A 270,597-nucleotide genomic window follows, 5' to 3' on the forward strand; every position below is an offset into this window, starting at 1 on the left:
GTCTATCGGCTTAGCAGTTTTGTCCTCAAGTATGCTTTCCATCAACTCACCTGGCACAGAAGTTAAGCTTCATTCAGTAACATGACTGGGTGAACCAGACGGGAAGTGCTTTGATGACACGGAAGTGCCCTATAAATGCTTGCTATTCTAGGCTTAACCCTAACCCTAACCCTAACCGGGGTGAAAACATCCCTGTTTAAAAAGACAGAAAACAGGGCCGTGACTGTTTTGAGGGGGCCAGCATGGCTGCGAAACATGGGCCCATCACCCGCCTGCTGCCGCTGATGGCGCTGGTGGGAAATGGGGAGCCGGAGCTGTGGGGAGCTGGCTTTGGGGCTTGCGGGTGATGACGGGGGCCTGGGCCGTGAGCAGAAAGGCCTGCAAGGCAAGGGGCCCACGCAAGGGAACTGTGGGGAAGGGGGCCACGCCCAGGGCCACGCCATGCCCAGGCATCTCTGATGAAGGGGGGGGGGTGGCTGCTCTGCGGAACTGTGGGCAATGGGGGAGGGTTTCCATGGCAACGGGGCCTTGCAGCGGAAGCCGGCCTGCCCTGAGTGGGAGAACCCCGGGCGGCTCAGCTGTGAGTGGGGCTCTTCTCCTTCCACGGGGTCCCGGAGCTCCACACAACCCACCGGGCACAGAACAAGCTCACTGCCCGGGTGGGGGGCGGGGGGGGGCGGGCCACAGGCCCAAGGAGGGCCATCCAGCCCAGCCTGCTGCCTCCCACAGTGGCCACCAGCTGCCTCTAGGGAGCCCACAGGCAAGAGGGGAGAAGGCAGGCCCTCTCTCTGCCTGCGGCGGCTGCTGCTGCTGCTGCTGCGGCTGACCCCCTGCCTCTGAGGCTGCAGGTGGCCTCTAGCCATCCGGCTCTAGTAGCCATGGATACTCTCCTCCATGGATCTGCCCAAGCCCCTTTTAAGGCCATCCAAGCTGGTGGCCGCCACCACATCCCGTGGCAGAGCATTCCATGGGTTAATTATGCGCTGTGTGAAAAAGGACTTCCTTTTGAGGGTCCTGGTTTTATTGGCCTTCCGTTTCATGGGCTGGCCCCTGGTTCTAGTGTGGTGAGAGAGGGAGAAAAGCTTCTCCCTGTCCGTTCTCTCTAAAATGGTAAAGTGTGCCGTGGAGTCAGTGTTGACTCCTGGCGCCCACAGAGCCCTGCGGCTGTCTTTGGTAGAATACAGGAGGGGTTGGCCATTGCCTCCTCCCGCGCAGTGTGAGATGATGATGGCTTTCAGTACCTTCCTATATCGCTGCTGCCCAATATACTACCAGTGGGGATTTGATCCGGCAACCTTCTGCTTGTTAGTCAAGCATTTCCCCACTGCGCCACTGAAGGTGACGCATTCTCTCTACTCCTTGCATCATTGTATACAGCTCTATCCTGTCTCCCTGTAGTCGCCTCTTTTCCAAACTAAAAAGCTATAGCCTTGCCTTGTAAGGAAGGTGCTCCAGGCCCCCTGATCGTCTTGGCTGCCCTCTTCTGCACCTTCTCCAGTTCTCCAGTGTCCTTCTTAAGATACGGTGACCAGAACTGCACGCAGTACTCCAGATGTGGTCACACCATAGATTTGTAGAAGGGCATTATAATATTAGCATTTTTCTTTTCCTTATTTTTCTTTTCCCTTCCTAATTCTCCCTAGCATGGAATTGGCCTTTTCCACAGCTTTTCCACTGAGTCGACACTTTGAACAAGCCGTCCACCACGACCTCAAGATCTCTCTTCTGGTCTTACTCAAAACCACAATACTAGAAGCCCAGTTAGAATATATCTTAAGCCCGGTAAAATTTATATACCACCATGGGATTGTTTTAATGAAAGGCGGTATATAAATTTAATAACAAATAAAAATAAATAAATAAAATATATACCAAAAAGGAGGACAGGTATCAATAAGTCTAGGACGATGACAGCATGGCTAACAGGTAAAGTCAAGAAAGCCATAAAGGAGAAGAACATAGGAAGCTGCCATATACTGAGTCAGACCATTAGTCTATCTAGCTCAGTATTGTCTTCACAGATTGGCAGCAGGTTCTCCAAGGTTGCAGGCTGGAATCTCTCTCAGCCCTTTCTTGGATATGCTGCCAGGGAGGGAGCTTGGAACCTTCTGCTCTTCCCAGAGCAGCTCCATCCCCTGAGGGGAATATCTTCCAGTGCTGCTCACACTTCTAGTTTCCCATTCATATACAACCAGGGCAGACCCTGCTTAGCTAAGGGGACAAGTCATGCTTGCTGCCATAAGACCAGCTCTCCTCTCCTAAGAAGACTTCCTTCTGACATTGGAAGGCATGCCCAAATGAAGAGAACAGAAAGGAACACAAACTTTGGCAAAATAAATGCAAGGTGAGGATAAGGGAGGCGCAAAGAGAGAGTTTGAGGAACGTTTAGCTAAAAGCATCAAGGGGAATAACAAAAACTTCTTTAAATACATCAGAAGCAGGAAACCTAGGGAGGCAGTTGGACCATTAAGACAGTGAGGGAGTGAAAGGGATTATTAAGGAGGATATGGAGGTTGCAGAGAAGCTAAATAAGTTCTAAATGAGTTGGTAGCTTAACTTCTGTTGCAGGCAAATTGATGGAAAGCATTCTCAAGGATAAAATTGTAAAGCACATAGACAGGCCCTGCTGGGGGAGAACCAGCATGGCTTCTGCAAAGGTAAATCTTGCCTCACCATCCTTTTGGGGGTGGATAGGGCCAGATACGGTGCCAGATTGTAGGGACAAATTACATATCTTTGCTAGGAGATTAACAGCTTAACATTTGACTTCCTTCAGAACTCTTGGGTGGATGCCATTTGGCCCTGGGGATTTCTTAATTTTTCATTTTTCAAGACAATTTAGAACATTCTCTCATGTCACTTCAAACTGGCCTAGTTCTTCAGCCTCCAAGCCTGAGAAGCTCAGTTCCAGTGAGGGAATATGGTCAGCATTTTCCATCGTGAAGACAGATGCAAAGAACTCATTCAGCTTCTCTGCAATCTCCTTATCTTCCTTAACAATCTCTTATCAGGCCCTCATCATATAAAGGTCCAACTGCCTCCCTGGCAGGTGTTCTGCTTCTAATATATTTAAATAAGTTTTTTTTAATTCCCCTTGACATTTCTAGCTATATGCTCCTCAAGCTCTCTTTTTGCATCCCTGATTGTCTCCTTGCATTTCTTTTGCCAGGGTTTATCTTCCTTTCTATTCTCTTCATTTGGGCAGGACTTCCATTTCCTGAAGGAAATCGTCTTCCCTTTTATAGCTTCCTTGACTCTACTTGTCAGCCACACTGGTGTCCTCCTGAACTGGATGGTACCTTTCCTCCTTCTTCGTATACATTCCAACTGAGCTTCTGTTATTGTGGCTTTAAATAAGTTCCCTGCTTTCTGGAGTGAGTTGACCCTCCTGACTTTCCCTTTCAGCTTCCTTTTTACCAGTCCCCTCATTTTTGGGAAGTTTCCTCTCAATCTGCCCCTCCTTGTTCTTTCTGTAGTTTGTACCCAGGAATAACAGAGTCCCACTGGTTCTCACCGTTCCACCAGGTTTCCATTATGCCCACGATATCGATGTTTTCATTAGCAACCAAGCACTCCAGCTCACCCATCTTGGCTCAGAGGCCTCTGGCATTTGTGCATAAACACCCATGTACCTTTGGGGTCAGGGGACTATCTTATTTTATGTGTTGTTTGATTGTCTATGTAAACCGCTTGGAGAACTTTGGTTGAAGAGTGGTATATAAATATCCATAGTAGTAGTAGTAGTAGTAGTAGTAGTAGTAATATACACTGAATCTCTTACCCGACATTGGCGTGTGCTATCTCCCTTATTGTCATTTGACCTTTTTGACCAGCTGTCCATCAGCTCTACTCCTGGTTCTACTCTGTCTCTTTCTGGTTTATCTTAAATTTTTGCATCCTTGCACCTTAGGGGATTTTGCTTGCCGAACCAAATACCACACAGTTCCTGTCGGCAATTCTTTTTAAAAGCTGTTCTGCGAACCTTTTGATTTTACAGTAAGTGCCATCAGTCTGGTTCCATCTTGGTTTAAGTGGAGCCCATCCCTTTTGTACAGGCTTTGCTTGCCCCTAAATGTATCCCAGTGATTCACAAATCTAAACGCCTCCTCCTGGCACCACCCTCTCATCCACGCATTGAGACCCCTCAGCTCCACCTGTCTCACTGACCCTGTGCATGGAACAGGTAGCATTTCTGAGAATGCTACCTTGAGGGTCCTGGACCAATATGCTACCCAGCAGCCTAAACTGGGCTTCCAGGACCTCCCGACTACATTTCCTAACATTGTTGGTGCCGATGTGCACCACAACAGCTGTCTCCTCCCCAGCACTGCCTAGGAGCCTGTCTAGACACCACATAATGTCTGCAAACCTTCGCACCAAGCAGGCAAGTCACCATGCCGTCTACATGCGGGTCACAAACCCATCTCTCCATGCCCCTAACTATTGAATCGCCCACTATGAGGAGGCCCCCAACCACCAGAGGAATATCCTCTGTTTGAGAGCTGAGGTGTAGCAGAGTTTGGTTGTTTCTGCTATCCATCTTGGCAGTCTTTGGGAAGAGCTCTCTTGGCCTCAAGAAGGTTCCCCATAAGTTATGAATAAAAATGTTTATCTTTTGCAGGAAAAGGGTGTGATTGGTACAGAAGGCCAGAGTGCGTCATACATCCAAAGCGTGGAGTGATCGTTCCTCTGGAGTCGAGGAAAGAAGGGAGAGAGAGTTCCCGGGCACAATGGAAGGTGGAGATGACACTGGGTAAGAAATGAACGTTGGGCCTGAGCACGACCTTCTCTCTATGAAAAGTGAGGTGAGGTGGATCTAATCAGAGAGCTCTGCAGTTGCCAATACTGCGGGCTGATGTTATGGTCACCAGGAAAGAGTCTGGGATCTACAGTGGCCGTGGGCTCAGGAGCTGTGGCCATGAGAGCACTCAGGACTAGAGACCCCATGATGGTGTCGCTTGTGCTGTGGAGCGTCTGGATGGGTGTCCATTTCCTCTGAGGAACTGCTGCACCACGGGCCGAGTAAAGAGGGAAGAGGTGTCGTGTCTCGGCCTGTGCACTGTAAAGGCTGCTAGGTGTACTCGTGACGAGGTCAAGGTTAGTCCTTTCTCCTTTAACGGAAGAGCTTCTCTTATTGGAGGCCACAGAGCTTGAGAAAGTTGAAGGCCTTGAGATGTGGCAAAGGTGTTCTATTTGCATAGAATTGTATTCTAGAAGGTTTCCTGGAAGCTACAAGGACTTTGGCGCCATGTCCAGCAAATTTGCCAAGCCGGAAGAGAAAGTGTGGATAGAGAAGAGCGCCATCCTGTTAGGTTAACAAATCAGGTCTGGGAGTGAGGCGGACATGACTCCCCTTGGATAGTTGGAGGAGGAGGAGGAGGAGGGGAGGGGGAAGCAACGCCACCATGGGGTGTCTAGAACGCAATTTGCTCTGTCTGCCTGAATTTTCTGAAGGACACATGGGAGGAGCAGAATCAATGGAAACAGGTAGGTGAGTTTGCACTCCCCGCCCCCCCCCCCCACGTGTATCTGGAAGATATCTCCCCACCATGGTCCACCCTGGAACAAAAGAGGAGAGCTGGTCTGGTGGGAGCAAGCATGACTTGTCCCCTTAGCTAAGCAGGGTCTGCCCTGGTTGCTTATGAATGGGAGACTAGGAGTGTGAGCAGCACTGGCAGAGATTCCCCTCAGGGGAGGGAGCTGCTCTGGGAAGAGCAGAAGGTTCCAAGTTCCTTCTGTTGAGGACGGTCCACCTCAACATATCAGAACCAGAGGTACCAACTCAGAAGTATGTAGAATATAGGCCTGTGTCTGACTCCTGCCTGCAGCCTTGGAGAAGCCGTTGCCAGTCTGGGAAAACAATACTGAGCTTGATGGACCTATGGTCTGACTCAGTAGAGAGCAGCTTCCTATGTAGAAGAGGTGGCTCTTGCCATGTTCATAGATGGGATGTATGAAGATGGGAAGATCTTGTTGGCACTGCTCCAAGTCCAGAATTGCAGGGCTAAATGTAGGAAGGCTTGAGATCGAGTCCTGCCCTGTCTCTTAATGAATGCTGCTTTCATTGTGATATTGTCGGTGAGGATGGGGACATGGGATTAATGTATGATGGGAAGAAAACCCTTCAGGGCTTTAAAGACTACTAGAAGTTTGAGATCGGTCATGTGGTGCAGGGATGCTGCATGAGAACAATGACCTCTGAGGCAAAAGCCGCCTAGATGCTGTGCTCTGTGTCCATTGTTATGAAAAACTGAGAACAAACTGAGCTGAATCCAAGCAAGACGGAGGTACTCATTATGGGAAGTCGAGACTTAGGAAGTGGTTTAGATTTACCTGTTCTGGATGAGGTGGACTCTGGAACGCACGCTTCCTAGTGAAATTACAGTTTCCTCTTCTCTGAATTTTATTAAGGACCTAAAAACATACCTGTTTAGTCAGGCGTTTAGTTTATACAGTAGTTTTAAAGCTTTGATTTTAGAGTTTAACTTGTATTTTAAATTGTTTTAATTATGTTAATGTTTTAATGGTTTTATATTGTGAACCGCTCAGGGACCTTTTTGTATGGGGCGGTATATAAATGTACTAAATAATATAAATAAATAAATCAAATGACAAAGCATGGAATGGGTCATTGGAATGGCATAGTGGTGGAGAAATTATTGGGGTGTGTCCATCACATGCTGTGGTAGCTAGTGAGTGCAGGTGAGGACTGAAGACATCCAGGAACTAGCACTGGGAGGACTCGTATCCAGAGGCAAGCATGGGGTAGGACTGCCATGGGGGAGGCTGTAAGGTTTAGAAGGTGCTGAAGGGAGTTGTAGAGCCTCACTGCGTCCGTAGAAACGTTCCATATGCGGTCCCCTGGACAGAAAATGCCCCAATTTGTATCTCAGACAATTCCTAGAAAAGTTAGATTCCAGGCAGGGGTCAGATGGGATTTCAACTAGTTAATCTGGAGCCCGAGGTCCTCCAGGAGAGGGATCCTGCTGGCCTTTACTTGAGCTTTGGCTGGGGACACAATGAGCTAACTGACCCCCAAAGGAAAGATCTGCATGCCTTGTTGCTGGAGGCAGGCTATCACAACAGTCATGCATGTGGGGAGAGGCCAGAAGGTAAAGCCTTGAACTGGCAAACTGGGAGCCAGCTGGGAAGGGAAGGAATTTCCTGTGCTGTTCATGGATGGGGATATGGTAACAGCATATTTTAAGGCTAGGGATGCCAACCACAAGCCTTTGCATAGGAAGGAGAGAATGAGAACGATAGTGACCATCTGGAAACTTCTGTATCATTCAAAGGTGTTCAGATTGCAGAGGTCTAGAATTTGGCAAAACCCACCGCCCCTCTTGGGCACTGTGAAATATGGGGAATAGAATCTGGAACTGAGGTCACTCTGTAGGCACCAATGGCATCTTTGTCGAGGAGGGGAGCAACCTCCCAAAGGAGGTGGGTTACTCATGAACTCTAAAGCATAGCCTGATCTTATGGTGGTGAGCAATCAAGAGTCTGCCATGATGGTTTCATCCTAGGCTTCCAAATAGGCTTCCGCAATCTTGTCCCCACAGAGGCGAAGATGGAGTCGTGTTCTCAGTGTACGTACGAGGACAGCTTTGGCTTAGGTTGGTTGGCTTTGGTTGAGGAGGGATTCTTGTGTAGCATCATCATCATCATCATCATCATCATCATCATCATCATCATCATTAATTCTATACTGCCCTTCCAAAAATGGCTCAGGGTGGTTCACACAGATAGATAGATAAACAAACAAACAAACAAACAAACAAACAAATAAATAAATAAATAAATAAGAAAGATGGATGGCGAGTGAAAGGAATGGCCAGAAGCCTGTGACTGAGAGGAGGACTTTGACCTGGAAGAACGGGTCCGTTAGGCAGGTCAGTTAGAATGAGAGGAGGAGGCAGACCAGCTCGTCGATTTTGCAGGGTTTTAAAATGTGTGGACCTTTTCTATCATCCCATCTGTGTGGGCTCCAAAGAGCTCTTTTCCATCAAAGGTCAGGTCCTCAATCCTGAAACAAGCTTCTGGTGTGAGTCCAGGAGAGTGGAGCCGGGCATGGCAATGCAGGGCAATGGAACCAATCCTGGTAGCACCATCAGTGCAATGTCTGGCAGCATGAAACTGCTGCTTCCCCCTGCGGAATGCCTCTCTCTGGAAAGTGGCGGGCGGGGTGGCTTCTCTTTTGTCATGAGGTAGAAGTCCCAAGAGCGGGGAAATTTCCCCCACAAGGAAGTGGGTATAATGACTCATGCAGGCCTGGTAATTCGCAACCTTGAGCAGTAAAGCAGAGGAGAAGCGTCTACCAATGGGATCTCGTTTGCATCCCTCCTCAGGGTCCAGTTGAGAGATCTGGATTGTGCTTCTTCAGCCATGAAGGAATTTGGGGTGGCATTTGCAGTCATCAAGTTGTCCTCTGAACAAGCTCTCTGGACATCTTGCTGTTGGTGGGGCTGAGGAAGGTTTGTCCCACAGCTCCAAGTAACTTCTGGCAGAGCTGAAATCACTGAGAGGGCCACAGGGGAGTGAGGTGTTGGCTCAGTCAGGCCAAAGATGGAGTCTGTAGGCTTTTTCTGAGGCTGCTGTCTTTGCAGTCCCAAGAAGGTCACCATACTTGCCATGAGTTCCAAATAAATCTTCAGGTCTTCTGAAGGAAAACCTGGTTCAGGGTCTGCCTGCCACCCAGTCTGGTGGGAAGGAGCCTGATGAGTTTTCTGCTGATGGGAGCTCAGTTTCTGACCCTGGAACGGCATCATCTGGATGGTCTGGTGGTAAGCTTTCCCCCATGTCTTCAGACTGGGGAGGCAGGTGTGTGGTTTGTATGAGGTGAGCCAGAGCTGACTGAGACCCAGCTGGGGTTGGGTGGTTTGGGGCCCTGCACCAAAGCAACGCATGTCTCCATTGATGGTGGAGCCCTTGATTGGGATGGAGATTGTCTAACTCAGGGGTTCCCAACCTGTGGTACTCCAGATGCTGCTGAACTACATGTGCATGTGCAGAGGCCATGTGCATGCCGCTGGCACATGAGGGCAGCTGGTGGGGGGGGGAACGCTGCTGGCATGCACAATAAATTGTAGCTGGGCAGGATGGGAGTTGTAGTTCAGCAACATCTGGAGTACCACAGGTTAGGAACCCCTGGTCTAACTCAGTAGGATGAAGAGTTGCACTCTGGGGTTCTAGATTGCCTATAAGGAAAGCAGGGCCAGCAATAATGATTGATTGATTGATTGATATTATTTTTCACATTAATATCACCCCATATACAAATCTCTGAGTGGTTTACAGATTAGAAACATAAACAACAATTAAAACAATAGATCATTTCAAACAATTTGAACTAACAATCAATAATACTTCAAAACATTATGAACTAGAAGTATGATAAAATAGGTGTATCTTCAGACATAGCTTAAAAACAGCCAGAGATGGGGAGGTTCTGGTTTTGTTTGGGAGTGTGTTTCAGAGCCATGGGGCAACCCTAGAGAAACCGACCTGGTTTTGGGTCTCCGCCAAGCAAGCCAGTGGAAACCTCAACCAGACCTCCCCCAATGATCTTAATAGGCGGGAAAATCCATGAAGAAGAAGGCGCTCTCTTAAATCATAGGAGTGGGACCTCAAAATCAGTCTTCAGTCTTGTCATGGCAATCTTAACCTGAAGTGGGATCTGGAATGATGTCGTTGATGATGTTGAGTTTCAGTTCCGTACCAAGGGGCAGGATCAGTATTGGTAATTCAAGGTAGATGTCAGGAGATCTATTCAGCCGGCGAAACCAGGGATTGAGGAAGCAGCAGTGTTTTCCTCTTTGGAATAAGAGGGAGAGGCGTAGCCAGAACTGGTTCCAGTGATAGGAGCGGGTCGACGAGTCTTCTTCTCCTCTTTCTGTTGCAGTCCTTCTGACGGGAGCAGAAGCTTCTTCTTCTTTTTGGGTATCAAAGACGAAGATGAGGGAGCCGGAGAGGAGAGCTGCGATACACAATCTCTGTGTGACAAGAGTGAAGGTAAGGGTGCTGGCCCCCGTGGGGAATCCCCTGGGAGTGGGTCGGAGGGTCAGTCAGTACCAATGCAGTAGGGGAGGCCGTGTCCGTGGCTGTAGCTTGGGCTCTTTCCCAGAGAAGGGAATGGAGGCGGGAGGCCCTCTTCCTCCTGGGCTGCAGGCGAGGCAGCTGGTCTCAACTCTGAGTCTCCTCAAGGCACAACCGGCGGCAGCAGCGCTGATGATGCCCACCTGATGAAGGGAGCTTGGCCCCACACCTAGTGCTGCTGCAGCAGCAGCAGCACTTAAAAGAATGTGGGGAAATGAAACACACAGGCTGAATGGTGGGGGGGGGGGCTGTGTGGACTGGGGGGGCAAATTTGATAAGAAATAGTATGTTTGTCTGCCCCACAATCACAGCAACAGGGGTAGGAGTTTTTACAGTTTGTTTTTAATGGACAAAGAGCCCTCAGAGTTCTGGGGAATGATGGGTACTGGCGGCACAGGGCTTGGGGGGCAGCCAGAGCCAACCCCCAACCTCCGTGCCACCAGCCCGGCCACCAGCCTCTTCCACCAGCCCCAGATTTGCTGTGCTGTGTCCTGGAGGGGCTGCCAGCACGGGTTCCCCCCACAAGGCCTCCTGTGTACCATAAGTGGGAGACATTCCACTGGTTACGTTTTCACCCCACCATGCTGGGGAAACTGGGTTTCGTTCTTGCCCTTGTTCCGCCCTCTTTTGCCTCACGCGAGGAGGCCACAGCCTTCACCCCGGTCGTCCTCCAGTCCCTATACCTCCGTCAGTCTCCCCCATCTTGGCTCAGGGAGAGGCCCGAGGAGAGAAGAAACCTCCATGAAGAAGGAGGGGGCTGGAGGTGGGCCTGCCTCCCTGGGCGGAGACGCTTTCTTTGGGTCTCTCATAGACAGCAGGCAAGTTAGTGAGGAGCAGGAGACATGGCAACCCTGTTTAAAACACAACTGCAAGCAGGCAGGGCCCAGGAGGAGGAGGAAGAGGAGGAGGAGGAGGAGGAGGAGGAGGAGGGAGCAAAATGGAGGCAGTGGTGGCGGCCACGTGGGGAAGAATACGTGACTCTCTCGGGCTTGATGTAACTGAGGAAGGTGTCTGTGGTTTTCAGAGCTGCTTCACACGCATGCACAGTTGTGGGTTCTTGCTGCTGCTCTGTGTAGAGAAGTGGAGCCGAGAAGTGGCTGGCTGTTCCTTAGGCCCACCAGATGGCGCCCTGCACTGGACCTGCTCCATCTCCTCCTCCTCCTCCTCCTCTGTCCCCCTGCCAGACAAGTCTGCATTCCACCCCTGAAACTCCATGCGGCCCCAGTCGGTCCTGGGCAGAGAAGGACAAGCCAGGGAACCCCACCCCAGTGACCTTTGCCTGGAGGTCTTCTGGAAGAGCCTGCCAAGGAAGCCACAGAGATCCGCCTCCTCTGCCCAGGCAGGGAAGGAGCCCAGGAGCGGCTCAGGCCCTCCGCCTCTTGCATGGTGGCAGCACCCACCTCTGAGAAGAACCCAGGGCAGAGGCAGAGTCCCAGCTGCTGGTGGGCTCCTGGGCAGGGGACAACATTGGCCTCCTGGAGGACCCAGTGGCACCCTGGACCGGGCTCCTCCTCGGCTCCCCTCTCTTCCAAAGCCACCTCCCGCAACTTTGCTGGCCTCTCATTTCTTTGCAAGGCTTCAGTGGTGCCTTTCTAACAGGCCGAACTGCATCAGGTGCAGCTTCTCCATGAGTGGCATCGCCCGCTTCATTCCTGCCAGAGGAAGCCAGTGGTGGGCAGATGCAGCTCCTCTCCCCAAATCTGGACTCTTCTCTGCCGGCCCCCACCGCAAGGCGCAGGAGCCTTGGCTGAGCTCAGACCTGACGGGCCCAAGCCCCCTCCTCCACCCTGTGCACCCGGAGGGTTTGGAGCAGGCCTGCTCCTTCAAAAGCATGCAGCTTCAGCTAAGGTTACAGCCTCGTCCTTTAAGCGGCTGCTTGGAATGGACCCTTTGACCTTTCGCAGGGGCTAAATTTAGGCCAAGACTTTAGTGGCAGGGCTGGAGCGAGCAGGGACCGTCTGCAAGTATCCAGCCTCTTTGCAAAGGAGTGGTGCCTTCCACCTCCACCCCATCCCCCCCCCGCCCCTGCCCCAGCAGCAGCAGCAGCCCACATAGGCAGAGGTGAGGGCAGGGCATCCCAGCCTTGAGGCTCTTCCCAAAGGACTCCCTCTGCTCCAGGGGCGACTGGGAGTCGGGCAGGGCAGTGCTGTGCTTGGAGGGGACCAGCCCCGCCCTCCCTGCAGCCTCAGTTCCCCAGCCGGTGAAATCGGAACAGTGTGGGATGTGATGCTTCCCAGGCTGGGTAGCAAAAAGCGGGTGGCGCTGATATTAGAAGTCTCGGAGTGGTCCCAAGGTGCTTGGTCCCATGCAAGGGAGGGTCAACCCGAACCCGAACCCAGCACAATGTACGGACTACACGGCCCCTGGCTCAGTGGCTTTAAAAGGGATTGGGCAAATGTATGCAGGAGGGGGAGCGGGAGGGTCTAGCAAAGACTACTAGCCAGGATGGCTACATGGAGCCTCCATGCTCACAGGCAGTCTACCCCTCCGTTCCAAATACCAGGAGGTGGGCTTTGGCCCTGCCTAGATCCCTGCAGGCCCACACGGAGGAGGGGGCCGGGCGGTTCAGTGCCTGCCCATGAGATGCTGCTGGGTGCTGCGCTCCCATGTCCCGATCCCAGGCTGAACGTGGACACACACACACACACACTCCTCCGCAGGCCAAATCCGGCGGGGCGCCTTTGGCTTCTCTCTCTCTCCCCCCCTCCATCCCGACCTGCCCGGGCGGCTGGAATGAGAGGCGCGCAGCCTGCAGACTGGCCATTCCGCAGGTGCAGCCGTGCACATGGCTCTCCGGAATGCCGGGGCGGGATCATCGGGGTGGCCGGAGGGGAGCCACCGGTCGGAGCGCCTGCCGCCCGGGGTGAGCCTCCTGCCGGAGCGCCCTCCTCCTCCTCCTCCAGCCGCTGGGAAGAAACGCCCGGCGGCGCGGCCAACAGCGGGGCGCCCCCCCCGCCCCCTGAGAGCCCCCCCCCGAGCGGGCTGGCGGCGTCGGGGAGGGCGGCGGGCGGCGGGGCTTGCCACTTGCAGACGGCCCCTGGCTGCCGCCGAGCAGCCAGGGGGCGGGGCTGGCTGCCTGCCTGCGGGGACCCCGCTATAAAGACTCGGCCGGCCCGGGCGGGGGGGCACTGTCCGCAGCAGCTCCCCGCGACAGCCGCCGCCTCCGCGCCCCGCGCCAGCCCCAGCCAGCCCAGCAGTGAGTGAGCGCCAGGCAGGCAGGCAGGCGGGGGCGCCCGGGGCCCTGCCTGCCTGCCTGCCTGCCTGCCTGCAGTGCCAGCCGGCGGGCGAGGGTGTGCTGGGGGGGAGGAGGGCGGGCGGAGGGCGCTCGCGTGCCGCCCAGACTTGCCTCGCCGCCCCTGCCAGCTCGCGGCGCGGGGCCGGAACTTGGGCGGGGGGGCACTCCGGGCACGATCCGGGTGTTGCATCGCGCATTGGAGCTTCTCCCCGCGGTACCCAACTCCCCTTTGGGCCTCGGTTTGGGGGCAGACCAGGATGCCCCCCCCCGCCCGGTCAGGCGCAGACAGACAGTCTTTGGCCCCTCGCCTTCCCCCGGTGCGGCGAGGCCCGCCGCTGCTGCTGCGCCCGGCCCGCCCGGGGAGGCAGCCGGGACTAGGAAGCTGGCGGGCCTCGCAGCTGCTGCCCCCGCAGGACCCGGGCAGCACGCGGTGTTTCCTTCGCAGGCGGCGGGGGGCACCAGAAGAAACATGGAAGGGGCACAGAAGGGGCGCCGTGCGCTTATGGGGTGGGCGAGCTGGGACCCACACCCACACAATAGTTCTGAAACAAAGATGGGGGCTTGGGGGCAAGCCACTTGGGGGGGTGTTTGCCCGCCCATGCCCCCCCCCCCGCCACCCTCAGGTGCAGGATTTTCAAGACTCTTCCCATGTGTGCGATTAGCCACTTCAGCTACTCCAGCCCCCCAACTGTGGCGGGGGGAGGTGTGTGGGGAGGAGGTGCAGTGAAGCCTTTCTCAATGTGCAGCAGTGTTTTGCCTTGGGGAGGGCTGCAGGCCAGGCTGGCAGGGGGGCACAAGCAAGCAGGCTACCTGGGGGTCCTGGGTCCGGGCTGGCCGGCCAGGCAGCCTCCCTCCCTGGGTGGGCCAGCCACACGTTGTCGTCTCCCCTGATCAGCCTGGCATGTCCCTTGCTGGCCGTGGGGTGGGGAAAGTGCCTAGAGCAGAGGGTGGCTATTTTTATCCTCGCAGGCAGGCAGCGGCCCCTTCCCTGCCTCCTCCAGCCCAGCCACCTTCCCCTCGCCTGGAAGCCCAGGAGGGGAGCTGGTCTTGCCGTCCCAAGCATGAACTTGGCTAAGCAGGATCCACGACATGTGTGAGCATTGGAAGATCTCCCGCCGGGGAAGGGGCCGCTCTGGGAAAAGCATCCGAAGAAGGTCCCAGGTTCCCTCCCTGGCAGCATCTCCAGACAGGGCTGAGAGAGACTCCTGCCTGCAACTTGGAGAAGATGCTGCCAGTCTGGGTAGACAAGGCTGAGCCGGATGGACCAAGGCCCTGATTTCAGTAGCAGGCAACTTCCTGTGTGCTTTGAGCAGGCTCTGGCTGGTCCAGACCCAACAGAGAGCCCAGCCTGTGACTCCCCCCCCCCGCCTCCTCCTCCCTGCCCCCCCCGCAGGGCTCCCCTCCCACTCCCCTCGTATGCTGCACTGCAGCTAGCCCTGCCTCGCCTCTGCCCTCCATTTGCAACTGTAGGCTCCTCAGGGCTGAGGGCAGTCTTCTTGCCAGATCCTGGGGGGGGGGCTGAGCTCCCGCTGACCGCCGGCATCTCTGTCCCACCACAGGCATGTCTATCCAGAAGATCCACGCCCGCGAGATCCTGGACTCTCGGGGGAACCCGACGGTGGAGGTTGACTTGCACACCGCCAAGGGTGAGCCGCAGGAAGGGCCAGGCAGGTGGGCGGGGGGGGGGGGCTGGCGAGACGGGGCCTCCTGCTGAGCCTCTCCCCCCTCCTGCAGGCCGCTTCCGTGCTGCGGTGCCCAGCGGGGCCTCCACAGGCATCTACGAGGCCCTGGAGCTCCGGGATGGAGACAAGGCCAGGTACCTGGGCAAAGGTGAGGCGTGCCAGGTCTGGGGCCACAGGGGGCTGGGAGGGAGCCCAATCCACCAAGATGGGGCTGGTGCAGCATCTCCAAGGGCAGGGCTGGGACTACCCGGAGGAGCAGGAGGAGGAGGAGGAGGAGCAGCCACCCTGCCTTCTGAGCTCCTGGGCCCAGTCAGCAGAGGAAAGGCCTGGGGGCTCATCGCCTGGGAGGGAAGAGCAGAGGCTGAGCAGTCTGCCTGCTGCTGGGGAGTAAACGCAGGGAGGGGCTTCTGTCTGCAGCCCCCCACCGAGGGCTTTCTGGAGGGAGCACCAGGTGGGCCATTTTTCTGAAACCGGCTGCTGCACTCTGCTGATGCTCTGATGCTAACCTCCCCATCTGCCATGCAGGGGTGCTGAAAGCCGTGGAACACATCAACAAGACCATTGCCCCTGCCCTACTTGAGAAGGTGAGAGGGAGGGGCCAGGGATCGGGGCCAGAGGAGACCCCGCAGGCAGCAGCAGCCCTCCTTGGCCAGGGCTGTGGCTCTGCAAGGGAGAATCTGGGCTCAGGGATGCCTGTAAGCCATAAAACCCCAGATCTGGAAGGGACCCTCCGAGGCCGACAGGCCCACCCCCTCCTGCCCCCCACAGCCAGCTCAGCCCCCCATTCAGCAGAGTAGGCCCGCTGCAGGGCCACCTAGTCCCAGGGGATTCAAGCCAACCAGCCAAGCCACCCCTCGCAGGGGAAGAAGGCAACACATCTCTGGGAACACAGACCAAGCTGGCCTGGGTGGGATGGGGGGCTGACCCCCAGCATGCTTTGAGAGAATCGCTCCGAGGTAGGTTTATCTGGTAGAATGTCACTCCCCTGCACCAAGGTCTGGGGGCTTGTTGTGAGTGCTGGTCAGGGGAAAGCACTCTGTACATGCTCATCGGCCCTGCCATCTTTATGCTGGGTAAATGATTAATTTCAACCCAGCCACGGCCCTGGAAACGGCTGCACTCCTAATACTCCTCAGGAGGAGGAGATGAGCAGGCTGGAGCTGCCGAGAAGTGGGCAGGGCTGGACCCAAGGCATGGGGCCATCTCTGCCTCCTCTGGGGCTCAGCAAAGCATGCTGGGAGGCAAGACTCCCGACTCCCTCGGGCTGGGGAGGAGCAGTGCACCCTAGAGCCAGGTGCAGGGAGGGTGCTGGGCAGCTGAGCCCAGCACTCTTTGCCTTGAGGGTTTGGGAGAGGGAGGGACCTCCTGGGGCGCCTGGCCATGTGACCCAGAAGCCCTCCTGGGTTGGATTCTGTGCTGGGGTCCAGCGCTCTCAGTGGAGGCCTTCTGGGAAAACAAGCCACCTCCTTCCTCTTCCCTTTGTCTTGCACCCCTTAGAAATTCAGCGTGGTTGAGCAAGAGAAAATTGACAAGTTCATGATTGACTTGGATGGAACCGAGAACAAATGTAAGTGCCGCCTTTGCTGGGCCTGGGCGTCCCGTCGGCTGCCTCCAGGCTCCTCACGGCTGCTCTTTCTCCCCTTTGCAGCCAAGTTTGGGGCCAACGCCATCCTGGGGGTCTCCCTGGCCGTGTGCAAGGCTGGCGCGGCTGAGAAAGGGGTCCCCCTCTACCGCCACATCGCGGACCTGGCTGGGAACGCCAACCTCATCCTGCCTGTGCCAGTCAGTGATGCGAAGTGGGGCAGGGGAGGGGGCAGGGGGGGAGGCAGGGCCTGCCTCCCTAGAGCGGGGGCTAGGGGTGGCTGGGGCAGGGCGGGCAGAGCTCCCGCGTCAGACGCTCTCCCCCCCACCCCCCCGCAGGCTTTCAACGTGATCAACGGGGGCTCCCACGCAGGGAACAAGCTGGCCATGCAAGAGTTCATGATCCTGCCCGTGGGAGCAACCAACTTCAAGGAGGCCATGAGGATTGGGGCCGAAGTCTACCACAACCTGAAAGCCGTCATCAAGAGCAAATACGGGAAAGACGCCACCAACGTGGGGGACGAGGGAGGCTTTGCCCCCAACATCCTGGAGAACAACGAAGGTACTGAAGGGCACCTCTGGACCACGGAGGAGGAGGCCCCGCTGCTGGGCGGCTACTTTTAGCCCAGAGTGGGGGTGGGTTTTGCGTTTCACGCCAGCCTCTCCCTCCATCGGAGCCCACCTTGGCCTTTACAGGCTGGAGCCAGAATTAGCTGAGAGGCTGTAACTGGAGCCCGCCCAGGAAAAGGCCAAAGGAGCCTCTGGGCGGCTGGAAGGATCCTGTGCCCTCTGGAAAGAGCGAGGGAGCCAGCAGAGGCTCGCAGGGAAGGCGGGCGCTCCTAGATCTCTAGAACTGTGTGTGTGATGAGGGGGATGCGCGATCGTCCACGGAGGACGCAAGGCCATGCCCTCACTGGGGTCAGCCGGTCTTTAAAGTGCAGGGTGCAGGCTTCCAAGTCACACAACCCTCCACTGCAGACTTCCCTCGTTGGGCAGGACATCTAGTCCACCCCCCAGCTCAGTGCAGGAATACAGAATCCCTGACCGATGCCTGCCCAGCCTCCCTCTGAAAACCTCGGGGAAAGGGAACAGACGTTGGGGGCTGGCTGCCTCTGAAGAGCAGAAGAGAGGCTTCCAAGCCCAACGAGTCTCCTGCCCCCTGAAGGCCACATCCAGAGGAGCTGCAGGGCTTCTTTGGCCTGCTGCAGAAATGCTGCTGCTGCTGCTGCTTCTCGGGTAGGGCGGGGTGTGGGTGGCTCTTCCTAGCCGCAAGGCCGCCCTCGCCTCGTTCTTCACGCTCTTCTCCCCCACAGCTTTGGAGCTGCTGAAGTCTGCCATCGAGAAGGCCGGCTACCCCGACAAGGTGGTCATTGGCATGGATGTGGCTGCCTCCGAGTTCTTCCGGCAGGGGAAGTACGACCTGGACTTCAAGTCTCCCGACGACCCCAACCGCTACATCTCAGGAGATAAGCTGGGAGAGCTTTACCAGAGCTTCATCAAGAACTACCCTGGTGAGGGCCGGGGCCCAGCTGGTTCTCCGTGGGCAGCCCAGCGCAGCGGGCGATGAAGGCTCACCTCTCAGCGTGGCAGTGGCCCCCGCCCAGGACTGGGAACGCTGCCTGCAAGGAGGCAGCGGGGGGGATCTGGGGAGGGGGCTGGCTGGCTGGCTGTGGGGCCCACCCAACTCTCCCTCTCCCTCCCCTGCCCCAGTGGTGTCCATCGAGGACCCCTTTGACCAGGATGACTGGGAGACCTGGAAGAAGTTCCTGACGCAGGTGCAGATCCAGATTGTGGGGGACGACCTGACCGTCACCAACCCCAAGCGCATCCAGAAGGCCGTGGAGCAGAAGGCCTGCAACTGCCTGCTGCTGAAGGTCAACCAGATCGGCTCCGTCACGGAGTCCATCCAGGCGTGAGTCTCTTGCGGGGAGAGCCGCCAGGGCAAACAACTTAGTGCCAGCTGGGGTGAGGCTCCTTGGCCACCAGTGCATGCTGGTGGGCAAGTGGCCCGGCCCCCTAACATGGGGGTGAGACTGGATGGCCTTTGGGGACCCCCATTGAAGACTGCAACCTCCCTCCTGTTCTTTTTCAGCTGCAAACTGGCTCAGTCCAACGGCTGGGGTGTCATGGTGAGCCACCGCTCTGGAGAGACAGAGGACACCTTCATCGCTGACTTGGTGGTGGGGCTCTGCACGGGACAGGTGAGTGGCGGGCCAGTCCAGCTGCCCCACCCCCTGCCTCCTGCCCACCCCGCCTCTAACACCTGTTGGTGCCCTTTTGCAGATCAAAACCGGAGCTCCCTGCCGCTCAGAACGCCTGTCCAAATACAACCAGCTGATGAGGTGAGTGGAGAAGATGGCCCCCTCTCTTCTGAGGGGCAGCCGGCGGGTGGGGGAAGGAACTTCTCCTGCCCCGCAGCTCAGCACTGGCGCTCTGTTTAAGAGCCCCCCCCCTCTCTCCCTCTCCCTGCAGGATCGAGGAAGAACTGGGAGATAAAGCACAATTTGCCGGGCGCAAATTCCGGAACCCTCAGGCCAAGTAAAAGATGCCTCGGACTCCCAGCCCCACCTGGGGAGGCCCATCCCACCCGCCCCTTCCCAGATGCTGTGCTGCCTCCTAGCCAGGAGCCCCTTCCCACTCTTGGCTGGAGCCCGTTGGATTTCTCCCATCCAGATCTTGTATCCCTGCAGAGCCCCCCCCCCCACTCGGGGCACTGAATAAAGAGGCAGCTGTGCCAGAGTAACCCACGGAGCGTGGTCATTTGATGGGGGGGGGCGGATAAGCAAGGCCCCATCCTGTGCCCCAGCCACCCTGCAAGGCTGGCCAAGGACTCTGCCCCTTTCCAAACCGCTGCCTCTCTCCTGCACAGCTCCTCTTGCCTCTGAGGTGGCCAGGCAGGAAACGGTGGGGGGTGGGCTAGGCTTCTAGGGCCTGGGCACTCCCAGGAAAGGGCCAGGTCTGTTGTTTGTGACCAGGGGTGAGCAGGGGGTCGCCTGCAGCTCACAGCAGAGCCTCACTGGCAAGGCCCCTGGCTGAAGCTCGAGGCAGGCAGACCCCTCCCCCTGCAGGCTGGCCCCAGATGGGACCCCAAAGGCCCGTCTCCCTCCTTCGGAGGGGCTGCCAGAGTCCTTTCCTTTGGGTTGCGCTCTAGGGCTGGGAGAGAAAGGCATCCCCCCCCAGGGAAGTCCGCTGGGGGTGTCGTGTAGCCCCCTTTTCCTCATCTCAGCTGTGTTCGCACTGACGGCAACCTCTTCCTCCCACACGAGACGGACACCAGCAGCGTTTCAAAACCACTTTTAATGGCGCACACGTCCCCCCCAGCATTTACAGACAAGCGTCACAGAACCTCAACCCGCCCCCCCCGGAAAGGGGAGCACAGCAGACCCGGCTTCCCCCCACAAGGAAGCCAGCAGTTCTATTTACAACCTTAATAAAACGTGATAAAAATCTAGGAAGATGGTTGGAGAAGTTCAGCAGGGATCTACTCCCACCCCCACCCCATGGGGGCCCCATCCCCACATGCCAGCAAGATCCCACCGCTCTTCCTTGCAGGGGGCAAATCCCACCCCCTGGACTTGGGTCTTGAGGGGCGTTTCTGAGGGGCAGGAGTGACATCTGCTGGGGAAAGGGGGAGGTGCAGAATAGCACCCAAAGGTGCTGCACCCTCTGGTGGGAGACAGGGAGTCCGGCAGGCCCAAGGCCTATCCCGGGTGGGGGGAAGAGTGGGACTAATCAGGGGCAGGCCATGACCCCCGCCCCCCGCTAGCCTTCTCAGGAGGAAGCCATCCTGCAGGGCTTCCTCCATGGACTGGAAAGGGGTAAGTGAAGCTGAAGGAGGGGGCAGCCTTGGTGGGGAGGGAAGAGGGGACGGGCTCGCCAACTGGCCCTCCATCAGCGCACATGCAGAGGGCCCTCCTACCTTGCCAGGCTGGGAGAACGCGCCCCGCCCCCTGCTCAGTCCTCTCGTGAAAAGGATAGAAGATTAAAACAGCCCCCCCCTCCCCTGCCTCTTAAAATGCAATCCTAGGCTACAAGTTAAATACTGAAGTCCAACGGGGGAGGGGGGAGGGCGCCATGTGCCCGGGTCAACACGGGAGCCCCCCCCCCCCGGTTAGGATTCACACATAGCAGCAGCAGCAGCTCCCTGAAGTCCCCGCGCGTGCCCAGACAGTACGAGGCGGCCACCGCGGCCGGGCGCCCTCCTCCTCTACGAGTGGCTGGCGGGCAGGGGGGGGCCCTCGTCCTCGCTCTGGCGCAGCCGCTTCTTGGCCCGGATCTCGTTCATGGCCTCCTCAATGGAGCGAGTATCTCTCTTGTTGGCAACGGGAACTGGGAGGAGGAGGAGAGGGGTGAGTGGGCGGAGGGGCCCAAGGGCCAGCCCCTCTCTCTCCCCAGGCGAGGAAGCGCCCCCGGCCCCCGCCCCGGCCTTGCCCTGTTCCAGCCCGGACGGGCTGAGCTCTCTCTCGCTGGGCTGGCGGCTCTGAGCAGCTGCTCGGTCCCGGCCCATCGTTCCTTAGTCCACACAGGTACAGCCCCCTCCCTCCCTCCCTCCCTCCCTGCCTCCCCTGCTGCTGCTTGGGACAGCTGTCGGCCATAAGACAGTGAGACACCGACCCCACCACACAATGCAGCAAGAACACACCGTCAGGCACCCGCAAGATCCCACCGCGAAACAGGGGCAGCTAAAAGAGCAGCAGACTAAAGCTGATGAGAAGCAGGAAGGCGATCGCCACCCGTTTTCAAGAGCTGCTTTACAAAGGAGGACTTCAAGTCCAGAAGCGGGACTGAAAAAGGCTCTAGAGACTCGGCGTGGGCCAGAACTGTCTGGAGCTGGGGCACCACCACGCACGCCAACACTCTGCACCAAGGCTCCAAGGCACATTTTCAGGAGAGGACAGCAGGGACCCAACAACGGCCTCTTCGAGCAGGGTGGCCACCTCCCTGTGTCATAAGAAGAGCCTGGCTGCTGGATCTGGCCCAAGGAAGCCTCTCTAGTCCAGCACCGTTTCCCACAGTGGCCCACCAGATGCCTCCAAGAAGCCCCCAGGCAAGAAGTGAGTGCAGGCCCCTCTCATCTCCTGCTGCTGTGGCTCCCCTGCAACTGGGATGCAGAGGCATCTTGCCTCTTTAGGCGGGAGGTGGCCTATAGCCACCAGACTAGTAGCCAATGACAGTCCTCCATGATTTGTCTAAGCCCTTCTTAAAGCCACCCAGGCTCGTGGCTGCCACCAGATCTTGTGGCAGAGAATTCCATAGGTTAATTAAGCATTGCGTGAAAAAGTACTTTCTTTTGTTGGTCCAAAGTTTCTTGGCTCAGGTGCCCAATTGACAGGTCTCGGACTTCTACATTCTTGGGCACCACAATCTTCAGTCAATCCATAATAACAGGATTGGACCTTTGTTGGGAGCATTCAGCTTTGGAAAAACCTTAGCATCCAAGTCAGCACCCTAAGGTTTCACAGCTATGCTTAATGCAGAATGTTTTGAAAGCACATCTGCGATTTCTTGTATTTTGCTTTGAATTGCAATGAATCAATAAATATCCCGATGCTCTCCAAGAGTCTTGAGGGAGCACCTTCCTCCAGGAAGCCTAAGCGCCCTGCTGGATCAGACCAAGAGAGCCCCTCCACCCACCAGGCTCCTCCCCCAGTGGCCTCCAGATGCCCAGAGGAGAAGTCCAGCCTCAGGGCTGAAGGAAAGAGCCCTCCTCGGCCCACAGCACCTGCTCCTCAGAGCGAGGCTGTTCCACACGGCCAGCGGCCACCACGAAGCAGGACCCTCTGGGGTCTCTCCAGAGCTTCCTGCGCTTCAGTCCCATCCCAGGAAGCGGAGACGTTGCCCTTCCCCTCCACACCCCCCCCAGCTCCCCCCGCTCCCGGGAGCCTGCGCTCCTAACCTGGAGAGCTCAAGAGGCCTTTGCTTTCCTGCCAGAGAAGGAGCTCCCCCTCCTGCACCTTGCCCAGCCCTACAACCCCCTCTTCGCAAGGGGGTGGCGGGACCTACAGGTGGCACCTGCAAGCAGGAAGAAGCCCGCACGCCTCGAGACTGCGCAGGGGGGCTGGCCTTCCCTCCGCCCTCCCGACTCCCGCCGGACCCGCAGTCCCCTACCGCAGCCGTAGGCCTTGTTGGCCTCCATGGTGTGCGCGGCGTCCTTGGCAGCCACCTTGCCGATGAGGTGGCTGTACTTGTCTTTGTAGTCCGTGTTGGGGTTGACCACGGTGGGCCCCTTCAGCGCCTCCTCCTCCGCCTGCTTCTGAGCCAGCTCCTGTCAGGAACAGAAGGGGAAGCATGGGGGACTGGAGGAACTGGGCACAGCGCCCCCCCCCGCACTCCGCTTCAAAGAGCTGGGGGGCAGGGGGCTCAGAGACCATCCCGGTGGAACGCCAGAAGAGCAAGCTTCCCGCTCCTCTTGTTCACCCCCTTACTGGAGGCAGGAAAGACGGCAGAGTGGCTGAGAGTCGGGGAGGCTCTTGGGTCCTGGAGGGGGGGCTCGCCTTCTGAGGGCCAAGTGGTGCAGTGGTTAGAGTGCTCGCCTAGGAGAGCTGGGCTCAAACCCACCCTTGGAGCTTTCGTAAAGCACACTGGGTGACCTCTGGCCAGGGAGGCTTGCACGGGCTCCGCCTAGCCTGCCTCACAGGGCTGGTGCAAAGGTAAAAGGGAGGGGAGAACCACACACACTGCCCTGAGCTCGGAGTGCCACAGAGAGAGGCAGCTGAACCGGGGCGAGGAGGCTCAGGGGCCGCTCAGCCCCAGACTCTGCCCAGTCCGACTAGGAGAAGGCAGCCCCAAAGGAAGTGGGGCGGGGTGGATGGAGCCTGGGTCCCAGGCAGCGATCCCCCCCCCGCCCCAGTCTGGGCTCAGGTGAGCCAGCCCTCCCCACTGGGCCAGCGGAGCAGCTCCTATCAATGCAGAGCGCCCGGCTACGGTCCCGGCCACCCTGCTTGTGTGAGGAGCTGCTTGGAAGCCCCTGGCGGGCTCCTCAGACCCCTGAGCGTCCCTCTGGCCTCCTGAGAGGGCAGCCCAAGCCGGGGGGGGGGACGCACGCACCTTGAGCCGGCGCTTCTCCTCAGCCTGCTGCGGGTCCCACTCCTCTCCCCGGCGGTAGGCGTCCAGCTCCTCATCCAGCGGGGCGAATTCCTGGGAGAGGACATGGCCGTTAGGACGGGGAGGGGGAGCCTTGGAAGGGGGCTGCTTCCCAGCACAGAGACCCAGATTCTGACCAGCCCCAAGCTCTCGCTTGCCTTCTTAAAAATCATGACGTAGCGCGACTCCTCGTCTTCGCCAAAGGAGAAGGAGGTGAGGCCGGCCACTTCCACCACGTCGTGCCTGGAATGGGAAGTGGGAAGCGGGAGCTCAGAGCAGAGCCGGGCCGACACCGAGGCGGCAGAGGCGCCTCCCACGGCATCGCTCCGATTCACACAGTGAACTGTCGTGGATTAGTACCAGCCAAATGGGAGAGAGAGCTATTTCGCAGATGGCTATTGCTACAAACATGGCTGATATATTTAACACACACCTCTTTGGGCATCCTAAATTTGGGGTGTTGATTTTCAGTACCCTCTCCGCTGCTTTAAATTTAAGACAATGCAAGGGAAGAGCAATGAGCTAACATTCCTTATGTACCAGTATTTTTATGAAAATAATCTCCAAGGAATGCTTTGGATTTATTTGGACATGAAGTGTAATCTGATCTTCTTCTTCTTCTAATCAAGTATTTCACTCCAGAAGTCTTTGGTTACTGGAAACACATTCGAGACATTTGTGCAAAAAATCAGGACGGCTTTTTTTGCTTTTTAAGTTGTGTTTACTACATACAAGCAAATGGGCTCAAGCAGCTCAGGGACCAGAAAGAACTCCAGTTAAAGTTGTCCAGAGAATCCCCCTCACTACCCCGGAAGCCACCACCCAGCTGCCTCCAGGGTGGTGCCGGCTGCCACTGACCGGCAGGAAGATTATTTCTGCTGCGGTAGGATCAGGAAACCTGGAGGAGGGAGCTGAGAGAGAGCAGCCCCAGCCAGCTCACCCAAGCAGGTCTCCGTCCCACAGACCTGGTCAGCCCGCTCCTCCCCCACCCAATCACGGACGAGAGAGGTGTCCGCCATATACTGGCCTGGCGTGCAGCAGCAGAAGGGTGTTCCCAGAGCTCCCTGAGCCTGCAGGGTCCGGAGAAGAGCCAGGAAATGGAGCTGGCCTCAATTGTTTGGGCTGTGTCCCCCACCCCCACCAGTGGCTGCTGCTGCTGTCTCTCTTAGGCTTCTTTTCTAGATTGTGAGCTCCTTTGGGGACAGGGGACCATTTTAGTTATATCTATGTCAACCGCTTTAGGAACTTCTACCGTCGTACTGGTAGCGGCCTGCCCAACTTCCACCACCACCACCACCACCACCACCACCTCTCTCTCTCTCTCTCTCTGCCTGCTACCTGAGAAATCCCCACCCCAGACCCCCTCCAATCCTTTGCTCTCCCAGACACATCCTTCCCCGCAACTAGCTCAGATCCTCTGTGTCCTCAGCACCAAACCAAGACTCCACTGATCATACACAAAGCCCCACCCCCTGCCCCCACACACCCAGGAATGCTCATGCCAGTCCTGGGCCTAGTGAAGCACTACAACCGACAGCCCAAATAACACTCTCTGAGTTGGAGGGCGAGAGAATGTAGACAAGGCTTCCTGGAGGAGTCAGGCCCAGAGCAAGAACCCCTCTCCCCAGTCCTCACCCTGCCCTCTCCTCACACCCACAGCCAACCCAGAGGAGATGGCCCCACAGACCCCCGACCGGCCACTGGCAGCAATCCTGACCACACTACCCACCCAAACAGCCAACCCCGAGGAAAGCCACTCTGGACAGCTGGTCTCGGTCCTTCCAAACAGGCTCTTGCTGTGACACCCGGCTGCTGCTGCTGCTGCTAAGAAATGCCTCTGAATGCTCTGTACTAGTGAGCCCACATTGTCAAACTTGCAGGGAACCGCCCAATAATCTTCCAGCTGGTGGGGCCTTGAGGGTCGTCATCTGTTGTGAGACCTTTTCCCTTTCCAGGTGCCCGGTTAGGCAATCTCCAGATGCCGAGTGTTTGTCCTTGAGGATGGGCCTCCAAGATAGGCTGGGGATTCTGTTGGTGTACCGAGCACCCCGCTGCACTTCAGTCTCCCTACTTGACCTGGCAGGGGTGGCCTCAGGGGTGGCCTTGGGTTCCCCCAGACTTACTGTCCATGCTGAGGCCCCACTAATAGGGGCGACTCAGGACATCATGGACACCACGGGCCTCTCTCAATTGGGATCAGGCCCCACCCACATGTCTGGACAAACTTTGGATCTGGCTTTTGCTGGCCAGGGAATGAATAATCTGGAGGTGGGAACGTTTGAGAGAAGTCCCTTGTCGTGGACAGATCATTATCTGCTGGGCTTTAGTTGGACTGCTTCCTCTGCCGGGGTGCTGGACCAACTAGAGTGGTTTGCCCCCAAGAGGCTTATGGATCTGTTGAGTTTTCAGACAGCCCTCGAGGAGCTTCCTGTGTCCAGCGCTGGTGACTCTGCCGAGGCCCTGGTGAATCTCTGGAACACGGAGACAGCCCGGGCTATGGACATGGTCCCTCCTAAACGCCCTCTCTGGCTTGGTGGAGCCCATTCTGCTCCTTCGTTTTCTGAGGCGCGTAGGGCAATGAAACAACTCCAATGGCTGGAACGATGTTGGAGGGAGAAGCATGACGAATCCGACCAAACATGGGCTAGAGCCCATTTTCGGGACTACTCCATGGCGGTGGGGGTGGCGAGGAAACATTTCTTCTCCACCTCCACTGCAGTGTAGGCCAGCAGAGTGTCTCGTGTAGCAAAGTTATTGCTTCGCACATCCCCCTGTAGAATGGAGAAGGAACCATCTACTGCCTGCTGTGACCAGCTTGCACCCCACTTTGCATCCATGCCAATTTGGACACCAGAATTTTGATCGTTCCAGCAGATGTGCCTCAGGTACCATCTGGTCTGATCATGTTGGATTCTTTTAAGTCGGTGCAGCCTGTGGATATGGACAAGATCCTGGGCAGTGTGCGGGCAACACTGTAGACCCTTGCCCGTTGTGGCTGAAAACATCTGCCAGGGATGGTACAGGCAGGCAGTTAGAAGCTATCATCAATGCTCCATTGAGGGCAGGACATCTTCGTGCTTCAAGGAGGCAGTGGTGAGACCACAAATTTTTAAAAGCCCTCCCTTGACCCCTCCAACCTGAACAATTACAAACCTGTTTCTAACCTTCCCTTTGGGGGCAAGGTGATACAAGTGTGTGGAGGCATCTCAGCTGCAGAGGGTCTTGGATGATACGGATTATCAGGATCCCTTTCAATCTGGCTTCCATCCTGGATATGGGACTGAAACTGCCTTGGTCGCTCTAGGATGACCTACGCCAGGAGCTTGACAGGGGAAGTGCCTCCCTGCTGGACCTCTCAGCGCTGTTGATACCACTGATCATGGTACCCTTCTGGACCACCTTTCAAGTATGGGGACTGGAGGCGCTGCTTTCAAGTGGCTTCAGTCCTTTCTTGGAGGGAGGGTCCAGAGGGTGGTGGGGGGAGACTAGTGCTCAGCTCCATGGCCATCGGCCTGAGGGATCCCACAGGGCTCAGTTTTGTCCCCTATGCTGTTCAACATCTACATGAAACCGCTGGGAGAGGTCATCCGGGGACTTGTTGTCAGCAATATGCAGAGGACACTCCGCGCTCTCTCTCGTCACCTGATCCTAAGGAGGCAGTAGATATCCTGAATCAGGGCTTGGAGGCTATGAGGGGCTGGATGTAGGCTAGTAAACTGGTACTGAATCCAGACAAGACGGAGGTGCTCTTGGCCAGTAGGAGAGCCCATTGGGATGAGGGGGTTCGAGCAGTTCTGGATGGGATCGCACTCCCCTTGAAAGAGCAAGTACACAGCTTGGGAGTACTTCTGGATCCCGCTCTGCTTCTGGAAGCTCAGGTGGAGGTGGTGGCCAGGTTTGCACGGCTTCGGCTAGTGTGCCAGCTGCGTCCCTTTCTCGAGAAGGCAGATCTGGCCACGGTTTCCCATGCCTTAGTCACATCATGGCTGGATTACTGTAACACAGTGCGTGGGGCTGCCCTTGAAGACTATTCGGAAACTGCCACTAGTGCAAAATGCGGCAGCTAGGGTTTTATCCAGAGCTGCCCGCTGGGATCACATCACACCCATGCTGAAAGAGCTGCACTGGCTGCCAGTTTGTTTCCAGGTCCAATTCTAAGTGCTGGTTTTGACCTTTAAAGCCCTGAACGGTTTGGGCCTGGGATACGTGAGGGACCGCCTGCTCCCAAGGGTTGCTGCCCACTTGACAAGGTAGTCTGGAGGGGGCCCTGCTCTGAGTGCCGACAATGAGGGAGGCTTGGCTGTCATGCATATGGGACAGGGCCTTCTCTGCTGAAGCTCCCAGGCGCTGGAATGCTCTCCTGGTGGCCATCCACTCCTCAGTCTCCACCAGTTTTTAGAAAACAAGTAAAAACATGGCTCTTCAACCAGGCTTTTATACGAGTACAGTTTTTACCGCTGCTGCTTTGTGTTCTGCATTACTGTTTTATAAAACTTTTCAAATATATATATATATATACACACACACACACACACACACACACACACACACACACAAGCTGTTCATTTTGTATTTTGATTGTGCATTGTTTTAATTATATTGTAAACTGCTTTGGGATTACTTGAATGAAAAGTGGTTTAGAAATCAGACAATAAATACAAATAAATAAATAAATTTGCCCCCATGACTCACAGGATGCTGCGCTCAATCTTGCTCATGGGCTGGAATTTCTTCTTTGTTTGGCTACTGTCCTGAATGAAATCCGACACCTCCTTTTCCATCTAGAACAGAGGAATTGGGGAGATGGGAATTGGGGAGATGGGAGAAGAGCAAGTGGGGCAGGAACAAAGGGGTGACCACACATCTCCTCCAACCCGATTTGGGATGAAACACACCCGTTTCCTGAACTCGACTTTCTGGCGTTTCTCTTGCTCCTGCAACTTCTTCAGCCGTGCAGTTTGTTCTGTGGGGAGGGGGAGAAGAGTCAGGGAAGGGATACAGGTAATTTGTCTGTCTTGTTTTATGTGTTTTTATTGGATGTTTTTTACTGTTGTGTTATTGTGAGTCACGCAGAGAACAATTTGGCAAGACGCTGCAGCCACGGGCTGGCCTCTGCATCTGTCGCTTTTCGGGCTGCCAACATTCTGGGACACAAGTGGGGAGGGGGGTCATTTCTGCAGGCACTCTCCCACTTCAGGCCTTTGAGCTCCGGGCCCTGCAGCCGCAGACACCTCCACGGCCTTGAGCAGGTGGGCCCCAGCCTTGGAGCCCTTGCTGGCCACGTGGCTCAGAGGGCGGTGGCAGCGGCTACTGCTGGGGTACCAGAGCCCTCATGGGGGTGGGGCAGGGGCCAGGCAGCAGCACGCTTCCAGGAGAGGCAGCCCTTATGCGTGCAACACCAGGCAGCAGGAGGAGTAATGCCACCCTTGGCCTCACAGCCGCTCCTGGACTCTCCCTGCCGCTTCCCTGGAGCCAAAAGATGGGGGGGGGAGAGATGGTGTCCTGGACGGAACCCTTTCCCCCCAGAAACATGGGACACCCCAGCTTGTGGGCAACCCTAGTGGCCAGCTGGCTCCTGGGGCCCAGTTGCTGCTGCTGGGCTGCCACTTTGCCCACAGCAGGCGCAAGGCAAAGCCACTGCAAGGGAGCCTGCCCTGCTGGATGTGGGTAAAGCCCGGGAGGAGGCCTGGAGGAAGCCCAGCCCAGTGGCTTGGGGGCGGGGGTCAGAGGGGGCGCTGGCAACCCGGACACCTGGGTCCTCTAGGGCAGCAGCAGAGCAGGAGTGGGGGCAAGCCCTTCTGAGCCAGGGAGCCTGGACCCCTGGGGTGCAGGGCGAGCAGAGGAGAACTAGGACACCTGGGTCCCCTGGCAGGAGGGGAGGGTCACGTGGTGGGGGCGGAGCGAGGGAGCAGCAGGAGGCTAGATGGGCCGCGCAGCCAGACACCCGGATGGTGCTGCCCGGGGCCAGGAGCTGGACACCTCCGGGGCCCCTTGGCGGCAGGGGAGCCCGCCCGGACGCCTGGGTCCTTCTGCGGGGGAGCGGGGCTGGGGAGAGGAGCTAGGACGCCCCCTGCGTCATGCTGGGGGGGATCTGGGGGGTACCTAGGACGCCTTCTGCGGGGGGGGGCTAGGACGCCTGGGTCCTTCTGCGGGGGGGGCGGCTGGGGGGCAGCTAGGACACCGGAGTCTTTTCCCGGAGGCCAGGGCTCCCCCCTTCCTCCCTCTCCCCTCGGGGCCCCCGGGGGGGGCGCACGGACCCTTGGCGCGGCGGGCCTCGCGGTCGCCCAGGCCCGGGGGCGGCTCCATGGCGCTGAGGATCGAGCCCAGCAGGTCCAGCTCCGCCATCTTGCGCTCTGCCGCGAGCCCCGCCCCTCCTCCGCGCGCAGCGCCGTGACGTCAGGGCGGGGGCCCCCCCGGCAGCGATCTTAAAGGGGAGGCGGGGCCGGCGCGTCGGAGGGCGGGAATCAGGACCTGCCCTTGAAAGCGGCCCGCGGCCCAGGAGGCGGAGCCGGAGAAACGCGCTCTTAAAGGCGATGTCCCTGCCCGACCATTAAAGGCCCAGGGATGGAACGGCCGCCTCGAAGAAGGGAAGTCCCGCCTCCGCGCCGGAAGGAAGGCAGGAAAGTGGCAGCAGGCCGCCTGCTGCTCCGCCCCCGAGCTTTGCTGCAGATGTGATGTGAACCCAGGAGCAGCCGGCCCTGCTGGTGGATCAGGCCCGAGGAGGCCTCTCCAGTGCAGCCTCCTGTTCTCCAGGCCATGCATGATATGTCTTAAAGCCATCACCACATCCCGTGGCACTGAGTTCCGTCGATGAACTGGTGTGTGGAGTGAAAAGGCACTTCCTTGTGTGGGTCCTTAATCTCCTGGCCATCAGTTTCATGCGAGGACTCCTGGTTCCAGTGTGTGAGGGAAGAATAATTTCTCTCCCCGTCACCCACGCCATGCATAATACTATAGACCCCTCTCTCTCCCTTTCGACTGCAACTCGTAGGAGGAATCCCCCTATTGCCCTTTCGCTGAGGACGATTATTATTATTATTATTATTTACATTTTATATCCTGCTCTTCCTCCAAGGAGCCCAGAGCGGTGTACTACATACTTGAGTTTCTCCTCACAACAACCCTGTGAAGTAGGTTAGGGTGAGAGGGAAGTGACTGGCCCAGAGTCACCCAGCAAGTCTCCTGGCTGAAGGGGAATTTGAACTCGGGTCTCCCCGGTCCTAGTCCAGCACTCTAGCCACTACACCACGCTGGCTCGATGGAAGTTGTAGTCCAACAAGGGGAGGCAGGAGAGAGGGAGGGGTCTATAGTATTATGCATGGAGTGCGGGGAGAGCACGTTGCTTGTCTGGGGACCCCAGTTTTGGACCTTGCAGCAAGGCAAAAGCCCACCACCCTCCTGAGCCATGGGCTCCCCTGCTGAACTCTTACCAGGGGCGTAGCAAGGTTGGAGTGGGCCGAGACAAGATTTTAAAATGCCCCACCCACCCCCAAGCTCAGCTCAGCTTATGAAGTAAACAAATCTTAACTGAGGCTGAATAGTGGTAACAAAAAGCAGAGTAAAATTTCTATCTCTCTCTCCTATGTGCCACAATAGAACATCATCCTAAATTGTTTTCTTAAAGGTTTTGTAAATTGTGGACGATGCAAGTCATTTCATGGTACTAGAGAAAGACGTGCTGTTCTGGTCGCTCCAGGTCTTAACAGATAGTAACTGGCCCTGTCCAGCCCCAGCACAGTACCTCCAATTGCTGATGTCTATCTTATGTTTCTTTTAGATTGTGAGCCCTTTGGGGACAGGGATCCATCTTATTTATTTGTTTGTTATTTCTCTGTGTAAACCGCCCTGAGCCATTTTTGGAAGGGCGGTATAGAAACTGAATAAATAACGACAACAACAACAACACTCACATCAATTTTGGAGGGTGAATACAAATAAAGGAAGCATGGATAGGTGTGCAGCTGGGGGAGTCAGTCATGTGACTTGCCTCTGGGGCCCCCCCAGACAACTGTCTCCCCTTGCCCTATTTTAGTTAAGCCCGTTTCTTACCATTAAGACATTTCTCCTAATGGTCACCTGAAATCTGCCGTCTTGTCGCTAAAGCCCATCCGATCTAGCCCTGCAGCCCTCTGTGGCAGTAGAGAATAAACCTTGGCCCTCTTCTGTCTGCCAGCCCTTCTGGGGTTCAAAGTTTGGGAGAGTGCTACCATGCCGGCCCCCACCCCGCTTTTCTTTTCCAGGCCAAACCTATCCAGGGCCCCCACCACCTGGTCATTGCTCTGAACCAGTTCCAGTTGGTCTACATCAAGGGTGACAACTAGAGGGTCTCCAGGTGCTCTAGGACTACAACTTCCATCATCTTCAGCCACAACTTGGGAACCAGAGCCCAACAGCAGCTGGAGAGCCTCAGGTTGGTGTAGCACCCAGAACTGGGCACAGGACTCAGGGGAGGCTTCACTAGCACAGAATGAAAACGGAAGGTTTACTTCTTGTGACTTGGGAGATGGTTAATGCTCAGAGGGGCACCTGGGTCATTTTGGAGCCTGGACCTAAAGGCCTTGGGAGGGTGCACCACCCTGCTGCAAGCTAAGCATCTTTTTTTAACATGTAGGTTCTTGAGAGCACAAATCACACACCCCAGGACAAACTAGAGAGGATTTGAGGGCCCCCTTTGGCCCTGAAGTCCAGGGGTAAGAGTGCCTCTCTTAATGGTGCCTTACATCACATCTGCCTTTTTTGCTGCTGCATCGCAGAACGGACTCATGTTCCGCCTGTGACTGACTGCAATCCAGGGACCCTTTCCACGTGTGCTACTGCCAAGCCAGATATTCCTCATCCTGTGCCTTTTTTTTTTTTCCTTCAGTGAAGAACTTTGCGACCCTGTCTTTGGAATTACATTTTGTTAGTTTCAGCTGTTTTCTGTCCTTTCAAGCTTATTTCAAATGGTCTCCCTTGGCAATCCCTCCCACTTTTGGATCATCTGCACATTTGGCAAGAATTCCTTCCACCCCTTCATCTACCATAAATAAAAAGGTTGATAAGCATCAGGCCCCGGCCACAACCCTGCAGTGCCCCTCTCCACTTGAAAGCTCTGTGGAGGAGTCTCCAAGTAGTTTTCTAGCCCCCATTTGGCCAGTTTGCTTTCCAAAATATCACGGGAAACTTTGCCGAGTTCAAGATCAATTATGTCCACAGTATTCCCTCAACCCACTAAGCTAGTCAATTCCCCACCACCCAAAGAGAGGTAAGATTAATCTGGCAGGATGGATTGTGGTTGACAAATTGATGCTAGCTTCTACGAACCAAGCTGCTGACAAACGGACCATCTGCTCTCGTGTTTCCCCAACTAGGGTGGAACCCTGCTTAGCAAAGGGAACCATTCATGCTTGCTGCCACAAGGCCAGCTCTCCTCCCTGTTCTCCAGGATTTCCCAAAGGTGTGCGGTCCCAAGAGTACACCAGCAAGCTGGGAGGTTGGAATGCCTCTGGGCCTGGGCTCAAGCCATGGGTCAGGAAATACCTGCAGCCCGGATTAGCACTCCACGCGCTCCCTCGCCCTTCACGCCCCTTGAGTGAAGTTGCACACGCTTCCCCCTTTGGAGGGAGAAGATGGAGGCAACCTCGGCCGGCACTTCTGTCCTCTGTCTGCATTTCGCCCTCCTTCCTCAGCAGCAGGCTGGTCGTTTCCTTCCTCTCCCCGCACAGGGTACCTGGAAAAGACCTCCTGGCTGCTCTTCGCCACCATCCTCCTCCCCCTCAGCAGCCTCTGCCCATTCGGAGTCAATGGCTGCCGTTTGAGCTGCTCCTCTCCGTGTGGCTTGCGGTGCAGCCTTCCTTCCATTCCTCACACGTGTTTTCTCTTCTCCACTTAGCAGCCGGGTTGTGTGTGCAGCTACCGTGGCTTCTTCTGCGGCCTCCCCATCCTCTCTCACTGGAATGATTGAGGACGGCACCTTTTGTACCCTCCACCCACCCTGGCCTCCTTAGCAGTTCTGCAAAATTGTTTTGGAGCCAATGGGGAATTCTGCAGGTGAGGGAGCCCCACCTGATTGCAAGAGGGCGTGGGGTGAACCCCCTCCCAGCATCTATGCCTTCCCAGCTCACAGCTGGCCCTTGGTCTCCAGGCTGCCAGGCACAGGTAGGCTTTGGTGGGCAGACTTTATTGCAAACTCAACAGGAAACCAAGCCCTGCAGCCCTCTTGGATGGCTCCTTAGTGACCAGCTAGCCTTCTCTTGCAACAGGAGGCAAGCGACACCATCAAGGCCCCCCGCCCCCAGGTTTCCGGCGTGAGAAGATCCTATGCAGAAACTGCCCCAAACCCAGCAGTGGGCAGTCCTGGGGGCCACTTTCCTGCGCCCAAGCACTGCCTGTGCAGACGCCTTCCTGAGGCGAGGGAGCGGGGAGAAGGCCCCTAAGCACCCCGACTCTGGAGTCAGAACACCCGGCCCTCCCGGCTCCCTCTCCTAAGCCTGCAGAAGATCACAGTCCAAGTGAGGAGGGGGGGGGGGCGAGGGGCTGCACTTCATACAGGCCAGGCCAGGGGAGGCTGGAGGACCCTCCTCTCCCCAGCACCTCTTCAGGAAGACAAGTTTCAGCTGGGCCTCCAGTGCATCCCCGCGGGGAAGCACGCCTCAGGGCACACGCCTGCTCACTGCTCCCACCGCAATCCTAGAGGAAGGGCCCCCGAGGAGGGGCTCTCTGTGTCCGAGTGTGTGTCCTCCGAGCGCAGGCATCCAGCGGTTCTAGGCCACGCCGGTCTTCCAGGGTCTCGGCGTGGAGGCGACGTCTGTTCCCAGCAAAGCATGGACTGTTGCAGCCACATGGGGCAGGCCCTCCTCTTCCAACACGTGGCTAGGGGAGCAGAGCAGCTCCTGGGGAAGAGGGGGTGTGGGGGGGGGGGAGTAGAGATTAGAGCACCTGCACGGCCTCCTTCCCCGGGGAGGGCCTGGCCGGCCTGCCAAAGCCCTCCGCCTTCTCAGACAAAGACCATGGCCTCTTGGGCTTCCTTTTGCCCCTCTCTGCAGCAGCCCAGCAAGGAGATCCTGTGGAATTCAGTGGGACCAACCTACAAGATGGCTCCTTGGGCTGGGCAGCCTGCCGGGCGGGCCTGTGTCTCTCTCTTTCCTAGAGCAGCCAGGGTGGTGGGGAGGTTTCAAAAGAGGAGGAGGGAGGGAGCTGTATGCCTTTGAAGGAATGCTCCCACATGTTCTTTCATGAACACAGTAATGACAGAAGCTGATCTGACCCACTGAGCGGCTAAGAGAGGAAAGAGACAATGACCCACACACTAAGCAAAAGAGAAGCAACCAAGCTTGGGATGGGGGGGGGGACCATTTCTTAGCATTTTCACAATGTACAGCACACACTTTAGAAGAACATAACAAAAGCCAAAGAGGCACACACACCAAAAGGTAAATTTACAGCAAATGTTCTAAAGGAAAGAGGAGAGCCCTTTAAAAAGAATCATCCTGAGGAAGAAGAATGATAAATAGAGCACAAAAATATTTACAGTTTTGTACATGCTTAAAAAGACAAATCTTTACAATATCCCATAGTTTTCTTCTCTTCAAATATATATATATATGTATATAATATATATATATATAAAATATATAATTTAACGTGTTTAAGGCAGCAAATGGGGACAGACCACAAGGAGCTGGAACTTGGGCTGAGGGACCTGAAGTAGGCAAGTTCCTGATCCCTGTCTGGCCGGGGTGGGGGTGGGGGGTCCCTTTCCCAGCAGGTCCATTAAGGCATTTCCACTCAGCTGCTGCTGCTGCTGCTGAAGGCGTCTGTGTCCTGGGAGTATAGGGCAGATACCAGAGAACTTGGACCCCAAAAGCATAGCTAGGAAGATTTTCAGGTGGAATTAAACCCACACAAGGGACTTCAGTGGCAGGAGAGGGGGCAGGGCGGGGGGGGGAGAGTATTTATCTCAGTTGTCTGAACTGCACATTGACATTAAGATGGGAGTGCAAGTTAATTCAGCCAGGCACCGAGGGAGGGGCTGCCTAGAGGAAGAGGAAAGAGTTCAGAAGAGTCAACCCTGGGAATGGTTTCCAACTTGGCTTAAAGAGACACAGTTGGAGGGAAAACCACCACCACCGATATTTAGGAAGGCTGGAAGGGCTGCGCTTAGACCGGCAGCCATCTTGGCGCCAAACACTTGGAACCCTCCAGGGGTGGACAGACCAGGAACTCCATAAAGTGTCCAACTGCACGAGCCACCCCACCCCCTGCCTGATGCACAGCAGGGTCCCCAAGCGGCTGGAGAAAGTGGGCCATGACTTGGGGAAAAGCAAAGTGCTTTCCGTGGCATGGGAGGGGAGGCAGCTTCTTGGCAAGAAGAGGGGCAGATTTGGGACAGAAGCACATGGCAGCAGGTGGGGCTTGCAGCAAGCCACGTGAAGTCAAAATGGGGGCAGGCTGTAGTGTGCCTGACGCCAGCCAGCTGGTCTGGTGGGCGCATACCGCAGGCGGGCCAGGAGGCGTGCAACACCGCTTCAGTGCACACAACCAAGGGAGGGAGGAGCCCTCAGGGGCTCCCTCCCTTCCGGTCAAAGCATTTCTGGAGATCAGACACCTTTGCTAGCGACAAGGCACAGGTGCAAGCAAGTCGGGATTCTGGAGGAGGAGGAGGAGAGCCTGCTGGGGAGGGAGGTCTTCAAGAGGGGCGCCTGGTGTGCGTGCGGGTGGCAGCAGAGGCAGAGAGAGTGACAAGAGCACAGAGGGCAGGGGTGGGGGGCGCACCAGCCTGGCCTGCTTCCCCTCTGCTCCTCGCTGACCCCACCCTTTCCCCCACTTCCAGGAGAAACTTCGTCCCTGGGGAGGGATTTGTGCAAAAGCCCGGCTGAGCAGCCCAAGGAGGGCCCCGCTCCAGCAGAGTTGGGCACGTGTCCACCACCTCCACGGGGCAGGCCAGGCCCCAGCCCTCGGGGGGGGGGAGCTGCCCCACTTCCCCCCTCCTCCCTCAGTAGCCACAGAGCTTGCGATAAGCGAGGTACAGCAGCAGCATGACGGAGACATAGAAGAGGCCAAAGCCTGCCAGGTGCTCAGAGAGGGCGCTGGGAGCCAGAGGACCCCCTCTCCCTGCTGGCGGCCCCACCACTACAGGAGGCAGCAGGGCTTCGAGGAGGCGCAGCAAGCCACAGACGTTGCCTCGGAGGAGGATGTCGGAGGCAGAGCAGAGAGACACCTGTGGGGGCGGGAGAGAAGACAGGAGACACAACCGGTACAGCCACATCACGGAGAGCAGAGGGTGGGCCATGGGCACCAGAGGGACGCCTCCCAGGTCTGGGGGGGAGAGAGGCCTGCTGGGCCAGGGAAAGGCCGCCCCCCGACACACACACACACACACAGCGGGTACCAACCCTCCCCTGCCCCCCCCCGGGGCCGCCAAGAAGCCCCGCCTCACCTCTGGGACCCCCAGCTGGCGGCAGGCAGTCAAGAAGCTCTCCACATTCTTCCGGCTCTTCATGGCGTTCAGCTTTGGCTGTGAGAGAGCAGTGAAGAAGTCTGTGTGCGCCTGGGTGTGGGGCGGAGCGTGGCCAAGGCATGGGGAGCCCCGCAGGGGGGGTCCCTAGGGCCTGGCCTGAGCCAGCGGCCACTTGGGAGGGGGCCAGCCCAGGCAGGAGGCACTCAACTCCAGCGGCCCTGGAGGGCCCAGGGCTCCTCCCCGCTCGTCACCCGCACCCAGGGACCGCAGGGGCAGGCTCACCACCGCCGGTGAGGGCACGTGAATGAAGGGCACGGATCGTGGGCGCAGATGGTTCACCAGTTGGCAGAGGACCACCCCATTTGCCAGCGCCTCGGCCAGGTCCTCAGCAAGCGTGATGTTCAGCTGCAACTCAATGGCCTGGAGAGGAGAAGAGAAGAGGGGGGAGGAAAAGAAGGTGGTCACGGGGGCCAGGGAGCAGAGAAACGGCTAGCCATCTCTGGGCACAGAGTTCTTGGGAAGAGCCACTTTCTTTATTAAACCAAGCCGTGTGGCTAGTCCTCATGGCTACAAAGACAGGCTTGGAAGTGTGCCAAGTCTCCAGGGTTTGGGGGCTGGGAGGGGTGCCAAGGAAGGCTTCTGGCTGGGCTACAAAGGCAGGGGCTCTTTTGTGCTCAGCGTGGCTTCTGCCCTCAGCCTGTTGACTAACAGGAGCAGGAGGAGGACGAGGAGGAGGAGGAGAGGCGGCAGCGGCAGCAAATATGCCCCCGATGTGGGTCACAGAAGCCAGCCTGTATCGGCCCAGAGTGCTCTCTTCTCCTCCCCTCCAGCCCTGGCCTCTGAGCCCCCAAACATTCACGCGGCCCCAGCCAAGCCAGAGTTCCTTCGCCCTGCACAACACGCCAGAGGAGCCCAGGGCGTCCCTGGGAAGGGCTCTGCAGCCCCTCTCCCCCCACCCCCAGGCAGCCGAGACAGGGCGGAGAGAGACTCCTGCCTGCCACCTGGGAGAAGCCGCTGCCCGTCTGTGCAGACCAGACTGAGCGAGACGGAGCGATGGGGTCTGACTCAGCAGAGGGCAGCTTCCTGTGTCCCTGTGACTGCGGGGGCCTCCACACCTTGCGCAGCTGAACAGACAGCTCTCTCTCCTCCAGCGCGTGCCATCCAGTGGGCAGCCTCCAGGGGCTGCTGAGCTCCGCTGAGGAGGGGTCTGGAGAGGAGAAGGAGAAGGAGAGGAGAGGGGAGAAGGGGCGCCGCTGGAGAGCAGCAACGACACCCCTGGCGGGTGGAGAGGCGCAGGAGGTCGAATGTCCGGCCCTTCCAGCTGGGAACACGACCGACAGAAGGCAGACCGGAAGAGGCCCGGCAGGCTGCAACCTGGGTGGAGAGTCCTGCCACGTGGCACTGCAGGGCGCGACTCCCTCGCCCCCGAGAGAGACTAAGCCAGCCACCCGCTTGACTGCGCTTGCTATCAGGTGATGCGGGGGGGGGGGAGGCCGAGGGTCTGCCCTGCATCACGCAGAAGGTCCCAGGTTCAAGCCCCACCAGCCCACGCAGGCCCCTGGCGGCCCCTCTGGCAACAGGCCTGAGCAAAGCGAGAGAGCCTGGCCAGATGGCCCCAGGACTGGTCTCGGACTCCGGGGAAGGCAGTTCCACAGGCTCAGCCAGGCCGCCAGAGCCCAGTTGCGGGCGCAGCCCGGAACGCACTGAGGCCCAGAGCACAGACCCGGCCCGGTGAGCAACGGGCCTCCCTTTGGGTAGATGCAGGAAGAGATGGCCGTGGGCGGAGAGGGACCTCTGGGGCCAGAGTCTCTTTCTCTGGAGGGGCCAGAAGCCCCTCCTGCCAGCGTGGGGTGGAGTTCCCTCCAGAGAGCCCCCTCGGCTACTTACTGGCGCTCCGCTGGATGCTGCTCCGTGAGGAGGAGGAGGAGGAGCGGAAGAGGAAGCTGCTGGGTTTCTGCGCCGAGCTCGGCTCGCGGGGCGAAGGGCTGGCAGCCAGGGAGCTCTGGAGCTGAGCAGGATCTGCCAGGCAGGAAGGGGGCTCAGCCGGGCAGCCCCTGGAGAGGCAGCCTCAAGCCCCAGCGCCCTCCCCCTTTCCCCTCCGCAGACCGGAACGGAATGTGCACCTGCAATCCGTGTCCTCTGCTAGCCGGGATTCCCAGATGCTGTTGACTGCAGCTCCCATCATCCCCAGCCCAATGCAGCCGTGGATGATGGGAGCTGGTGTCAACAACATCTGGGAATCCCTGTTACAGGCAACACTGCCTAAAACCTTTGGGTTGCCTTGAGCGTGAACCGAACCGCTACACCCAAGGAGGGGAAACTGCTTCAAAGAGACATCTGGGGAGCGGGGGGGGGGGGGCAGTGGTGGTGGAGGCTCCTGTGCTCCAGCTGCATTGGGAGAAACGTGATTTCCCCGCCTGGCTTTGGAGCACGGAAGACTGGCTGTCCTCTTGCGGCAGGAGGGGGCGACAGTGGGCAGCGTTTGGCTTGCCCAGTTGAGCAGGTGACGGGCTTGAGCCGGTCCTGCACAAAGCGTCTCCAAAGCCAACTCAAACTCGCTTTTCCAGATCAGTAACTGGACTGAACCCCAATGCTGAATGCTCCAACTCCCTCCTCCCAGGAGACACTCCTCCCCCCTGCCCCCCACGGCGAGAGGTGAGGCCCCCAGCCGGACTGACCTGTGTGGCGGGCGGCTTGTCTGGGGGAACCTGCCAGTGGCTCAGATCCCTGCAAGAGAGGGGGGGAGGTGGGGCGACACCGTGACTCTGGGCCCGAAGGGCTCCCTTCCGCGCCAGGCCTGCCTCTCCCTGGCAGCTCCACAGGACCAGGGGCCACTTCAAAACAGGACCCCGGGGGTCCTCGAACGTGGGGTGATGGGAGTTGTAGTCCAAACACCACACGGGGATGATGGGCGCTGTCGTCCAGCAACCTCTGGGGACCCACGTTTGAGGACCCCTGCACGGCCCATGCCCCGCATGGAAGCCATCTGCATGACGGTTGTGAAACGGTGCTCTGGCCATACCTGGCTCCGGTACTTCAGCTGCGAGAAGCTGCTGCCGCTGCCACTGCTGCTCTCTGCCAGGCCACTGTTGAGAGGAAGAGAGGCCCCCCCCCGCCATATGCCCATCAGGCACATCGATGGAGACTGCCCAAGGACCCACCCAGCTTGTAACGGGGCACTGTGGGTACCCCCCCCCCGCACGCTCCCAACACCCTCTCCCTCCACAGGCACTCCCCCCCCCCGCCAGACAGCAGACCTTCCATGAGAGAGAGCCCCCACCCCACCCCCACCCCCGACAGGGGGCTCTGGAGAAAGGTGGGGGGGGAGAGAGCGGCAGAGCCCTGTGCAAACGGGGGGGGCAGGAGTGCTTCGGGCAAGGTGTTAAGCAAGCCTGTCTGGCTGGAGGGAGCAGTTCTTCCTGCATAGAGCTCAGCCTCGAAGGGGGACGGGAGAAGAGCCTGGCTGGATCAGGCCCCAGGAAGCCTGTCTCGTCCCGCAGCCCGTCTCCCACAGGGGCCCAACCAGATGCCTCCGGGAAGCCTGCAAGCAGGCCACGAAGGCAAGCCCCTCCTTGGCCACTGGGCGTCACAGGCGGACCCTGGGTGTGACCGATAGACTTGTCCTGGGTGAATTGGTCTAAAGCCCTTTTAAAGCCATCTGGTCTTGTGGCAGTGAATTCCACAGACGAATGGTGCACTGTGTAAAGAAGTTCTTCCTTCCACCTGCCCCAAATTTCCTGCCCATCAGTTTTGCTGGTTGTGGGAGCAGGAATAACAGGGGACATTTCCTTGCAATGATACACCCTAGGAGGGAGAGGGCAGCTGGGGTTGATCTCTGGAAGCACTTTGGCCTTAATAGCTCAGACATTGCCGTGGCCTCATTATCCTAATGGGGGGGGCGGTGCCCAAGGGAGGCACAATTGCAGTTACGTCTGTCTCTCATCCCACCCTGCCCTAGAGAGCTGCACTGCCTGCAGACTGGCCATTCATCAGGTTAACCACATGGCTCTACCTGATGAATGGCCAGCCTGCGAACAGCGCAGCTCTCAAGCAGGGCAGGGAAATGAGGAGCAGCCCATGTTGCTGCTGGGGGGAAGCAAGAGGCTGCCGAGCCTCATCCGATGCCCCACCCCTCGTCAGGAGGAGCAGCTGCAGGAAGATCGACAGCAGCGAGGCCATGGGCCACCATCCTGGCGACTGGCAAGGCAGAGGGGGAATAGCTGTCCACAACACACACACACACACACACAGGTTCAAAGTCCAGCGCAGCTGGGGCCAGAGACACTTGGAAGGTCAGGGCCAAAGTGTGACCCCCTCCGGCCGGGCCTGCTGCTAAGGGGGCAAGGAGGGACCCTTGAATGAAGCAGTGGCTGCTCGCTCCTGCTGGGCAGAGCAACTGGCTCCACTCAGCCCAGCCCAGCCCAGCCAGCAGCCCTTTCGGGAAAGGGGAACAAAAACCCCTCTGGGGCACCAACGGCTGGGACCAGCGAGTGTGGGATGTCCTCCGGGAGCCGCTTGGAGCAGGCCGCCGCCCCCCCGCCCTGGGTACCTGTCGCGCCTCTCCGCCGCCGCCTGGCTCCACAGGGGCCGCTGCTGCTGCTGCTGCTGCTGCTGCTGCTGGCGCTCCCTCTCCTGCCACAGCTGGAAGACCTCCGGGGGGCGGCGGGGGCGCTCCTCCCCGGACAGGCCAGCCCCACTGCTGGCCCTGGGAGGGACCGAGGGAGGAGAGGGGTCGGTGCACAGGATGGATGGGCCCTTCTGGACCCGGCCCAGCCGGCCGGCCCCCCCAGCCCTGGGGCTGCAGAGGCTCCAGAGGGAGGCGGCTGCAGAGCCAAGAGGCCCAGAAGCCCACCTGCCAGCCCGGCCAGCAGGACACCTCACCAGTGCTGCCCCCAACAGGGGTGGAGGGGGTGGAAGAGGGGCACGTGGGCGGAGGAGGAGGAGAAGCAAGGATCTCTGCTTTCAAACCAAGTTTCAGGGAGTGCCCAACTGGCATGGGGGAAAGGAGGCTGCATCTGGGGGGCAAAGCCCTTCCCAGGGGCCAGGGAGGGACGCCAGGGAGGGACGCCAGGGGGCGCTGCGCACCTGCCGGCGGCCAGACCGTGTTCGGCAGCACCTGCCTTCGGGAGGGGGCTCTTCCCAGCCCTGGGCTGCTCCTAGGAGGAGACCAAGCAAGAGAGAAGCCAGGAGTCAGCCCATTGGGGCCCCCCCACCCACAGCCGCGAGGAGGCCGCAGCAGGCAGCTTGTGGGAATCGCCCACCAGCTGGCTCGCTGGCTCCACAGCCGACTCAGGAGCCGCGCCTCGGGTGCTCTGTCCCACAGCAGCACAGGGGGAGCTTCGGGGGGGCCCCACCAACCCTCGGGGGGGGGCCCCACCAACCCTCGGGGGGGGGCCCCACCAACCCTCGGGGGGGGGCCCCACCAACCCTCGGGGGGGGGCCCCACCAACCCTCGGGGGGGAGCCCACCAACCCTCGGGGGGGAGCCCACCAACCCTCGGGGGGGAGCCCACCAACCCTCGGGGGGGAGCCCACCAACCCTCGGGGGGGAGCCCACCAACCCTCGGGGGGGAGCCCACCAACCCTCGGGGGGGAGCCCACCAACCCTCGGGGGGGAGCCCACCAACCCTCGGGGGGGCCTCATTTACCTCCACGGATGCCACCCCCCGCGAGCCGCCCTCCGGCCGGCCTGTCGCCACCTCCGCCTCCTCCTCCTCTCCGTTGAGGCTGCTGTCAATATAGTCGATCTGCTCCAGCTCGCCGGCGTCGACTGCAGGAAAGAGAACCACCGCCTGCTTTCACCCCCCGCGGCCAGGCCTGGGGCAGTCCCCGGGGCCCAGCCCTCTCCGCCCGGCTGCTCACCGGCTCCGTTGCACCTCTCCTTCAGCTGCTTGGGGTCCCGGGCCAGCTCGGCGATGCGGAAGGAGAGGTCCGAGAACTCATCTGTGGACTGGGAGGCAGAGGACAGGGGTGGGTGCCGGAGCCATCCGGACGCCACCCACCCGGGGGGGGGAGGGAGGGGCGTGGGCCCACCGGGAGCAGCCCTCCTCCGGGTTCCGACTGCCACGGGGACACAGGCCACGGGCCAGGCGGCCCCCTGCCGGGAGCGCAGGAGGGTCCCCCCGAGCAGAGCAGAGCTCCCGCACCTCGTTCCCCGACCAGCGTTTGCTGCCACTGTCGACACTGTTGAAGCCGGAGTCCAGACCGCCATATTGCCGCAGGGGGTAGAAGTCATCTGGGAGGCTGCCGGGGAAGACGGAGCATGTGGGGGGGGGGCAGGAAGGGCCCCTCCCCCAAGACCCACTTCTCAGAGGGCAGCCCCAAAGCAGCCTCCTCCCAGACACCGTCTCTCGCCAGCCCAAACCGGCCCTGCTCTTCACGAGGGGGTGGGCAGTCTTGCTCCCGGGCTCCCCTCTCCACCCGCCCCAGGCTCAGCTCCTCCAAGGCCAAGTGTCGACTCCTGGCCCCCACAGAGCCCCCCTGCGGTTGTCCTGGGCAGAATCCAGGAGGGGCTGGCCATGGCCTCCTCCCATGCCTTCCCGCAGCTGGAGGACCAGCGGGGATTCAGACGGGCAACCTTCTGCTTGCTAGCCCAGCATTTCCCCGCTGTGCCACTTACCACGTTCCAAAGCCGGTGGGGCGGTTCCCGCGGGTGAACTCCGCCAGATCTGACCGGGCTCTGCTGCAGGCCTCAATGTTGAGGTATTTGAAAATGTGGATCTTGCCCTTCAAGCAAACCTGCGGCAGAGGAGACCTGGTCACGGCCCAGGCGCCCCTCCCACAGAGCAAAGGCAACGTCTTGGTGGGTGCCCACCCCCTTCGGGATGCCCATCCAAAACGCCCAGCCCTCTCCTGGGCCCATCTGAAGCAGCGCCAGCCCATCTGCCTCCCAGCCAAGATCCGAGGGGGCCCAGCCAGGGAGCGGGCCAAGCCACCTCCTGGCCGGCCGCCAGCAGCCCTGAGCACAGGAAGCGGCCTTCAACGGAGCCAGGCCACCTCTCCATCTCGGCCAGCACCGACTGGCAGCAGCGGTGGCTCTCCCAGGCCCCGCCCGGAGATGCTGCCGGCTGGGCCCTCCCGCATGCCAGCTGCGGGGCCTGGGCTGCCATCTGGGGAAGCCTCTCCGCAGGGGGAAGTCTGGCAGGAGCAAGACCGTTCTCCTGCAAGCCGGGCTGGGGTGGGGAGGAGAGAGGCCAGGAGGGCCAGGAGTAGGGGGGTGTCCGGACGTGGGGCAGAGGAAGAGAAGGAACGAGCCGGGGGGGGGTCCTCCAGGGACAGCCCGGGGCCTGCCCTCGCTGCCCCCGCCCCGGCCTCACCTGCGCAGGGGGGAACTGCAGGGGGTTGTTCTCCAGCAGGATGCTCTGCAGGTGCCTCAGGTGCCGGTAGCAGACAGGGATGCGGGCGACACGGTTGCAGGAGATGTCCAGCCGCACCAGAGGCAGGTCGGCCAGCTCTGCGGAGGCAACGGGCCGCAGCTAGCCACTGGCCCAGGGCCCTGCAGGCTCCCTGGCGCTGCGCAGGCCCCTCCCACCGAGGGCCCCTCCCTCCTGGGGAGTGCTGCCGCCCCCAAGAGAGGAGAGCTGGTCTTGTGGGAGCCAGCATGACTTGCCCCCTTAGCTAAGCAGGGTCTGCCCTGGTTGCATCTGAAGGGGAGACTTGATGTGTGAGCAGCACTGGCAGAGATTCCCCTTCTTAGGGGATGGAGCCGCCACTCTGGGAAGAGCATCAGGAGGTTCCCAGTCCCCTCCCTGGCAGCATCTCCAAGACAGGGCTGAGAGAGAGACTCCTGCCTGCCACCTGGGAGAAGCCGCTGCCAGTCTGTGAAGACAAGACTGAGCTAGATGGACCAAGGGTCTGACTCAGTCTAGGGCAGTTTCCTCTGTTCCCAGGCAGGCAGGCAGCACTCACCTTCGGGCAAGCGGCTGAGCTGGTTCCGCCGGACGTTGAGGTCCCGAAGAGACTCCAGGCCAGCCACACTCGCCGGGAGGGCCTGCAGCTCGTTGCTGCTGACGTCCTGAGGAGAGACGGGTGAGAGCCCCGGGGGAGCCAAGCACCCCCCCCACCCCGCCTCACACACCCGCAGGGGGGCAGGGGAGGCCCTGCAGGTGCCCGCTGTGGGGCTGTGAGGCAGCCGGCTGGGCGGGGGGAGGGTCACGGGGGCCTCTCTGGGACCCCCAGCCGGCCCCGTGCCCCTGCGGGAGGCCCAGCTCGCCTGGGTGTCTGGCTCCTGGGGAGAAGGGAGGCTTCCAAGCAGGCGGCCGGCAGCCTTGGGATGCCCCCACCGCCCAGGGCAGGCCCCGCAGCCAGACCTGGAGGACTCCGAGGGGCGAGGAGCCCCGGCCTGCGGACCCCCGCCCCCCCGCCCCCCCCCCCCGCGGGCACCAACTCACCAGCTGGCGGAGGTGGCTGAGGGCGCCGAGGTCTTCGGGCAGGAAGGCCAACTTGTTGTTGCTGGCGATGAGGACCTTGAGGGGCAGGCGGCAGAGGCAGGGGGGCAGGGAGGCCAGCTGGTTCCGGCTGCGGAGGGAGGAGAGGCTGCACTCCGGGGGGGCCGAGAAGCAACCGGGGGGGGCTGCCGGGGCCCCACCCCAGGCTGGGAGGCTGCCGCCCCCCACCCCGCTTCCCCGGGCCTTACCTGACGTTCAGGTAGGTGAGGGCCTGGAGGTTGGCGATGGCGGGGGGGATGCTGCGCAGGCAGTTGTGGTAGAGGCTCAGGCCCTCCAAGGACACCAGCTGGCAGGCGTCTTCCGGCACCTCCGCAAAGCGGTTGCGGGACAGGTCTGCGAGGCAGCAGGAGGAGACGCCACCCGTGAGGCACCCTCAAGGCGCCCAAGGGGCTCTCCCCCCCCCCCGCAAGGCAACTGAGCAGCCACAGAAGCTGCCTGCCCCCCCCCCCGCCCCCGGAAAGAGGCCCGCACAGAAGGGAGAGCGGCTTAAGCAGGAGGAAAGGGAGCCGGCCCCCAGGCAGACCCAGGGAGGCCTCCTCTCCCCAGGCGGGCGGCAGGCTCTGGGCACAGCTGGCTGATCTGCCACTGCCTTCTGCACACTCTAAGGGCGCTCTTGAGAGGCGTCCCCCCCCCCCCACGGAAGGAGCACGGAGGGGCACTGCCCTGCAAAGAGCTGCCATCCAAGCTTCTCTGGGGCTGGTCCAGGACAGCCCCCAATGCTACGGCGGGCGGGGGGGGGCCATCCAGTGAAAGATCCTCCTGAGCGAGCCCTTGCAGGGCAGGAACAAGGAGGCCTCTCCCATGCCCTGCCCTGCCGGAGAACGGCTCAGCGGATTGGGCCCGTGTGGAGCCAAGCTTCCCATCGCCAGCCACGCCATCTGAGGCATGAGGGTCTGCTGGGGGGGGGGCTCCGCTGAGCCGCCGGGCGCCCCGTGGCTTCCCAGCCGCCCCGCCTCTGCTGCTACTGCCTGCCTCGGCAGCCCGCCAGGGCTAAACCACGTGGCCCTTGCAGACATGCAGGCCCCAGCCGGAGGTCCAGAGAGCTCAGGCCCTGGGCTGGAAGTTCAAAGTGGAGGAGTGCCTTGTGGGAGGGCAGAAGCTGGCCCGAGAGGGTCCCCGCAGCCTGGAGACAAGGGCGGCACACCGGAAGGCCTCTCCTGGCGGGTCCGGAGAGGCGGCCCCGGCCCCAAAGCAGCTCCTGGGACCGCTTCGAGTCTGGACGAGACCAGCCACGGGGAGCCAGAGCGGGCACAAGTGAGCGTGCACAGCCTCACTCCTCTACCCGGCCCACCCAGCCACCCCGCCCCTATTCCCCTTTGATCCTGCAGATGCTGGGACCCAATTCCAAAGCAGGCAGAAGCGGGAAAGCTCCTTGGGGGGCAAGCCCCACGCCATCCTCAGCCGGCAGTGGCTGCAGAGCCAAGGCGGCCCAGAGAAGGAAGACCGGCCCGGGGCAAAGGGGTGATCCTGCACCAGCTGCTTCACTGCGCTGGGAGGCGCTCAGCTCTCACCTCCCACTCCCACCAAGAAGCTGATCTGCATCGAGTCGGGCCACCGGCCCATCTAACCTGCTCTGACTGGCAGCAGCTCCCCAGGCTGCCCCCCCCCCCAGTTCCTGGAGCTGGAGCTGCAGCCTGGCGCCGCTGCTGAGCTCCAGGTCATCTCAGAGTCCCCCAAAGGCGCCAGGGACCATCTGCTCGGCTCCCAGCACTCCTGCCCCCCCCCCACCCCTGCCGCCAGCCGCTGAATGCAGCCTTTTCCAGGCTGGGGGTGGGCAGGCAGGGAGCACAGGGCCAGCCCCCAAGTTAACAATAGCGACAGAGCGGCCTGGCCCGTGTGACCTGCCGGGGAGACAGGCGGCCACTGTGCGCGGCCAGCCCGCCAGGCCGGGTCCACTCCGCCGTGCCGGCCATGCCAGCCACCCAGGTGGAGCGCGGCTCAGAGGGGCCTCTGTCCTCCCGCAGGGAGAGACTGGGGCTGGGAGGGCTCCTCCTGGGGAAACCCCTCTCGGCCCCGCTCAGTTCAACGGTCTTGAACCCGGAGCAGCTGGAGCAGCCAGCCGCGTCTTGAGCAAATTCCATGCTGGGGATCATCAGGAAGGGGGTGAAAGTAAAAATGCCCATATGACAATGCCCCGGTACAAATCTCTGGTGCAGCCCCATTTGGAGGACTGTGTCAGGTTCTGCTCCCCATACTGTAAGAAGGACTTTGCCTGGAGCACCTCCCTTACGAGTGAAGGCTATAACACCTGGGGCTCTTTAGCTTGGAAAAGAGGCGACTGCAGGGAGACAGGTGTGAAATATTATGCATGGAGCAGAGAGAGGGGACAGAGGGAAAATTTCCCAACTTCTCTCACAACACTAGGACCAGAGGCCATTCCAAGAAACTAAAGGCCGGGAAATTTAGGACCAACAGAAGGAAGTACTTTTCCACACAGCACATAATTAATCTACGGAACTCTCTGCCACGGGATGTGGTGGCGGCCACTCCCTTGGATGGCTTTAGAGGGGGCTTAGACAAATTCACGGAGGACGGGTCTATCAATGGCCACTAGTCTGAGGGCTATAAGCCACCTCCAGCCCCAGAGGCAAGATCCCTCCCCTCTTGCCTGTGGGCTTCTCAGGGCATTCTGGTGGGCTACTGTGTGGAACAAGATGCCGGACTGGAGGGGTTTCCTGGGGCCAGATCCAGCTGGGCTGTTCTTATGAGCACTCACTACACTTACTGATTTGGCCCAAGAACAAGTTCCGCCCCAGCTGCACCCTGGTGAAACCAGAGGCGAGAGCCAGGCTGCTTCTGGAAAACCAGGCACCAATCCGCAGCGTGGAGAGACTCCCATTGCCACCTGTGGGGCCCGAGCAATGCTGGCACCAGACGGGCAGAAAGGAAGGAGTCCTCCTTCTCCTCCTCCTCCTCCCCAGCAGCACCACAGGGGAGGGCGCACCAGAGAGCCCAGCAGGGCAGGCCGGCCCAGCCTCCTGGCCCTCAAGAGGGCCACCCCCTTACGCTCTGTTTGCTGGCAGGGAGCGCACTGCCGCCCCCGACCACTCAGTGAAGCAAGGCCAAGAGAGGCCCATGCTCCGCGAGAAGCGCACGGCGGTTCGCCTGCACTTTGGTGCCTGAGGCTGCCAGGTGACAGAGAAGGTCGCCACAAGGGCCAGGAGCGGCCACGCCAAGCCCCTGCCTTCCCTGAAGTCCAACTCCTGGCCGCAGAAGGCGGCCAGCCAGAGGGGCAGAGGTGGGGCTCAACGGGATCCGTAGGTGGCCTTTACGGATCCAGGGCCTGGTGTGCAGCTCCCAGAATGGAGCCCCCACCCCTGGTCTGAAACCACCTTTTCTTGGCCATTTCGACTTTGCTTCTCTAGCGCCGCCGCAGCACGAGACGGAGCTAGGAGCTAACAGGGACCCCCCTGCTCCCGCTCTCCCTCCTGCCGTGAATTCCCGAGGGGCTCTTCGGCAGGCCACTCTCCCACAGCCCGTGCCCCCACCCCGCCCCGCCCCGCCCCATATGGGGCAAATGCCCAACTCACAGAGCTGCTAGAAGACTGACACCAACACAATCCACGGGAAGCGCTCTGTGCACACAGAGGTGCTGTACAAATGGGAAAGGTGGCCATTACCGTGGCCTCCAAACACACACCGGCATTTGCGATGGTCTGCAGAGTCAGAACCTCTGGCCGGCCAGCCAGCCGCTGCATTGGCAGGACGGAGGGCTGGTCTCGTGGTAGCAAGCATGACTTGTCCCCTGAGCTAAGCAGGATGGAGCCGCTCTGGGAAGAGCATCTGCGGTCCCAAGTCCCCTCCCTGGCAGCAGCATCTCCAGGATATAGGGCTGCGAGAGACTCCTGCCTGCCACCTGGGAGAAGCCGCTGCCGGTCTGTGAAGACAACACTGAGCTAGACAGACCAAGGGTCTGACTCAGTATGTGGCCGCTTCCTCTGTTCCTGTGATGAGCCGGGGGGCCACAACCAGGCACAGGAGTGCCCGTTCCAAAGGAGGCCTACCGAAGCGACCACTCCCGGGGGCCCCACCATGCCGAAGGGACACAAGACAGCGTTTCCACTGCAGGAGAGGAGGCCGCGTCTTTCCACTGTGCACCCCCCCCCAGCTGGAAGTGATCCAGCAGGGAGGGGGCGGGAGCGATGCCAGGGGCACTTGGAGGTCTGCAGCCGGCCCAGGCAGGCCTCCGCCGTTCAAGAGAACAAAGGGGAGGCTCAGAGGGAGGTTTCGGTTCTCAACCAGCCAGGGAGGAGGAAGGGGGCCTGCCCCTCCTCTGAGGCCTCCCGCCAGCACCAGGCCTCTCTCAGGAGCTTCCTCCCTCCCTTCCACTCAGGCTGCAGAGAGGGAGGGGGGCTTCCCTTCCGTGCCTGGGCTCCCGGGGTGGGGGTCCTTTCCCAGCACACCTCCAAGGAGCAGCTGCCACCACCTGCCGCCGCCACCACCACCGTGTAGGCCTTTGGCCCAGCAGGCAGCAGCCCCAAAGGAGGCCAGCTCACCAAGCACTGCTGCGCTCTCCCCCCCCGCCCCAGGAAGCCTGTCCCAGCAGCATGCAGGGCACAGGCCAAGCCGCGGCTCTGCACCAGGGACCAAGGTGCTCAGGGCCCCTCAGGCGTGGGGACAACAAGGCCCCCTTCTAGGCAGCCCAGGGAGGGGGCCACCCCCTCGCCCCATGGCCACAGACTGCTGCTGCTGCGGCGGCTGCTGCTCCAGAGCAAAGAGTTCTGCCAGGTCCAGGATGAGGCCGGCGGCGGGCAAGGAGCAGAGGGAGTTGGGGGAGGCAGTCCCCAAGGAGGAGCCGGGCAGAGCCCCGCCCAAGGGGAGTGGCTTGCCCACTCAGCCCCGCCCTCGGCTTGGCTGCGCTTCCCCTGAATACCTGGGGCAGCACAGCCGTCCCCTCTGTGTCCTGGCTGGGACATCGGATGGAGGCTGGAGGGACCCACTTTGGCCTCATCCAGCAGGGCTCTTCTGAGGGAGCCGTGGAGGGCATCTAGGCCAACCCCACACCAAACAGCACACAATCTCTGTTCTTCCATCTCACAGTGCTGGGAGTTATTTTTTAATTTTTCCTCCCCAACAAACAGACTCCCACTCACTCCAGAGTCCGGGCTCTGTGAACTTCACAGTCCTCAAGTATCTGCGGGGCACCCTGAAGGAGAAGCAGACGACTTCCTCTGTTGCTCCTGAGGGCAGGACGATGACCCACAGGGCGCAGTCACAAGGACACAGATTTAGGCTAGCAAGAACTTCCCAGCTGTGAGAGGCGGTGCACCGTGGAACAGGGCACATGACACAGTGTTCACAGGAGGTTTTCAGACCCACCTGTCAGGGATGCTGGGGTCAGACTGGATGACCTCCAAGGTCCCTTCCAACTCAAAGATTCAATTATTCCCGTTTCACCTTCACAACTTCCCTGCGAGGTGAGTTAGGATGTGTGTGCATGACTGGCGCAAGGTCACAGGCTCACATGCTTTGCCCCATAGCAGAGATGGGGATTTGAACCATTGATTTCCCAGTCTTTGGGGTTCATTTTGAGTTCCATCGCTGCCTTCTGGAGTGTTTGCATCCATCCCAATACCGTGGCATCTGCAGGTTTGAGAAGGATTCCCTCCAGAGAAGTCACTGCGAAGAGTGTTGAAGGACAGACACCGTGCCCAGGACTCAGCCTGCGCTCAGCACCCCCACTCAGAAGCCACCTGGGGGCCGTTTTCCAGCCAGCGGTGAATCCACCCAGGCGGCCTTCCCTGCTAGCCCAGTTCGCTTGCCAAAATATCCTGGGGAGCTTGGCTGCATGCGGTGCTGAGCACAAGACAAGGTTTGCCCACAGCAGTCCCCCCCCCCGTCCACTAGACTAGTAGCCCGAGGGAGGAAAGAGCCTGCCCCTGAGCCCAGATCTGCCTCTTGAAGCAGCACCTCCAGCCACAGGGAAGGAAGGGCATCCGCTCTGCAGCGGGCACGGCAGCGGCGGCACATTCCTGGGCCAGGAGGCCCTGAGATCAGGGCTCAGAAACGGGACTCCCCAGCCATGCCCTGCGCTCTGTCCAGCAGCTGCCCCTCACACCTCTCCTGCAGAAGCTGGATTACCGGGGCGGGGGGGGCAGGGAGAACACCAAAAATAAGCCAAGGGGGGCAAAGAAGACACCAGATGTTTCCTTCCTTGAATCAGAGAAGGGTTTGGGTTGGAGGCTCCCCCCCCCGCCCCGCCTTTTTTTGGGAAGAAGTGAATCGCTGTCTGGCTGCACATTCTCAGCCGCCCCCGCCCCTCCCCAGAGTGTGGCGGAACAGACCCCACCAGGAAAGAGGCACAACCACCTCCGGCTAGCTTGAAAGGCAGTGAGCCGGGCGGGGCAGGAAGGAGGCCAGACTAGACTGGCAGCGCTCTGCGCCCCTCTTGCCAGCTCACTCATCCGCTCCCCCAAGGAGGAACCTGGGGCCGGCCAGGGCAGCCCCTCGGGGCTCAAAGCACCCTCCCCACCTTCTCCCACAGCCGGGGGGGGGCCCTCCACATGCACAGCAGGGGCTGCACCCACTCTCCGCTCCAGCCCGACCCCCCCCCACGCCTGACTCTCCCCTCTGTACTTTTGCACCAGCCAGTACCAGGAAAGGGCATGCACACGGCCCCTCTGCCTGCTCCAAGAGAAGCCAGAAGCCGGAGAGGGAAACCGAGGCAGAGAGCGGGTGGCAGCCGGTAGGCGGGATCTGGCCAGCGGATCACCGCCCGGGTGCACAAGAGCATTGCCACCCCCTCGGGGCCAAAAGGCCCTCTTGAGGCTGGACTGGGAGGCGGGACGGGGGACCTTCAGGCACAAAGTGGACAATATGAGCAAGGAAGCTTGGAGTCATCTCGGGGGGGGGGCGGGGGGGCCATAGGAGGATGCTTGTCGTCCGTCGCGGGCAATTGCAGCCCACGGCCAGGTTCAGCACCGGCATTTGTCAGCAGACAGCTGAGAGGCCTGGCGGGGGGGGGCGGGGAGGGAGCCCAGAGACCAGCCCCTCCCTGGGCCTGACAGCTGCCTCGCCCCCCCCCGCCCCCCCCTGCATGCTGCCACGAAACTGGGTCTTATTTCACAGCTGCACCGGCCTGGAATTCCAGCCGACCTTCGCCAAAGGAGAGATGGCTTCTCTGCAAGCCGAGGGGCTGGCCTGAGGCACCACACATCCCGGGCCCAGAAGTGGCCGGTTCCTCCCAACAAGGGGAGAGGGCAGAGGAGGCTCAGGTGCCTCTCCTTCCCGAGCTGGGTTGGCTCCTCGCTCCAAGCTGCAGGCTGGCCGTTCCTCAGGTAGAGCTGTGCAGTTCGCCTTGTAGTCACTGGACAAGGGACACCCCACCTCTCCAGCTCCAAAGTGGACGCTCTCAAGGAAGGTGGCTGGCAGGGGCAAACACACCCAGCCAAGGAGAAAACATGCACATTACAAGCAGCTGCCGGGAAGGAGAGAGCGGCCACAACAAACAGGCCAGTTGACAGAGCGCTGGAAAGGAGCAGCAGCCAGAGGCCAATTACTGGGGGGGGGCCCTCAGGTGACAGGCAGAGTTGTACGGGGGAAGAGGAGGAGATGGCCGTCCTTGGGGGCCGCGGTCCGGCGTCCACTGGAGGAGGGCTGCCAGGCGCACATGGCCACCCGCCCGGAGGCTGGCAGACGGCCATTTCCTGACCTGAGAGCACCAGAAAGGGCAGCCCTGCCAGAACTGGAGCCCAGGGCGCAACCAGCCCCCGACAGGCTCACAGCACCCCCCTGATAGAGACGGGCAGGCAGAGGGCCTCTCAGCCCCTGCCCTGCTTCTCGCAGCCCTCCCTCCTCGCCAGCAAAGGGAGCCCAAGACGTCCCCCAGCCGCCTTCTCGGCCAGCGTGCTGCAGGCTCAGCCCCGGGCTCCGCTTCTTTGCCTACCCAGGACTCCCCCCCCCCCCCGAGAACACAGCCCATCCACCCACTCCACCACCCAAAGCGTGGGCAGGGGGGCAGTCAGCGCAGCACAACTTCCAAGCGGCCTTGCAGTGGTGCCCCCGAAACTGGCCAGCCTGCCAGGCGTGGTGCTCTGTTGCCTGCCCACCCGGGCGGAAGGGGGCCGCTCCACTCGGCTGCCCTGCTTGGCGGAGGGTCTGACTCATCTCAGGTACGGGGCTGCTTGGAAGCCTGGCGGCAACCCTGCTGAGCTGCAGTGTGGCTTCTGGCGCGGAAAGGCCTCTGGGCAGCAGAGACCCCCACAGGCGCACGGAGGCAGGGCCCCCTGCTCCTGGCCCAGGACTCCAGCCATGACCCCACAGTGGCCCGCACCATCCCACTCGAGGTCCAGCTCCTCACTGCTGCCCCCTTGGGCCCACACAAGTCCCCACCCTTCCTGCCAGCGCAGGCAGAGGAGAGCTGGCCGCTGCCAGTCTGTGAAGACAAGACTGAGCTCGATGGACTGATGGTCTGACGCAGGAGATGGCAGCTGCCGAGCTTCCTAACCAGGACACACAGATTCTACATTCACCAAGCTCTGCATCCAGTTTCGGTTCAAGAGCAGAATCCAGAAGGTGCCTTTGGAGGCTGAAGGACACACACAGCTGGCCGGCACACACACTTCCTACTCCCAAATGCCAGAGGGCACAGCAGAGGACACCTGGCCAGGATCTCAGGCCGGCCTGCCATCGACAGGGACTCCCAAGAGGACGGCATTCCCCACTCGGGGCCCATGGAGGCGGCAGACAGCAGCAGCAGCAGGGCTCTCCTCCACCTGCCAGAGGGAGCAGCAGCTTCTTGTGGGGTGGGGTGTGTGCAGAGGGGGACATACTAGCCCGGCAGCAGCTGCCCACATGACTGCTTAGACGGAAGCTGCCATTCTTGCCAATGGGGGCTCCCCCTCCCACCGCCTGCCCGCCCACCCACCCACCCACGTTTCCCTTCAGCAGGTTGCCTTGGTCACAGGAGAGCTGCTGATCAAGCAGCCGAGAGGGGGCAGCCAGCCGAGCCTCTCGAGCCAAAAAGGGGACCTGCCTGGAACGGGGCGAGGGGATGAGTGCGGGCCAGTGTTCCCGCTAAGGCACACGCGTGCTCACTCGTCTTTCGATGGTCGCTGAGTTCATTTTAGATCCCGCTCAGGTTGAATTGGGAAGGCCCCACCCTGAATGCAGATGGTGCACGCACACTGCCTGGGTACTGCTGCCCAGAACAAATTTAATTCCACACGCAGATGAAGGGCGGGGGGGGGAGAATAGAGAGAATGTTGGTGAGGGCATGTTGTGATTCTGCAACATGCACACTGCCCCTTCCCTGCTTTTTACCCAGTATTTTTAGAGCGTATTTACAGGAGGGCCTTCTATCCCTCCTGTCTGTCCTAACAGAACAAGAGTGCAGTCAAAGGGAGATGCCGCCTCCTCCGCCTCCTCCTCCTCCAGTGGCATCACAACAGCAGCCCTGCTGGGTCAGTCCCAAGGAAGCCCATCTAGTCCCGCTTCCTGTTTCACACCGTGGCCCGCCAGATGCCTCTGGGAAGGCCCCAATCAGGAGATGAAGGCAGGCTCCTGCTGCGGCTGCCCTGCAACTGGGATTCAGAGGCATCTTGCTTCCGAGGCTGGAGGTGGCCTCTAGCCATCAAGACTAGTAGCCATGGATAGCTCCGTCCTCCATGAATTTGTCCAAGCCCCTTTTAAAGCCATCCAAGCTGGTGGCCATCACCACATCCCGTAGCAGAGAATTCCATAGATCACAGCTGCTCAACTTCAGCCCTCCTGAAGATGTTGGCCTACACCTCCCATAATCCCTGGCTATTGGCTGCTGTGGCTGGGGATTATGGGAGTTGTAGTCCAAACACAGCTGGGGGGCCTAGGTTGAGCAGGCCTGCCATAGGTCAGTTACGTGCTGTGTGGGAAAAGTACTTCCTCTCGTTGGTCCTAAATTCCCCTGCCTTCAGTTTCATAAGATGACCTCTGATTCTAACGTTGCGAGAGAGAAAGAGAAACTTCTCCCTGTCCATTCTCTCTACCCCTTGCATCACTGTATACACCTCGATCATGTCTCCCCATAGTCACCACTTTTCCAAGGTAAAGAGCCCCAGAAGCAATAGCCTTGCCTCGTAAGGAAGGTGCTCCAGGCCTCCCTGATCGTCTTGGCTGCCCTCTTCTGCACCTTCTCCAGCTCTACAATGTCCTCTTTAAGATACGGTGACCAGAATTGCATGCAGTGCTCCAAATGTGGCCGCACCACAGATTTGTATAAGGGCATTATAATACTAGCAGTTTTATTTCCAACCCCCTTCCTAATGATCCCCAGCATGGAACTGGCCTTTTCCACAGCTGCCGCGCACCGAGTCAACACTTCCAACGAGCTGCCCACCACGACCCGGAGATCCCTCTCTTCGATCCAGCCCACCACTCCCGCAAGCTCAGGAGCGAGCAGAGCCATGATCAATGCTTGCCAGGCTAAGGCCACGTGCCACTCTAACCCCAACTGGCTTCAAGCAGCCACAGCCCGCCGGCCTTCATCCCTTGCACTCCCACCCAGACCGCCGCCACCTTGACTCTGTGTTTATTATCTCAGCAAATGATGACTATCTGATCACTAGAGACTAACAATATATGCATTTTTTTTTAATTTTAAAAAGTGGATTTAAAAATTCGGTTTATAACAGATGCTCCTTAGAAACAACCTGGATTAAAGTGTTAGCCGGATGTAATAAAAAAAAATTAATCTCTTAAACTGGCCCTATGACCCTCTGTTGACAACACTGAATTCAAGCCTGTCTTACTATGTAAAAGAAGAACTCAGAGGCACATGGGTGCATCTTGTTAGGTCCAGCATCCCAAGTGTGGTCCAACAGGGCACGGCTACCTTTGTTATTGTGCAAATTATGAATATTTATTCTCTGTCCAAACACGCCAAATCAAGGAGACAGCCTTGTCTGCCCAGGCCCTGAAGCTGCCCCAGGCATCTAAGCAGCCCTAAGCTCTTGCTCCTCACGTCAGCTGCCCTGCGCAGCCTCCTCCAGGGTACAGGCAGAGGCCAGACAGAAACCCAAAGGGATTGCACAAGGGCTTCCTGCACCAGAGGCATATCCTGCAGCGTAACAAGGCGGTGGGCTGCGTGGCCACAGGTGTGGGAACGACACCCCGGCATAGAAAGGCTCCCTTTCGTGCCGGAGTGGCTCCTCCTAATGAGGCGGGGGGGCGGGGGAGGCACAGCCACCTCTGCTCGGGTGGTTCCTCTCTGCACAGCTCTACCTGACAAACGGCCAGCCCGCAGGCATGGGGGTGGGGGTGGGGGGAGCAACCTGAGCTGCCTCTGCCACCGCCCCCCTGCCGGCTCCTTGGTATGAGCAGTGCCTGCCTTCGCAGTGCCTGCCTTCGTGGCACACCCACCTTCCGACCAGCTACAGCCGCCAACAGGAGGAGGCACACTTCTTCAGGAAATGCACGCCTGGCCGTGGGGGGGGGGGGACTGGCTGGCAGAATTCTTCTTCTTCTGTTTTCAAATTCCGACTGTTTCAGCAAGGAGGAGGAGAAGAGGGCAGGCAATACGGAGAGGGGCAACTTGCTCTCGCCCTTCGGGAGCTGGCCAAGGCTCCGCCCTGCTCTCCGGTCCCGCAAAGACGTGGAGGGAGGTGCCGAGGAAAGAGCCACCCCAGAGTGGCCACAAGGCAGCATTGGAGGAGGCCCGGCCCGGCCCGAAGCGAGCACACAAGACCCACGCCCGAGACTCATGCGAGCAAGCCTTCTCTGGGCATACCTTTCAGAGCCCCTGCTTCCGAGACCCTCCTCCGCAGCAGTGCCCTGGATGCTCCCGGGGGTCTGAAGGAAAGAGACCCCCAGCAGCCCCACCCATGGACCCAACAGGCTCCCTTCTCCGTGCAGGCTCCATCTTGTAATAAGCAGAGCTGGCTTCCAGGAAGGACTGGCGCCCCTCCTGATGCCAGCAGCCCCCCTTGCCGCAAGCAAGCTTAGAAGGGGGCGATATCAAGCGGGGCGGGGGGAGAACCAGCCTGTTCCGTGGAGGGAAGAGGCAGCCCCCGCAGGGCAGGGGACACGGAAGCGGGAAGAGGCAAGAAGACAAGGGGAATGGCCTCCTGAGGATGGGAAGGGGGCTGCTGGCCTCTGGGGTCAGGAGGGGCCCCAGCCCTTTCTGGAACCCAGCCCTGCACGTGAGCCCACAGCTTATATGGGGGGGGGGATCGGAGGCGGCGTCTGTATTCTGTAGCCCACAAAAGCAAGCTCCTTTAGCTGACTGGGCGGGGGCGAGCAGGGAGAGGAGAGAAAGAATCATCCCCCCCCCCCGGGGCAAGCACAGCAGGACATGGGATGCTTGTTGGCCTGCCGGGCGGAAGCAGACTCGTGAATGACACCCATTTCCACAGGATGTTGCAAGGGCCACAGATCTCCCCCCCCCCGCCACGCACACACCTCCTTAGCTGCCCCACCAGCAGGGCGAGGCACACTCCGCTCTGCTCCCGGCCAGCTGCAGGCTTGGCTACTGGTCCGGCACGGCGATGAGATGCCACAGCCAGCCCCGGAAGGCCAACACACACTCGCACTCAGACCTGTGGAGACCGACCCCGTGGAAGGTGGGCCCGGGGCCACCGTGGGCCCCGGCCAAGAGAGCTGCAGCCACAGGTGGCCAGAGGAGAGCCCGCACGCCGGAGCGGCTGGTCCCAGCTCCTCTCCTGGAGGCAGGCAGGCAGGCTGCTGGGACCAGGCTTCAGGCCCACCTCCGCCCCCCACCCCAGAGACTCACCCTCCCAGAGGCGGAGCCCCAGCTTCCGCCCCCAGCCTCTCCCGTTCAAAGGCAGCAGGAGACCGAGGAGAGGCCACGGGGACAAGGCTGGGCCACCCATCCAAACGGAGGGGCCGCCGGCAGTTCCACAGGCTGCCAAGCAGGCCCGGCCAGGGGGGGCCCGGGCGCTCCGGAGGCTCTGCTGCTGCTGCTTCCGGGCATCGCAGTCGGGGGCGGGTGGGTGCGCGCGCAAACTGGCAAACTCCCCCACAGTTAACAGGGCGGCAGGCGGGGTGAGGGGGTGGCCAGAGAAGCGAGCCGGCTCTTTGGGAAAAGGAAAAATCTGTCTTCCGAGAACTTTCCAACAGGCAGCCTGGAGCCCCCAGCAGCAGAGCCTGAGGCGGCCACCAGATGCTTTGTCCACAGAGAGCCACCAAGGCGGGGTTGGGGGTCCCACGCGGCAGGGCCTCTCCAGGGCCAGGTGTGCCTGTGGGCGGGGGGGGGCTCAGCCCCTGGCACTCCCCCCACTGCCTCTCCCCTCCCCTCGGAAATGGCGCATGGCACTCAGTCCTCCCTCCACAGCTAGGCAGAGGCTGCACTTGGACTGGGGAGAGCAGAGCTCCGATCCTCCCCTGGCCATGACGCTCCCTGGAGGTCCTGGGTGAATCACTCGCCGGCCTCACAGAGTTGCTGCGAGGAGGAGGCGGCGGCAGAGGAATCCTACCAGCAACCCCTCTGAAGCCGGGCCGGATCAAGGCAGCCCCCTTGCTCAGACCCTGCAGCAGCCCCAGAGAGGCCAGGTTGCATCACCCGGCTTTTCAGAGCGAGAGATTCCGCTGGGCTGTTGTGCAAGACCCGGACTTCCCTCTGAACGCTCCCCCACCCTCCTTGCCACCCTCTGCTGGGCGGCCCACGGACCAAGTCACAAAGAGGACAGCGAAACGGAATATCTGTCGACACACAGAAAGCTTCTGGTGGTATATTCCATGCAAGAGATACACAAGCAGAGAAAGTCAAGTCTGCGAACCCAACTAGAGCCAGAAAGGGTGGCTTGGTCCCTGCGCATGCCCCCCACCCACCCCTGCCGGCTAGATCTGGCAAGGCCCCTCCTCAGCAGCCCCCCCCCAGCAGCCGCTGGCTCTCGCGGATGGAGGGTCACAGGGAGGTGAGCAGTGGCAATCCGTTGGGGACACAGAGAAAGTGCCGCTCGCTGGGCCAAGGCACAGGGCACATCAACCAGGCCCCACTGGAGATGCCAGCTGGGGGGCTCAGGAGGCTGGTGAGCCCCCCAACAGCACAGCTAGAAGGCTGGGACACACCGAGCAAGCAGGAAGGAGCAGAGCTGGGGGGAGGCATACTCCGTGCCCAGAGCACAGCTGAAGGTCGCCGGCATGCACGGACGTCTCTAGCCCAGTGCTGTCCTGCCTAGTCCGCCTGGGGGCAGCTGCCCACACCGCCAGGCAGAGAGAGGCCCTTTGCCCAGCCCACTGGCCGAAAGCCTCTCTTGCTGCCAGGGACTGAAGCTGGGGCCTCCCGCAGGCCAAGCTGGGGCTCCTTGACTGAGCGACCAGACCAGAAGGAAGGAGCCCCCTCGGGCCCGGGGAGGCATGCTCCAGAAGCACACCCGCCTCACCCTCCCCGCTCCCAGAGGCCCGGGCCTGCTCTCGTGGCCCCGGCCTCCAGGCCAGCCGCCTACGCTCCAGCCCCGGCCAAGAGCGGATTTCCTAGGGCTGCTCCCACCCCGCCAGCAGCAGGAGTGCAAAGCTGACCTCTTCCAGGGGGGCTTCCGATGGGCTGCCACCCGGGGCTCACCCGCCCGGCCTGCCTGCCTGCAGCCAGAGCCTCCGGCGCTCAGAGCTGCCCCCCCGCACAGCCAGCCAGGCGCCCTCCTGGGCCCGCCACCTTCGGTGCCAACTCTGCAGCGGTGCGCCAGGGAAGCCTGTTCTGGAGGGCCAGGGCCAACGCCTGGGGAACCCCACAGCTCCGGGCGATTCACATATTTGTGAACTGCTGGCCGGAGCTATTCTGTAAGGTCGGTCTAGAAAGCGGACAAATAATAAAAAAGAAAGAAAGAAGGAAACCCAGGCAGCCAGGATTTCGCCTCTGCTCTGACCAGCAGCAAACTGGGCGCAGCGCTTGCAGGTCAGAGCCCCTCCCCGCCCCTTCTCAGGAGGAGCAACCTGGCATCTCCAGGTGCTGCCCCCCCCGCCCCCCACGCTGCTTCTGGCTGCCAGGGCCTTGAGCTCCACCCTCCTGAGCTGGCCTCACCTGGCAGAAGCTGCAGCGGTGGGAGCCTTTCCCGGCTTCTCCCGGGCAGACTCCCCCGAGCCTGAGGGGGCTCCTGCACTGACCCCCTGGCTGCCCACCTTCTCTCGGCACACGCTGATCGAGCCCAGGGCTTCTTTCTCACCAAGAGGGAAACACGTGCCCCCCCCCCGCGTTAGAAAGCAAAAGGAGGGGCTTGGCCCCCAGCCAGGCTGCAGGCCACACCGCCGCTCCCCAAAGGCGGCAGAGCGGGGGCCGCCCCCCTGTGGAATGAGAGCCGGTGGGCTGCAGCTGCCCTCCCCAGCAGAGGGGCCGCCCCTCCCATGGGGGGGAGGGAGGGAGGGAGGAAGAGGCCTTTCCCCAGAGAGCCTGCAACCAAGTGGGAAGGGGGACGCTGCCCTCTCAGGCCACAGGGTGGGAAGCCGCCCCCCCCAATTCTGGTCTCCTGCCCTGCTACAATACTTGGCTGCAGGCTTCACACCCAAGGCAGGAGCTGCCAGCAACCACTGGACCTGGGGGGCATCGCTGGGGGGCAGGGAGCGGGAGGAAGAGCAGCGCTTGCCAAGGGCTGTTGGTGTCCTTGTCGGCTGGAAGGCCCAGGGCTCCCGCCCCCCTCCCCAAGACGTCCAGCAGGCAGCTCTCAATCCTGGGTCCTCCCAGACGCTGCTGGGCTTCAGCTCCCACCATCCCCAGCCACAAGGGCTGAGGGCAAGGGGTGGGAGCTGGTCCAACAGCACCTGAGCCCCCCCTGCTGCAGAGCATCCCCCCCACACGCAAAAAGGGTGCTGGGGAGCAAGTGTGGAGGAAGCAGGCTCTGTCGGAGGGCGACCGCCAGCCAGGCTGGGTGGGTTGTGGCTCCGTCCAAGCAGCCCTAACCGTCAGGCCAGGGATCCTCAAACTGCTCAAAGGCCACTGTGGCTGGGGATGATGGGTCTTGTAGTCCAGCATCCGGGGACCAAAGGTTTAGACAGCTTGCCGATGGGGAGGAAGAAGGGCCTACATGCCGGGAAACATGCCGAGGAGCAGCTGCGGTTCCTCTCCGCTGGCCAGGGGCTGCTCAGATGGTTCTAGAGAGAGATGCCACGCGGGCTAGCTGGGGCCAGCCAGCCACATCACACGACTCCTGGGTGATGCCACCTTGACGGGCTGCCAAGTTGTTTCCAAGTCCTAGGCGGTCTGAGACCAGCGAATCTCACAAACCTCCTCCCCCCACAGGAACCCGCCCAGAGGCCACCCCAGAAGGCTCCTCCGCGGGGGGGGGGTGGAAGGAGAGGCAGGGCCTCCTCCTCACAGGCCAAGGAGAGGCTCCAGCTGGCCTTGGGACTTCTAGTGGCGTTAACTGTGCATTGGAAGCTTTGCTAGCCGCTGCCATTGAAAGAAAAGAAGAAGAGCTTGGCCGGGATCCTGACCCTCCCAGGCGCCCCTCGCCCCGGGGCCCCAAAGCACACACGGCCAGCCTCTCCCAGTGTGACGGGGCTCCTGCTCCAGCTGGCCAAGGAGAACCCGAGCAACGGCTCTTCCTGGGCGCGGACCATCACGCTGGCACAGGGGTCTCCAGCCACCTCACACAGCCGGGGCAGCTGCAGCAGAGACCCTGCCTCCCCCTCCTGCTGACACTCTCACGCGGGCTGAGCCACCAGGGCAGCAGGAGCAGCGCTCGCCCCGGCGCCTCCCCACCCCAGGCTGACCTTTCCCAGGGGAGGGCTGGGGCCCCGGGGGCGACCTTTCACCCAGCCCCTTCTTCTAACGGGGGGGGGGGGGCGGCTGGAGTGGCAGGTGCCAGGACAGCTCATCAGACGCAGCGCGAAGAAGCAGCAGCAGCAGGGGCCGGGGGGGGTTGCGCACGGCCACAAAGAGGGCAACTTCTCCACGCCCGTCAGCGCCAGCCTGAAGGAAAGCCAGCCTGACAGCCGCACCTAAGCCCCAGGCCGTGGCGCCCGAGGGGGCTCTCCAGGGCTGCAGCCCCAAGGACAGCTGTTCACTGCCACTCACAAAGCGGAGAGGCTTCCCACTGCTGCCTCCATTGTCTTGTCTGGCAGCTGGGCTGATGCGGGGGGTGGGGGGGGAGGTTCATGTGAAAGGGGGAGGGAATGACCCACACATGGGAATGGCCCACACATGCCGCTACGGCCCTGCAGCATTCAACAGCAGATCCACTCCCATGGGCGTCAGGGGCCTCAGGCACACACAAGGAGGGGCTGGAGCTTCTGGCTCTGCAGGACCACCTCAAGTCCCTCCCACGCCCCACTCCGCTTGAGGGCTGGGCCCTGGGAGATCAGGCGCAGGGAGCAGAGATTGCTGGCAGGAAGTGGCCACTGAAACCCGCCGGAAAAGAGGCATTTCAAGTCAGCCACAGAGAACAGCTGGAAGGAAGACACATAGGCTCCCTGAGCTGGGTCCCTGTGCAAACACTCTTCCTTCTAGGATTGTGGCCACACACACAGTTGATCGATCAACCCCTTCATCCAAAAGGGGAGCCAGATCAGCGGCCGAATCAGCCCCACATGGCAGGAGAAGGAGTCCCACAGGTCACGTCTCTTTCCCTCCAGCATCAGGGTCCAAATCCCCTCTCCTGGCGGATGGGGGTCACACTCAATAGAGCCTCGGAGAAGGACAGAGAGCAAGAGAGTCTGCTAGAGGCAGGAGAAGTTCCCTAGAGATGGGCAGGGTTCGGGGCCCAGGAACAAGGAGAGAGAAAGCTGGGAGTGGACACTGCAGTAGGGCTGCCGGAGCCATCTGGAGCATGCTGACCGCTGAGCCTCCGGACCACAGACCCCAACAGGATCAGTTGCTCCTTTAGCCTGAGGAGTCCACCTTCAGCCACAAGAGTTGCTCTCAGAGGAGAAGGGGGATTCTCGCCTGCCACTACTGAGCCAGACCCCTGACTGCAGCTGCCCGACACAGCTGGAGGAGAGTCCCCAAGTGTCTGATATGTTTCTCATGCGAGGCCGAGGTGCTCTTGCCTCCAGCCAAAGTGCTGGTTTTGTTTTGGGAGGTGGTGGTGGGGAGCAACTCCATTCAACCCCCAAGCCTCCCCTCTGGCCTGGTCTTGGAGTCACGGGTCCAGAGCACGGCCCTGTAGCAGCCACAGCCGCAGCCGCCTCACCCAGGGACTATGAAAGGGCATCCTCGCCAGCGACACAGAGAAGGCCCACGGGTGGCCTGTCCTTCTGGGCTGAGCTGGGCCCCAGTGCCACACGAAGCAGCTTCCCATTGACACAGAAGCTGCCGACCACACCTGGGGCCACCGCCCTGGAGAGGCCACAAGCTCCCCACAAAGTTCGAGGCAAAGTCAAAATAAAGCCGCCGCTCAACGCCACTCCAGTGCATTCCCAGGCGGGAGTGCCGGTGGTCTCCTGGAAGCCTCCCTGGCTGCCTGATCGGGGAGCAAGCCGACCGAGCGAGGGCCTCACTGCGAGAGGCAGGGAAGAGAGGGGGCAGCAGAAGCCCCTTCCCCATTTCTCACCACCTGTTGTTCTTGTTCAGTCCCTGCAGGGTTTCTCACAAGCCGTCTCGCCTGGCATGCATTCTGCTCAGCAAGCAAAGCCCCAGACTGGGAGTCTGCTGAAAGTCTGAAATCCCATGACAGGCCGTTCTAGCTCTCGCCACTGTGAAGACTATACCAGAACAGGTGAGGATGGCAGCTCAGCCTGGACACGGCAGGGGAGAGATGCCCCAGATCTCTCGGGGTGGGGGTTCTCCTTCAGTTGTGCAGCCTGTTTCGAGGGCTCCAGGCAAGCAGGGACGACACACCTGCAAACAGTCCCTGGCCAATGCCCAGCACGCACACCCTCCAAGCAAGCAAGGCAGAGACCAGTGCCTACTGATGTGCCCCACAGGACGTGGCCCACAGTGGGACACACTCCAGGGAGATGGCTGCCTGTCCGCGCTATTTGCAAGGCTGCCTTGAAGACGGGGCGACTGCTTTGCCCAACACAGGAGCCAAGAGGGATTCCAGCCAGCCCCTGCTGCCCAACAGGACGGCCTGCCTGCCACCTGCACCCACTTGCCTAGCCACCCAGAGAACAATTTGTTGTGGGGCGACTAACAAATAAAGATTATTATGTATTATTACTCGCCTGGACAGTCCCCCCCCCCACACAGAGAGGGATTCTCTCTGCGTCGGGCTTAGGAACATACAGGAGGAGATCTGGACAGGACGGAAAATAAACTTCTGCACAGCCCCACCAGTTCAAAGGGGGAGGGGCCACGAACACAAACCTGAGGCTGCTTTGAAACGCAGAGCAGACATCACTGAAGGAGGCCTGGCGGGCCAGCGCAGGATTCTCCTTTAAAGGCCATCCTCAGGAGCAACTCGCAGCCCACTGAAAATATGCAGGGTTCTCCTCACGTTCGGCAGAGGGCCATGCCAAGAGCCACAGGCAGGCCTCGCTCCCAGGAACTGGGCAGCCGGGCCACTGCCCGGGAAACCACCTCCCGCACCCAGGAGCGTTTCAGCAAGGCTGCCTCCAGGCCCCGGACAGAAGCTGTGCGAAAGGCTGACAGAGCAGGAAGGGATCAACGGGTCCAAGGAAGCTGCAAGTAGGGCCAGGGCTTGCCAAGACCGATCTCTTCTGTCCCAAGAGAGCAACATCCACGCAAGGCCCAAGGGGCAGCAGAGGGGCTTTTTAAACGGCATGTGCACAAAGGCAGGCCCCCTCCCCCAGAGGCACCAGAGGGCCCGAGGTGTGACACAGGCCAGTTGCAAGGCAGGGGTTCAACTACGCCAGCGGCGGCGGCGGCAGCAGCAGCAGCAATTCCTCATCAGGGATGCACCACAGCGGGTTCATCTGCAGCTAAGCCAGGTGCAAGGAAGAGGGGCTGGCCTCTTCCCCTCTGGAGCAGCCCACGGACAGGTTTGTGCCCATTTTTCCACACCAGCGCCACCTCCAGCAAGCCTCCTCTGTAGGAGCCAGCGAAGCCCGGCCTGGCCTGGCGGGAAGCTGTCAGCTCAAAACCAAAAGGGAAACTGCCTCACTGGCAGTTCTGCACCTTCTTGGGAAGCCCCCAGGGCCAGTGGGCCTACACCAAAGGCAGGGCAGCCATCCAAGCCAGGAAGATGCTCAAGGGGAAAGGGCAAATGCTTCCCGACCTGAACCACAGTGCTGGTTTCCCTCCAGAAGGGAGCTTCTTGAAATCCAGCTGCAAATCACACCCCACCCCCAGCAAGAGGTTCCCTCTCCAGCCTTCCAAGCAATAACCTCCCCGCTCAAAATATCTGTGCGCACACACATGCACCCTCCTCTCACTCACTGGCCGATTCAGGGGCACACCATCACTCAATTCCAGTATCGCACAAAACCAGGAGGAAACTGAACTACAGTTTAGCGCAGGCCTAGACCAAATTTTCTTCGGATCTAGGAGCCTGTGCAAAATGTTAGGAACCAGACAACAGATGCGTGACAAAGTTACGGGACAAAGTGATGGACACTGCGGAGGGGGGAGGGGTAAATGGGCTTCTTTTTACCCGCTTCACAAGAAACGTACTTAGAACGCAAACATGGCGGCCTGGGATAAATAAAGATTTTACTGAATCACTCTGCCTCTGAGTAACCTAGTCTAGCACCACCACGGCTCCATTTCTAGGCATCAAGAAAAATTCAGGCGATTACCCCCACATTCCCTTGATCTGAACTAGGAAAAGTCAGCTGAGGCTGCCTTGCAAGCAGGTATTCAGTCAGCCCTTCTGCCCAGGAGAACAGAAGCCATTACGCTCAACCCCCCTGGACTGGGCAAAAAGGCAGTCCTTCACAGAACACACAATCAACTTGTGGGGCTCATTGCCACAAGATGTGCTGATGGCCACTGGCTCAGCTAGTCTGAAAAAGTGATTAGACAAACCCACAGAGGAGGAGAGGCCGATCAATGGCGTCAGCTATGTTGGCTGGGCAGAACCTCCATGTGCAGAGACAGTGTGCCTCTGAGTACTGGATGGGAGAACATGCAAGCCAGGGAAGGCTCTGGTTTGCCTGGGAGCATTTGGCTGAAGACTGTGGAAACAGGATGCTGGACTCCACAGGCCCTCAGATTTAGGAGCACCCCAGGGGAAACAGCAGGGAATTGTGGGTAGATCTTTCAATGGTCATTTAACTGTCCTGGCCAAACACAAGCCCCAGATCAGCAAGAGGGGAAGCCAGCTGTCGTTTCCACATTAACCTTCAAGCACAAACATGTTGCACACCAGTCTCAGCAGAGTCGCCCCTTCCCAGAAACAGCACCCCTCTCCCCAACAAGAGTTCTTGCTGCCGTCTTCCTACTAAGCAAGCCTGTGGATCAAGGCACCCTGCGCCCCCAATGCCAGCAGCATCTTGGGGAAGGGGGAGAGAGGTTGGGCGGTTAGCAACCACGTCGTTCTCAGAGTTCACAAGGCTGCACAAGTCTGCAAACACTATATGCAAAGCAGCAGCAGCACCGGAAGAGAGATGGCAAAGCCAGCTCCCTCTTTCACACACTCCACATCTCCTCCCTGGAGCCAACCCCAGGCCGCTCTCCCTCACAGGCAGGGTCGTGCACCTGGAATCAGAAGCCACATCCACACCCAGCCCAGTTTCCTGGACGCACCACCGGCTGGCTGGCGCTGAGTGTCAACATTCTCGCTTTGTTAAGTGCCTTCCTGGAAGAGCAGGTTTCAGGTGGGCCTCCCTTGGCAACCTATCCCTTTGGGCAGGGGCCACAGCTGATTGGCTGCACTGATTTTAGAAAGCTGCTCCGACACCAGAAGGGGAACCTGACCCTGAAGCCTGAGAGCCAGCACTACCGCCAGCAGAAGCCAAGACTGCCGAAGGGGACTTGCTCTGCGGCCAGCTCACTGCCACAACAGCAACCTACCAAGAACTCTACTGCTGTAAGAAACAGAGACTATCTTGAGATACAGGCAACAACGCCCATTTCCTTCACCAAAACGGGGGTGGAGGGCCACACCCCATGGCCTGAAGGTGAAGGAAGCACCTGGAATCAGACTTCTAAAATACACGTGTGCACACAGACACACCCAAGACCTTTCTATGAATTCCAACCATCCTGGTTAAGAAAGTTCAGCAACCTCCCCAGGCACCAAGCCCTGCAAATCCTCTTCCCCACGTGCAGAGGGCGGAAATACATTTTGTCACAAGCCACGGGCTTGGGTTCTCGGAACCCAGGATGTTTACTCTGGAACAACCCTGCTCGATTGATTCTACGCGCACAGGCAGGCCTGCTTTCCGGGGGGGGGGAGTTCTCTGCACCAAACCAAAACCAGCAGAGGAGAGAAACAAAAAAGAGGAACTCCAGGAGCCCGTCCACTAAAAGGAAGTCCCATCCCCCACCCAAGCGAGACCCATCTGCAGCCCTGTTGCCTCCCACACCAGAGACAGGACTCCCCCCTGCCACAAACCCACCGCACACCCCGAAGCCCAAAGCAGGCTCTCTGGAAAAGAGAGCCATCTGGGGAAAATTCTGCCCCATCCCCCTGCAACCCTTTGTCTCACTTTCACGGGTGCTTCTTCTGCTGACAAGAGGAGTGCCTGGACCCCGCTCTCTCTCTGTGGCAGCAGCCCCCTCACCACAGGCATTTCAGCATTTTAGAAGTCGCCCTCATCCAGGCTCAACAGACAGATACAGAGAGAGATCCCCTTTGTAAGCTAAGCTTCAGGGAGCGCCTCTCCCCACTGCCAAATGAAATGCAAGCAGCCCTCCTCCAGTGGGGAGGCCCAGCCTAAGCAACGCACTGCCAAGGGAGGCCCAATTCAGGAGGGCCCTCCACCAACTGCTGTGATCAACATGGATCTGCTCCTGGGTTTGGATCATTTTAACCCTCAAGTGTCCAGAGCAGAACCAGATCCTGGGGCAATCCGTGGGGCAATCCACAGACAGACCCCCTTGCATCACGCTTAGGACACGCGACGCCAACACTCAGTGCCAAGGGGCAACCTTCACTCCCAAGAGGCTGCTGCCTCTGCACTTCCAAATAGTTGCTGACCCCCCAATTGTCCAGACCCCCCACCCGCCAGGCGAGAAGCCGCCTCAGGAGAACTCCCCTGAAAAGACGCTGCAGCAGCAGAGAAGCAAAGCCAGCCCAAGGAAAGGCTGCAGGGGGGCGTCAGGGGGCAGGGCCAAGGCGGAGGGGCACAGGTGAGACTGGGGAGGGAGAGGAGGTCGCAGAAGGACCAGAAAGAAGACCTGGGCAACAGTGCCAAGGGGGCGGGGCGGGGCCAGGAGGAAGAGGGGGCGGGGCCCAAACAGGGAGAACTGCGTTGCTAAGGAACAACCGAGAGGGGGACTTGGAAGTGGGCAGGGCATAAAGGAGCGAGGGGAGGCGCCAGTCAGAGGTATGGCCCCGCGGTGGGCGTGGCCAGGACTTCTCACCCGCCTGCGTGGTGTCGCTCAGGTCCCAGCGCCGGGCGGCTCCTCCGGGGAAGTGCCTGAGGCGCCGTCCCGCCAGGCTCAGGCTGCCCGACGCCGCTGCTTCTTCCAGGGCGCGCTCTGGACCGGGGAGGGGCCCGTGGGGGGCCGGGGAGGGCGGGGGCAGGGACTCGGCCCCGCCCTCGCCCGCCGCCATCCCGCAGGCTCCGCTGTCTTCGTCGCTGCAGCCCCGGGCTGAATGAGAGCTCGCAGGCAGAGGCAGCGAGACCCCAGCCAAAGGGGGCGGGACTCGCGTCATAGCCTCAGCCCATCAAGAGCCAGCCATGCGGGACGCCACCAATCGCGGGACGCCAGGCGGGGCGTACCCACCCCAGGCAGCCAATCCCGTGCGAACAGATGGCCAGGTCTTCCTCCTTTTGCTCCAATCCAGAGCGTGAGAGGAGGGACTCAGGAGCGTCCGTGGGCTCCCGGCCAATGAGACGTCCAGGAAGTCTACTGAACTCCCTTCCCACCAATCCCCTGCCAATAACGCGTTAGTGAAACGGGCTCTGCCCCACCTCGCCTCTTGGCTCAGCGCAGCCGCGTGAGATGACCTCGTGGTCCCTTCGCCTCATCCAATCAAACTCGAGGAGGAGAGACGTGGGCACTGTTCACCAATCACAAAGCGGCGGCAAGAAAAGGTCATTTCTTACCGTGGGGGTACCCGTAGGGCGGTCAGGTTGGAGCCCCTCCCTCCTCCTGGAGCGACAGGCGGGGTTAGGTTCCGGGGGCGGGGAGCAGAACCAGAGGGGCCACCCCTGGAAGCCCATGGCCAAGAGGTTTAGGGCCGACCAAAGGAGGAAGTCCCTTTTCACACAGCGCATCACCAACCTGTGGAATTCTCTACCACTGGATGTGGTGACAGCCACCAGCCTGGATGGTTGAAGAAGGGTTTAGACAAATTCATGGAGAGGACAGGTCCAATAATGGCTACTAGTCCTGATGGCTATAGGCCACCTCCAGCCTCAGAGGCAGGATGCCTCTGAATTCCAGTTGCAGGGGAGCAACAGCAGCAGGAGAGAGGGCATGCCCTCACCCCCTGCCTGTGAGCTTCTCAGAGGCATCTGGTGGGCCACTGTGGGAAACAGGGTGCTGGACCAGATGGGCTTCCTTGGGCCTGATCCAGCTGGGCTGTTCTTATGACAGAAAATAGGGAAACACCCCCAGGGAAACACCCCCTATCTGCCTCCCCACTTGTACGGCGGAGGCAGAAGCCTCACCCTCCTAAGAAAGAATGGACTGGTACCCTGGCGGGTGGATCATATTCCTCCCCCCCCCCCCCGCCACTGGGAGTCTCAGAGAATAGGAATGACTGGTAAGAAATTCCCTTTTCTCCTGAGGCTCCTGGAAGGCAACACGTGGGATGTGGAAAAGCACAAGAACATCCCTGCTAGATCAGCCTCCCCACCCACCCACCGCCCATCTAGTCCAGCATCTTGTTTCACACAATGGACCACCAGGTGCTACTGGGAGCCCACAGGCAGGAGTTGGGGGCCTGCCCTCTCTCCTGCTGTTACTCCCCTGCAACTGGTATTTAGCGGCATCTTGCCTTTGAGGCTGGAGGTGCCCTATAGCCCTCCAACTAGTAGCTGTTGATGGACCTCTCCTCCATGAAGTTATCCAAACCGCTCTTAAAACCATCCAGATTGTAGGCTGTCACCACATCTTGCGGCAGAGAATTCCACAAGTTGATTATGCATTGTGTGAAAAAGTACTTCCGTTTGCTGGTCCTAGATTTCCTGGCAATCAGTTTCATGAGATGACCCCTGGTTCTAGTGTTTATGTGAGAGGGAGAAGAATTTATCTCTCCACTTTCTCCACACCATGCATGGTTTTATAGACCTCTGTCATGTCTCCCCACAGTGGTCTTTTTTCTAAACTAAAAAGCCCCAGGTGTTGTAGTCTTGCCTCATAAGAAAGGTGCTCCAGGCGGGGCCCCCGATCATCTTGGTTGCCCTCTTCTGCACCTTTTCCAGTTCTACAATGTCCTTTTTTAGATGTGGTGACCAGAATTGTACTCGGTACTCCAGGTATGGCCGCACCATCGTTTTGTATAAGGGCATTATAATATGAGCCTTTTTATTTCAGTCCCTTTCCTAATGATCCCTAGCATGGAATTGGCCTTTTTCACAGCTGCTGCACATTGAGTCAACATTTTCGACAAGCTGTCCACCACGACCCCAAGATCCCTCTCCTGGTCAGGGGCAGCCCAGGGGGGGTGGGGGGCGTGTACCAGGACCTTAACTGAAAGCACCCTCTGAAAGATGCTCTTACCCAAGGCTGCATCAGCAGAGGAGAGACTAGCATCGGTTCTGTCATGTTTTGTAAAGGAATGGACAGAGGCCCACTTGGCCACCCTACCAGTGCCAGCAGCCAATGGGAAATTACCCTTAGAAGCTGCAGAGTATGCTGCACCCCATAGCGAATGAGCCGCAATGCCCTATGTCAGCAGCTGATGCAGACTCTTGTAGGCCAGCACCATGCACTCCTGCAGCCACCTGGAAATAGTAGAAGGAGACACTCCCTCTGCTCCCAAGGATCAATCTTGAAAGGAAACCAATAAGGACTCTGACTTTCTAAGTGGACCTGCCCTGTCTAGATAAGCCCAAAGTGCCCTCATAACATCTAGAGAATGCAACCGGTGTTCCTGCGGGGAAACTGGGTTAGGATAAAAGGTAGGAAGAGACCACTCCTGGGACCACCACAGGGAATCAACTTTCAGCGTGAAAGAAGGATCTGGGTGTAATACTCCTTTGTCTGCATGAAAGATACAAAGCTCTGGGTCCACAGAAAGAGTGCCCAGCTCTGAGACCCTACGAGCCAATATGATGGCTGCCAGAAATAAGCTTTTAAGGGGAAAAGTGTGCAGATCACACAGAGGCTGAAAGGGAGCCGCCATCAGAACTGGGAGTACCCAACTGAGATTCCAAGTGGGGAATCTATGTACAACTTGAGGGTTCAACAAAGCAGCCCCTTTTAGGAAGTGTTGAATGTGTGGGTGGAGGGACACAGATCCCACCCCCCTGCAACCCAGAATCCCATCCAGGGCAACCCCTTGTCTTTTGAGGGTACTTAGGCCCCTATCCAGACCAGCTTGGAGAAACTCCAAGACCTCCCTGACCACTGGCTTGTCTTGGGATCTTCCCTGTGCCTGTCACCAAGACAGGAAGGCCCTCCCGGTACTGCCATGGATCTCAGTGGATGCCCGGTGTGAGGATAACATGGGAGACACACCATATTACCCCATTAGGCATCCTGATATCCTTTTAGGCAGAGACTTTCCTGCTTAGCCTCCAGACTGTCAAAAGGAAAAGTTCTGGCTGGAAGTGACAGATGGGCTACTGAGTGAGTAGATCCTCTTGTGCTGAGATCCGCCAGTGTTTCCGCACCAAGAGATTGATTAGTTCTGAGAACCGTGACTGCTGCAGCCAGTGGGGCACAACAAGAATCCCTTCTGCATGCTCGTCCCTCACCTTCTGAAGGACTTTGGACAACAGAGGAAAAGGTGGCAAGGCATATAGCAGGCCCTCGAGACAAGCTTGTGTCAACACATCTGTTCCCAAAGCTGTGGGGCGTAGAGTACGAGAGTAAAACAGGCACTTGGGCATTCTCTGCCATGGCAAAAAGATCCACTGTAGGCTGTCCAAATGTATGTGTTATTTGACAGAAGAACCTGCGGGTGAAGGCTCCACTCTGGCTCCCTCAAGGAGATTCAGCAGAGCCAGTCTGCCACACTGTCGCTCACTCCTGCCAGGTGTTCTGCTCTGGTGCATCAGAGGTGTTGTTCCACCCATTCCAATAGTGAGCACACCTCCCTGTGAAGGGCTCTGGACCTGATGCCCCCTTGTATCTTCACACAGGATTTCGCTGAGATGTCTGTCCGAATTAAGACATGAGAGCCTGCCAGGTCCTCCGGAAACTGCAGAAGTGCCAATCGAACCTCCCTCCACTCCAGCCAATTTATGCTTTTCCTGGTGTCCTCTATGGAGCAGGTCCCCGAGTCATGTTCTTCCCAGATGAGCTCCCCATCCAAAGAGGTTGGCGTCTGTGGTAATAATCCATCGGCAAGGAATCTCCAGCCTGACCCTCTCCAACAGCCACCAGTCCAGAGACATCCCAGTTTCTCGGGGAACAGGAATCAGTAGCTGCCGTTTGCAAGCAGTCTGTTTCTGAAAAGGAAGTAGTAACGTCTGCAAGAGGCAAGAATGAAAACGAGACCAACTGACCAGGTCTTGGCAGGATACCATCATCCTCATCAATTTTGCCAGAACCATGAGGTTGACCTTCAGTTGTCCCTTGACTGCATGGAGAAGCTGGAATAGTTTGTCCTGACACTCCTTGGTGAGGTAAACTCCATATCTGCTGGTGATCCAGTACCTGAACGGGAGATTGATTGATTGATTGATCAAATCCGTGTAGACTCTTAGCGACCACATAGAGAGATTCTCTCCAGGATAGTCTTTCTTCAACTTGGCCTTTTAGGTCTCTCAGGGGTACCTTCATTGCTGTCGTCATCGAGTCCATCCATCTTGCTGCTGGTCGTCCTCTTCTTCTCTTGCCTTACACTTTCCCCAGCATTATGGACTTCTCAAGGGAGCTGGGTCTTCACATAATGTGTCCAGAGTAGGATAGTTTGAGCCTGGTCATTTGTGCCTTGAGAACGGTAGATAGGGAGCTCTTTTCCCTGTAGATCACAAATCCATTGGTCTGGAGGCAAAGAATCGTGGCTTCTACATCCCTCTGCGCTTGTTCCATGGATGGAATGCTGATCACGATGTCATCTAAATACGGAAAATTGACATTTCCAGTGTTCCGAGGTGCACCACTAGGGCAACCAGAATTTTTGTGATGAGTGTGAGCGGTGGTGCATTTAGGCACGGACCACAGGGCAGGGGTCCATGGCCTCATGCCACCTGGAGGGCCTCCAAGTGCCTGATGCCCCGCCAGAGCCCCGATGCCCCACCGCTGCTGTCCAGCCCTGCCACTGCTGTCTGACCCCCACCACTATTTCCCCTTCGCCGCCGCTCACCATACACCCCTGGTGGCAGCAGTGGGCACAGGCGGACCTCCTCGGCCTGTAGGCGGACCTCAGGCCTGCAGACCAGCCTCCTCTGTCTGCACATGTGCGTAGCAGAAGTTATGGAGTCTCGCATCCCATATGGGATGCAACACTCCATAACTCCTACTGTGCACGCGCACAGGCAGAGGTGGCCAGTCTGCAGGCCAAGGAGGCCCACCTGCGCCTGATGCTGCCGGGGGGTGAGTGGCAAGTGGGGAGTGGCAGCGAAGGAGAAATAGCGGTGAGAGCCAGACAGCAGTGGCTGGGAAACAGCATATTAGAAAAATAAAGAAATAAAGGGGGACCCTCGCAGCGGGGGGGGGGGGGGGGCTCTGAAGCCTCAGGTCCAGGTGCCAAAACTATCTAGGTGCTTATATTTTTTTTAAAAATGCCCTCAACTCCTGCCTGTAGGCTTCCAGTGAAATCTTTTCGGCCACTGTGTGAAACAGGATGCTGGACTAGATGGGCCTCCTTGGGCCTGATCCAGCAGGGCTGTTCCTATGTTCTTATGTAACCCCTGAGCAGATGCACTGGTTGGGAACTGGTTCTATAGCTCGGATGTCCAGAAGGTGGTAAGTGGCATTTAGGAAGCCATAGTGCTTGGCTGGATCATGAGCCTCCTGGGATGAGACCAGTCTGGGCTTGGGCCTGTGTGCAAACTCCAGAGAGTAGCCCTGAGACACCCACACCCACCAGTCGATCGTCGTGCAGGTCCACACCTGAGCAAAGTGCAGAAGACGACCCCCTAGACGACCTGCTGGAGTGGAGGTAGCGTTCTTCAGGCATCAGAACAAGGACTGCTTCCTGGTTCCTTTGGAGAAGGCCCCTGGGGTGTTGGAGGCTGATTGAGAGGAACCCTTACTGAACGGCTTGGGACCACTGCGACAGTGGTCCCACGAGAGGGACCACTGCGACTTGCAGCCTCCGGTGCTGTTGAACCTCGAGGCAGGTTTGGTGTTCCAAAAGGACTGAGAAGGCTGCTGCTTACGGTCCTCCTTTTTGGACACAGGCAGTGTCTTTTTCATATCCTTCATCTCAGTGAGGAGTGGGTCCTAGGATGCACCAAACCCCCTTGATTTTTTCCCCTTGGTTTTTCTTGTTGCCTGAAGAAAACCAGAATGAGCCCGTCTTGCCTGAGACCCAGAGTCCACCTCCCAGTCGTGTGGCCACCAGGGTTGTGCCGAGCCTCTAAAGGGGCCTGCCCTGGATCTGGAGCAAAACTGGACTGAGTCTAGAGCAGAGTCTGCTAACGGAGAAGCTGAGAGAGCAATCTTTTAAGCCCATCCTTCACAGCCTTAGGCGCCCCCTCACGTGCGGCCCGGTCTTCCGCCCACACAGAGACTGCCCTAGAAAAGAGTGGATTAGTCACTGGAGCCCTGAGGCGATGGCCAGAGCCTCAAAGGGCCGCTTCAGAGAGGTTTCCACCCTCATATCGCAAGGAGCGGCGGCGGCGGGGGGGGGTCCCTTCCCCATCTGTAGGAGTGACTGCTGCAGGCTGCCGCGGCTGGGTCACGAGAGGGAACCTTTAGAAGCTCCCTGACAGATTCAGGCAGAGAATAGAGTTTATTCGGGAGTCTGGGAGCAGACCTTGCCTTAGCCGGCCAGGGCTGCCCATTCTGATGTCAGGACCCTGTTAAGGCACCGTGTGGGGCGCAGCCGGGACAGGGGCCGAGCGGGTTATCTCTGAGGAGTGACAGCTGGGGAAACCAACCAGAGAAAAGGTCACACCCCCAAGCGTTGCTCGTGGGGGCAAGGTTGGGAAAGACGGAAACCCCAGCTGAGGAGAGAGAGAGAGAGCAGGCGGGGCAAAGGCCCACATCGAGAGTGGGGAGTGGCAGCCGCATTGGCCAATCAACAGCCACATCCCCTCAGAAAGTGAGCGCCAAGGGCTTGAGGCGTAGCCTGCGGCCAATCGGAGTGACAGTTACCTCAGGGTAGGCGGGTGTAACTATTTGAATGACAGGGCAGCAGACCAGTCTGTGCCAGGGCTGCGTGAAGAGTGCCGCAGGGCCTTCTCAGAGCCTGGCCATCCCGAGGACCCCCCCCCTTCTAATCTTAACAAGCATTGTTAACGAATGCAAGTTTATCTGACTAATGTGTATATGGGTGTTTATAAGAATAGTCCCTCGTCCTGATAAATGAAATACTGATGGTTTCCTGCCACTTAACTATTATTCATAACTCCTAAATTCAAATGAATATTGCAATAATGATTATGGATAAGGTCCATAATCGTGCATCAGGGCACAGACCTCTGAGCATGTGCAGAGCGCCTTTCTTCTGGCTGCTAGCACAAGGGAGGTTTTATTGGGGGCCAGGAGAAGAGACCTGAGGCACGTTGAGAAAGCGTTGCCACCACTTCTTTGAGCACGTGCAGAGTACCTTTGCCTCCTCACTGATTGGCCAAAGCCAGGGTTCCTGCATTCGGTGGCTCAGCACCCACCCACCCCCAGGCCAAGAGGCTGCTTCCTCTCCCAGTCCCAGCCGCCCCTCCCTTTCTAGCCAGAACTGGAGAGGCATCATCACACGTGCTGGCTTGCTGGGGCCGTGTTCCCTGGCCCCAAGTGGCCGCCCGCTGTCCGGTGGCAGCCACAGACACGGGCTGGGGCCGCTGTGGGCGTTGTCGAGCGTGCTGGGAGGAGCCCCCCATTCTCAGCCGGGAGCTTCTCCTCGTTCTTCTACGCAGGCCCCGTGTTGCTGCTGTATGCCGTTCCGTTCGCTTCGGCTGCCTTCCGCGTGGGAAGCGGCGTTTGCGTTGGAACCAGTGGAACTGCGGCCCAGCCTGCCTCCCCCATCGTGACAGCCGGAGAACATCGGCCTGCGGGGGGCCACAGAGCACTGCGGCAGCCGCAGCCCACGGTGCCTTGGGCCTTGTGCGACAGAGCCGCGTATGAGCTGCCAGCCCAGCAGAGCACGCCTTCCGCCTGCTGCACTCCGCGAAGACGCCCACGCAGCCCAGCTCCCACACGGCTCTGTCCCCACTGGAGCGTCTGCTCTGCGGTGTCAGTTTTGAATGTGGGAAGGGGGAACGGGGTGGGTGTGCTGAGCAGGTGGATGGGCAGACCGCCCCCTAGAGACACCGCCCGAGGCCTTGTGTGCAGGGCTTTCCAGGGGGCACACCGTTCAGATCCTTGCCAATTGCTTTGGATTCTCCAGAGACCTGCACAAGGCCCCGCGTGCTGCTCTGTCTCCGGAGTTCCCTGGAAAGAAAGTGAGCTGCCTGTCTACAGAGCCCCCGTCCCCACATGCGGGACATGGAACTACAGGCCATGTTGGACCCCCCGGGGGGGGGTTTCCCCGTATAGCATCGGCTGGTAGAAAGCGCGAGGAGGAGGGGGGCCTCTTGTGGCTTCTCCTGGCAAGAGGAGGGCTGGGGCGCAGGAGTCCCGGGAGAGCCTCCAGGCGTGCAATCTGATGGGCGAGGACCCAAGATGGCCGGAGCCAGGAGGCCGGCGTTCTCTGGAAGGAGGGTGGAGAGAGACGCCTGGCTTAGAACTGGAGGACGGGCTCTAGAATTCCTGGCTTCTCCGGGAGGGAACATATATGGAGCTGCTTTCTGCTAAGCCAGGCCCCCGATGGCCCACCCAGCTCAATATTCTGCTCTGGCTGACGGGGGAAGGCAATCTAGTGAGTGGGCAGACAAGAGCTCTGGAGCCTCAGGTTAACTAACCCAAGGAGGGAACTGAGCAGAGTTCAGATTTGCCAGTGGTGTGTGTTGTATCCCTCTGATTTGTGAAAAGGGGTCCATGGGATGTTTAACCAATGCTAGTGGCAGCATTACCTAAAAACCAGATCTTCCAGCCCTTCAGCAAGACATACACAGCTCGCCCCAGGACCTCCCTCCATTGCTCCTACCCCCCCCCAAGAAAAATGGGATTGGAATTGCTCCAGGGATAAAGCTGAGCACCCCCTTGCACGGATTCAAGCGTCACCATCACCCATCCCAGTTTCTTCTCTCCTCGGTTGCTCAGCACTGGATGCTGCAAAGGATGGATCCAGAGAAACAACAAAACGGCTCCCTCCAGATCAGCCCATCCTTTATCAGGACAACACCCCCACTTTATGGGCAAATGGGGCAAGCATGGGTTTAACACATGCACACTTGCCCCTTTGCTTGACACTCTTTCAAGATGAAGGACAACCCTGAGTGCAAGTGGGTAACATCCCAGCCAACAGTTTTATTCATGAGAAGACTCACTCTGATTCAAAGAGGAGGAGAAGGCCCCAGTCTCAGCCTCTCTCATGCAGCGCCTCTTAGTAGCCAGCGAAACGGACCACGGAGTGCTGGAACACAGCGCCGTCGCTGGCAGGATCCAGACCAATCAGTCCAAACCTTGGCCGGTCCTTGATCCCAGGAGGACCACGAGGGTCCCTGGTGCACAGGTCACAAAGACAGTCCCAGATAGGTGCTGATGTCACAGTGCCCCAGTTACCAGGGGAACTCCAGTCTCTGTGAAGCCATCAGGCCTGCCATTGTCCCCCGGGGCGATTGACCTTGTGGACAGAGGCATTCAAAAGCCTTGGCCATGCTGGGCCCAGCAACAAGGGTGGGTCTGAGAGCTCACACCCGCCACGCAGGCTCCGGCTGGGTGGGCAGACATGAGCGACAGGCGCATCGCCCGAAAATTCAGGAGGAGAAAGCTCCAGCGCTTCTCCCACATCTCTAGCACCGAGGAACCGCTTGGAGTGAGCATGTGATGGTTCGGCCATGAGGCAGGGAGGACGACCTGGGTGGGAATGTTGCCCAGCCCTGGAGGGAGGGAGGGAGGAAGCCGGCGCTGCAGGAGCTGAGGAGGCAGGTCCAGTGGATGGCACAGGCTTGACTTGGCACATGGGCTGGGCTGAGGAGGGTGGCCACTTCTCCCGTGGCTTGATTGCACAAGTGCAATTCCTTGAAAACCAGTCAGTCAGCCAAACGGGGGGCAAATCTGCACATTATTTTCCTTCCATCCAAACCAAGGCAAGTTAACTTTTCCAGCAATTTTGGTTGCCTTGAATTAGTCCTGTGCACTCATCAGCATGATGACTCACCACAACTTGAAAAATCTTTGAAATGTGGGTTGAAGTAGGATTTACTGAGTCACAATCCGGACATGCCTCAGAATACTCACCAGTTTAACTTAGCAAAAAAACCCGAAAACCAACAACCCACTGGAGGAGGGGTTTATATTGACTTTGCCATGTACAAAATTGTTATACGAGTTGTCTTTAACCAAACAGAATCCCTTAACAGCATCAGATTAATGTCCACATAGAACAAGGAAAATGCTGTATCTTTATTTTTAAGGCAGGGCACTATTGCCCCCTGGTGTCCATCTAGGGAAATGCATAGAGATTTTGTCCACCACCAAGTGTTGCTAAAATACTTATTCCATCCATGCAACAAATACAAATTTTATGAAAGAACTTGTTCCAAGTGAGTGTAATTATCATAGCTTCCCTTAAAGAACTCTGATCATCATTTCTTAGTGTGCAAACCCCACAAAGTCTTGCAACCGATTTCTTGTGGTTAGCCTTCAGGACTAGCAAAGAAAGCTTTTGTGAACAGGTGGGCCCTTGTTCCAAAAAAACTTCTGTTACAATAGATCTGTTTGATTTAAAGGGCTACAAAATGCTTCATTGTCCCCACCCCGACAGACTAACATGGCTGCCATACTGGAAGTGGTTTTGTGTGGTGTCAACATCTCTTTGCTGGAGATCACTGGCCCACTCTTAGAACTTAAGCAGCCCCCAGACCAAGGCCGCTAACAGCTGCACAACTAGCACACCATTGCCTAGGTGTCACTCAGATTGTCACCTTTTTTCTAGGCTCCTGGGCCTTTAACCAGTGTATAGCAGTCCTCGATTCAACAGGTGAGGCATTTTCTGCCACTGCATGTGCATCCAAGAAAACAGCAGCACCGATCAGTGTTCTGCCAGCCGTGCAGCTGTGAAGGCAGAGGGTTCCTAGGGATGAGACAGCCAGGCTCCCAGTCCAAACTGGAGGTGTGGCACCCTCTCGTTTCATATGAAGCGCCCGGAATCGGATGGTTCGTGACTGCTCGCCCTCTTGCCTCTCCTCTCCTCTCCCCCATCTTAGCAGCCCAAGAAGAAGCGGCGGAGTTCATCCGCGGAGGCCACAGAAGACCAGAAGGGCACAGGAGGAGACTCTGCCTCGATCCAGATCTTCCCTCCAGAACTGGTGTGTGGAAGTGGCCCAGGGGTGGCGGGGCTGGGAGCACAGGGCCCAGGCTGGCTTGCGGAAGAGCTGGTCCTCCCGGGGGACCTCGGCTGAGTCTCTCCCTCCCTCCCCAGCTCTACTACATCATCTCCTTTCTGCCCGTGAGGGACGTGGTGGCTCTGGGCCAGGCCTGCCGGTACTTCAACGAGGTCTGCGACAGCGAGGGAGTGTGGCAGCGGCTTTGCCGGCGCCTCTCCCCTCGGCTGCGGGACGAGAACTCGGGAGGCAGCCGGCCATGGAAAAGATCGGCCATCCTCAACTGTCAGTATACCCGGAGGGAGAAATGGGGCTGGGAAGGAGCTTGGATGTCTGGGGGGGGGAGGCGGGGGGGTCCACGTATGCTGCACAGGAGGGAGAGCATCAGAACAGCCCTGCTAGCCGAGGCCAAGAGGCCCATCCACCGCTCTCGCCGACACAGCCTTCCCCTGCTCTTCCCCTCCCAGCAACTGGTGTGCATTGCCTCTCCACATGGAGGCTCCATTTAGCCACCACAGACCATATCCGTGGCCGAGAGGCTGTCCTCCATGTAAAGCCTTTTCAAGGGAGCCGGCTGTGCATGCAGAAGGCCCAGGTTCAAGCCAGCTCCCAGTCAGGGCAGAGGGCTGGGAGAGAGATGGCGCCAGGCTCTCCTGGGGCGGGATATGCCACTTGGTGGGTGGGGCTGGGCAGTGGGCCCAGAGCTCCGCAGCAGGGCAGAGGCGCTGCACACAGGACACCCGCCCGCCCGCCCCCACCTCCTGGCATCGCCAGGTTCACAGAAGCTCTGGGAAAGGGCCTTCTCTCTCTCGGCTGAGAGCTTGGGGGCACCTCTGCCAGTCAGAGCAGCGAAGGATGGGCTGGGTGGATTCCACGAGGAATGAGCAGGGGAAGGGGTTGCCAAGCCAGTGCCTCCAGACAGACCCACTCCCCTGCCCTGGGCTCTCTCTGTCCCACAGACACCAAGGGCTTGTACTTCCAGATGTTCAGTGGCCGCCGGCATTTCGTCAGCAGGACGGTCGCCCCGCTGCTCTCGCACGGCTACCGGAAGTTCTTGCCCACCAAAGACCACGTCTTCATCCTGGACTACAACGGCACCCTCTTCTTCCTCAAGAACGCCCTGGTCTCCTCCACCATGGGCCACATCCAGTGGCGCCGCGCCTGCCGCTACATGGTGCTATGCCGCAGCGCCAAGGACGTACGTGCCAGGGAGGGGAGGGCGAATGCCACGGAATATGCCGGCCCTGGGCCCAGCACAACGTCTGCAGGTGGAAGGCGTCCTGGTGGAGAAGTCTGGGGTGGGGGGGGTGCATGCCGGCAGCAAGCCGGGCCCTCTCCCCACTCTGACACCTCACCCCCCTGCCTCTCATCTCCCGCCACCTGGGCAAATGAAAGAGGCCAGAGGGAGAGGCCAGAGGAGGCCCCCCCCTTCCTGTTAGCAGAGGCCAGGCCCAACGTGGCCCCCTTTCATGCCTGCAAGTCCAAGCAGGGCGACTGGACAGGAAGGGTCCCAGAGCAGCTCCATCCTTGGCGGCTTCCCCTGGCGGAAGGAGCCAGCCATGGCAGATGGTGGCACCGGTCTCCACGCTCCTCCGCATGAACGGAGACTGCTTGGGGAGTGAGGGGGCGGCCCTGTCGGCGGAGGGCGCGCTCACCCCCCGCCCACCCTTCTCTGCAGCCCACGCCCGGCTGCTGCCTCTCCAGCGGCTTTTCTCACGCCCCTCCTGCCTTCTTGCCCCCTTGAGGTTTCCTGAGCAGTTGAAGTGCTGCCTGGAAAAAGAGAAAGGGGCCGATCCGGGCAGGAGCGCAACTTTGCCCCAGCCCTGCTTCTGGGCCTCCGAACAGCAGCCCTCCTCCCCCCCCCCCCTTCTTGCCAGCAAAGGCTTCACCTCTTGCATTTCGAGGTGGCAGCTGCTCATGAAGGCCGGGGCCAGCCGGGCCATTGGGGGGGGGAGGAGCGAGAGCCTGACCCCCAGGCCGTGGTGGAGACTGAAGCGTAGAAATCAGACAGACCCAGGTGGGTCCAGCAGCACACAGGCTTCTGCCTACTGGGCTGGATTCCTGCTCCGCCCAGATGTAGGGATGTGGTCAGAATAGCAGCCCCGCAAAACCCTCTTCCTCAGCAGCCCCCCCCCCGTCCCTGTGGCCCCCCCCCATTCCACCACTCACGGGACAGGCAGGGCACTGAGGCAAAGGCATCGGGCCAGGGGCAGGAGATGAGCCTCACCACTGGGCCGAGCCTTGGGCGGAGACCTGCTCGTAGCTCCTGCTGGTCATTACTGTGCTGCACCGGCCCGGCCATACAGGAGCTGGTGGACTGGCCCCACCTCCACAGCAGGGCTGTCCTGGGAGGGCCCTGGCAGGGGCCGGGCCATATGGGAGGGGGCCCTTTGGGGCCCGGGGCGGCCACCCTGCTTGCTTGCCATGCCCAAAGGACAGCCCTGCTCCACAGGCATTCATGGGACGAAGGGGCAGTGCGGTGGGGGGGATCCGAGGGATCTGGGGAGGGACCTAGGAGGTCTGGCTGGCAGCAAGAGGCTGAGCGCTTGCCCCATTCCCAGTGGAGGAGGAGGAAGCCCCCCAGGCCAGCTGGGGCACCTGGAAAGCCCTGCCTGCCCCCAGATGCTGGCCTGGGCCTGCTGCCCTGTCCTTGCGGTGTCACAGGAGGACTCTGGGCCAGCTTGCCTGCAGCCCCTCAGGTGGCCGGCGAGAGGGAGGAGGTGCCCCACCCTGGCCTCCCCCCAGACGCTCCTCCTCCGGTCTCTGCCCCCCCGCCCCCCGCCAGCTCCTGCTCCTCCTGCTGCGGCTCTGGGGCACATCCTCCTCCTCCTCTCCTCTGCCCCCAGTTTGCCACAGACCCTCGGAGCGACACGGTGTACCGCAAGTACCTGTACGTGCTGGCCACGCGGGAGCAGCCCGTGGCCACAGCCATGGGGCGCAGCGAGGGGCCTGGCCTGGCCAGCAGCAGTGGCCTCCGCCTGTGCGACTGTGTCGAGGTCTACCTGCAGTCCAGCGGGCAGCGGGTCTTCAAGATGACCTTCCACTTCTCCATGAAGTTCCAGCAGATCGTGCTGGTGGGGCAGGAGACAGAGCGGTCCCTGCTGCTGCTGACAGGTGAGGGGAGGAAGAGCCTGCCCCACCTCATGCCCCCCCCCGGTCAGGAGCCAGTGGGGGTGGGGGGAAGAGGAGCAGACTCCCCCCTTGCCCCCGACTGGTTTTCTGCGTGCATGTGGACATGGCCAGAGTGGGACACGCGGCACCCTCCCCCAGAGGCTCTGTGTCCATCACGGAGCGGGCTACTCCTGGGATATCCAACAACGACTTATATATACCACTTTTTAACAGAAGTTTCCAAAGTGGTTTACATGGGGTGGGACGGGGCGGAAATAAATAATAAACAAGATGGCTCCCTGTCCCCAAAGGACTCACAGTCTAAAAAAGAAACCTAAGACAGACACCATCCACAGCCACTGGAGGGCTGCTGTGCTGGGGATGGAGAGAGCCAGTTGCTCTCCCCCTGCTCAATCAAGAGAATCGCCTCTTCAAGAGGCGCCTCCTTGCTCAGTTAGCGGGGGTTACAATTCCCACCACCCCCGCCACAATGGCCAAAGGCAGGGGACGATGGGAGCTGTAGTCCAATGTCTGCGGTGTGGCCAAAGTGATGCAGACCCTTCGTGCCTCTGTGTGTGTGTGTGTGTGTGTGTGTGTGTGTGTGTGTGTGTGTGTGTGTGAGTGAATGCAGCCTCAGGGTCCCTGCTTCTGATTCCTCCTCCACAGAGGAAGGGAAAATCTACAGCCTGGTGGTGAACGAGACCCAGCTGGACCAGCCACGCTCCTACACCGTGCAGCTGGCCCTGCGCAAAGTCTCCAAGTGCCTGCCCCACCTCTCCGTCCGCAGCATGCACTCCAACCAGAGCAGCGCCGTCTACCTCACAGGTCAGCCCGCCCGCCCCCCTGCCCCACAGCCAGAGGGCTCCCCTGAGGAGGGCCAGGCGAGAAGGGGGGGCTGAGAAGGGAAGGGCCCTGGGGAGGCACCGGGGCACAGAGAGCAGCAGGAGGCTATTCCAGGTCTGTGGGGGGGAGCTTGGCAGGAAGCAGGCAGGCAGCCGGGGAGCGGAGAGGAGGGGGCACCCTTATTTATTATTTTTTGCATTTCTATCCCACTCTTCCTCCAAGGAGCCCAGAGCAGTGTACTTAAGTTTCTCTTTCACAACAACCCTGAGAAGTAGGCTAGGCTGAGAGAGAAGGGACTGGCCCAGAGTCACCCAGCAAGTCTCATGGCTGAAGGGGGATTGGAACTCGGGTCTCCCCGGTCCTAGTCCGGCACTCTAACCACGAGAGGTGCTGGCATCTTCTGCGGGAGGGCAGGCCACACCAGGGATCCGCAGCAAGCAGGGGGGCACAGTCAGCAGAGACCCACCCCCCACCCCGCCGGCAGGCACCAGCCGAAGCAGAGGGAGACCCCGCTGGGATCTTGGGATTCGGCTCTGGGGGAGGCCCCTGTTTCTACGCAGCAGCAGCAGCAGCAGCAGGGTCAGGACTGCTCAACAGTGACCCTGTCTCTCCGCCCCCCACCCCACCCCCCAGACGAGGGCGCTGTGTACTTTGAGGTCCACTCGCCTGGCGTCTACCGTGACCTCTTTGGCACCCTGCATGCCTTCGACCCGTTGGACCAGCAGATGCCCCTGGCGCTCTCTCTCCCAGCGAAGGTAACACAAGGTGGGATTCTGCCCTGCCCATCACGCGGGAGCAAAATGGGCCATGGGGTGCCAAGGCTACGGCAGGGGAGCGGAATGGCTGCTGTGGGGTGAGGGTGGCATTTCGGGGGAAACTCCAGAGTCCAGAAAGCTGGGCTCTGGGTGCCTGCTCAGCCTCAGACAGCAGCCCCGCCCTGCCCCCGCCCCCCTTAGTGGGGAAGGAAATGCTGCCTGCCCGTGCTCGGGGGGGGGGGTGGTTCCAAGGACAAATCCTGGCATGAACAGGCCCCAGGGCGGAGCCCGAGGAGCCCCATGAAGCCCTGCCCCACTGCCCTCCTCACCAAAGAGGTGAGGCCCCAAGTCGTCCCCCCCCCCCCCGGCAGCCCCTCTCAGCCCCTCGCTGCTGCTCCTGCCCCCAGGTGCTCAGCTGCGCTCTCGGCTACAACCACCTGGGGCTCGTGGACGAGTTTGGGAGGATCTTCATGCAAGGAAATAACCGTTATGGCCAGCTGGGCACTGGGGACAAGATTGACCGTGGGGAGCCCGCCCAGGTGAGGCTGCCCTCCCACCTCGCTCTGCCCTACCGCCTTCCAGGGGTCTTGGCCGTGGGGAAGGACCTGGCCCACGAGGCACCTCTGGCCATTTGAGGCCTCACAAAGGCCCCTGTGAATGTTGCCCCCCGCCCCCGCTGCGGGTCAGGCCAGACCCCATCTCTGTGGATGGTGCCAAATTCCCATCAGGTCTGATGCGGGGGGCAGGGGTCATGGCCTGGGGGCCACCTTCCGCCAGCAGCAGCATCCCTCCCTGAAGCATTTTGGAGTGCAGTGGGGGGGGGGGGCCAGGGGGCGTGGGGAGAGCAGCCCTGGCCAGACACCCTCTCTGTGCCCCTTCTGCCCGCCCACACAGGTGCATTACCTCAAATGCCCCCTAGACCTCTGGTGCGGCCTCAACCACACACTGGTGCTGAGCCAGGGCGGGGACTTCAGCAAGGACCTGATGGGATGCGGCTGCGGAGCTGGGGGGCGCCTGCCCGGCTGGCCGAAAGGCAGCGCCTCCTTCGTCCGGCTGCACATCAAGGTGAGGGGGGGCACCGTGCGGGGGGGGGCGTGCGGGGCCAGGCTTGGGGTGTGGCTGCCCCCAGAGGAAGGCCAGCGACTGGCTGCCACCCCAGGTGGGGAGGGGCCGGGGGCAGAGGCCCTCCCCAGCTGGGCCTCTGGCCTGAAGTCTGGGGGTTCCTGGGGAATCCTCCACATGGGGGTGTCGGTCCTCCTCCCTGCTCCACTGCAACCGGGGTGGGATTCCCTTGGCCATTGGCTCTCAGAGGCTCACCAGGTGGTCGTGGGCCCAAGAGAGGTCCTAATGGGCCGGCCAGGGGACGAGGCTCGCTCTTCGCCCAGTCCTCTCCCCCCCCCCGTGCACCAAAGAAAAGGAGCTTCAGGAGCCAAGGTGGCCCCCAAACACCCCCACCGCAAACCTGGGCAGCAGGCCGGGCCAGCTCCTCCCAGCAGCCTCCTTGCCGCCCACCCAGGTCCCGTCCTGCGCCCGCCGCATCTGCTCCACCCGGGAATGCCTCTACATGCTGTCCAGCCACGACATTGAGGAGCTGCCAGCCTACCGGGAGCTGCCCGCCAGCAAGGCCGGCCTGCCGCCTCCGACAGACACGGAAGCCCTGGCGGCCCGGGCCTGCGAGGAGTACCTGAGCCAGCTGCACAAGTGCCCCACGCTGGAGGGGCGCATGGCCAAGATGAAGGAGGCCGTGGGCAGCATGCCCCTCATGACCTTCCAGAAGGATTTCTTCTGGGAAGCCCTGGACATGATCCAGCGGGCAGCCGAACTCCGGGACCCCCCCGCCTCCAGCTAGCTCACAGGCTGGGGGGGCCCCCACCCCACCCCCTCCTGGACCTGATACCCACCCCTTATACGCATCATGGATCATGATTAACAGAGAGAGGAGAATTCACACTGAACAATTGGGAATAAATACACCACAAGCAGAGACCTGAGGCTGCCTTCCCTGGACCCTGCAGGGGTAAGTGGCGCTGAGGAGACGGGGGGGGGGCTGCGGGGGGGGGCTGACGGCTGGCCTCAGGCCTTCCCTTCCTGCCGCCTGGAGAAGCCCTTCCACCCATTAATGATGAACCATCCTCAGAGAGCAGGGAGAGGAGGAAGGGGCAGCCCCCGGGCCAGGGGGCACTGCCTGCCCCCCCCAGCAGAAGGTCCAAAACGTGCCCCCTCCGCTTCAGAAGAGCGGCCACGCCACACGCCTCTCACCTAGAGGACAGAGCCTGCCCCCCCAGCTGCCCTCTGGCCAAAGTCTGCCCCCCACCCCACCCGGCAGGCCAGTGCCCAGCTGTGCAGCAGACACGGGGGGGGCAGCAACCCGCCCGGCAGGCCAGAGTCCCTGGTGTGCACTGAGGGAGGGGGAATGAGAGAGAGGCCCAGGCAGGCGGGTGGGGCCAGAAGGGAGAAGCCCTGGGGGCGGCAAGAATGGGGTGGTGGCCCCCCTGAGGTACCCCCAGGCCCCACGGCTCTGGGTCGCTGCCTCTGGCTCCTCCGCGCCCCTACTCAGGGCTGCTGTCCCAGACACGGAAGGCAGCGCAGCCGACCTGGTGAGTCTAGACCGGGGGGGGGGCACACGCCAGGGCTGCTGCTGCTGCTGCCGCCGCCCCAGTGGGCCAGATCCCAGCCGGAGGGGGTGTGGGGGCCGCGGTCAACGTCCAGAACACTCTCTTTCCGTGAGAATCAGTGACTAACATGTGACTGAAAGCGAGGGGGGCAGAAGGCTGGAGTGGGGGGGGAGATAAGGGGAAAGGGGGGGTGTCAGTGGGGTCCAGGCCAGGGCTGGGGAGGGGACTCCGGGCTCAGGCGGCCAGGGGCTCTGCAGCAGGACAGGAGAGGAGCTCCCCATGGCTCCCGGCGGAGTCCCCACGGACTGAGCCCAGCCCCCTGGGCCTGGCCTTGTGCAGGCCCGCCCCCCTGCCCTCCCCCACAAGACCCTCATTCGCCAAGAGGGCTCCGTTTCCTGGGGATGGGGTGGAGGTTGCCAGGGTTGGGGCAGAGGAGCTGGCTAGGCCGTGCCAGGGTCTCCAGGACTGCAGCGCTGGTTCCACTGCTCCCTCCAGAGGAGGAGGGGGGGCACCCTGGGAGGGTGCAGACCCAGAGCTGCTGCGCCATAAGAACAGCCCTGCTGCGGGATCAGGCCCAAGGAAGCCCATCCAGTCCAGCCTCCTGTTCCGCACAGTGGCCCGCCAGATGCCGCTGGAAGCCACAGGCAGGAGTGGAAAGGGGGCCGGCCCTCCCGTCTCCTGCTGCTGCTGCTGCTCCCCTGCAGCTGGTGCTCAGGGACATCTCGCTTCTGAGGCTGGAGGTGGCCTACAGTGCTCAGACTAGTAGCCATGGAGAGACCTGTCTGAGCCCCCTTTAAAGCCACCCAAGCTCGTGGCCATCAGCAGATCTCCTGGCAGAGAATTCCGTAGATAAATTCCGCGCTGGGTGGAGAAGTCCTTCCCTTTGCCAGCCCTCCTCCTCCCTTTTGTGGGTCCAAACACCCCCAGCCTCCAGTTTCCTGGGATGCCCCCTGGCTGTCCCCGTGTTGAGCGAGAGGGAGAAACATGGGCTCCATCTCTCCATACCATGCCTAGCTTTATAAACTGCTGCCATGTCTCCCCTTAGCCTCCTCCTCTTAGCAGGCGGGGCTGGAAGCCAGGCGGCCTCCCGCAGTCGCCAGGTCCAAAGCAGAGGCAAACCACAGTGGGACCCCCCCCACACACCCCCCCCCCCCGGTTGCCCAGCTGGCCTCTCTAGGGCTGCCAGACTCTTCCATGCACCTGCCAGGAATGCACAGAGCTCCGTCCTTTCTGCCCAGGCACTGCCCTCCGGATGGCCCGATGTGTGTGGTTAGAGCCGGGGAGTCCCCTGAAGACAAGTGTCAACAGCTCAGGAAGCTCAGCCTGTGGAAAGAGGGCTGTTGCTGAGGCGTATCCACGCAGGAGGGGCCATGTGAGGGTGGCAGCAAGTGGGCCTCTTTGTAAGACAAGTCAGGGCTGTCCGCTGAAACGGAGGGGCAGGAGATCTGCGATGAACCCCCCACCCCCACCGCCAGGCATAGTCAGACTATGGAACTTATGGCCACAAGATGGTCTGATGGCCTCTTAGCACGACAGTTGCTTTAGCCAAGACTTGGACTCCTCCTCTAGGAATGAATCTCTCTGTGGGAACTAGCCTCGGGGTGAAGCTATAATTGAGTGGATGGGTTCAAAGAACCCGGGGCCCCAAGCTCCTGAGGGGCCCCCAGGTCCACCGCTCCCTATTTCCCCCATGAGCTCCCTCACTCCGAGGGACCCCCAGAGAGAGGGTTGGACACGGGCCCCCTTTCCCCTAACTACGCCCCCCCCCGAGGGGGCTGCTGGGCATTCTGCTGCAGGGAGGAGCCCTTTCCCTCTCATGGGCCCTCCTTGCAGTCCCGTTGGAGGGGGCTGCTGGTCAGGAGAAGCAAGCAGCTGAGGGCCTGGGCTGGTGGGGCAGGCGGAGCTCAGGGGCTGCCTGCTGCGTGGGTGGGGAGTTGGCCCCGGAGCCTCCAGCCTGCAGACCTTTTCCAGAGGCCCTGGGGAGGGGAGGGGAGCAGCTCCCGGCTCCCAGGCCCCCCTGTTCCGGCCTGGCTGCCTCCTGGCTACACTGGCCCCCTTGCCTGGCTGTGGATTCAGGGCTCCCTGCTGCGGACTCATGTTTGGCTACAAACAATCCCTTGCCAGGAAACCAGATCCCTGGGGCGGGAGAGAGGGGAGGAGGCTCCTAGCTCTGCAGGAGGAGCTCAAGAGCGGGATCTGAGCAAGAAGCAGCATCCCTCTGCTTGCCTTCTCTGGGGCAGAGCTGCCCAGCCGCCTGTCAGCCCCTGGCTTTGCCCTTGGCCTTGCGAGGAAGCATGAGGAAGAGGAGGGCCTCGGGGGCGTGAAGGGCAAAGGGCCACGATCCGCTTTCACCCCCCAGGGGATCAGGAGTATCCCAGCTGGGCTGCAGGAGGGCTCCCTTTTGAGGCCACAGATAAGAAGAGGTGCTGGAGCTAAGGAAGCCTGGAGACATTTGAACCATTTGGTGGGGGTGAGAACGGTGCTGCACTCTGTACATGCCAGGAGCGGCTGGAGGCAAGAAAGAGCCATACACACACCCAAGGTCCAGCCAAAGAGGCTGCTCTCTGGTAGGCTGGTCCACAGAGCAGGTTCCTTCACTTGACCTGGGGCGGGGGCATGGCCTCCCCAGCTGTGCCGAAGCAAAGGGAGCTTCTGAAAGCCCCTCTGCACATGCTCATGTGCACCCTCCTCATTCCTCCACCTCGCCAAGATGCTCCACACTGCTGAGCCCCACACACAACAACCTGGATGGCTTGAAGAGGGGTTTGGATCACTTCATGGAGGAGAGGAGGTCTCTCAAGGGCTACTAGTCGGAGGGCTCGAGGCCACCTCCAGCCTTGGGGCGGGGTGCCTCTGGGTACCAGTTGCAGGGGAGTAACAGCAGGAAAGAGGGCATGCCCTCAACTCCTGCCTGTGGCTTCCAGCGGCATCTGGTGGGCCACTGTGCGAAACAGGATGCTGGACGAGATGGGCCTTCTTGGGCCTGATCCCGCAGGGCTGGTCTTATACCCCCTTCAGAAGTTAAGCCCCTGAGGCCTGGACTATCCAAGGGGAAGTGGCCGGAGGGGGAGAGAAGGTAAGGCAGGTGTGGGGGGGGGGCTGGAGGTGGGGCAGGCTACCGCTCTCCCACCCCTCAAGCCCCACTCTGCCCAGTGTCATTTCCCACAAGTGCAGCCAGGATTTTGCTCCTGCCTCCCTCCTCCCCTGCCCCCCCCCAGCTGTCCTACCCTTTTGCAGTGACCTCAGTTCCTCTTCATTGGACTTGAGCTGGCAGCTCCAGGGAGAGGAGAGGAGAGGAGAGGAGGGCCCCCGCCCTCCACCGGAGGAGTGAGCGTTCCCCTTGCAGGGCTGGGGGCCGAGGTGCCTGCACTTCCCACTCATGCTATTTTTACAGCGGCGGCGGCGGCTGCTGAAACGCCCCAGCTCCAGGCATGCCTGTATCTTATGTAGGCAGCATGAGGCCCCTTCCAAAGCAGCCAGCCTGGGGCTTCTGGGGAGGGCATCTACTCAGGGGCGACCTTGGCATCAGGCAGCAGCAACCCACCCCCGCGGCTTGTTGAACCCTTCCAGCGAGAGAGGAGGCGGAGGAGGAGGCCAAGCGGATCACCCGAGTAAAGTCCAAAGGCGAAGGGATGCCAGCGGGGGCGGGGATTCTGCTCAGCGCCCAGCCGGAGGCGGCCTTCCTGGCGGCCCCTGCCACAGGGAACCGGGCACGCTGGCTGCAGGCCCTGGGCCGCCCCCCCCCCGCCCCAGAGGCTCCCGGCCTCCCTTCATCTTCCGCCGCCCAGCAAGCATGGAAATCTGCCCCTCCGGCCTTCCTGATTCCGCGCCAGCCGCAGATTTGCCTGCAGGAAAAATAAAGCCGGCTGCTGGGGCTGGGGCTCCGCGGCATTCTCCGGCTGCCCTGGCTGCTCGCCGCCCCCCTTCAGCCCGCCGTGTCTGCATAGCTCCTCTGACCTCCGCCCCCTTCCCATCGAAAGGCCGGCAGAGCCAGCTGCGGGTTCAGACACGTCCTAATGTTATCCCAAGGTTCTCCATGATTTCCCCGCCCCGGAAAGCCGACGCCCGGGTGATTCTCCGCAGAGCAGCACGCCCGCTCGTGGGTTCGAGAGAGCAGAGCGCCGTGAGGAAGGGAGCCTCGCTGCCTGGCCTCCCCCCGCTCAGTCTCCCTTCCTCCTGGAGCTGCTCTGCGGCTGGCTGGCACGGTAAGCCCGCAGCCCGAACCAGCCGACGATGCCGGCCAGGGAGGCCAGCACAAGCAGCATCACGCCGAAGGTGGAGAGGAGGGTGGGCGCGTGCGGGAGGAGCGGGAGCCCCGCCGCCGCCGCCGCCAGCTCGCGCATCTCCCCTCGGATCATGTGCAGCTCGTCCAGGATGCTCATGAAGGTGCAGCAGTGGAACCACTGGTGGCTGTGGCCCCAGATGTCGAACTTGCCCGGGCTGAAGCGCTCGGGGATCTTGCTGACGTTGAAGACCCCCGAGGCCAGCAGCCAGAGGCAGTGGCGCCAGAAGAAGCGGCCCGTCCCTTGCCCCCCCGCCCCGGCCCCGGCCCCCCACAGCTTCCGGAAGACCGGGATGGAGACCACCCCGAAGGGCAGCAGGAAGACCAGCGTGCGGATCAGGTAGCGGTGGCGCGGCCACTGGCGGCGGCTGCTGCAGCAGGCCAGCGTGCAGAAGAGCGCGGTCAGGCAGGCGGCGGGCACGTACAGGGCCTCGAGCCAGGGGCCCCGCCAGCAGCAGCAGCAGCAGCAGCAGCAGGAGGGCGGCGGCGGCGGCGGGGGGCTCCCTCCTCCTCCCCCTCCTCGCGGGCGGATGTAGTAGAAGTAGGCCAAGGCGGAGCCCACCGTGTAGGCGCTGATGGTGCCGTAGTCGACGTAGAAGCAGAGCTCGCGCACGAGCAGCGACATGGAGCTGAGCAGGTGGGCCAGGCTGCTGGCCACCAGCAGGCCGCAGACGCCCAGGCAGTAGCTCCACAGCGGGTAGTAGAAGGGCGCCGGCGGCGGCGGCGGCCCTCCCGCCTCCCCGCCCAGCGGCTGCAGGGAGTGGAAGGCGAAGACGAAGACGGCCACGAAGTGGGTCCAGAAGTTGCCCGTCTCGTTGGTGGGCCGGAAGGCCGAGCGCAGGCACTGCGCCAAGGTGTAGCCCGGGCAGCGGTAGCCGCTCAGGATGAAGCTCTCGGCCACGCCGGGCGGCACCTCGCTGGAGCGCAGCAGCCGCCCGCCCGCCGGCCGCGGGCCCCGCCGGGCCATCTGGCCGCCCAGCCCCATGGAAGCAGCAGGCACTCCTTGCGCCGCGGCGCGGGCTCCCGCCGGCTCGCCCTCTTCTTCTGACCCGCCGCTACCGAGGCTGGACGGCCAGGCGGGCTGCCTCGGGGGCGCTGCTGCCGCTGTCCCGGGAGAAAGGGGGCCGCTGCTGCCGCTTAAGGCGCCGCAGGGCCTCCGCTCGCTCCCTCTCTCAGGCGGGCGCCCCCCACCCCATCCACCACCGACCATGCAGCTGGCGGCCAGGGGCAGGGAAACGCGCCTAGGCGGGCTGGCCCGGAAGGCCCGAGTCAGGGATGCTGCTCCTCCAGCGCCGGCTAGGGATGGAGAAGCCGCCTCCGCTCCGATGGGTCCAGCTGCCCCCGTGCGGCTGGGGAGCCCCTCCCCGCAAAAACACCAAGCTGCCGGTGGGGGAAGCTGCTTGCCTGCCGCTCAGAGATGCAGCCGCCTCTTCGCAGCCCGGGGCGGGGGGGGGCGATGTCTCACCGCGGCGGCGGCGGCGGCTGGTGCCGGTGCTGCTGGACAGGAGCGCCAGGAGGCCGGGATGAACGCGCGGAGGGCCGAGCAGCTGCTTCGTCGTCTCCAGGGCGGGGAGGGGGGGCAGGGCCCGTTTTGCTGTCTTGCGGCGGGTGCAGAAGATGCGGAGACCGGCGCGGGGAGGGGGCGGATGACAGGTGTCAGGCGGGCGGAAGAAGCCGAGGCGGGAGGCAGCCCTCGGGAGGCTTCGCCCGCCGCTGCTGCTGCTGGCGGCGGCGGCGGCGACTGCAGCAGACGCGCGACCGGCAGAGGACGAGGGAGCAGAGGAGAGAGGTGGGCGGGAGCTGCTACCTGCTGTGAAGGCGGGCTTAGGGAGCCCTCCGGCGGCGTCCGGCTCCGCCCAGCCCGGCCCCAAGTCCCCCGCTGGACAACCCACCCTGCGGTCCCGGTGGCTTCTTGCGCTGTGCGGCGCCGGTGCCGGTGAGGGAGGCCCCGCCCCCTGGCACACCAGCCCCGCCCCCGTGGGGGTTGCATTCGGCAGGTCGTGGAGCGCCGCCTGGGGCCGCTGCAGGTGCCCCTCCGAGCCCTGAGCTGGGCTGCAGGCTCCGGAGCAGCAGCAGACACGCAACCCCTGCGGGCCCAGGAGGAGAAGCCCAGAAGGCAGGCTGGACTGCATCTGGCCACCCCTCTCCCCAGTAGCGAGGGGTGCTGGGGGCGGCCTCCCCAGCCCCCTCCCTCGGTGTGGGGGCGACCTTGGCCCGGCCGAGGCGCTTCGCCCCTTGCGGCCCCCAGCGGCTCTTGGGAGGGGGGCAAAGGGGGCAGCTACCTCTGCGGAAGCAAGAAGCGCGAGGCCAGCCTGCGCCCGCCCCGCCTGCACGCTGGGGCCTCCTCCCGCCCAGGCTGGCGGGGCCCAGACGCGCAGCCTCGCCTACCCTTTCCTCGTCCAGTCCTGCCGCGGAAGTGGTCAAGGGGGCAAGTCAGGGAAGGGCGAGCGCGGGGGGGGGGCGCCGGAGTGGAGACGCCCAGGAAGGGGCCCGCTCGTAGCCTGGGCTCCCCCGTGAGGCTGGGCATCTCTGGACCGCCCAGGCCGGCCCCAGCCACCACCCCCGCCGCCTCTCCCCCCCCCCGCAGGGCCTGGAAGTGTTCCGTGCAGCGCCTGAGCAGCCGCCCCGCCTTGCTGGTGGGGGCTGAGAGGGGGCGAGAGCAGCGCCCGCTGCCCTCCTGCGCGCGCCTCCTCCTGGGGAGGCCTGCCGTGCGCAGCCGCTCTGGACCGCTCCCCCCCCCCAAACAGGGGCACCATCACGGGGCTGGAAGTGGCGCGGGATCGGGGCGCCGGAGCACCTCCCTTGGGAGAAAAGGCGACAAGCAACTCGGCCAGGGCGGGGACAGGACAGAGGCCGCTGCTGACGCCATCCTGCCAAGGCCAGGGGGGCGTCGGTTTCGCTCCCTCGCATAATACTACGGGGGGCGCTCAGAGCCATCCAAGTGCAACTGACTGGCAGCAGGTTCGGGACAGACCAAAGGAAGTCCTTCGTGCGCGCAGCACAGTGTGTATGGAACTCACTGCCACAAGACCTGGTGACAGCTGAGTCACTACCTGAGGGAGCTTTCGAAGGGCTTCGTTGGTCCAGGGCCATTGGCTGCTGCTGCAACGGCCAAATGGAACCTCCAGGTTCAGAAGCAGCCCACCCCATCAGTTGCTGGGGCTCAACAAAGCGAGGGGCTCCTGGCGGCCTGCCCTGGAAGGGTCTTCCTGGAAGCATCTCATTGGCCACTCGGGAGCAGGAGGCAGGTGGGCGTTGCAGCCCCCTCGAGGTCGGGAGGGACCCCCCAGGGACCCCTGTAACAGATGGGCCCATCTTGGGACGGCTGTTCCGCTGACCCCCACCGCCCGCCTGCCTCACGCCCTGCGGGGCCCACGCTCCGCCGGCCTGCCCCACAGCTAGCTCCTGGCCTGTCCTCCCCTGTGCCCGAAGCCTTCCCCTCCGCGGCGCACCCCCAAGGCCAGCTCCTGCCCGCCCGCCCCCTTCAAGCTATTGATAGGCACACACATCCCCCCCCCCGCCCCCATGCAGGAGCATTCAGGACCAGCTTCCAAGGGATGGGGGCAGGGACCTGCTGCTCCCAGCCCTGGCCCAGGGCCCGGCGTGGGGGTCGCTTCAGGACAGCAGCTAGGAAGCTTGCGGGGGGGGGATCGGTTGTCAGCGTCTCTCCTCCTGCCGCCCGCCCTCTTTTTTTCTGACCTCTTTCCCTGTAGTCCCACCTGTGGCCACACGGAGGCGCGCAGGACCGTCAGAAAAGCCAGGGAGGAGCCGAATCTCCTGGGCTCCCTGGCTGTGGGGGGGGGGGTCTAAGAGGCGGCGGGGGGAGAGCTAGGACTCCTCTTTGGTTCCCATCCCAGGGGGCAAAGGAGGCCTAGGACAGCCGGGTGAGGAAGTGTGGAAGAGCGAGGCCTCCTGGGTCCTGGGGGGGGGGGAGGAGGAGGAGGAATGCGCCCCTGGCGTCCCTCTGCTGGGGTGAGCAAAGCCCACGCCTTGAATTTCCGTCTGTGCTGCTGCTCTTCACCAGAGTAACCGGCTGGTCTATGGGTCAGGACCTCCCCCTCAGTTCTCGCCGATCCTCGGAAGAGCCTCGCAGGGTTGCTGCTGGAATCCCCACAAGCCCCCAGGCACTGGGAGCACTTTGCACACCCAAAGGGGGTTGACCAGGCCTAAGTGTGAGTTGCATTCACTGCTCAGCTGCCACTCCAGGAAGAGAGTGGGCTGTAGGGGGCAGGAGCCAAGGCGCCTGGGGGTGCTAAGTGGGGCAGGGAGCCAGCCCCCCCCCCCAGCTGCTGGGCCAAGGCCGCCAAGGTGGGGTGGAGGCTGGGAGGGGAGAAGGGGGGGCTGGGCTCCAATCCAGTAGGGAGCGTGGGGGCCTTGCCCCGGCTACTCTTCCCCGCCCCATCCATCCCTCGTGGGGGGGGGGGCTTGGCCTGCGGCTCCAGCCCTCACAGGCAGAATGATGTGGCAGGCCTGCTTTGCCGCTTCCCTTGGCTTGCTCCGAGACGCGTGGGTGGAAACTTAATCGGCTCTTTCCTCTGCAAAGCGGCCGCATTCCAAGAGCTGCTGCTTCCCAAGAGGAGGGAAGGCTCAGCCTCTGGCTGGCAAGGGCTCTGCTGCACACAAGCAGCCCCCCCCCCCCCGGCACTGCTCCCCAAGACCTCAGGCTGCACAAGGGAGTGGCCTGCTTGGATGGGGAGGAGAGGCCGGCCAGGGAAAGCCTTGCTGAGGGGTCCTTGCGCCCAGGGGAGCCCTTCCGCGGAGGGGGGGGCCCTGGAGCCCAGCATGAGCACCCCCCTCCCCCACCGAGGGAGCCACAGCCAAGAGGCTGGCCAGGCAGGGATGGGCCCCCGTTGCCCGCCTGGCGGAGGAGGGCCCTTCTCGGCAGCTGCTGGGGAGCCAGAGAAGGCAGCCTTGCCCAAGGTGTGGAAGCTCAGCCCCGGATGACTTCCATCCAGACACTTGAGCCAGGACCTGTCAATCCGTCATCTCTCCCCTTCCAGGCGGGGGGGGGGGGAGAAGGGGGGCCTCCTCAGGCTCTGTTTTGATAGGAGACCAGCCGCCCCGCCCCCAAGAGCCAAGAGAAGGAGCAGAAAAGATCCGCTGGGGGGGGGCTTTGCAGACAGAGGCAGGCGCTGGGCCCCTCCCCCTGCCATGCTGGATGCGGGGGTGGGGGTGGGGGTGGGCAGAGGCTGCTGACCAGCCTCCCCTGCCCCAGAGGAGCCCTTCCGCCCGGGAGCGCCCAGAGCTGCAGCCTCTCTGCTCCTGGGAGAGCGACCAGCAGGCGCTGAGATGCCTGGGCCGGGGTGGTCCTGGGCCTCCCAGCAGGCGCAGCTCACAAGTGCCTGCCTGCGCCTCGAAGGGAAGGGTGGGCCGCAGGGGGTGGTCTCCTCCCCACCGGCTCCAGGGTGAGCAGACACAAGGACGGGCATGCCGAGGGCCACACTCTCCCCCTTTATTGGTTACACTGAGCCCGGCCGGGGCATCTCGGAGGGCGCTGTCCGTGTGGGGGCTGGGAGGACGGCGGGGGGGGGCTCAGGTCCTCTTCCTGGCCGCAGGCGCCGTGCAAGGCCGCTTGCCGATGTTGGTGAGGATCTGGTGGTGCTGCTGCTGCCGGAAAGGAACCACGAAACTGCTGGGGGGCAGCTGTCCCGCCCCACTGGCATCCACCTTGCCCATGAAGACGTAGCTGGCACCTGCAGGGGAAGGGCAGGGGGTGAGGCACGGCACCCCCACTGCGAGCCAGCCCCACTCCCCCTCAGGCGGCCTGGAGAGAGGTCTGCTTGGGCCTTGGGCCCTCCTCCCGGTGGCCCCCCAAGGGGCGAGGGAAACGCACTGGACTGTCCAGCTGGCCCGGCCCAAGACGCGGGACCGGACCCTCTGCAGGTCTCCTTGGGCACCCTGGAAGCGCTGCCATCGTGCAAAGGGGCTGCTTGTGCCGTTGGGCTGGCCTGGGGCTCACTCGACCTACGCTAGGCCTCCCTGTCTCTGTGCTGCCTATTCCCTTGCGCCAGGGGCAGAACATGTCCCAACCGGTGCTGAAACCAAGCCCCCGCCTTCCCTGCAAGAGGCGTTGCCCTCCAATGAAACTGATGTTGAGCAGCATGTTCAGGACTGGGAGAAGAAAGCCCCTCTTCACACCCACACTACATTGTTAACCTGTGGAACCCACTGCCACAAGATGTGGGGGCGGGCAGCATTTAAACAGAGATTAGGCAGATTCCTGGAGGCGGTCTGTCAGTGCCTGCTAGGCAGGACAACTACATGCAGCCTCCATGTTCAGAGGCAGTATGCCACAGGATGTCAGTTGCTGGGGGCAGGAACAGCAGAAGGAAGCCATGCACTTGGCCGGATCCAGCAGGGATCTTCCGATGTTCTTGGAGATATGTCTTGCTCTGCACCCCCTTTCCAGCTCGTATTCCATCCCCTTCTTGTTCATTCCTCAGCAGGGGGAGGACCTTTCCGACCTCCCTGCCCCTGCCCCACCCACCCCCCGGCCATCCTGGGCACTCTGCAAGTCTGCTTGTGGCGCAGCCCCTCAGCAGTGGCGGGCTGCAGCGGTGCCCCTGAGCATCTGTGGTGGGGCTTGAACAGGGGATGCCAAAGCCAGGCCTGCGAGGAGGCAGGGAGGCGGGTGTGGCGCACCGTGGGGCAGGGCGGTCCCCCCAGGCACTCACCTTTCTTGAGGATGGGGCACTGTCTGCAGGGCACGTCCAGGCGCAGTGTGGCTTCGCCTCCTGCTGGGGGGAGGCTGAGGGCGCCCGCCTTGTAGGTGTGGATGAGCAGCACGGTGGCCGTCACTCGGCTCCCGGCTCCCCGCACGGCCGTCTTCACCGTGCCCGTGACCACTGCGAGCAGGAAAGAGCAAGCTGGCCGTGGAATCGCTGCTGCTGCTGCAGGGCTGGGGGGCGTGGGCAGATCTGGCCCGGCCTTGGGGCGGGGTGTGCAGGAGTGCCCTTCTCATTGGGGGGCTCCCCCATGGCCGCAGCTGCAGGGTTTCCCCTTGGCAGTTTGGGTGCTCCACCCCCGGCATGGCTGGTGCAGGTGGGGGGATTTCCCCCGCCATGGCATTCCTCCCCCCCCCACCCCACCACTCAACTGCCCCAGAAAGCCTCACCAAAATCGCTGGCACAGAAATTGCTCTGGAGGGTGCCTGTCCGACGGCAGCGTTCTGGGCACGTCGTCACCTCACCTGGGGGGGGAGAGGGGGGCAGTCAGAAGAAAGGCCAGGCCAGCCACAGGCACTGCCCCAGGGGCAATAGAGGGGCTCCGGATGCTGCTGAGGGCACCCGGGGGCACAGCACTCTGCACAAGCTCCCGGGCACTCTCTTCACTTCGCCGCCTCCAGGGTGGCCTCTCTCCCTCCTCTTCCAGCGCTTGGAACACATCCCAGGACAGAAGCTGGGCGAAGCTTCCCTGGGCCTGGACGCTCCCCCCACCGGCCCTCTCCCCACTGGGCTCACTTACCCGTGCTGGCGGCTGTGGGGGCCGGGGCTTGGGGCCGGGGCTTGGGGGTCGGCTTGGCCGGTTTGGGTCTGGGCGCCGTGGGCTTTCTGCCGGGCTGAGCCGGCTTGGCGCCCGGGAAGACGCGGCCCGTCGGCTTGGAGGCAGCTGTGTCCACCAGCTCGTTGCGGCTCTTCACCACGTAGGAGGCCGAGAAGCCGTCGGCCGTGACGCTGAGGTCGGAGACAAACTGGACCAGCAGTTCGTTCCCATCCGAGTAGATTGGGCTTGAGGGGAGGGGGGAGAGCGGTTGGGAAGGCCAGACAGTTCGCAGCCCCGGGGGTGGGGCGGGGAGAAGAGGCCCCGGCTGCCGGCAGACTCGGGCGGAGGTGGGGTCCTGGGAAAGCCGCCAATGGCCTGTCCGGCTGGGGGGCTCCCGCTCTGGAGGAGCCCGGCTGGGAAGCAGGCCTTGGCCTGGGACGAACCGAAGCTTTGCAAGATCTGAGCTGCTCGGCCCAGGTCTGCGTGGGGAGCTGCCTCTCGCCACCCAGCCAGCCCCGTCTGCCTGGCATCAGCCCTCCGGCCTCCAGGCAAGGGTCTCTCTTTCCCAGCCCTGCTGGAGATGCTGCCAGCCAGGGCTGGAACCCGGGACCTCCTGCACGCCAAGCAGAGGCCACTCCTAATGAGCGGGGGAGGGGGCGCCAAAGGGGGCCGGGCAGGTTGTTCCTCTCTCCCCACATGCCCTGCACACGCACACGCACACACACACACACACACACACACCCCAAGCTCATTAGGACCAGCCACCCCTCCCAAGACCGCAGCTGCTCCACACGTCAATTCAGGTGTCAACGGAACCGTTCTGATGCAGGGGTGGGGGGGATGCTTCTGCTTCTTGCACACACGGCGTGGAGGAAGCCAGACTGGAACTCAGCGTCAACGAGAGCCGGGTTTGCTTGGCTCGGAGTCCTAGGGCGCTTGGGCAGGCGCCTAAGGGGCTCCCGGGGCGCTGACGAGGGGCTCGTACCTGGGCGAAATGTCCCCGCAGAACTTGCCAATGCGCCGTGAATCGTCCCGGTCTCCCCCGTTGAAGACGGCCACGTAGTCGTAGCGGCAGTAAGTGTCCAGCTCCACGTCAAACTTGCCAAAGGTCAGGGCCACCACCTGGGGCAGACGGGGCGGGGTGTCAAACTCCCCATCCCTGGTGCGCGAAGGGAAGCCGGGGCAGCAGCTGGCTCCCCTCCCAGCTCAAGAGGGGAGGAGAAGGGGGCCCACCTCTGGGCGAGGAGGAGGAGGCTCCAAAGGTGCTGCTGGGGAGCCGAGCGGGGGGGAGGGGGCAGGAGCCACTGGCAAGATTACCTTGTCCTTAGGGGCGATGATGTGCCAGGAGCAACTGATGCCAGGCGGGTAGTCGCTCTCGGGCCAGTTGGGGGTCTTGAGCGTGCCCTGGGCCTTCTCCAGCTTCCCCCCACAGAACTGGTGCTCTGGAAAAGAGGGGGGGCAGGGAGGTCAGCAAGCAGCACCAGGCCAGGGAGAAGCAGGAGCCAGCCATGCAAGGCAGAAGGGCGCCCCTGGGGGGCCACGTGCAGGGAGAGGCTGCCAAGGCACGGCTGGGGTGGGAGAGGAGGGGAGGGGGCACAGGCGGTGGGCCTTGCCTCTGGGAGTGGGAAACCGGTGCCTCACTCACCTCACTCGAACCAGGGGCCACCCCATGAAAGGGAAGGCCAGGGAACCGAGGGCCGGCCCTTTCCCCACCGTGCCTCCGGAAGCGGTGGGATTCTCTGCCACCAGCTGGGGGGGCTTTCAAAGGGGCTTGGAGACATTCAAGGAGGACCGGCCTGCTCAGGGCTACGAAGCCAGGCGCAGAGGCCGGAGAGGGGGCTGCTCCATCTCCTGCTTGTGGGCTTCTTCCCACTGTGGGAAACGGGAGGCTGGACGAGGCGGGGCCCCTCTTAGGGCCCCTGTTCAAAGCCCCAAGACCGCCACTGGAGGGGAGCTGCTGCAAAGGAAGGGCGGGGGGCGGGGGGGGGCAGGCAGGCAGGCCGGCCAGCCGGCGTCATACGGTCTGAAGCCGGGCTTGCTCTGCAAACAGCCCAGGGGGTGAGCGGCTGGGCAGGAGGCCCCAGAGGGAGCGCAGCAGCCACGGCCTGCCTAGCAAAACACCCACTCTGGAGACCGCAGAATCCTTGCTAATGACCAGTTACAGAGGAACTGGGGACGGAGGTGGAAAGGACCCAAAAGCGGAGCGTCCAGCACCATCCCGCTCAGGAGGAGGAAGTGGGGCGGGAGGGCCGAGAAAGGCAGGGCTGCTAGCTGCAAGCCCCTCCCAACCTCACCTGCAAACCCCTCCTGATTCTTCTGGTTTCCCCTCAGCAAGCCCCCCCCCATTTGCTTCTAGCCACGGCAGCCCCCTTCCAGGCAGGGTCATTCTCCCCCCCCCGCAAGAAGCCAAGCCAAATCCAGGCCTTTCCCTCTAGTCTCCCCAGGAGGGGCACTGTAGCTGCAGCTAGGAAAGGGGGGGGTCCCCCCAGGGTCTCATACTCACCATCCCAATAGTGCCATGATCCCCAGAACCCCCAGGAGCCTATATGATTGGCACCCCATTTCCGCCGTCCCTTTGGGCGCCCTAGAAAAAGTGCCTGTACGTTGGGATGGGGAGTGGGGGGGGAGGGAGGCAAGCGGGCGAGGGTGAGGTGGGGAGGGGGCACACGTTGCCACGCTGCCTCTCCCCTTGGTCTAGGCACCACGGCGAACCAGAATGCGGCACCCTCTGAGGCCGGGGTTCCCCGCCTGGGCTCCCCAGATGTGGGACCCTAACTCACGCCATCCCCAGCCACACTGGCTCAAGGCCAAAGGGCTGGTGGGAGTCGCTGGGGGGCACCGCTTGGGGGCCCAAGATGGAAACGCCGTAAGCTAGTTTGATGGGCTTCTCTCCCCCAGCCACACCCTGCACCCCCCACCCCAAACAGAGTTGGCGTAAAGGGTGGTGGGCGGGGGGGGGGGGGCACCAATGCTTCCTACTCAGAAAGGCCAGCAGATGGCTCACGGGAGTGCCTGGCTGGATCTGTCATGGGAGGTGGTGAGAAATGCTGGGAATGGGAGCTCCGACATTCCTGGGGCTTCTGGTCTGGGAGCTGGGTGCACATTCCAGGCTCCTCTCCCCACTGGCCGTGCCCCGCTGTGGGGTTCCGCGGGCTCTTCTCTCCACTTCCCGTTCTAACAGGCCAAGGTCAAAGAGTCACGGTGGCTGCAGAGCAGAAGCAACATTCCCGGCTGGAAAGCCCCACATTCTGTGCACACGTGTGAGCAACCGACTCTGGCTAAGAGGTGGAGAAGCCTCTTTCCCCTCTCCAACAATTCCAAGCAATTTAAGAGACAGGCCCCCCCCCCCCTCATTCCAAGATCCTCCTAGAGTTCACTATTGGCTGTTTGTGGTCACCTGGCACATGCGGGGTGGTGGGGGTGGGGGTGGTTGTCATTTGGGGGCCAACAGAAAAGGTGAACCTCTGCATGCACAACAGCAGCCACAACAGATGAAGTGGACAATCAGCTAAAATCAAAGAGGAATTCAACTCTGAAGATTACGTTCTCCAGACAACTGTGGCTTGGGCTTCCCTTTACCGTGAGCACCATTTCCCCAGCGTGCCGCGCTCCGGTCCAGAGCCCTGTGGGTGGAGGAGGGGCAGCTGGAACAGGGGCTTTCTTGGCAAGGAGGGCCCCCCCCTTACCGTTGATGTGAGGAAGCCCACCGCTGAACCACACCAGGAATCCTCTCCCGCCCGTCCCTTCGTCCGACACCATCTGCAGCATCATGTGGTTGCTGGTGGACAGGACCGCGCCTGGGCGGAAGGTGCCGCAGAACCGGCCCAGCCGCTGCGCCTCGGCCGCCACGTGCCCATTGTACACATCCAGGTGGTCATAGCGACAGGTGGGGTCCGGCTCCAGGTCAAACACTCGGAAGGAGAGCATCACCACCTGGCCCTCGGGCACCTGGGGAGTGAGCAGGAGGTCAGAGGGCAGGCAGAGGCTGGGCAGAGACGGTGGGAGGAAGGGAGTCAGTCGCTGGAGCAAAAGGCAAGAAGAGAGGAAGCCTACTCCGGAGGGTGCTTGGGACGCGCTCCCAAACGCGGACCCCCCTTCCCATGCACACCCCAAGTTTCACCTGCACCTCACTTCAGAGATCGTGCTACGCTTTTAGGTGGAGAGACAAAGGGAAGACCTCCACATGGGGCGGGGGGGGAGTCACCCATCGGATCAGATGCAAGCACGCAGAGCTCTCTCCCTGCCTGGAGAGTGGGGGTGGGGGTGGGGGAAACGCTGCCGCTCTGACCTCACTACGGATTAATGCCCGTCTCATGGCAAAGGCTGAACATTTTCATCGGCACAGCCCGGTCCAGGAAGAGGTGCAGGAAGGTGCAATGGCAGAGGGCCTCTGAGCATGTGCAGGGCACCTCCTTCCTTACCTCAGAGTGGAACTGCAAGCAGCCCCACCGTCATCTGGGTAAGAGAAGGGGCAGGGACACACAGCGGCGGCGGCGGCTGGGAGACTGGCTGGGCCCCAGTACCTCTCTGCATGGAAGCTCCGCCCGTCCAAAGGGTTAGTTACCGTAATGGTCCAGGTGCAGGTCTTGCTTGGGGGGTAGTGGCTGGGAAAGCCCTCGCTGGCAATGTACCCCGTGTCTCCGGTGTGGTCACCCCCACAGAGGAAGACCGGCCTGGGGAGAGAGAGAGAGAGATGGGGAGTGAGAATCGGGCAGTGGGGGGGGGGCTGGGCTTGGGAGTCCTGGCAGAGATGGGCCAGGCGTGCCACTCTGGATACCCCCAAGCCTTGGGTGCCAGGAGGGCCCCATTCCTGCAGAGCTCTGGGTTCAAGTGCAAGCTGGAGGCAGGCAGCCAGGAGGGGGGCCAGTTGCCTCCCGTCGCTGGCCAAGAGGCCTCCTCCCCTTTGCCCCAGTAGCTCTTGACGCCACTTCCAAGAATGCTGGGAATCCTGGCAGCAGCTGCTGCAGCCTCTCGCCTAAACCCTTCCAGATGTGTCGGAGCCCGCCGCCGCCGCCGCCGCGGGGCTAGGGCTTGCGCCCCCCGCCCGGCGCCCCACTCTGATCAGGAGTGGGGAGCGGGGCCACATGATCTGGGGAGGAGGCTGCAGGAGGACTCTAGTGCGGAAAGAGAGCCGGCAGGCTGCGGGGCGAGCGAGGAGAGTCAGGCGCGGGGCGGTCCTCTTCCTGGGGGCCCCCTCTGGGAGGGGGAGGGTGGGTGGGGGTCGCCCTACCTGGTGTGGTTGGTGGCGGGGGCGGCCGGGGGGCTCTGGGCCCGAGTCAGCTGCAGCAGCGAGAGCAGCAGGGCCGGGGGCAGGAGGAAGAGGCGGAGGGCGGCGGGTTCCATCCCCGTGGCTTCTGGGCGCTTCCTTCCCTGAGCTGGGCTGGAGGAGCCTGGACGGACGACGGCGAGCCTGGGACGGACGAGGCTGCTCCTGCCTCCGCGCCGCGTGGAATGACAAGCGGGTGGCTGGGTGTGTGTGTGTGCGCGCGCGGGTGGGTGGGAGCAGGGAGGGAGGGGAGGTGGCCTCCAAGGGGGCCGGGCCGGGCGGAGAGGTCCCGGCCGAGTGCTGCAAGGGAGGATGGAAGGATCACTGTTGGAGCGCCTGGCTGGAGACAGGAGGGGAGCTCTATCGAGCATGTGCAGAGTGCCTTTCGCTACCAAGCGGGCCTACTTGCCCGGAGAACTTCTTTCGGCCCTCCTCACCGACACCGCCCTCCCCCTTCGGGTTATTCCTCGGAGCAGCGTTCGGGGCCGGATCTGAGAGGTTCTTTTTGACGCTCGTGATCTCGCCGGGTCCTGGGCTCTGCTATGCCCGGAGGGGCTGCCTGCCTGGGCCGTGCTCAAAGGGGCGAGTCTCCTGTCAACCAGCGTGGTGTAGGGGTTAGAGTGCTGGACTAGGACCGGGGAGACCCGAGTTCAAATCCCTATTCAGCCATGAGACTTGCTGGGTGTCTCTGGGCCAGTCTCTTCTCTCTCAGCCTAGCCTACTTCACAGGGTTGTTGTGAAAGAGAAACTCAAGTCTGTAGTACACCGCTCTGGGCTCCTTGGAGGAAAAGCGGGATATAAAATGTAATAATCATCATGTTCATTCCCGACACGTGTGGTTCTTAACAGACGTGCCCCGGTAATATTGTTTGTTTGTTTATTAGATCTCTATACAGCCCTTCCAAAAATGGCTCAGGGTGGTTTACACAGAGAAATAATTTTTAAAAAAAGGTGGCTCCCTGTCTTCAAAGGGCTCACAATCTAAAAAGAAACAAGATAGACACCAGCAACAGTCACTAGAGGTGACTGTTTTAAAAAACATCTGAACACCCATCTCTCCTCCCAAGCTCTTTCAGCTTTTAAAAATGTCTAGGTTTTAATTCTGTGGTTGATTTTAAACTGTTGAATTGTTTTTTTTATGTGTGTTTTAATTGTTTTATGTTACTGTTAACCGCACAGAAACGAAAGTTTGGGCGATCGAGAGATCGATATCTGCCCGAGCGCAGCTTCTTCCCAGCAGCCGCAAAACGCGCCAGGGAAGTCCGTTGGGGAGCCCAGGGGGCGGGGCCCGGCGTAGGAGGGAACCTCTGAGGGCGGTGTATGTGACGCAGAAGGCAGCTGGGCCAATGAGGACGCGTGCGGCGGGCGTGGCCTTTGCGGGAGGTCCCTGAAAGCGGGCAGGGGTTTTCCTGAGGCGCTGGCCAATAGCGAGAGGGGAAAGGAGAGGCCCCGCCCATGGGCGGCCACAGAGGGGACGCCTGGGGCCAATCCAGGCGAGGCAGAGGCGGAGCTTCAGGAGGCGGCTGGTGAGCGAGGGGGCTCCTGCGGGGGCGGTGTCCGCCCTTCGGCTGCAAGGGGGCAGCCAGGGCCCGGAGGCGCCCGCCACCCGCCAGGCCCTCCCATGGGAAAGGGGCCCACCCAGCCGCCCAGGGGTAGCAGCTTCCCGAGGCAGGACTGGGACGCCTGAAAGCCCCCCTTCGAGCGAAGGGCCGGGGCCCGGGACGGGTCTTCTCTCTCCCGCTCCAGCTGAAGGGGACCTTTGAGCATGTGCCGAGTGCACCTCGCTTGCTGCCAGCTTCATCCGCGCTGTGGTTCGGGACCGGGGCTTCCAGCAGACCAAAAGCGGGGCGCGGGGGGACCCCCTCGAGGGGGCAAGGCACCGCCGCGGGCCCCATCTCGCTCTCGCTCTCTCCCCCCCCCCTGCACCTCCCCAGGTGTGTCTGATGGGAGGAAAGCGCCTCTCGTGACGCTGCTCCGAGGACGTGGCCACCCTGGCTCAGCACGCAGAGGGCAGCAGTGGGCCCTGACAGGGCATGGGGCAAATCCTATGCCGCTGGGTCCTGGTGAGTCTCTGCCCTGGTGAGTCTCCGGTGGACGAGCAGAAAGGAAGGGGGGGAGGGGGGCCCGCCCCACATACTTCCAAATCATGCCTTAGGCAAAAGCCAGCTGCCCCTGCTTGTAGCGGAAGGCCTCAAGACCCCGCGCGAAGCCAGACCCCTCCGCTCCTGCTCACTGAGCCAAGAGGCACCTTTTCAAAGGGGCGATTCTCTTGATTGAGCACGGGGAGAGCAGCTGCCCTCTCCACCCCCAGCACAGCATCCCTGGTGTCTATCTTGTGTTTCTTTTTTAGATTGTGAGCCCTTTGAGGACAGGGCAGCCCTCTATCTATCTATCTATTTATATCTCTGCAAACCGCTTTGGTTGAAAAGCGGTCTGTAAATGTTCCTTGTATTTGTAACACCCACCCAGTAGCCCATCAGCCCCTCCGGAGCCCGCATCTAGGCCTCAGCAGCTGCCTCCTAGCACTGGCCAAGCAAGCGCCTCCCGAGCCCCCCGCCCTAAGAGAGGGGTGAGCCGCCCCCTCCGGAGCGAAAACTAAGCAGATTGAACCCGTTAACAGTCCCAAACCGGAACAAAAGGGCACGAAGAGAAGGCGGGGGAGGGGGCAACCCGGACCCCCTCTTTCCCCTATCGCCTCCCCACTGTATGAGGCAGAAGCCCGCCCCCCCGGAGAGAAGAGACTGGTACCCAGGAGGGCTGGCCAGATGCCCTTTGGGAGCCGCAGTCTCCGAGGACAGGAATGCAAGGCAAGCAACTACTTTCCCTCTCCCTCCCCTGCAGGCCCACTCGCACCCCCGCGGCCTCTTCTCCTCTACCTGGCGATGGCCGCTGCCTGCCTGGGCGTGCTCATGCTCCCGCTGCAGGGTCAGCCCAGCGAACTGCTGCCGTCCATCCTCCACGTCACCCCCCCACAGAAGCTGGTGGCGGCTTACATCCTCGGTAGGACCCTCTGTCTGTGGGGAGGGGGCGGGCCTCATTGAGAGGGCCTGGGAGTCGAAACCTCGAGACGGCTGGCCAGGAAGCACCACGGGCCACTCGAGGGTCAGACTGGGCTAGCAGGCAGCCGGGTAGAGGGATATTCCCATCATGCCCTGCTGGAGCCCCCCCCCCCACGGGGTGGGTGCTTTCCTGCCCGGAGAGGGGCGGTGGGTTCCTGCAGCCTCCTCCCTGCTCTTCCTCTCTCCCTCCGTCCAACAGGTCTCCTCACAGCGGCCTTCCTCCAGAGCTGAGCCCATCCCGCCCCTTGCCAGAGGAGGAGTCTGCACCTGCTGGGAGGCGGCAACTGGACTACTGACCGGGCTGGCCCCTCCTGCTTTGGGGGCCACGGCTCTGGGAGAGGAGCTCCCAGGCTGAGGGAGGGGGGGAGGCCTCTCTCTCCTTGACTGCTGCTGCCCCAAATGGCCCCCACAGCCATGCCCCCCCCACCAAGGGTTCCGGTGGAGCTGGAACATCTGCGGGGAGGGGCCAGGAGGCAAGCAGTGGGGCGCTCAGGCCTGCCCTCCCACCAGCGGAGCTGCTTGACCCGCTTGAGCCTGGACGACTTTCCAGCCATCCAAGTTTGAAATAAAACGCAGCACCCCACGAGGGAGAGAGAGACTTTGCCCGCCTCTGGCCTCCTCCCACTGCGGCCTGCTCGGAGCAGCGGGGGGGGGGACTTGGGGGGCCAACCCAAGAGGGGGCAGCAGCCAGGTGCCACCACCCTTCGGGCTGCTGCAGCCAAGAGAAACCGCTCTCTGCCTCAGGCAGAAGAGGCGGCCCTCCCCCCCCCACTTCTGTAAATGACTAAGTGGGGCAGGGTGTCTGCCAAGCCCCCCCACGCCCTCCTCCTCCCCACAGCCCCCCCCCCCGTTTGTAATGAGGGAGCCAAGGGAGTGGTTGCCACCTTTATTGAACCGGAGCTGGGGGGGCTCTTCAGGGTCAGTTCCAGCAGGGTCCGCCCAGGAGGGGCTTTGCCACAGACCAGACGCACGCACACCCCTCCCGTTTGCAGACCCCCCCACCCCAAGTCTCTAGAGGAGAGAAACCCACACGCAGCACCAGAAAACCCATCAAGGACACCCCAAGAAGCAACGCTGGAAAGGCAGCAGTGACCCCCCCACACACACACCCAGAGTTTTCTGATTTGCCAACACCCTCTGGCAACTCCAAAGCGGGCGGGGGGGGGGGGAGGATCTCCTTGGGGCTTACTCTGCAGCATTTTGGGCCAGCTGGGGTGAAAATCATCCAAGCCAGGGCAGGGGAAGCCCCTGGGAGGGTAACTTTGGCATGAGGGCAGCCCAACCTCACAAGAGCGGGCGGGGGGGGGGGGGGGTGATGCCGCGGCCAGAGGCAAGCCAGCTGGGCCACGCTCCTCCCTCCTCCACGCACTGAGAGATGTGGCCCTGGGGAGTAGCAGCAGCCCCCAGGGATGTAGACCCCCCCCCACGCACGCACACACAGGGGAGCAGCAGCAAGCCCAAAGCCCTGGCTGGCGTGCAGCCTGGCAGAGGGGAAGGGGAGGCTGCGGGGGGGGGTGCACTCCTGCTAAGGGCCCCCACCCAAGTCTCTGGGCCCTTTGCCACAGAAGGGAGGGGAGAGGATGCTGGCCCCGGCCTCCCTCCGCCACACAGAGTGGGGGCCTCTGCCACATTCCAGGGCAAGAGGTGCCCCAGCCGGAGAGGGGCAGTGATTGTGGGTCCCCCCCCCACCAACACCAAAAAAGCCCAACACAGGCAGAGAGAGAAGGGGGCCCCGGTGGCCGCAGGCCAAGCACAACCAGCCTCCAGCCAACAGTCCCAACACAACGCAGGCGGCGGGGGGGGGGGCTGCAGAGGCGTTTGGGCCCCTCCCTCCCTCCTGCTCAACTCCTCCCCCCACTCCGCTTCTCTTGACAAGCTGCCCTCCTTGCTCCAGACCCTCACAGACTTCCCGCGCTCCCCACAGCGGCAGCCCTCCTGCCCGCCCCAGACCCTCTCTCTTCTTTGGCTTTCCTACAAGCAGCAGCCCTCCTCCAAGGGGGCTCTGCTCACCCTGACCGCCCCCCTCCCCCCGTCGTCGCACTGCAGACCCCCCACGGCCCCCTTCCCGAGTCTCTTCCCCCCACCCCCACCGCGCACAGCAACCCCTCGTGGCACGGCGCCAGTCCTGTCTGTTCCTCCTGATGGAGTCCGAGGCAGAAGTCCAACAGGCACAGCCCCGCCTCTCTTTGGCTGCCCTCTGTGGGGGGGGGGGAGATGAGCTGGCAGCCCCTCCCCTCCCCGGCTCCTCCAGCATCGCCCCCCCCCTCAGACGGTGCTTTCGCGTTCCTGCTGCAGGTTGGGTGCCGATCGCTGCCTGCGCATGCGGGGTGGGGTGGTGCTGCCGGGGTTGCTGGGCCGGTGCTGGGGGTAGGGCTGGTGCTGGCGGGGGTAGTAGTTGTGCTTGCGGGCCTGGCCGTGCTCCTGGGCCTGGCCCCGCCGGCCCCGCTGCTGCCCCCCTTCCAGGGAGTTGCGCCGGCTGGGCTGGGCCCCACGCTTCTGCTGGGGGCCGGGGCTGCTCCGCCGGGCAGGGGTGGGGCTGGCAGGCGGGTGGGGGGCCCCCTCCCTGCCGGGGGCCGGCGGCTCCTCCCCGCCCCCCACCATGAAGGCGGAGTTGGGCCCCCAGGAGTAGCGGTGCTGGGGGTTGCTCTTGAAGGGGAAGCGCAGCTTGCAGTCCTGGGGGGGGATGAACTTGCCCGGCAGCGGGTGGGCCTGGCCCCGGCGCAAGGCCTTGGCCAGCTGCTGCTGCTGCAGGTTCTGCAGGCGGGCCTGCTCCTGCCGCAGCCAGCGGAGGCGCCCGCGGCGGAAGGCCGGGTCCTTCTCCATCAGGCGGGAGACCCGCTCCAAGGAGGAGGAGGAGGAGGGCGAGGAGGGCGAGGGCGAGGGCGAGGACTCCTCTTTCGGGCAGGGCGGCGTGTCGGGGCTGCTGGCCCGCTCCTTGGCTTCCCCCTCCGAGGAGACGAGGAGGCCTTCGGCAAAGAGCAGCGAGCCCCACTCGTTCTCCAGGTCTTCATCTTCCTGAGATGGGGGAGAGAGAGAGAGGGAGGGAGGGGGGGAGAGGGCGGTCCGGTCAGGACCCTGGCCTGCCCCGAAGCCCGCTGGCCCCCGCTGCCCCCCACCCCCCGTCCGTCCGTCCCAAGCGAGAGATGGCCCTGCCTGGGAAGAGCCACCAGGAGCTTCTTCACTGCGGGAAGCGCTTGCAGCCAACGAGGAATCACCAGGGTGGCCTCGGAGTGGGCTGAGCCGTGCAGCAGGAGGGGCTGGGGTTGCTGGCGGGATACCGAGGAGGCAGACCGGGTGATGGCCTGCTGCCCGGGAAGGGGAAACGCCCACGCTGCACTCACTTTCCCGCCCCCCCGCCCCGACACAAGATTAGTTCAAACAAGCAACGTGGGGGGGGGCGGGGGGGTGGGGTGCACAGCCAGGGCCGGAGAGCTGGGAGCACCCCCGCTGTGCAGGTGGGGGAGGCACAAGCTGGGCCAGGCAGCTTTCTAGCCCCCCACCCCCACCCCGGTTAAATGTGCAGGAGAGGCGCTGGGAAGGGCCCACCCGACCGCTCTCCCCTCCGCCGCCTCCCCCCCCCCCCGATCCTGCCCGGCTCTCTGACCCTGGCTGGGACCGTGTGAACGAACCCGTCGTCTTATAAACCTCTAGGGGAGCATGAGAGAGAGAGAGAGAGGGAATGATGATGCGTGGTGCAGAAATACCACGAGAAGAAACTCTTCTTCGGGACCAGCAAGGGAACGTCTGTCCTCGCTCAGTGCAGAGTTGCACGGAGAGGCCCCACGGAGACCTGTGTGCCCCACAAGGGGGAAGGCCAGCTCCCCCAACAGCCCCAGACGGCTCCCTTCAGCACTTGGGCTTTTGGAACTTGGAGAAGGCAGCCAACTCCCCCCCCCCCCCCGCTTGGGAAATGTGCCACCGCGAGAGGCCGCCGTGGCCACTGGCTTGGGTGGCTCTAAGAAGGGATCAGAGGAGGAGCATGGAGGGGGAGGTCAGTCAAGTGCCATCCAGATGGAGCCTCCGTGTTCAGCAGCAGCATGCCACTGAATGCCAGTTTGCTGGGGAGGCCCCTTGCCTTCCTGCCAGCAGCCGGCTGGGCCCTGTGGAAAGGAGCAGGGTGGGGTAGATGGAAGAGCGAAGGCCACTTTGGCGGAGCCTCCTGCCACCAGAGCAGTGAAGTGCTCACCTGGGCAGAGATGGGGATCACACGCTCCATCTTGACCACGCGGTCCTTCAGGGCCCGGATCTCCTCGTCCTTCATGTTGTTCTGGATCTTCACCTCCTGAAGGATGTCGGTCAGCTTGTCGATGTGAGCTCGGAGGTCCTCCACGTCGGTGCCAGGGGCGCCAGCTCGGCCGTCAGCGGCCCCTCCTCCCCCGGGGCCGCTGCCATCGGACTCCCCCACGCCCACCGTGTCCCACACGTCGCGGGCCACGGCGCGCCAGCTGTCCCGCTCGTTGGGGTCGCGCTTGCCGTACAAGCGGCAGAGTTCCTTCATCTTGACGATGCTCATGGCCTCGATCTCCTGGCGGGAGTGCCGGAAGTCGTTGAGCGCCACTTCGTAACAGATCTCCTTGACCGCCTGCATCTTGAGGTCGGCCAGGGTCAGCCAGCGGGGGTCCTTGGCCACCCGCCGGCGCTGCGGGATCTGGTACACGCGCAGCGGCTCCCGCTTCTTGCCCGAACTGGGCAGGCCGCACCGGCGCACGATGGTCTGCACTTTGGTGGCCGGGAGCTTCTCGCGCAGCGACGAGATGAGGCGCCAGCTCTCCTCGCACGAGCGCTTGTCAGAGTCGTCGCCGCTGTCGGAGTCCGCGTACTGCACGGGGAGGGAGGACGGAGAAGGAGGGCTGAGGACGGGGGTCCCCCCATGCCCCTGCCCCCCGCACAGCGGCCAGAACCAGAGTTGCCGTCACTACTAAGAAAGTCAAGTTGTGCCGTCGAGTCGGTGTCAACTCCGGGCGTCCACAGAGCCCCCCCCCGGGGTTGTCTTGGGTAGAATCCAGGAGGGCTTGGCCACGGCCTCCTCTCGCCCAGCCATGTTCAACCAGCAGCCTTCTGCTTGCCCGTCAAGCCTTTCCCTGATGCACCCCTTAAGGGGCTGCTGCCGCCACGAACATGTGCAGCACCAACCGATCAGCTCTGCACGCATCCCGCCCCCTCCTGTCGTGGGAGCGCCCCCACCCCCACGCTTACCAGCCTCTGCTGCTCCAGAAGCAGGTCCGCCTCCTCCTTCTCCCTCCGATACTGGGTCTCCAAGTCCTGCAGTCTGGAGTGGGGCAGGCAGGGACAGGAGAGAACGAGAAACACTCCTCAGGGGCTGGAAGCAAACCTCAAGGCGAGGAGGAGGAGGAGGAGGAGGAGGAGGAGAGCTGGCCTGGTGGCAACAAGCACCAACTGCCCCCTTGGCTAAGCAGGGTCCACCCTGGTTGGCATTAGGATGGGAGACTCCATGTGTGAGCATTGGAGGATATTCCCCTCAGGGGATAATGGGGCCGCTCTGGGAAGAGCACCTAGGTTCCACGTTCCCGCCCCGGCAGCATCTCCAAGAGAGGGCTGAGAGAGACTCCTGCCTCTGCAACCTGGGAGAAGCCCCTGCCAGCCTGTGAAGACAAGACTGAGCTAGACGGACCCAGGGTCTGACTCAGTCTACGGCAGCTTCCTCCTCCCCAAGCTCCAGTGAGTGGCTCATGGGCCAGGTGGTTCCAGCAGCACCATCACAAGAAGGCGAATTTTCTCCTCTGTGTCCATGCGATTGCCTTGTGAAAAAGTGTCCCCACACACAGTAATAAAAAGCCGACCACAGCGAGGACGTGTAGCACCTGTAGAAGGCGCCTTCAGCTGGGAGCAAGGAAAGTCCCTGCCTCCTGAGAACGGCTCCCCTGGCAGCCTTCTGGTGGTGGTCCCTCCCTGCCTTGCCACAGAGGCTGCACCCGAGCCCGCCCACCCTTCCCACCGGCCCAGCCTCCAGGAAGCCCTGCTCGGGCTTGGGGGCCTCCTCCTTCTGCCCTCCAGCCAGGTCACACCCACGTCCCCCGCAGGGGCACCCACCTCTTCTCCATCTCCAGCTTGATATCAATGCCCTGCTTCTCCAGCAGCTCCCGCTGAGCAAAGTTCCAGTCGACCGGCTCCACCTGGCTCTCGATGGGGGCATTGCGCTCCCGCTCCAGCCGGGCCTGCTCCGGGTGGTTGAAGCGGAAGACGTGGTTCTTGCCCATCACGATACGGTTGCCTTGATTGGGGCGAGGCGGGGGGGAGAGAGAGAAATCAGTCAAGCAGGAGGACCCACACTCAAGAACCCCCGTCTCAGTCCTGGGACCAAAAGGCAGGACAGAACTGTATGTGGGGCTGGGCCCATAACTCTGCTGTGTGTGGGGGGGGTGTGTGTGTGTGCCCTGCTTTGTGGGCAGGAGGCCACAGGTTCAGGCCCGGGCACCAGTGACTTCAAACTGGGCTGCGTGACTTCGGCCCTCCAGCGGCCTTTGGACTATAGTTCCCATCATCCTGGTCAGCCACAGTGGCTGGGGATGCGAGGAGTCGGTCCAACATGGGTCGTGGGGCCAAAGTGGTGCAGCCCGAGTTCAAAGGACCAGGTGGCAGCAGGTGAGAAGACAGCCCTCTTCCTGCCCAGGACTCCGGAAGAGCTGCAGCCGGTCAGAGCGGACGGCCCTGGGTCAGCCGGACCAAGCTCCGACTCTGGCTAAGCAAGGCCAGAGCACAGCCCTGCCCCTAGGCGCCAGATCCACCTCTCTCCCTCCATGGCGTCCCAGATCTGAGCAGGGCCCGTCCCGCCCTGCCCCTGGGTAGCGGGCGGGTCTCTCTGCCGTGCCCGAGGTGGTCTCTTCTCAGCCTCCGGAGTCTCCCTGTCCCCGCTACGGTTCTTGGGGCCTGCTGGAGAAGCAGCTCCCACGGGACGGCCGGTGCAAAAGCCTTGGGCGGAAATGCCTCCCTCCGCCCGCCCAGCTCGTGAGCTGCACCACTCTACCTGATCTCAGCACCAGGGGCTCCATCACCGGCTTCCCGTTGACGTAGGTCTCTGCACCCTCACAGGGCTCCAGTGTGACCACCACTGCAAGAGAGAGGGCCAGGGCTGAGGGCAGGCAGGCGGCAGGACCTGGGGGGCCCCCCACAGCAAAGCCCCAGGCTGGCCCCATTTGCTGACAGGGACAGAGGCACATAGGAGGGAGGCCAGCAGCGGGATTTCAGGAGGGAAGAGAGTGGTGGTGGTGGTGGTGGGGAGAACATGCGGCGGGGGGAGGAAGTGGGGATCTTCAGTCTGGTCCCCTGGTGACGCACCCCACCCCACCCCTCCATCCTGCAAGTCCGATACCTGTTGGCACTCTGCCCCATGGCCAGGCCAACCTGCTCCACGCAAGCACAAGAGAGGGGAGAGGAAACGTGGTTATGACAGGGCAAGTCAGAACCCAACTCACGGCGACCCGGAGGGAAAGCCTGAACCCCTGCAGACCCCTCCACCCCACCCCACCCCACCCCACCCCTCACCTTCTCCGGACTCGCTGGCGACGCTTCGGAATACACAGTGCTGCTCCTTAATGAACTGCCCCGTCAGCTTGATGTCCACGTTCTGCTGGCCGACTCTGGGCAGAGACGGCAGAGTCAGGGGCGGGGGGCGGCAGCGGCAGCCGGAGCCAGGGGCAGAAAGGGGGAGCGGGCCGGGAGCGGCTCCGGGCGCCATGGGCCCCACCTGCAAGTCCACCACCAGAGCCCAGGGACCCTCACCGTGTGACGCCATCCTTGATGTGATAGAGCAGGCACTCCGACATCAGCGGGTCCTCATTCAGGTTCACCAAGTGCGGCGTCTGCAGAAGACGTGGGCAGGGTCAGCGGCTGGGCGGCCTTTGCACACGCAGAGGCTCAAGGGGTCCCTGCGGGCCCCGCTCCGACCGTGCCACTGGCGCCACCCGGGGGCTGCTGCCAGGAAGCCAGTTCCAAGCTCCTCTTCATCTAAGCCAGGGGTTCTCGGACTTGGGCCCCAGAGAAGGCCCTCCGTGGCTGGGGGTGGTGGGCGTTTTACACCGGCTGCAACAACTCCTGATCCACGTCTTTGGGACACACCCAAACTCCCCACAAGTTGATTTACTTATTCCCAATCCCGCCCCGCCCAAGACACACCTGGACCGTTTTCACACAAGGCAACTACAAGGTCAAGCGGGCGGGGGGGGGGGGGCTCGGCCCCATGGCAGAGCGGATGCCCCCCACCCCCACGGGTATGTGTTGCTGCTTCGCACACTGACCTTCTTGGGAGAGAAGACTCCCACCGTGCCACCATCCTCACGGAGCGCCACCCCCATCTCCGCCAGGAGAGCTTCCCTGCGGGGGGGGGAGCAAGAGGGGGGGGCACCCGTCAGCCAGAGAGCTGGAGTCCCACATTTCCGTTCTCTCTGACGGGCGGGGCTGGCATGCAGAGCGAGATGAGACAGGCGAGCACCCCGTGCCCCCCCCGCCCCCCAGGCCGATGCTCTGCAATGCAATATGCCGCACAAGCACTGCCCTCCCTCCGCTAGCGGCAAGGTGGGGGGCAAGGGAGCCCACCCCCAGCCAGAGGAAGGCCTGCATGCCTTCCACACTGGATGTCCACGCCGGCCAGAGCCTCCAGGCTGGCCAGGCACCAAAGGCCAGGGGGCAGCCAGCCCCTCCTCCAGCAGCCCCCGCACTCACCGCTCCATCCGGATGGCCTCCGTTTTCCGCAGCTTCTCCTCCCAGGTCTCGTTGAGCTCAGCAATGATCTTCTCCGTTTCCTAGCAGGGCAGGAGAGCAGGCGCTCAGGGCAAACTCCGCCTAGGAAGCCTGTGGTGGGGGGGGCCCCCTCTCCCTCCCACCCCATCCCTTCTGCTCAGGAAGAGGAGCTGGCAGGCGCCTGGATTCTCAGAGCAGAGTCCAAAGAGGCCGGCAGCCCTGCGGAGGAGCGAGCCTCCATGGAGGCTCCTGGGCTTCCTGCCCTGCTGGTGGGCTTCCCCTGGGGCATCTGGCTGGCCCCTGCTGGAAACGAAGGCTGAGCTGGGTGGGGGGAATTTGCTGAGGATGCGCCCGCCTAGTTGGTTGGTTGACTGGCTGAAAATATTTACCCTGCCCCTCCAGTACACAACTGTTCGGGGCAGCTCACGAAAATGTAAAATAAAAGTAATAAATTTAACCAAATTAAGTAAACACAAGCTAGAAGCCAGGCTAAAACCACCATCAGAATTAAGTTTCCAATGCACAGTTATTGTAAAAGCTAGAAATTGAGAATGATGAAAAACTAAAAACTAAAGAACCTACCGGATATAAGCAAAGAGAGAGGTTAAAAAGCCTCTTAAAAAAAGAGGTGTGTTGAATGTTTTTTTTCAAAAGCAACTATTGCCTCAAGGGGGACGAGGACGCCCCGCCAGGCCTCACAAGACCCAGCATCCGGCAGAGAGTTCTGCTTGCAGAAGACGCCGCGGCCGAAGGGTCCCCCTGAAGGTGGTCTCCTTCCTTGCAGGGCCTGGGAGCCCCGGTGGCAGCTCCTGCTTCACTGGAAGCCAGCCAGATTCTCCTGGTCTGTAGAAGGGCGGAGGGCTCAGCACGAGCCTTCCATCTCCAACAGAGGCCCCAACAGAAAGCCCTCCGGGTTTCAGGTAGACTGGCTCTGAACACGGGGGCTCCACACAGCGGCTCTGACTAGCCATTAGAACCTGCTCCGAATGATAGTGCTTTGCTGTCTGCAGTGATCAGACATCACTGATGGCAGAGCAGAACATTCTGGGCTTGTTTAGAGAGTAGGGAGCGTTGGAGGTGGGATCCTGGTACTCCGGGGCAACGGCCAAGCCCGCCAAGCGACTCTCTCTCCCAAGGACACCCCCCCCGCACGCGCCTCACCTGAAGCCTCTCCATGGCCTCTTCCGTGCAGATGATCTGCCCCTCCAGGGCGGGGTACGGCTCTGCCTCCCCATTGTGTGCGAGGGGCTCCAGCAGGAGGGAGGCGGCGGCGGCAGCCGTCGGGGCAAAGCACAAGGCCGGAGCATCCAGTCCGCCGCCTGGGTCTTCGGGCTGGGAGCCTGAAACACACACACACACACACACACACACACACACACACACACACACACCCCGAGTCAGAAACCGCACGCGTCTCCCATCATCAGCCCTGATGGAACCAGCCCCACGGGCAGCAAGGAGGCCGCTGCCAATTCAGAAAGGCAGGAGCAGATGCTCCCCAACGCAGCCCCCCCGCCCTCCCCCAACAGCCAGAGAAGCCGGGAAGGGCTGGCGTTCCGCCCCTGTGTGCCCCCCGCCCACGGCACTCATGAGGGTCTGGCGAACTCCAACCTCTCTGCCAGGGCTGGAGATGTTCCCCACCTCTCGGCTCCCTGCCTGCCTACTGCTAGCGAGGGCTTCATTCGGCTCTCCGGGCCGTATCTCTGCGGTGGCTCATGCAGGGACGGACACAGACACACACCCTGCCCGGCCAGGGTCCTCCCGCCCCCCACCCTTCGCACCATCAAAGGGGGTAGCCGGCAGCCCCTGAGCAGAGAGGAGGTCTCGAAGCCTGGCCACTTCTTCCTTGAGCTCACGGATGAGCCGGGCATTGGGGTCCTCGTTGATGACAGCGTTGCAGCGGATCTGCTTCGTACGGTCAGCATAACTGGTGGGGTGGGGTGGGAAGAAGAGTTCAGCAAACGAGCGGGGGGAGGCACGCATGAGGCCGCCTTAGGGCAGCCCTGCTCATCTGGGTCAGCATCGTCTGCCCTGACCAGGAACAGCCCTCCAGGGCTTCAGGCAGGGGTCTTCCCCAGCCCCACCTTGGGACGCTGCCTGCCTGGGACGGCACCTGGGCTCTTCCGCATCCTAAGCGCTGAGGAGCAGGGACGTTACTCTGGCGAAAACCATGGTGGGGGTGCCTGGTAACTGGAGCCCTCCCCACACCCACCTGCCCCCCTCAGCTCACCGGAGGGTGCTCAGCGTCTCCTCGTAGTTGATGTCGGCTGGGCTGAGTGCAGCGATCATGGCTGTGCGGGAATTGCCCCCTGAGAAACAGAAATGGGGGCGGGGGGGGAGAGAGAAAGAGACGGAGGTGATGCCGATCTGGAGAGAAAATACACCGTCCATTCCTAGCGGCTCCCCCTTGCGAAGCGGCCCCCGAGATCTTTCCTGCCAGGTGGAGGAAGGCAGCAAAGCCACCCAGCGGAGAGCCCACGATCCAGCCGCCCCCAATGCCTCGAGGGGGCTCAGACGTCACGACATACAAAAGGCCGCCTCAGACTGGCGGGGGGGGGGAGCCCCCTTCAACCTCCACGCAAGGCAACCCCACGTCCTGCCACCACCCCCAGGCCTGCCCCCCCCCGCCCCAATCCTCACTTTGCACTCACCCAAGTTCTCTTTCAGAAGCCAGGTGAGGACTGAGTCACGGTAAGGGATGAATTCAGACTTCTTTTTCTTGTTATTTTGCTGGGCAGGTGGGTGGGTGGGAGAAGAGGATGAGACAAGGAACCAGGGGCCCCCTCCCACTGCCACCCTGTAGGACTCTGCAGCACATGGAGTGGGGGGGGGAGTCTGTCCAAGGATGAATGGAACTTCCATGTGCAGTGGCAGTGCCTCTGAAGAGCAGACAGTGGAAGAGAACTGCTGCCTCCGTGCCTTGCTGGTGGGCCTCCCAGAGGGGGCTGGGGGCCACTCCCTGTGGCAAGCAGGGGGCTGGACATGATGGAGCCAGAGGGACCCTGCCTTGCAACACCCCCCCGCCCCCACCACTTGGGGCTGAATTCCGTCCTCCCTCTTGGCCAGTTGCTCTGAAGGGAGGAGCAGCCCCAGCATCCCCCCCCCCCGGAGCCTCAGAGGTGCCTCCCCCCTCCCCGGCAGAGGCCATCTCTGGGCCTCTGCAGAACCCAAGAGGCCACCGCCCTGCCCAGCCAGCTCACCATCTCTGCCAGGGCGGAAATGACTTTGCCCAGCGTGGTCAGCGATTTGTTGATGTTGGCGCCTTCCTGGAAGGGGGAGGCAGCAGCGGGAGGGGGGGGGAGAGAGAGAGAGAGACCCCCCCGTCAGCACAAGCCCCAGGAGTGCGCACTCCTTGCGCCAGAGGCCGCTCAAGGCCAGCCCCTCCCCACCAGCGGGCGACCCCTCTCACCTTGAGCCTCATGCCCTTCGCTCCCGAGGAATCTGCTCGCTCACTCCCAGCCAGGTCCACCAGGCTGATCTTGCTGACCTGGGAAGAGAGAGGAGGTGGGCAGGGAGAAGGCGGTGGAGGGGAGGAAAGAGGCAGGCAGGCAGGGGGGGGGGACGAGTCTCCCCTGGCAAGGGCTGGGACCCACTTCCTCACTGAGCCTTTCCCAGAATGCTCTGCTCCCCCCCTCCTCCACCCCCCCCGCCCCGTGACTGCAGCACCCCCTCACCTTCTCAGTGTCCAAGTCCGTAAGCTCATCATGGCGGCGCTGGGTGAACACGATGGTGAAGACCGCGTGTGAACGGCTGCTGGTCTCATTCATGTTGGTGGCAGCAACCGTCCTGGGAGGGGGGAAGGAGGAGGGGCCTGTGAGGGGGGGCGTCCACCCCTATGCTCCAGCCCCCCCACCCCAGCCTCCCTTCGCCCCTCTACACGCACCCCCCCCTTCCTTAACCCCCAAGTGCTTGTGCATGGAACGCTCTTCCTTCCAGTCTCGGCCTGCCCCTCCTGTGCATCACTCTCAGGAAACATGAGCCCCTCCCCTGTCCTCCTCGAGTCGCCCCCCCCCCCACCGCCCACCTTTCCTGTGCCCGAGTCAGGGGAGGGTGTACCTGGCCTTATTGCCGCAGTCCATGAGGTCAGCGATGTCCTCGTAGGAGGTGACCGCGAGCTTGGAGAGGTCCTCCACGTAGGGCCCCATGATGGGGTGCTCCCGCACACGCAGGTTCCCACGGCTCTTGGGGCTCAGGAGGTCCCGCACCCGCTCACAGTAGATCTCCATGTAGCTCACCTGCGCCAGAGAACGCCATGAAAGGGGCACCCCACAAGGAAGTGGGGCTGACAGCATGGGGCGGGGGCGGCAGCACTGACCTCCACGGAATAGGAGAGGTTGGGGGACTGGTTCTCATTCACTCGGCCAAAGAGATCTTCACAGAGCTGGAAGGAGAAGCGGGGAGGGAGGGAGAAGATGGGGGCTCTGTGCGGGGAGGCACGGAGGGAAGGCCCTTCTCCTCCCCATTCCCGATGGCCCCGTGCTGCAGCGCGGACGGCAGGAGCGCCACAGGAAGGCGGCTGCAAAACAAGAGGGAGGGGGGCCGGCCGGCCAGCCACGGCTCCAACAGCCACGAGAGCCAGCCACAGCTCCCCGGCTGGGAGAGAGGAAGGCCTCCGGTTCCAGCCGCCATCACTGCCCTGGCCCTCAGGTGGGCCCCCAGCCCCCCCGCAAGCCCCTGCCCGCCCAGCAGCAGCACCTGAGGGATGATGCCCTGCTGGTCCTTCTCTTGCTTCCCCATCATGGTGTAGGACTTGCCGGCGCCCGTCTGGCCGTAGGCAAAGATGCAGACATTGTAGCCCTCAAAGGCGTGCAGCAGCATCTCCTCGCCAATGTCTTTGTAGACCTGCCCCTGGGAGGCAAAGTTGGGGTCCTCCTCCTGGGGGAGGGAGCAAGGATTGCCGGGGGGGGGCTCCAGGGGCGGCAACGCCCCCCCCACCCCGCCTCGGGCTCTGGCCCCAAGCGCTGCCCAGGCCCTCAGCCAGGCCGCTGCAGCAACTTCCTCTCGCCGCTTCCCGCCCCGCCCCGCCAGGCCAGAGCCCCCCCCCTGCCCCCGCCCCCACACAGCCAACCCCAGGAAACTCACCGAGGTATGAGACCAGTAGGAGTAGTCAAAGGTGAAGTTCTTGGGGGCATCTTTGGCCTGCTTGGGGTTGCTGATGCCTGTGGGGAAGAGAGCAAGAGGAGATCGCCCACCGGCCCAGATGCCCCCACGGCCCGTCTCTGCTTGCTGTGGAGGGGGGGCGGGGAGAGCGAGGCATCCTGCCTCCGCAGGGCCACAAACATCGGACGCACCTGCACGGATCACTGCTGAGGCGGTTAGTGGCGAACCAGCGAGGGCTGGATTTGTGCGCCAGCCCTCTCTTTCTGGCACAAAGGCGGAGGCAGGAGGGCTTGGCCCTTCCCGGCATGCACTGCAAGCAAGGAGGTATTTGACCCTCCAGGCTGCAGCCAGGAGAGCTCCCCCCCCCGCCCCTGGCAACAAACCAAAATGGCCGCAGGGAACCCTGGAAGGACCCCGCCGGATCGGCCCAGACTGGGGGGCCAAGCCCAGCCCACAGAGGCCAGTCCGAGGGGGCACCTTAAAGGGGGTGTGTGTGTGGCAGCAGCACCCCAGCAGCTAGTATCTGGAGACAGACCAGCCGTGCAGGGCTTTCCAAGAGTGTGTGTGTGTGTGTGTGTGTGTCTAGATGGAGGGAGAGTGCGCGCCAGGATCAAGACCAGCCTGTGAACTCACGGCCTGGCGTGAGGAGGAGGCTGGCTTTGCTGCCCGTCCCCCACGACCCGACCAGGAGCCCTCAGGGTGGACTCAGGCCAGGGAGGGGAGGGGAGGCGCCAGCAGAGAGAGGGCTCCTGTTCAGCAGCCCGAGGGGGTCGCTGCAGGAAGAGCGGGAGGGCCCCCCACGGAGAGCGGGGTGGGCTCTGGGCAGCCCCAGCCTTGAGGAAGGCCCTGTTTGCCTTCAGGAGGGGCGCAGGGAAGAGCTTGAAGGTCGGTGTCTGGAGAGAGGGCGGCTGACAAACCTGCCCTTTAACCTTGAAGCACCATTGCTGTGCAAGAGGGGAGGGCACTCTGCACACACTTAGAGGCACTCTTCTTAATGCACACATTCTACGGCTAAGCCTTGCCTTTAAAATCAGGGGCTGGGGTTGAGCCTAGCTTTGAAATTACCCCCCAGCGATAACGTGCCCTTTTTGTGAGAGCCACCAGGGGGCAGCATTTCCCTTCTCTCCTTCAGGCCAGGGTTCCCAACCTTGGGTGGGTTGCCAGATGCTGAACTACAATTCCCATCATCCCCGAGCCACAATGGCTCAAGGGATGATGGGAGTTGTAATCCAACATCTGGGCACTCACCCAAGGTTGGGAACCCTTCCTTTAGGCAACGCACAGCTTGAAAACCTCCCGAGTCTTCACAAAAGGGCTGCCCTAACTGGAGTCTGCCAAAGCACAGAGGTTCACCGGGCGCTTTGTAGGTCAGCGGAGAGTTCGGGAGAGCCCTGGAGCTGTGTCCGGGGCAGGAGGGCCGGGATGGGGGGCACACGCGGAGTGTTCTGGTCTTGATGCAGGCTGGCCGGCCAGATGCTCCCTCTCAGACCAACCTACCTCGCAGGGTGGCGGCGACAGTAATGTGTGTGGGGGACTTTCGGTATTCGGGGGGGCCACGCTGCCATTTTGCCCACTCACAGCTTCAACCGAAAGTGACCTCTTTTCAACGGCACTGAGCAATTTGCGGGGAGGACAGGAGAGCAGCAACAACAACAAAACCGTGTATCCACACAGGCATGCAGCGTGCAAGGGGTTAAGCCGTGAATTCCCCCCCAACAGCCCGCAGGAAGGGTTGCTTTTCATCAGGACACACGAGTCCCATTCATGGAGGGCTGGGCACGCAGCCAAGAAGGGGGGGGGCAGACGGCAAGGCGGTGGCGGCGGCCAAAGCACGGGCCGCGTTTTATGCCGGTTCCTCCTCCGCAGAAGCTTGGGAAGCAAAGGCCAGGACGCAAGGACTGGAACAGCCTGCTGCCACCACGGGGCCCGGCCCCAAGAGCCTCCTCGCCCCACTTTCAGATCTGCTTCTGGCAACTGCCAAGACTCCCCCAGCTTAGGGGGCGGAATGGCCCACAACCCTCATTTCGCCACATCTGCAGGGAGCCTCTGGCCACCTTCTGGCTCAGATATTTGCAGTCTGTCGAAATAAACGTGGATCGAAAAAGTGAGTGGGCAAAGCGTGACAGTGTGGTCAGACCCGAAGGCATGGGGGAAATATTGTAAGAGCAGCCAAGGAAGAAGCGCCCCCCACCCCCGCCCAGGGTGATGCACCTGCACAACCAGGAAGAATTCGGAAGTTGCCCTGGGGTTTTCCAGCTGGGGACCTCCAGTGTTGCCAGAGAACCATCTCCATCACCCCCAGCCACAACGACCCAAGGGATGGCGGGGGCTGCAGTCCGATGACAACTGGAGACCCAGGCTGGAAAGCCCCTGTGGGAAGCAGTGCAGCGGGCACAAAGCCAGAGAGACCCACTGAGGGGGTGCCCCCCCCCAGCAAGGCCAGCCGCCAGTTACGGGCAGCCGTGCACACACAGGCAGCCTCCTTCAGTGGCCTCTCCAGAACTCCCCCCCCCGAGATGGGTGCTTTCCATCTCCTCTGCTAACTGAGCAAGAGGCACCTTTTTAAAGTGGTGCTTCTCTTCACTGGGCAGGGGGAGAGCAACTGGCCCTCTCCAGCCCCTGCACAGCATCCCTCCAGTGGCTGTTGCTGGTATCTGCCTTGTGTTTCTTTTTTAGACTGTGAGCCCCTTGGGGACAGGGAGCAATGTTGTTTATTTATCTGTCAACCACTTTGGGAACTTTTGTTGAAAAGTGGTATATAAAGATTTGTCATATTCCAGACGGCATTCTGGGGAGCCCCCACGGCAAGAACCTAAGAAGAGCCCTGCTGGACCAGGCCCCCCAAGGAGGCTTCTCCAGTCCAGCCTCCTGTTTCCCACAGTGGCCCACCAGAGGCCCCGAGGAGCCCACAGGCCGGAGGGCTGTGCCTGGCCTCTCTCCTGCTGCTGCGGCTCCTCTCGGGAGTTGATCAAGGGCTCCTCCTCCACGAGGAAGCCAGCTGCGGAGGACACGCTTCTCTGAGAGGGGGCTGCTGCAGCACAAGCCACCCCAGCCCTGGAGAGTGCCTGTCACTTTCTGCTCACGTGGGGTGATACAGAGGGACCCAAGCAGCCTGCCCAGTGCCCCACACAAACCCTGCGCCCCAAAACTGACTGCAGTGCTTGGGGACAGGCCGGCATGGTGGAGAGAGAAAGAGAAGGGCTTCCTTCCTCTCTCATAATATTCAGGACCAACCAATGACATGGATGGGCAGTAATCTCAGGAGAGACAAAGCACACGCACACACACGCACACACACACACTTACACTTTAAGAACTTTGGCACCACAATGCATCGTTTATAGAATTCACAACCATAAGGTGTAGTGATAGAGTCACTGGCTCAGTGGCTTGCAAAGGGCATCCGGGAATTCATGCGAGAGGTCTAAATGGCTATTAGCCATGGTGGCATTACAGAACCTCCACATCCAGTGGCAGTGTACCTCTGTGTACCAGATTCTAGAAGAAGATTATAGGGAAAGGCTGTTTCCTTTCTGCAAGCATCTGGCCAGCTGCTGCTGGCGCCAGGATGGACCGTTGGTTGGTTCTCATGGGATTGAAGAGGCCCCCCAAAGCTCAGGCAGCTCTGCCTTTGAGATGCCAGCCACGTTCCGGCCTGCAGCTTTGTGGAAGGGCTGCGTGACCTCCTTGCACCTTTGGGAAGGGCTACAAGGCCTCTCGCTACTGGGGTGCAGTCCGTGTGATTGACGGGCTGCTCCTGCTCAGGTGGGGAGCAGGAAAAAAAGGAAGCTCTCCCTGGGGAAGGCAGAGAAGCGCCTTCTCAGAGCAGAGGCCGTGGGGGAGCAAGCCCGAGGGGCCAGAGCCCGGGCAGGAGCCCTCCTCCGAGCAACCAAGGAGACCCGCAGCACGGCCGGCAGCCAGCCCCCCCCCCCGCCCCCCGCGCCTGCGTCACTCCAGCCCAGGGCGTCTGGCAAGCAGCCTCCGCCCCGCGAGTGGCATTACTCAGCCCTGGCTCTCGGGGGGGGGGGGAAACATTCCCCGCATAACTCAAATAGCTGCAGCTTTGAAGTTGCCCTCTTTGCCCCCAGGATGGCTGAACACAGTCTGCGATGAGACTCCTGGAGAAGCGGGGTGTGTGTGTGCGCAAATACAGAACCGCTTCCTGACTTCAGGAACCCCAGCGGCCAGTTGGCCCCCCCCGCCCAGCACCTTGACTGCGGCACCCCCTGCAACGGCCTCGCAGCCACTCCAGGGCTAAATATAGATGGGGACAAACAGCTGATGAGCCGGCCGGCCAGGCTGTGTGTGTGTTTTTCTGTCTGTCCAGCTCCAAGGCCAGCACGAAGATCATCTTGGGGCAGAACTGCAGGCAAAATGGGGGCAGGGGGGGGCCTGGGGGGGGGGGCGCCTGTGCCTGCCCCCAGCAGAGAGACGCTTTTTGATCTCACACCCCTTTACCAAAAGGTGGCTGCAAGGTGTTGTTGTTGCTGTTCAAAGAGGGTTTCCATTGTGCAGGCTTTGGAGGAGAACAGATTGGCAGAGCCTCTGCTGGGCAGGCCAAAGGTCCCCGGTTCAGTCCCTGGCAGCAGCAGCAGCGTCTCTGGGTAGGGCAGGAAAAGGCTCCTGCCTGGGGCCTGGGAGAGCTGCTGCTGCCAGTCAGTGTAGGTAGGCAATAGTGAGCCGGCTGGACCAAAGGGTTGGACTTCGTATGAAGAAGCTTCCTATGCAAGAACATACAAACATCTGAAGAATCCTGTGGGATCAGGCAAAGGTCCATCTAGTCTAGCAACCCAGCCTAGCACAGAGGCCTCCCGGCCGTCCAGAAGGCGGGCAAGAAGGCAACAGCCCTCCCCCATACTGCTGCTCCCCAGCAACTGCTCTTCAATGATATACTGTCTCTGAGCCTGGAGGTTCCATCATGACAGCTCCAGACGGAGAGGCAGTAAATCTCGCTTGAGAGAGATCTGCACAAGATCACCGTGTATGCTCGAATGCTGAGGGTCTCAGATGTCCACCCAACTCACCCTGCCTCCCATCACCAGGCGACAGGATTAATTCAACTTAAATGCGCCCCAAAAGATGTTGATCCAGTCTGTTTTTCTAAGCTAGGAACACTTCCACTTGCTCAGCCAACCAGCACTACCCAGACGCCCAGCTCTCACGCCACTCTGGCTACAGCTTGCAAGCCAACATCCCCTTGGAGACCCTGGGCAGAGTTTTTGATTCTCTACGACTCCGAGCAGAGCTTGCACACGGCTGAATAAAGTCCGCAGAGAAATGTACCAAGTACGGCCTTTCCCTTTACAGGACAACTCACTTCGCGATTCCCTTTTGTTCAGCCTGGGAAGAGCAGCTGAGAGGCCAAATCGCGTTAGGGCTCCTCTTCGCAATTAACGTTTGCCCTGATTAATCAAGTTAACCCATGTGACTCTGCACGGCAGCCCTTCAACGGCAGGAGACCTTTTGAGGATATTTAGGTTACAGCAAGGTGGCGGCAGCGGCGGCAGGAGCTCCACAAGAGGCTGCTTGTTTGTTCCGAGGAAAGTCGTCTTCATTCTGCTGACCGCAGCGGCTCCAAAGGACACGCTTCAGCAGCACAGCCCACCGGCAAGACCGCAGGGGGAGCCCAAGGGGGGGGGCAGCGAGAGAAGAGGAGCCGGGCTTCCCCCTCTGCGGGCCTTCCACCCAGCGCATGCGGGGGAGGCTGCTTCGTGCCCAGAAGCAACCCCGCCAGGAGTGAAACAGCGGGAGAAAGGAAAACGGGCTGTGGAGGAAGGAGAAGGGCTCCAGACGAACCCCACTGCCCACAGGGAGTTGGCATGACCCACCGTCCAACCAACTCTGTATATAATAAATTTATTCAACTTATAGGCGGAACATATAGCGAGAGGAGCTGGATTGGAAGAAGATGAGTGCGGTTCTAAAGCTGGAGGAAGGAACTTCAATAACCTGCGCTATGCTGATGAGACCACTCTGATAACTGACAATGCGGATGATCTGCAAGCTCTAGGAATGAAAGTCAAGGAGCACACAGGGGAGAAATGGGGCTACAACTAAATATAAAGAGGACTGAACTAATGACAATGGGCACAGCAAACAACCTCAGAATTGACACTGAAGACACTGAAGTGGTGGGTGGCTTCTGCCTTTTAAGATCGATCATCAACAGTAAAGGATCCAGCAGTCAAGAAATACGCCACAGACTAGCATTTGGCAGGGCTGCAATGAAAGTCTTGGAAAGGATATTTAGATGCCCTGACATGTCTCTACCTACAAAGATTAGAATCGCTCAGACCATGGTTTTTCCCGTGACACTCTATGGATGCGAAAGCTGGACTTTGAAGAAGCAAGATAGAAAATGTATCGACCCTTTTTGAACTTTGGTGCTGGAGAAGACTTTTGAGGAGACCATGGACAGCCAGGAAAACCAACCGATGGCTCCTAGAAGAAATCCATCCAGAATTCCCACACGAGGCACAAATGACCAGGCTCAAACTCTCCTACTTGGGACACATAATGCGAAGAAGATCCAGCTCCCTTGAGAAGTCCAGAATGCTGGGAAAAGTGGAAGGCAAGAGAAGAAGAGGATGGCAGCAAGGTGGATGGACTCAATTATGACAGCACTGAGAGACCTTCAAGGCCAAGTGGGAGACAGATTGTCCTGGAGAGAATCTATCTAGGTGGTCGCTAAGAGTCAACACCGACTTGACGGCACTTAATCAATCAATCACTGTCCAACAGCACATCGTTAATATATAGCAGGCTTGCCTGGATGTTGACAACTACAGCTCCCAGCTCCCTTTGGCTGTGGATGATGGGAATTGTAGTCCAACTGCATCTGGGGACCCAAGGTTGAGAACCCTTGTTCTGTAGTATGTACGGCCACAAGAAGTGGTGAAGGCCACCGACTGGCTTAGATGGCTTCAAAAAGGGGCTTAGACAAACCCAGAGAGCAGAAGTCCATCTATAGCGGCTAGTCTTGATGGCTCTATGTGACCCTCCAGGTTCAGAGGCAGTCTATCTGTGTATATCCACTGCAGGGAAGCAATGGCAGGGGAGGGGGCATGTCTTCTGCTTGGGGGCTACCCAGAGGCATCTGGTGGGCTGCTGTATGGAGAAGCAGGATGCCGGATGGGAGAGGCCTTCTTGGGCCTGATCCAGCAGGACTGTTCTTATGGACGAGCTGAGGCTTTACAGCTGCTGCCAGACTACAGCTCCCATGATCCCCAGCCACAATGGCCAGCCAGGGATGATGGGAGGTGTAGTTAAACGATAGCTGGACAGCCTCAGGTTGGCCAACCCTGTTCTGACAATGGGCTGTGTCACCCTAATGCAGGGGTGAGCAAACCCGGCCTGCCAGCTGTTGCTGAACTACAACACCCTGGGAATGATGGGAGTTGTAGTTCAACAAGAGCTGGAGGCCCAAGTTTGCTCACCCCTTCCCTAATGCGTATTCTGCGTCTCAGTTACAGTCACAGTCACAAAAAGCATAATTTCTTCTCACGGGGTGGGAGTGAGCCCCCCTAGAAGGCCTCCCAAGCAAGACCCACTGAAAGGAAAATGGCAGGCGTAGAATGTGCCCATTGGCAGCACTAGAGATGCCATACTGGGCAACGGCTTCAGCGAAAATCCCCCTCTCTGGCTTGACGACAACAACGCATCGATTCCCCACAAACGCTTTCGGAAATGGCTGCGTTCTGCAGCCCCCACCCCACATGACTGAACAGTTGGGTTCAAAGGACACCCCCCCACACCTCACGGAGCGACTTACAGGTAGTTTTCCCTTGCATCTGAATCACACACTTGGCGTCCCGGCTGGTTTCGCGGGCGTTGAAAGGCCGCACCCTGACGGCCACTTTGACAGACGCGCTGGCCATTTTGGGTCGATTCGGCTGCAGCTTACGGTGGGATTACCTGAGAGGAGAAGCAAAAGAGACACAGGCCGTATTTAGCACTATTTCCCCAGCTGGAGAGGGGCAGACAGACCCTACTTTGACAGAATGGTGCCTATCATTCTCCCACAAACACAGATGAAATGCAGAGAACTTATTATTATTATTTATTCGATTTCTATACTGCCTTTCCAAAAATGGCTGATGGCGAATGATGCAGAATCTCTTCCATACCAAGATGCAGACCAGAGAGAGGGCCCACCCCCACCCCCCGCCGTGGGAGGCAGCAGGGAATCCCATCCTGCAGGGAAAGAGCTCTGCCCCTCCCCCTCCCCGCCAATGAAGATGGGGGTGTGCGCGTGCGTGCATGCGCCAGAGAGCCCCACCATCCATCGTCCTGCGCGTGCTCACATGGCAGGTCTTGGAGCACAGCAACAGCCTCCTGCAAGACCTCTCCCTGCACGCTGCACTCCCAGCCTGCCAAGAGACCGCTGCGCACAGCACACCACGCACCGGGATCCACAGGCTCCCACAAAGATGGGGCCATTGACAGGTCTATCCATGGCTACAGGCCGCCTCCAGCCTCAGAGGCAAGACACCGCTACACACTGCTCCCTCTAACAGGGATTCCCAGATGTTGTGGACTAAAGGTCAAGGTCAAGTGTGCCGTCGAGTTGGTGTTGAGTTGTGGCGACCACAGAGCCCTGCCGTTGTCTTGGGTAGAATGCAGGAGGGGCTGACCATTGCCTCCTCCCACACAGTATGAGAGGATGATGCCTTTCAGCATCTTCCTAGATCGCTGCTGCCCGAAAGAGAAGCAGCGGGGATTCGAACTGGCAGCCTTCTGCTTCTTCGTCTACAACCCCCAGAATCCCCAGCCAAAGGCCACTGCAGCTGGGGATGCTGGAAGTTGTAGTCAACAACATCTGGGAATCCCTGCTCGAGGGAACGGTGCCGCCACCTGCCAGTTGCACGCCCTCACCCCCTGCCTGTGGGCTTCTCAGAGGCATGTGGTGGGCCACTGCGGGGAGCAGGAGGCTGGACTGGAGAGGCCTCCTCGGGCCTGATCCTCTCGTCCCACCTGCGCACAGGAAGGGCCCACGCCCCAACATTCCAGGGGAGTAGCCGAGGCCTGCCAAGGAGCGGGGAGGGCCCCACTTTTCTCTTTCTTTCCCCCCTAAAGGCAGCCAGCCTGCGCTCCCTGGAGGGGTGGCCCAACTCCCAGCTCCTCCAGCTGGAGCTGCGGCACAGCCGGAGCAGCCCCTCATTGCCCCCCCCACACCAGCCCCTCCCCTCCATGGGTGGGGTTCAGGCTACTCCGAAGAGAGGGGGGCGGTTTCTGGGGGTCCAGGGCCGTGCGGGCGCTAGGCGAAGTGCGGCTGGACCCACGCGGGAGCCCCTTTCGGCAAACCACCAGCTGGAGCCAGGGGCAGGGCTCCAAGCAGAGACCTGTCCCTGGAGGAGGGGTGAGCTGTGCGAGCCTCTGCCTGGCGTGAGGAGCCCCAACATGGAGGAACAGCGAGGAGGCCGCGGAGGCCGGATGACGCTCTCGGTCAGCAGGCATCATGGGTAACAACAGATGGCCAAGCTGATGCTCTCCAGCTGCTGGACCACAACTCTCATCATCCCCAGGCTCTATCAGTTGCAGCTGGGGATGATGGGAGCTGTAGTCCAACCGGAGCTGGAGAGCCTCCGCTTGGCCACCCTTAATCTCACACAGAGACAGCCCGGCAGGCCTTGAAAAAGGTGCACCAAGAATTCTTGCAAGTCCTCCTCAACGCTCCTTCGGGCTCGTTAAGAACATAAGGAGAAGTCCTGATGGATCATCGCCCCTCACGCAGCAGGCAGCAGCCAGGTGCATCTGGGGGGCCCACAGAAGAAGGAAAGAGGCCTCCTGGGGGCCATGGGCATGATGCCATCTCTGATCCTGAAGGCAACATCAAGCTATCCAAGCTAGTAGCCACGGACAGCCCTGTCGCCCATGGACGTGTCTCGCTCCCTTTCAAACCCATCACTGGCTACCAGCACATGCGGCGGCAGCAAATTCTACAGTTTAAAGGTCAAGTGTGCCGTCAAGTTGATTTCAACTCCAGCCCTGTGGTTGTCTTTGGCAGGATACAGGAGGGGTTGACCATGGCCTCCTCCCACGCAGGATGAGATGATGATGCCTTTCAGCACCTTCCTCTATCGCTGCTGCCCGATAGAGGTCTTTCCCACAGTCTGGGGAACAGACCAGCGGGGATTCGAACCGACAGCCCTCTGCTTGCTACTAGTCAAGTCATTCCCCCGCTGCGCCACTTAAGGTGGCACAGCTTAACTACACACTGTGTAAGGAAGTACTTCCTTTTGCCAGGCCTGGCTCTCCCAGCATTTCGCTTCAACAGAGGACGCCAGGTCCTAATATGAGAGAGGGAGAAAGACGTCTCTCTGTTCCCTGGACCCACACCGTGCATGCAAGACACCTGGTCCACCCTGTCCCCGCTTGCCAGCCCTCCTTCTCAACCCAGGAGGCCCAAAGACTGCTGTCCTTCCTCTTCGGGGAGTGCCTCCAGCCCCCTGATCACTTTGGTGGCCCTGCTCCGCACCTTTCCCAGCTCCACAGCATCCTTCCGAAGGTGCAGTGACCAGACCTGTACGCACGACCCCAACCAGAAGGGCCTCACGACCCTGGCTGTTTTATTCCCAGGCCCTTTCCCGGTGATCCCTAGCTTGGAAGGAGCCGCCCGGTCGGCATGGGCCAGTGTTCCTTCCACTCCAGCTGTGGCTGCAGAAGCAGCCCCCCGAACTTCCACAGCTCCTCGGGTCAGTGGCAAGCAAGTCTCCTGCTTGGAAGAACCCCCCGCCCGCCCCCCGCCCGGAGATCAGCAAGGCAGCCGGCCTCCAGCCCGCTGCCCGGCCGATGTCTCCATTTCTGCCTCTCGGCCTTTGCGCGCCAGCCCATCCGGGGCTGCGCACATGCAGAGAGGCCGCAGCAGTGCCTGGAAGTCTGGGGGTGCCCCACAGCAGCCCAAGGCGCTCCGCTTCCAGGGCAGCGAAACCAGCGGCACTCAGCCCAGGGCGTCGAGCCCTCCAGGCCAAAAAGGCCAGCGAGAACTTGTGGACAGCTTGGGAAAGGGAGAAGGTGGAGGCGAGGAAGGCATGGCGCACGGCAGGCCTGCCCAGGGGGTCCGGGCGTGGCGTTCTCTCTAGGCCTTCCCTGCCCAAGGGAAGGAGGGGGGGTCTGTCTGCACTTGCCCTCCCTCTTCCGCCCAGCCCCAAGCGCATGGGAAGCCACCCTTGGGCCAGGGGCTCGTGTCCATGAAGAAGGGCAGCAGGGCGCTCAAGGAGTCTCCGGGTCACGGTCCAGAGGAGCCAGCGGCCTTCAGCCGGCAACTGACGGGAAGGGCCAGCCGGCGGGCGGCAGCAGGCCAGCTTCCAAGGGGCTGGATTCCGCTCCACAGATGCCGGCACTGGAAGGTCCCTCTTGAGGACATCAGCCACCACAAGCCACAGTTCCCGCTCTCAGGGCAGTCCAGAGACATGGAGTGACATGGAGCGTTGAACACTGTAAAACAGCCCGAAGGACCTGAGAGCAGGCCACCTGATGGCGCAGCAGGGAAGTAACCTGCCTAGGAGGCAGGAGGCTGTCGGTTCGAATCCCCGCTGGTGTCTTTCTCAGAATACGGGAAACTCCTACATCGGGCAGCAGCGATAGAAGAAGGTGCTGAGAGGCCTCATCTCCTACTGCATGGGAGGAGGCAACGGTCAACCCCTCCTGCATTCGACCAAGACAACCCCAGGGCTAGTCTGTGGGCGCCAGGAGTCGACACCAACTCGATGGCACAGCCAACCAAGGACTGGAAGAGGGTTCCCAGCAACGACAGTAGGAGGCAGCTACTGTGTACCTCGCAGAGCCAGAGTGCCAAGAAGCAGACATCTAGCCAACCTCTTCCACAGGCGCCTCCCTCCGAGCCAAGCCACACGGGCGGGTCCACAGGGCTGCAGAAAAGGCCCCGACCACAGGGAAGCCGAGCTGCGCCCTGAAGGCAACGTTTCAAAACCAAGATCGCCAAGAGACACGTCACTCCCTGATGCCCAACACAGCGGCCGCCATATTTCTAAAAAGGGCAGCAGGCCGGCCAAGAGGAAGTTCCCGGGCACAGCCGGCTGCCAAGCAGGACACAGAAGCCACAGCCGGCATTTCCAACCAGCAAGGAGGACCCTGACCCACGGAGACGTGCCCACCAATGTGGCCAAAGTCTCCTTGGGACTCTCAAGGCACTGAGACGGCCTCATGCATCTGCAGGACAATTCCCACTCCAAGCTGTCTGAAAAACGTGCTTTGTGAAGCCGAAGGATATCATTCCACTTAAGCAAGACTATCGAAGCTGCAAAATCGGTCTGTCTGCAAAAAATCAGGGATGCTGGAGGTGCGACTACACAGAAGCCCCCGCCCCCCTTGGCTGCCTCCCCACCGAGAAGAAGGGCTCCTTTACGCTTCCGGGTGCCGAGGGAGAGGGGAGATGTCCAGCCTGCTCCCAGGTTGCTTATGTACCCAGCACTGGCACAATGGCATTCCGATACCAGCAGTTTGGTTTTCCACCCCTTTCCTAATAATCTCCAGCACAGAAATGGCCTCTTCCACAGCTGTCACGTCAGGTACACCAAGGCAAGCCTTTTGCTGAGCTTCTGTTCACCATGACCCCCAAGGGCTCTTTCCTGGTGAGTTCAGCACAATCATGAAGGGACAGTTTTTTGCTCCACTCACTTTACACTCCCTTATCTTGAACCTTTGTGGTCTGTTCACCCAGTCTGGAGAGAGCCCTCTGGAATCTGCCTGTTTTGAATGTCAACGCCCTGAATAATCTGGAGAACTGGCTACCTCGTTCTCATCACTGACTCCAGGCCATTTGCAAGGAACTTAAACAGCACGGGTCCCATTTCAGACACGACTTCCCTCCATCTGTGTGAAAACTATCCAGTTATTCCTACTCATTATTTAACTTGCTACAGACTGGAAATGACTTGATTATCAAGCCAGCCAAAGGTTGCCGGCTCGAATCCCCGCTGATATGTTTCCCAGACTATGGGAAAGACCTCTATCGGGCAGCAGCGATAGAGGAAGGTGCTGAAAGGCATCATCATCTCATCCTGCGTGGGAGGAGGCAATGGTCAACCCCTCCTGGATTCTACCAAAGACAACCACAGGGCTAGTCTGTGGGCGCCAGGAGTTGAAACCGACTCAATGGCACAACTTTACCTTTACAGACTCATAACAGACTGTTACGTTTACTCAGCAGTCTTTGCCTACAGCTTCTTTTTTTAAGAGTCCAAGTACATAATAGCCTGGATCACACAAGTGTCCAGATCCAAGTTTAATGTGGGTTACCAGTATTATTGAGATTGTGTGAACCCAGGCCAAGGTAGCTTATGGCCTGAGATGAATCAGAGATCCCGGTCTTGGCATGGTTATCAAGTTGTCCATGTTTACTGACAGCCCCAAAGAATTAAAGGAAGTGGTGGTGAGGCAGGATTTCCTTTCAGGGAAATTCTTCTTCAGCAAGGCTTATTCTTGCTCCTACACGCTTAATAATTCTAATTTTAATAGCATTTTCTATACATTAACCTGGGCCAGAAGTTATCCGTCAGGACTGTGATCTCCCAGATCTTATCCCTTTTAAAATCTGGCATTACTCAGGCTATTACCCTCCAATCCTCCGATAGGGAGGCAGATTTTAATGACGTGGCATACTTTGGTTAAGTGTTCCGCAACTTTACTTCTGAGTTTTTTAAGCTCTCCCAATCTGGCCCCAGTGATTTGCATGTGCATCAAGTGTTACCCTCCGTCACCTCTACTGGAAAGAGCTCTCCCTGGAAACAAGGGCTTCAAGGCGGGTCCCTCCAACATCTTCCACACTGAAGACCAATGCAAAGAATTCATTTTGCTTCTGCCCTTTCAGTCCCCTGAAGTGCCAGCGTCACATTGCTAAGCCCTTGTCAGCTGATCCTTCTGTGGCCACAAGGACTAGACACTTAATTATTAGGCACCTTGTTTGACTGCATAACACAAGTCAACAGAGTTCTGAGGCCAGATCCTCCTGCAATTAACTATGCTCAGTCACACCCTCGCTGCCCAGCTAACTGAGCCAAGAGGCACCTTTTCAACATGGCCATTCTCTTGACTGAGCAGGGGGAGAGCAACTGGCCCTCTCCATCCCCGGCACAGCATCCCTCCAGTGGCTGTTGCTGAAGTCCGTCTTCTGTTTGTGAGCCCTTTGGGGACAAGGAGGCATCTTTCTTTATTTTTATTTCTCTAGGTAAACCTCTTGGGGAATTTTTGTTGAAAAGCAGTATATAAATATCCTCCGCCGCCGTCCTTGCTCCCAGCAGGATGAACAGCATGCTCTCCAAAGTCACTGCCACTGCCAGCCATTTTCTGCCTTGTGTCGCTCTTAATAAAAATAATCAGGCTCTCTCTCTCTCTCTCTCTCGGAGGTGATCACCCCTGCGAAGACTGCAGGGCCTGTGCAAAGCACTAGACCCGCACAGGTGAATCATGCGCAGCCAGCAGGGCTGGGAAGGCCAAGGCTGTGGGGGTGAGTCATAGCAGAGGCAGAGTGTAACCCCCCCCTCGCTCTACACCTGTTTACGGCCATCATTTGGTGGTGCAGGAGCACAAGAGCTGGGCTTCCTCTGCCAAGACTGGCTGGCAGCACACAGGCGAACACAAACGCCGACACTGAAAAGCGACTTTGCCCTGTCCCAAGTACACAGACTCCCAGCAGCAGGGCAACCATGTTGTTGACTTTCTCTAGAGAAGATGCTCAGGCTGATTAGCCCTGCCGGTCAGGTGGCCGAGCACCAGCCTGGCATGCCGAGAGTCTCTTGGGGCCAAACAGACCTCCGGCTGCCAGCAAAGGGCAGGCCCTCTGAGCCGGAGACTCTGGACAGCCACCACATGAAACTGGGGCACGGGATGATCACGGGCCGTGGGCCTGCCTGCCCCCTCTCCTGCTTTCAACAGGGGGGGGGCTCCCCATGGTGCATGAACGGGGCGCGTAACTGGCTCACCAGCAAGGGCAGGGCAGGCTGCTGCTGCCGCCACCCCAGGAACTGCAGCTGGCTTCCAAGCGAGAGGAAACGCTCCCCGGCTCCTCTCACCCAAGAGAGAGGCTCCCTCTTGTCGCTGAGCCCCATCGGGCGTTCTGAGCAAGCCAGACCCAGAGGGGGCCGGAAGAGCTGCTCCGGCTCCCGATAAAGCAGCTTCAGGGGCTCAAACCTCTCTCTTTTGCTTTTCTATCCCACTCTTCCTCCAAGGAGCCCAGTGGTGTGCATGGCTGTGCTCCTGTGAGGTAGGCGAGGCTGAGAGAGATACATGACTGGCCCAGAGTCACCCAGTGGGTTTCACGGCTGAGCAAGGATTTGAACTCGGGTCTCCCCAGACCTAGTCCACTGGCTCCATTACTGAGTGCAGCAGTTCCAGGACTGAGCAGGGGGTTGAAGACCTCCAGGGTCCCTTCCAATTCCAATATTCTGTGACGTTTGTCAGAGGCAATGGGCTTCTGGTGACTTAGTACCAAGGACAAGAGAGCGCCAGGAGGACAGAGCAATGGTGGATTTCTTAAAAGAAAGGGCACTTCCATTGTGTGGGAGGCTCTAATTTCAGTTCTCAGGGGCCCAACTGCAGTTACTAGGGGGCAAGGGAACGGCACACTAGCCATGCTCAGAGACACTGCCTCCACTTTGCTTTTCTCCAGAACTGATGCCAAGGAAACCTGGGGAACTGGTAGAGCACACTCCCACGCCACTCAGCATCTCTGGCCAATGCCAGGATTACCAATGAGCAGCTGTGCACATGAGCCCCAAGGGAGGCACCAGCCAGGACAGATGAACCGAGAAAGCAGTGTTGCACCCAGGCAGGCAGGCCATTGATTCATCTGGCCTGAGATGGTCTACTCTGACTGGCAGCAGCTCACCAACTGCTCAGAAAGAGCCCCTTTGCACGTGGAGATGCAGGGATTAAAGTATGCTCAGCGGTCAAAACAGCCCCTCCTGGAAGGGAATTCAACCGGGGGAGCTGGACTGCAAGGGCAGAAAGCAAAAGGAGGCACTTGAAACCCAGCTCTGCTCCTCCTCAGAGACAGCGGCACAGGTAGAAGGCCGACCAGGTGGCCGTGGCCTCTCTCAGCCCCTTCCAAATGCCCCGATGCACGTGTGCATTTCCCTCTCCCAAGGTGATCCCAAGGGCACCAAAGGACCAGTGCAGAGATAGCAAAACCAAACTGCTTGCTCACATGATGGTTGATGACAGCTCGAGAGAAATTATTTTTAGCCAAGACAGCTGTTCCCCAGCAACCAAAAGCGGGAAGATGGAAGGATGAACACACTCAATACACCCACGCATAGAGACTCCGGCAAGAGGCAATTCGGCTCACAAACCCGCCACCTCTCCAGACAAACAATGCTTGTACCCCTTCATCTCCCACCCAGAGAACCTAAGAGCAGCCCTGCGGGATCAGGCCCAAGGAGGCCCATCCAACAGGTCCAGCATCCTGTTCCCCACAGCAGCTCATCAGAGGCCTGCAAAAAGCCCACAGGCAAGAGGTGAGGGCGCGCCCTCTCTCCTGCTGATGCTCCCCTGCACGGGGATTCAGGGGCATCTTGCCTCGGAGGCTGGAGGTGGCTTATAGCCACCAGACTTGTAGCCATGGATAGGCCTGTCCTCCATGAATTTGTCAAAGCCCCTTGAAAGCCATCCAAGCTCGTGGCCATCACCATATCCCTTGGCAGAGAATTCCATAGATAAATTAAGTGCTGTGTGAAAAAGAAATTCCTTTTGTCAGTCCTAAATTTCCTGGCCCCTGATTCTAGTGTGGTGAGAGAGGGAGAAAATTTTATCTCTGTCCACCTTCACCACTCCATGCATAATTTTATACACCTCGATCATGTCTCCCCTTAGTCACCTCTTTTCCAAAGCAAAGAGCCCCAGATGCTGTAGCCTTGCCTCCTAAGGAAGGTGCTCCAGGCCCCTGATCATCTTGGTTGCCCTCTTCTGCACCTTCTCCAGTTCTACAATGTCCTTAAGTTACAGGGAACAGAAGTGCATGCAGCACTCCAAATGTGGCCGCACCACAGATTTATATAAGGGCATTATAATATTAGCAGTTTTATTTTCAATCCCCTTCCTGATGATCCCTAGCATGGAGTTTGTCTTTTCCACAGCTGCCCTTGACATTGAGTCGACACGTTCAACAAGCTGCCCACCACGACCCCAAGATCTCTCTCCTGGTCAGACACCAACAGCTCAGACCCCATCAGTGTCTATGTGAAGTTGGTGTTTTCTGCCCCAGTGTGCATCACTTTACACTTGCTTGCACTGAACCGCAGCTGCCAGTTTGTCGCCCTCAGTTTGGAGAGATCTTTTTGGAGCTTTTCACAATCCGCTTTGGATTTCACTACTACGGCTGTGCACCAATTGAGGTTTGAGCACTGGTTCGGCTCCAACCCGGTTCAGAAGACATCCAAACCAATTTGGCGCTATGGGGAGGGGAGCAGGAGCATCAAGAAGGAGGAGAGCAGGTCCTTCTCTGTTCCCCACCACTCCATGCAGCTTCCTGCTGGGGCAGTGCTTGTCCCAAGCACCTGTGTGCTGTGCCGGCACATACATGCCACCCACACAAATTTCCGATATATGCAAGGAGGGTTTTGTTATTCCCCTTGACACGTCTAGCTAGATGCTCCTCACGCTCCCTTTTTGCATCCCTGATTGTCTCCTTGCATTTCTTTTGCCAGAGTCTGGAGCTCTTCTCAGCATCAGTGAGAAGAGCGCCTCCCAAGTCTGCGGGGAGAGCGGGTTTGCTCTACCTTCCCCACAGACTATCACTCACCCTTCCCTGGGCAGGTGGATCGCTTGCCCAGACAAGCAGTGGCTCTCCTGTGCTTGCCCGGCAGCTCCAGGGGCTGGATCCAGGGAAGCGCCCCCAAGCCCCAACAATGCACCGTGCGAGTGCATGGCACATTACCAGGATCCCCCCCCCGCCCCGCCCAGTGTGCCTGCTGCAGACACGCAATCAATTAAATGATTGCTCCCTTAACCTAAGTCAACGACGAGGCTACATAGGTGGGTTTGCTGCCGGGATCCCATGGCAGTTTTGCACGCTCGTGTGAATAGCCTCACAATGTTTCTTCCTGTTCTCTTCATTTGGGCGGGGCTTCCATTTTCTGAAGGAAGTCCTCTTCCTTTTTATAACTTCCCTGACTCTACTTGTTAGCCACACTGGCATCCTCCTGAACTGGGTGGTACCTTTCCTCCTTCTTGGTATACATTCCAACTGAGCTTCTGTTATTGTAACTCTTTAACTAAGTTCCCTGCTTTCTGGGGCGAGTTGACCCCCTGCCCTGACTTTCCCAGTTCTCTCATTTTTGAGAAGTTTCCTCTTCTGAAGTCCAACACGGAACGGCCTCGCGTTTGGGGAGGCAGCCACTGTCAGGACAACCCACCAGGATTACAGCAACATGAATAACGACTCTTGAAAACACACCTGTTTTATCAGGCTTTTAGGTTATGGTGTTTTAAAGTTTTATTTATGGTAATTTAAATCTGTTTTATAGGATTTTTAGGTTCTAGTTGCTGTTTGTTTAAATTAAGTCACATCTGTGTTGGGACTTCCTTGGCGATGCTCCACATGCATAGAAGCTAAATTGGATCACACTATGGTCCATGTTCCCCAATGGTTCTGCAAATCTGACATCTCGCACCAGGTCCTGGGCACCACTCGGGATTAAGCCCACGGTTACCTTCTCTCTGGTTGCTTCCCTGACCAACTGTTCTAAGGCAGGGTCATTTAGCATGTCTAGAAATGTGGCCTCTCTGTCAGTACTTGCATGAGAATGTGCCCAGTCTATGTGCGGGGGATTGAAGTCACCCATTGTTACAGCTCTGCCTCTCCTTGATGCCTCTCTGATTTGCTTCGCCAACTCCAGGTCACTCTCAGCGTTTTGGTCAGGAGGGCGATAGCATGTCCCTAGTAACACGTTTGCTTTCAGTCCTCGTATTGTCACCCATAATGCAGCCCACACCACAAATTAACATTTGGGAGGGTTGGGTGGTTTCCACACGCCTAGTCCCTCTTGAGCCGCCCAGAGAACAGCCATAAGTTGTTATTATCCTTTCTCCAACTCTGGTTTATTAAAAAACCCTTCTCTCAAATGTTGCTGGACTACAACGCCCATCATCCCCAGCCACAACAGGCAAAACAAATTGAGAGTTGTAGTCCAACAACATCTGGGGATGCACGGCTGGGAACCCCTTTGAAAGAGGTTTATGAAATTAGGCAGGGCATTGAGCAGGTGGACAGATTTCCCCGCCGCTCTCCTCTCTTAATACGAGAGCTTGAGGGTCGTCCAGAGAAGTTGATGAGCAGCAGATTTAGGAGAGAGAAAAGAAAGGAATTCTTCACACAGTGCAGGATTCATGTATGGGCTGCTTTAAAGGGGGATTGGGCAGGGACATTCAGCAGGAGGAGGGGAGGTCTCTCAACCACGGAGGCCACCACGTGGAACCTCCATATTCAGTGGCAATAACCCACTGAGGAGGAGCAATAGCAGAGGAGGGCTCCTGCCTTCACACCCTGCCACGGGCTCCTGGCAGTATTCCCTGTAAGAGGGACTCCCTGATGTTGCTGACTACAACTCCCATAATCCCCAGCCAAACGCCTTTGCAGCTGGGGATGCTGGGAGTTGTAGTCAACGACATCTGGGAATCACTCTTACAAGGAGCACTGGCTCCATGGTGGGAAGAGGCAGGGCCTCGGGGCTGACCCAGCAGCCAGGCTCCTCTCCCATACCAATGCTGCAGTTCCCAGGGTGTCAAGCATCTCTCACTTGCAGCAGATGCTTAAGCTGGCATTTCCCCAACCTCATTTGCAAAGCAGAGCGGGGCCTTTTCCATATGGATCAATTGCTCACATCAGTTCACCCAAGCAAGCACAAGAGCTTGATCTCAGTTCTTGGGGGAAAGGGGCGGCCTTCCTGTCCGGAAACTAAGCCCTGCACCCGGCCTGCGATCCGTGAGGGCACTGGATGCTGGGCAGCCCTCTTTGAGCCTCTGGACTGAGCTGGATGGGAACTGACACATTCCTCCGCTGGACAAACCAAGCTCTTTTAAACAGAAACAAACAGTTATCTGCTTACATTTGTTTGGCCAGGAGGAGAACAGCTGAACACAAGATTCCTTCTCGCCTCCTTTTCTTTTTAAAACCCGTTTGCACTTTGGAGCTGCAGTTTGCCTTCATTCTGCCAGAAGGGCAGGGAGCCAAGAGCTGCCATTCCTGAAGGGCGTGTGTGTCAGAACTACCCGAGTGAATCAATGTCCTGGAATCCCAACAAAGAGATCCTTCCTGTTTGGAGGCCTCCTCCCAGGCACTGCAGCAGCACCCAGCCCAGCCAGTTCATCTGGGTCCACAGGCCGGGGCTCTAGAAGCCGCCAAGCCAAGCCAAGCCAAGCCAAGCCGCCTCTGGGGCCAGCCCACACACTTGCCATGGCAGAGAAGCCACCACGTGGTGGAGCCCCAGAGCCGGCGGGGGGGGGGGCGTGTCAGCGGAAGGAAGGAGGACGGCCCTTTCATTGCAGAGCGCAGCAGGCCTGCTGTCTGGCATCCTGGAAAGAACCAGCAGCAGCAGCAGCAGCAGCAGCAGCAGACGCCTCCCCCTCCCCGTCATAAGGGCAGCCCTGGAGGCAGCCCAGCTGGGCAAGGGACCTGGGCCCACCTGGCTATTCACCCCTGCAGCCCCACCCCGGGGAGGCCCCACCGTTGCCCACTGCCGCCCACTCAAGGACCGTGTCCCGGGGCCCCCTGCCAGCCAGAGACGCACACGAGAGCAGCCCCGCGGGTTGGGTCAGAACCGCGGAGCCCAGAAGAGCCCTGCTTCTGGTGGGATGCTCAGCTGGGGCCACTGCCATGTGGGTGCAGCAACACAGCCTTTTCAGGAAGCTTGTCAGGGGCTCCCAAGCCAGGCCCCCAGCTGCCGTTGGGCTACAGCTCCCATAACCCCCAGCCACAGTGGCCCTGGAACATGTTCCACCCCATATCACTGTCTGGGGAGATCCGATTTCCAACTAAGGAGGCTCCCTCGTGCCATGGCGGAGCTCTGGCCCCTGAGCTCCTGCTCCTCCACGAAGGGGTCTAATCCCCATCACCACCTCTTGTGGCAGCCAGTTCCACACCCCACATGAAGGCGGCTTTTGTCTGTCCTGAATCTATGGCCCATCCATTTCTTTGGGGAGAGGGAGAGAAACCATCACGGCATGCGTGATTCCATCCACCTCCTTCCCACTTCCCATTCGCCAACTTCCTTCCTAAGTGAAGATGCCCCCAAACACAGAAATAAAGGTCAAGTGTGCCGTCGTCAAGTCAACCTCGACTCCTGGCGCCCACAGAGCTTGTGGTTTTCTTGGTAGAATACCAGAGGGGTTGATCACTGCCATCTCCCGCACAGTGTGAGATGATGCCTTCCAGCATCTCTCACTGCTGCCCAATCTAGTAGCAGCGGCATTCGAACTGGCAACCTTCTGCATGTTAGTCAAGCATTTCCCCGCTGCGCCACCTAAGGAGCCAAACACAGAAAGAGCCGGAGGGAAAGAAGTCTCTGCCGCCTTTGCTTGGGCCAAGGGGTTCAGTGTGGAGTATTTTCACTAGTGCCAGTGAATGCTTTTCACTGGACAAGTTTGGACATACAAACGTATGGATATACAGATGTACGAAATCAAAAATAAATAATAAATGAGGAACAAGCAGTCGCTCTTCTGCCTCCTGCACCCCCCGAAGGGGGAGGAACCACCAGCATTACTTTGAGCTGGAGATGCTCTCAGGCAGGGGCCTTCTGAAGGCCACCCAGCTCTACGGGGCACGTCCTTCCTCCCCACCCTGGTGCCACAGGAATATAGGAAGCTGCCATATACTGTGTCAGACCCTTGGTCCATCTAGCTTCACAGACTGGCAGCGGCTTCTCCCAGGTTGCAGGCAGGTATCTCTCTCTCAGCCCTGCCTTGGAGATGCTGCCAGGGAGGGAACTGGGAACCTTCTCCTCTTCCCAGAGTGGCGGCTCCATCCCCTGCTGAGGGGAACATCTGACAGTGCTGCTCACACTTCTAGTCTCCCCTTCATATGCAACCAGGGCGGACCCTGCTTAGCTCAGGGGACAAGTCATGCCGGCTACTACAAGACCAGCTCTGCTCTCCATGAGCAGAGGTTTTTCACAGCCGCAGTTTCAGTCTGTATGTTTAGAGCATTTGCTGTCTCAGCTCTGCTGCTGCCTGAGCCATACTCCCAGGGCAAACCCTCCGCTCACCCCTGGCCCCTTCTGGCCGCAACACTCCTCTCTTCTTCTGCCTCAGCAAGCGAAAGGGGACATCAAGTAACAACCACCCGCTTTGGGTTGCTGCTTGTAGAACTTGCACAAGGCAATGAGAGGGGTTTCTTACTGTGGCTTGCAAAGCGATCTTGAGCACCATCGCACACCTGACCATTTTTGACCCTAGCCAAAATCCAGGTGGTACCAAGGACGGGAGAGAGACACAGTCCCTCCTCTGCTCTCTCAAGCCCGAACTCTCTTGACGTTCCCTGCTACCAAGTGGGAAGAGTGCATGGACTGGGGCGCACCGCAAGGGCTCAAGGCGAGGGGCAGGTGCACCTGGGCACACGAGGAGAGGGCTGGGGTCTTGCTTTTTGGGTTTTGAAGAGTATCCACAGGGTGGAAAACAGCCTGGGCGTTCCCAGTCTTGGGTCCTCAGCTGTCGTTGGACCACAACGCCCATCATCCCCATGGCCTTGGGTCGTTATGGCTGGCGATGATAGGGGTTGCATTCAACAACAGCTGGAGACCCAAGGCTAGGAACGAACTCCTCCTGAGGCCTTTTCCAGAACCCCCAAAGCTGACCTCACACATTCCCTCTCTGCCACGTGGCCATCTTCCCGTTGTCCTCATGGCTCACTTCTCAAATTCAAGGGGTCTCCCTCTCTTGACCAACAGTCGGGCCACACACACACTCAGCCAGGACGCTTCTGGCACCAAATACCCCTCAGGGATAGCAGTAGCAGGCTGTGGAGGAAGACCGGCCCTCCATGTGCACTCCTGGAAGTGCGCATGCACGCACACACACACACACACATGCACAGCCAGCAGCAAGAGAGGCCACGGAGGTGCCTCCCTCTCTACGCGCCCCCCCGCCCCCCCAGCTCAGGTCTGCACAGGGGAGTGGTGCTCCCAGCCCCAACCGGGCCAAGGTCTGCGGAACTCCGACTCCAACTCAGCTCTGCACCACGGTGGCTTTCATTCCCAACTCGGTCGGCTTCCGCAAGAGGGACAGAGCTGTCTTTTGCCGTCCCAGGACGCAGTCTCTCCACTTCCCTCCCAGAGGCAGAGCGGCTGCTGTTCCAACCTGGCAGGCCCCCTCTCCTGTGGCACCCAGAGCCCAAAGGGGCCACCCCCACGCAACGCAGTGGGGCAGGCACTGATGATAAGCCTTTAATTAAGGCTTCTCGGCCACCAAGCAGGGTTAATTACTGTAATCACAGAGCTGGTAGAAACAGACACATGCCCTGAATAAGAAGCACAACGAAAACAGGAAGCATCCTGCTTGCTTCCAGCAGCCAACTCCTTCCTCTCCACCGGCACAACTGCAGCTGGGGTCGAGGCATTTCACCTCATAAAATGTCAGGCACCTGGTGCCTTGAAATACTCAATCAGCTTGAATCCAGACAGGTAACATAACCCGTAATTTTGACCAGATCATTTGGCAAAGGGGAGCCTGCACCGGAGGTGTCTGGAAATGCCCTTCCAAGCGGTCTTAAGGCATCTTTGGGTATGCGGAGGCAGCCCCTGGCTCAGGACAATCTCATCAGGACCCTCAAGACTCACCTGTTCTCACTGGCTTTTAATTAATTATTGTTTTAGGCGACTGTTTTTATTGTTTTGTGTATTTTAATCTGTGTTGATTTTTAAATATTGTTTTAAATTTTGTATACCATCTAGAGATGTCTATATCAGGCGGTATAGAAATATGATAAATAAATGGAAAAAAACAAACAAACAACAACTCTTGAAAACACACCTGTTTTATCAGGCTTTTAATTTATGATGTTTTAAAGCTTTATTTATGGTAATTTAAATCTGTTTTATAGGATTTTTAGGTTTTAGTTGCTGTTTGTTTAAATTGTAAACTGCCCTGAGATTTTATGTAGGGCGGTATATAAATGTGACAAAGAAACATATATAGTGAGAACCGCCGACTGGCAACAGAGGAGCAGATTTTCCATGGCAAGGGGATTGAGTGAGAGAGAGAGAAAGCAGGGGGCAGCCTTGGGACATGTTGACCTGCGGCATAACTCATCACACTGCCCTGATGGCGATTAGGAGGACAGAGCGATTGTAAGGGGCGGTGGGGGGGGGGGGTGAGAACAGGCAGAGCTGTGGAGAGAGAGGGCTGAGTCAGCAACTGGTTGTAGGCACAGGGAAACTGTGCTCCCCCCCCCCACCCAGACACCACCGGGCACAAAACGCAGGCCCAAGGGTGCCTAAGAAATTGGCCGGGGGAACTCAAGAGTTTGAAACATCATCCCGCCCTTTGCAAATGATTCTGCATCAACCCCAGACAGAGAGAGAGAGAGAGAGATCAGCATAGGTCCCCTGAACCTGGGGAGCCCCTCGGCCGGTGGCCAGCACCACCTTGTGTAGAAGTGGCTCCTCAACCAGGCTTTGATGCAAGAGAACGGTACATGAAAGAGCAGCTGCAGCTCTGTGATGTGTGTTTTACTGTTCTGTTTTATATAGGCTCTTACACTTTTAGATAGAGATACGTTTTAAAAAAATATTTAAATACAATTTGTCCTTTTAATTGTGTATTGTTTTAATTATACGGTAAACCACTTTGGGATTGTTTCAATGAAAGGTGGCATATCAATGAAATGATAAATAAAGTGAACTCAACTCTAGGCCTGCATTACTCACAGTGAGGAGAAAAAGCTCCCAAGCTGGGTATGTCCCGGATCTCCTGCCCATCAGGCTGACTCCGTCCCCTCTCTCTGGCCACGTTCTCCACCACGCCAGGCATCGCTTCACTGCATCACGTCCCTCTGCTGGGGAGAAAGCCTCTCTTTGCTCAGCCAGGCTCCCGAGAGAGACACTAGCCCACACCGGCACTGTGACAATGAGCCCAGCAAGGCTGGGGCAGCGGGTGCCGGAGCATAGCCAGATCAGGCCGCAGAGGTAGACTCCGGGGCAGAGAGCTGGACCCTGGGGCCACGCTTTACGGACTGCCCAGATGCGAGGAAGCTCTTGTGAAATGCCACTGCTCCTCTCTCCTAGTTACGAGAAGCAGGCAGAACCAGGAGTAACTCTCTCCATTGGCTGCTGCTGGTGTCTACCTTCTGTTTCTTTTCAGACTGCAAGCCCTTTGGGGACAGGGAAGCCTCTCGTTTATTTTCCCAACATAAACCGCTTTGAAAACTTTGGCTGAACAGCAGTATACAAATACTCGTAGTAGCAGGAGTAGTATGAATCTGCTATATCAGCATGGGGCACACACACACCCCACACAACCTTTTAACTCGATTTGACAGGACGAAGAGAAGGAGAAGACAAAGTCTGCTGGCTTATCAAGCTGGAAAATGGGCACCAGGAGGTTTGCAGGAATGCCCCAAGCCAAGGAGAGAAGCTCACGAGCCAGACCAGGAGGCCGTGGCACACAGAGAGGAAGGAGACAGCCGAGCCCGGCTGCGATAAGAACAGCTGGCCACCAGGCCGGCTTTGCTGACATGTTCACAGGGTGCGCACACAAGCCAGCACACCCAGTATTTGTACACAGAGAGGGAACGCCCACACGCTTGAAAGGCGTCCAGAAACCCAAGCAGCTAAGCCAGTGGGAAGTCTGCGAGTGATCTTTCCTCTGAGCTCACACCTGCCAGGAGGCCACACGCTTCCACCCCCACTGCCTTCCTAGGACTCGCTCTGAGCGTCCCAATGATGCTGCTAGCCAAAGGAGCCTTTCACCGAGTCTGCTCCGATCTGGGACAGAAGCCGAGGCTTGGGAGGGCCCCGTAGGGAAGCAAACTAAAGGCACGGGCAGCCCAGAGGTCAGGCTGAAGGCATTTATGGATTTATGGCAGAAGTTGAAGGAAGTGGGGGGAACCCCACACAGGGCCCAGAGGCATACTTTCCATGCGGACCAGGCAGGTAGGAGCCACTGTGCCTCCCCACTTCTGCCCCACCAGCCAAGCAAGCACCCTGCCCCACTAACTGGGGCCCTGCACTGGTGAGCCAGACTACGTACAGGCAGGCAGGCAGGCATTGAGCAACCTTGACCTGATTGCTCCCAGCAAACCAGACGGGTGACTTGCAGAACTGGCTGGAGAGAAAGGCTGCAAGATTTATGGGTTGATTTTGCATCTGCCCGGACATAAGCAGGGCTGCGAAGTGTCCCCCCCGCTCAGCCCCTCACTCACAGCCTTTTGCTGGGGCATGAGGGCTGGCCTCTCCCGAGGCCTTCTGGCAAAGCCGGAGATATTTGATCAGCTGCCTGGCCCTGAGAGCCGTCATGAGAGAGAAGATCAGGAGGGCCTGTGTGCTTAAACAGGCCGCGGCAGAGAGGAATGCCAGCCCCAGCAGACTTCATGACTGCGTGCGCGCACACACACCCGGACGCAAGTCGGGAAACTGGAAGGAAGAGACTCCGCAATCACTGTCTGGGAGGAGACACCTTCCAGCTACCCCAAGGTGTAGCTAGCCAAAGGCCATGCAGTCCAGCGCCCTGCCTGACAGAGCACCATCCACTCTCCTCCCCACCTCAGCGGGGCAGCCCAAGCAATCCAGACCATGGGGTGTGCCTCCTGCAGAACGGAGAGGCCTTGCAGGAGCTGCTCACAGAGCAAGGAGCCGCAGAGAGCTCAAGCAAGTGAGCCAAGCTACCCCTGGCAGGAAAAAGGAAAAAGCCAAACACACAAACTCAAACTCAAGGAAAGGAAATCTGAGGAAGGAGCACCTCACATGACAGAGAACCCAAACCTTAGTTGTGGCAAAGGGCCATAACTCCGTGGCAGAGCCGCTGCCCGTCAGAGAAGACAATACTGGGCTCGATGGACCAGCAGTCCTGCACAAAGCCAACGTGCCTCAGCCCAGATCGCCAGCCAGCTTCTGTATGGCTGAAACGAAATGACCCCTTCAAGTAGCCATTCCCAGAAAGGGAGGGGAGCATTTGTGAGGAAGGAACCACAGTGCCCCTTTCCCGGAACTGTAGCGCTCGTGGCCTTTCCCCCCTCTGTCTCCTCACCTTTATCCCAAATGGCAGCTGGCACCCAGCTATGCAGACAGCTTCTCAACAGGCTAGCTCTGCACAGTTTAATCCCTGGCAAAGGTTTCACTCCAAGTGACAAACCCATCTCTGTACACAGGAGGAAACCTGTGTCCTCAAACACTCATGAGGGACAGAGGAAACACACACCCCCCGAGATCACAAACACAACATGCCCCTTCTTTGATCAACATAAAGCCATTAACAGGCCCCAGAGCTGGGGGCCACCCCCGCAAAGCCTGCTGCCTCCCCTTCCTTACTCACAAATAACAAATTTGGAAAGCATCCATCATCAGCCACAAAAGCGTCCTCAGCCTGCTGGGCATATGCCAGAAGTTTTGCCTGCTGTGGATGACACCTGATAAAGAGCTCTGTGTCACTCAAGGAGTCCGCGTATGCTCATGTCAACCAAAGTAGGTCCAATAAGAGATCTCACTTCCTAAGAAAACAGGTCCTTTAGGACCGCAGACTTGCATACGAAAGAGCACACCGGCTCTGTGTCTCCCTCCCTCTTTTGCACTCCACCCCCAGGGCAAGAACGTTTCTATGTATTCGCCTCATACACGAGGGACAGGTCACTCTCCTAAAAATAACTCACAACAACAAGGGGTTTCTCGTGTAGGCTTCCAGCTCTACTCCTCTTCTCTGTTGCCCAATGACACCACCACCACCACCACCATCACCAAGAGGGGACCCTAAAGTCATACAGCTGTCAGTTCAGAGAAAGAGGCATTTGGCGGGGAGGCCAGGCCTGTGGGCTGCCGAGAGAGAGTGCCCCTCGCCTGCCTTTGGCGCCAGAAACCAGCCCTGCTCACATGGGATCCTCCACCCTCTGCTCAGGCACCTGGCTGTCTTTTCTGCAGGTCTCACACTGGCGTTCTGGACCTTGCCCCCCCCATCCTGTCTGAAAGGGAGCTCAGATCAACCCCTGGCCTGGACACAGTGCCATCCCATGACAAAACAGAGGAAGCTGCCATCTACCGAGTCAGACCCTGGGTCCGTCTAGCTCAGTACTGTCTGCACAGACCCTCAGCGGCTTCTCCAAGATTGCAGGCAGGAGTCTCTCTCAGGAGTCTCTATCTTGGAGATGCTGCTGCCAGGGAGGGAACTTGGAAGCACAGATGCTCTTCCCAGAGTGGCGGCTCCCTCCCCTGAGGGGAATCTCTGGCAGTGCTGCTCACACATCAAGTCTCCCTTCCATATGCAACCAGGGTGAATCCTGCTTAGCTAAGGGGACAAGCCATGCTGGCTCCCACAAGACCAGCAATCCTGGGCAAGCACACAGGCCTCAGGTATATCCTGGTACTTGGGCTGTCCCATTTTGGGATCCCCTCCCATTCTAAACGTCCACACTGATCGCTGATCTGGAGCGCTCCAGCTGCTGTTGGCGAAGACTCCCATCCTCTTCAGTCACAGGGGCCAGTAGCCAGGGATGATGGGAGCCCTGGCCCAACCACCACCAGAGGGCCCAAGAGATGCAGCCCTGATCTTGGCGGTGGGGGCCATCCCCTGAAGGCCAGGCCACAGTGAGGCGGCAGGGACACCTGGCTACTCCACCTGTGTGTGTGTCTGCCAAGCGTCTGCCACAATGGATCATCTCAGTCTTTAAGGTAACCCGGGTGGCCAACCCTGGCTCTCCAACTACAACTCCCATCATCCCCAGCCACAGTTTGTTCACCAGGGTTGCCTACCCCGGTCTGCTATTTCCACAGGAGTCAAACCAGGGCACCAAGCAGAGAGCTGAAGTCAGGGCTTCTCAGAGGCTGCCGGACTCCAACTCCCATTGGCAAAGGCCATTGGGGCTGGGGAGGATGGGCCTTGTAGTCCAGCAACATGGAGGAAGGGGGAGGCGTTTGAGAAGCCCCCCCCAGGGGAGTCCAGCGTGACCCCCAGTCAAGTCACAGAGTCCAGTCCACAAGGGAGGGGGCGGGGGTCATTCTGGGACAGAAGGCCCTGCTCGACCCCAGCAGCCCCCCTTGCAACACCCTGCTGCTGCCCCTGAGGATGGGAGGGAGGGAGGGAGCGGGGGGGGGGCCCTTCTTCCTTCCCGGGAAAAGGCCGCTGGGGAAGCCTAACCCCAGAGGGCCCCCCACCCCACCAGGAGCATCTCTGGGCACACGCGCCCCAACCCGCCGCCTTGTTCTGCTCTGGCAGGGTCGCTCTTCAGCGGCAAAGGGCGCCCTGGATCGGGACACGGGGCCGTCCTGCGGAGCCTCCCGCCGGGCTGGCTCCGACCCCCCCTCCCTGCCGCGGTCTCACGTTAGTCAGCGCCGCTGCCTCCGAGGAAGCGGCTTTCGCGCCGCCGCCCTGCGCTGTTTATCTGCCCGGCTGAACTGCCCGCCCCCCCGCGGCCCCAGCTGATGGAGCGAGCGGCCCCTGGCCCGGGCCACGAGAGCTTCCTCCCGCGACACATCATCGGGGGTCTTCAGGGTGCCACAAGAGTCTGGCTTCTCTTTCGGGGTGCAGCAGCAGCAGCAGCAAGCGCGCAGAAGAGGCAGAGCTCTGCGGGGCGTCCAGCCCTCCTCCTCCTCCTCCTGCCCCTGGCGAGACCCGTTCCAGCGCCCCCGGCCCTGCCTTTGCATCCCTCCCCCCTCCCTCCCCCCCAGAGGCGCTCACCTTCCCCCCTGCTCGGGGGGCCCCTCCGATCCACCGTCCCCGGCGCAGGAATGCCAGACTTCTCGCTCGCCTTCTCCGCCCCGAACCTGGCTCTTCTCGGGGCTGCTACATCATTGCAGGGGGGGACGAGGAGCGCGGGGGGCCGGGGGCAGATGGGAGGGGGCAATCCGGGGGGCGGGGGGCAGCCACCCTTGCCTGGGATGGGGGGAGCAGCCGCCGCCGCAGGAGCCGGCGCCCGCGGGGCAGGGCAAAGGGAGAGCTGGGGGGAGGAGGAGGAGCACGCGGGGGAGAAGGGAATGTCGCGAGACGGGAAAAGTCTCCGGGCCCCTCCCGGGGAGGTGGGCAGCTCTTAAAAGGGCAACGCCAAGAGGCGGGCCGGGGAGAGGCGCCATCGCGCCAATCCCACCTGCGGCGGCGGCGAGATTGCGACTCCCTCTCCCCTGCACCGGCGTCCAGCGCAGTGAGATGCGCGACAGGGGAGCAGGCTCTCCTCGCCCAGCTGCCCGAGGCCGCCCTGCTCCAGCTTTCCCCTTGGGGTGGAGAATGGGGCTCAGGCACCCAGAGAGCCCTGCAGTGGGGAGGGCGCCGCTCCTGGCAACGACAGCCGCGCCCCCGTGTGGGTAGCAGCGTCCCTCCTGCAGCACTCCCTCACGGCTGTGGTGGCGGCGCCCACAGGAGGACTCAAGCGGAGGCGGAGGCAGCTGGCCCCTCCTTCGCATTCCCAGGTGTGATGGCGGGTCCCCAGACGACGTTGGACTACAGCTCCCATCATCCCCCGCCCCGCAGCCATGGACTTTGATGAAGCCTGAAGAGCGAGCAGAGCCAGAGGCCCAGCAGAGTCCGGAAGGATCCCGGACCCGGCGGGGCAGGAAGAGCTGCTAGGTGGCTGCGAGCAGACGAGGCGCTCTCACCCCGGACTTCGGGCCGAGGTGCAGGGCCTCCACACACAGCCCCTGGGGGCCCCAAAGAGGCTTCTCTCTCGTCTGCCCTGGGTGGGGTGGTTGCCTGGCCGAGCAGGATGATGCTTAGCTTGGGGCAGGGCAGGGCAGGGCTGGGGGGGCTCCAACGGCCCTAGGTCCAGGCTCCCAAATTACCTAGGTGCAGCGCCTCTGGCTGCAAGAGGGCCCTGCCCCTTGGAGTAGCAGGGAGGCGGCGGGGGGGGGGGGGCAGCGAGCGAGGTCTGCAGGCAGGACGAGGGCAGAAGAGGGAGAGCTTTCCGCTTGGCAGCTGGAGGGGGGAGCGCGGGTGTGGAGTTCTTGCCCGAGAAGATGGAGAGCCACCGACGAGAGACCCTCCGCCTTCTCTGTGCATCTGCCGGGTGCCCTTTTAAAGCCACCAGAGCTAGGCACACCGCTATCGCATCTTGTGGCAGGGAGTCCTTTATTTGCTCTCTGTCCTCCTGAATCTGCTGCCAGTCCACTTCACTGGCTGCGCCCAAATGACGAGGAGGATGGGCGAGGGTGGAGATGGAGAATACTTGCTCTCCCTCCCCTTCCCCCACAAGCGCTTCTGCGGCGGGGGGAGGGGAGCTCCCCCTAGCCAAACGCCTTCCATTGCTTTGGGCTGCTCCAACCCCTCCTTCCTTCCCTGTGTTTGCTTTCTTCTTCGGCCACTTTTACAGCCCTGCTGCAATCTCCTCCTCCTCCTCCCACTGGGCTGCCTCAACTACTGCCCAGAGCAGCTGCAGCAGCACAGATCAGTTGGAGCAAAAAAGCACGTGGCTTTCCAGGGATATGGGGCAAATCAGCGCCGCCAACTGACCTGCACAGAGTGAGGACATTAGCTGGTCTGTGACTTGGGCTAGCCTTGAGAGCCCTGGCAGGGAGCAGGGCCTGGGGCAAATCAGCCAGTGCGTGGGGGGGGGGCACTTGCAGTTCATTTTCATGGGGGTTCAAAGAGTAATTGCCCAGGGCAATTACCCTGCTGGCCCTGTCCCAAGGAGGACACCCCTGCTGCTGCTGAGACATTCATGCCATGGGGGGATGAGGCCTGATGTCCAGGCTGAGATCTTGTACACAAGCAGAACTGGAACATAGGAAGCTGCTGTATACTGAGTCAGGCCATTGGTCTATCTAGTGCAGTATTTGTTTGTTTTTTGTTTTTATATTTATATCCCGCTCTTCCTCCAAGGAGCCCAGAGCGGAGTACTACATACTTAGGTTTCTCCTCACAACAACCCTGTGAAGTAGGTTAGGCTGAGAGAGAAGTGACTGGCCCAGAGTCACCCAGCAAGTCTCATGGCTGAATGGGGATTTGAACTCGGGTCTCCCCGGTCCTAGTCCAGCACTCTAACCACTACACCATGCTGGCTCCATATTACACCATACTACACCAGTATTGCCTGCACAGACTGGCAGTGGCTTCTCCCAGGTTGCAGGCAGGAATCTCTCTCAGCCCTATCTCCAAGATGCTGCCAGGGAGGGAACCTAGATGCTCTTCCCAGACTGGCTCCATCCCCTGAGGGGAATTTCTTCCAGTGCTCACACATCAAGTCTCCTGATTAGTGTGACAGCAATGTTGAAGAAGAATTTGGTAACCTGTCTCTCTGAGCATACAGTGAGTGCTGTTGCCTCAGCAAGTAACAACTACAGTCAGCACAATTAGTAAAAGAGGTGACAGTACTCACCTTATGCTCAGAGGCACATGTTACCAAAGGCCCCAGCTTTTGTTAAGGCCACCAGCCAATGCAGGTAGTGGAATGGAACATGGAGTCCCTCGCCAAGTCGTGTTTCTGCAGTAATGATTTCCCCTGCTTATAACAAAGAACAGCCCCATGAGGTAGCTTAGGTAGTAGCCAAGAGGTGTGCCGGCCATTGCCTGTCCACCAGGTATAATGATCTCCTCCATGGCCAGGATAATTCTGTTGGCTCTAGCAAGCATTGTTCTCCCCCACACTTGTGTTGCCTCTCTTCATCCGTGCAAAGGTCAGCAATGTACACCTCAGTGCATGCACAGAGAGAGAGAAAGCAAGAGCTCTTGAAATGCCTGCCTCTCCCTCCCTTCACTCCACTCAGCTAAGCCACAAGGCTCCCCGCCTTTCTCTCCCCCCACAAATGTGCTACAGAAGACTCTTGGTTGACTGTAACTGAGCACATACGAATCTAGTGTTACCACAGAACCTAATGAGGGCGATCTTAATTTGTAGAAGTGTGAAACATTTATTTCTACAAGCCATGAAAGGCCCTCCTACAGAAGACACTATTTCCCCCAAAATACCTGAGTCAGCATGAGCATTACTATTAGCTGTTAGCAAATCTCCAATTGTAAATATAGGGTTGGGGCTTCATGTGTGCTTTTCAACTTCTGCTCCTCATAACTCAGCCATTTTTTGACAGATTCATTAAAAAAAACCCTACTTAAAATAACGTTCAGCAGGCGATTTTGAGCTTTAAAATGCCTGTTCTAGCACAAATAGTGCAGAAGGGAAAATTTGAGGGAAGTCCAGGGTTAGGTCGGGTGAAATAACATGATAGAATGCTATTTACCTCTCCACCCATAATACAGAGGCACTCTTGTGCCTGTATCATGTATGTTCTTTTCTTGAACATCCTGCTGGAGGAAGAGTTCTGTGTTACTTGGAAGACTGCACCCTTCATTTCAAGCACTAAGCTGGTCAGATGTCTTATTGGTTTTGTGCTCTATGGGACTCCTAACAGACCATGTGCTGGTGTGCACATGGCCCAGAGCAAGTAAGGGCAGGTGCACGGATGGAGCAACAACTCAGTGGTGAAGAGCTAATCGTGGTAGCGAGTATGAATTTTCCATGCTTACATCTGCAGGATGACTACATGTGAGCACCGTCTGCTGTCAGATGGCAGATGCTCAGTGGTAGAGCATCTGCTTGCATGCAGAAGGACCTAGGTTCAATCCCTGGCAGCATCTCCAGAGAGGGCTGGGAAAGACCCATGAGCCCTGAAAAGCTGCTGCCAGTCAGTGTAGACAATCCTGAGCTAGATGGACCCATGGTCTGACTCCGTAGAAGCAGCTTCCTGTGTTTCTAGCATTGCAGAATTTGCAAGCATTTCATCCAGGGCAGAAGTTCCATCTTGGAGGGTGTTTGTTTGGAGATGGAAGTATATAGGCATTGTTAAGAACACAAGAACAGCCCTGCTGGATCAGGCCCTGCAAGGAGGCTCGTGTAGTCCAGCATCCTGTTTCACATCGTGGCCCACCTTATGTCATTGGAAGCCTACAGGCAGGAGTTGAAGGTATGCTGTCTCTCCTGCTGTTACTCCTGCAACTGGTACTCGGAGGCATCCTGCCTTTGAGACTGGAGTTGGCCCACAGCCCTCCGACTAGCAGCCATTGATAGACCTCTCCTCCATGAAGTTAGCCAAACCCCTCTTAAAGCCACCCAGGGGTCACCGCATCTTGTGGCAGAGAATTCCACAAGTTGATTATGCGTTGTGTGAAAAAGTACTTCCATTTGTTGGTCCTAAATTTTGTGGCAATCAATTTCATGGGATGACCCCTGGTTCTAGTATTATGGGAGAGGGAGAAGAATTCCTCTCTATCCACTTTCTCCACACCATGCATGATTTTATAGACCTCTATCATACCATGTTAAGATTCTATATAAAGTGTTTAATTCTTTAGAAGAGATGCTGAGGCTCCGCTAATGTGTATTATTAATACACTAACGTTAGACCCCTTTTAAGGAGTTCACTCACATTACCTCCCTTCCTCCTGTTCTGAAGGCATACCTTTATTTTCTGCCTGAGACATACTAGGCTCTGTATAAAAAATAAAACACAAATAAGCTTCTTACTTTTAAAACCTGGGCAGCCATAATCCAAACAATTCCAATTCCCCTCTTGTGGCTTCCAAGATGAAAGGCAACCACCAAGCACCACCTCATGGTCTGCTGCAGCCAAAGAAGCATTTCCGTGCCTATAGAAAAAGAACAAGGGAAATCGTGTTCGTAAAGAGAAGCAGCCTCACTTTTCCCATGATTTTGCATTCACCTCCCACGCCTGTTCTAAACTGTATGGTGAAAATAAACAGGATAACTGTGGAATGGGAAGGCCTTTGGGGTTGGTTTTGTTTCTTATGAAAAGGTTCACTTCCCCCACTCTGGCTGCTTTACGGCTTGTATTCCAGATAATGCAGCCAAGGAGACCTGCCAGAGCCGGAGGTGTGGGGGGTGGGAATTCTATCCTAACCATTGTGATGGCTGGAAAAATACCGTAAACCCAGGAAGGGGCTTGGAAGAAGGGAGGGTGCCCTGCCTGGAGCAGTCCGTCTGCCTAGGGCTCCACCTGCTGGGCTCCTTTGGTACTGCTGGGGAAGGAGGGCGGGGAGGGGAGTGAGCTACACCCGGCCAGCCCTTCCCAAGAGCACCCACCCCCCGGCCTGCCCTACCCCGCTCTCCCATCTTCTTCGTTTTGCTTCTGTCTGTCCTGTTCTCAGTGCAAGGACGGGGCCAAAGCTCTGCTCTTTGCAGGCAGAAGGACACACTCCCTGGTGGCCCAGGCATTTCCAGGTAGGCCTGGAACCCCACCCAGAGAGCTGTTGCCAGCCAGGCTTGGGTGAGGAAGCAAGGGACTGACTCGGGGAAAGGCAGCTCCCTGTGTCTGCAGGCCGCGCTGTGACTCTGGCCTTCGCCCAGACGCGGAGAAAGGAGCACAGTGCTGGGTCGAATGGTGCCATCTTGGCCATCGCCAGGGTGCCAGGCTGGCCTCGCTGCCCGCTGGGAGCATCTGCTTCCCCCAGGAGCCAGCCAGGGACAGGAAGCCCACCGGCAGGGCACAGCGAGAGCAGCCCTCCCCTTTCCAGGGCACCGCCCTCCCTGCAACCCGCTTTCAGGGGCACCCGGCTGCCTCCTTCCCCCAATGCGCCGCCCTCACCACAGGGCTGGTGTTGGGCTGGCATCGCTGGAGAGCTGCCATGGGCCCTTGGAAGGCCCCACTGCAGCTGCCTCGCCTTCCTGGGGTGGCGGCTGAGTGCAGCTGCCATAGACTGAGTCAGACCCTGGGTCCATCTCGCTCAGCATTGCCTGCCCAGACTGGCAGCGGCTTCTCCCAGGCGGCAGGCAGGAGTCTCTCTGGGCCCTTTCTTGGAGATGCTGCTGCCAGGGAGGGGACTTGGGGCCTTCTTGCTCTTCCCCGATCAGCCCCATTATCCCCCCAAGGAGAATCTCTTCCAGGGCTCACACATGTAGCCTCCCATTCAAATGCCAACCAGGGTGGGACCCTGCTTAGCAAAGGGGATAATTCACGCTTGCTGCCACCGGCTCCCCTCCCTCTTTTGGCGAACCCGGCTAGGAAAGGGCGAGGGAGGGCAGTTTGCCACAGGCTGCCTGCGATGCCAGCCCGCCCTGGCAGCTGCCGACCGGCCGGTCTTCCTCTGTGGAGGGGTCAGCTCCCCTCTTCAAGCCAGCGAGGCCTCCCTTGTGTGAGGAAGGACTTTCCTTGGCCCATCCGTTCAATGGGAGACTAGAGGTGTGAGCAGCACTGGAGGATATGCCCTGCCTCAGGGGGTAATGGGGCTGCTCTGGGAAGAGCACCAGGAGGTCCCAAGCCCCCCCCCCCCCCCCCGGCAGCAGCATCTCCCAGAGAGACTCCTGCCTGCCGCCTGGGAGGAGCTGCTGCTGCCAGTCTGTGCAGACAATGCTGAGCGAGATGGACCCAGGGTCTGACTCAGTCCATGGCAGCTTCCTAGGTTCCTATTACTCCCTTCGCTATTTAATCCCCATCCTTGGTCATGTCCCTCCCTAATCACCTCCCCCCCCATCTAAAAGGCCCCCAGAGCATGTCCCTTCCCTTTTCTTCAGATAAAAGGTGCCCCAACCCCTCACAGGGTTATTGTGAGGATAACATCCGATTACCCTCCATGTTCTTTGGAGAAGGAAGGGGCAGGACCCCAATGTGATGTGTGGTGACTTCCATGTGGTGACTAACCTATTTTAATCAGTTAATAACAATAGACTTTATTTGTCAGCCACCCCATAAGAAATTGTTCTCTGGGCAGCTCACCACTCAGCATTAAAACTGCGAGAGCCAGCATACCGCAGCAGTTAGAGGGTTGGTCGAGGATCGGGGTTGGGAAGGCCCGGGTTCGAATCCCCATTCAACCATGAAACTCCCTGGGTGACTGTGGGCCAGTCGCTTGTCTCTCAGCCTATAACCTACCTCACAGGGTTGTTGTGAGGACAAACATAACCATGTACCACACATGACGAAATCTATTTTGCGTCGCGCTGGGGAGATGGTTTCCTGGCACTTGGCTAGGACTCCTCTCTCTGCGTGCGGTTCTCCTCCGGTGAGAGGGGCCTTGTTTCCCTGCCCTGGTGTGGCTTGCAGTCCCCATACCAAGTCCTGAATGTTTGCAAGGAGGGGGGGGGAGGAGAGGGACAGGGCTGCCCAGGGGGGCAGTGTTGCCCCCAGGCAGCAGGAAGCCATCTGCCCTCCCCCCCGCCCCCCCGTTTCCTTGCAGAGGCGGTGACCATCCGCATCGGAAACAGATGGAGCCCCCAGCAGCAGCAGCAGCAGCCGCCCAGATGTGGGGGGCACGGCCGGAAACCACCACGGCCGGCTGGTCATCGTGGGCGTTGGCTGGGGATGGATTGGGGCCGGGAAGGAGGTGAGGCAAGTGGGGGGCAGACAGACTCCCCCCACTCCAGGGGCCAGCCCTGTCCTGTCCACAGCGTTCCCCCTCCCCCATAACAGAGGGACCACCTGGGGGTCGCCCACCAGGCTCGGACTGGCCCATAGGTCAAGAGGGCATATTCCCGGTGCGCCCTACCCACACGGTGCCCCTGCGCCCCAACTCCCACCCTTAATGACCTCTTCTGCTCAAAACCTGGCGCCCTCCCCACACACATTCCGGCGCCCTCTCGGTGCCCCCAGTCCGGCCCTGGCGCCCGCCCGGTGGCATTCACATTCACAAAGGCAGACCAAAAGGAAAGACGGCTTCATTCCCTCCCCCCCCCCCAATATTTCCATGCATTTCTTTTTATTTCAGACTCTGGAACACCCCCCCCACCCCACCCCACCCACACACATGGGGGCCCTACACTCTGCTCTGCCCCCCGCTCCCGCTTCAGCCTCCGATGAGTCCTCCCTCCCTCAGCCCCACAAGCGACTTCTTCCCTCACAGCCAGCAACTCAGCCTTTCAAGCCGCCGCCTCCTCCTCCTCCTCCTCCTCCGCACCCCTTTCGCCAGCCCCACAGCACAACCCAGGACTGCGCCCCCCGCCCCCCACCGAGATGCTTCAGCCCTAGTAGTAGTTGTAGGGCTGTGTCCGCCACACCCTCAGGACAGGTGGCGGCTGGCGAGAACCCGGGCGGCAAGGTCTCTCTTGGGGGGGCCGAGCAGCAGGGAGAGTGTAGGCCTCCCCCCTCCAGACCCCCCCAGGGACCTCCCTTGAGCCCCCCAAGCAGAATATTCCCTGTGCCCTCCCCTCATCCCCTCCCCACCAGCCTCTTGACCCGCCCAAGGAAGCCCCCCTCTTGGGCTTTCCTGCCTGAGGGGAGAGGTTGGGGGGACTCTGCAGGGGGGAAGGGTGCGCCTTTGTGCCTGCGACCCACATGGGGTCGTGTGGGGAGAGGAAGCAGCAGCAGCAGCAGGGGAGGAATCCCCACATTTCTCCCACAGGCGCTGGGCGCCCCTCATCATCTCTCTGTCTGTCTGTCCTATTTTTATACCGCCTGATAACGTAAATCTCTAGGCGGTGTGCAAATCCCAACACTACAATCACCGGTTAAAAGACATAAAACACAATAAAACCAAAATAAAACAAAGTATTGACGTTTGAACTAAACAGCTTGCAAGAAGAGGCCAGTCTGGAGGGGGGAGATATTGGCATGGGGTGGGGGCCGGTCTCCAGGTGGGGGGAGGGGCTCAATGGAGGAGGAGGAGGAGGAGGGTGGATCTCGGGCTGTGAAGGCGAGGGGTACAAAATGGCTGCTGCGTGTGGGGCAGAAGGAACAGCACCTGGTGCTCCTCTTGATCGTGGAGCCGGGGCTTAGAAAGGCTTCCCTTTGAAAATGGTGGTGGTGGTGGTGGTGCAAGAGGGGCATTTGTTTACTCAGGTGGGCATTGACTGGGTTGCCCTAGGAGGGCGCAGCAGGATGCCCGGCCAGAGGCCATTGTGGCTGGGCTGGGGATGATGGGAGTTGTAGTCCAACCACATCTGGGGACCCAAGTTGGAGAAGCCCTGCTGTAGGCTGGTTTGTCCTTGCTGGCTATTATTTAACCCACCCTGGCGATGGAGAGTTTGCAGGGGAGTGTCACGAAAAGGGGGGGGGGTTCCATTGGGCCTCGCAGGTCATTTTCACCTGAGCAGTCCAGTCTTTTATTCTTATTTATTTATTTATAACATTTATAAACCACCCCATCCGGAGGCTCTGGGCAGTGTAAAACAACAGTCTTTGCCTTCGATCCTAAGCCCACGGAGAGAGGGTAACTCAGATAGGTATATAGTAGCAATAATACAACACAAAGGGACCATATAACACCAGTTTTGAAAGAACTGCACTGGCTGCCGATATGTTTCCAGGTGAAATACAAAGTGCTGGTTCTTACCTATGAAGGTTTTTATAAGGCTTTGAATTGCTTTAAAAAAATTTCAGCTGCCTTATTGTATTTTAAAATCTTTGTTCCCAATCATTGATTGATTTTTTGTGATATTTGTGAACTGCCCTGAGCTATTCTGTAAGGGCGGTCTAGAAATCGAACAAACACACAAACAAATAAATAATATAGCCCTTCACGGCTTGGGACCCGGCTATCTCTCAGCCTAACCTACTTCACAGGGTTGTTGTGAGGAGAAACTTAAGTATGTAGTACACCACTCTGGGCTCCTTGGAGGAAAAGTGGGATATACAATGTAAATAATAATAATAGTATTTAAGAAAGCATCTCCTTTGTCATGAACCCTGCTGCCTGTTATGATCTTCTGGAGAGGTCCAGTTATGGATGCCACCAGCTCGTCTGGTGGTGACCCAGCACCGGGCTTTCTCTGTGGCTGCCCCAGGGCTTGGGAATATGCTCCCTGCTGAACTAAGAGCATCTCCTTCTCTGTTTGTTTTCAGGAAGACCCTAAAAACTCTCCTGTTCTCACAAGCTTTTAATTCGAATTTTAGTAATTTTAATAATTTGTTTTAGATTGTTTTATCGTGTTTTATGTATTTTAACCTGTGATTTTAAAGTGGGATTTGTAGACTGCCTAGAGATTTACATATCAGGCAGTTTAAAAATATGATAGATAAATAAATAAATACAAGAACAGCCCTGCTGGATCGGGCCATCAAGTCTGGCTTCCTGTTTCCCACAGCGGCCCACTAAGTGGTTCTGGGAAGCCCACTGGCAAGAGATGGAAGCATGCCTCCTCTTCTCCAGATGCTCTCCTATAACTGGGATTTGGAGGCATCCTGCCTCTGCACCTGGAGGTAGCCTAGACTAGTGGCCATTTTAGACCTGTCCTCCATGAATGTGTCTAAGCCCCTTTTAAAGCTATCCGAGCTGGTGGTGGCCATCACCACATCGGTGGCTGAGAGTTCCACAGTTTAATTATGTGCTGTGTAAACAAGTACTTCCTTTTGTGCGCCCTAAATTTTCTAGCTATCAGTTTCATGGGATGGCCCCTGGTTCTAGTGCGGTGAAAGAAGGAAAACAACAAACCTGGTGGTGGGGTGGGAATGAGGTGCCCTAGGAGGCATGCCATCTATCTTGATGTGTTCAGTGAGCAACCCTCAGACTGCTGCTCTTCCTTTCAGGCTACTAGGTGGGTTGACTGAGGAGCAAGAAGGTGGTTTTACGTCCAACATGGGAGAGCCAGATGGCAGATCCTCAAGACTGAACTGGGCCTGTCAAGCCATGGAAGGAGACGGGAGCGATTCCCTCATCCCCTTCATAAAGTATGTTGGTTTGAATTGCCACAAAGAGAAATGTGCAATGATGTATGTTTTTTAAAGAGAAGAAGAGCCATCTTTGTCAATTGTATGTGGCAGGGTTTCTGTGACCTTCACATATTCCACATGAACAAGCGTGTGCCCTTGTATTTCATTTTAATTAATCTGGATCCTGCTATTCTGTTGCAACAAGATTACGTGGAGACAGGATATAGTACTCCTGGTTCCATAGTATTGCTTTGAGTGTAGCACTAAGGGGGAAACCCACATTTTTCTCCGCTGAAATAGCCCCTGGACCAGGATGTTATATGCTCTGATATGCTTGGAATGGACCCTGCTCTTCCTAGTGGTAGCTGGAAAGAAAACGTTTTAAAGCAAGAGACAAACGAGGAAAAGAACCCATTTCTCCTTGTAAGCTGGGTGGGCACACTCATCACCTTTTGCATCTTGGTAGGGTGGCCCTATTCTGGCTTTCCAAATCTGGATGCTGAATTTGCATATTATGTAGACTGGCTTGAAAATAATTTTGCATATGCAAATTAGCAGCTGCACTTTCCAGTTGACTTGTATTTGCTCTGGATATCTGCCAGCAATAGTTGGGGAAGGTATATTTGCCTGACCATTTTCCTTGACATATTGACAGCAGTAATAGACCCCGCCCCCCCCCAAAAGCAGCACAACTTGTTACTTAAGGCTGCAATTCTGTACACACTTATTTGTGAGAAGATCTGATTGAAAACAAGGGTGCTTACTTCTAAGTAGGCATGCATTGAACGTAAAGCCAAAGAAGACCTTAAAAATACAATACACAGCCTGGTAGGCAGGCAGTGAGTCACATCAAAAGCAAACTATCCTCTCAGCTGCCCATAGAGATCCCCTGCTGATAACAAACAAAGGCAACATTCCTCAGGGGATGACTGTACTTGTGAAAGTGCAATCCTCCCAGGGAGCCTCCTGTGCTCTTCCTCTCTTAATCCAAGTCCAGCGGTTGAGCAGAAGAGTGACTGCACATTTTGCTCCATAACTCTGCTTCTACAAGGGCTAGAATTTAGTGTTCCTTCTTAAATGAAAGCTGCAATCCAGGTGAATCCGGGTGCTTACAATCCGGATGAAACCCATAATTCTGGGGGGCTTGGCAACTCTAATTCTTGGGCAAGGCAAAACTGAGATAACAAGGGCTGCTGCATGAGAGAGAGAAGCCCGCCATTTTGAATGGCTCCAGGGAGGTCAGCACACCCTGCCGGAAAGGCAGGCGTGCCACCTGAAGAGCTCCAAAAGGAGGAACGCATTGGAAGACCTTCATAAAATAGCCCTAATAATATAAACAACAATAAAATGATGCCACAGGACCTTCTCCAGCTGCACGCTGTTTCATGACACACATTCCACGGTGCGGAATGGAGACGCCTCTGTTAGGGACATGGCAATGAGCTTTCAAAGCATTCTAATGCCCTGGATACCTCCAAGAGAACTCCTTTCTCCATGCTTCATGATATTTCTGCATTCACCTGTTGTTGTTTGATTTTGCTGGAGGCTGAGTAGAGGAAGATGCCACATATGCAGCCCAAAGCTGTTCTCAGCCAGAGAGAGAGAGAGCGCTTGTGTCTTTTTGCAGCGTGATCCATGCCTTGACAGGCCTGGCCACCCTGCTCTGCTCCCCAAGGCTCAGCCTCCCTCCCACTGCCTGCAGGGACATGGGTGAAGTTTTGGCTCCAAAGCCAAGTTTCCTGGGAGTTCCGGCCACAGTGCAGCAGCCTGCCCTCATCTAGAGGCCTCCTGCCCATGTGTGAGCTGCCCACTGCATTAAGTGGCCCTGGCCCAGCCGCAAGGCCCCAAGAAGGAGCCAACTGCATCCCTGGATCGTTATCTTGACAAGGAGCGTGGCATTTTAACCCTAAACTAGGAACAATTCCTTGCGCTAGGGAACAGGTGGCGAGCCTATTGGAAGGAGTCTCACCGGTTAAGTTATAAAATATTGCCTTTATTGTGCTGCTGCTGCTGCTGCTATATTTAACAAGGAACAATAAAATGTGAAGGAGGCCCTGCCCAAAGGCAACATTTAACCAGCAGGTGGCAGAGAGAAGCTGAATTAGGAAAGAAGTGGATATTAGTACCTGCCTGTCAGTGTAATCTTAAATAACTCCTATTTTTTCTCCTGGGGGTTTTAGAAATAAGGATAATTATCAATGTGTGGTTTATACTGCAAATAAAATGAACAGATCATTCCTCTCTCAAAGGGGCTCACAATCTGAAAAGAGACTCAAGGGAGATGAGAGTAACACTGGGATGGGCAGGCCAGTTGCTCTCCCCGACTCTGCATGTAGAAGAAAACCACCACTTTGAAAGGTGCCTCTTTGCCCAGCTAGAAGGAATTATCTCTCTCCCCCTGGCTCCTTTTGGATTACGTTTGTTGTTGCTGTTTCTAATTACCCATGGCAAATTAGTTAAAATGTCATTTGCTTCCTGAGATGGTTCCTCATGGAGGTTTCTCAGGTCTTGCCATGCATTCCTTCTGCAGATCCTGAGATCGTAGGAACATAGAAAGCTGCCACATACTGAGTCAGACTCTTGGTCCAGGTAGCTCAGTATTGTCTTCACAGACTGGCAGCAGCTTCTCCAAAGGTTGCAGGCAGGGATCTCTCTCAGCCCAATCTTGGAGATGCTGCCAGGGAGGGAACTTGGAATCTTCTGCTCTTCCCAGAGCGGCTCCATCCCCAAGGGATTATCTTACAGTGCTGCTCACATATCAAGTCTCCCATTAATATGCAGCCAGGGCAGACCCTGCTTAGCTATGGGGACAGGTCATGCTTGCTCCTACAAGACCAGCTCTCCTCTCCCGACAAGCCCTATACATGCTTATAAATTTAGTGCAATTTCTCAGGTGGGCGGGGGTGGTGGTGGAATGGTCCAGCTCAACAATGCCTGGCCTAGTCATCTTAAAAGGAGAGAGGGTGTGTGTATTGGCAACAGAGTACTAAACCCACAGCTCACAATGGCTGCCACGGAGGGGACAAGGGAAGAAGAGCAATCAACTCTTCTAGACTGAATAGAGATGCTTGGTGTGAACACAGCTTAAGAAGTCAGACCCAGCTCCTTTTAGACACATCAGGGAACCAGTACTCCTGGCAGGCATGTTTTCTGGTGGTGTATTTCTGCCACCAGTGGGTGTTTCTGCCACAATCATTGTCTGGGTCTCTCCCACACTATAGAAGCTTATCTCTATGAGCCCGAAAGCACCGAGCCATCCTGAGTGACTTCACGGGAGTGTCTGTGGGCAGATGGTTTCAAAATCATGTTGCATTCCTCTTATCAACTTCCAGTAATGTAATAGGGAAACACACACAAACAAAACTGATATAAAACCACAAAATTACATATTAATTTTTCACCTTCCAAGAGTGCTGGGAGCAAATAGAAAATTGGCAGGAGGTGGAGGAATGCTGAGATGTAGTCCCATTGTCTTCTGAGCAATGTCAAGGTTCCAGAGTCTTCATCATAGACCACTCCTCTATGATCTGTTTGAATATCCTTTGCATTTACTTACTTGGGGTTCTTAAGTTTAATAATAGGAAGCTGCCATATTCTGAGTCTGACCCTTGGTCCATCTAGCTCAGTATGGTCTTCACAGACTGGCAGTGGCTTTTCCAGGGTTGCAGGCAGGAATCTCCCTCAACCCTATCTTGGAGATGCTGCCAGGGAGGGACCTTGGGACCTTCTGCTCTTCCCAGAGCAGCTCCATCCCCTGAGGGGAATATCTTCCAGTGCTCACACTTCTAGTCTCCCTTTCATATCCAACCAGGGCAGACCCTGCTTAGCTAAGGGGACAAGTCATGCTTGCGACCACAAAACCAGCTCTCCTCTTCAGTACCCCAAGTACTGAATGCAAGGCCTGGGAAGAGGAATACAGAACAACGTAATTACAAGTATTTATGGTCTATGTATCCTGGTTTATTATCTTTCAGTCCTCTCCTGGTTCTGCTGGAAAGGTAGGCTGATAGTACAATACAGTGCTAATCTGTCTTCTGAAATGAACTTTGCATTCTCTGTAGGAGTTGTTAGCAAGATTTTGCATTGTGGTTATCAAGCAGGAAGAACACAACATTGGCCAGGCAGCTTACTATGGCCAAGATTAGAACTGCCAATTTACCTGAACGAGTTTTATAGCTGTAAGTAAGGATATTGATGACTGCTTGTGAAGAGAGGCAGTTTAGCTAGCAGGGTGGGCGAAGGGATGGCCTGACCCTGTTTAGGCCTCGGTTCAAAATGCCTCAGTTACAGTACTTACTTGCTGCCCATGGCCAGAGGCAGTCCCGCTGTGCCCAGGGAATTCCTGACTGGCACAGAAACTGCAGTACTTTAGCACTGAGGGGAATTAATGGAAAGTAGTGGACCTGAGCGTAGAGCATCTGTGCCTCTAGTTGGGCCCAGCCTTCCTCCACATGTCGCCGCCTCACTCGGTGGCGGGGGGGACAGGGCCAGGCTGTCCTGCTGCCGCTGCCTCCCTCCACCTCACCGTCCTCCTCTTCAGGGAGGCAGGACTTTGCCCACCACCCGTCCTCTTCCTGCCGCCCATTGTCCTCTTGCCCTCCTCCTCAGGGTGGCGCCGCTGCCTCCCTCCACCTCGCCGCCCTCCACCCGTCCTCTCACCCGCTGCCCCAACCGCCTCCTGGCCTGCACTCCTTCCGCCCGCCCTTGCACGTGTTGCCCCCTCTGGGCCCACCATTGGTCGCAGCTGCAGTGGGGGCGGAGCATGCCACATCCCCACGCATCCCCTCTACAGGAATTAATTATATAGAAGATAATCCCTTAAAACAGCAGGGATATGTTCACTGCTTCATTCTGTGGCTTTCAGGTAGAAAGATATTCTCAAGTGTGCTAATGAAAACGCTCTCTTCTTAGTGAAAGACAGATTCCTTTTTTTCTTGGAAGCTGTAATTCTATAATTTAACATCTCTTGATTTATTAAAGTCTTATTTTCTTATTTAGTAACGTTTGTAATATCTATTCTGGTGTTTGATGTGTGAGGTCTCAAACATTTCAAAGGAGCAGAACAGTTGTTACTATGATATTATTTATTGTTATTTTAAAGAGTAATCATCTAATTGTTGCTCTTTATCTGCATTATTGGCAATTTGCCTCCAAATGGAGGCAGGGCCTGTCCAGCTTTACAGTGCTTCCTGTTTGATGCTACTATCGCTTCCTTCTTGTCCTTTTAATCTTCATGATAAGCACTTGGTGGTGCGGACAGGCAGGCCCTCGCCAGTCAAAAGTACAGTTGTTATCCATCTTGGCTCACTGTTCTGAGAGGAGAGCTGGTCTTGGGGTAGCCAGCATGACTTGTCCCCTGAGCTAAGCAGGGTCTGCCCTGGCTGCATATGAAGGGGAGACTAGAAGTGTGAGCAGCACTGGCAGAGATTCCCCTCAGCAGGGGATGGAGCTGCTCTGGGAAGAGCATCTACGCTCCAAGTCCCCTCCCTGGCAGCATCTCCAAGAGAGGGCTGAGAAAGACTCCTGCCTGAAGCCTTGGAGAAGCCGCTGCCAGTCTGTGAAAACAATACTGAGCTAGATCGACCGAGGGTCTGACTCTGTATATGGCACTATATTTCTATGTTCCTATTGGAAGTAAGATGGGCAGGCAAGGAATGGGGCCTTTTAGGTTATATATATATATATAATTTATTTATTTAACACATTTATATACCGCCCAAAATGCAAGTCTCTGGGCGGTTGACAACCATATCGACAGCAAAATGGCCGGTTTAAACTATTGTGGCCAGTTTCACACAATCTCATTCGAAAATCGAGGTCTGACCTATGGTCTGACTCAGAATATGGCAGCTTCCTGTGTTCCTATGTTCGTCCTCCTGTGCTGCTCATGCTGTGTTTTGGTTTCCATTGTCTTTTTGCATATTTCCTAAGACTGGATTTTCTGAAGTGGAGTGAGAGAGAAGTTTTTCTTTGCCTCTCTCCTCCATAGAACATATTGGTGTGAGTATGTTACCGGTGCTTATTCCTCCTGTTGGGGTCATCCAACTCAGCTGATTGCCAGTAGATTCAGGAGGAAGAAAGTAAACCCTTCACACAATTAGCTGACAGAATTTGTCCCCACAAAATGTGATGTCGCTGGCCACCAACTGAGGTGACTTTGAAAGGAAGTTAGGCAACTGTCTGGAGCAGGAGGAGGAGGAGGGCTCTATCAGTCGCTTATTAGTCACGATGGCGGGATGGACCTGCCACATTCCAAGGCAGCATACCTCTGAATTGGTTGCTGGTCAGCAGCAGCAGTATCAAGCTGTTGCCTTCCTGCCCAATGCTTGGGCTTCCCAGAGGCTTCTGGCTGGTCCTGTTGGACACAGGAGCATGTTGGACTAGGTGGGTCTCCCTTCTTGGGTCCATGCGGCAGGGCTCTTCTTCATCAGTCCGTGTGGATGAGGGATGTTAGGAGTTGCCCTCTGTTTCTTCCAAGTGATTTGGACAAAGAGCGCAGAGGGGATATCCCATGAACACTCTCTGAAAGGGCATGTGGTTAATAGCAGGCTCCGCACCACACCCTTCAGGACTGGCATCCATCTTCAGGTGACACTGGAAAGTGATCCAGGAGAGCTCGATGGCTTGATGTGGTGACCAGGATTGCAGCCGAGGTGGTTCCTCCTAAGCAGCCAGGAGGGTGCCAGACGAGGTACAGCTGCCCCCCCGGTTCCCAGCAGCTCCGGTTGCACCTCTCTCTCCCACCCTGGCATTAACAAGAGCCGCGCTGCCTGCAGGTTGTCCTTTCAGCAGCAGAGCTGATGTGCAGCTCTACCTGGTGAATGGCCAGCCTGCAGGCAGTGTGGCTCTCCTTAACACCAGGGTGGGAGAGAGAGGAGCTACTGGAGCTGCCGAGAATGGACGATCCGCTAGGGAAAGATGGGCGGGGGAGGGGGGAGGGCAGAATCTGCATCCTGAGTTGGCAACACCACCCCACGTAGCCCAACAGGGCTCGGGACTGCCCAGCTACTGAATCCCACCCACCCCCCGCCACCCCCGAGTTGGCAAGGACTGAGCAATGTGGCACTATTTTAAAAGGTCGGTTAGATATCTATATTGGACCTTGTTCATAGAGAATAATGCACATTTTCTTTGTCATTTTCAAGGCAGTCCAAGATGGTCAGCAGGTACCAAACGGATGTCTCCAGCTCAGAACTTTCAATCGGCAACTTTTGGGATAGGCACAGACAACAACCAAGGTGCTTTGCTGTCCTACCAGATCGTACACGCCAGGACAGAGTACAGACCTAGTTGTTTAGGAGATCTCTCTCTCTTGTTTGCTTTCCTTCCCTGGCCTGTACTTGATCTTCAAGGAATGTGTATTTTATGACAGCCTATAATTGCCCTAATCACCCCGCAAACACCCAGGCTATTTCAGTGGTCCAGTGGCACAGGAATATACAAAGCCATGCAAACGCATCTGCAAATTCTGAACTGTTTGCCAGAGCAGCCCTTGAGTAGAGGAGCCATAGCTGAGTGGAAGAGACTAGAGCACATCCCAGGTTCAGCCCCAGCATCCAGTTCAAGGGCCAGGAAGCAGAGCCAGGAAAGACCCTCCACCGTACTTTGGAGCTGCTGCCAGTCAGAGTAGACAACAGTGGGTTAGACTAACAATGGTCCAGCTCGGCATCTGGCAGCTTCATCTGTTCACACAGTAGTTTGAAAAACCACAGCTAATCAGTCGCAGCAGCTCATCCTAACAAGCCCAAGGGGCACCAAACAAGGCGCAGCTGCCTCTGGCTCCCAGTAGCGGCTCAGGTTGCTTCGGCTGCTCTCTCCTGTCCTGCCCAAGAGTTGCACTGGCTATTTGGCAAGCTGGACCAGCCTGCTCAGCTCTACCTGACGGATGGCCAGCCTGCAGGGCAGTGTGGCTTTTGTTAACAGCGGGGCAAGAGAGAGGAGCAACCAGAGCTGCTGGGAACCAGAGGCAGCCTGCAGCTAATATGCTGCTCTTTGTGAAGCTCTGTCCCACAACCAGCACTCACTTCGTCAGGCGGTGTATTCACCCCACCTGCATCCATAGGATCTGGCCCTGGATGCCCATATTCTCAATCAGCAGTTGGGAGAAAAAACAAATTTCTAGACCGTATGATGGTGAAGGTATGCTTAGGAACTTGTGGGCATTCCCTGATGAAACTTCAGAAGTGGAGGCTGGGCAACACTATCGGGGCTCTGTGTGTGTGTGTGTGCGCGCGCATCCTAGTACTCTGCATAGTTCCCATTACCCTCCCTGTGGTTAGCAGAAGCAAAGGAAATATGCAAGATAAGCCAAAAGATCTCAATCACAGGGTTCAGTTTTTATTTGGGGGGTTTAATAGAATTCTGTGTGTCTAAAGTACTTACAGCCCTGTGCTTGCCATGGCTGCTAAAGGCATTTCCACACCCACACCCTGTTACAAATTAAGATCTAAGGGAGTAACAGCCAGCAGTACTGATCTAAGCATGCATTTATCTTTCAGCTCCCTCTGGATGGAAGAATACCACAAGGCACATCCCCTGCTGGTAGGTTTTTCATGGACAGCAGGAGGCTTTATTTGAAATTATTTGCTTTTTTCCTGTGGAACTAATGCCCCATGCAAAAATGGGAAAATGCAAGCTGAGTTTCTTCTGATTAGTAACCTGTGTGCTTGTGTTTCTTTGCAAACCCTATTTTTGCTGTGGTACTTTTTCTCTCTTCTCTTTTTGCATGGACTTCACACTATGAAAAGAGGGAAGATGATTGTTTTTCCTGGAGAATCCCAAACACACCGAGTGTATGAATTATATTTTATTTACTTAAATGTCATTGGGGTGGCTGGGGCATACAGCTTGATGCCTGAGGCTGAAAATCCAAAAGGTGGCCGCCTGTTATATATTAATGGGGAGCAGCAGCACCCCCCTGAAGTTCTTCTGAGCAAGCCCCACCCAAGGAGTAGGAGCTGTGCCAAGACACTCTGGGAAAAGGACCCAGCAAAAATCCCTTTTATTTCCCATTATTTGAGAAGCTTTGGGGAGAGAGTATTTAGAACAGTGATTTATTTTTTAATGTGCATAGCCCTCCTCTCCCATCCCCAAACTCACTTAGGGCCTCCACACCCAGACCTGAAAGGCCCCAGCTTAATGCCATGCAGGGTCTGACAATGATGTTATGTTTCTTTCCCACCTTATTCTCTCCTTATTAGCCTGTGTTTGCATCAGTGTAACTTAAGGTGCTGCCAGGCCAATAACCCCAAACTGTCCTGCCCTGATTATGATTGTGAAAACATTCTTGGCTGCCTCCACTGTTACAGGAATAATGCCAGAGCCAATGCATATGGCATGTCTCATGTTTTGGATGTGAACAGTGCTAGCTCTTAGGCTTCATGTTTTGAAACAGATGGATTGCTTTGCAATTCTAATTCTAGCGACGGTAGCCCTGGTTTGTGTTTCTTCATGGAATGATATTTCACGGAAAGAAACACAATGTCAGGGATATTCCTGACATCAGCTTTCTTCTGAGGAGGAGGGAGGGAGGGCCAGGTCTTTATCTGAGCCATGAGGGTTTTGCCCAGAGGCACAATGCTCCTTGCCTATGCCTTCTCCTCCCCACTTGCTGCCCTACACCCACTGTGGCTTGGTGTATATATAAGGGCAATAAGGCCGCCCTCTTCTGAAACGGAACGGCTTTCTTGAACTGCCACTCCTCCCCCCCTTCAATAAATTAATTCTCTTGAGGAGAAGCAGGTGAATCTTGCTTTTAAAACAAAAATAGTTCTATGAGGTGGAAGAGATGGTTGGGACGTGGTTTTCCTCTTCCTGGCCTTGCTTTTCTGGATGAATTATCTTCTGGCAGGCAGGGTGTGCATCTTCAAGTGTGATGATTTCTCTACACTTAGCTCACTGATGGTTGCTAATTAAGAATGCTGTCTTGGCTCTTTGCTGAGCTGAGCTCATTAGGTGCAGGACTGAGGACAGGTTTGTTGGAGCAAGAAGAACTCCTGCTCCCTCCTCCTCGCTCTTTCTCCCCCGCAAAAACCTGCTACCAAAGAGACAGCGGGAGGCTCACATCAGGGGACAAGGCCCCAGGCACAGCCACCCCCTGCACCCTGCACATGATGCATGTACTTATTTATTGGACTGGTAAAATGTCTTCTCCCACCTTTTGTCACAAGACCGCCTCAAAGGGCCTTCCAGGAACCCAATGCAAGAATACAGGGGCTGCCCAACAAAGCCCTTGTGTAATGAGCAGAGCTCTGCTTGCCCAAGAAGTTCACATTGTGGCACTAAGAGCAGGGACTTGCACAACTGCACAAAAGTTCCCTCCAGAACCAATGAGGCATGCCACAGGCTGTGCACTGTTCCACGCGCATGCTTGTGGTAGCACAACACTATTCTGGAACGCAGCTAACACCACAGCTTTGCCCTCCCGGTGGGGGGTAAGGTGAGAGGTTGAGTTCCACGTAAGGCTTGTCAAGCACGCCTTTGGCTGCATGTGTCTGGTGCATCACATATTTTTAAGGGCGACTTCACACATAACGTGGCAAGTAAGGAGGAGAACATTGCCGGTTGCTGCCAGATGCACTCCCCGACTACTGCCACCAATGTTGGGGAAATGTCAGGAAAAGGATGCCGGTTACTGATCACAGCCCCACATCCAAAACTCTCGTTTGAAGTTGTCTTGTTGATACTGATGTTCTCCGCCTGAACCATTGGCGGGTTCAGATCTCCTACTCACTCGCTGCTGTGATGTCCAAACAAGAGCTAAGAGAAAGCTGTTTAAGAGCAATCTAATGTCGCTTGTAGGCAACAACGCATTTCCAGAAAGGACGTATATAAAAATACAGTGGAAAGTATGAATCAGCCAGGTCATGGCCAAAGACACACCAAAAACAGTAGGCCATCCCTACTGTCATCATCGTCAAAATACTTTCCATTTGTGAATAAATGATGCTAAACCCTTGTTTTCTTTACCCTTCAGACATCCAGCTGTGTAGTCCAAAGGCCTGCTGAGGCTGAAGTTGACCCTTTTCCCTGGCAGGTGATTTCAGCTGTGCAGAAGCTTCCATCACCCAAGGAGTTGTGCCAGAGGAAGAAAAGGGGATCCAAACGAAAGAGGCTCAAAAATGTCAGAGCCTTGTCAGTTTGTTATCATCTGGAGGAGCTGAAGAGAAGGCAAAGCAGCATTGATGAGTAAGAAAATGGCCTTCTGTCACTAAGGGGGGAATGGCATAATCTGGGATTTGCATTGCAGAGTCCTCTTAAAGGGCCTCAGGTAGGAGATAGGGCCTCAGGGCGGAGAAAGGGGAAAGACGCAATTTAAACAATGACCTTTTTCTTTTCTTTTCTTTTCTTTTTTTAGAAAAGACCATGTTTACAAAAATAGCTAGCTAGCAGCTTGATAGACCCTAGCCATTGGTCAGAACAGGGCTGCACAACTTCGAGCCTCCACCTGTTCTTGGACTACAACTCCCACCATTCCCAGCTCCAATGGCCGATAGTCAAGAATGATGGGAGTTGCTGTCCAGCATCGGCAGGAAGGGCAACACTGTGCCGCCCTGGATCAGAACAAAGCAAAATACATAAGCAGAGTCTGGCTGGATCAGCCCCCCCCCCCCCCGAGGAAGCCCATCTAGCCCAGCCTCCTGTTTCCCACTGTGGCCCACCAGATGCTTCTGGGAAGCCCACAGGCAAGAAGTAACAGCATGCCCTCTCTCTCCTGCTGTGGCTCCCCTGCAACTGGTGTTTAGCGGCATCTTGCCTCTGAGGCTGGAAGTGGCCTATAGCCAACAGACTAGTAGCCATCAATAGACCTTTAGGAACATAGGAAACTGCCATATACTGAGTCAGACCATTGGTCTATCTAGCTCAGTATTGTCTTCACAGACTGGCAGCGGCTTCTCCAAGGTTGCAGGCAGGAATCTCTCTCAGCCCTATCTTGGAGAAGCCAGGGAGGGAACTTGAAACCTTCTGCTCTTTCCAGAGCGGCCCCATCATAGCAATAGCAATAGCAATAGCACTTACATTTATATACCGCTTTATAGACAGAGCTCTCTAAGCGGTTTACAATGATTTAGCATATTGCCCCCAACATTCTGGGTACTCATTTTACCGACCTCAGAAGGATGGAAGGCTGAGTCAACCTTGAGCCCCTGGTCAGGATCAAACTTGTGACCTTCTGGTTACAGGGCGGCAGTTTTACCACTGCACCACCAGGGGCTCTTTATCATCCCCTGAGGATGAAGTGCTCACACATCTTGCAGTGCTCACACATCAAGTCTCCCATTCATATGCAACCAGGGCAGACCCTGCTTAGCTATGGGGACAAGTCATGCTTGCTACCACAAGACCAGCTCTCCTCTCCTAAAGGCGGTATGGACGGGGGACTTTCCTCCCGGAGATCCCGGGCACCCCACAGGGCTGCAGCCACGGGCTGCAGGGGACCCCTCTCGCTGGGGGAGGATTCCCCTCCCTGCCTGGCTGGGCGCTGCCGGCAAAGACCTCCATACCTTTCCTCCATGAATTTGTCTAAGCCCCTTTTAAAGCCATTCAAGCTGGTGGCCATCACCACATCCCATGGCAAGGAATTGTATAAATTAATTATGCACTGTGTGGGAAAGTACTTTTTTTTTGCTGGTCCTAAATTTATTAGCCTTCAGTTTCATGGGATGACCTCTGATTCTAGTGGTGTGAGAGAGGAAGAAAAATTTATCTCTGTCTACTCTCTCCATTCCATGCATCCACTTATGCACTCCATAATTTTATACACCTCTATCATGTCTCCCCTCAGTCACCTCTTTTCCAAACTAAAAAGCCCCCGATGCTGTAGCCTAGCCTCATGAGGAAGGTGCTCCAGGCCCCTGATCATCTTGGTTGCCCTCTTCTGCACCTTTCCCAGATTTACAATGTCCTTCTTCAGATATGGTCATCAGAACTGTATGCAATACTCCAAATGTGGCTGCACCATAGATTTGTATAAGGCCATTATAATATTAGCATTTTATTATCAATCCTCTTCCTAATTCTCCCTAGCATGGTATTTGCCTTTTTCACAGCTGCCACACACTGAATCAACACTTTCAATGAGTTACAGTATCCACCACGACCCCAAGATCCCTCTCCTGGTCAGTCACTGGCAGCTCGGATCCCATCGGTGTCTATGTTGTTGGGCCTTTTTGCTCCGATATGCATTGCTTTACACTTGCTTGCACTGAACCACATTTGCCATTTTGTTGCGCACTCCCCTAGTTTGACGAGATCCTTTTGGAGCTCCTCACAATCTGTTGTGCATTTCACTACCCTAAATAGTTTGGTGTCATCTGCAAATTTGGCCACTTTGCTGCTCACCCCAACTTCTAGATCATTTATGAACAAGCTAAAGAGCACTGGTCCCAGTACCGATCCCTGGGGGACCTCACTTCTTCCCTCCATTGGGAAAACTGTCCATTTATTCCCACCCTCTGTTTCCTGTCCTTCAACCAGTTGCCAATCCACACATGAACCTGTCCCCTTATCCCATGACTGCTAAGTTTACTCAAGAGCCTTTGGTGGGGAACTTTGTCAAAAGCTTTTTGGAAGCCCAAGTATACTATGTCAACCAGATCACCTTTATCCACATGCCTGTTGACACTCTCAGAGAACTCCACAAGGTTAGTGAGGCAAGACCGGCCCTTGCAGGAGCCAGGCTGGTTCTCCTCCAGCAAGACCGGCTCTTCTATGTGTTTAAGAGTTTTGGCCTTAAGCATGCTTTCCATCAAGTTACCCGGCACAGAAGTTAAGCTAAGTGGCCTGTAGTTTCCTGGATCCACCAAGGTCCCTTTTTTAAAATTAGAGTTACATTAGTTACTTTCCAGTCCTCTGGCACAGAGCCTGACTGTAGGGACAAGTTGTTTATTTTTGCTTGGAGATCAGCAATTTAACATTTTAGTTCCTTCAGAACTCTTGAGTGGATGCCATCTAGCCCTGGCGATTTGTTCATTTTTAGTTTTTCAAGACAGTCTCTAGAACATCCTCTCTCTCACCTCAAATTGGTTCATTTCTTCAGCCTCCAAGCCAGAAAAGCTCCGTTCCAGAGTGGGTATGTGGTCAGTATCCTTCACGTGAAGACAGATGCAAAGAACTCATTCAGCTTCTCTGCAATCTCCTTATGCTCCTTAACAATCCGTTTCACACCATCGTCATCTAAAGGTCCAACTGCCTCCCTGGCGGGTGTTCTGATTCTGATATATTTAAAGAGGGTTTTTTAAATTCCCCTTGACACTTCTAGCTATATGCTCCTCAAACTCTCTTTTTTGCATCCCTTATTGTCTCCTTGCATTTATTTTGCCAGAGTTTATGTTCCTTCCTGTTCTCTTCATTTGGGCAGGACTTCCATTTTCTGAAGGAAGTCTTCTTCCCTTTTATAGCTTCCCTGCCTCTGCTTGTTAGCCACACTGGCGTCCTCCTGGACTTGGAGATACCTTTCCTCCTCCTTGGTATACATTCCAACTGTGCTTCCATTATGGTTGTTTTAAATACATTCCATGCTTTCTGGAGTGATTTGACCCTCATGGCGTTCCCTTTCAGCTTCCTTTTTACCAGACCCACAAATATTTATATAGCACTTTTCAACAAAAGTTTCCAAAGTGGTTAACATAGAGAAATAATAAATAAATAAGATGGATTCCTGTCCCCAAAGGGCTTACAATCTAAAAAGAAACATAAGATAGACACCAGCAACAGTCACTGGAGAGATACTATGCTGGGGATGCATGGGGCCAGTTGCTCTCCCCCTGCTAAATGAAAGGAATCACCACTTTTAAAAGGTGTATCTTTGCCCAGCTAGCAGGGAAGTCCTCCTAGGTTTTCTAGCTTGTTGGATTCTGTCCCTTCTTTAACATGCAGTGCAACTCCTCCCCCAATCCTGCCCTCCCTGTCCTTTCTGTAGATTTGTATGCAGGAATAACAGTGTCCCCCTGGTTCTCGCAGTTCCACCAGGCTTCCGTTATGCCAACTAAATACCATTTTGCATAAACAAACCACGGTTTTGCAAAATGGTGGCAGTGAGTGTGGCATCTGGACACACTTAGCTGCCTGGGATGGCGTCAGACCATTGGTCGTCCATCTAGTTCTTCTGCGCCTCTTGTCGTTGGAGGAGAGGCAGCGGCCTGGCTGTTGATTGGCACCTCTTTCTGTACAAGTCTAGGTTTCCTATACCTGTGCAATACTACACAGTGCAGGAGTTTATGTTTAAAAATCTAAATCTGTACAAATCCAATCCAATGTTAGAAAAGTACAGAAAACAATGGAGGCATGGAAGGAGGGATTGTGTTGCCCCTAGTGGTGTCATCGGCTCTGACAAGCGGGTGCCTGGCTGCAGGGGTGTAGACTTCTCAGTTTGCTGGGGGTGGGTGGGATGGGGCACATGGGAGGAAAGGTCTTGTGGCAGCAAGCATGACTTGTCTCCTTAGCTAAGAAGGGTCCACCCTGGTTGGCATTTGAATGGGAGACTACATGTGAGCACTGTCAGATATTCCCCTTAGGGAATGGGGTCACTCTGGGCACAGCACCTGCATGCACGGAGCCCCACTAGCTTTTCTCCTTGTTCTACTACTTCTGATCAGAGACGTATAGAGTGAAAGGGCCCTGAGAGGCAGCTGTGCCTCCAAAGAACTTGCTGAGCTGCTAAAAAGATAACACAGGGCTGGCTGTGTTTTCCAACTGACTGATGAACTTATTTATTTATTTTTATGTTTATTCACATTTATATCCTGCTCTTCTTCCATGGAACTCAGAGCAGTGTACATGGTTATTTTCATCCTCACAACAACCCTGTGAGGTAGGTTAGGCTGAGAGAGACATGACTGGCTCAGAGTCACCCAGCAAGTCTCATGGCTGAATGGGGATTTGAACTCAGGTCTTGCCGGTCCTAGTCCAGCACTCTGACCACTACACTATGCTGGCACTTGAGCATGAGAGCTTGCTGATGCTACCTGGCAGCTGGCGGGGGGGGCATTGCCTCCCCCAGGAAATCCAGAGGAGGATTTGAGCCCGGCCGGCCCTGCCAGAAAGCCTGGGTGGGGGTCGTTGCCCTCTCCAGGGAATCCCAGAGGGGGCTTGAGCCCTGCCACCCCCATGAAGTTTATGCCCCTGCCTGCCTGTGTGAGACTTCTACACATTGTGTTTGTGATTGCCACAAATACATTGCTGGCCAGGGCAAAAACTGTATTCCCTCCGGAAGGAAATATTTCACTTTGCTGGAACTATGCTTTCCGGCAACAAACGCCCTCCCCTGAGGAGACTTGTCTGGACTTCAGGCACCTGCTCAGTAACCAACACTGAATAATTATTGTGCCCGAAAGAAGACACAAGTCCACCTGGGAAAGGATCCAGCGTTCCTGCCTTTGAGGCTGCTATCCCTGCTCTCTGTTTGTGCACTCTGCAGGCTGAAGAAGGCTACGTGGGGTGGCTTTGTGCCCCAGCCGTTCTATGAAGCAGAGGAGGGGGCTGCAGCTGACCCCCTTGCAAAAGCAGCCTGTCGGGAAGATCCACTGGGCCCCTCCTGCATGCCGCAGCCTGCAGACCTCCATGGAAAGGACCCTGCCCTCAGCCAGCACAGGAGCACACGGGTAAGTGGGGCTTATGTGGGGACAGGAAAAGGGGGGGGAAGAAGAAATACGCCTTGCCAAGTGCAAGCATCATGAACGTCTTGTGATCCCTGCAGAGGACACAAGTGAGAAGATTGCCTTGGTCATGCAGTTTGCAACTAAACATGCGAGAGGTAGCCCTGCCCCTTAGCAGTCATGGCTGGAACAGAATGGGCTGCAGCAGCAGCAGCCTTGCCTGAAGAGGAAGAGCAGCCACAGCCCGGGGAAGGAGGGCCTCTCGCATCCTTGGCCTCCTGGGATGAATCTGGCTGCCATCCTGACCATTACTCTCCCCTGGCAGGGGCTCAGGCAGGGCTTCCCCTCCCCCAGAGCCCTGCTACCTGAGAGGAGTTTAACAACAACCAGGAATTTGTCCTGGGGCCTTCTGCATGCAAAGCGAGTTGCCCTTTCATGTGGGTAAGAGAGGAAACAATGGGCTATAGAAAGAGAAGTCAGGCCCAGCCAGGAAGCAGCACAAGGGCATCATGATGAGTTAAAGGAAGTCGCTCCTGGGCAGAGTGGCCAGGAGCAGAACATTGATTAATGTGGGAGCACTTAAGACTTGACAGACAGAGGCCGGGCAGAAGTAACCACAGTGGAGAGACCTCCCTGCTTCCTTTCATGGCTCAGGAGGAAGATTTCTGCTACCCCTGGAGTGGAAGGACCTCTCTCCTGGCTCCACTGCTTGGCACTCGCTTCGAGGGATACAGACAAAGCCAAAGTTGCGTAGTGCTGGAGAGTGGTGGAACTGTTCTGCAACAGTTACGTAGCTGTTGCAGAATCTCGGGAGATTCAGGCAACCATTCCCCACCCATTATGATTGCTTTCATTTGCAGTTGCCAGGTGTGGAGAATCCATGTCGCTTTTCCAGTGAGTGATGGCTGCAGAGTCCAGCATTCACTGATCCACCCCGGAGTGTCCGTATAATTGAGCAGATGGGTTCAAAGAACTTGGACCCCCAGCTCCTGAGGGCCACGCCCCAGTTCCACCCCTCCCTATTTTCTTCATTACCTCCCTTACTCCAAGGGGCCACATGGGCCACGATGGCTAGGGATGATGGGAGTTGTAGTCCAGCGAAAGCCAGAGGGCCGAAGCTGTGCAGCTCTGTGAGAGAGGTACTGGTTTAATTGAACCTGTATGTTCAGAAGCAGGATGCCCCTGAGCACTCTTTTCCTGAACAGCCACAGCAGAAGAGGGCTCCTGCCTTCCTGGCCTGCTTGCAGCGTTCTTGGAGGCATCTGCTCAGCTAGAGGATGGGGTCCCCAGAGGTTGCTGGACTACAACTCCCATCAGCCTTTGGCCATTGGGGCTGGACCTTAGTTTGAGAAGCCTTGTTCTAGAAGGTTCAAAGTCATTGCAAACTGACACTACCCCTGTGAACCCCCCGCCCCACAAAAACAGAAGGACTGGAATGGCCTCCTCTTCAAGTGCCCCACCATCAAACAACCTCTCTCCCCTGCAGCCGCTGAGTTTCTACTGCCTCCTTTCCCGATAAGTGTGGCTTTTCACAGCCACTAGTGATGGGCATCGGGCGGAGCTCGCTTGTCTGAACAGGGGTGGATCAGGAGCATAGCTAGGGGAGAGGTGGCCCGTGTTCACCCCTCTCCCCGGTGGTAGAGTTGCCATGCCCAGTGAAATTCTGGGTCTCGCCTGGATTTCAAGCATCTCTCCCAGATTGCTTAGCCCACCCAGATTCGCTCGGATTTCAGCTTTCCAAAAAAAAAAGAAAGAAAGAAAGAAAGAAAGAAAAGCAAGCTAAGCTCTAACCCTTGTAGAAGTGGAGTTATGGAGCAAAACATACAGTCACTATGCTGCTCAAAAAGTATTTTTGAGCTAACTTACATAATATGCAAATTAGGCACCCGGATTTAGAAAGCCGGAATATGGCAACCCTATGGTGGGAATTGTAGCCCAACATCTGCAGGAGGGCCGCAGTTGCACAGCCCTGATCTAACAGCTGTCCACTTGACCAGGGGTCCCCACAGTTTGTCATGGCTGGGGATGATGGGAGTTGTAGTTCAGCAACACACCTGGAAGAGCACAGGTTGGGAACCTCTGGCTTCTCCTCCGCTTCATGGATCTATCCAATCCCCTAGGTAGTAAGTCTGCAGCTGTCCGTAGGGCACATCCCATACTTTAGTTCTGCATTGTATAAAGAAGGGCTTCTTCTCATCTGTCCTGAATCTACCACACCATTTAGTGTAGGCTTGTAGTAGTGTAGGCCGCCCTGAGCCATTTTGGAAGGGTGGTATATAAATCAAATAAATAAATAAATAAAATAGGTGGATGACCTGAAGTTCTAAGCTCTTGAGAGAAGGGCTTAGGAGAGGAGAGCTGGTCTTCTGGTAGCAAGCAGGACTTGTCCACTGAGCTAAGCAGGGTCTGCCCTGGTTGCATATGAATGGGAGACTAGAAGTGTGAGCAGCACTGTAAGAGATTCCCCTTAGGGGAGGGAGCCGCTCTGGGGACAGCATCTAGGTTCCAAGTTCCCTCCCTGGCAGAATCTCCAAGACACAGGGCTGAGAGAGATTCCTTCTGCAACCTTAGAGAAGCTGCTGCCAGTCTGTGTAGACAATACTTAGCTAGATGGACCAAGGGTCTGACTCAGTAAATGGCAGCTTCCTATGTTCCTAAGGGGAACCCCTGACCTCTGGCCACGTTTGGCTTCCATTCCAGTTCCTCTACCCAGAGTGGAACCCCTCCACGAAAGAGCCTGAGCAGCTGATGATCCCCACCCTAGAAAGCCCCGTTATCTCCTACACCATGGCCACACAGGCTCGATATCAAGTCGCCAAGGGGTGCCTGTCTGAGGAAGACTTCTGGGGGTTCCGGCTGCCGTCAGAGGAGTGATGCTGAAGGCGCAGCCAGAAACTTGTGCAGGAAACCTTTTCCCAAAGTGCCAAGAGTCCGTGTGGAAGGGGAGACCAGCTGCTCTTGACTCGTGCATGCACAAGTAACTAACACCCACAGGCAGGCAATGGAAAAGATAAACGTTTATGGGTATAAATATATCACAAAACTCATGGTAAAAGCAACACTGAAGACCAGGCCTCTTTGAACCTGACTCTTTGCTGGTCTCCTTGCACTTTGAGAGTTTAGTTTATGTTCTTTCTTTTTTTGTAACAATACTGTGGCCTTATTTCCTTGGCAAACACACAGAGTCTCTCTCTCTTTCTCCCTCTTTGTGCTGTCAGAAAACCTTCCACTGTAGGCTGCAAAAAGAAAGAATGAACGAAAAAAGCGAATGCCATGGGAGACTTTAGGAGTGTTTCCATAGTAATGCAGCACCAGTGGAAGAGGAGAGAAGGCCTGCATGTGTCTAGTTGATGCCCACCCACCCACCCCCGCCTCCCGTGCCACAGAACGTAGGTTTGTGCTGCTCTGTAGTTCTCGCATATTTCTTTGGAAGGAAGGAAAGAAAGAAAACCCCTCAGGCAGCTTCCCATGCGCTGGAATCTTTTTAAGGGTCTGCAACTCTTCCTAACACAACAGATTACAATTTTGGGACCCCGGAATTAAAATAACGTAGTAGAACAAGCTGTAGGTAGACGGATCATATTTTGGGAAACGTGAGGGTTAGGGCTGATTTGAGGTCCCTGCCCTTCCACACTTTGAGACCAAAAAGATTGGTTCTTGGCCTTAGCCTCTTGAAGAAGTATCATCTGCCCCAGTCTCTAGGGCTTGCTGAGGAGGACCAACTCACTTAAGTATCTCATTTTTATAGGGATGACAAAAAGATCCAGGATACTTGGTGTACTTTCCTTCCCCACCTGAGAAGGATCACTGCAGCCATAATAGCAGGATGTCCAGTAGTGGCCAATTCTCTCCTCCACATTCAGCAAATGCAGGTCAACAATTTCCTTCCCTCTCTTTGTTCAACTAACCTCATCCCCAAGACTGAATTGTAAAATGTCCCTAAGGCTGACCAGCTCTTTGCTGAAAACTTGAGCATTTGCAAAAGAGCAAAAAGAACAGAAAATGTCCTTGGATGTGCCACTAGTTCTGCTGGGGATAAATCATTACCTGTTGGGGAAGGGGGCGTTATTCCAAGAGGTTTGTGAGAAATGCTTGGATATTTTCCCCCACATCCACCCAGAAAGAATAAACCCTACTCTGCAACCATTAACAGTAATACCTAATAAGGAATCCTAGTGTCCCAGAGAAACTGACAACGGCAATGGCTTTAGACTGAATGTAATACATTAAAAATGATATTTTAATTGGAAGCTCTCATCTCAATAAAATAACAAGCAGGGATTTTCAAGTATAGTTCTTAAGGCCTTTTTCATTCTAGCTGCAATGGTTCTGGCATGCAGGTAGTGTTGTTTATGGAGGATTTTAAACTTGAGCTGTTGCATCAGGAGTCCATCCTAGAGACCCTTGCATGGATACACACTCTTGCAGAAAGGTGCTGTGGTTCCCAGGACCTGGAGGGGTGCACCCAGCGCAGTATGCAGCTGGCTTTCCCCCCACTGTCCCTTCAGAACCTGTGCTACCTTCTGGCGGTCAGTGCGTCCACGCAGGGAAATGGTGCCAAAGGCTGAGAAGCCAACATTCACAGAGCTCGGTTCACACACACACACCCCATTCAGTATTCAGTTACATGTCTTGTTAGTAGTTCCTTTGCTGTGTAAAACAGATTATTCGATTAAAACAGCCATGTGTGGTATTCATGTACGTTAATGTTAAAGTGATGTTAATGTGAAAGCAAGTCTTTCAGCGTTGGAAGAAACAACAAGGAGTTCAATTGTTATGATGCTTTATTAAATGTATTGCAAAAACAAACTATTGTTCTTGTTCTGATTTTATTCTTGATTCATTATCATAACTAGGAAAACTTTTCCTCGATGTGCCTTAGTATGACTCTAAGAAGGGCCCGCCCTGCTAGATCAGGCCAAGGAGGGCCCATCTCCATCAGCACCCAGTTGCCAATCGTGGCTAGCCACCCACTTCCAGCACAAGCAAAGGCAAGAGCCCTGCCCTGCTCTTCTTCCCCAGGGACTGGTATTCAGAGAGAGACTGCCTCTCTGGACAGAGAGGTTCCATGGAGCTCCCACAGCAAATAGCTGCTGACAGGCCCCTCTTCTGTCCATTTGTCTAAGCCCTAGCTAAGGCAGTGCCCATCTCCACATCTTGTGTGGCTTGGAGTCCCGGACGTTCTCCCTTCGGCTGCCCATCAATTTCACTTGGCGAGCCCCTGAGGTGAAGGGCTGACCTCCCTCCACTCTTCTCCCCGTCTGGTGTGAACAAGAGAGGCGCCGCCGTGGAAAAGCAAGCCTTGGAAGAAGTTGGACCCCACTGACCAAATGCTTTGCTGTGCTGCTGCTTCCCCTTGGGCTGCAAGAGGCCGGCCCCTTTGGCTTGGCACAGAGTGGAAGAGCCGAGAAGAGGAAGCCGAAGAAAGCAGGACCCCGTGGCAGGCGTGTGGAGAGATTGTGCCGGGGAGGTCAGGGCACGCTGTGCAGCTCAGCAAGAGCTGAAGAAGCCCGGCGAGAGACGCGCATTAGAGCATCCTTTCCCCGGCAGTCGCTACAGGAGCCGTGCAGCGAGGTGCACATTTGCCTTGTGATCCTGCTTCTGAGATGTTTCCCCGCTGGCATGCCTGCATCCCAACCCTTCCATGCCTCGGGCTCTCAGAAGGGTTCCCATGCCCTTGGAAGGGAAGGGAACTGCCCCATACCTTTGGACCCAGAGGAGGGACTAGCCCAGGGCTGCTCAGCCTGAGGTCCCCAGATGTGGTTGGACTAGCACTCCTATCATCCCCAGCTCCACCCGCCAAAGGAGTTATAGTTCACATCTGGGGGCCCAAGGCTGAGAAGCCCTGGGCTGGGAGCAGGGCAAACACTCCTCCCTCTCCCTCCCTCCCTCTCTCTTCCTGAATGCTGGCTGGGCCCCAAAACCTTTGTCAAAGATGGAAAGCTCTGAGCTCCATGCAGACTTGAAACACAGGCCCCTCCGACCCTCACCAAAAGGCCTTGTAGGTCTTGCAAAACTGGAGAACTGATTGATGTCCTTTGCTCAAACTCCTGATGTTTTTAGCTTCCTGGTTTATACCAATTGTCTCTTCGCAAGGGGCAAATGCCCTCCAGCCTCTGCTCCCTCTTCCTGGGATCTCAAGGCACTCCTATGTACGCAATTCCGTGGAAGAGCATCTGCTTGTATGCAGAAGGTCCCAGCCCCAGCCCTTAGTGCCTCCAGGAAGCTGCCTGAAAGCCAGGAGAGCCCCTGCCCCGGAGAGCCCCTGCCAAGGGTCTTCGGCATATGGCAGCTTCCAGTGTCATCTATGGAGACCGGAGAGGCTCCCACACATTCTGGAGCCTGCAAATCCTGCTGTTTCTGGGCCTTCAGTGTCCCTACTTAGCCAGTGCTTGTCCCTCCCTCCTGCTGCCATCCATGCCTGGCTTTTGCCTCCAGGCAATGTTGTGATATCTGAACACCCGACACAGGCACAGGGAAGGAAAGAAGTTTGCCCAGTCACCCTCCCGCAAGATCTACAAGGTGTCCTTCCCAGTAACGGCCTGCCTGGCCAGGCCTCCCCTCCCACCCCCCTCATATTTGCTTCCCACTTGCTGCTGCAAGCACATGACCAAGGCAGTCTGCTGTGTCCAGGCTCACGATGTGGTTCATTCTGTACCCATCAGATCCACTCACCGGAGGGTTTCTTACACTCATGCCTACGCTTCTGCAGTCTTTCTCCACACCAGGGTCCTCCTAAGCACCAACAACAACCTCTTGTGTCACCTTGAAGACTGTTACTGCAGCATAAGTTTCCTTGGACTCGAGTCCATTTCATCGGGAAAATCAGGTGCAGTGCAGCGCCCAAGAGACTAAGCTGCAACTCAGGACTTCCCAGCCAGGTTCGAGCCTCACCTCGGCCATACAGCGATGCAAGTTGCTCCCTCTCGGCCTCAGCTGCCAGACGGGGGTAGCAACACTCCCCTTGCAGGGCTGTTGTGAGGATGAGCTCAAGAAGGTGAGACGCCTGAAAAACTTTGCATGATCAAAAGCATGATATCAATGCTTTTAGTAGTCGTCTGTCCTCTGGGGGTAGGCATACGTATATATGTGGGTGCAGCGGAGGAGGCTTGGACAACTGCAGCCTTCCAGCTGTTGGTGGACTACAATGCCCATAGCTCCTGACTACCGGCTACTGTAGCAGCGGGTGATGGAAGCTGTAGTTCAAGAACAGCTGGGGAGCAGAACTTTTGCAGCCCAGGTATAGAGAAAGGAAAACGCCATGTAAGCAGGGGTGCAAACGGGCCGTGGAAGTGGAAGAGATCCATCCGTCTGTGATAATTCTAGGTACAGCTGAAATGTGTTGTGGGTATAAAGCCCTGAACGGCTTGGGCCCAGGGAATTCCAGAGAGCGCCTTCTTCTTCATAAACCCCACTGCCTATTAAGATCATCGGGGCGGGGGGGAGGTCACACAGTGTGGTGACCCCAAACTGGGCCTTCTCTAGGGTTGCCCTGGGGCTCTGGAACACACTTCCAAGTGAAAACAGAACCTCCCCAACCCTGGTTGCCTTTAAACAACTTTTGAGAAAACACCTGTTTCCTCAGGCTTGTAGTTTAAGATGTTTTAATGTTAGTTTTATGGTAGTTCAAATCTGTTTTACATCATTTTTAGGTTTTGGCTGCTGTTTGTTGAAAGTGTACGCTGCCCTGAGATTCTAGATAGGGTGGCCCATAAAGATGGCAGACAATATTCCTAGCCTATACATTTATTTATTTTTAAATTTATTTTTATTTAAAACATTTATATACCGCCCAAAACGTGAGACTCCAGGCAGTTCCCAACAAAACAACAAAAACATCTTTTTGTTTTGTTTTTAAAAGATTAAAACATCCCAACAATTGAAATTCAAAATGTCAAAACGATTAGAAACTCAAATAAAACACTATCTGATGAAAAGCCTGGGGGACAAATGCGTCTGTGGTGCCCCATGAGCCGGTTCTCACGGTTCACACCTGAATGGGTGGCACCAGCGGGCCCCACCAGTCCTCATCCTGCCCCGCAACTGCGGCTGGGAACGGTCCCTGCACTCCTCTGAGGCTACTGCTGGGTGGTCACAGGCAGGCCGACCCCTTGGCCCCACTGCGCACCTTGCAGGCCCCCCCAGGTCCTCTTGGACTACAACTCCCATCACCCATGGAAGCTTCTGCTACAATACAGTTTTAAGGGGCCACAAGGGGTTGGCATCTCTTTGGGACTGGTGTGTGTGTGGAGGGGGGGCGGGTTGCTTCCCAATGCGAGAGCAATGGAGTCTGGGGGTGATGATGCGGGCGACCCTTGCCAGCAGGGAGTGCTGCTGAACTCGGTCTGGGTGGGGAAGCCTTGCCTTTTCTGCCCCCCGGGGGGGGCTGGGGGGGGCGCTGGGCAGGCAAGCCACGCAGCCAGCTGGGGGTTCCTTCCCGGAGGGAGAGAGACCCCAGGTGCCCCGATTCGAGATGCCTCTCCCTGCTTGGTCCCCCTCGGGGGCGGGGCGGGCGGGGGGCTCCTGGCGGAGATTCCTCCCCGCCCCCGCCCCCCCCCCGGCTGGCTGGCTGGCCGGCCGGCCGCTGCCCGGCAGGTGGGGGCTGGAGCTGCCTGGCGAGTTGCGGGGCGTGCGTGGGGATTTCCCCAGGCAGGCAGGCAGGCAGGCAGGCTCTCGCCAGCCCCGGCCACGCACCGCCAGGCCGAGCCCGGCTCTGGGAGCGCGGGGGGCGGGAGCCGAGCCGCCGCTGGGGCCATCCGGGCGGCCCTGGGGCTCCGGCCTCCCGCGGGGGGCCTCCGTCCGGGGGAGCTGCCCATGCCCGGCCCGCCGCCGCCGCGCCTGCCTCCTCCGCCTCCTGCGCGCTGAGCTCAGACGCTGCCGGGCCGGGCCACGGCGAGCTGTCACCGCTCGGGGCGGAGCGCAGCGCAGCGCAGCGCAGGGGGAGAGGAGGGAGGAGGAGGAGGAGGAAGGGGCCGAGCCAGGCGCAGCCGGCGCGGGGAGAATGGCGGCCGGCGGCCGAGCCCGAGCGGCGGCGGCGGCAGCGGCAGCCCCGGCAGCAGCAGGTGCGCGCCCCAGCCAGCCGCGCCGGGAGGGAGCGCGCCGCCTCCTCCCCCGCCGGGCCGTGGGCGCCCCCCCCCGCCCAGCCCCTCCCGCAGCAGCCCTGGGCACGGCGGCGGGCAGCGCGGCCTGGCGGGGAGGGGGCGAGAGGCGAGCGGGGCGGGCGCCCCCGTCTCCCCGGCAGGGGCGGCCAGCGGGAGCAGCGGGGCACCCGGCGGGCGGAGACCTGGGCAGGTGCGGGGCTGGCGGCGGGAGGAGGCGGCAGGCAGGCAGGCAGGCGTGGAGCTGGAGGAGGGCCGGGCTGGGCCGCGGCTGGCCGGGGGCGAGAGGGGCCCCTGCGGGGCTGGGCGGCGGGCAGCGCCGGAGCATCCAGGGCTGCGGCCGCTGCGCCTGTTCCGAAGAGGGAGCCCCGAGGGGGGCCTGCCAGGAGAGGCGGCGGCTCTTGGAGGGGCGTCTCCTGTGTGCCCAGGGGGGCTGCAGGGGGCCTCCAGGCAGGCGGGCGGGCGGGCGGCAAGGAGAGGGGCCCCCTGGGAGGGGCAAGAGGGTCTCTGCAGAGCAGGCAGGCAGGCGGACACAGACACCCCCCACCTGCAGATGCCGGTGGCACTGAGCGCTGCAGGTGCGCCATTGGTGGTGGTGGCGGGGCTTCCCCACAGGTGCTCCAGGGAAGGGGGTGCTGCCGGGGGGGGGTGTGAGAAGTGAGGGGTGCCAAGGGGACGCGTGAGGAGTCTGCTGTGAGCAATTTTACAGGGTGCCGGGGGGGGGGGGCTGAAGAGGCAGTGGGCCCCGCCTGCCTGGAGGTGACTGTCTGTTATCCAACCGGCTTTGCTCTCTTCCATCCCCTGCCCCTCTGCCACCTCTCCAGGGCTGATCCTGAGCTCCAGGTGCCCCCGTCTGAGTCCCCCACCAGGCCGAGAACTCTAATGCTGTCACCGTGCAAAGCCCTAAAGATGAACAGGGAAACTACGGAGGTATCTGGTGAGTTGGGCATCTTCTTGCCGCCTCCCTCGCCCTTCCGAGCCAAGGCGCTCAGCCTGCTGAGGCGGAATCCAGCACCACTCAGGATCCGCCTGCTCTCCCTCTCCCTCCCCTTTGCCCATTCACAGGGGCAGGCCATGTCCCTCTGTGGCAGGGGGGGGTGGGCCTTTTTGTTCGTGGCACCCACCCTTGGACCACTGCCCCCAGGGACATCCGCTCGCCCCTTTCCTGGGTGTGATTCTTCTGTCTCCAGGCAAAGGCTTTTTCACAATTCCAGGCGGCTTTTCTGGACCAGCTCACTCAACGGCTGTTCTGAGGGCGTTCTGAACCCCCCCCCCCCGTGACATTGCTGCTGGGTGCTGCGTTTGTGCTGTTGTGGCGGATGGTTCCTTCATGTCTTGATTGGCTGGAATGCTATATTGGGGCTCTTTGGTAGTTTCATCTGGGGCCAGGGGCTGCTCTGGCCCGCAATGGGATGTGTGCACTTCAAAAGACCATACATGGAGGCACAAATACTGTTGCTGTGAGAATCGACCTGAGGACCTGGGCTTACATTAGAAGCTGTGTTCTGCTGAGTCAGACCCTGGGTCCATCTAGCTCAGCATTGGCTCAGACTGGCAGCAGCTTCTCCAAGGTTGCAGGCAGGAGCCTGCCAGGGAGTGAAGCTGGCACCTTCTGCATGCCAAGCAGATGGTCTGCCCCTAAGCGAGGGCCTCATCCCCTCAGGGGGAATGTCTCAACAGGAGACAATGCTCACATGCAGTCACCCATGCAGATGCAAACCAAGGCAAACCCTGCTTAGCAAACCTGTGCTCACTGCCCCAAGACCCGCAGTCCTCCTTGTTTCACCCGAGTAGTGTCTACAGCTTGATCTATAGAGGCCAACAAATGAGGCCGGAAGGAGTGCCCTGCAAGATCAGACTGAGCTGGGTCCCTCTCTTCCAGCATCCTGCTTTCTCTGCCCCCCCCCCCCCCGCCGAGGCCAGCCAGGTGTCTTGAGGAGGGTAGCAGTCCTCTCTCACTGCTTCTTCTCCAGCGATGGGCCTTCGGAAGTAGAATACCTCTGAATATGAAGGCACCACACAGCCATCCTGTCTAACAGCCGAGTTGCCTCGGCTTGTAACCATCGCCACATTTTGTGGCAGGAAATTCCATAGGCTAATTTCACGTGGTCTGAAAAAGAACTTCCTTTTTCTCTGTCCGGTTGGTTACATTTGTTGACGCTGGACTCTTGTAGTATGGGAAATGGAGGAGGTGTGTCTGTCCACTTTCTCCACACCACCATGCAGAATGTCAAGAACCTCCATCATGTCCTCTTGTTTAGTTTGCTTTTTAAACGAAAGCCCTGTTTGGTTGATTATTCTGTTTTTAAAGGGGAGTTTGCCTTTCCTTGCAAGGAAGTGGAATGCTCTGCCCCACTTCCGCTGCTGGGGCAGGGTGGCAGGATCGCCTCTCTGCAGTCCCTCCCGTCAAAAGCCGGGGGGGGGGGCTCCTTGGCCCAACCCTCTGCCTGCTTTGCGCCGCCTCCCTGGCTGGAGGGGTTTGTTCGCTTGCAGAAACAGGGACTCTCCCGCTTGCCTCCTCCCCAGCGGTCCTTTCTGTCCTACCCCTTCGGGACTTGGCCGTCTCCTGTCGTGTAAAGCTCTCCCTGTGGGTCTGGGCCCCCAAGCCCGTGTCTCATGGTCTGCCTGTCTCCCCCCCTTCCAGAAAACAGCCACCACCTGAAGGTCTTCCTGCCCAAGAAGCTGGTGGATTGCGTGCCCAAGTGCCCTGCTCTGCCCAAGGAGCGTCTGCGCTGGAACACCAACGAGGTGGGAGGCCGGGCCGGCGGGGGCTGCTTCGGGCCACGTGCTGGGAGAGCGTTCTGGGCCTGGGAAGCCCCCAGCGGGTGGGGCGTATCCCCCGAGTCCACCCAGTGCGGCCTGCTGTGGGGAGCAGGTCTCTGTCTTGCTTCCCAGGATCACTGGGGCTGCCAACAGAGGGATGGCCCATCACAGCACTTGAAGGCACAGTGGGAGGGCTCTTAGGCCAAGACGGGGGAAACAAAGTTGGGTGCAATTCCAAGGACTTTATTTATAAAAATGTATGTTTTTATTCTGGCTTCCAGTCTAAGCCTCTTGAGGCAGCTGGCAGCATTTTACCACAATGACTGTATTGAAATCATGGCTATTGAAACAAGGAAATACTGAAACTGTCACAGTTGGTAGTCAGCAATAAAACAGCCGTGAGATCAAATGAGAAGGCCATCAAAAACTCAGAGAAAATAAAGCCATCTTTGCAGTGTGTAAAAAAACACAGTGAGGGTGGATGCCTGGCGGACTGCTGGGGGCAGGGAGTTCCAAAGGCCAGTGTGTTGGGGGGAGGGGGGTCACCCTTACTTCTTGCAGTTCCTGGAAGGAGGAACTTGTCAAAACGTGGTTGGAGTCTTGTAACCCCTTGAAGCCAAACGATCTCTTAGCGGCAGGAGCTTTTGTCTCTCTCCATCTTCTTCGTCACGGGGCACAAAGTTCACAGGAGGGCAACTGAGGCAGTGCAGGGCCTGGAAATGGAGTCCTATGAGGAATGGTGGGAGGAGCAGCTGGGGATGTTTAGTCTGGAGAAGAGGACCCCGTGGGCATACGAGAGCCATCTTTGAATAGCTGGAGGGCTGTCACGGAGGAGGAGGAGGAGGAGCAGGCTTGTTCTCTGTGGCTCCCAAGGGTGGGACCAGCACCAGCAGTGGGTGCTGCTAGCATTTGGCTAGACGGGAGCTGGAATTCCCCAGCTGCAGGAGTCCAGCAGAGCAGCCTTGCTGGGGATCGGGCCTGAGGCCTTTCGGCTGCTGCTGCCTTGCGCAGCGGTGAGCTTGCTCTCCCTGGCCATCTCCAGCCGTGGGCTGGATGGCCGCCTGCCGCCAGGGGTGCTGTCAGCAGACTTCCAGTCCAGCCGCCTGCTCAGGGCAGAAGCCCTCCGGGGCCCCTTCCCGCTCCAGCACTCTGGGGTTCTGCACAAGTGTTGTTTGCGTGTGACTACACCAGGCGTGGGATTTCTGGCCTCCCTGCTGCACTTGTCTGTGAGTTGGTTGTGCTCCACCCATGCAAAGGCCCAGATTGTGGAAGGCTCTCGCTCCCCGTGGCGGTGGCTCCCTCCAGCCCGGCCGGCCTCCTCCTGTGCCTTCTTGGGGCTTGGACTACTGTGCTGATGTGCTCTTGTGGTGGTTTCACATGCATCCCTCTCTCGCGCGCGCGCGGTGTGAGATGCTGATTTTAGTGTGTGCGTGCATGTTTTTTTTAAATTTTATGAAGCTCATTCACACAACCGTGAACTGGATAAGACAAACGTCCTGCCCCCCACTTCAGAAGCTGGGTGCCCCCCGCCCGATTTCCGGCCGCGTGCTTGTGAAAACCTGCCAAGCAGTCTTCCCTCGAACAGGAATTCCCAGATGTTGTTGACTACAGCTTCCATAATCCACAAGCAAAAGCCATTGAAGCTGGGGATTCTGGGAGTTGTAGTTAACTGCACCTGGAAATCCCTGTGAATTCAGTCAGTCTTTATTGTTACGGTCACCAACCAGAACAAAAAGTCAACAAATAAAAATTTAAAAATTAGGATACAATGTATCAATATCAATAAAATGGATATTATAAATTAAAACAATAAAATCCCCTTATTAATCCATGTTAGAGGCAACACCGCTGCTGAGGTGCTCAGCCTCAACTGGGGAGGAGGGTTTTTCCTCCTTCCTTGTTCAGAAGTTGGGGATGGAACCTGGGCAGATCACGTGCCCATAGTAGGCAGTCCTGCTCCCCACCTCCTGCCTAGAATCCAGGAGAAATACGATTCCAAGCACACAACCGAAAACTGGGAGCGCACCCAGCCCCCAAAGCTGAGTAGGAGCCTAGTCTGACCCAGTCTGCCGTCTTCTGAACCAGTGTCCCCTCTAACAGAGATTCCCAGATGTTGTTGACTACGATCCATAATCCCCAAGCAAAAGGCATTGCAGCTGGGGATTCTGGGAGTTGTCAACAACATCTGGGAATCCTTGTTAGAGGGAACACTAGTCTGAACAATCCTATCGTCTTTAATTTTAGTGTGTGTTAGCCACCTTGTGGTTTTATATAATCAAGTGGGATATAAATATAAATAATATGTATTTTCAAGACAGCTCCACAAAATTTATTTATTTTATGGATTTACTAGTAAAACGGCTTCCAGTTTGCAAGCGTATTAATGGCTGATCTTACTGGGACTCTAGTCTTTTCCTAACTCTGTGAGCTCTGACGTCCTCATGCTTTCCAATGGGAGGGTTTTCCTAGATTTTCTGGGGAAGTAATTATTTTTCTGGGGTTTTGGATTTTTTTGAATGTCTGAGTGAGGTCTGGAACCTACCTTCAAAAATGTCATGTTTATATCTTTTTGGTTATGGTTGTCAGGTCCAGATGGAGAAAAAAATCAATATCTATCACCAAAAAGGTAGAAAAGATAGGATGCTTTTCACACACAAAAAGTCTCAACTTTGCATAAAATTTGCATATGTGTATTGGAAACATAGGAAACTGCCATATACTGAGTCAGACCATTGGTCTATCTTGCTCAGTATTGTCTTCACAGACTGGCTGTGGCTTCTCCCAGGTTGCAGGCAGGAATCTCTCTCAGCCCTATCCTGGTGATGCTGCCAAGGAGGGCACTTGGAGCCTAGATGCTCTTCCCAGAGCAGCCCCATTATCCCCTAAGGGGAATCTCTTCCAGTGCTCACACATCAAGTCTCCCATTCAGATGCAACCAGGGCAGACCCTGCTTAGCTATGGGGACAAGTCATGCAGGCTGCCACAAGACCAGCTCTCCTCCCTGGTATGATAAATGCATATTTTGATAAAAATGTGATAATTTGAGAATAAATACAGCTCACCACTGTGAAGCTGGTGACTAGAGATGTGCACGGAATGAGGCGGGGGAAGTTTGAAGGCTGGGGGTTTGACTTTAAGGGCAGGGGAGGGTGCACTACCCCTCCCTCCACTCCCTCCCCCCCGCCGGTGCTCCATTAGCAAAGGGTCTGTCGTGGTGGCAGCATCCCTTCCTGCCTCCCCATCCCCTCGTTGGACCGTCCGTCACCGGAAGTACCCAACGTGCCTGCACGTGTTGGCGCACGCGCACGTCATGTTCACGCACCCGACATGCATGCTTGTGAGCGTGACGTGCCTCCGCCGACACACGCACGCGTGTCGGGTACTTCTGGTGACATAGGATCCGATGAGGGGATGGGTGGCAGGGAGGGACGCCCTGAGGGACCCTTTGCTAACGGGGTGCCATCGGGGGGAAAGCGGAGGGAGGGGTAAGTGCACCCTCCCCCGCCCTTGAAGTCAACCACCACCCCACCTTTGAACCGGTTTGGAGGCCCATACAGGCCGGTTCTTTACGCATCCCTGCTCCGCCTGCTGTCTAGGGGCAGAGTTCTCAAGGCCCCTCCTCCTGGGCTGTAGAATAATCTCCTGGTTCGGCTGACCACACACACAGTCCTCTGTCCTCCCGGGCATGGGTCACCCGGCCTGCTCTCCCCAGCCCGGCCGGCAACTTTGCCTCTTGGCTCGGGGCAGGGGAGCCCGCTCGCTCCCACGGCAGCCCCTTGGCATGCTGGTGCAGCGGTGCGTGCCCGCTCTCCCGCTCGCTTGCTCTTCTCTGCCACTGCAAACATGCCTGGGCTGCTCCTCAACAGAAGGTTCCACAGGGGTTTTCAAAGCAAAACAGAGAAGAAGATAAGATGCTGCCCTGTCCCCAAAGGGCTCACAGTCTAGAAAGAAACGCAAGGTTGCATCGGAAGCAGCCACGGAAGGAGGGGCTGTGCTGGGGTTGGAGGCGGCCAGATTTAGGCACAAGCTCAGGAAGACGCAGCTTCGAGCCCCGCGTGATCTGAGGGGCCGCCTCTGAATGCCGAGGAAGGCTCAGTTTCAAGTCTGGTTGGGAAATAAAGCAGGGGGAAAGACTAAAATAGACATTATTGTTGTGATAAGACGAAATATATTCTTGTTTGGCAACACCATTATTTGTCATTCTGAGTTTGTAAATCTGTGCAGAAGTAACTGAGTTCTGTCTACGTTTATGGGACGTGGTTTAGACCAAGGCCCATGGTTACCGTTCGATGAATGTGGCTGTTGCCGTGAATGATGCTGGGGACAGGACATCTGACCCATTTTGCAATGCTGTGGGGCCTGTGGACCCTGAGGTAGCTTAGGGCCTCAGAAGGGGCTAAGCTGGCCCTGTCTCTAGATGTTGTACATCCTCAAACAACATAGAAGGTTCAAAGCAATAATCAAATGTAAAGACGGCTCACTGATCCGTTTGGGAGGCCTGTGGAGGTGGAGGGAGAGATTCCTGCCTTTGGCCAGGGCCGGTGGTGGGTCCCCTTCCCATTTCTGTGGCTCTGGCATCCACAGGGCTTTACGTTTTGATGTTCTTAATTTTTTGCCTGTGCTTTTTTTTTGGTAAACCGCCTTGAGACTTTGTAATAGGTGGTATAGGGAGGTATTAAATAAACCCTGTGTCGCCACCCCGCCTGAGCGTTGCTCATCAGGACCGTTCAGGCAGGAGGTGACGCGGTCCCCTTCCGAACTCTGCTGCGCTTTCACACGCTCCCTCTCTCTGTGTCTCAGGAGATTGCTTCCTATTTGATCACCTTTGAGAAGCACGATGAGTGGCTGTCCTGCTCCCCCAAGACCAGGTAGGAAGGAGGAGCCCCTTTGACTCAGGCCCCAGCTGGGGCAGGGGGCAGGAAGAAGGCACAGCCCCCTGCCGTGGAGGGAAACCCGCCTCTCGCTTTCTTCCAAAGATCCGTTTTATCGCGGGGATGTCCCTGTCGTGGCCTTGGCTTGGCTTTCTCCTCCAGAAGCCTTATTTTTTGCTCCCCGCGTCTCTTTTGTCCATTCCTACCCTACTTTTCCATCACATTATTATCTGAAGCATAGAACGTGTGAAAATGCAAACCAGTGATGCAGGAGAGGAGGGGCCGTCGCTCACTGGCAGGGCCCGGGGGAAATAGCTCTGCTCGCAGGTGGCAGGAAAAGGCCCTGGACTCCCGGGGGGCGCTGCGGCCAGTCAGAGCAGACACGATTCCCACGGCTGGTCTCAGGGTAGGCAAAGCCATCGCCCTCGTTCAGGAGTTGTGTGCAATCCCCATTTTGGGCCATGTGTCGGAGGCAGGGAGGTTGATTGTGAGCGAAGCCCCAGCTGGGTGGGATGGTTTTTCTTCCTACCTGGTTCCAAAGCCGGGGGCAGAATCTGGGGAGGGCAGGCTTGTCCTACGCAGCTGGGGCGGAGCTCACCACCCAGCGCCTGGCCTCCGGCCTTCTTTTTAGCGGGCCCAGCTCCCGGATTAGGGCCGGAGGCGTCTCCTCCGCTGATGCCAGTCGTGCACGGTGCCCTCCGATCCAAGGTCTGACTCGGAATGCAGCAGCTGCCTCTGCTCCTCTCTCTGGCAGGCCTCAGAACGGCTCCATCATCCTATACAACCGGAAGAAGGTGAAATACCGGAAGGATGGCTATTGCTGGAAGAAACGGAAGGACGGCAAGACCACCCGCGAGGACCACATGAAGCTGAAAGTGAAAGGTGTAGAGGTAGGGCAGGGGCGGGAAAGCAGCCGGGACAAGGTGGGGAGAGAAGACTGTAAAATTGACCTTGGTGTGGAGAGAGAGAGAGAGGTTTTCTTCCTCTCTTTCATAACCCTAGGATTTGGGTCATTCCATGAAATTGATGGAAAGTAGATTCAGGACAAACCAAAGAGAGTATTTTTTCACACAGTTCCTGGGGAGCTTGTGGAACTCCCTGCCACTTGATGTGATGATGGCCTCTAGCTTAGATGGCTTTCAAAGATGGCTTTGACAAATTTGCCGAGAGGTTTATCAGCAGCTCTTAGTTATGGGGGCCTGATGGTTCCTCCCTGTCCAGAGGCTTGGCCGCAAGCATGGGGGAGAGCTCCTGGCTCCCTGCCTTGATTGTGGGCTTCCCGTGTGGGAGTCTGGCCAGCCACAGTGGGGAGAAGCAGGATGCTGGCGGGATGGGACGGGCCTTCTGGGTCTGATTCAGCATGCAGGCTCTTCCGGGGTGTCGGGTCAAAGAGGAAAGGTTGCCGAGGTCTGGGCAGCCATGGTGGCTTTGGGAGGTGAGGCCCACACAGTGCCAACCTGCTTGGTGGGGAGCTGAGCAATGCAGCTTGTTCTGGGGAGGAGGAGTCCTGAGGGCAGAGCGCAGCCCCAACCCACCTCTCTCTCTCTCCCACGCAGTGTCTCTACGGCTGCTATGTCCACTCCTCCATCGTCCCTACATTCCATCGGCGCTGCTATTGGCTGCTGCAGGTACGTGCCAGGGGACTGGATGGGGCCTGCCCCACAGGGAAACCGGAAGGAGCAACCCTGGCCCCACGACTTGCCTTGAGCTGGAGCGGGCAGCAGTCGGGGTTCAGATCCCTGCCCAGCCACGAAGATCACTGTGAGGCTTTGGGCAAGCCACTCTCTCTCTCCCTCTCCTGCCTCGCAGGGTTGCTGTGAGGATGTTTTGTTGGTGTGTTTTGTTCCGAGTGCTTATATACTGCCCCCAGCCTGTGTCTCCAGGCAGTGTACGGAGCTCAAAACACGAAACACGAACTTAAGACAAGCAAAGTAATGCAAAGCCATGCAGACATTTTAAGGATAAAATTGGAAGGGGAACCCTGGAGCCCTGAGGGTCACCCTGAGCTCCTTGGAGGCAGGGCCGGAAGAAAAGAGTGGGGCAGAGGAAAGGGGTCATGCCCCCCCCCCGGAGAGAAATGGCTCCTTCAGTCTTCCTGGGCAGCAAGAAATGTGGGTAGGATGCCCCTGTTCAGAGTCCGCTGCCTCCCTCCCTCAGAGCAGGACCCCGTCTCAGCCCAGGGGCAAGTTGGGAGAGGGGCTTGCCCAAAGCCGCACTGGGAGTCCCGGGGGGGGGGCTCCTCTCCCCCAGACTGGAGCCCCGAGAGACGCTCCTGCCGGAAGTGGCCTTCCTGTCAGTTTTCTTGGGGTGGGTGGGAATTGTTTTTGCTCCTTGCTGTGTCCAGTGGGGGCCCTCTTGGACTCCCCCCCCCACTTCTTGCAGTGACTCGGGGGTCACCTGGCTCACAGGCTGGCTTGCAATAGCTTCTTGTCAGGGCTGGGAATCTCCAGGAGTTAATTCCAAATCAGTTCTAGTGCCAGGAGTTAGACCTGGGCCATGTGAACTGAGAGGAAGGACGCGAAAAGGGGTGCAATGGAGCATGGGCAGAGTGCCTCCACCAGAAGAACACCCCCTGGGCCTGCACAGTAGGGGTCATGTGCGCGTGAAGGAAGAGGCTACCAGGCCAGAGGGCTTGACCTCCAAGTGGGTTCTGCCCCCAGAGGACCTTGCCCATCCCTTGGGAGAGCCTCCTGCTCAGTCCTCTTTCCTCCCCCTCTAGAATCCGGATATTGTGCTGGTCCACTACCTGAATGTCCCAGCCATTGAGGACTGTGGGAAGATCTGCGGGCCCGTCTTGTGCTCCATCAACAGTGACCGCAAGGAGTGGCTGAAGTGGTCGAAGGACGAGCTGGTTGGCCAGCTGAAACCCATGTGTAAGGGGCAGCCGGTGGGCCAGGGGCCAGCAAGACCGCTGGGGGCTGTGTGGGTGCAGTGTTGTGACGGGGGTGCTTGGAAGGGACGGGGGGAGGGAAGGCCCAGGGGAGGGTGCGACATCGCGGGGAGCCGAGGGGACGCGTCTCTAAAGTTGAATTCATAGGAACCTAGGAAGCTGCCATATACTGAGTCAGACCATTGGTCCATCTAGCTCAGTATTGCCTTCACAGACTGGCAGTGGCTTCTCCAAGGTTGCAGGCAGGAGCCTGTCTCAGCCCTGTCTTGGAGAAGCTGGGAGAGATCCAGCGTGGTGTAGTGGTTGGAGTGCTGGACTAGGACCAGGGAGACCCGAGTTCCAATCCCCATTCAGCCATGAGACTAGCTGGGTGACTCTGGGCCAGTCACTTCTCTCTCAGCCTAACCTACTTCTCAGGGTTGTTGTGAGGAGAAACTTAAGTATGTAGTACACTGCTCTGGGCTCCTTGGAGGCAGAGCAGGATATAAAATGTAAGAAATAAATAAATTAAAATAAAATAAAAACTTGGAACCTAGATGCTCTTCCCAGAGCGGCTCCATCCCCTGCGGGGAATATCTTATAGGGCTCACACATCAAGTCTCCCCTTCATATGCAACCAGGGCAGATCCTGCTTAGCTAGGGGGACAAGTCATGCTTGCTACCACAAGACCAGCTCTCCTCTGTCCGGAGCTAATTGCCACAAGGTTTTTAAATTATTTATTATTTGTTTGTTTGTTTAACACATTTCTATACCACCCAAAACTCACGTCTCTGGGCGGTTTACAACAAGCAAACCAACAAAAATTTAAAACATTCGTTAAAATAAATGACAGAAAACTTAAAACAGTCGTTAAAACAAAATAAATGCTATAGTAAAAGTTAAAACATTACAACAATTTAAATTTTAAAACAGCATTTAAAAACGATGTTAAAACTGTTCAAACAATATTTAATTAAAAGCCTGGGTGAATCGGTGTGTCTTTAAAGACTTTTTAAAAGTTGTCAGAGACAGGGAGGCTCTTTCTTCCGCAGGCACACAGTTCCTATGTGGTTCCTGGCCAGTGTTCCCCGGAACGGGCTCCCAGATGTTGTGGACTACAACTCCTAGCATCCCCAGCCAAAGGCCATTGCACCTGAGGATGCTGGGAGTTGTAGTCAACATCTGGGAATTCCTGTTCCCGGGAATCCTGTTCCTAACATGTGACCTTAAAACAAGAATGTGCGGTGTTCACGGGGTGAGCTCATTGTCAGCTTATTGAGCTGAATTCATAGAGGCCTCTCAGCAGCTGTGAATGCATCTTCGAACTCCCACGTTGAAAGGCAGTCTACCTGTGATTGGTAGACACTCATGTGCAAAGCCATGCTGTGGACGATCTTGCCCTACTTGTGAGTTTCCTGGGGACTCTGCTGGCACTTGCTGGAGACAAAGGACCAGGCTGGATTGGGCCTTTTGGCACGAGGCTGCCTTGAGCAGTTCTTTGGACTTCCTCTGCAGTAGAAATGTGATTGTGTCAGCAGATGGCACGCTTCTCACACCTTGGCTTCCCCTCCTCCTCCTCCTCCTCCAGAGCACATCTAGACTGTGCATTTAAACCAGTTTGAAGCCGGCATAACTGGCAGGAATTCGACCTGGGAACTGTAGTTTTGTAGGGGGTCCCCAGAATGTTTTGAGAGAGCCCCTCACAGGACTACCATTCCCAGCTCTTCCTCCTTGGAGAGAGTGTGTGTGTGTGTTTCGGTGCATGACAGCTACCCAGGCTTGGAACTGGTTTGTGTCTCTCGTGGTCACACCTGTGTTTCTCTTGGCCCTTCAGTTCACGGGATAAAGTGGACGTGCAGCAACGGAAACAGCACGGCGGAATTCTCCATCGAGCAGCTGGTGCAGCAGATCCTCGAGAGCCACCAGGCCAAGCCCCCGCCTCGGACCCACGCTTGCCTCTGCAGCAGTGGCCTCGGTCAGTCCTCCCTCCCTCCCTCCCTCCCGCCGGCTCTTCTGCTTTTAAGGCCGCCTGTGGCCTCCCTCCCTCCTTCCCTCACTGGGGAACCCAGGAGTCCTGGTCGCAAGCCCCTTATTTGGCACGCATGCCTGTCCTGTCCGTTGTATTAAAATCCCGCCAGTTGCCGCTTCAGAGATTGTTGCCGGAGAAAGTTGCCTTCTGAAGATAATAAACGGCACTTTGAGTTTTTGAGGAAAGGACTATAAGCCCTCAGCCAATATCAAAGTAGGAATTAAAACTAGCCTTACCTCATCATGTGGGGTATGTTCTTGCTTATCAGCCCCAGGAAAAAAGGACCTCTCCGCTAACGCCTTTTTAAAACAACAGAATCCAACCGTGGGTGGGGCCCCGAACACTGCAGGCAAGGTTGCAGAGTGGGGATCCCCCCCCCCGGCCCACTCCCCACAACTGCACCCCACAGTGGCTTCTGAACAGCTGGCCCTGGGAGGTTCAGGGACTCCAGGAGATAGCATGGGCATTGCATGAGAGGCTGCTGATGGGGCGGGGGGCAGATTGGTTGGAAATTGGACCCCCACACACACACACGCAAGAGGGATGGTCTCTGAGCTCACACGATGCATCTCTGGACCCAGCCAGTGAGGTCGTTCTCACCTGGGGCTGGGGGGACATGCTGGAGAGAAGGCAGGAACCTGCCTGCTCCCTCCCCCCCGACTGGAGCCTCCGCCGGGCTCTGCCACCTGCGGGCCCATCCCAGCGGTGTGGCGGCAAGCCCACCCGCTAATGGGGGCGGGGGGTGCAGACTGGGGCCAGCCGGTATCCCACAATGCACTGTGAGGGCAGCGCAGTGCCTGGGGAACGCTCCACACTGCCTGGCTGCCCCTTCCCACCGGCTCTATGATCAAGACGGCTGCCGGCAGTGCGGAGCGCCACACGGCCACGGAGGGCGGTCAGAGGCAGGCGCTTCCCTGTAAGCCTGGATGGCTGTCCAGGGCTACCCACCCAGGCGTGGAGTGACGGGGTCGGGGGCCACCCCGGTCTGCAGATGACCAGCCCAGCGACACGAGGACTTCGATGTAGACTTGGGGTGCCTGCAGGGCTTCTCCAGCTGGGCTCCCCAGATGATGTTGGACTACAGCTCCCATGGTCCTTGGCCATTGTGGCAGGGGATGATGGGAGTTGTAGTCCCACAGCATGTGGGGACCCCAGCTGGAGAACCCCGGCATTACTATGATAAATATACGTGTGTGGACTTCAGGAGTCTCTCCTCCGCATCAGCACACGATCGTTTCAGATCTGCCCGTCACTGGTTCCTGGGCGTCTGCACAAAGGGTAAGTGCCGTGAGCTGTGGCTACTCTGTCACTCATGGCCCTCCATACCTCCGACTGTTGCTGTCTCCCTCTGGCTGCTCCCCGTGCCCTTCGCGGTGGCCTTTACGGGCCCTTTTACACCTGGAGGGGTTTAGTGGCAGCCTTCTGGCATCTTGGCGGAGCTCCAGAAATCCAAGGGACCCCCCCCCCGCCTCCTCTCTCCTCAGTAATTCTGCAGGCAGCTGGGCAGAGTGCCAGGTACGGAGGTGTCCGACTTAGCCCGTGCAGCCCCTGTGCAAACGTCACCCCGCTGAAGAGGCCTGGAGTCCGTTTAATCCGATTGTGCAGTTGGTTATGGAGTTGCCTCTGCGTCCGCTTGCACGCATGCGGCTCCGCCAGTCCTTTTGGAGGGGAAAACAGCCTTTTACTCTGAGGCGGAGCAATGTGTGAGTCGCAGCAGGAGGAGGCATCCCGGAAGAGGCATCCCCTCCTGTTAATTAATCGTGTGTAACCTGTCTTTCATTAAGAGCCCTGGGGCAGCTAACAAAAGTAACAAACAAATTGCAAAACAAATAAGAACATCAAAATCCCATAAAAATACAATTCCAACAATAATAAAAGGATTAGTGGCAGACGATAAAAGCCCCTGCTAAGCTGCCGCCCCCTCCATCAGCCGGCCATTGAAGGCCTGGCTGAACCAACAGATCTTTAGTCTTCTTCGAGGCTGGGAGGGAAGGGGCATCTTGAACACCCTGTGGCAGGGAGTCCCCTGGCCTGAGAGCCCCCACGGAGAAGGCCCTGTCTTGTGTGCATGCAGCTGAGCTTTGGTGAAGGATGGCACATGCAGCAGTGCCTCCCCCCAGATATCTTGATGGGTGGGCAGGAACATATGGCAGGAAGTGGTCTGTGAGGTATCCAAATGACATCGAGTTTTAAAAGTAGCAGCCAGGCTTTGAACTGAGCCCGGAAACCAACAGGAAGCCGGCGTAGTTCATAGAAGATCATAGTTCTGGGCTCTGATCGGTTTCAACAATCTGGCCACGTGTTCGGAACCTATCGGAGTTTTCAGAAGTTGGTCAAGGGCAGCCTCGTGGAAAGGAATTCGATTGACTAAAAAGGTTTCAGCCCAAGTGTGAATTCCAATAAATTGTAGCCTGCCTCTCCAGGCTTGTCTGGATTTTGACCAGGCAGAAGCTCCCCGCCACCGGAATCCCCGCCAAGCCCCGGCGTCCACAGGCAGGCTTTCCTTTCTCGGCACAGCCCGGCATGAAAGGAACGGCGCAGTTCCGGGGCCCCCAGCTGCCCCCGACTCCCGCTCCCATCACCCCCTGCCCCAGTGGCCTTCAGCTGGGCATGGCGGGTGATTAACTGAGCCTCTCTCAGCCTCTGCGGGTCCTCCCTGTTCAGAGGCGGTGTGTTTCCTAGCAGCTCTGCCTGACGAATGGCCAGCCTGCAGGCAGCAATGGCTCCCCTTAAGGTCCTCGGGTCGGGGTGGGATGGGATGGGGAGAGAGGAGCAAGGCTGAGCCCTTTCCCAGCCAGCGGCTCCGGAGGCTCCTCTCTCCCCCTCCCACCCCAACCTTGGGCACCCGCCTGGCTGGATCTCAGCTGCGCCGGGGGGGGGGGGGCTTCCCAGGGGGGCTTCGCTCCTGCAGATCTCTCCCGGTGAGGAGCAGGAGCAGGAGGAGGCGGTGGGTGATCCTTGGGGGTCTCTGTGCTCCTCTTCTGGGCAGCCCTTGCTTGGAGCCAGCTTGGCTTCGCCTCCCCTGCCTTGCTGGGGACGGGAGGAGGAGGGCATGGTGCCCTCCAGTGGCGGAAGCCTAGATTACCATTCCGTGGGGAAAGCACCGCGAAGACAGTTTCAGGTCAAAACCCCGCTGGCCGTAAGGACTTCCCGGCACGCCCAGACTTGGCAATCTCAGCTGAGGAGCACAGGGACGTTTCCCCTGCCCAGCACGGCTTGGTTTTCTTCCTGGGCTCCCTGGCGTCATCTGACCGCCCTGATTTCCTTGGCTTCCGCCCTGCCTTTTGGGCTAGGCGAGGCTTGCAAGGGGAGTACTTCAAGCCATATTTTGGAAGGAGGACCATGGTCGGCACCATCAAGACCGGGTTCTCGAGCTCCGCCCCGTCTCCCTGGCCAGAGCGGGCTGCTCCCCTTGGAGATCTTTGGTGCTTGCCTTATACTAGAATTCAGAGTCATCCAGTGAAACTGAAGGGTAGGAGGTTGGGGGCAAACCAAAGAGGCCTCCTCCTCCTCCTCCTCCTCCCCCTCCCCCCCAGAGATGTGCAATTCACTCGTGGAACTCACTGCCACAAAGTGTGACGAGAGCCACTCAACTCACTTAGATGGGTTCAAAGGGGAGTTAGACAGGTTCAGGCAGGAGGAGGAAAAGTCAGTCAGTGGGGGCATAACGTGAGTCATTATGGCCCCCCGGCCAGAAGCAGTGTGCCTCCGAGTACCAGTTTACTCAGCTCAGCGGGAGGAGGACTGTGGCCTTCGTCTCCTGCCTGTGGTCTTCTCGGGGGCTCTGCTTGGCCACTGGTGGAAACCCCAGGGGGGTGGACTTCATGGACTTCTGCTCCGACCCAAACCAGAGGTGTGGTGCTGTGCTTCAGCAAAGCCTGCCCTAGCACTGACCGCCACCCGCACCCGGCACCTGCGTTGCCACCTGAGCGCCCCTGTCCTTCCCCTGCTTCTCTCCCCACCTCCCACCCCATCCTTTCTGCCTCCTGCAGATGGTTCAGCTTCTGGGTGGGCATGGGGTGGCAGCTGGGTCCTCTGGGGGGGGGGGTCTGCCCACAGCAGGCTCAGTTGGGTGCGGGCTTCTTGTCTTGTCTCAGGGCCCTCTGGCATCCGGCTTGCCAGGCAAGGTCTAGTGGTGCGCGGAGACCCCTGTATCTCGCGCCCCTCCGGGTGTTCTTTCCTCGCTGCGCCTCCCTCCTGTGGGGCTTGCCGCTCACGTGTCTCTTCTCCCCCCCCTCCCCCCCCACACCGCAGGGAGTCCTGGCCACGTCCCGCACAAATGCAGCAGCACCAAGCACCGGATCATCTCCCCCAAGGTGGAGGTCCGCCCTTCCCCCTACCCTGCGCTGACGGAGGTCCAGAACATCTCCAGTGGCCCAGAGGCCAAAGCAGAGTCCGAGCCGGCCAAGTCGTCTGGATCCGAGCACAAGGACCCCAAGCTGGCCAGGGCCCCTTCCCCCGGGGTGCTGGAGGCCTCTCCGGACTCGACTCAGCCCTCGCCTGGCCTGGCCCAGCCCAACGGCTTCCCCAAGCAGGAGCTGCCGGCCGTCACCCTCTCCGTGGGCCTGCCCGGCAGCACCATCCTGGTCATGACTGGCCTCGGCAGCCCCGAGAAGCCCCTGGCGCTGACCCCCAGCCAACACCTGGTGTCCGGGGAGGCCGGTGGGCCGCCCGCCGCCCCTCTCGGCTTGGCCCTCTTGCCGGGGGCGGGCCTGGTCCTCTCGCAGAACCTGGAGTCCACCATGGAGACCAGCGAAGCCGGCCCTGCGGCCTTTGACCCCGACTGCTTCCTGAACAGCCCCAAGCAGGGCCAGACCTATGGGGGCGGAGCGGGGCTGCAGGCCAAGCCGGAGCCCCCGGAGCCTGCCGCCCTGCCCGCCTACTCCCTCTACGTGCCCGGCAACCGCTTCTTCATCCAGGACGACGGGGCTGGCCAGGCGCCCTTGCCCCCCTCGCCCCCCATTGCCGCGGGGACCGAGGTGAAGAGCAGCCCGGAGACCCCCATGGAGACGGCAGGAGGAGAGGGGAGCCCGCCGGCCGAGGGGCCGCCCGGCGAAGGTGGGGGGCAGGCCGGCGAGGCGGCGGAGATCGCGGCCACGGAGCTGCAGGAGGAGCTGTACTCCATGATCCAGACGGCGGCGGCGGCGGCAGCGGGCGGCTCCTTCGGGCTCTCCTTCGACAGCCACTTCCCAGACCTCATCAGTGAGCTGATGACGGGCGAGGGGGGGCCGGGGGGCACCCCCGGCTCCCAGGAGGGCAGCCCCAGCTCTGAGAGCCCCGTGCTGGTCCTGCCAGAGGCCCTCGCTGAGCCCTGCTACGCCGCAGGAGGGGGCCCGGAGGCCTCCCCACAGCCCCTGGTGTCGATCACAGACTTCTCCCCCGAATGGTCCTATCCAGAGGTGGGTATGCAGCGGGGAGGAGGCGGGCAGGGCAGGGCAGCAGCTGGGGGGCAGGACCCCCCTGGGGCTGAGCTGGGGCCCCTCTCCGGCCTGTGCTGGCGGGGGGGGTGTCCCGGGAGCCCCTCCCCGCTCACCGCCGCCTTCCTTTGCCCTCTGCGTGGAGACAGGGCGGGGTCAAGGTGCTCATCACGGGGCCCTGGACGGAGGCGACGGAGCCCTACAGCTGCCTCTTTGACCAGATCTCCGTCCCGGCCTCCCTCATCCAGTCGGGGGTGCTGCGATGCTACTGCCCAGGTAGGGAGCCTGGCTGGGGGAGGCCCCGGACGGCCGCCTCTGCTCCCGGCTGGCTGGCGGCTCCTCACGGCTCCCTCTCGCTTCCCTCTCGCAGCCCACGAGGCCGGCCTGGTGCCTTTGCAAGTTGCCTGTGACTCCCGCTTGGTCTCCGTGTCGGTGCGCTTTGAGTACCGGGCCCGGAACTTCATGGCCCTGCCCAGCACCCAGCTGGACTGGCTCTCTCTGGACGGTGAGTGCCGCTGTCGGTGGGGACGGTGGTGCCTTTCCACGCTGGCCTCCCGCTCGTCCTCCAAGGAGGCCCGGGCGGTGTGCATGGCTCTGTCTGTCCTCACAACAGCCCTGTGAGGTAGGTTAGGCTGCCAGAGAGAGGCGGCCGGCCAGAGAGACCCCCTGAGTCTGGGGCTGGGTTTCTGAGCCGAGAAGCGCTGGGCCTGTGAGCTGCCTGCGGGCCCCTGGGGCGGATCGGACCCCTCGCGGCAGAGGCCCTGCGGGACGCCTGGGTTCTCCGAGAGGGGAATGGCCTCCGCGGCTGAGCTCCCCGAGGGAGGAGCAGCAGCCCCGGGAGGGACCCCTTGCAGTCGGGGGGCTAGTGTGGCATGCTTGGCTGCCATCGAGCAGTCGAGACTGAAAGGCACCGTACGGACGGAAGACGCTGTAACAGAGCAGAATCCAGGCGTTTCCCCAATAGCCAGACATGCCTGGACTGAGATGTTGGGTGCGCAAGAGCCTGAGGGAAGTGCCTGGGGCGAGGTTTCCGCGCAGACAAATGCAAAACACTGCCTGGAAGTTCACTGGATTGCAATGCAAGGGGCAGGAGGACCTGACAAGGTGACGGCTGGCAGGCCCCTTCCAGACCTTGTGCAGATTTTAAGGGCGGGGGGGGGAGTGTGGGGGGAGGCCGGCGGCGAAGGCCCTGCAAATGGCCATGGTGCTAAGTTTAGCCCCTTTGTCGGGCCGAGAGAGAGATTTCCTAGTTGTCTGAGAGCCGTTAACTGCAAGTGTGAAGCCGCCTAGTCTGACTGGGCTGAGATCCAGCCATCCGTTTGGCTTCTGATCCGGATCAGCCACAATGCGTGTTTAGAAATGGCGAAGGGAAGCTATGGGGGAACATCTGCCCCCCATCACTGGGCCGGGCCGGGTGGGGTGGCGAAGAGCAGAAGCCGAGCTGCCTGCTGGCGGAGGGCCTGACTCCTCTCCCGGGGGGGACGGACCCAGGAGTCCTGGCCTGCTGTGCCCCGGCCCCCGGCCCCCTCCCCATGGGCAGCCCGGGACTCGGCCTTCCCTGCAGCGGCTTCTGCTCCCTTGCTGCTGCCTGCGGGCCCAAGCGTCGTCGCTGCCGGCGTGGGGCCGAGTTCCATTCTCAGCTGAGCGGCAGCTGGGGGTCCGCTGCCTGGACTGGGGGCGCTGGGGGGGGCGGATTGTTCAAGGCCTTTCTGTTGGAAAAAGCTTGCAGGGCCAGCGGAGTCTTGCCTGGGGCCCGTTCCAGGGTGTCACCTTTCGGGGAGGGGGATATTCCTGGCACGCCAGCTTGTGTGCAATGGAAACTGGACGGCTGGAAGGAGAGTCAGGACTTTCCATGACGGGGCCCAGCAGGCCAAGAATAACAGCAGGAGGCCTGGCTGCGGGCCGGCTGTCTCCAAGCAGACCCCGGCGTCCGGGCTCCCCTCTGGACCTGGCTGGAAGCCCTCTCGCCCTTCGCCCAAGGGGGCCTGGATCCCCGAGAGCCTTCGCTGGGACTGCTCGCCCCCCGTCCTCCTCTCCATGGGACCCCTGGTCTGCTGCTGCGAGGGGGGGGGCTTGGTGTGCCCAGGGAAACCAGACCTCCCAAGAGGACCCCCCCCACCCCGGGGCCCGACTGGTCTTGGGCCAGTGGGATCACGATGCCCCTTGCTCACTCAGTCGCTCTGACGGAGGAGCAGAACTGCTCAGGAAGCCACCCCCCCCCACACACACACACACACTCCTGCCCCCCGCCAAGATTTCGGTCAGTGAAACCCGAAGCGCGCCCCCCCCCCCGGCACCGGATCCCTTGCACCCAGATCGTGGCATCCTGTGGGGGCCCCTCCCACCCGCCTTGTGGCCCTCGGAAGCCCGGCTCAGCCAGGCGCGCGTGGGGGTGAACAAGCCGTGGGTGCTTTTTGCCCCCTGCGTGCAAGCCGCAGCTGTGCGTGGGGCTGACCCCTTTGTGGAGGGGTGGCCCGCGAGCGCATGCCTGCTGGAGGGGCTTGCCTGAGTGACCTGGGGAGAGGGCCGCCCTCTGCTGTGCCCAAGGCTGTGGGCCAGTGGCTGGCCACCTCCACCCACCCCTGCCCAGGCCAGCAGCGGCGGTGGCTTCTCGGGGGCTAGCCCGAGGCCTCCAGGAAGCCCACAAGCAGGACGCGGAGGCGGGAGGCTCTGGTGGTATACTGCTTCTGAATATGGAGGTTCCTCGGCACCAGGCCCTCCCTGGGGAATGGAGCGTCAGTATTTCTTTCCTTGGCTGGAGCACATAATCATGCCCCAGGAGGAAGCCGTTTGAAATGCAGACCTGGCAGGCTGCACTGGAGATCAACCAAGCGCAGAGCATATGTTTCAGACTGGCTCTAAGCAGCAGGGTATCTCCTGGGGTGAAAATGAACCTGAGGCCTGTTGCCCGAAATCTACTCCATTGGGAAGGGTCCCCAAAGGCCATCTAGTCCAGCCCACGGCACCCAAAACAGCCCTCCCTCCCCAGCCAGACCTAACCTGGGAAAAATGCCCTCTCAACCAGATACAATTCTGTCTGAGCCTGGCTGGGGCAAAGGCCTTGCAGGAACAGAGGTGAATTGGGCACAGCTGCACATGACCCAGGTCCCGTTTCTTTTTGGCAGCCCCAGGGGAGGAGTGCGGGGGGGCGGGGGGAGGATTCAGAATCTTGTGCAGTGGGCTTCAAGGAGCCGCCAAGGAGAGATGGGGCTGGGAATGCCGCCCCCCCCCCCCCCGCTGACTGGAAGCCAAGAGTGAACGGGCCTGTGGGTCTGCCCCCCCCACCCCCCGCACGAGCCGGCCAGTGTCTCCGTTGTGCGCGGGCGAGAGCAGCGCCAGGGCTTCCGATCTCATTAAGGGATTGCAGAGCACCCTCCTCCCCACACTTGTGGCTATTTCGAGGAGGACGGCTGGAGGACTGACCTCCTCGCTGTCGCCCCCCCCCCCTCCGCGTCCTTTGTCTCTCTGGGCGCTGGGCAGGCACCAGGACCACAGCCGGCTCCTGACCGCCCCACCCTCTGTGCTGCTGCATGGCAGGGGAGCTGGGAGTGCCCTGAGCTGCTGCCCCCCCTCCCTGGCCGGGGGGGCGGGGGGCAGAGCTAACCTGGGATTTCTCCACGGCTCTGGCAGAGACCTCTGATTCCCGCTGGGAATCGTGGAGCAGAGCAGAGGGTGTGGGCCGGACGGGCCAGGGGGCTGGCCCCCCATTTCCCTGGGCCATGGACAAAGAAGGTACCTGGGGCTTGGGGGGAGGGGGGCTATGGGGCAAGAGATGGGGCTGGGGGGAATGTGGCCAGCAGAGGGCTTGGCCGGCCGGCCGGTGGAGTGGTGAGAGGGGCACGTGGAGTGGAGCAGGAGGTCTGATGGAGCAGGAGCAGGGAAAGAGGGTGCCTGCTGAGGTGACTGGCAGGGCAAGGCTATTTTGTCCGGGGGGTTTGAGGTTTTCAACCCAGGGACACCATGAGGACATCTAGCCTGACCCATAACTTGATTAGTGGACTTGCTTGGACTCTGAGGGAGGAGAGAGAAGCCTGCTAACTGAGCAAAGAGGCACCTTTTTTGAAAGTGGTGGTTCTCTTTATTGAGCAGCGGGAGAGCAACTGGCCCTGTCCAACCCCAGCTCAGCATTGCTCCAGTGGCTGTTGCTGGGGTCTACCTTTATGTTTCTTTTTAGATTGTGAGCCCTTTGGGGACAGGGAGCCCTCATTTATTTATTTATTTATTTATTTATTTATTTATTTATTTATACCTATGTAAACCGCTTTGGGAGCTTTGCTTGAAGAGCGGTGTATAAATATTTGTTGTAGTAGTAGTAGTAGTAGTAGAAGCCTCCAGCCTTGTCCTGGTGGAGAGCCTGTCCTCCTCTCCAGGCGCTCCTCGCCTGCCTTCTGCCCGGCTCAGCCTGGGCTCGGGTCCCCGTTCCCCCCCCCCCGCCGCCGCCGCCTGTTGGGGGTGGGTGGGGCTGGCCCATCCTCTCTTGCCCACTCACGGCCATCTGCTCGTGGGTCCGGTGGGATGGAGAGGAATCCCTGAGTGAGAGGGGGGTGGCTGGGCTCAGTATTATGAGCCATGGATGGGGGGTGGGAGTCCACATTGCAGCCGGGGGTGGGGGGGGAAGCTGGAGGAGGGGAGAAGGGAGGGACGGGGTGCGGCCGCCTGCCCACCCACCTCCTCCTTGGGCTTGTGGGGTGGCCTGCTGATCCTCTTGGGGCAGGGGAGGCTGGGACCCGGCTGCCAGCACTCCTGAGCACCCCCCGTCCATGTGCTGAGTGCACCAGCCGGGTGGCGGCAGGAGGGCAGGCTCCGAGTGGCCCCTTTGGCTCCCCAGTTCCTGCTCTCCCCCCGAGTCTGCCCAGGGCCACCCCCTCCTCTCTCTCTCTCTCTCAAATGCCCCCCGCCACCCGGTGCAATCTCCTTGGGATTAGCGCGGCCATTTCGCAGCCTGAAGAAAGGAGGCCAGGCTGGCTAATCAGCCTTGAGTCAGGATTAGCCAGGAGTCTTTCCTGCACCTCACCGGGGCCAGCTCCCCCCCCGCCCCGCACTGCCCCTTTTGCAAAGACTGGGGGTCGGGGGCCTGGCTGAGGGGGCCCGAAGGAGGCTGCAGTCTCATCGCTTCTTCTCCCCCCCCCCCCGCAGATGACCAGTTCAGGATGTCCATCCTGGAGCGCCTGGAGCACATGGAGAAGCGGGTGGCCGAGATGACCGCAGCCGCCACCGCCCCCCAGCAGCGAGGGGAGAAGCCCCCCGGCCAGGTGAGGTGGGCTCCACGGGCTGGTCTGTCTGGGCGGGCCAGGTGCTGCTCTCAGTGGTCCTCTCGGCATTTGCTCTGGGTGTTGCCACAAAGCCCCTCCACCCAACCCAAAAGCCACACCCCTTGTGAGGGGGTCGGGTGGAGTGGGGGCACAGCCCTGGTGCTCTGGGGGTCAACTGCCCCCCCGCCCCCTCCTTGTATCCTGGGCAGAACCCCAAGGTCTCTTTAAGTGGGGTTGTGCTTTCCAGGCTGCAGAGGGGGAGGGAGGCTGCCACTGTGTCCCATGTGCTCTTCCTGCCGCCTGGCTCATCTGCACCTGTGCTATTGTCAGGCCCTCACCCTGCTCCTCGTCAGGGCCCTTGTGAGCCCGGGAGGGGGCTGCTCTGAGGAGGCCTCCCTCCCTCCCTCCCTGGCCAAGTCGCCTTATGGATTCTCCTCTGGCTTGAAGAGGGGTTTGGATAACCTCATGGAGGAGAGGAGGTCTCTCAACGGCTACTAGTCGGAGGGCTACAGGCCACCTCCAGCCTCAAAGGCAGGATGTCCCTGACCCTGAGTACCAGTTGCAGGGGAGCCACAGCAGGAGAGGGGGCCTGCCCCTTTCCACTCCTGCCTGTAGGCTTCCAGCAGCATCTGGTGGGCCACTGTGCGAAACAGGAAGCTGGACTAGATGGGCTTCCTTGGGCCTGATCCAGTAGCAGGGCTCTTCTTATGTTCTCCCACTTGGCACCTGCTTCTGTGCATCTCTCTCTTTCTCTCTCTCTCCCTCCCTGTCTTTAAGTAAACATGCCCAGCTCCATTCTTCTTTCGTGCACCTTGTGCATTTCCAAAACGGGCATCGGCTTCCTCTCCTCCCAATTTGTTGAGATCCTCCCTTCCGGAGTCGGGCCAGGACACCCAGGAGCCCTGCTCAGGCTCTGGAATGAACATCCGTGCAGCCCCCCTTCTCGTGAGCTCCATTTAGGGACAGAAGAAGCTGCCGTATACTGAGTCTGACCCTTGCTCCATCTAGTTCAGTATTGTCTGCACAGACTGGCAGCGGCTTCTCCGGGGTTTTCAGAGGGGTCTTTGCCAGCCCTTCCTGGAGATGCTGCCAGGGATTGAACCTGGGACCTTCCGACTGCATACAAAGCCGATGCTCTGCCATTGAGCCGGGGGCCCCATTTCACGGCCGGGCAGTTATTTCCTGTTCTTGGGGACTCGTTTCCCGTGAGCAGAAGCAAGACTCTCAGATGCTGGCTTGCTCGGATGGCCTGCAGGATGTCGGCTTACATAGGAAGCCACCATATACGGAGTCAGACCCTTGGTCCCTCTAGCTCAATGTTGTCTTCACAGACTGGCAGCGGCTTCTCCAAGGCGGCAGGCAGGAGTCTCTCTTGGAGATGCTGCCAGGGAGGGGACTGGGAGCCTGGATGCTCTTCCCAGAGCGGCAGCTCCATCCCCTGCGGAGGGGAATCCCTTGCAGTGCTGCTCACCCTTCTAGCCTCCCATTCACATGCAACCTGGGCAGCCCCTGCTTAGCTCAGGGGCGCAGTCAGGCTGGCTGCCACCAGACCAGCTCGCCTCCCTTCCAGGGGAGCCCCGAGGAAGCCGCCGCCGCTGCAGGCCCAGAGGGGAGGGGGCCCCAGGAGTGCCCAGCACTGCCCCACCCTTGTGAAGGGCACCCAGGGAGGCCGGGAGCAGCAGCAGCAGCCCTGCCTCCTCAACGGGCTTGGTTGAGGTTCAACATGCTGAACTGCAAGGAGTGGTCCGACTCCAGCAAGAGCATTCGGAAGCCTTGCCAAGCTGCCCCCACAAATGCCCCCTGCCCCGGAAAGGCGGCCCAATAGAAAAGAAGCAGACCGTGTTTCCCCTAAGCGGGCCTTCAGCAGGGGGGGCGGGGGGGCACTTGGGTTGGGGCAGGAGTGGAGGGCCTTGGTGTGGGCAGAGGGCCGTGCTGGGAAGACCCCGAGTTCGCCGCAGGAGCTTGGTGGAGCTCTGGGGGGGGTTTCTCTCTCCCGGAAGGAGGTCCGGGCTCAGGAGCCCCTCTTTGTTTTGGCACTTGCAGTGCTTCTCTCCAGGCGTTTGTGCCTCAGGCTGGCTAATGGCGACCATCTGAGAACAAAAAGCCCATAAGGCTTGTGGAGCAGCAGAATGAATATTTCTCTATCTATCTATCTATTTATAACATTTGTATACCGCCTTTTCATTAAAACAGTCTCAAGGCGGTTCACACAGAAAAATAAAACAAGACTATAAAAGACGAAAAAGATTTAAATTACAAGCACAATTCAACCATACAAAATACAAAGCAGCAGCAGCAGTAGAGACAATCCTACAAAAGTCTGGGTAAAAAGCCGAGATTTTACACGCTTTCTAAAAACGGTGATGGAGACCGAGGAGGGAATAGCCACCGGGAGAGCCTTCCAGAGTCTGGGGGCAGCCACAGAGAAGGCCCTGCCTGTCCTGCGTGCACCACAACCAAGCCGCCCTCCTTGTCGTGCCCCCCTCAGATGACCTCATCGAGCGGGCAGCAGCCCTTGCTCACAGGCGGTCCCTCAGGCATCCCGGGCCCAAACCGTGAAGGGCTTTAAAGGCCCAAACCAGCCCCTTGGATTGGCCCCGGAAACAAGCTGGCCGTTTGTTTCCTGAAACCAGAGCAGCCGATGAAGCAAATGGCCCAAAGCTAGAAGGAATTCCCTCCGAGAGCCGGTCCTGCGGAGCCTGCCGGGCGTTGTGCTTCCTCTGCCAGCCTGCCTCCACCCGCAGAGGCCCAAGCGGAGGGTCCGGATGTGCCGACATCCCGCCATTTTTTCGACGGCAGGGCTGTCTAAGAGTGGGGGAGGGCGCACTTACCCCTCCCGCCGCTTCCCACCCCCCCAGCCGGCGTCCGTTTTCTTCAAAGCCCTTTGGGGAGGCAGCGTACCTCCCTGCCATCCCGCTGTCTATATGGATATGGCCGAAAGTCTCCAACGCACCTGCGCAGCTGCACACATGCACACCAGAGACTCCCAGTCATATCTGGGCAAGGGGGGCAAGGGGGGGGGCAGGGAGCTACACTACCACCCCGAGGGGCTTTGGGGAAAACAGATGCCGGGGGAGGGGAGCGGCAGGAGGGGTCAGTGCACCCTCCCCCACTCTTAAAGCTAGACACCCCCTGCCGCCTTCCAGCCTGCCCCCCACGCGGTTCCGGGCACATCCCTAGCGGAGGAGGGCGCTGCAGGGAGAGCTTTGGGGGAGAGCTTGGGGGGAAAGAGACCAGACCCAGAGCCCCCTTCAGGATCGTGGAGGCCTGGGGCGGTGTGCAGTTGAGACCGGGGGGGGGCAGCCTGTGTCTGCTGCCCCCCTCCCACTGCCCCCCTCCCACTGCCCTTTGTTGCCAGCCCTGGCAGGCCGTCTGTTCTGCTCCCTGGCTGGCGTCATTCTCGGGTTTCACGGGGCCTGGCACCTGTGTGGCTGGCCTGGCTATTCTTGGTTTCTGGCAGGGGGGGGTGGGGGCTGGCGGGGGGGAGGGTGAGGCCCCTGGTGCCCCAGGGCGTGGAATGGGGGGAGGGAGGGAGGGAGGCGGGCATCTTCTCCCCCTTGACAGCCCAGAATGGCCGGGGAATTCTTTCCACTGAGTCCAGCTGGAGGCAGCAGGCCGAGAGGGGTGGGGGGCAGCAGCCGTTCCAGTGGCCAGCAGCAACCCCCACCCCCCCCACCTACCCAACCCTTTGCAGGGCTGTTTGTCTGCACCTGCACGCCACAGAATGGACGGAGCTGCCGCTTGGTGGTAGAGCTCCCACTTTAGATCAGGAGGCCCCAGTCAGTCACCCTGGCAGCATCTGCGGGGGTGGGGGTGGGAAAGGCCGAAACTCCAGGGAGCTGCTGCCAGTCAGAGTAGGCAAGATGGGCCTAGGTGGGCCAAGGGTCTGACTCAGTAGGAGGCAGCTCCGTATGTTCAGCGCTCTGTATGTGCAGCCAGGGAGGCGTTCCTAGAAACAGCCACAGGCTTTATATAAAAGTGTTCCTGGGCTGCTTCTCAGTGGAACATAGATATATATCTCTCTTCACAGTCCAAGACAAAAGCAATACACTAAAAACGTAATGAAGCAGTAGCTAAACCGGGTGGGCAACCTTGGCCCTCCAGGTTTCTCCAACTACAACTCCCATGATCCCCAGCCACTGCGTGAACTACATGGTGGAGGATCATATGCAACCGCCTCTAAAACTGCTGTTTAGCAGCAGCAGCAGCCGCTGAATAATTTAATTATCTCCTAAGAAGTCCTCCTTGGAGTTCCTTGCGGCAGGGATGATCAAACCTGGGTTCCCAGATGTTGCTGGACTACAATTCCCATCATCCCCAGGATGCTGGGAGTTGTAATCCACCATCGGGGGGCCCAGGTTGGAGAACCTCTGCCTTGAGCATTCTCACCGGCTTTTTCGGCAGCAGCCATTGAGGTTGCCTTGGGAGGGTGTTGGCTAATGGGGGGGCACCGCTGAAAGCCCCCCCCCCCGAACGCTGCTCCTGTTGCATCTCCCCCTGTCCTGCTTCTCTTTCAAAGGAGGAGTTGCCGTGGGGCGGAGAGCAAGGGGGAGCCTTCTTGTTCTGCCCAGGCTGGCAGCAGCGCTGCTTGGAGGTTGCCAGGGCCACAGAGGAGCTCCAGGGTGCCCCACGGGCAAGGGGGCAGGGCGGTGGGGCACCCGCTACAAGTGCGCCAGGACCCTGCCCCCCAGCTGGCCGTTCGGGGAGTAGCAGGTGGGGGTGTGTGTGCACATTCCTGAGCCCCGAAGAGCCCCTGCGCCTGACCTGGCAGCCGCTGGGCCTCTGGAGGCCTCTGGAGGCCTCTGTCTCTGCCCCAGCCCTGCCTTGCCGCTGGGGGGGCTCTATGGGGCAGCCCCCTCTGCCCACTTTGCCCCACGTGGGCCAGCCCGTTGGGGAGAGCAGGGTGGGCACTGGCTGGCCGGGGGGTTATTGTGACCCGGCGCGAAGGGGCGATTCTTCGAGGGCTGGGGCTCGGGTTTCCCGCCGCGTCTGCTGGCGGCTTGCGCTGCCCTTCCGGCCTCTCGGGTTCCTCCTTGGCCGGGCTTTGCACGCCGGCCTCCTGCGTGGTGCTAATCGGGGGGGGGGGGCGGCTCTCGCACCCTGGGCAGGCACACGCCCCCCCCCTGTTCTTCGCTTCCTTCTCCTTGGGGGGCTGCCATGGGCCCCATGAGCCTCTCTTCCCTTCACGCCCTTCTCGGGGGGGGGTCTGCCCCGCCCCTGTCTGTTGGTGCCGGGGGGGGTGCTGAGCAGACCGTGGGGCGGAGGGGGGGGGGACGGGCGTGTAACTCCATGCCTAGCTGGCCGGCTGGCTTTCTCTGGCGTTTCATTGTCCCTCTTTGAAGGGCAGCCCTGTGCTTCCCCAAGGGCAAAGCTGCCTGCTTCTCAAAGTTGGGGGCTGGCGCTTGGGCAGGGGGCGATCGCCGCCCTGGGGGGTGGGCCCCGGTGGCCTGGGGCGGCCCCTCTAGCCGGAGGGCCAATCTCCCTGCGCTCTGCCCCTCTGCACCCCAGGCTGCCTCGGACTCCTTCGAAGACCGCATCGTTGCTCTGTGCGAGAAGATGATGTCCCGTTCTTGCTGGCTTCGTTCAGAGACCCTCGTCCACCATGTCAGCTTCCGGGGAATGACCCTGCTCCATCTAGCTGCTGCGCAAGGCTACACCCGTCTCATTGAGACCCTCATCAAGTGGCGGTGAGTCACCCTGGCCCGCCATGCTGAAGGGCCTTCCTTGCCTCCCAGCATTGTTTCCCCCAACTTCAGGTTTCCATTTGAGGAAGAGCCGCCAGAGCCCGGGTTCCGTCCCGGCCAACGCCAATTCAAGCACCCCAAGTAAACAAGGCTGGGAAATGGAGCTTGCTCTGGCTGCTGCCGGTCAGAGCAGACGGCCCTGAGCGAGATGGACCAAGGGGCTGACTCACTGCCAGGCTGTTTTCTGTGTCCCCGCAAATCCTCAGGTTCGCCTTCGAACCCAGGACACAAAGACAGGATTCTCAGCCGCTCAGGATCCTAGCCCTTGACAGGGACACTGCCCCTGGGGATGATGGGAGTTGTAGTCCAGCGACCGCTGGAGAGGCTCCGCTCGGCCACCCCAGCCTCGCCTGGCCTCTGTCCCACCATCGTTTGATTGGCGGGCTGCCCGGCCTGTGTGGAAGGAGTCCCTGAGAGGGGCCCGCCCAGCTGCCCTCCCTCCTCTTTGACCTTCTCGGCAGTCGGCAGCTGCAACCAGGTGGAGCTCAGGAGCGAGCCGGACCCCTGAATGTCACGGAGCCCGCAAGAGGGCGAGGAAGGGGCCCTCGCAGGCTCCGAGGCCCCGGCTAGGCGCCTCCTGAGCACTGTTCCCTGTCACAGGGGGTCCCAGAGGCTGTTGACTACGGCTCCCATCATCCCCTGCTGCAGTGGTCTTTGTCTGGGGATTGTGGGAGTTTTAGTCAGCAATTTCTGGGAACCCCTGTGACAGGGAACACCGCCCGCCAGGCAGGTCGGTCGGAAAGCAGTCACCTGCTCCCTCTCTTGCTGCCCAGCAGCTGCTCATCAGAGGTAGACTGCCTTTGGATGTGGAGGTTCCATCGAACAATCAGAGGTGAGAGCCTGCCTGCCTGCTCTGCCGAATCCCCTGTTATAGCCACCGAAACTGGGTGGGCCATCCCCACCTCACTCCCACCTTGTGGCAGTGAGTTCCGTACATGCTGTCAGGCTCTCTCTCTGGTCCGTCCCGAATCTCCAGCTTCTAACATGAGTGTCCTTCTGAGGTGCCTCACTGGCTGCAAAGTGCTGCACAAAGACTGAAGGAACTGGCCCCATCTGGGCAAATCGCAGGCTAGCCTCCTAGGGCAGCCCCACCTCTAGCCCCTTAGGAGTAGACCAGGCAGTGTCCTTCCCTATAAGGCCTGGGGGCCAGAGGCGGTTCCCCTCCGACCCATGGTTTGTAGGGCCTGTGTGGGGCTTTGGCCAAAGCTGGGCAGTCCCCCTGCACCGTGGGGAGGTGGCCGTACCCCCCATGCAGGCCTCACTGTGTCCGGCTCCTGGAAGGGAAACGGAGCCCTCTTGAGCCCCGGTGCCGCCTTGGAAGGCCTGCGCGGAGCCCTGGGGCGTGTCGTCCGCCCCACTGCTTGCCTCTCGGAGCCCGGGGGCAGGGGAGGGGAGGGCCCCGCCTCTCTTCAAGGGCCCTCCCGGGGCTGGGCAGCGGTCAGTGGCTCTCGCTTAAGGCCTCTTGCCAGCGTGGCCCCACTTGGAGGACCGCGGAGACCCCTGCGCTGGACTCTGCCCTCCAGGGCCGGGGGGCCCATGCCCGTCTGCTTCCTCCCTGCAGGCGCCTCAATGCTCACAGCCTCGACCTGGAGCAAGAAGTGGACCCGCTCAACGTGGATCACTTCTCCTGCACCCCGCTGGTGAGTCGGGACCCTTGAGCTGCTGCCAGAGTGTGGGGCTTCTCCCCCATCGCTGTGGGGAGGGTGCAAGAGCAGCCAGGTCTTGTGGAAGAATGGGAGGGGGGGTGGAGATCGGGGGCTGTGAGAACGGGGGGGGGGTGTCTTTGCCCGGCCTTTGCCCGAGACATTTTCAGGCTGTCCTCCATGAGGGATAGAAACTCCCTTTTTAGAGCCAGGAAGCGGCCTTCTGTGTGCTGCAAGAGACGAAGACCCCTGCTCGCCCTGTGAGGTTATCCCCGGTGCCGTGCCCCAGTTCCCCGTGTCCTGACCGGTGCGGGTGATGTGTGCTGGATGAGTCCCTTGACCGCTGTGTCCCTGCCCCCCCCATGCCCGCTCTCTTGCCAGATGTGGGCCTGTGCCCTTGGCCACCTGGAAGCGGCTCAGCTCCTCTACCGGTGGAACAGCCACGCCCTTGCCATCCCGGACTCTCTGGGCCGCCTCCCGCTCACCGTGGCCCGTTCCCGCGGCCACGTCAAGCTGGCCACCTGCCTGGAGGAGCTTCAGCGCCAGGAAGAGGCGCCCTCGGAGCAGCCGGAGGCAGAGCCCGCCGCGGAGGGGCCCGGCAGTGCCAGCAAGGCCTGTGGCGGCCTGTGGCGGCCCACGGAAGCCCTGAGCATCCCCTCCCCGCTCTCGGCCAGCCCAGACACAGGTAGAGGCCGGCCGGGGCGGTGGGTGGGAGGGAGGGAGGGAAGGGCCCCCCTTGGGCACGGAGCATGCTGGGAGCTGAGCTCGAGGGCTCCTCGGGTCCCCCGGCGGGCTGAGCATGCTGGGAGTTGTGGTCCCGCCCCTGGGGAGGACCCAGGTGGGAGCACCCCGGCGTGGGAGGGCTGAGCCCCTGTTCCTGTGTCTAGGTCTCCAACAGGCCTTTCGAAGGTGCCGTTGCTGTGGGGGAGAGTTTGGGTCGGCCCTTGTTAGGCAGAGGAGCCCAGCGGGGAGATCTGGGGGTGGGGGTTGCTTCAAGGCGGAGGAGGCTCCTTGGAAGAAGCGACCGGCCTGGGTGGGAAGGCCGGGCGCCTGGGCTGGCTCCCTCCAGGGTGGAAGGGAGGAGGCAGGGGCCTCGGAGCAGCCGTCTCCCCAACGCAAGAGCTGGAGCAGACACAGAGGGCGGGGCGGGGGGGGGGGTGGAGAAGGGGGCAGCCCTGTCCCCAGTGGTCAGTAGGGGTGGCTGGGGTTGAGGGTCGCGTCAGTTGCCATTTCAAAGGGGTCTGTGGGCATAATCCCAACAGACACAGACACACACCCCGTGCCTGCCCTTCGCAAAGGCAGCAAACACCTGTGGGAGAGTCAAGCAGGCCCTCCGGGAGAGGCATTCCCCTGCGCCCTCCGGGAGAGGCATTCCCCTGCGCCCTCCGGGAGAGGCATTCTTGGGACTGGCACTAAAAACCATCCACATGCCCAACTCTGCCCGTTGGCCTCTGCCGTCCCCGCCCTTTGGAAGGATGAGATCTCTGTTGGCGAAAGGCCGCAGCCCACCCGGGGAGGTTGGGGGCGCAGCGTTCCCCTCGGTGGGGCTGCCGTGGGCCTGGCTCTCCTGGGCCTTCCCCGCTCGCTGGGCTCTGGTGCCCCTTCCTTACCCTTCCTTACCCTTTCCACACAGGGCTGAGCACCGCCAGCGACATCTCCTCCCCCTCGGAGCTCTCCGAGGGCTCCGTCTCTGCCACCTCCGCCTACTCCAGTGGGTCGGCCCTGCGGGAGTCGCCCGCCTACAGCCCGGACGCCGAGGGGGCCATGGACGTCTGCCAGGCCCCGGTGCCCGAGCGCCTGCCGGGCTGGTATGGGCGAGAGGCCCCCAGCCCCCACGGCCTGCCTCCCGCCCCCTTCTTCATGGACTGTGACCAAGTGGGGGCCGCGGGCCACACAGAAGGCCCCGAGCCGGACTTGGAGCCGGAGCTGTTGGGCTACGGGGAGAACGGGGAGAACGAGGAGTTCCTGCCGGCCACGGATGTCCTGCAGGTGAGGGGCAGGAGGGGCTGGGGGTGGGGGGGGAGAGGCAGGTGCCCCCCACAGTGCCAGGGGCTCACCAGCTGGCGTCGCCCTCTGATGCTGGAGCACAGCTCCCATCATCCCCAGCCTCCAACCCTCGCAACTGGGGATGATGGGAGTTGTAGTCCAACAACATCGGCGGGCCCAAGCTTGCACGGTGGTGTCCCCCTGCCTCAAGCGGTTGGCATGTCAGGAACATCGGAAGTTGTTTCATACGGAGTCAGACCCCGGGTCCATCTCACTCTGGATTGTCTACACTGACTGGCAGCAGCTCTCCGAGGTTGCAGGCTGGGGGCTCTAACGGCCCTCCCTGGAGACACGGCCAGGGAGGGAGCCCGGCCTCTTCTGCCTGCCGAGCAGATGTCCGACCAGCGAGCAAAGCCATTGCTCCATCTCGCTCAGTATTGTCTTCCCGGACTGGCAGCAGCTTCTCCCAGGCTTCCAGGGGGAGTCTCTCTCGGCCCTCCCTGGAGATGCTGCCAGGGCCCGCCTGCCCAGCTGATGCTCAGCCCCTGCGCTGTGGCGCGTCCGAGTCCTGGACGGCTGCTGCCTCCCCGGCCTCCCCCCCCCCCGCAGCCCCCCCCCCCCCCGAACGCCGTGCTGCTCCCCGAGGATCCCGCCCTCCCTTGGCCACCGCCTTCTCCCGGCCCCGGCCCTGCTGGGAAGGGGTCGTGGCCCTGCGTGGCCCTGCGTGGCCCCCGCGCCTGACAGAAGCCCTTCGGCGGGGTGTCCGGAGGGGAGGCCAGGCTAGTGCCAGACCTCCTGGGAAAGGGGGCTCTGGGGCAGGGTGGGGGACCTCTGTCCCCGCTTGCCCCCTGGCAGCACCCCAGGCGGGGCCTTGCGGAAGCGAAGCAGGCCTGGGGGGGGGCCGCCGGGAGCCCCGCTCGGAGTGCCAGGGTGGGAGGGCGGTGGGGCAGGGAGAAGCCTCTCTTGGGGGGCCAGCCGGGCGTCCTGGTGCCCCGCCCCACCCCGCCCCCTTCCTGGGGGCCCAGGCTCCCGAGGGAGACCCCGGCCCGCTGCCCAGCCCCCTGTCGCCCCCTGCAGGTGGACATGATCACGCTGGCCAAGCAGATCATTGAGGCCACGCCGGAGCACATCAAGCAGGAGGACTTCAGCCCGGCGGGGACCCCACTGCGGGAGCGTCCGGGGAGCCGGGGCCTGAGCGAGACGATGTCCTGGCTGTCCAGCTACCTGGAGCACGTGGACCCGCTCCCCAACTCCTCCTCCTCCTCCTCCTCCTCCTCCTCCCAGCGCCGGTAGAGCCCTCCCGCCAGGGCCCGGGGGGCTGGGGGGTCCTCCACCTCCGGGGTGGGGGGCAGGCCCCAGCGGGAGCGCCGCTGACCCCCCTCCCTCTCTTCCAGGTCCCTGGCGTCGCCCTCCCCTGCGGGCGCCCCCCAGGCCCGCCTCAGCCCCCTGCCCTCCCCCCTGGGCGAGCTGTCCTTGGAGAGGCTGCCCCCGCCCCCCACGGCCGCCAGCTGGGCGGAGTTCCTCAACGCCTCCGCCAAGGGGAAGATGGAGAGCGACTTCGCCCTGCTGACGCTCTCGGACCACGAGCAGCGGGAGCTCTACGAGGCCGCCAAGACCATCCAGACGGCCTTCCGCAAGTACAAGGTATTCCTGGCCGCCCGAGGCAGCCCTCTGGGCTGGGCAGCGGACCCGGCAGCCGTGGACAGGCCCGTGCCCGGGGCGGCCAGCGGTCCCCCTGCAGCGCCAGGGATGCCGGGCCGAGCGCCGGGCCCCGGGAACACCCTGTGCCCTGGGAGAAGGACGCTCGGAGCACCCCCGGAGGCCCACCCCGCCCAGCCTCCTCCCGAGGGGCAGGCGGGCCCCCTCGCTGGCCTCTGAGCCGGGAAGTGGCCTGCAGCCGCCCGGCTGGAAGCAGGCTCCCACCCGAGGGGCTCTCCGGGATGCCCACCAGCCCAGCTCTCCTTCACGTCTAGACCAGCCTCTCCCAGTCTGCTGGGCGTGGTGGGAGCTGTCGTCCGGCAGCATCGGCCCTGCCCTCGAGGGGGAAAGCAGCGCCTTGAGCTGGGCTCCGAGGAGGCTCGTGGGCAAGCCCGCGCTTTGGCCAAGCTGCCGAGGGGCAGGAATTCTTCCCTGGCAGGCGTGGAAATCGCTGGGCAGCCGCATCGAGGGCCGCTGCTGCCTCCACCTTCACCTGTGGGAGGAAGCATGACTTGTCCCCTCTGCTAAGCAGGGTCCACCCTGGTTTGCATTTGAAGGGGAGGTTCCATGTGTGAGCACTGCAAGGTTATTCCCCTGAGGGGATGATGGGGCCGCTCTGGGAAGAGCATCCAGGTCCCAAGTTCCCTCCCTGGCGGCAGCATCTCCAGGACAGGGCGGAGAGAGACTCCTGCCTGCCACCTGGGAGAAGCCGCTGCCAGTCTGGGCAGACAATCCTGAGCGAGAGGGATCCAGGGCCTGACTCGGTAGGAGGCCGCTCCACAGGTTCCTAACCGTCTGTCTGCCCTTTGCCTTTTGCAGGGGCGCCGGCTGAAGGAGCAGCAAGAGATGGCCGCAGCTGTCATCCAGAGGTGCTACCGCAAGTATAAGCAGGTACAGCCCAGCCAGGGGTTCGCCAACATGGTGGGGCAGCACCGTTTTGCCCTGGCAGTGTGTGCTGCCCCCCCCACACACACACACAGCCCTCTCCCCGGAGGCATACCTGGCACCGCACAGCCCTGCCTGCCCCCCCCCCGCGACTAACCCCGCTCTCCTCTCTCTCTCTCTCTGCCTTGCAAGCTGACGTGGATTGCCCTGAAGGTACCGCAGGAGGGAGGGAGGGAGGGGCCCGGAGGGGGGGGGGCCCGCTGCCCCGATCCGGCTTGGCTGGCAGGGGGGAGGGAAGAGGGGGGCCTGCACCGCACATGCACAGGACGTGGGTGGGCCGCAGAGGAGCAGATTCATGGGCGCTTCCAGGATTGAGCTTCAGGCCGCGGCTCCCAGCCTTGCAACCCCCCCTCCACCACCACCATTTCACTGCAGCTGAGGATGATGGGAGTTGTGGTCCCAAGACACCTGGGGGCCACAGGTTGGGAGGGCTTCTTGTGGGGGGGGAGAAGTCAATGGAGCCCCCTCTTCCAGGACCCCTGGGGGATGGTGGCAGAAGCCCCGGGGGGGGCGCGGGGGGGAGCAGAGCGCAGGAGAGCCTGGCGCCGTGCCCCCCATGGCCTCCCCCCCTCACGGCCTCCCCCTCCCTCGGCACAGTACGCCCTCTACAAGAAGATGACGCAGGCGGCCATCTTGATCCAGAGCAAGTTCCGCAGCTATTACGAGCAGAAGAAGTTCCAGCAGAGCCGGCGGGCGGCGGTCCTGATCCAGCAGTACTACCGCAGCTACAAGGAGTACGAGAAGCTCAAGCAGGGGCACCGGGCCTCGGCCGCCATGCAGCAGAAGATCAAGTGGGTGCCCGGACGCCTGGGTCCTCTGCAGGAGGCGGGGGGTGGGGGCAGGGCCAGGGAGCCCCTGGTGGGAAGCCGGGGGGGGGGGTTCCCTGGCTGGGGGGGCCGCGGTGCTGCCATCCACACAGTGCCCTGAAGGGCGGGGGGGAGCCGCCTTCCCCCCATGTTTTGTGTGCCTTCCTTTCCCTGCACAGACGCAGGAGCAGCTGGTTTAACGAGCTGGGCGGGGGGGGGAGCCAAGGTGGCCCAGCTGCCTCGACTACCCTCTCCTCCTCCCGGAGTCAATGAGAGCTGTGCTTCCTGCAGGCTGGCCATCCATCAGGTAAACCCCACAGCTGTATCTGACGGACGGCCAGCCTGCAGGCATGGCAGGGCGGGGTAGAGGGCAGCCAAAGGGGCTCCGGGAAGCAGAGGCAGCTGGGCCTCCTTCGGCACCTGCCCCCGGCTTGTTAGGTTGAGGCACTCCTGAACAGGATGACAGGTCCCTGCCCCAAAGGGCTTCCAGTCTAAACCTCCGCTTGTGGGGACAGCTTAGGACGGGGCCGCTGCCGCCGCCGCTGCTACCTCCTCCTCCTCTGGTGCTGCTGGGCATCTGCTGCTGGCCCCTCCTCAGCTGGCCTCCCCAGTAGCCCTTTGGTGCCCCCTCCCGGCAGCCGGCCTTTCCCCACTGCCCTCTCGGGATCGGCCTGACTGGCAGGTCGCAGGCAAGGCCGCTTCTCTTGCAAACTGGCCATTCGGGCTGGCAGCATTTTCCTGCAGTCATCCGAGATCTCTCTTCAGGCCCCCTCCCCATCTAGGACCAGCCCCTCTAGTTTTGTGTGGGTTCCTTTATCTCATGGCCTCACCACTGCAGCATGCCCTGCCCTCCCCCACACCCCCAAGCCGTTAACAGCACCTGATTAAGATTTTCCCGCTCACTGGACAAAAGAGGCACCTTTTCAAAGTGGCGATTCTCTTTACTGAGCAGGGGGAGAGCAACTGGCCCAATCCGTCCCCTGCACAGCATCCCTCCAGTGGCTGTTGATGGTGTCTTATCTAAGAACATAAGAACAGCCCTGCCGGATCAGGCCCCCCAAGGAGGCCCATCTAGTCCAGCATCCTGTTTTGCACAGTGGCCCACCAGATGCCGCTAGAAGCCACAGACAGGAGTTGGGGGCCTGCCCTCCCTCCTGTTGTGACTCCTCTGCAACTGACACTCAGAGGCATCCTGCCTTTGAGGCTGGAAGTGCCCTATAGCCCTCCGACTAGTAGCCATTGATAGACCTCTCCTCCATGAAGTCATCCAAACCCCTCTTAAAGCCATCCAGGTTGTTGGCTGTCACCACATCTCGTGGCAGAGAATTCCACAAGTGGATTATGCGTTGTGTGAAAAAAGTACTTCTGTTTGCTGGTCCTAGATTTCCTGGCAATCAGTTTCATGGGATGACCCCCTTTTTAGTGTTATGTGAGGGAGAAGAATTTCTCTCTCTCCACTTTCTCCACCCCATGCATGATTTGATAGACCTCGATCATGTCTCCCCGCAGACGTCTTTTTTCTAAACTAAAGAGGCCCAGGTGTTGTAGCCTAGCCTCATCAGGAAGGTGCTCCAGGCCCCTGATCATCTGGGTTGCCCTTTTCTGCACCTTTTCCAGTTCTACAGTGTCCTTTTGTAGATGTGGTGACCAGAATTGTACGCAGTACTCCCAAGTGTGGCCGCACCATAGTTTTGTACAAGGGCATCATAATACTGGCCGTTTTATTTTCAACCCCCTTCCTAATGATCCCCAGCATGGAACTGGCCCTTTTCCGCCACGCACTGAGTCGACCCTTTCAAGGAGTTGCCCACCACGACCCCAAGATCTCCTGGTCCATCACCGACAGCTCGGATCCCATCAGCGTATACTTGAAGTTGGGGTTTAATCTAAACATTGAATCTAATGTTTGTTTTTTAGACTGTGAGCTCTTTAGGGAGAGGGAGCCACTTTATTTATGTATACCTATGTAAGCTGCTTTGGGGACTTTGGTTGAAAAGCATATCAATACTTATTGTATCAAGAACAAATGTCTCTTCGAAGTGGCCCTTTGCAGATGCAGTGCCATTACCTCTCGCTCCTTTGCCTCTCCCCATGGAAGAACCCTGGGAGGCTGGTCCAATGGCTCCCATTTACGTTTTCCAATTTTTATTTATTTTTCATTTCTATCCCGCTCTTCCTCCATGGAGCCTCCATGATCGGGGGCCTGGAGCACCTTCCTGATGAGGCAAGGCTATTGCTTCTGGGACTCTGCCTTGAGAAAGAGGCGACTAAGGGGAGACATGATGGAGGTCTATAAAATTGGGCGTGGAGCAGAGCGCGTGGCCAGAGAGAAACGTTCCTCCCTCCCTCCCAGCACTAGAACAAGGCCATCACCACATCCCATGAAACTGCAGGTTGGGGAATTTAGGACTGACGAGAGGAAGGACTTTTTCACCCAGTGCATAATTAATCCATGGAATTCCTTGCCATGGGATGTGGCGATGGCCACCGGCTTGGATGGCTTTAAAGTGGGGCTTGGAGAGATTCATGGTGGACACGTCTATCCATGGCTACTAGTCTGGTGGCTGTGGGCCACCTCCAGCCTCAGAGGCAGGATGCCTCTCAGTACCAGTTGCAGGGGAGCCACTGGAGGAAAGAGGGCAGGCACAGACCCCTTGCCTGTGGGCTCCCCAGAGGCATCTGGGGGGCCACTGTGTGAAACAGGGTGCTGGGCTTCTTGGGCCTGATCCAGCAGGACTGTTCTTATGAGCCCAGAGTGGTGTGCATGGTTAGGTTTCCCCCCTCACAACAACCCCGTGAGGTAGACTCAGGTGAGAGAGAACTGACTGGCCCAGAGTCACCCAGTGAGTTTCATGGCCGAACTGGGATTTGAACTGGGGTCTGCCCAGTCTGAGTCCCAACCCACTCACGCAGGGGTGGGCAAACTTGGCCCTCCCGCTGTGGCCGAGGAGGATGGGAGTGGCACTTCAGCTGCAGCGGGAGGGCCAGGTTTGCCCCCCCGCTCCGCACGTGCTCTCACCAGGCTGGTGGGGCAGGCACTGGCTAGCCCCTAGGCCAGGCCAGGCGAGAGGCTCCAGTGCTGTCCTCCGGGCTTGGCCGCTCTGGCTCCTGTTGGCCCCGAAGCCTCCCAGCCGCCCCTGTTTTCTCTCCCCATTTTTAGAGGGACGTTCCTGACCAAGAAGCAAGACCAGGCAGCCCGGAAGATCATGCGGTTCCTGCGACGCTGCCGGCACAGGTGGGGGGGGGCGGCGTGGGGGGAGTGCCCAGCCAGGCGGAGGGGCGAACAGCCCTGGGGGGTCCAGAGTGCGCTGGGCTGGGCTGGGCTGGGCTGGCTGAGCCCCAGGAGTCCCTCCGGCTTTATTGGAGAGGGATGGTCGGAGTTGGCGAAAGCCAGTCACAGCTGGGGAGCCCTCCTTGAACTGCTGGGAGGGAGGCCGGGGGTGGGGGGAGAATGTGCCTTTGGCCTGCTCTGGGGCCCCCCCCCGCGCTGACCCCCCTTGGCCTCTCTGCCGCCTTCTTCTCTCCCCTGCAGGATGAAGGAGCTGAAGCAGCGGCAGGAGCTGGAGGCCACCCAGAAGCGGGGCCTGGCCACCTAGCCGGAGCTGGACCTTGCCGGGCCGCCTCCAGAGAGTCTTAAGCCCAGCCCCGGGAAGGAACTGGGGTGGGGCGGGGCCGTGCGCTCCCCTCCACCATGAAGGACAGTGCAATAGAGACTGGCCGGGGAAGGTGTCTGTCTCCCCGCCCTCCTGCCCCCGCTGCGGCGCCCTCCCTAAGCCCGAAGGCCACAGCAGGGAGCTGCCACCCCCCCCACCCGCCCACGCTTCGCCTTATCTCTGTGCCAAACCCACCGGCCTTCCCCCCTCCCCTTCCCTCCCAAGTCCAAGGGGCACCTGAAGGCCATCTGGCCTGTGTATGGGGGTCACAGGGGACGCGGGGCAGAGTGCAGTGGCTTCTTCACCCCTGAGGCCCCGCCTCTTGCATGGGGCCCTGATGACCCCCTCACGCCCCCTCCGGAGTGGCCCCTGGAAGCCTCCCCCACTGCCCTTGAATGCACTTTTGACCCACCCAGCCCCGCTTGTTCCCTTGTCCTCCTCACCAGTGTACATAATTGGGGGGCCTGCAGGGGGGATCCGAGGGAATGGATTCCAAGGGGCTTCCCCCGCCCCCCGCCCTCAGCTGAGCCGCCCTCTGGGTCCGCCTGTCCCCCTCGCCTCCCCTCCTGTATATATTTGTAACATATGGAGAGAGAGAAAAGTTATACTTCAGAATCTATTTAATGGGGTGGCATCTGCCTTGCAGGGGGGTGGGGAGCCCTATGGATTTTAAGTTCAGAGCCAGCCCTGCGCCATGGTGTATTTCACCCCCCCTCCCCTCCCCACCATTTCTTTGCATGGGTTTTTGTTTGTTTGTATACATTTACATTAAAGGGGACACAAAGAAAGCCGAGAATGAGTGCAAGTCGTCCTGGGCGAGCAGGAGGGGAGGGGGAGGGAAGGAAGAGGTGTGCAGGGCAGGTGGGAGGGGCTCTGGCTGGTTGCCAGGATGGGGCTCAGCCCTGGAATCTCTGCTGGAAAGGGAGGTCAGGAAAGGGCCTCTGAGCATGTGCAAAGTGAGTTTTTTGCACCCCTGAGTTCCCATCCCCGTTAGGAATGGCAGCTGCATGGAAGCCGCCTTGCACAGAGTCAGACCCTGGGTCCATCTAGCTCAGTATTGCCTACCCAGACTGGCAGCGGCTTCTCCCAGGTTGCAGGCAGGAGCCTGTCTCAGCCCTGTCTTGGAGATGCTGCTGCCAGGGAGGGAACCTGGAACCTTCTGCTTGCAAAGCAGATGCTCTGTCACTGTGCTGTGGCCCCAGAGGTCTCCTCTAGGTCATTTTGGAGCCTGGGCCTAAAGGCCTTTGGAGGGCCGCCCCCCCCCCTTGCCGGTTAATCATCTTCTCTCCCACACACACACACACACACACACACACACACACACACACACACAAACAGACCATGACACAGGCGGTCTTTTTCTTGTGTTCTTGAGGCCACAAACAGCAACTGAACTCAGGAGAACATAAGAATAAAAAACGGGTCTATTTCTGCAAATCTGCATGAGCAGAAACATTTCAACGCGCACCTTCACAAAGAGTCCCGCCCCACTGATTTCTCCCCCCACCCCACCCCCCATCTCTAAGGCACCCGCTGCAAGTCACACTCCCCCTTGGCCGCCCAGTGTAGCACCCCCCACCCCAACCCCCCAGGACAGACTACAGAGGATTGGGGGGCCCCAGGAGGAGTGGAGGCCCTGGACTTTGGCCCGGAGCGCCTCTGCACGGCCCCCTCCCCAGACTAATCTCTCCCGGACAGGGAACTGGACCCTGGACCCTCCGCTTAAAGGTCTGCGGCGCTACGATGGAGCCACCTGGGCTCCAGGGGGGAGTGGGGGGTGCTAGGGAGGGGGCAGTGAGGGCTGGGCCCACCTGGGTGACGCCTCCTTGCCTCAAGGAGAAGAGCGCCTCCTCGGGCCGCACAGTCCGCTGGGAGCCCCTTGCCACCAGCCCCCTCCCCTCACGCAGGCTGGGCCCCTTCTCATCCCCGCCCCCCCCCCGCTGCTGGTTGGAGGGGCTGTCTGTCTAGGTCCGTGCTGGGGGTCCTGCTCAGGTTCAGGCTGGAGGGCTCTGCTGGGCAGGGAACAAGGTGGCCTCCTTTGCCCTTCCTGCTGGGGGGGGAGCAGTGATGGGGGGCTGAGGAGCAATGGGGAGGAAGGCAGCCCCTCGCAAGGCCGAGAAGGGTCTGGCATTATAGTCACACTGCCAAGCCTGCGGGGCTGTCCTGGGGTCGCCAGGAATTGAGGGGCAGCCCGGGCCGGGACCACTCAAGGGAAGGGCCACCTGAGGCCCCTCACGGAAGAAGCTCAGCCGCGCTCGGCCTGGTCCATGTCTGGATGGGAGGCTGCCTGGAATCCTGCAGTCGGATGCCTGCTTGAGTTCCACGATGGGGGGAAGAGCTGGGGGTCCGCAAAGCCACTCATGAGGGCACCAGCAGGACCTCTGCACCTTCCGCTGGCCACTCGGAGAATGGCCTGTGAACGTGGCCGGCCCAGGTTGCATCTCTCCACGGTCACTGGCCCCGAGTTGGAGCCGTCCAGCTGGGAGCAAAGGCCTGGATGCAGCCCCCCACCCACCCCCACCCTTCAGCCCGCATTTAGCAGGGAGGAAATGGGAGTGGTGGGTGGCATTGACCAGCGGTGGGGGTGGCAGGAACCCAGGGCGGGGCTCCCTTGTCAAGGAGAGGGACGGGGGCTGTAATCCAAGGTGCTGCTGGCTTGTTCCCATTGTGTCGCTTGGCTAAATGTCCTTCCCGAGCCTCAGGTGAGGGGGGCGGCCCCTGCTTTCCCTTCTCATCCCATTTGCGAGCAAATCGAGCCAGGTTGCCTTGCTAAAGGTTGCGGAAATGCTCTGAAGGAGCCTGTCCCCTCTGAACAAAGTAGGGCACTTGTGAGACACACTTGCAGAGACAGAGGCCCCCTCAAGGCCACTGGCCAGGGTCTTCCTCAGGTGAGAAGATGGGACCCTCTTCTGCCCCCCGCCCCCCCCCCCCAGATCTGCTGGCTCTTTGTCATGTTTCTCAAGACATTTTCTACATGCCTGTGATTCTCTCAGGGACAGGCAGGAGTGCAAACCTTTCCCTCTATGGAGAGCAAGGTGTGTGTGGGGGGCAGTGCCTGACTTCCCTCCCACCCATTTAAATGTCGACCTATGTGAAACACTTCCTGAGTGTCGCCCCCCCCAGAAAGCTTAACTGCACTGAAGGATCATTCACACCAATACTCTTTGTACATCAGCCAAAGCAATGCTGCTTGCGTCCTTTCCTTTCCGCTTTGAGAACCTTTGTCTGCGTAGTCCTAGCAGCAGCCGTGGTGGTGTGTTTCTTGTGGAAAAGCTTCCTTGAACATGGTGACTTTTGAGAGGGCTCCGCTGGAAATGCCCCTGCCCTTGGCTGCAGGTTCTGTGGTTGCCAAAACGTCCCCTCTCTATTTCTCACCACCACTTCCCGGCCAGCCCCCAGAAATCGTGCCCATGTCCCCGTCACAGGTCTGGGAGCGATGCGATGTGGTGCCCACAGCGACCTCGGAAGCTGCCGCCACATCCGTTTCCTGCAGGTTCTTGGGGCTTCCCTTGGAACTCTTTCCAGGGCCCTCCTGCTCTTCCCAGCTGCCACACCGTAGCCTGGCATGTGGGCCTTCAGGCACGTCTGTGCAGTGTGGTCCTTTTTCGGGGGGGGGGGGAGCAAAGATGTTTCAGTGGTGGGCCGGGAAGAGCAACTTTCCCTGCCAGTTTGAAAGGCCTCCTCTCCAATCCATTCAAGGTTCCATTGCAGAAAAGTGGCGTTTGGGGGGCGGGGGGCCTGTTTTAACAGCACGGATGCCTTGAACAAAACATATACGCACCTCCTAATAAATATACCGAGATGATCCTTACAAGTCACACAGAGTGTTCGCACAGTCTTTTTATCTCGCACAGGTCCACTTCCTAATTTGGAGCAAAGGTTTTCAAGCAGCAATGTGAAGAGCCAGTGTGGTTAGAGTGCTGGACTAGGCCTGGGGAGACCTGAGTTCAAATCTCCATTCAGCCATGAAATTCACTGAGTGACTCTGGGCCAGTCCTGTATCTCTCTCAGCCTAGCCTACCTCACAGGGCTGTTGTGAGGATAAACATAACCAAGTACACTGCTCTGGGCTCCTTGGAAGAAGAGCAGGATATCAATGTGAAAAAAAGCAAATGAGAACAGGTCACCACTAACCTACCATCAGCAGAGTGGGACAGAAAAAAAGTTCCACAGTGGAAAATGTTCTGCTGCTATTTTGTTTTTATCTGTGGAAAATGTTTCTTTTCTTTAAAAATCCATTGTTTCATAACGGTAATTAGGAACATAAGAACAGATACAACATTGGTCCGATTCTGTGGCACATTACAGATGTTCAGCTGAAGCACGGATCCATCATCAATATTGCGACAGCTCATAGGGCAGCCTGGAGTGAGGCCATGAACGGTTCCCAGGGTCTCTCTCTCTCTCTCCCCCTCTCTCGGCCAGGGAAGCCCACACTCCCCAACTGCCTTCCAATATTTACAAGTATTCCAATGGAAACAGCATGACCTCCAAGTAAAGCCTTGGATTTGTTTGAATATAGCATTTATACTCTGTAAAGTGTCTGTTGCTGAGGAATTTCCCCCTAACAGAATAATTGGATTCAAACTATTTAGGCTACTGGAAAAACCTTTGTGGTTATTTGCGCAGTGTGCAAAATGAACATGGCACGTCGTTTGTTCTGCTTACAAGTAAGATAAATGGGCTGACCAGGGGTTCTCAGCCTTGGTCCCCAGATGTTGTCGGGACTATAACTCCCATCATGCACTGGGAGTTGGCATTTTGAGAGTTGTAGTCCAACATCACCTGGGGGCCCAAGGTTGAGACCCCGCTGGAGCCTGAATTCAGTCCCACTTGAGGGCTTGGTACATTTCCCAGAAGAGAAATGCCTGCCCGGTTGTGTGCCGCAGGGGCCTGGTGAGCAGGGAGGTTTCTAGGAGTCTCTGCCAGTTCACAAGAGGTGAGGTGGGGCCTGACAGCTGCCCCCCCCGCCGCAGTTCTACTGTTTCTTGTCCTCTTTGTTATCACAGGGTGGTGATACCGCAGCCCGCAAAACCCTCAGTGGCACATGACACAATGCATCATGAACCGATGGACTCCTCTGCCACAGGTGGTGGCAGCCACCAGCTTGAGTGGCTTTAAGACAAATTCATGGAGGGCAGGTCTGTCCATGGCTGCTAGTCTGAAAGCTACGGGCCACCTCCGGCCTCAGAGACCAGATGCCTCCGAATGTCAGTTGCAGGGGAGCAGGGAGAGGGCACACCCTCAGCTCTTGCCTGTGGGCTTCCCAGGGGCCTCTGGTGGGCCGCTCTGTGAGACCGGAGGCTGGGCTGGATGAGCCTCCTTGGGCCTGATAAACGGGGGAGGCCCCGCTGTGGCTCCCACCGACTGACTTAGTGGCGACCCAAAACTGGGCCTTCTCTGGGGTTGCCCCGGGGCTCCGGAACACGCTCCCCAATGAAACCAGAACCAACCGATCTCTGGCTGTTTTCCAGCGACTCTTGAAAACTCACCTATGTGATCAGGCTTCCCGTTTATATTTACAAGTCTGACTGATGGTTGTTTTAAATTGCCTGATGTGGTTGAAAGTTTTGACTGTTGTGTTTTGATTTGCAAACCACCCAGAGATTTTATATGAGACGGTATATACATGCAATCAATCAATCAATCAACCAGTCAGTCACGAACCGTGTGTTGACGATGTGTGTGGCTGGGCTTGTCTTCCTTGGGACTCCGCTCCCTTCGTCTCAGGTTCCCAGCAGTAGGGCTTCGCTCGCAGAGTGGCAGGGAGACAGAGGCCTACACGCCATTGCATGCACACAGAAGCCCCAGGCGGGGTGGACCCTGCTGAGCAGTGCTGTGAGTGCAGAGAAGCTGTTGAAGGGCCATTCCGTTGCCCCAGCCAGGGGCTCCCCACCTGGGGGCCTCCAGATGTTGCCAGGCTCCAGCGCCCATCATCCCCAGTGCAGCAGGGAGTTGTCGATCAGCAACAGCTGGAGACACCCCACCACCACCACCACACCAAAGAGCGGGGTGCACAGGGCTGGCCATAGGGCAGGCCCCTCTCTTCTAACGCCCATTCAAATGAACGAGAAGGGGGTCCTGCACTGGCTGGCTTGCCTCGGGCCCTGCACCCCACCAGGACCCTCTAAGGGCAGGCCGGGGGGGGGGGGCGGCACAGACAGCATCAATGCACAGCCACAGAGGAGGCAGGAGAGAAATGTGGTGACCGGAAGAGGGGAGGAGGACCAGGCCGTCTCTGCAGCCTGGGAAGGTTTGTTACAAGATAGGTGTGCTGTGGAGCTCTGCAAATAAGTAGGTATGCCACTCCGAGCTCCTCAGAGGAAGAGCGGGATATCAATGTCGTCAATAAATCAAAGTAAGAAATCAATAGCAATAAAAGCCATTCCCCAGAGGCTGCATTTCCCTGCCTGTTTCTGGGCCCCTATCCTGAGAAGAACATGCATCCTGAAAGTTGGTTTGTAAGTTTTTCTGTGCAAAAGCCCATCTTTCTCTGTGTTTCTGAAAAGGAGCGTGTGGCGGTACCAGAAGGAGCAAAATGATGCCTCCCCCCCACCCCCCCAGCACAGCAATTGGATTTCCCTGGCAATGGGTGATGGCCCGTTGAGTGGCCAGCTCCACCCTCTGCTGATATCGGGGAGGGCTCCGCCTGGAGGGCCCAGCAAGCTCCCTGGAGCAAAAGAGAAGGCTTAATTAAGCCAGGCCTCCTCAGCCCTGGGAGTGCTTCTTGGGGGAGAGGCCGGCCTCCGGTGAGATCCTTCTCTGGCCAGCAGTGCGTGACTCTCTTTCCTTCTTGACCTTTTGCAGATTTCCCCAAAATGTTTGAAGACTCTGATCCCAGGCATGAACTTTGGGAGGAGGAGGAGGAAGAAGAAGAAGAAGATGATGAAGAAGAAGAGGAGGAGGAGGAAGAAGAAGAAGAAGAAGAGGATGCCTCTGATTCCCCCTCAGATGACAGTGAGGTCTGCAGCTGCAATGAACCTGAGGAGTGTGGGAGATGGTGAGCGAGAACTTGGAGCCTATATATCTGGATTCAGAGACTGTGTTGCGGGTTGCTTGTAAGCTCTCTGGGGCAGAGGCCCATTGCATCGGAGTTCTCCATGTGCAGCCTAATGCTACAGGTAGCAAATGTGGTCTTTAGGCCTCAGTTTAAAATCCTGCTGTTGTACTAAGGCTTCTTAGGCCTTCTTAAGAAGATCGAATGCACATTCCGCTCCTGAGAGCATGCCCTTCTGTTTTCAGCATATAGTGCTGCTGCTGCTGCTGCTGCTGCTGCTCTCTAGATACTTTGTTTGTATGGCTTTTTCTATATTGCTGGGAGCTGCTTCAAAGGCTGGTGGGGAAAGCTATGCATGTATATTGAAAACCAGGAAATGCTGGGTGCCAATAAGGGGTGGGGTGACGATGGCTGAGCTGAACTCTGGGGTGTTTTCCTTCCCACAAGCTCCTCACCGTGTGTTTAGGGTGCAGCAGCTGGGATGGTAATAGGATGGAGAAGCAACATCCCAGCCAGCCAATGGGCGGCTGCTGCTGCTGCTCCTCCTCCTCCAGGTGAAGGTGTGCTTTGCATCAACAAGCCGGTCCTCCAGTGGGTGGCGGCTTCTTTTAGCCCCCTTGCAGCTCAGCTTAATCTTGGCTGACATCTGACTCCCACCTGTGGAACGAGTGGCCCATTAACCCTGGTGGTGAAGCCCATGAATGAAGGGCGTTTCAGGCTCTGCTCTGGCCCCTCCAGGCAGCTGGTGGGCGAGTGGGTGTCTCTCCAGGGGCTGGCGGTGGGAGACCCGTCCTCTGCATTCACTGCTCTGCCCATCTTCCTCAGGGGTCCAGATCCAGCCTCTGGCCTCTTACGGCAATGGCACCTCTGGAAACGCCAGCGCTCCCGCCACCGGCATTTTGCACCGTATCGTCGTCGGGATCGAAGTTGCACAGGTAGCTTGGGGCAGGGCGGGTGCCAGAGGCCGGGGCCCTCCAAGAGAAGCTCCTGGCCCCTCGGCCCCTGCTTGCCCGGGAGAAGCAGGCCCTGGTTTTCAAGCCATGCACCCTGACCTAGTGCCCTGTGTGTGGAGGGCTGGCTGCAGTGCCTCCCTGGGGAGAGGGGTGGGAAGGGGTGCTCTGCACATGCTCAGGGGTGCTCTCTGTTTCCCAGGATTATGCCTGGGCATTCTGGGATAGGATTGCGGGCAGAGGCCTGGTGAATTCTGGCACACTTAGAGGGAGGTTCTGTGTGACTGTCCCATAATAACTGAAGTATGTATTGCCTAACAGGAAGCAGTCAGTGGGCAGAAGAGACGCCCCCTTGGGGGGAAGAGACGCCCCCTTGGGACTACCCTCCATCTTCCTGGGTGCGCGATACAGAAGCAATCTGCAGGAGAAGTTGGCACTTAACGGAGCAGGTATTGCAAAGACCAGGGAAGTTGTGTGTGTGTGTGTTTGCGTGCGCACACTGGCAGAAGGAGAGGCCCCTCTGATGACTCCTTCCTTCTCAAATTCTGGGTTGCAATTACCCAGTAGGAAGGCAGGCACTCTGCACACGCTCATACATCCTCCTCACCTCAAATAGTCTTGTGCTGACCAAACTGGGAGAATAACAAAACGAATCCCAATCTATTCTCAAAGCACTTAAAAAGACATCTCTTGCGGGGCTCGAGCGAGAGGGCAGCATGACCCCCTCCCACCAAACGGGAGTGCCAGCGTCTGGGTGCCACCACAGAGGAGGCCTTGTCTTGCATGCTCGGCCATCTAGCCTTGGGAGGTGGTAGCATCTGGGGCCAGGGCCCTCCTGAGGCAGTAGCAGGCGGGGTCTCCCCGATGCAAGCAGCCCTGCAGGTCCCTCAGGCCCAAACTGTGGAGGACTTGAAAAGCTGGCAGCCGAGGCACTGCGACTCCCTCCTCGCATGGATGCCTTCCTCCTCCTCCTCCTCCTCCTCCTCCCGACTGGCACATGACGATGCCCACCAGTGCCTGATTTTCCCCAGTACAAGGTCCCTCCCCTGAGACCGACTGGTGTGGCCTTGGCCGCGTGGCAGCCCCCTTCAGCCTTGGCTCTGCCCTGGACAGGAGGCTGCCTGGCTCCCCAGCAGCAGCAGTGAGGAGGCTTCGCCCGAGGGCTGTGCTGTCTGCAGGCTGGCCATTCGTCAGGTAGAGCTGTGGGTTAGCCTGCAAGCAGCACAGCTCTCAGGCAGAGTAGGAGTGAGCACCACCCCCCTGTTGGGACAAGTCTTGACTGCTTGCAAGGTCCTTGTCGGCAGAAGGGAGAGCGGCAGAACACTGCATTGGCTTAATGATTGGAGGAGTCCTGTGCCACTCAGAAGCTTGCTCCCAGTGTTTTCAAAGATGAATCAGGCCACTGAAGGGTGGTTCTCAGTGGTTCTGTAAAGCCACCCACCTACGGAATTTGGCTTAACACTCCGCCTGCTGATTCCCTCTTCTTCTGCCCAATCATGGCTGGTTTTTAGAGCTGACTCTCCTCTGCGCAGCGGGGAAATGACTAGCAAGCCAGAGGCTGCTGGTTCGAATCCCCGCTGGTCTGTTTCCCAGGCTGTGGGAAAGACCTATATCGGGCAGCAGCGATATAGGAAGATGCTGAAAGACTGTGTGGGAGGAGGCCATGGTCAACCCCTCCTGTATTCTACCTAAGATAACCACAGGAGTCGACACCGACTCGAAGGCACAACTTCTCCTTCGGGTCCTCTACCCTTACCAGCCCAGGGGCTTGGGGGGGCCTTGTGGAGAAGCCATGGCCAGCAAACCAGTAGTGTGGACTGGGCTGGGGCCGTGGGTGGCTTGGAGAAGACCCGGCTCCGGCCCGCTGCCTCTCTGCGCGTCCCCCATAGCCTGAGTCAGGGGTCAGGCGGAACGAGAGGGTGACGAGGTCTGCACAGCCGTCGTGCCTGTGTTGGTGTGGAGGGCTGTGCCGGTGTGTCTCTGTCCAGCGTGGCCCCGGCCACAGGGCCCTCAGAGGCCTGGTGCTGCAGGGGGGAGGCGGGCTTCGGGGCCGGTGTTCAGCACCCCCACCTGTGGATGACTCTCCCTGTGTCTGCTGGGCGTTGCGAGTGTTGAAGGGGCCTCCGGTCTGAGGAGCCTCCCCCTTGTCTGTCTCCCTCCCTCCCTCCGCAGGCGGCCCTGGCCTCTTCCCGGACCCTCTCCCATCCTTCCTTCCAGACCTTCTACGATGCGGTCTCTATCCCAGGCCACCCTTCCAGTCTCCCTGCGGTGGCAGGCCACGTTCTGCCCTCCAAGTCTGGCCCCAGTGCAGGTGAGGAGGGGGGCTGGCCTTGTGGTCGGTCTGTATGTATGACATTCCTCTCCCGCTCTTCCTCCAAGGAGCCCAGAGCGGTGTCCGTGGGTATGTGTACCCTCACAACAACCCTGCGAGGTAGGTTAGGCTGAGAGATACACGGCTGGCCAAGAGTCACCCAGTGAGTTTCAGGGCTGAATGGGGATTCGAACTCGGGTCTTCCCAGTCCTAGGCCCAACTCTCTAACCACTACACCACGCTGGCGACCATGCTGGTAGCAAGCATGAACGGTCCCCTTTGCTAAGCAAGGTTTGCCTTGGTTTGTGTTTGGATGGGGCAGTGGTGTTCCCTGTAACAGGGATTTCCGGATGTTGTGGACTACAGCTCCCATAACCTCCAGCCAAAGGCGACTGTAGCTGGGGATGTGGGGAGTTCTTGTCCACAGCATCTGGGAACCCTGGTGACTACCGTATGTGAGCACTGCCAGATATTCCCCTGAGGGGGTGGTGGGGCCAAAGCGCAGTGGAAGAGGCCCTGCTTTGTGTGTACAGAAGGCCCCGGGTGCCCTCCCTGGCGGCAGCATCTCCAGGCAGGGGTGGGAGAGACTCCTGCCTGCAGCCTTGGAGAGCTGCTGCCAGCCACTGTAGGTAATACTGAGCCAGGTGGACCAAAGTCTGACTCGGTAAATGGCAGCTTCCTATGGCCCTGAGCCCTGGAAGGATGAGGTGGGCTGTGATGTGGGGCTTGAGGCTTCTCTTGACAGAAGCAGCCCCAAGCCCTGCTCAGTGGGGGGAAGCGGGGGGGGAGGGGGTTTGTAGGTCAGCTGGCGGCTTCTGCCTGCCCCGATCCAGCCCCCGGACAGCGTTCTCCCCTCCTCTCTGCAGGCTCCCTTCCGCTCGTGGACTGCAGCGGCTTCTACTATACAGATCCAACGATGCCAACAGGACATCGGATTTACAATTGCCTCTCCAGCACCTCCCAGGAAGTAGGTGTCTCCCTCCCCCTCCCCACACCTTGGGGCAAAAGGAGAGTGGTGGGTATAAAGTGTTTCAGGCAAAACTGGGGCCTCGGAGCACTAGGTGGGGGCAAACCATTTAGCAACAAAATCATGAGTCAAGATGTCCCACTGGCTGGAACCTGTATTTTGCCTTGATGGCTGTGCTCATGGTGGGTGGAGAAGTGATTTTCCTGCAGCAGGGAGTTTCCAAGGGCATGTGTGGGGAACGTGCTGATGCCTTTGCCCTCTTGCGCTTTGCCCAGGTCTTCCGCAGCCTGCGTCTCAACACCCCAGCTCCCCTCATGTCAGTCCAGGAAGCTTCTCCTCCGCCCGGACCCTGTGCCAGCAGCCAGTGGCTTTCAGACCCGGAGTGCAAGGCCATCTCTGCTCTTCTGGAGCTCCCAGCTGGTATGCACCACAGCACAGGTGCTGGCCAATCCCCCCTCTTGCTGGAAGAAGCAGAGGCACACGAGGGGAAAGAGGCCCCGGATCTGCCGCAGTAGCGGGTGGCCGTTTGGCTCCAAGGCAGCCCCGTCCACGTACCTTGCCGCGAGCCTGGACTGTGGCTTGCCGCCTTGGGCAGCTTGCGTAGGAAGGGTTTGCCCTGCTTGGGCGTGAGGCGGCCAGCCCTTCCCAAAGGGCTGCTTTCTTTTGGAGCCAAAAGGGGCGGAAGCGCTCCGTCCCTGGGCCACCTTTTGCTTGGCCTAGGCTGGGAAGAAGTGGGTGGGAAGATCTCCTCCCGGGGTGGCAGAATCCCCACAAGGCCCTCTTGCACAGAGAGCTGCCTGAGGTTTGAGCCTGGGAGTGCCCAGGCCCCCCACTGCCCACCCCCCAAGTGAAGGCAGCGGGTCCTGCCGAGAGGGGACCGTTTGGAGTCCTGGTTGGCTCCGGTGACGGTGGTTTGGTTTGGTGGAGCAGAGTGCAGTGTGGCCCCCGGCCTGGGAGGATCTGGGAAGGGCCTTCTGTGTCCCGGCTGAGCCAAGAAACACGGGATTGAGGCTGGCTGGCCCACTCTGTCCGTTCTTGTTCGGTTTTGTGTTTGTGTTTTTTCCTGTTCCTAAAAGTTAAACCAGGAGAGTGTCTCCTGGGAAATAAAGTTCCGTTGAGAAGATGCTTGGGCTTGCAAGCATGTCCCTTCTTGGAGGCTCTGCGGCCGGTTAGGGTCTCCAGCCCCAGGCCCCAGCGGCTGGAGGACTACAACTCCCATCAGCCATCACTGGAGACCAAAGGGAAGAGAGGAGCTGGGTCTCCGGGCTGAGCAGCTCAGCTCCGTTGCTGGGAAAGGCACGCAGGCATCCAGGCTTGGGGTGCTCAGTCTTGGGGTCCCCCACCCAGCAATGTGGCTGGACTACAGATCCCATCACCCCCAGCCTCAGTGGCCTTCAGCCATTGGGACTGGGGATGGCAGGAGCTGAAGTCCAGCAACAGCTGAGGGGGGACCCCAAGACGGACCGGGCCTCTGCCGAGAGTGCCTCAAAGCCCAGCCCAGACACCAGCTGGCAGTCGCACGCGCTGGGCCCTGCGGCCCTCCTAGCTGGAAATGCCCAGGAGGCAGGCTGGGGCTTTCTGGGTGCAAAATAGGGCCTCCACCCCGAAGCTGTGGTCCGTCTGGGCGGGCCGGGGGTGACGGAAGCAACAAGCGTGTCTCTGAGCATGGCCAGGGGTCACTTTCCCTCACTCACAGTTGGGCCTCCAACCCCCTTCAGCAAAGCCCAAGACACATCTGCTTGGCCAATTATTTCCCTCCCGGGGCCAGTTCAGAAGCAGCTTGTGGAACTCCCTGAGACTCAGCAGCTGCAGGCACTATCGAGAGGTGGGTCAAGGCTGTGCCTTTCTTTGGGGTCCTCCCAGGCCTTGGTGGGTCCATTGCGCCCCAGTTCTGGATCTGACGGAGGGTCTGTCTTCTGTATCCTGCTTCTTTCCACAGCGGCCAACCAGACGGCCTCTGGGAAACCCACCAGCAGGACTTGAAAGCAACAGCCCTCCCTTCGGCAACCCTGCACATAGAATTCAAAGGTATACTGCCTTGGTTCATGGAAGCTCCATTCTGAGCTGTCATGGTTCATACCGAGGAGGCCTGTCCATCAGAGAGCCCAGCTGGTCAGATCCGGGTGTCTCTCTCCTGGCCTACTACCCACAGAGCCCATTATAGCCCAGAGGGTGGCAGGAGCTAACCTTTGCTGTTCCCTCCCCTCTGCAACTCCAGAGACTCCCTCTGAAGAGGGAAATTCCATCTGGCTATCATGGCTAAGGACTGTTGATGTGTCTCCATATCCCTTCTAAAGCTAGTAGTGATCCATTACTTCTTGTGGCATTGAGTTCCATACATTCCTTCTGCACAAGATGAACATAAGAACAGCCCTGCTGGATCAGGCCCAAGAAGGCCCATCCAGTCCAGCATCCTGTTTCACACAGTGGCCCACCAGATGCCTCTGGGGAGCCCACAAGGAAGAGGTATGTGCATGCTCTCTCTCCTGCTGTTGCTCCCCTGCAACTGGTATTCGGAGGCATCCTACCTCTGAGCCTGGAAGCGACCTATAGTCTTCAGGACTACTAGCCCCTGCTATCCCTGTCTTCCATTCATTTGTCCAATCCCCTTTTGAAGCCAACCAAGCGAGTGGCTGTCACCACGTCCCGTGGCAGAGAGTGCCACAGACTGATTATGCCCTGTGCAAAAAGCTCCTGGCTATCAGTTCACACACACACTGATGCTTGAGGACTCCAGCCCCTTGAGCAGTGCAGCCGCTTGTGTTGAACTACAACTCCCATCAATGCCATGGCTGGAGGTGGGGATGATGGGAGTTGTAGTCCAACCACAGCTGGGGAGTGAAGTGTTGATGCCCTTTCTAGGCGCCAGGAGCCAAATGCACCAAGTCCCCCATGCCCAGCACCCCCACCCCTGCCCCATAAGCCGTACAAAGAGAGTGGGGAAGGGTCTCCAAGGCTGTTAAGGTGTTCCTCTATTCCAGTCTGCTCAGCCCCTAACCCACTACGGCTCTCCGCCGGCCTCTCCGCTGCCTTTCCATCCGCTGAAGGTGCTGCCCGATCTTCTCCATGACGGCGTCCAGCAGGTGAACCATCTCCATGACCATGACCTCCACAGGGTCCCCTCGCTGGCAGGGTTGCAGGGGCGAGAAAGGGGTGGAAGACGCTGCCTCTCGCGCCCAGCCGACCTCGGGGGCAGATCAGATCAGCGTGGTTAGAAATCATGACCTAATGGTGCAGTGGGGAAGTCACTTGCCCAGGGAGCAAGAGGGTGCAAGTGCGAATCCCTGCTGGTGCATTTCTCAGACGATGGGGTGGGGGGAGGAATGGTTTCCAGACCATGGGAAAGACCTCTTACCGGGCAGCCGCGATACAGGAAGATGCTGAAAGGCATCCTCTCATACTGTGAGGGAGGAGGCCATGGCAAACCCCTCCTGTATTCTACCAAGGCAACCACAGGGCTCTGTGGGGGCCAGGAGTCAACGCCCACTCGAGGGCACACTTTACAGGCAAAAGAAATGAGGGGTGCCCCCCCCCACAGCTAGGTGGCCCCGAAATGTAGAGCAGAAAAGCACTGTGGGCTAGCTGGAGAGATCCGAGTGGGGGGAAATGGTCTTGAGGGGTGTGGGGGGGGGAGATCCCCTCTGGGAAAGCAGCTTTAGCTGCATGTGCCCACCCCCACCACCCCAAACTGGAGGTGCCAGCTGCAGAACCTGCCTTTCTTGTGCCTGATGTCTGCTTGGCTCAGGTTGGCTAGTAGTGATAACAGTGCCTCTGAGCATGTGCAAGTGGTCATTCCCTTGACTCACCACAACCCACCACCTTGCAGCTGGGCTTCCAGGAGGAGGAGGAGGGTGTGCCTTGCAGCTCCCCTAACTTGTAAGTGGAGACCCCCCCCTTAGTGTGTGTGTGTGTGGGGAGAGGGGCTTGCCTGCTTCCTGTGTTACTAACCAGACAGGCGGCAGGGATTCTCAGAGCGGGGGCCCCAGCTGCTGTTGGACTACAACTCCCATCATCCCCAGCCATTGTCCAACCCCCTGGGGGCCCCCACTGGGAGAAAGAGCCCTGGGTTAGGGGCAGCAGGGTGGCTGGGGCTGGGCGTCCCCCACCCCACCCCCTTCCCCACGCACCTTCTGCCCCCCGAGAGCGCGCATTGCCAGGAGGAGGGCGGCTGCCAAGGCCAGAGCTGCTGCCGCGGTGCCCAGCCACCCGCCCCAGGGAGCCTCCTGCAGCTGCGTCTTGGCGCTGAAGAGCCAGTCCAGAGGCCAGGGGGCTGGCTTCTGCCCCGCTCCAGGGGGGGCATCCGTCCACCCATAGTGCCAGCCATAGTACCAGCTGGGGCGCTGGGCCCCACAGAAGCCCCACAGGCCGCTGGCCACAAGTGCCCCAGCCCACCACTCCATCCTGCCGGGGTGCACAGCACGGAACTCCCAGGCGGCAGAACATCTGAGCTGGGTTCCAGAACCCCCCTGGCCGCTCAATAATCATGGCTGAGGGGTGGGTGGGGGCCCAGGACCCGCTCTGCTCCTACAGTATGCCCCCCCCAAACACTGACCCTGCCTAGGGTACTCATGATCACCACTCGCTCATTAGGCACTCTGCATATGCCCAGAAGGACTCGGGTGCCTTGGCTCCCAGATGCTGGGGAACTACAACTCCCAGCTCCCAGTCAGAGGGGCTGGGGACAATGGGGGTCCTAGCTCAACAGCACCCAAGGCTGAGAACCTCTGGGATCGCCTAAATCAGACACGCCCCCTTGGAGGGCAGCTGGGACCCCCCACTTCCCTGCCCCAGCCCCCCTCCTCCCCAGACAAGCCCAAACTTTGTACCACTCAAGGTCAAGGCACCCCCATGAATGCCTGCCCGGCTCTATCCCCACATTGGCCTCTAGAGGGCAGCCTTGCACTGGCGGTGGAGTTCACAGGGAGAGGGGGACCCTGGAGGCTGCTGCCGTCTCCTGGGTCAGACCATTGGGCCAGCTGGCTCAGGGCTGCCAGCACTGACTGGCAGCAGCTCTCCAGGGAGGTCTCTTTCCCAGCCCTACCTGGAGATGGCCCCTCCCTAACCAAGTGGGAGCGATTGGGACTTGCAGATTGGGGTCAAAGGGTTTAAGAACATCAGAAGAGCCCTGCTGCTGGATCAGGCCCCCCAAGGAAGCCTTTCTAGCCCAGCATCCTGTTTCGCACAGTGGCCCACCAGATGCCCCTGGAAGCCACAGGCAGGAGTTGAGGGCGTGCCCTCTCTCTTGCTGTGACTCCTCCCTTGTTTGACCCCTTCAAACTAGGTTTGAAGGGGCCATAGGAACCTAGGAAGCTGCCATATGCTGAGTCAGACCATTGGTCTATCTAGCTCAGTACTGCCTGCACAGGCTGGCAGCGCCTTCTCCATGGTTGCAGGCATCTTGGAACTGCTGCCAGGGAGGGAACTTGGAACCTAGATGCTCTTCCCAGAGCGGCTCCATCCCCTAAGTGGGGGAATCTCTGCCAGTGCTGCTCACACTTCTAGTCTCCCCTTCATATGCAACCAGGGTGGACCCTGCTTAGCTCAGGGGACCAGTCAGGCTGGCTGCCACCAGACCAGCTCTCCTCTCCCTGGAAGGGCTTGTCCAAGGACCGGTTTGCTGGGCAGAAGTTTCCTCCCCTCCCTCTGCCATCCTGCAGTCTTCTGGGATTCCTTGTTTTTTTAAAAAAGATGATGAGGATGATAAGGTACAACCAGTGTAGTGCTTTACGAAGTACAAGCTGGCCTGGCGCACAGCATCTGCGCCCCTAGTTTTCCCTCTGCCAGCCGGGCCACACACACCCCATCGCTAATTGGCAGCTCGCTTGCAAACTCTTGCGAGAGCTGCCACACATGGGCTTAGCAACGGGTACGTTTAGGAGAATTATAGACAGAGATACGGGCCAGGCCCCTGCCCCGAGGAGCATACAATCCAATACAGGGAAGAGGTACAGAGGGGAGGGAGGGAGATGGTGGGGAAATAGCAGGGAAGAGGCCACATTTATCCCCCCCACCCACGTGTTGTAGGCGACGCCATTAGGCAGGGGGACTGGAGTGGCATGTGGAAGAGCGCACACACACACACACACACACACACAGAGCCCAAGCCCACCTAGTCCAGCTCCCCGTTTCCCACCGTGCCCCCCCCCGAGGCGTGCCCCCCTCTCTGCTACTGCTTCTCCCCTGCCTCTGAGCCTGGAGGGAGCCTCTAGCTCTCAGGACGAGTTGCCATTGGCAGACCTCCAGGAACGTCTCTCTCCGGGGTGCAAAAGCCACAGGGGAAGCCAGGGTTTGGCCAAGCGTGGGCAGCCAGACCCCCCCCCCCCGCCCGGGAAGCTCTGGCTTTCTGCGCACAAGCAGCTGGAGGGCAGCCCTTTGTGCCCTAGAGATGCCAGCCTCTGCTTGGGTCGAGCAGCAGCTAGACTGGTGGGACATCTGCCTGACAAACGAGGAGGCACTACCCGTGTGTGTGTGTGTGTGTGTGTGTGTGTGTGTGTGTGTGTGTGTGTGTGTGTGTGTCCTTGAGCAAGCCTGAGCTTCTGCCAAGCAAGAGGAGTGTGGAAACTTCAGGAGGGTGAAGAGTCTTTAACCAGGGAGAGGCAATCTCGACTCTCCAGCGGCTGGTGCTGCTGTTGAACTACAACTCCCATCATCCCCAGCCATGCTGAAACCTGGGCAGTGGAAACGGGAGCAAAAGCTGTCTCTGCAAAACCAGCCACATGTTGGGTTTCTCCAAAAGGACCGATCCAGAGTAAAGCCCTCACTGGTGGCCATGCTGTCCCCTGGCAAGGGATATTCCCTCCACCCTCCACATATGCTCAGAGGCACTCTGTGCCTCCTCGCAGAGCACTTCCCTGCGGTTCAAAGACGACTGCAGGCCTCCTGTGCTGGAAGCAGAGCACGCCACGGCCCCCCACTGCAAGGGACCGCCGATAGCGGAATGGTGCCCCAGCAGCCCTTCAGGATCACAATGCCCATCATCCCCAGACACAGTGGCAATAGTCAGGGATGATGGGAGTTGTGACCCAACAGCTGCAGGGAGGGCAGGCTTCAAGGAAGAAGCTTTGGGGCCACACAAAGCTCTTCTCCCTTTCTGAAGAACTCTGTGCAACTCAGAAGCACCCAATCCTTAGTCCGGTTCAGTGAGCCCCTGAGTCTATTGGCTGCTGCCACCGCCAGCTGCTCCAGGCCCGCCCCCCATCCAGGGCTGTCAGTCAGAGGCAGCGGAGGGAGGGTCATTGTGGTTCCCCCAGGCCCCAGGCTGCTCCCAGCTCCTCTTTCCCTCTCACTGGCAGATCAGGTAGCCGCAGCAGTTGCTGCCTTCCGTCAGGAGGGGCCCACCGGCCCCCTGCATTCCAGCCCCGAACTCCCTTGAAGTGCCCTCTCCACCTCCAGAAGGAGTCTGGTTTCAGCCGCCGGCTTCTCCAAGGGGTCCAGTGGGGACTTGGGCTCAGATCTCGCTGGCCCGCAGATTCAACAGGCCACAGATTCCCGCCGACACCAGTGAGGGTCCTGCTGCTCCCACCGGATCTCATGTGCACGTAGCACAGCTGCTGCCTCTCAAAGCAGACACAGGCTTGCTGCGCTGGGGTCCCCGCCTGTCTGTCGCTCTGCTGCAGCCCTGCACAACCCGGGAGCCTCACTCCCAGCGTTTTCACACACGGAACTGCCGTAAACAGAGTCAGGCAATTTAGCAGTGCAGTATCGGGCTTCACGGACTGGCAGCGGCTCTCCGAGGTTTCAGGCAGGAAGCCAACCTGGAGATGCTGCCAGGCATTGAGCCCTGGACCTTCTGCCTGCAAAACAAATGCTCTACCACTGAGCTGCAGCCCCGTCCCCGAAAGGGAATATCTTACAGCGCTCACCCATCCAAATGCAAACCAAGACAGGCCCTGCTTAGCATAGGGAGCAGCTCCTGCTTGCTAGCACAAGACCAGGTCTCCTCCGCTGGTCCGACACAGTCTGCAATGCCCAGAACCAGCACAGCTGCCGAGAAGGCAGAAGGTGGTGAGTGCAAGCAGATGCCCAAGACCTTCGAAGCCCCCCCCCCCCCGCCGCCACATACACACACTGCAGCAGTGAGTCTGTGCCCAGACAAGACTTGAACCCAGCACCCCCAGACCAAGCCCAACCCTTCCCTCAGGATCCACTCCCTCCTAAGCCCCTCTTGAAAACATTTAGATCTTGACCATTAACTTGGGAGGAGCCCATGGCTACCTAGGGGGCAAAGGGGGCTTCTCTGGAGGGGCAGACACCCCCGGCCCCCTGAACCAGAGCAGGAGGCGCAGAGCCCCCTCCGGCAACCCCCAGAGGCAGGCAGGGGGCCCTCCTGGCTAGGCGAACCCCGCCCTGCAGAGCCGGCCCAGAGAAGCAAGGTCTCCCCTTCTGAGAAGGTCTTTTATTTCCAAACAGCAGAGAGGCAAACGGTTCCCTTTTGAACAGCTGGGGCAGGAGGAGAGGGGATTCGGGGCCCCCAAGGCAGCGCAGGGCCAGGGCAGCAGGAGGGCCCTCTTCTTCCAGAGCAGGAATGGGGGGGGCTCCCTCTGCCCCCCACTGCCCTGAAAGCAGGGCGGAGGAGGGAGCGCTGACCATTTGGCTTGGAGGAGAGAGACCCTGTGGGTCTGAGGTGGGTGTGGGGGGTGGTGGGGAGGGGAGAACGCAGGCACTTGAGTCAGGTGGGGACAGCGCTGGGGAGGGGGAGACACCAAGGCAGGGCCACGGGTGTGAAACACGCGGCTTCGGAGCCAGGGTTGCGAGCAGCAAAGGTCGGGTTCCGAAAGAAAGCACAAGGAGCAGCATCTGGTCCTGGGACCATCCCTCCCACTTCTCCGAAACCCAAGCAGCATGCCCTGGCCCTGGGGGGGGGGGCAGCTGGACACAGACAGAACACTCCCCCCCCCCGTAGCCCACAGAGCAGAGTCCTCTTTGGTGTCTCTTGGGCGAGGCCTCCGTGGAGCCAGAGCACCCCGCCCTGCAGGAAAAGAAGGCCGCGATCCGAAAAGGCACTTGGCATAGCCACACCCCACGCTGTGATGGAGGGGGGGGGAGCAAAGAAGATTGGCTGGATCAAGACCCACGAGGCGGAGGCGGAGGCGGTGGCGATGGGGAGGGGGCTGCTCCACTTCTGGATCGGATCAGGACTCTGCAAGAGGAAGAGAGGGATCAGGGTTGGGTTCAAGCAACATGACATCCCTGGAGGAAGGACGGGGCTCTCTGGGCCGGCACTCGGCTGGGCCCAGTCGCTCCTCCTCTGGTCAAGCCCCCACTGAAGTGAGAGAGATGTGGGCACAGGACGCTGACACAGGCAAAGCGCTTTGTATGTGCTCAGAAGCCCAGCCAGGGTTAGCTCGGCTGGCGGGGGGGATGAGTGGGCAGGCACCGTGCCCCCACCCCAGACATGCAGTCCGTCCACCCCCCTGCACTCATGAGCTCGACAGAATTTCAGTGGAAATACATGCAGGAGGAGTGTAATATTATTGCTGGGCGGGACCTAGCAGGCCTGCCCAGAAATGCCCTTTGCCCCTTCCCCACCTGCCCTCAGATGTGTTCCTGGTGCCACCACCGACCCCAGCTCAGACGCAAAACCCAAACAGCCTCCTCACACCATGGAAAAAATGGCAGGAGTTCCGTTTCCCCAAAGAGCTGTGCAGTTCTGCAAAGCCCGGGCAGGCTCCCCCGACCAGGCCGGCCAGTTTATCTGCCCGGGCGACTCTCTCTCCCCCCCCAACTTTGAGCAGAAGATTCCAGACAAGCGCCTGCGCACCAAAACAGAGGATCCGCCCCAAGAAGAAGGGCTGCAGTCAAACCCCGCAAAGCAGCAGAGGCGAGGACAGTCCCTTCCAGAAGGAAGAGGCCCAAGAGCCCGCACTGCTGACGGCCTGGGCTGGACTCCTTGCCAGGAGGGCCTGGAACTGGCCATTATGGCTTGGGAACATCCCAGCGGGAAAGGTCAGACTGCGGCTGGGTCAGCTGAAACACACACACACACAGCCTGGCGGGTGGGGTGGGGGACAACCAGACACCCCCTTGTCCCAAACCCACATGGATGGAAACGGGTTTGAGGGTGGGTGCGAACTGGAGTTGGGGAGTGCCAGGAAGAGGCAGCTGCTGGCGCAGCAGAAGAGGCGAAGGGAGGGAGGAAGGGAGGTGGGTGGGTGGGTGAAGATCACACAGCAGCCGATGCATCGGAGAAGGCCGGGACCCCTCTTGTGTCGTGCCCCAGAGCAGCAACGGAGGAGAGCAAGGGAGGGAGAAGGAAACAGGAGGAGGAATCTGCCCTCCCCTGGGGACCTCAAGGCGGCCTCAGCTGTTGGAGAAATTGGGGTGTGTGCGCAAAAATGAGATAAATATAGAGAGGCATTTAACAGGGCAGGTGAGGATTTGGAGGGGGGGTCCAAGGCCATTCCTTGCTTAATCGCCCTCCTTTCATTCTTCAAGCGGGGCAGAGGATGCTGCAAGCCCCATGGGTGGCATTCACCTTTGCAGCCAAGAGCAGCCCCTTCTCATCCTCATTTTTACGGGTGGGGAAACCGAGGCCGAGGGAGGCTCCGGCACCCTTGCAGACAGGCTTGAGAAGATCCGCACTGGCTTCTTCTGGCAGCCTGCAGCTCCTCAGACCGAAAGGAAGAGCCAATTTTGGAGGCCGCAAGAAGAAATTGGGAGGGAGTCAGCAACAGGACCGGCGGGGGAGGCACTGACCAAGCCACTGGCCGGCTCACCAGTGGCAAGTGCTCCACCCCCACCCCCCGCCACATGCCCGCTGGCAAACAATGTTTATTTACTGGCACCCTCACCAATCTCCTCCCCAGAGATCTCCTTTCCAGGGCTCTTTTTGAAACAGCGGGAATCCCTTTTGAGCAGTTGGAGAGCGCCCCCCCCCCCCGGCCAAGGGCTCCATCACCCAGGGCAAAGGACAGAAGGCCCGCTCCTCTCCCAAGATCTCTGCCGGTGAGCCAGGGAGGGATCCGAGGGAAGAGAGGCAAGTGGCGGTGATCACAAGCCAGGTCTGGCCAGTCAGCCAAGTCTAACTTTGTGGATGCCTTCGGGGGGGGGGGAGTGATCATATCCCAAGCATTTGGGACCAAGGTGCGCCCCCACCCCGGGTACCATTTTCGCTCAAAGCATCGTGTGATCTCCAGGTCCCGGTGGGGGTGGGTGGGGGTGTTGCGCAAATGACACTTCCAGCTCCTGACCCAAAGCAACGTTGAGCCCTCTTGGTCCCACTGGCCACAGGAGCAGCAGTTCGGGCCCTCCGGAGACCAGGAGTCCTGCCTGCCGAGGGCTCTTCTGTGCCTCCCTGCTCAGCCCGCTGGGCTTGGAGGGAGCGGCCTCCCCTGCTGCGACCCCCACCCTCCGGCAACTGGTATTCACAGGTACACTGTCACTGAGCTGGAGGTTCCACTCAGAACTCTCCTCCTCCTCCTCCGCCACCACCACAAGCTTAGACTGCTTCAAAAGGGAGAAGAGACGCTGGAGGAGGAGCATCATCGCCATCGGCCATCATCGCGGTCACTGGCTCATCACCACCCTGCCTTAGACCTGGCCCGGAGGTTCTTTGGGGCCAGTCTTGTCTGCTCCGACTGGCTGCATCTCGATGCTGCCTGCCAGGGCCTGAGCCCCTCCTGCAGGCCAAGCAACGCCCCCACCCCCTGCACCCGGGAGCCACCCAGAGCTCTGCGGTTCCAAAAGCAAGCAGGAAGCAGGCTTGGGGGGGCCGAGGGCGGGCAGGGGCAGGGGCAGGGGCTGTCCCGGGCGCCCAAGCTGGCTTCTGTGCACGACACGGAGTCGGAAGGGGACGAGAAGGCCGCCTGCCCCGCCTCCTGCACCCAGGAGCAGGCCGCCCCCAGCCCCACTCCAGAGGCCCAAATACGCCCTGCCAAGAACACTGGGGCCGAGCCCAGAGCCCCGGCTGACACCAGCCTGTCTCTGCCAGGAGAAGCAGGTGAGGCCGGCGGGGCCTTTGTGAGGGGGAGGGCAGGTCAGGGAAGACAAATGTTTACCTGAGAGGCTGAGCTTTGCGGAGCAGGAGGCACCAGCACAGCCGCTCTCCCTGGCATTGAGGGACACACGGAGCTGCCGCAGACTGAGTCAGACCCCGGGTCCGTCTAGCTCAGCGTTGTCTGCCCAGACTGGCAGCAGCTTCTCCAAGGCTGCAGGCAGGAGTCTCTCTCAGCCCTTTCTTGGAGATACTGCCAGGGAGGGAACTTGGAACCTAGATGCTCTTCCCAGAGCGGACCCATTAGCCCGAGGGGAATCTCTTACTGGACTTGCATCACAGGCAGTCTCCCATTCAAATGCAAACCAGGATGGACCCTGCTTAGCAAAGGGGACCATTTATGCTGGCTGCCACAAAACCAGCTCCCCACCTGCCACTGGAACATGGGAGGGGGTGGGCAAAGCCCCCTCCTGAGGTTGCCACGTGCTCCCCTGGGCGGGCGGGCTCCTCCTGCCTCTGGCTGAGTGTCCAAACTGGTCTCTCTTCCAAGCGTGACTGGAAGGGGTGTGTGTGTGTGTGTGTGTGTGTGTGTGTGTGTGTGTGGCAGCTCCACCTGATGAACAGCCAGCCTGCAGGCAGTGTGGCTCTCTGGCAAGGTGGGAGGGAAAGAGGAAGGGGCAACCTGAGCCACCTCCTTTGGCAGCTGCTGCTTGCCAGGTCCTCTGGGATGGAAAGGAACACAGGAAGCTGCCGTCTACCGAGTCAGACCCTTGGCCCATCTAGCTCAGTATTGTCTTCCCAGACTGGCAGCGGCTTCTCCCAGGTTGCAGGCAGGAAACTCTCTCGCCCCTATCTGGAGATGCTGCCAGGGAGGGAACTGGGAACCTTCTGATGCTCTTCCCAGAGCGGCCCCATCCCCTGATGAGGGGAATATCTGGCAGTGCTGCTCACACATCAAGTCTCCCTTTCATATGCAACCAGGGTGGACCCTGCTGGCTAAGTCCTGCTGGCGACCCCAAGACCAGCTCTCCTCGCAAAAGATACACTGTGTGTGCTGCTCACAACTGGATCAGCCTCACCTGCTCCCTCGGAGTCTGCATGGCCCCCCCGGAGCTCCCCCGAGCGATGGAAGTCGATGCGGGCGTAGGGGTGCGGAGGGCCCCCTTGGGCAGGGCCGGCCAAGGGGCGCAGGGCAGGGGCCGGCTCCTTCGCCAGGTCCAGGTCAATGTAGTTCAGCCCCAGGTCCGCCTGGGCCTCGGGGGGCAGCAGCGCCCCATTCCTCTCCGCCTCGGGGAAGGTCTCCGCGCCGTGGCGCCTCCTCGCGTGGGGCTCTGCCCGCACCAGCGGGGCACCCGGCGCCACCTCCGCGTAGCAGCCGGGCGACTGGGCCGGGGCGGCTGGCAGGTCCAGCAGGCTGACGTCGTCGGCCCCTCCTCGGGAGTGGTGCTCGATGCTGACGTGGTCCCCGGGGCTCCGGGCTGCGGCCAGCACCTCCTGGCCCCCTCCGGGTGGGTCCACGAGCAGGCCAAGGGGCCGCCGCGCCGGGAGGCCCACCAGCTCCTCCAGGCTCTCGGAGCTGGTGGAAGAGGAGCAGGAGAGGCGCCCCGGGTGGAAGGGGCAGGGGAGCGCCCGGGGGGCGTGGCGCCCGTAGGAGCGGGGCAGGGAGCAGAAGGCCGCCCCGCCGGGCATGGCCTGCAGGGGGCTGTACTCCGGCGGGGTGCTGGAGGCCGAGCGGCTGATGGGGGACATGTTCATGTAGTCACTGCCCAGAGAGCGGCCTCCTCCGCGGGCCGGCACCCAGGGGCCGTGCCCGTCCGGGGAGCAGCCCTCGCTGGGGGACATCAGCATGTAGCCGCCGCTTTCGCGGGGCGGGGAGACACTGCCCGGGCTCATGGGGACATAGTCCCGCTCCTCCTCCGCGCTCATGGCGACGCCGGGCAGCATGGCCATGTAGCCAGGATCCGCCCCGCGGAGGTTCAGCCCCTCGGGGTAGCTGGCCCAGACCACGGCGGGCTGGAGCTTGGGTTGCCCGGCTCGGGGCAGGCCGGGCCCGTCCTTGTCCAGCGTCAGGGGAGGCAGAGAAGCTCGCTTGTGGGGCTCTGAGCCCAGCGCCCACTTGGCCAGGCAGTGGGCGTTGTCCGGGGAGGCCAGCTTGCCCATGGAGATGTAGTCCAGCTCTCCTCCAGCCCCCAGGAAACTCAGCGGGTCAGGAGTGCCGGGGGGCCGAGAGTCCCCCGGGCTGGAGCCCCCCTCGTCCGATGAGGGGGCGCTATAATCGCTCAAGGAGTCCGGCTTGCTGGCCCCCGCGGCCTTCTGCCCCGGGGGCCTGGGGCTCCAGCCCAAGCAGGGCGTCCCGTCTGGGTGGGGCCTCCAGGGGCAGGCCCCTTGGCTGGCTGGCGGGTTGCCGAGGGGCACGGAGATGGGGGTGGAGGAGGAGACCCCCAGGGCCTGGCTTCTGCCCCGCACCCGGAACTCCTCGCTCAGGGCCTTCATGGCCTCCAAGATGGTCTCGTGCATGTTCTGGGCCACCACCAGGTCCTCGACCTGCATCCACAGCTCCCCGGGGCCGGTCGCGGCCGAGCGCCCCACCTCCATGAAGAAGTAGTTCTCCGAGTGGCCGCAGCGCCGGACGCTGAGCAGCTGCAGGACGACAGCGGCCACGTCACAGTTCAGCTTCACGAAGTTGATGGTCTTCTCCGTCAGGCACAGGAGGTAGGTCCCCGCCAGGTTCCTGGTGTGCCCCAAACCTCTGGGCCGCAGGCTGACCTGCCAGACCTCCTTGAAGGCCAGGCCGGGCGCCACCGCCTCCCTGACGCCACCCGAGGAGGGCGCTTTCCCTAGAAGCAACAGGAGAGAGTCTCTTTACAGGCAAGAACCGTGGCGCCAGCCCTGCAGCTCCCCTCTCTAGGGAAGGCAGACCTGGCCAGTCACCATGCCGCGGCCACCCTTTAAAAGCATTTGGAAACGCCCACGGTCCCAAAATACAGCAGCAAGCGTCCTCACTGGGGGCCAGGGACACAGGAGCCCCATTTTGTTCCAGCTGCAAATTCTTTCCCAGGCTCAGCTCACTTGTCCAGCCCTTCATGGTTTGGGACGGGGATATTTCAAGGGCCCTCTCCCACAATACAAAGCTGCCCACCCTCTCCGTTCATCATCCCAGCCCCTGCTTCAGACGTGTGTGCATCTTGGAGAACACAGCCTTTTTGGCCACAGTCTTTAGCTTGTGGAACTCCCTGCCCCTTGAGTCTCATGTAGCCCCCTCACTGTGTTTTCATCATCGGGCTGAAAGGAGTTTTCGGGTCATCATTAGGCAATTTGGTTGCATTGACTGTCCTCCTGTTAAACCCGGTGCCTGCAATTCTTTCTCTTCTTTAAACGGAACTTTTAACTCAATTTATTGTGGGCAATGACCACAAACAAAAAGAAAACAAATATTCAAATACCATCACCTAAGCAATCTACAAATCTTTAAAGTAAAGTTGTGCCCTCGAGTTGGTGTCCCTTCCTGGCGAGCACAGAGCCCTGTGGTAGTCTTTGGTAGAAGAATACAGGAGGGGTTGACCATTGCCTCCTCCCGCACAGTATGAGAGGATGCCTTTCAGCATCTCCCTATATCACTGCTGCCTGACAGAGGTGTTTCCCATAGTCTGGAAACCATTCCTCCCCCCTGCCCCATAGTCTGGGAAACATGCCAGTGGGGATTCGAACCAGAAACCTCTTGCTCCCTAGACAAGTTACTTCCCCCCATGCCATTAGGTACAAAATACAGCAGTTGGTTAACAGTAACCTAAAATCTCTTTGAACTCAAAATGAGACAGAGACAAATCATTTCGGAGCTTGGCAGCCAAATCTTAGACACCTTGAAGGCAAGTTCAGCATCATGGCCTGCAAGCAAAAAATTGGTACTATGTTCTTCAGAACGGTGCAATTAGCAGATTTCACACTTCTTAATAAAATCAAGAAGTCCTATCAGTTCTAGGGCTCCAGTTACAGGGACATAGTCTTTGATTAAAAGAAACGGTTAGATAAACATTTAATGCAATTAAAGCACTATCAACTTTTAATCTGCTGATAGTTTTGTTTTATTGTAGATTTGCTTATTGTTCTAGGATTTCTCAAGTTGCAGCCTCTTTTGGAGGCTGAAAGTCAGGACACACATTCCTTGACAAAGAGTTGAGAAAACCAGGAAGGTTTTTTAAGGGCCAGGAAGGACCGTGTGGGGCGTCAGCTTCCTTGGGGCAGACGTGGCTTGGCCTGGCCAAGTTGCCAACTCCCATCATCACCTGCGACTTCCTGCTCTCAGCCTGAATGGCACAGGCAGGTTTTGCGGGGGGGGGGGGGAGGTGAAAGCTGACCCAGTTCCTCAGCAGGGGGCTGAAGCAAGCTTTTGGAGGGCAGGAGGCAGCGGTTAGCGGCAGGACCCCTCCCTGGGTGGGGGTGGAGCAGCTGGTTCTGTGGAGATCCCAGCCTAGAAATGTAACTGGGGGTGGGGGAGAAACCGGAGAGCTGGCAGTCCAGCTGGGGGCGACGGGAGCTTGTCCGGCAACATCTGGGGGCCAGAGCTTGGGAACCCCCAATTTAACCTGCAGCCCCAAAGGCTGAGTGCCCATCACCACGGACTGAGCAGAAGCCCCGCCAGCTGCCAAATCCAGCAGGCCCTCAGCAGCGCACAAGAGGAGAGGCGGCCCAGCCAGAAGACGGGGCCCGTTCTGGAATATGTTCGGGCGGCTCAAGCTCCGGCCAGGCCTCCCAGGGCCAAGGAACCCCCCGGGATGGGGCAGCAGCAGAGGCCTGCAAGAGCCCCCAGGGCAGGTGAGGGGCAGAGCCACGGTCAGGAGCGGCACCTGGGCCTGCACCAAGGGGGAGCCGGCCCAGGCCAGAAGCTGCATCTTGGCTCTTCCTCCTCGGCCCGGCGCCGAGATGCAGCTGCTTCTGGGGTGGGGAGCGGCTGGGCTTGGCAGGGAGGCCGGCCCGGCTCAGCCTCCCAGAGGATGCTCCTTTTGCCTGGAGACGGGATCCTGGCAGCCAGGTGATGAAAGCAGCCCTGGCTGGTGATTCGTGGGGGGGGGGTGTGCGTGGGTGTGTGGCAACAGTGGGGTGAAAAGGTTCTAAGGCACATGGTGGCAGTGACGGGTAAACAAGCCCCAAAGAGCTCAGCAGCACCCAGGCAACAGGTCCACGTCACCTGCAGAGGGTGGTGGGGGGGAGAAAGAGGTGGACGGTTGCCACGGAGACTCAGGTGGGATAATTCGGGAGCGGAGCACAAGTGTTGAAGGTGAGCCGTTCCGGGAACAGAAACCCAGTGCAGAGATGGCGGGGGGGGAGCCAACCCAGGAATCCGGGCCCCGGTTCAGGCGTCAGTTCTGCAAAGCTCTTGTGCCCGGGCAAGAGGCCTTTCCCTTCCTCGGCAGACCCTCCTTGGGCCCCTCTGGAGGGCCCAGCTCCCCCCACTGCCAGGGCCCCCCTGGGTCTCCTGCCCCACCTGTCAGGCGGGACCCCCGGAGCAAGAACAGGCTGTGCCAGGCACCAATTCCAGCTGCGGCCACTTGCAGGCAGGCAGGGGGCAGGGGAGAAGGGCCAGCGAGAAGTGGTCCTGGGGGGCGCTGGGGGGCAGAGGGGCCCTGCACGCCTAGAGCTCCTCCAGCAAGGAAGCCACCAGGACGCCGCTGGGCTCTGCTCCAGGCCAGCCTCTGCCCGGCCCCATCTGGAGCAAAGTTCAGCCACGCGCTCCTTCCTCCTCCTCCTCCTCCTCCTCCTCCGCAGACCAGGCCTGGCACCCCCACCAACACCCCCACCTCCTGACCCAGCTCCACAGTCTGGCCTGGAGGCAGCGGCAGCTTCTCCCCCCCCACCCCTCCAGCTCTGCAAGCCCCTCCCTGTTGGGCTGCGGGGAACCCAAAGGTCCAGGGAGGAACCTTTGCTCCCTCCACCCTCCCCACTCCAGCCCAGAGGCAGCCTCCATCAGCCCCACACCCAGGGATGCAACCTGGAGGGAGGGAGGGAGGGAGGGAGGTCATCGCAAGGGCCAGGCGAGGGGGGGGGGTTCCTCTGGGGCACCCCCCCACACCCCGCTGGAGCTTCAGCTCCACACCCCACATCGCGACAGTCACCCCCAGCCCAACTTCCTCGGGAAGGGAAGCCCCCTCCACCCCCCCCCAGCCCCAGGGACTGATCCTCCCACCTTGGGCCAAAGCCATCCTGGGCAGGGCGGACGGATCCTCCTCCCTCCTCCTCACTAAGGAGAGGCAGCCAGCAGCCAAGTGAGCAGACTGTGCGTATTTGCTGGGGGGTGGAGGGGGGGGACAGAGAGGGCGCTCTGTGGGAAGGGGGGGGGCAGCCGGAGGGTGCTCTTCTCTCCGGAAGACACTCCAGGGCAGCCCAGGCGTCCGCAGGAACCACCACGGAGAGAGCCAGCCTGGTGCAGCGGTTAGAGTGCCGGACTAGGACCAGGGAGACCCGAGTTCAAATCCCCCTTCAGCCATGAGACTTGCTGAGTGACTCTGGGCCAGTCACTTCTCTCTCAGCCTAACCTACTTCACAGGGTTGTTGTGAGGAGGAACTTAAGTATGTAGTACACCGCTCTGGGCTCCTTGGCGGAAGAGTGGGATATAAAATGCAAAATAAAATAAAATAAAATAAAGGTTCAAGGAGGGCTCCCCAGATGCTGTTAGACTACAGCCCCCACCATCCCTAGCCAGGGCCAAAGGCCGCTGTGTCTGGGGATGGTGGGAGTTGTAGTCCAGCAATGTCCGGGGAAGCCAGGCTGGGAACCCTGGGAAGAGCCAGGCAGAACGGCTGCGGTGGGAGGCCGGCTCCTCCCTGGGAGGGCAAAATGTGCCGGATGCGCTGTCCAGAAGGGCCTGTCCCAGGCAGGCAGCGTGCCCGAGCAGGGCCTCCCCCACGGAGCTGCAGAAAGGGCACCCACCCGCCCCTCCCATTCTGCCAGCCAGCACCGGCTTGCTCTCTGACCTCCCAGCCTGGGCCAGCGTCTCTCACTCCCTCCCTGCCTCGGTTTCCCCCGCTGCAAAATGTGAGCAGCACAGGGGTGGCTCAGGCCTCCTTGGGCACGTGGCTAGACAAATACAGGGCACTGGGCACTGGCCACACTGTACCACCAGCAGGCCCACCTTGGATCAGACAAGGAGCCCAAACCCCTCTCGCCCGCCTCCCTTTTTGGACAGGAAAGCAGAAGAGTGGGTTCTCAGGTCCCGTCTCCCACCCTGCGGAGTTTCCCCCATTCCATGCTGGGAGGGGAAATACCCCTGGACCTGGTCACTGGTGGCGGACTTCTGAAGGAGCAGCCCTCCAGCCATGGTGACAGGAACGGATTCGAAAGTTCACTGCCTGGCTTGAAGACATGAAGCAGCTGCCCTGTACAGAGTCAGGCCCTTGTTCCTTCTAGTTCAGTACTGTCTACTCTGACTGGCAGCATCTCTCCCGAGTTTCAGAAGGGGACTTTCTTCCCAGCCCTTCCTGGAGATGCTGCCAGCTACTGAAGCCAAGATCTTCTGAATGCAAAACAGCGGCCTTCCCGCTGAGGGGGCCCCACCTCCCTTGGGGGGCATAAAGCGCTGCTGTTATGCCTCCAAACCAGCCACTGAGGAAGGTTGCCTTGCCCTGTCTCAGGGTATTTATCAGGACCTCAGATCTGGCTTGTTGGTCCAGGGCAGGGCTAAGGCGGTCCTCTAGGTGTTATGTCAGTAAATTGTGGCTGGGCGTGATGGGGCACATTACGCGGAGAAGACCCAGCTCCCTTGAGAAGTCCGTAATGCTGGGGAAAGGGGAAGGCAAGAGAAGAAGAGGACGGCCAGCAGCAAGGCGGATGGACTCGATGGTGACAGCCATGAATGCACCACGGAGAGACCTTCAAGGCCAAGTGGGAGACAGATCAGCCTGGAGAGAATCTCTCCATGTGGTCGCTCAGAGTCGACATCCACATTACACCACTGCTAACTGGGCCAAGAGGCACCTTTTTAACGTGGTGATTCTGTTTATTGAGCAGGGGGAGAGCAACTGGCCCTCTCCACCCCCAGCACGGCATCCCTCCAGTGGCTGTTGCTGGGGTCTATCCTCTTTTTAGATTGTGAGCCTTTTGGGGACAGGGATCCATCTTATTTATTTATTATTTCTCTATGTAAACTGATTTGGACACTTTTGTTAAAGAGCAGTATATAAATATTTGTTGTTGTTGATGGCACTCAATCAAACATGATGGGAGCTGCAGTTCAACGACATCCGGAGGGCCACATTTGCCCAGCCCTGGTCTAGGGTATGATCTCTGCATAGGGCGTGCAAGTGTTCTGGGTTCATATTCTGCACCAGCCCTACCTGGGGGATAGGGAAGGGCCATAGCTCACTGGCAGAGCATCTGCTTTAGACATCCAGTCCCCATCACCAACAACGAAAGCTCTCCCAAGAAGCAAGCACTGCAGCAGAGCCACTGCCAGCCTGAGCAGACAGCACTAAGCTGGATGGACCAGTGCTCGGCTCAGTAGGCAGCAGCTGCCTATGTTCATGTATCTACCAGGGGACAGAGCCCTCCCTGTCCCCTCTTTGCCCCACTCGCCTCCCCCACCCCTCAACTCACCCTTGCAATGCAGCTCCACCATGGCTGCGTACCACAGCTGCTGCTGCTCTCCGTTCTCCGCGGCCACACCGAAGGTGCCCTCGCGCCCGTACAAGACAATCAGGTGCCTGTGCCGGGCGTCCGCACGCTTGTTGATGTTGAGCGCGCTGGCCAAGGGGAAGGTCTTCTTGGGGCGGGCGCCCAGGCCGTCTGCACGGAACTTCTTCTCGTTCTCATAGTACTCGAGGCGGGCCGGCCCCCGCTCGCTGGCACAGCGCAGCACAAAGTAGCGGCGGTGCTGGGACTTCTGCTTGCGCAGGTAGCCGCTCAAGCGGACGTCCGGGAAAGCAGGGTCCATCCCGGGGTCCATCGTGACCTCTCCCCCCCCCACCCACGGAGGCTGGACTCTGGGACCAGCGAGGGAGAGGCGAGGGGCCCTCTGCAGCACTGCTGGTTATGCCCGGGTGCCAAGACCCTCCTGCACCCAGCCAGCGCCCTCCTCCTGAGGCAGGAAGGGCTTCTCTGGAGGTGCCAATGGCATCAACTCTCGTTAAGGTGGGGGAAGTCTGAGCAGGTCAGCACCCCACTTGGCAGCTGCCGCTTCTCCAGCAGGCTTCGGGAAAGGCCTCCCTCTTGGGAAGGGCAGAACACGCATTGGCGCAGCACAAGAGTCGCAAGGTCTCTGGATCAATCCGGGAGGGGGGATTTCGAGAACCCCCCAGCCCCAGCGGGCAAGGCAGTCACTTGATAGGGCTTGTTGTCGATTCGGGGGGAAGTTACCTTCTCAGCGGCAGCGCCAGTGTCCACCCGGGAGGGCCCCGCACCAGCGACCCTCCGCGGACTGCTGCAGGAAAGAGCGCGGAGACTTTGGGCTCCCGAGTGTTGCCAAGTTCTGCCCCGTTGCAGGAGCAGCAGCCGCAGCGGCAGAAGGCGGCGGCGGCGGCGGCTCCCGCTGGGGAACTTCTGAAGGCGGCGGCGGCGGCCCAGCGAGGCGGCCCACCAGCAGGCAGAGCCCGCTCTGGCCCGGGAAAGCGGCGGCCCCCCGATCGCGCCGCCTCTGCGCTATTATGCCTGTCATTCCCTGCCCGCAGCAGACCTCTCGCCCTCCGGGAGTCTGACCTCCCAGCCAGGGGCGAAAGGTCTCCGGGGCCTGCGCAGTTCCTCTCCGGCTGGCCCAGAGCTGCCTTCGGGGCGGGCTGCTGCTGCTGCGGCGGCACCGGCTTCTCTCCGGGGGCCCGAGCGCTTGACGTCCTCCCGGGAGCAACGTCTCGCCGCCGCCGCCGCCAAGTCGCTCCAAGCGCAAGCGGCTTGCAGTGCAGAGCTCCAGCCGGGGGAGCGAGCGAGAGAGGGCGGCCCCCCCGAGCGGGAGAGAGCGAGAGTGCCGCGTGTGCAGCAGCAGCAGCAGCCGCCCCGTGGTCTGCAGCCAGCCAGGCCCTGCTTGTGGGCTGGAGCTGCTCGCGGCCGGCTGACGAGCCCCCTTCTTCTCGTGCACACGACTCCGGCGGGCAATGAAAAACACACGCGGGCGGGGAGAGGACAGAGGCAGGAGGGGCCGGGAGAGCCAGCGGGGCTCCAGCGGTTCCCAGCGGCTGCTCCGTCCGCGCACCCGGCGGGCGGCCGCCCCCCCCCCAGCCCGCGTGCCCCTCCCCTTCGCACCTCCTGCGCGCGGCGGCTGCTGCTTTTTGCGCAGAGGCGTTGCTTTACTCTAGAGAGCGGCTCCTCCTCGGCCACCCGCGGGCTGCTCCGGGAGGACGAGGCTGCCGCAGCGCCAGGGCCGGAGGGGCCCCGCCACGCCAAGCCTCTCGCCGCCTGCCCCCCGCCCCCCCTCACGCGCAGCTGGGATTAAAGGCGCCCCCGGTGTCAGGGGCTGCCCGCCGGCACCACCACCAGCCACGTCGGCAGCGCCGCGTCGGCCCACCAGGAGAGCGCCCCGGGGCAGCAGCCGGCGGCTGAACACGCTCGACGCGGCGCACTTTGGCCCAAGCCAGCGGCCGGCCACCGCCTGCCCGTCGGGAGGGCTGCAGGCAGGCGGGGCAATGCCCGGCGGCCGCCGCCTGCTCTCCTCGGAAAGAGTCGCTGCTGCCGCCGCCCGCTGCCCCTTCTGGGCTGCTCCGCAGAGGCAGGGAAGGAAGGCAGCCCCGCGCGCAGGCAGCGTCGGGACGGAGGCGGCTGGCGCATCCCCGCCACGGGCAAGAAAGGCTGCCTCGCGATGCGCCCCCACCACGTGGCCGGCGGGAAGGAGCCGCGGCCAGGCAAAGCGGGAGGCTGCTGGCCAGACGGTGGGGGCCCGGAGAAAGGCAGCCAAGGGCGCGGGGGCTTCGGCCGGCTTGCTCGCCAGCCTGTGAAGAGGGGTCAGGGCAGGCGGGCTCCCCGCCCCGCGGCGCTCCAGTCCGGGGGCAGCGGCTCTCCATTAACCCTTTCCGCGCGCCCCTCTTCCTCCTCCGGTGCCGCCTGCTGCAGCAGCCTGGACTCTGGCCGAGAGGGGCTGGCGGCTGCTCCTCCTCCCACCAAGGGCGAAGAGGACCATCCTCGGCTCAAGGCTCGGGGCGGGGGGGGGGCTTCCAGGAGGGGTCAGCAGCAGCCTGCTGCGCCCATCGCGGGCTGTTGCCCCCTCCTTTTTGCAAGGGCGGGCACCCAGCTTCCTTCTTTATCCTGCTGCTGCAAACGGAGGCATGCCCGCCTTCCTTGCATTTATGCCCAGCTCCACTGCAGCCCAGGCAGGCAGCAGCGCCGCCGCGGTCCTAGCGCGCGGCGCGTCCACCCGCGAGCTGGCTTCTTGAAAGGGGCGCGGAGCCGAGCGGAGCTGCGCGCGATTTTCAAAGGAGCAGCAGCAGGCGTGTGTGAAGTCACATAGGGCCCAAGCCAAGGGGAAGATCTGCTGCGCAGAAAGCGACTAATTCTCAGTGGCGGCACTAGGAGGGGGAAAATGAGGGGCACAGAAGGGGAAAAGTGCATGTATGGCTGCGCAAGCTGGGCCCCACATATCAGATTTCTGAAAGGGGGGAGCCACTTGTGGGGGAGGGGCTTGCCCACTCCCACACCCCGCAGCCGCCCTTGCAGTTTTGCCCTGGACTGCGCCAGTGCGCCTCTCCAGGGTCGGGCAGGCAGCAATACTGGGGTGGGCAGCGACGCGAGCAGGACCCCTCCCTTGCTGAAGGGTGGGAAGCCTGCAAGGCCCTTTGGTGCAATGTAGCCGCCCAGCGACCGGCTGGGAATTACGCCCCCCGCCCCCATCCCGCGTGTGCGGCTGCGAGTTGGAGGCGAAGCGAAATGAATAGCCCGGGTTAGCTGAAGCCAAGACACGCAGCTGGCCTTTTTCATACGAATCGCTTAACCCTAATCTCTTTGCAGCCCCCTCCCCACGCGCGCCTGGTCACTCATACAAAAGCAGCGTGTTGGAATTCTTTTTCCTTTCTCAATACATGTCTGAGCGGTGGGGACTTTGATTTTTAACTCTCTGCACATATCGTGGGAATGTAGTAAAGGTGGAGGTCAAACCATGTTGCACAGAAGTCTGTGCACGGACTTCTGAATTACATGGGACCAGAAGAAGGATCCCAGTTCCTTCCCTGGCAGCATCTCCCAAGAGAGGGCTGGGAGAGATTCCTGCCTGCAACCTTGGAGAAGCCACCACCAGTCTGTGAAGGCAATACTGAGCTAGATGGACCAAGGGTCTGACTCCGTATGTGGCAGCTTCCTCTGTTCCTAGTTGTGAGTAATTGAATCCACCCACACAGGCCAAGCGTGGGCCTGCGTATCTGTCTTTTGCCATGGAGGTAACGCAACTGATGGGCGGTGGACAGTAGACCTCGGTCAGACAGAAAGGGCTTCTTCACACAACACATAATCTGTGAGTGGAACTCACTGCCACAAGAGGGCTTTAAAAAAGAACAAGGCAAGTTCATGGAGGAGGAGAGGTCTACCAATGGCTACTAGCTGCAGTGGCCGGCCACATGGAATCGCTGTGGGGGCCACTTCATGGCAGTCTTCCTGTCCTGCTAGTGGGCTTCCAGGAAGGGACATCAGGCTGGCCACAGCAGCAGGATGCTGGACTAGATTGGTCCCTCAGTGTGGCAGGTGAGTGCTGCTGCTTCCCCCACCCCCCACTCCTGTGTCTCTGGTTCCTGACCTCCATCTCCACCCGCCCTGCCAGGCTGCATGGGACAGTGAAACATAGGAAACTGCCATATCCTGAGTCAGACCCTTGGTCTATCTAGCTCAGTATTGTCTCCACAGACTGGCAGCGGCTTCTCCAAGGTTGCCAGCCACTCACACAGGCAAACTGACCACTCCGTTTTGGGTTAAAAGTGGCATGCATGGGCTGTGAGCCAGCCAAAGGGGCCTGAAATTCTGAAAGAGAGGCCTGTCCAGTCCCAGTGAACTCAGTGGGGCTTACTTCTGAGTAAATATGCCCAGGGCCACCCTGCACAACCATACCACTGGTGACACCCTCCACTGAAAAGTTTTTGAAATATGAACTTCAAAATATCAAACTTTGTGGGGCCCCCCCGGAAAAACACACGTTGACAATTAAATGTTGTCATAAACGTTTATATTTTTCACTGGTATGGTTCTCACTCCAGGAATACTCAAGTGTTGGGTGTTTCAAAAGTTCCCTGGGGCTTTTGTTTGTGTTTAAAACATCCCCTCCCAACCCCGCCTGATGTTTTTGTGTTTTATCTTTCGGCAGGCTGGATTTTGAGGATATCTCATTATGCCAGTTTTGCAAGCTTCAGGTCTGTGAAATAAGCACAATTTGTAAATTGTGGTATGAGAGACAGTGGTATGAGAGCAACTCAAGCTGGCAGGAGACCAAGCGTGGACCACTCACATGAACAGAGCAGGCGGAGAAGCACCAGCACGAGGGACTTGTTCACGAGAGTGTCCTGATCCGGAGAGCGTGGGGGGTGGTTGCACGCACTCTTGTGCCTGAGGATGCTCACAGCACACCGGCACCCTGGCAAGGGCGCATAAGGCACACGGGGCCAGCCAGGCTCTCTCGTGCTGAGCAGGTTCTTGTGGCCATGCACAATGCACCTCTGAGCTCCCTGCTCCTGCAAACCGGCTGCTTTCCATAGTCAGGCAATCCTAGGGATGACGCAAAGGGCTCTTGATGACATCTGCATACATTTGCATCTTGAGGAGAAGAAAAGGGCCTCCTTGCTTCTGGACCTTCTCTCGGCAGCAGGAGGCACATCTGCCAGTGTGAGCAGGAAGTGATGGGAAAGCCAGGTCCTGTTTCTAGAAGTATTTCCCTTAAAAACAATTCGCATTTTGAAACAGGATGCTGCGCTTTTAGCCGGAGATGCCCCCTGTAGTCAGTCTGTTTCCGTGGGTTCCAGTTGATCAGTTGACTGCAGGTGGCAGCTCTGATGCTGGGAAGCCATTCCGCAGAGGGGGTCATCCCTCCTCCACACAGCCAAGGGGGCAGGGGGAGAGGGACCCGCTGGATGCCCGCCCTGGGGGCCTGCCCTGCCCTGCCCACCTCAGTCCTGCAGCATGAGAAGGCCAGACAGGGAAGAGGAGGAGCCAGCCCCCCACACCCCGCCTGAAATCCAGGCCATTTGCTGCTGAGGAGGAGGAGAAGCAGAAAGTGAGGGGTGGGGAGGCCTCCTCTGTGCCCGGCCTTCTGCCCTGTCCACTGGGCCAGCACCAGCACGGCCTGGCAGCAGCTCTCTCGGGACCCGGCTCGGTTTCTTTCCCAGTCCTGCTGCATGGAGATGCCAACGGGGACTGGGAGGGCAGGGGAGCTGTATGCCAAGCCAGGGCTCCGCTGCCGAGCTCATCTGCTGGTCTTACAAGCAGCAGGCAAGGCCTGTTAGCAGCCATGCTAGCTAAGTAGATCCTCCATGCTCAGAGGCAGCCTACCGTGCAGCAAGGGCAGCATGTTTCCTCCTGCCTTGCCTGTGGGCTTCCCCTTGGGGCATCTGGTTGGCCACGGGGAGAAGCAGACATGGGAGCCAGTGGATGGCCTTGGGCCTGATCCAGTGGGGCTCCTGCCTGCCCAGCACCTTTCCGTTGCCGGTGAGATGAACTCACAGCAGGCCTTGGCCACTGCCCAGACTCCAAGGTGGGCCTGAGCCCAGCACCACTCGTGAGAGCCATGAGCCACTGCCCGAGACTGGGCCGTCTGGGAGGTGGGGGGGGCCTTGGGGGGCATCATCAGGAGGCAGCCCCTGTGAGGAGCTGCTGAGGCCGCTGCCTGCAGCGTCACGCTCCGCTTGGGTGCACGTGGCAAAGGGCACCCTTGCCAGACGCTTGTAGGGGCTGCCGTGGCCCGTCCAGAGCGCCAGCCAGCCGAGTCTTTTGCTGCCGGGAAAGTGCCTCCCTCCCTCTGCAGCAGCTCACGCTTCTTCCTCCTCCCAGGCAGGCAAATCCCGCGTGGCCGTGCCCGTGGCAAGAGGGGCCATTCAGAACCAGAAGGCTGTGATCTTTGTACCAGTGCCATCCATCCATTTCGAAACCTTTTGCTTTGGTCATGCAGGGAAGATGGATGGGTGGGATCCAGCAGCAGATTGGGGGGCGGGGGAGAGATGGGGAGGTTTCTTCCTGTCTGTGGACAGAAATGTTCCAGTCGGAGAGAGGTTCCCTGCTCCTTTGGCCAGCCCTGTGTGCAGCCTGCTGCTGCCTCCTCTTCAGAGCCAAAGGGCACATGGGGCGCGGGGAGACCTGGTCCAAGGGGCCTCCCAGACCCACAGAGCCAGGGGCAGCAAGAGGGAGCCTCCGAGAAGGCAGCCAGCACCGAGAAGCAAGGACGGGCAAAGGGCAGGAAAGTGTTGATACCAAACACTCAGCCCCCGATAAGTTATCTCTCCGTGGGGCCTGGCCTCCCGCAAGTCCCTCAGCCCTCTCCTGATAATGATCTTTGGGTGACTCCTTGCAGTGTTTGTCAAACAGAGACCCAACAGGTGGGTAGGGGGGGCTGAACGGGGTGGGGGGCCCATTATGAGCCCTGGGCATTGCCCCTCCCTACTCGCCACTCCAGCTCTCTCTGCTGGCCCCTCGCAGACCTCCCAGTTGAACGAGGCCATTTCAACTCATGTTGAACGCGGCTGTTTCCTGGAACTGGAGCTAATAAAATTTATTCTTAGCTTGCAGAGAGGGAGGGAAGGAGGGAAGGTTGAGGCGGGGAGAGACACAACTAGGGTCTCATTCGCTTTAGAGCGGCTTCCTGGAGGGAATGCCAAAGTCATCTGGGAGCTGGGAGAGAATAAGATGTCTCATGCCACAGGGCTGCTATTTGTTATCAATCCGCTTGTGACCTTGCCTCTTAAAGCCCTTCTGCATGGATTAAGCAGGTGCTCCAACCTGGGCCCCCAGATGTCGCGAGGCGGAGTCCTATCATTCCCCCCCACAACAGCCTTCTGTGGGGATGGCGGGAATTGAAGTCCAACCACATCTGGATGAGAGGCCCCCCCAATGAATCTGAGGACGCATCTTGTACAGTGCATCGTTTGTAATGTGGATGCTAATAAAAGCTGCAGGGGAAAGATGCCCCCTTTCACACTGGCAGGAAGCCCTCCCCTGAGATGACATGATGTGGGCTGTGTCCCTTCCTCCAAGGAGCCCAGGGTTTCAAACCAAGCTCTCTCCCCTGCAAGATATCTTCACAACAACCCTGTGAGGTTAGTTAGCCTCCGAGAGCAAATGGCTGGTCCAGAGAGCGTCATGGCTGAGGGAGGATTTGAACCCGGGTCTCTCCACTCCTAGCCCAACACTCTAACCACATGGGCTCAAGATGTCGCCTGCTGGACCCTGTAGGTGTGTTATCCCAAAACAAAGGAAGCGGGTTTGGGTTCGGCACAAAGCTATGGGTGGTTTAGTCAGATGCAAAAGTGTGCAGATGTAACAAGTCAGACCACAGATCAGTGGCACTGCACTGGGTGACAGCTGAAGGCCATTGTGTCTGGGGGTGATGGGAGTTGTAGTCCAATGCCATCTGGTCTGATCGGGAGCTGGGGTTTGGCAGAAGAGGAGGCTCTCCTTCCTGGCCCACGACGGTCCCTCATGGAAATGCCCCGAGCAGTTGGGCAGAAGAGAGACGACCTCTCCAAGGCTGGGGATCTGGTGGTGTCATCCGCCGCTGACTCGTAGGGGGCCCTGCCGCTGCAGTTCCTCCATCTGACACCCAGCGGGCACCTTGGGAGACAGAGCCGCCTGCGTCGTCACAAGGACACCCCAAGGCCCCCCCCCGGGCTCTCCTGCTGCAGAATGGGCCTGGCTTCTCCAGGTACCAGCGGCATCCTCCAGCTCCAGGTGACCCCGGAAGGCAAGCTTTGTGGCGTCATGGGGGGCTCCCAGCTCCCCTTGGCTGGAGGTTTCCAAAGAGGCCGGAGGGCCCCCTGTCAGAGGTGCCGTAGCAGATGCCTGCCCCGAGCGGGGGGAGGTTGGAAGACCTCCAGGGCGCCTCCCAACTCTCACATTCTGCCACTGATGCCGGGAGATGTGGATGGCTTGATAGAGTGGGCAATGCTGTGCAGAAACCACCTCCGGGAAGGAAGCGCTCCCACCAGCTCCCCTCCTCCTCCTCCTCCTCCGCTGGAAGCCAAGCCTGGCTAGCAGGGCCCTGCATCAACCCCCTGGGCTGCCAAGGAGGCTTGGGTTTCGCCCTGGGAAAGGTGCGCGCGTGCGTGGTGGAAGTCCAGCTCCAGGGCTTCCTGGATGAGGCGGGTTAGGGGGATCCATTTCCCTCCCCTGGGTGCTCTTCTCCAGTCCCCCTGGCAGCAGCCTCTCCAGGTAGGGCTGGGAAAGTGCCTGGAACCTGAGAGAGCCACTGCCAGGCAGGGCAGGCAGTACTGAGCTGGGGGAACCCAAACCTGTCTCAGCGGAGCAGCTGAAGTGCTGAACTGCTGGCTGAGGCTGGCGAGGGACTGGGGTGCAAATGGAAAGGAGCGTAATGCAGACAAGATGGCTTATGGCATGTAGACCTGCTGGGCCAGAAGCAGAGGTCCATCCTGATTCGAATGGGGCTGTGCTCCCCTTGGGGGTGCTCTCAGGTAGTAGTCCTTCACCCCCAAAAAGGCAAGGTTAACCTACGGAACTTACTGCCGCAAGACGTGGTGATGGCAACTAGCCTACATGGATTTGAAAGCGAATGAGACAAATCTGTGGAGAGAGGAGGAGGAGGTCTATTAGCCATGGCTCTTAGAAACCTCTGTGTGGAGTGGTAGTCTACCTCTCTGTGCCAATTATTGGGGGCGAAGAGCAGAGAAGGACGTTGCTTTCCTGGCCTGCCTGTGGGTTCCCCCTGGGGCCACCTGGCCGGAAGCAGGCTGCTGGGCTCGTGGCCCCTTCTTCTGCCTGACCCAACTGGACTACTCAGATGCTAGTCTGGTTCCCAGTGATGTCATCGTGTCAGTTCAGAAGTGCAGAGGCTGCCCCCTCCCCGGCCAAGCCCACCCCAACCCGCACGCCCTCCCTGCACGCCCCCTCCCACTACACCTTCACCAGGAAACCCTGGCCAAGAGAAGCCATGTTAGACGGAGGGTCAGGGCAGAGCCGGGGAACAAGGCACCAGCCCCTCCCACCAAACACCCCCCCCCACTCTGCCAAAAGCCCTGACAGATTTGTCCCCCCCCCACAGCCTCCTGCCTTGCCCTCCACCGCAGAGCACCTGTGCCCTGCCGCGCTCAGTGGGCATTCTCTGCCCCCACCCCGGAGTAGCCAGAGGTGCTCTTACCCCTGGACTTTGGGGCCAAGGTCCAGGGCCTCCACACCCCCTGCCCCCCCTCCTCTGTAGTCAGTCCCGGGTGGTGTGGTCGGTGCCCTCAAGAGCCCATGCGCTAAAGATTGATGCTTAACATGCAACGGGGGGGCGGGGCGGGGGGGCCTCCAAAGCCCTTTCGGTCCAGGCTCCAGAATGACTCCAGGCTCCATCTCTGCCTCCTCCACAGAGCGGGGCCAGGAGAGCAGAGTGACGCCCAAACAGCCGCCCGCAGTGGTTTTGGGTGCCAGGGCGGCCACCGCCTCCCTGTTTACTAAACTTGGGGCTGTTGCCGCCGAGCCTCCCAGCCGCTTGTGGGCAAACCGTCCGGGCTGCGGCCCTCCTCGGCCCGTGGTGGCGGCAAGTGGCCCCGCCAGCCGGCCCTGTGTTGTGATCACAGCCCGGAGAGAGAGAGCAGCTTTGACCTCCAGACTCCTCTGCTGCCCTCAGGCCTGGCCTCTGAGGACACCCGCCTGGCCCCACCCTCCTGGCTTCGACATGGGGTGTGTGTGTGAAGTGAGGCTCTTTGGGGGTGGGGGGGTGCTGCTTCGAACCCGCAGTGCTCCAGTCGGAGCTGTGGGCCACGTCCGGACCCTCTTCTAATTGCAGTGCAAGCGCAGAAAAGGCTGCACATGCGAGAGGGCTGGACTGTATGGACAAAAGCCACGCCAGGCTCGATGAGGCCCAACTGGCCCAGGCTCCCCCCACGGGGGCCAGTCTTCACCTTAACCCATCGTGGCCAACCAGGTGCCCCAAAGGGCAGCCCACCTAGCAGCAGCAGCCACCCCTCCCAACCTTGGTCCTCCTCACCCACTGATCTGCAGAGGTAAACTGCATCTGAACATGGAGGCTCCATTGAGCCATTGTGCTTAAGAGCCATGGGCAGACTTCTCCTCCTCCACCACCTCCATTGATCAAACCCCCTTATAAAGCCATCTAAGGAAGCGGCCATCGCCACATCCTGGGGGAGCGAATTCTATAATGCCATTATGCACATAATTGTGCCTAAATCAACATAGGCAGGCAGCTCTGATGCCCTCAGTCTGCTTTTGAGCCCCAGAGAGGAAAGTGTAGGGAAGTCATGACCCAGTCCATGACCCTGGGGGTGGGGTGGGAGGGCCGGGGATGATTCTGAACTGAATCCGGATTGCTTGAGTGCTGTGTAAACAAGAACAGGCTGCAGTGGTCAGCAATGGATGCTAGAGGGAGGGCTGGAGCAGCAGCAGTGTGGGGCGGGGTGATGGGCTCCTTCCTTGGGCACTGAGCCAGTTATTTTATTTATTTTATTTTATACATTTATATACCGCCCAAAACACAAGTTCTCTGGGCGGTTTACAGGACAATAAAAACAGCCAATAAAAGATTAAAACATTTCAACAATTAAAATTAAAAAGTTAAAACGATTAAAACACAATTAAAACAGTATCTAATAAAAAGCCTGGGTGAACAAATGCGTCTTGACTGCCCTTTTCAAAGTTGTCCGAGATGGGGAGGCTCTTATTTCAGCAGGGAGCTTGTCCCAAAGCCTCGGGGCAGCAATGGAGAAGGCCCGTCCCCGAGTAGCCACCCAGACGCAAACGAACCTCTCCAGATGATCTCAATGGGCAGTGTGGTTCATAGTGAAGAAGGCGTTCTCTTCAATACCCAGGGCCCAAGCCCTTTAGGGCTTGATAGGTTATAACCAAAACCTTGTACTCTGCCCGGAAACTTACTGGCAGTCACTGCGGATGTTTTAAGATAGGAGTGATATGGACTCTCCGAGATGACCCGGAGACCA

The 270,597-nt window shown here is 59.2% G+C and overlaps 11 protein-coding genes across 29 annotated transcripts; 6 read left to right on the forward strand and 5 right to left on the reverse strand.

Annotated features, from left to right (window-relative positions):
• Nucleotides 1-488: 488 nt before the first annotated feature.
• Nucleotides 489-19,336, forward strand: ENO3 (enolase 3). Of its 2 annotated transcripts, XM_053259500.1 has the most exons (14): nucleotides 489-580; nucleotides 4,622-4,753; nucleotides 9,902-10,011; nucleotides 14,890-14,976; nucleotides 15,065-15,160; nucleotides 15,538-15,596; nucleotides 16,510-16,579; nucleotides 16,661-16,794; nucleotides 16,933-17,155; nucleotides 17,907-18,104; nucleotides 18,304-18,505; nucleotides 18,686-18,794; nucleotides 18,877-18,935; nucleotides 19,066-19,336. In XM_053259500.1, exons 2-14 carry the CDS (start codon nucleotides 4,731-4,733, stop codon nucleotides 19,133-19,135), a joined length of 1,440 nt encoding a protein of 479 aa, XP_053115475.1. In that variant the 5' UTR covers nucleotides 489-580; nucleotides 4,622-4,730; the 3' UTR covers nucleotides 19,136-19,336. The 2 variants fall into 2 exon arrangements, with proteins under 2 accessions (XP_053115475.1, XP_053115476.1); XM_053259501.1 differs by lacking the exons at nucleotides 489-580; nucleotides 4,622-4,753; nucleotides 9,902-10,011 and adding an exon at nucleotides 13,138-13,291.
• A 535-nt stretch (nucleotides 19,337-19,871) lies between these two features.
• Nucleotides 19,872-30,091, reverse strand: SPAG7 (sperm associated antigen 7). The gene is made up of 7 exons (XM_053259541.1): nucleotides 29,934-30,091; nucleotides 28,572-28,639; nucleotides 28,369-28,457; nucleotides 23,835-23,919; nucleotides 23,641-23,730; nucleotides 22,702-22,858; nucleotides 19,872-20,922 (listed from the first exon to the last, which is right to left on the reverse strand). Exons 1-7 carry the CDS (start codon nucleotides 30,019-30,021, stop codon nucleotides 20,801-20,803), a joined length of 699 nt encoding a protein of 232 aa, XP_053115516.1. The 5' UTR covers nucleotides 30,022-30,091; the 3' UTR covers nucleotides 19,872-20,800.
• A 3,723-nt stretch (nucleotides 30,092-33,814) lies between these two features.
• LRCH4 (leucine rich repeats and calponin homology domain containing 4) lies at nucleotides 33,815-69,160 on the reverse strand. Of its 2 annotated transcripts, none has more exons than XM_053259482.1 (18): nucleotides 68,851-69,160; nucleotides 45,749-45,893; nucleotides 45,504-45,630; nucleotides 45,022-45,127; nucleotides 44,430-44,566; nucleotides 43,733-43,851; nucleotides 43,260-43,356; nucleotides 42,976-43,063; nucleotides 42,762-42,883; nucleotides 42,200-42,270; nucleotides 41,664-41,819; nucleotides 40,137-40,200; nucleotides 39,793-39,841; nucleotides 39,002-39,133; nucleotides 38,230-38,321; nucleotides 37,397-37,534; nucleotides 37,094-37,171; nucleotides 33,815-34,547 (listed from the first exon to the last, which is right to left on the reverse strand). In XM_053259482.1, exons 1-18 carry the CDS (start codon nucleotides 69,143-69,145, stop codon nucleotides 34,419-34,421), a joined length of 2,145 nt encoding a protein of 714 aa, XP_053115457.1. In that variant the 5' UTR covers nucleotides 69,146-69,160; the 3' UTR covers nucleotides 33,815-34,418. The 2 variants fall into 2 exon arrangements, with proteins under 2 accessions (XP_053115457.1, XP_053115456.1); XM_053259481.1 differs by lacking the exon at nucleotides 33,815-34,547 and adding an exon at nucleotides 34,997-36,874.
• An 8,927-nt stretch (nucleotides 69,161-78,087) lies between these two features.
• FBXO24 (F-box protein 24) lies at nucleotides 78,088-86,829 on the forward strand. 2 transcript variants are annotated; one of them, XM_053259487.1, is made up of 10 exons: nucleotides 78,090-78,631; nucleotides 80,025-80,126; nucleotides 80,240-80,426; nucleotides 81,101-81,339; nucleotides 82,988-83,255; nucleotides 83,919-84,077; nucleotides 84,729-84,850; nucleotides 85,258-85,389; nucleotides 85,745-85,915; nucleotides 86,367-86,829. In XM_053259487.1, the coding sequence occupies exons 1-10, from the start codon at nucleotides 78,545-78,547 to the stop codon at nucleotides 86,697-86,699; spliced, it is 1,800 nt and encodes a 599-aa protein (XP_053115462.1). In that variant the 5' UTR covers nucleotides 78,090-78,544; the 3' UTR covers nucleotides 86,700-86,829. The 2 variants fall into 2 exon arrangements, with proteins under 2 accessions (XP_053115461.1, XP_053115462.1); XM_053259486.1 differs by having other exon boundaries at nucleotides 78,088-80,426.
• Nucleotides 86,830-97,179: 10,350 nt separating this feature from the next.
• PCOLCE (procollagen C-endopeptidase enhancer) lies at nucleotides 97,180-107,782 on the reverse strand. 2 transcript variants are annotated; one of them, XM_053259495.1, is made up of 9 exons: nucleotides 107,372-107,782; nucleotides 103,794-103,902; nucleotides 102,916-103,177; nucleotides 100,547-100,671; nucleotides 100,215-100,351; nucleotides 99,212-99,474; nucleotides 98,862-98,936; nucleotides 98,422-98,592; nucleotides 97,180-97,440 (listed from the first exon to the last, which is right to left on the reverse strand). In XM_053259495.1, exons 1-9 carry the CDS (start codon nucleotides 107,404-107,406, stop codon nucleotides 97,280-97,282), a joined length of 1,338 nt encoding a protein of 445 aa, XP_053115470.1. In that variant the 5' UTR covers nucleotides 107,407-107,782; the 3' UTR covers nucleotides 97,180-97,279. The 2 variants fall into 2 exon arrangements, with proteins under 2 accessions (XP_053115470.1, XP_053115469.1); XM_053259494.1 differs by lacking the exon at nucleotides 107,372-107,782 and adding an exon at nucleotides 104,460-104,704.
• MOSPD3 (motile sperm domain containing 3) lies at nucleotides 104,777-108,153 on the forward strand. 4 transcript variants are annotated; one of them, XM_053259560.1, is made up of 4 exons: nucleotides 105,710-106,021; nucleotides 106,430-106,574; nucleotides 107,337-107,495; nucleotides 107,754-108,153. In XM_053259560.1, exons 2-4 carry the CDS (start codon nucleotides 106,529-106,531, stop codon nucleotides 107,783-107,785), a joined length of 237 nt encoding a protein of 78 aa, XP_053115535.1. In that variant the 5' UTR covers nucleotides 105,710-106,021; nucleotides 106,430-106,528; the 3' UTR covers nucleotides 107,786-108,153. The 4 variants fall into 4 exon arrangements, with proteins under 4 accessions (XP_053115533.1, XP_053115535.1, XP_053115534.1 ...); XM_053259558.1 differs by lacking the exon at nucleotides 106,430-106,574 and having other exon boundaries at nucleotides 104,777-106,429; XM_053259559.1 differs by having other exon boundaries at nucleotides 105,710-106,574.
• A 273-nt stretch (nucleotides 108,154-108,426) lies between these two features.
• Nucleotides 108,427-158,444, reverse strand: KIF1C (kinesin family member 1C). Of its 5 annotated transcripts, XM_053259465.1 has the most exons (24): nucleotides 158,314-158,444; nucleotides 155,952-156,073; nucleotides 146,230-146,357; nucleotides 129,123-129,265; nucleotides 121,334-121,410; nucleotides 120,947-121,126; nucleotides 120,567-120,632; nucleotides 120,308-120,486; nucleotides 119,926-120,037; nucleotides 119,661-119,738; nucleotides 119,452-119,517; nucleotides 118,903-118,981; nucleotides 118,482-118,560; nucleotides 118,033-118,178; nucleotides 117,413-117,591; nucleotides 116,234-116,313; nucleotides 115,810-115,885; nucleotides 115,295-115,374; nucleotides 115,058-115,152; nucleotides 114,540-114,623; nucleotides 113,606-113,786; nucleotides 112,751-112,823; nucleotides 111,741-112,373; nucleotides 108,427-110,569 (listed from the first exon to the last, which is right to left on the reverse strand). In XM_053259465.1, the coding sequence occupies exons 4-24, from the start codon at nucleotides 129,226-129,228 to the stop codon at nucleotides 109,820-109,822; spliced, it is 3,399 nt and encodes a 1,132-aa protein (XP_053115440.1). In that variant the 5' UTR covers nucleotides 129,229-129,265; nucleotides 146,230-146,357; nucleotides 155,952-156,073; nucleotides 158,314-158,444; the 3' UTR covers nucleotides 108,427-109,819. The 5 variants fall into 5 exon arrangements, with proteins under 5 accessions (XP_053115440.1, XP_053115441.1, XP_053115437.1 ...); XM_053259466.1 differs by lacking the exons at nucleotides 155,952-156,073; nucleotides 158,314-158,444 and adding an exon at nucleotides 151,184-151,358 and having other exon boundaries at nucleotides 146,230-146,354; XM_053259462.1 differs by lacking the exons at nucleotides 155,952-156,073; nucleotides 158,314-158,444 and adding an exon at nucleotides 151,184-151,358.
• On the forward strand, nucleotides 156,495-183,428 carry INCA1 (inhibitor of CDK, cyclin A1 interacting protein 1). Its single transcript, XM_053259553.1, has 8 exons — nucleotides 156,495-156,665; nucleotides 158,618-158,764; nucleotides 161,902-162,042; nucleotides 169,170-169,262; nucleotides 170,523-170,565; nucleotides 173,000-173,211; nucleotides 178,442-178,625; nucleotides 181,320-183,428. The coding sequence occupies exons 2-8, from the start codon at nucleotides 158,646-158,648 to the stop codon at nucleotides 181,491-181,493; spliced, it is 966 nt and encodes a 321-aa protein (XP_053115528.1). The 5' UTR covers nucleotides 156,495-156,665; nucleotides 158,618-158,645; the 3' UTR covers nucleotides 181,494-183,428.
• A 4,093-nt stretch (nucleotides 183,429-187,521) lies between these two features.
• CAMTA2 (calmodulin binding transcription activator 2) lies at nucleotides 187,522-228,190 on the forward strand. Of its 5 annotated transcripts, none has more exons than XM_053259454.1 (23): nucleotides 187,528-187,681; nucleotides 188,542-188,654; nucleotides 190,362-190,465; nucleotides 195,281-195,348; nucleotides 196,106-196,241; nucleotides 196,908-196,979; nucleotides 198,071-198,224; nucleotides 200,056-200,196; nucleotides 204,505-205,649; nucleotides 205,817-205,943; nucleotides 206,038-206,172; nucleotides 210,804-210,919; nucleotides 216,428-216,606; nucleotides 218,225-218,303; nucleotides 218,688-218,991; nucleotides 219,940-220,295; nucleotides 221,370-221,581; nucleotides 221,687-221,936; nucleotides 222,810-222,881; nucleotides 223,068-223,088; nucleotides 223,533-223,726; nucleotides 226,902-226,976; nucleotides 227,274-228,190. In XM_053259454.1, exons 2-23 carry the CDS (start codon nucleotides 188,600-188,602, stop codon nucleotides 227,335-227,337), a joined length of 4,059 nt encoding a protein of 1,352 aa, XP_053115429.1. In that variant the 5' UTR covers nucleotides 187,528-187,681; nucleotides 188,542-188,599; the 3' UTR covers nucleotides 227,338-228,190. The 5 variants fall into 5 exon arrangements, with proteins under 5 accessions (XP_053115433.1, XP_053115432.1, XP_053115431.1 ...); XM_053259455.1 differs by lacking the exon at nucleotides 187,528-187,681 and adding an exon at nucleotides 187,774-187,910; XM_053259456.1 differs by lacking the exon at nucleotides 223,068-223,088 and having other exon boundaries at nucleotides 187,527-187,681.
• A 4,754-nt stretch (nucleotides 228,191-232,944) lies between these two features.
• On the forward strand, nucleotides 232,945-239,744 carry SAP25 (Sin3A associated protein 25). Of its 4 annotated transcripts, none has more exons than XM_053259516.1 (7): nucleotides 232,945-233,232; nucleotides 234,202-234,394; nucleotides 235,217-235,326; nucleotides 235,663-235,790; nucleotides 237,514-237,652; nucleotides 238,519-238,619; nucleotides 238,895-239,744. In XM_053259516.1, the coding sequence occupies exons 1-7, from the start codon at nucleotides 233,187-233,189 to the stop codon at nucleotides 239,132-239,134; spliced, it is 957 nt and encodes a 318-aa protein (XP_053115491.1). In that variant the 5' UTR covers nucleotides 232,945-233,186; the 3' UTR covers nucleotides 239,135-239,744. The 4 variants fall into 4 exon arrangements, with proteins under 4 accessions (XP_053115491.1, XP_053115490.1, XP_053115489.1 ...); XM_053259515.1 differs by lacking the exons at nucleotides 232,945-233,232; nucleotides 237,514-237,652 and adding exons at nucleotides 233,303-233,647; nucleotides 237,721-237,772; XM_053259513.1 differs by lacking the exon at nucleotides 232,945-233,232 and adding an exon at nucleotides 233,318-233,647.
• Nucleotides 239,745-246,999: 7,255 nt separating this feature from the next.
• Nucleotides 247,000-260,918, reverse strand: LOC128329046 (insulin receptor substrate 1-like). Its single transcript, XM_053259484.1, has 3 exons — nucleotides 259,139-260,918; nucleotides 251,631-253,388; nucleotides 247,000-247,758 (listed from the first exon to the last, which is right to left on the reverse strand). The coding sequence occupies exons 1-3, from the start codon at nucleotides 259,485-259,487 to the stop codon at nucleotides 247,751-247,753; spliced, it is 2,115 nt and encodes a 704-aa protein (XP_053115459.1). The 5' UTR covers nucleotides 259,488-260,918; the 3' UTR covers nucleotides 247,000-247,750.
• Between the last annotated feature and the right edge of the window lie 9,679 nt (nucleotides 260,919-270,597).

Source organism: Hemicordylus capensis, chromosome 6, assembly GCF_027244095.1.
Source record: "Hemicordylus capensis ecotype Gifberg chromosome 6, rHemCap1.1.pri, whole genome shotgun sequence".
Taxonomy (NCBI): Eukaryota; Metazoa; Chordata; class Lepidosauria; order Squamata; family Cordylidae; genus Hemicordylus; species Hemicordylus capensis.

Coding starts and splice junctions, on each gene's coding strand:
- LOC128329046 (XM_053259484.1), bottom strand. CDS start 259,487: ATGGACCCCGGGATGGACCCTGCTTTCCCGGACGTCCGCTTGAGCGGC. Junction 253,389..259,138: donor GGTGGAGCTGCATTGCAAGG/GTGAGTTGAGGG, acceptor TGTTGCTTCTAG/GGAAAGCGCCCTCCTCGGGT.
- PCOLCE (XM_053259494.1), bottom strand. CDS start 104,572: ATGGAACCCGCCGCCCTCCGCCTCTTCCTCCTGCCCCCGGCCCTGCTG. Junction 100,352..100,546: donor TCATCGCCCCTAAGGACAAG/GTAATCTTGCCA, acceptor CGTCTGCCCCAG/GTGGTGGCCCTGACCTTTGG. Junction 98,937..99,211: donor CCCCACAGCCGCCAGCACGG/GTAAGTGAGCCC, acceptor CTCCCCCCCCAG/GTGAGGTGACGACGTGCCCA.
- MOSPD3 (XM_053259557.1), top strand. CDS start 106,261: ATGTGCCGAGTGCACCTCGCTTGCTGCCAGCTTCATCCGCGCTGTGGT. Junction 106,559..107,336: donor TCCTATGCCGCTGGGTCCTG/GTGAGTCTCTGC, acceptor CCTCCCCTGCAG/GCCCACTCGCACCCCCGCGG. Junction 107,496..107,753: donor GGTGGCGGCTTACATCCTCG/GTAGGACCCTCT, acceptor TCCGTCCAACAG/GTCTCCTCACAGCGGCCTTC.
- LRCH4 (XM_053259481.1), bottom strand. CDS start 69,145: ATGACGCGAGTCCCGCCCCCTTTGGCTGGGGTCTCGCTGCCTCTGCCT. Junction 45,631..45,748: donor CTCACCTACCTGAACGTCAG/GTAAGGCCCGGG, acceptor CTCCCTCCGCAG/CCGGAACCAGCTGGCCTCCC. Junction 42,271..42,761: donor GGGGGGTGGCATCCGTGGAG/GTAAATGAGGCC, acceptor GTCTCCTCCTAG/GAGCAGCCCAGGGCTGGGAA.
- SAP25 (XM_053259515.1), top strand. CDS start 233,305: ATGTTGCCAGGCTCCAGCGCCCATCATCCCCAGTGCAGCAGGGAGTTG. Junction 234,395..235,216: donor CCTGAGGAGTGTGGGAGATG/GTGAGCGAGAAC, acceptor CATCTTCCTCAG/GGGTCCAGATCCAGCCTCTG. Junction 235,791..237,720: donor GTTGGCACTTAACGGAGCAG/GTATTGCAAAGA, acceptor TCTTCCTCCAAG/GAGCCCAGAGCGGTGTCCGT.
- FBXO24 (XM_053259486.1), top strand. CDS start 79,898: ATGAGACAGCCAGGCTCCCAGTCCAAACTGGAGGTGTGGCACCCTCTC. Junction 81,340..82,987: donor TATGCCGCAGCGCCAAGGAC/GTACGTGCCAGG, acceptor CTCTGCCCCCAG/TTTGCCACAGACCCTCGGAG. Junction 84,078..84,728: donor CAGCGCCGTCTACCTCACAG/GTCAGCCCGCCC, acceptor CCCACCCCCCAG/ACGAGGGCGCTGTGTACTTT.
- ENO3 (XM_053259500.1), top strand. CDS start 4,731: ATGGAAGGTGGAGATGACACTGG. Junction 16,580..16,660: donor GGATGGAACCGAGAACAAAT/GTAAGTGCCGCC, acceptor TCCCCTTTGCAG/CCAAGTTTGGGGCCAACGCC. Junction 17,156..17,906: donor CATCCTGGAGAACAACGAAG/GTACTGAAGGGC, acceptor TCTCCCCCACAG/CTTTGGAGCTGCTGAAGTCT.
- KIF1C (XM_053259465.1), bottom strand. CDS start 129,228: ATGGCCAGCGCGTCTGTCAAAGTGGCCGTCAGGGTGCGGCCTTTCAAC. Junction 119,739..119,925: donor CGGACTTGGACACTGAGAAG/GTGAGGGGGTGC, acceptor CTCTCTTCCCAG/GTCAGCAAGATCAGCCTGGT. Junction 118,561..118,902: donor GCTTCTGAAAGAGAACTTGG/GTGAGTGCAAAG, acceptor TCTGTTTCTCAG/GGGGCAATTCCCGCACAGCC.
- SPAG7 (XM_053259541.1), bottom strand. CDS start 30,021: ATGGCGGAGCTGGACCTGCTGGGCTCGATCCTCAGCGCCATGGAGCCG. Junction 28,640..29,933: donor CGAGGCCCGCCGCGCCAAGG/GTCCGTGCGCCC, acceptor CCCTCCCCACAG/AACAAACTGCACGGCTGAAG. Junction 23,731..23,834: donor ACGTCATGATTTTTAAGAAG/GCAAGCGAGAGC, acceptor GTCCTCTCCCAG/GAATTCGCCCCGCTGGATGA.
- CAMTA2 (XM_053259454.1), top strand. CDS start 188,600: ATGCTGTCACCGTGCAAAGCCCTAAAGATGAACAGGGAAACTACGGAG. Junction 198,225..200,055: donor TGGCCAGCTGAAACCCATGT/GTAAGGGGCAGC, acceptor TTGGCCCTTCAG/TTCACGGGATAAAGTGGACG. Junction 221,582..221,686: donor TCCTCCTCCTCCCAGCGCCG/GTAGAGCCCTCC, acceptor CCTCTCTTCCAG/GTCCCTGGCGTCGCCCTCCC.
- INCA1 (XM_053259553.1), top strand. CDS start 158,646: ATGGAGCCCCCAGCAGCAGCAGCAGCAGCCGCCCAGATGTGGGGGGCA. Junction 169,263..170,522: donor AGGCACAGACAACAACCAAG/GTGCTTTGCTGT, acceptor TTTATCTTTCAG/CTCCCTCTGGATGGAAGAAT. Junction 170,566..172,999: donor ACAAGGCACATCCCCTGCTG/GTAGGTTTTTCA, acceptor TTTACCCTTCAG/ACATCCAGCTGTGTAGTCCA.